Here is a 283450-nt window from a genome sequence, read left to right on the forward strand (position 1 = left end):
CGATAGGAGCGGCGAAGATCGAACGACCCAGATGTGAGGATGAGCGCAGTAGAAGGGAAGGTATCGTATTGAGGAGAAGTTCGCACTCCTGCGAGGAGCATTACTCAGTATTGTACTTTCGCATGCACCGGGCGATGTTACGCCTAGATTCCGAGGTGCTGATCTGACCAAGAAGAGATGCGAAGTAGAAGCTGGCGAGCAGGCAGGGGGACTCGAAAATTGCGAATGAAAAGGTTTGTTTTTCATTATCCCGTGCAGTATAGGCGATAAATATCGTTCGTGGTCGATAGCTGCGCAGCCAAAGAGTATACTGAAGGTGAATCCAGAACAGAGCTGATAGAGAGCATCGTAGAGTGCAATAAAGAAGATGGAGATATAGATGATGCGAGGAGAATGCAGAGGAGGAGGCGAGGATGCGGTGTAACGAACAAATTGCAATTCGGAGCGGAATGAGGAGGTAAGGGCGACGGTGACAGCTTCACTAAAGCATCTAGATGTATAGTTGACACCATGCCCAGGACCATGTCCACAGCATCACCACAAACAGACCGTAACTCGCGCCCGACAACTTCGTGCCAATATTTTTCTTCGAGTGTGCGTGTTTAAGTTTGATTTCTTGTGGAGGCGCTAAATGAGCGATTTTCTTTCGAGCGACTAAGGAGAGTTCAACTGCAATGGCTCACAAGCCCTCGACCAGAAGCGTTTTGCGCTCTGTTGCATTGTTTGCCATCAGCTTAACGAACACTTATCTGGTGGCCTGTTGAATGAAGCTCGGTCGCATGCGAGCGCCGACGCCCCTTCTCTAGAGATCGCCCCACGAACTTACATAAGGTTGGATGCGCGGCCGCGCGTATTCGTCGCTGTCACGTGTCAGGTCGGCTCGATGCAGAATCGCATCGGAGCAGCCCAGTCCAGAGCTGCACACTGTAGGCGCAGATCTTGATCTCAAACCCGGTCGTTCGGAGTGCAGAGGTATCTTCGCCAGAGACTCTTGCGACGGTCGTGGGAACTCGCTGGCTGTGTCAGAATACCACACATAGATTGGATGGGGACTTATTACGTATGGTGAGGGCATGAGATTTTGGTTTTGTTGTTGGTGATGCGCTCCTAGGGAGTCTGTTTTGGGCGCCCGTGGCTTGACATCAATGGCGGTGTTGGAGAGAGACAAGTGCATGTCAGCTGGGAACGAGTGGATAAGTGAGAACAGAGCAAGCATAATAGGGATGGAGAACAGTAGCAGTGGTAGCAGAATCTGGGTTGGTAACGCAAGGTCTTTGATGTCAGTGATCTGTGTCGTCGGAGAAGGAGAAACGAGCCGGAGGACTATGGTATGGGGGGTCGGGACTAGCAACAGCAGTAAAAGCGAGACTATCAAAGATCGGGCATGAATATTGAACGCCGGACGTCTGGTAGACTTTTCAACTTGGGGGCGATCCATCTAGACTCTGACCTATAGGCAATGGGACACAAGTGACTGACTAGTGCAGATTGCCTGGGATCCCAAATTGCCAATAGCTCATGAAGTAGCTGAAAAAGTTTAAAGGTTGAGACAAAACCTTTGACAGCATGCGCACAATGTATGAGGAGCTCGACAAAAGTGCAGGACGAAGACAAGTACAGCTGTTCCTTTAGAAATTCACAGACGTGACAAGGAGGACTGCGAGAACCTTTCACAGGGAGCAAGATGAAGGTTATTCCTGGTCTGACAGCAGCCGCCTGCTCCATTGGAGGGACGAACAGTGTCCGGTGACAGTCTAGAAGGTCATGCTTGCTCAGAGAACTGTGGACGACTAGGGTATACTGCGTAGACAACACTAGTAAAAGATTACCACAAGCTAAAGGTCCTCGCCTGAAGTACCTTTCTCCAACGAAAACAACAGGACACTTCGCAGGTTTAAGGGATCTGGACAATCCCTGAACATCAAGCATACTCTTATACGGCTGTTGCGCCCAGTTCAATGAGTCATAGCTTCAGTGACAGAATTCGAGACATATTACTTAAACGATAAATGTTCATTCTCAATCCCACATACCCCGCCATCAGACACAGCCCACAGTCTAGAACAAGTAGAAAAGCGCCACAGAGCTTACAGCGGCAATAAATTGGATTCGGTGAAATAGCAGCTGACAGACTGACTAAAAGAGAGGAATCTGTCCCGCAGAGGTCCCGTGCTCGGTTCAGGCGGAGTCAAAGACACATTTATATAGATAGAGCAAAGCAAGGACGGATTGTGGTGCAGCAGACACCTTCCCTCGCACGCCATCTTGAGCAATATCAAAATCAGTTGCTACATAACTACCAACCCCTGCAAAAAACCAGAGAATTCTGCAGGCACACGACCTGCTGAATGGACTGGGACCCGGAGAGGGGAGCGGGAGCGCGAGAGCGAGTCTAAAAGACGACAGCCCACAGACTGTCTCAAGCTGGCTGGAGCGGAGAACCTTTAGGCTGGACCTGGTGTACCCAGAGTAATGTCACAGATGTCTCAGGGTCTTGGAGAACTTGGACTGGTTGCCAACGACGTATGAAGATCGAATCTGTACTGCCAAAAAATTATACTAACAAGGGTTCGAAGCAGAAAACAGTGAAGTCATAGTCTTAGTTCAGGGTAGTAACATGAGCTTCAAATTATAGCTAAGATCCCAATAGATGATTATGGCTCAATGTATGGTTGTAGCATAGGTCGAATTGTCCTGCGCATGTCGTAAAGAAGGTTGAAGTTGCTCGCTGAGCGGTGCTGTGTGATGCGTCTGCCTGTTTCCTTCGTACTGCTGCAGGTCGTAAACGAAAACATAACCAGAAAAGATTCTAGATCCTAACGGTAATTTAACAGCTAAAAATAGGTCTCAGCAAAGGCAGAAATGAAAGTAGCTACGAAGATTTTCGCCTACGCAAAAAATTGGGCGAGTCAGGATTAAGTCATAATGACTGAGCGCAAATATTTCGCCAGCCAAAAGAACATGATCAAAAGTTGGTACAAATTTGCTGTGCCGGCACATATTGTTACGTTCCAGGTTCAAAACGTGGTGAGACAGCAGAGAATGGTGTCCCCGGCAAGACAAGGGATCAGAAGGTTGGTGGGACGCTCCGGTGCAAGGACGAGAAGTGTTGTGCTGCCAGGCTCTGCGCTATCAGGGTGCGGGGAAGATGGGGCGCAAACAAGAGAGTGGGTGGCCGCGATTAAGAGACGACGACGATAGTGGCAGGATCGGGCGACGAGGCGCTGTGAAGAGGTGATGGGAGAAAGAACGCCGCACAGCGGGCTTCGCTGATGTGGCCTACGGTCCAGCTGGACAGAGGCTTGTCGGCGATCTCAGCCCTAATCGCATGGCTTCGATGAAAATCGGTTGCAAACTCAGAGGTAACCCGTACGGTACTTTGACTTTTGCATCATGCTCCACGACGGTCTCTCTGAGACTGACGGACTGAAAAGAAACACCAATTGGTGCCTCATTCCATTCTTCCTTCTTGTTTTTTTTTTTCTTTTGGGTATGGTCAGATTTAGATGTTGTCTCCCCCGGCAGAAAGTACGAGCAGTACCGTTGGGATTTAGTGATTTCTGAACTCTTTTTTCCTCGTCACATAGCAGTACCGAGGCACTTCTGTTTTCCGTTTTGTTTTGTTTTATTAAAAACACAAGCTGGGGGAGTAAAATAAGCTATGGAGTTGCAGCAAAAAGAAAACTTAAGGATGTAGAATGTTTGGTATCCTTAAGGAAAAAAAAAAGCCGAAAGAACATGAACACCGAAAGATAAACATGGCTTCTAATAACTGCAACAAATAATGAGACCCACCATTCGCAACCCTAATTTAAAGCTTCTCGGGTGTATCAATACCTGTTTGTTTTTTGGTTGTTTTTTATTTTAGTTACGCATTATCAAAACCATTATTCCGACTGGCTTCTAAACAACATGTTCTTGATTAACTTTTTTCCATAAGAAGAAAAAGAAAGTGTCAGGTGGTAGCGGACACACAGCTGTGTATTTAGATACGCTCGCCATCAGATCTGGAAAAATGTTATCCGAGGGCGGCCGGCCTGACCCGTCTGCGGTACGCTCCATGGAATGGGAGGAACGCGATGCCGGGTGTTTAAGGTTGGGCGGATTTAACTGAGAGATGCGGTTCAAAACCGATTAACACAGAAAACGTCCCCAGTCGCGCCAGCTGCGCGGAAATTGGTAACCTGACTCTATTGAGGAGGTGGTAAGGTAAGCAGGCGGAGGGGCGAGGATATAGGCACGCCCGAGAAAAGTGGAGGATCTCAAACACCGGTCAGCCGAAAAGGGGAGGACGCGGAGCGGGGGGGGGTTAGCTCCATGCAGGCTGTATACGATGTTTTCTTTAACATAGCAATCAATCTGCCAAAGATTCACCATCAAAGTATGCTGCAATCCGCACCACCACCACACACCACCACCACCACCACCACACCACACCGACAACACCACCCACAACGCACCACCACACCGACCACCGACCACCACCACACCTAACCACCCACCAACCGAGGAGAGCACCACACCACGACCTACCAGCGCTATCACTTAACTTTTGTAGCAAAATTCAAATTAATTTGAGATTAAACAGCAAGGCGTGAAGACACAATCAATAACAAGAGAATAAGGCGCGAAAGACTTCTCGACCCCGCAGTTCAATCTTCCTTCAAATCATCCTCACCCACCCGAAGAAGACACGTGCACGAAAAGGCAGCAGGTGCAGGTACATCGAAGAGACTCCTAGTATTTCACCTGTACATACTCGATGTCAGTACAGACAATAGACCGGCGACATGTAAACGAGAGGAACGCGTGAGGAATGGAAGGGGACGACTGAGGCGCGTAGTGGTAGATCACAGCGGAGTCTCTGTCCGAATAAGACTCGCGCAGTCCTCCGCTCTCCCTTGCCATCCACAGGGGACGTCAGCTGCCAGTCAGACAGGAACAGTCCGGGTGAGACGTTGTAATGACGCGCTGAATGCCGGAGTAACGTGAGCAAAGGACGTTTCCACCCCCCAATCTACCCCACGCCCGCTGTTGGCGTTCTCTTGGATTCCTGGTGGCATTCCCTCGTAGAAGGGAGGGTTTGATGTAACAGGCGGCTCCATACGGCTTTCAAACGAGCAGTAGGACGGCACCTACAGGAGTAACACCATCTCCGTGCAAATATGTTGGCATCCCGAAACGATAAACAACGCACGTCTCACTCGAGAACACATAAGTTGAGATGCTTCTTCATGCAGAGAAAGGGTCCGGGGCATAGACACAAAGCAAAACTCACACGTGTGTAGACATCACTTCACCCAGAATCACACACTTTGCTCAAAACTACCAGAGTATTGTCTAAACGAATCCTTGTTACTGCTTCAACATATTGGTGTTACAGAGTATACATTCGGTCAACTCTCCTCTTCCGAGGTAAATGAAACCGAAAATTCAGAGTGGATGAAAAAGATTATATGACATTCCTTGTATACATAAATTTAATACTTTTAACCAATAGCTATTAATCTTTAAAATAATGTAAGACAAAAAAATTTTCTGTTGATGTCTTTGCAGAAGACGTCCCAACGATCTTTTAAAAATATAAGTTGAGGGCGACACAGGGTTGGCTCAACCAAGACATCAAAGCACTTTGGAAACACAGTCAACTGAGCAACGAGATAATTCTTTTCAAGGTTTCTTTAAAAAAAAAGAAGAGTGTGCTAAGTAAATTAGAGGGTAACTGGAGCGGGGTCACAAACTGCATGTCGGTTAATGAAGCACGCACAGGCGCTTTAATAATCAGCGCCAACCGCATCAACACGAAACAGCAGGGGCGACAAGCCTTGTAGGCGAGGCATCATGGCGTTTTTATGGTCACCCCTGTGTCGATGGCGGCTGCAGTGGCCGTCGTGTAAATATCCGTTTGTTTCGGTCACCACCGTTTGAATTCTGCCCTACCTCCCTATTCCCCTCCAAAAAAGAGGATCGACAGGCTTGATGCATCACTGTCAAGTCGCGACTACCAACAAGGACAGATAACCCGCGAGACCTGTGGTAGGTAACTATGGTGGACCGGCATTTTTAGCGTCTCCCTCTTGCTGTCGGTCTCGATATATTCTTACAGATGTTGGCTCCTGGTCACGCACTTTCAAAACGAGGCTTTCAGAAGCGTTGATACATCTGGAGGATATAAATACAATTATATTAATCTTGAAAAGGAGGACAATTAAAAAATTCACCTTTAGTCACAAAACTATTTTCATTTCGTTGAATATGTAAAATGTAATTGTGTTTACTCATTCACTGACTGATTTTTTTGGTTGTTGTTGTTGATAATATCACGCCTCCTCAGCTGTTGTTATTAGTATCGATGTCTTACCTTTTTATTTGTTCACATTACACATTCCTTGTCCCAGCTCTTCATTCCTCACTATTTACCAAGTACTCTGATTCTCTCTCCTTCTTTGTCTCCTTCGCTGCGCCTAAATCTCCCGGTGTCTCGGGCTTTCTCGTTTCTCGTCTTGTCCGGTTTGTCTGAACCATTCTCCCAGTCTTCCTGTTTCTCACTTTTCAGTCGGAATCCGAGTCGCTGTCAATAGCAGCAAGGATAAAAGCTTGTTTTTTCTTGAAGTAGTCAATCCCAGTCTGCTGTAAATAAAGAACTCAAGATGCTCTTCCTATGACTCATGTATGTTTTCTTGCTTCATTGTTTTGTTAAGACTTGGAAAGGATCAAGTTTCTTTCTGACAACACGTCGCATTAGGGAAAACAAAGAAACGGAGATAGTGGAAAGAAAGAGAAATGAGACAGAAATAATCCAAATAGTTTACAAACAAAAAAATAACTTCTGGTGTGATTTGAATGCGTAAAGTGCTTGTTGGCGTCCAATTGATATCGAGCTTAAAGAGAGAGAAAAAAAAATGTCGAGTTAAGAATCCTTTTAACGTGAATAAGCCGAAAATATCCACCATGACTGAAATGGAATAAGATGCCTCGGAAAATTAATAACTGAATGTGATCTGTCTAGCCTTTTTATGAGCTTGTTAAAATGTGAGAGGGTTAAAAGCTGTGTAGCATCGGCACTCAGAAGCAGAAATCGATTCTCGTTGATAGGGTTTTGTACTCACGCACGCACGCACGCACGCGCGCACACACACACACACACACACACACCACACACACACACACACACACACACACACACACACACACACACACAACACACACACACACACACCACACAACACACACACACACACACACACACACACAGTGTGCACGTGTATGTACATGGCAACTGTGATCGCGATTGAATCCCTGTTGTAAACAATACAAACAGACACCTCAAATACACAAACAATCAGACAGAATTGTACAGTTATTTTTCTAACTGGAAAGTCCGAGCGTTGCACGACAATGGAGGAGGATGAGCTCAGCTGCAGTTTGGATGTAAGCAGCCTTTACTTTACTTTACCTCTCTGTATTTTCGCAACCTCTCTCGTTACTTAAAAATTTTAAATTCTATCAGGTTTTTAGGATGAAAACCAGTGATAAAAAGCCTCCCGAATACTTCTAAGACTTATCAGATGGCATGTAACAGCATCACAAAAGTGCAACGTGAGATATATCAATATCAATATTTTGCATATCAAAAAACCTATTTTATGTTTCTCTGCTCACCTTAAATTTGACCTCCATCTGCTCACATTTTTACCCTCCTTCCCTTTTCCAAACATTGCTCTCCTTCATTTATGTTTTCCGCGCTCACCGGGACATCAGTTAGGTGGAAATATAGGTCTTTAGTCTTTACAGAGAGAGAGAGAAGCGGGGCAAGGTCCAGCAACAAATAGATGTCACTGTCAACCGGAAATTACAGGTCTATCACTGGTTTAGAAATATTGCACCAGTTTCAGTACCTAGTAAAAAAACACTAGCGGCAGGATGGATACAAGGGGGGGGGGGGGGGAATGATTGCACGTTTTATGTATTCTTCTACACGATTTATGTTATTCGAAAAAAGGGGCTAGCTGATTTATACATTAAATACATCCCTTCGAAATAGCTTATCAGGGAATACTGATTTCAGATGACAAGGACAACATGGCACAAGCACTCGCGACCTGAAACACCTCCTCTCCCAAGAAAACAAGCACTGACTGGCTCAGAGGTAAAGGAGATAACAAGATGAATGGTAGCTGTAACTTCACAATACAGCTAAGTAACATATGTAAAATTAACATATTACCAGCTCATCCCACTGGAGGAAGCTTTCGCAGAATGGACATATCCAGGCATTATTCTGATGTCTTTGTTGATGATCTCTTTACAAAAATTTGACTGTGAAAATTGAATTATATAAGACAATTGTGGACTTGGGACCAGACGCTTCTTCACGATCCTCTCATCCACCCTCTTCCCCAATCCTTTCAACTCGATTCGTTTTACTTTTTTTTTTTTTGTTGCTTAAAAACATCATTGTTGAACTTCCAGCTTACCAGTTTGCTTCACCGAAATACAGTTTAAATACAGTTGAAAAGAAAATCTCTGCCCTCGCGACTGCTTCCTCCGAAATCGAAGAACTCAAGAAACAAGTCTGGAAAGGAGACGATCCCCAAAAAGTAGGAAGGTGATTTTAAGAGAGCCAAGTAAGTGGAAGGTAAAACGATTGTGAAAAATAAAAATAAGAAAGGGAAGCGCTAAAAAATTAAAAAAAAAAAAATAAAGAAGGAGAAAGGAGAGAGGGAGAAGGAAGATGGCGGGGTGGGTGTAGAGACCTAGGGGGAAACACGTTGCTAGGGAGGGCGTCAGGACAGGTGCAGGGATTCGCGGGAATGGTCGCTAAGTCCGTGAAGCGGCTTCTCTGTTTTAATAAGCTTTCAAGTCGGTCTGTTAAAATAAGAGCAAATATTTACAGAAACACGATCTGATATATCACGCAGATCAGCTTCTGTAGCTTTGGTCGACATTGGATAGTTTATGATGAAAAGTTTTCTAAAATCATCATCATCATTTGCTTTCCCTTCCACTACGGTTCATTAGCTCTTCAATTCCCACCTCTTTATTGTTTTTATTTTCTTCAAATTAGTTCGACTCTCTCAACGAGTTCGTGAGTTGTAAAATGTGTCGTTTATGTTAGTAATTTTTCCTCCTATTATTAAATTCTCCATGTAGATATTTGACTCCGATGCCCTTTGTAACAGTATTGCAAACTTTAGCTAAATGTCATGTTTGGAACTAAATGAAAAAAAAAAAAAAATTGTAGGTGGCTATAGTGAGTGGATACAACAGAACATTCTATAAGGCTGGAGTGTACATTTTCTGTTATTCAAACAACTAAACCGAGTTCAGTTCTAGTCATTGCAAGAATCAGTAGAGAGTGGTCTCCTCCACTTCTCGAAATACAAGCTTTTAACTTTGACCATGAAGGATATTTTTTTAAAAAAGACATCAATATACACGAATACACTTACGTTGTCAAGGTTACAGCCAATGGAAAAGTCGAGACCAAGTTAACAAGGTGCGTCCGTGGTGAAAGATAATGGCCGTGCGCTTGTATTGCGGGTACGGAAGCTGGTTATTCAGAGGTTCTGAGGATTTTAGAAGCAGTATCATATTCTGAACTCATCGGAACTCAAATCATTTGACAAGACCGCACTCTCTCAGACCTTTAACCTTAGCACTCCTCTCCCACACCAACCCTCACCCCTAGAAAAAAAAAATCCCGCATAAATTGTAAATTTGTCCAAGTAGTCAAACGGTCGGCTATTAATCCGGAGCAGAAGCACCTGAGACTATCGACATTGGAATTTAGGACTATTTAGACGATGCAAGCACACCTGCCAGACCAATATACAATTTAACCATGCACATATGAAATCGGAGGACTCTTCCTCCCACCCACAAGAGTTGAAAAAGAAAGAAGAGTAGAGAGGCGATGAAGAAGGTCTGAATTCAAGACGGTTTTCCGTTAGATGGTGAGTGATTTATTTCATCTTTTCTTCCGCTGCGTCAGATGTAGCGGCAGGAGTCGCCGGTGTATATTCGATATCATATATCAACGTGGCCTGTCTAAGTAGTGGTGTCCAGAGTGAGACTCTATCATCTCTATTACTCATACTTAAGTTGAGAGCCTGAGCCTCATTGTCGACTGCGGGCATCGCCCGGCTTATTAACAACCAGCTGCTTATTGCCTGCGTGACCTCGCCTCTCACAGGGCTAATTAATGGTTTTCCTTTTTGTATCACTGCTAGTGCTTACATTTGTACAGGTTTAGCAAATCGTTTATTTAAAAAAAAACTACAATTAAGATCCAACGACAAAGAGTGGTTAATTTTTATCCCTCGATTTTCTCCCTCTCTCTTTCTATTTTCTCTCTCTCTCTCTCCACAATTACTGGTCTAGTGTCTAAAGTACAGTGTAGTTCATTTCGATCTCAAAGTAGGAGATCCAAAGAGGTTTATTTCTATAATATCAGTCTATCCTCTTTCTCAAATCTTTATTAATTTTCTTTTTCTTTCTCTTTCTCTCATAACGCCGTCGATTCTCTTTATTTCTTTTTTCCCCTCATCATGTCTTTAGCAGATATGTAGAAATATCATATTTTCTACCTCTTGGATATTATCTTTTAACTCTTATTTTTTTGTTTGCTTACCTCATTTTTCTGTCTTTTGGACAAAGGCTAGACAAGGGGATGTATTAATATCTTGCAAATATCATCACTGATGTTAGTAATAGTATTTTTCTCTCATTTAACCACACCCTTCTCCTTTACACGCACACTCTCTCTCTTGCAAACGGAGGACGTTGAGGAAAGAATAACATGGAGGAGGAGCGGCCCTTGCAGCTGACTGCAGTAATGTCGAGGACAGGTGGGAGCCTGACGGAGACGGAGGATTACCATGGGAAGCCTGGCTGGAGGGGAAGAAGTCTTCCGGCCGTCAAGCACGGAATGCCGCAGGGAGCCCTGCCACTGTATCCTCCCTCGACAAAAACTTTCAAACAAAATAGCGATAAGCAGGTAGATTATTTGCTAAATTACTCAAGAAGCCGCAGAGTGTGTGTGCGTGTGTGGAAGGGGGAAAGGGGTCGGAGAAGGGAAAAGGGGAAGGAGCTGGAGGCAAAGAAAGACAACTGCGTTGAGTAGCTGGGGGGAGTTGTTGTGGGCAAACGTGAGGGAGGGAAGAAAAAAAGTGGTGGTGGTTGTGTGTGTGGGGGTGGGAAGGAAGAGGGGGTGAGAAATCCAAGCAGTTGTACCCCAGCACGTGCGTTGCCGTGTTGGCAATTCTAGGACTGACTGCAGCAGCTGCGCTCTGATGTCTCGGTGGCGCCCTGCTGGCATGCTTGCTTGGTCGCTGCCTACAGAATGCCAGCTATTGTCCTGCCTACAACATATTAGCTATAGTCTTGCCTACAGAATGCCAGCTATTATCCTGCCTACAACATATTAGCTATAGTCTTGCCTACAGAACGCCAGCTATGGTATTTCTTACTAAAAACTTATTTTCCTGTTGTTAGCTACGATCCTGCCTAAGAACAGCAATCATGGTTTTCCCTACATAATTTTAGCTATAGCCTTGCTCACAGATCTGGAGCCATTAATTAAAACTGCCCATCGCTTTTTTCGCTCTTGCACACAGAACAGCAAGTATAGTCTAGTCAGCATAGCGAGCGGTCCGGTGCCGCAACGGTTAACACGTCATCAATACTGGTTGTCCTGGGTTCAAATCTCTCTGGCACGCTTTTTTTCTCTGTATGTGGCAATTGTTTACAAGGCTGGATGTTTTCTCTGTTATAGCCGGAGTTGCAGGTTTGGCGTTAAACAACAGTCCCTCCACCCGCATTCGCCAATATAGCGCGAGCTATAAAGTACCCTGTAGATGGCATGGCCTCACCTACAAAACACAGACTATGGTTTTGTCTACCGAAGACAAGCTTACCAACGCGATCAAATGGAGTGATGGCGGGGGCTGCTTACGACTTCATACTTTTCGGCAGCCCCGCGCCATTAATCACGGGATGCCTCTGCGATAGTGTCTGCGCCTAGCCCACAGCATCATGGGTAGATTCTTTCATTCTCTCTGAGCCCCACCCCCTCTTTCTCTCCTCTCCCTCCGTCTGCCTGTCTTAGTCCGCCTGCGTGGGAGCGCGCGCGCGCGAGTGCGTTTTATGCATACCCTCAACTTTGCGCGTGAGCCTCGACCTCTATTGATGGAATCTGAGTGATGTGTGTGAGCCGCTGATAAAGACTACAAGACAAATGATTCACCGTGGAGTAAGAACGTGCGAGATTGTGCGAGAGAGATAAATGTAAAATATGGCATGCGTTTTGTGCATGGTAATATGCTGGCAAAAGATGAATATACTGCGGATCAGATGCAATCGCGCATGTCAGGAAAATACATTGTTAAAGGGAAGCAACTCCCTGCCTGTGTGGGTGAGTGCCTGCCTGCGGTGTCTCTCCTTCTATCAGTCGGTTTGCCTGTCTGTCTGAGCACGAATGCCTGTATGAATACAGAAATGCATGGATGAGTGACACACAAGCATCCCTAAGCATATGTGTACGCATTTGCACTACAAACAAACAAACAAACAAACAAACAAACAAACAAACAAACAAACAAACAAACAAGTGAACAAAAATTTCTGCCCGCAAAAAGAAAAACTGTATAAGAATCCGAAAAAAGTTCCATTTCCCTTCATTCCAAAAAAGGAAGACAGGTAAATAAAGAAAACTAATAAAGTTACAGAGAAATGCAGACTCACTCTCTCCATCTCTCTCTCTTACTAACTCACATACATTGTAAAGGGCAAAATCTTTCTGTTTCACACACACACACTCTCTCTTAAACTCCTCGTGTGGAACTGTGGAAGGGGTAAGGAATCTAGAGATAAAGAAAGGGAGAGAGAGAGAGAAAGAAAAAAATAAGGAAAAGACTGCTGTTAAGTGCAGTAAAAGAGGACGGCGTCTTGTCTCCAAATCTTGGCTGTTCCACAGATAAAAGAAACCCGTTTCCCTGGAGACAATGTCAGATGTGAATACGTTCATGTTGCCGGCTTGTTTCTTGTCTGACGTCTTCCACTCTGCAAGCGATCGCTGCTTGAAAAGACAATAGGCTTGTTTATTTATTTTTTTGTGAAAACTGGCATTTCATTTACATTCCGTCGTCGCGACAATTCGTTGTGTCTCTGTGTCCGTCCGTCAATCTCAAACTGCCCTTTCTCCGCAAAAATATAAATTAGCGCACGCTCTCACACAGATACACACCAAGAGTAAGATATAAAGATGCACACAAACTCTCTATCTCACACACAAACAAAGAGTAAAGATTAAAACACACTCAGCTGTGATGTGACCAACGGTGACTTGTGATTTGTAGAATATCTTTTGAGGTAGTTGCAGTCTGCAGAGTAGCAACTCAAATCAGAGCGAAACAACGAGAGATAGAGACGGACAAAGGCACACGATGACAAGCAGGTAGAGGAAGAAGGAGTAGAATAAGACGTGGGAAGCGGGTATGTAGGCAATGGCTGAGTCATCTGATCATCTTCCAGGCGACGACAATTTTTATACACTGGCGTCTTCGACACATGTCATTCGTTCTTTTGTGATGTGCAATGAAACTGTAGCACTTTAAACAGTTTAAATGATGATTGGTTTGGTCCAGCCTGCTACATCATAGGGAGTAGAGCCAAAGCTTTTCGGTGTGAACGTTGCAGGTCTTTTAATAATATATGTATGTGTGTGTGTGTGCGCGCGCGAGTGTTAACGTCTCTCTTAGATTGACATCTATGACTAAGATGGGTTTGGGGTTAGGATGAGGGTTTCATTGAGGATTAGGGTTTTGGTGTCCGAGCAGACAAAACGATCGAGGCCTTAAACTGAAAGGAAGTTATTTCCAAGATTAAACTTTATGGCCAATAAAAGACGTTGATCCGTGCTTGTTCAGTCAGTGATCAGGTAGCCACAGCCTCGTCTGGTGGTCGCGGACGAAGAGATGCAAAAATCTACTTTGTCCAGTTAACCCAATCGTCGCTGCTTGATTACAGATAATAAATTGGGTTTAAATGATAGAGGCTGATATTCTGAATCATAACCAATCAAAATTTGGATTGCATCGCTTATTACTTAGGATCATGTTCTAAAACAGCTTAGGGGTGACTCATGAAGGCCAGCAGGCCTTGCGAGACAGACCCTGGACAGGAAGAGTATCGAACGATGCTGGAGTAATGTCAGAGGTAATAAACTGGTCAGCGTGACCCTGGTTTAGAGCTTGCAGTCTGCGAATTATGTTCACAATCTGTGAAAGATAAAGTTAAGAGTAGTATAAAGAGCCTTGTCTTGGTTGCATCTTATCCTTAAAAAAAAGGTCACGCGTGGACCACTGTGTTGCTTTTATCATTGCAAGATCTTTAAATCGACGATTCCCGCATTTTGACGACCCCTCCTCCTCCTCCTCCTCCTCCAAATCAGGAGTGACAGTCAGCTCTCGATCGTGACGATACTCACAACAACATGGCGGCCGGTCTGACCTTTCAGACCTGTAAGTAATGACTGTAAATAAACTTTGCAGCCCGACATTTTGATCAGATGATTCAGATTGTCAGCATCTATCATTTAAGCCCAATTTATCATTTTGCTCGCTCTTCGGCAAGCAGAGGCAATTGGATGATTAAGCAAATTAACCGGGGTAAGTACCCCTTTAACCTCCTGCCAGTCAGGACCGCTAACCCACTGGTGTTCGGTTTACTCTTTGCCAGAAGGATTTGACATAAAGACTTTTGTCCTTTTTCTTCTCAATTCAGGTGCTGCGTGTCCCAAAAGCAAGATATCAAAATCGGTACATCAGCATATTCTAGTGCTATGAAAAAAAAAGATAAAATTTCTCGACGTACCAGTAGAAATTAATAGAAAGCTTTACATATTATGTTAGCTTATTATGTTCGTGAAAACCGTGGTGTAAGAGAATACGATCTTACCCTACACATTATATTGCAATGTTATGTTATACATAATATTAGAATATTATATTACACTGCACATTGGATTACTGACAAGTGACACTAGTATTTTAATTGGTAAACATCTTAGGTCTTAATCTGTCGATGATAACTAGACTACATAAAGAACTCATTTGTTGTCATGTACTTTCTTCAAGGGAAGAAACTCATAACTTTGTCATCTACAGTAGACAAAGGAATTGTCTCCCATCGCAGAGTGGCTTCCATAAAGTTTGTGTGTGGAATCAGGAGGAACAAGAAAATCGTATCGGTGTCTGTTTCGAAGATGAAATATCTTTTCTGAATTATTTGTTTTCTGACATTATAAAACAACAAGATTTTCTTTTATTTTTCTTGTTGAAAGTCTTCGAGAAAATTCTTATATACAACATTTAGATCATGTTTGTGTGTCTCTGTGGACTGGGTTTGTCTGGTGGTTCAGATCTCGTCTTAAACATGCTGTTTTGTCATCTTTCTTCATGTGGTGTCAGTCTGAGGCCTGCTGCTATGCCATAATATAGCCATTGATGGCTCGGAATAAATTACTGATTTCCTGCTTCCCAGTCCATCTGTCTGTCTGAGCTTCAGTGAGAGCTTATTAATTTTTTTTCTTTTTCCATATACGCAGAAGCTAGGCAATTTCACCCATGCTTCTCGCGAGAGCTCGTGCTGACGCCATCATCTGATGAACACGCCCAGAGGTCGGAGGAAATTACGTGGCTCGCTTGATGAGTTACGTCCCCTTTCTCGCCTCTTCTTTCTCGAAGATGTCTGGCTCTCTACCACTGGAGGTAGCAGCCAGTCTCAAACCCTAACGGTCTGTCTCAAACTTTATCAGTCTCCACTTGCAGTGGTCGGAGACAAGTGACAGGTTCAAATTAAAGTGTCGTCTTGTAGGGACGGCTTTGGAAAGTTTTCATTACATTGAAAGATGACCTGCATAGATCCGACTTCTTTATTGCTCTCGTCTGTCGTGTTTGTCTGTCTTCTTGCTGACCTATGGTTCGTGAAAGTTTTGAGAGATTTTATTGGCTTCTTGTACTTGTTATTATTATTTTTTTAAAGTAAAGTGTCTGTGATGTTAATATGGTTTCGTGCACGCTTAGGGCTGTAGACGAGACAGTTGAGCGAACGTTTGACATTTTCTCTGCCTATCTCGTTGTCCAGACAACGTGTCCTTGGACCTGTTCTAAGTCTAGCCTCTTTGGCCGAGTTCTGTCTGTAAGACATTGGAACCCAAAAAAGATTTACACATCCGTCTTTAGGGAAAGAGAAACTTTCTCTAGTAAAGTCACATTTCCAACACATTCTGTCACTAAATCATTCTGTCCATCTTTCTCCTTTATCGATCTTCCTGACATCCCCTTCATCTCCTCTGCGTCTCTAGAATCTGTCTGATACACAGTTGTTATGAACTGTAGCTTTCTTTCTTTCTGTCTGTCTGTTCACTGTTAATGTGTATTGTAGTATTTTTTCTTGTTTTGTCCATCTGCTCATATCAACATACTATGTATTTAGCTCTCTTTCTTTCTTTCCTTCTTTCTTTCCTTTTTAATTGGGATTAAATGAACAAATTTAGGATGAGCATCAATGTAAACTTAGGTTCATTAACCACCCCTCTCTCCCTCTCTCTGTGTAAGTGAACCAACAAGCACAAAGAACATAAAAAAATCAAATGTCTTCATAAAATAATAAAAAAGGCCATCTTCTAACCATTTTTGTAGGTTGTTTGTGGCATGAGGTTTTAGAGTCCCCACTTTTCTTAAGGCTATCTTTTGTGAGGGCGTCCTCTTCGTCCAGGTCTCTACCATCCGCCTACTTACCCAGTCCATCCGTCTGTCCGACTAGTCATGTAACGTCTCTTCCTCATCAACCGACGATTTGACAAATAAAGGGAAGTAAGCCTAAATGAAAGGAAAATGTGCCATTTTGCCACCTAAACACCGTTACCATCATAATCTTTAACCCGATGCTTACAAATACTAGTTCATGTATTAGTTACCACATCAGGTGGTTGCATCCTCCTCCTCCTCCTCCTCCTCCTCCTCCTCATCATCATCATCGTCGTCGTCGTCGTCCACGTCTGGAGGTTGCTCATTCAAGCGTCACAAAGAGGTTATCGAGGGGAGCTAACCCTAGCTGACACTTGGGTTGACGCCAAGCCGGCCAACCAGTGCAGACAGCAATATGAGTGATTGAAGTCTCGTCTGATAAGACTGGCGGAGGCAGGGATTAAGGCAGGGGTAAGAAGGAGTGAGTATGGCAGAAATAGAGTAAACGAGGGAGAGAGAGAGTTTTTAAAATTCTACATTTACCACTGACAACAAAATATTTGACGAAACTAACGCACGTGCAGTTCCCCATCACCTACCCCACCCCAACAAACACGCATGCGCGAGAGCGCAAGGGTCAGCTAGACCAGGAGGGAAAATCGTCTGAATCCACGCTCAACAGTCGATACACGTTAGCCATGAAAGACAGACATCACTCCGTTTCTAAACCTTTGGCTGCATCAGGTGAGATAAGGTAAACTGCCAGGTGCGCTAATCTTGAATTTCACCTTCGTGAAGCGTTGTTTATCATCAGTCATAAAGCAACACGCATACTCCGGATGGTTAAACAGAGACGACTAATCTAAAATTTTAGTTCTCGTGCATGCGTGCATGCTGGAAGTTTGCAGCCTCTTTTGGCTTCTCTTTTCGACATTGAACAGCTTAAGGTAAGATGGAATGAAATATGAATTAATCTTCTAACCCGCCTTCTCCCTTTCACTCTCTTCGCTATTTTCTACAAAAATGGAGGAACTTTTCTCATTTGAGTATAAACTTTGCCTCTACTAGCTGAGACTCTAAGAGTGAACCTTCAATTAGGCCTTTCATAAATGTTCTGAGTAGTGCAGTAAAATTGTTTGAACTGAAATGAAAATAGAATGTGTTGATTTCGCTTCCTAATGAGTCCTTTCGTTGGAATACGGGGTAAAATATACGAAAAGTATATTTTTAAAATACTAAAAGGTCAATCACTTGATAGAATTTTTACTCCTAAAATATTCACGAATGTCTCCCATAATACTCAAACTCAATAGATTGATTTTTAAAAGTCAAGCTTAAAAAGGAGTGTTTTGTGAAATAATCATCCTCTCCAAATCAGCCAATTTTTGTAATAAGAAAACCTTTTGAAATATTTATATTGCAGGCCTTGACCACAGGTGGGGTCTTTCAACCATAGAAGCGCCTATAATGAAGATCCAAAATAGTTTTCGTTTTGAAATAAACTTAAGGCTATGAAATTTCGTGACTAAAATTATCATGAATCTAAGTACATCAACTCCTGTCAATGTATTACGCATCTCGTTATTGAGCCAAATCATAACTAAGAGATTTTTTCTTCTCAAAAACCATACGCAAAAGTGTATATTTTTTTCACATCACAATCGTTGAAATAAATAATAATCGCTCTCTCTTTGTGAGGTGTATAAAGCTGCGTAAAGAACGTTATCAAAGGGAGAAAACTATTGTACAATATTAGGGAAAATGAGTTTAGTCCCCTTATCTGTCTTCGCTAGGGCTAGGGATCAGCTCTCCTTAATTTTGCTTCTGTCTTTTGGTCATATTGTGATTTGAATAAAAATGTTGGGTCTCACTGTATGTAGTTACATCAGCTATGTTTTTTAAAACTCATTTCTCTCTTGCATTTTATTTCTATTTAATTTTTTTTTTTAATTTGACTGTGAACTGATAAGACTTTTTTGTCTGGATTTCCACTCTGGAAATTCATCATATAAGTTTGAAGCGATCCTGAGTCGCAGTCAATAAATTCAAGTGACAATAACCCTTTCCCTGTTAAATACGATGTCCCTGGTAAATATATCAATGATATCACTAACCCTTGTTTTCTGGAGATAATCGGCGACGTGGCTTCATCGTTAAATCTGCAGTTGCTGCCCTTTACTTCCAGAGCGCAGCGAGTCTTGGAATTAATCATTGACTGTTTCGTGGATACTGTTTAGTGTAATGCTGGCTAAAATATTTCTCTGTACAAATTATTATTCTTATTAAAAGTTTTATTTTATAGGCCGGCTATTTTGCGTATTCTTTCGTAGATAAAAACATTGTCATATGCAATAGTTCTTTCTCTCTCACTTCAAAAATACAAGCAAATAGTGGAACGATAGCCTCTATAAGGGAAACAACTATGAAATGTTAGTCAGAGTGCTTAGTTGCTATGTTCCCTCCCTTGCAACATAAAAAATGGTTGGAACGCGAGCTGACGAATAAGAACAAAGAAAGTTCTGTATCACAAACCTGCTATTTCTTTGTATGAATGAATGAAAACGGAAAACGTTGGCGGATGGTGAGTCTTTTGTGTATGAGTGCGTGCTTGTGAGTGTCTCATTAAGGCCGTTTTTTCTTTGATGTAACGGCGTCACTGACAGTGTCCACTCGAGTAACCTAGCAGCGTCAGCGACTAAAGTCTAGATATAGCCCCCTTCCATGCACACCCAGTGAAACACTTGATAGTTGACATGAGTTTTTTATTGCCGTGAAGGGAACTGCTTCATCAATCGTTCAAGTGCCATGTTATCCACAAAATATCAGGTCTGCGATACATGTGTAAATAAGACAGACAGACAGACAGGTCTGTAGGCAGGTAGGTACACACCTTCGCAGTCACGCGCACATGAAAGCAATTAGTTATACGGGGTCAGTAACACTCAACTCTAATCTAGAGCGATCTACATTCCATTTCTAGACCACGGCGGGACTTCACCTCGAGCCTGTAATCCTCCATTAATACGGCGCAAGCTAATAACCTCTGACCTCTGCCACCCATGGACACACGACAACTAGGAGCCCATAGGGCCAGCTGAGTCCGAGGTTATAGGCTTGACCGGACTGTATGTAGCTTACAGACTGGATAAGAATTCCAACCCTCATCTTCAACCATTCTGCTGACTAAATTCCACTTCTAGGGCAGAAGCCGAGCGGTACCTACATTTCTTCTTTGTAGAAGCTGCACAAACAGTTGTCAGAATCTCTAATTAATGCTCTTACAAAAAAAAAAAAAAAAACAAAAACAAAAACAAAAACAAAAACCAACCGGTCACACAGCAGTTGTGGCTGACAGCTTGGCCACTTAACTGCAGTTAGGTAATCTTTGACAACTAAAACTGTATGTACAACACTACTATGCAAAAAAGAAACTCGCTGAACCACAAACTAGTCACAGATACGACTTGACCCTAACAGGCGAATGAATGATGCTTTGCCAAGGCTTCCAAGGGCACATAAGTCTTCATGAAGATTCCTTCTGAAAACTCCTTAGTCTCAACTTTTCACAGTATCCAAAAATGTGCGCAACACACGCAAGCACTCGTGAAGGTAACTGCTTTTGCGACATAACATTGTCTAGGCAATTTCAACACAACTATCATTAGATTATCACCGCCACCACCACCAACACCACCAGCAACAACAACAATAACGACTAAACGCTCATTTTACTCTTGTGGACTGGTCCGTGAATGTCTTCCTTGCGGAATATTAACATACAATATCATTTCCATGTGTATAGTTCCAAAGTCTTCGTGTTACCAGCACAGCGCATCTACGTTAGAAAAAGCAGCACATTTATTTTTTGGCACAAATGTTTGCAATGCGTCAGTGGATATGATATGGTAAGACATTTTAAAACCCAAAAAAATGCTGAGTTCTGAAAGTGTTAGGAAAGCCGGATTGCTGGAGGCGGCAGCAAGATGCAAAGGACCGTTCTCTCCAGTAAAATGCAGCAAGGAGGAATTGGACATGCCTCAAAGAATCCGTCTTTCGATTGGCAACCAAGCGGTCAGTTTTAGGAGGTAAATAAAAGAACGTTGATTAGCTACAAAAACATTTCAAGAAGTGTGTAAATAAACATTAAAATATTATCTACAACAGTGACACAATGGGTCAATAATAGAGCTAGTAAATAATACAAGTGATTAAATGATCACTAAATATGCACAAATAAAATGTTTTTAACAGTCAATACAAACAGTTTGACTATATTTTTCTTATCCACTTGTGTACAAAACTGAGGGGAGTAAACACCACACCGTATCAGTGCCTTAGTTTTTATAATCCTGCATACAGGTCGAAGGTTCTCATAAGGTTTGGAGACACAAAGGCCACACACACTAAGAAACTTTGCAGCATTGAAAGTGATTGTCCTTAAGTGACAAAGCATCCTTTTGCGTTGTTGTTTGTTGTTGTTTTTTTGCATATGTATCTGTTTCGAGCCCCCTAGTGACTATACACGTACAGTCCACACAGGTTCCCTTAATCAAGACCAGTCACCGATCTCTCTCTCTCATTCTCTATCGCTCTCTCGACTGTGAATTTGTTTGTGCAACGATACGTTCTCAGATTTCCTGAGATGTCATCGCGTGGTGAACGAAAATTTCTACCCCAGTCCCCATCGTACAAGACTCTTTTGATTGGTCCAACCTTATAACATTAGGAGTTTGGAGAGCTTACCAAGTTTAGAACACTGGTTGGTATGAGTTATGTTGAAGCAAACACTAACTCGGTTCTGAACATGGACAAATTTGGCGAGAACAATTTTCAGACCACCCAACAAAAAACAATCCTGACAGCAAGATATTTGTAGCATTATGTCTCGAAGCATTTTTAAAACAGGAGGAACAACTGCCTGCACGGATTCCCTAAAAAAAAAAAAAGCCCTCATCCGGGAAAGAAATCCGATTTCTCCAGTCAAGGCAACATATTGTGACATCACTCGCTTTGAGTGTAGACACAGCTGTTTTGACATGTCGTCTATCTGTGGATATCACACGCCCTGTGACATGCGTGTAGACACGCTATTTTTAGCATCGGCAGCCATGCTGAAATCGCGATGTAAGTCTTGTGACGTCGTTTTTGGCACTTAATGGTGTCAGCAACCAGGTAACGGGTTTTAGCATTCGATAGTAAAACAGACATGACAGCTGGGTAGCTTGCCGCAGTAGAGTTGTGACAGCTACCTAGCACGCGCCCAGAAATACTGTGACAGTTGGCCAGCACACCGCAGGGACAGTCGTGACAGGTAGATGAATCTTCTTAGTACGGAATGTTTCAGGTCAGCTGACGACACATAACGAGAAGCTGAGACAGACACACATAACGACAGTAGACCTAGAGAATCCTCGCTGCCACCTTGGCCAGTCACCGTCTGGGGCCCACCTGCGGCCCGAGGGCAGCGGGCCATGAAGAGAGCGGAGGACCGCGAGGAGACTGGGATGAGGAGAGCGCAACGCGAACCGCTGCCTCCACCAGCAGCACGAGGACGAGGAGGCCGCAGGGGCGAGCACTCTCAGCTCCGGAACTCAGGCCGCTAGAGGGCGTGGGCTGCGTGTTGCTCATGGGAGGTCCCTGCGAGTTGATGTTGACACTTCGGGGGTCGTTCTTGATGGCTGGGAGGAGGTACTTGGGATCGGTGGACTTGGTCACTGCCTCCAGGGTTGCCGTCAACTGCATCTCCTGGTCGGGTTTGCAAGTTTTGAGCGTCCCCCTAAAATGAGTTCATCATCATTATCATCATCAATCATTCATCAATCATTGTCATCAATTAAATCTCTTGTCATTCCCTTGTCTCATCCCACTTCAAGTTTTACTACGCAGCAGACTAGAGTCAGATACCAACGGAAAAAAGAATCGGGTGCAGGTGTTGCAGGAACGGTAACGTACTGTCGTCCAGATGCAGGGTGGCCTTGGCTTGCCGCGTGATGCCGATCTCCATCTCGGTGAGGCGTGAGCACTGGGTGGTAGGCATGCGGTACAGCACGCGGTACGGCCAGCGCAGTCCAGTCAAGTCGCTTGAGATAATCTGCCACAGTAGAGTAAAGTTATGAGATTTGAAAAAAAATTTGGTTGCGTAGAAAGATAAGCAGGTGCTGTGAACCCTGTAGTCTGGAAGCTCACTTTACGCTCTACTTGCTGGAGGCTCCACCCAGCTGCCGGCCACGCACCAGACATGGCGCTGACGTCATGCAGTCTAACCCAATAAACTCCCCTGATCACTATCCCTGATGTAGACTGACAAAAACAAAGATGTGAGATGCCTGCAGCGAGTGCATGGAGCTAATAAAACATCAGGCCTTCGTCAGTGTGTGTGTAGTGTGTGTTGGGTGAGCGCGCACGCGTTTGTTCGAATGTATGTGGCCTGTGATGTTCTGATGATGAGCATGTGTGCACGCTATATACACGTCCTCTTATTACATCATTACAGCGAAAACCTATTAAAACTTTGCTTTCGAGAAGCTATAAATTCGTCTCTCTTTTCTTCTTTCATTCTCGATGCATCTAAATGGCATCCATCTGGACTACGTGAAAGCATGAGCTTCCTGTATGATGCATTTATTTCTTCTTGAAGGGAGGAACACTCACCCAGCAGTTGAATTCGCTCCGGCCGTCCATGCTGCGGGTGAGGAGTAGCTGCTCGGGCTTGATGTCGTCCGTCTGGATGAAGGACAGGCACTGGAACTCTGTACCAACAGCAACGACCAGCACGTTAGCCACGCCCCCTTGTTGGTCATTGCCTGCCTTAATTAATGCGACGACATGAACGGGCCTCTGATGTCGACGCAGTCATCGATGGCGATGGTTAATATCATCGTCGATCGCACGACTAATCCTATACAGGACGTGCTGTGTCAAAGCGCGGGGGGGTTGGGGGAAGGGGAAATGATTGTGAAGGAAGAATAAGCACGACACGGAGGAGCTAATTTAGTTGCTGCACTCAAAGGCGATTGAACGATGCACAACAGTAGCAAAACCTAAGCTGATTTCATAGAAACCAGTCGTAGTGCATTCATCCTTTACACTCTTTCTTTGTGTGTGTCTGTGTGCGCGTTTGTGCGTGTGCACGCCTGTACATAAGGACTTTGTGTCAGTGTGGCATGGATACAAATACTGGTTTGTGGCTCTGTGCTTAGTGTTTTGTTCTGTTAAATTAAAAGAAACAATAAGTAATGATAATTTCCTTAAATCAACAAAGGAGGATTTGAAGAAATAGTCTTGGGTTGCCTACCCTCAAAGAAAACCCACATAAAACATAGTTTTGAGAAAACAACCATTTCATTACAGGTTCACACCCCGTTCATACGCAAAACACATCCAGCACAGCAGCAATACATGTCCCAACCACCAGGCACCAACCTGCAAATAGAAATGAATTATAAACCCATAACGTATTTTCTGCAAAACAAAAAAAGCGAAAAAACCAACAAAAATTATATCCCAAAATATTGATGGGATACCAAGGGAAAAAAGTGACCGACCTTGCGGGAAAATGAGCGTGGCGCACGTGTTGGAGCGGAAGACGATAGTGCCACGGGTAGTGCACGTCTCGGGGTCCCAGTCACCCACCTCCCCCTCACACACCTCCCCGGAGAAGGTGCCGTTGAAGGGGATGATGGCGTTGAGTCCACAGTAGGACGGCCACAGGTCCTTGGCCACTGACGTCATGCATGGGAAAGAAGGCGAAGGTTAAGCCCGCGGTGTTGAGTGAGTAAAGTGCAGCAGTTAATTATGTTTCTCCCCTTTAAGTATGCAGTTTGTAGTTAATGAACACGCTTTGATTTACTCATTATCCGGAAGTTGGACATTTGCATGAGGAATTCAAAGTTTGATAGAAACGACATCAAGTTTAACGCATTGCTGGTTCGTGATGATGTTCCCCAACCTTGAAGGCAGTGTAGTATAAAATGTTCAGAACATTATTGTAAATGGGAAGATGAAATGTTGTTTTGGTGGCTGAAATATATTGTTAGAAACGCTATACCACTCTAAATATGACCCTGATACTTCCACCTAGAAATGTTTGATGTAAGAGCATGGACACTTCCAAGCGAGGTGAGGCATGAGTAAAACATTAATCAGATTTTCTAATATGAAACAGATACAAGCTAGACACATTGTAGTAAGTGTGCTTTGTGAAATGCTACAACGTTATGCATTATTATGTCTCAGTCTTACAGTACATGCGTAATAAGTATACATTCATATAAATGTTATAATTAAGAAGAAGACAATACAAGAGACAGAGAGAGAGATGAGAGAGTGGTACATCGTGGAAGTATGGCTGACTTGATTCCTAAAACTTACATATAAGGTTCTTGAAGTAAAAGCTTCGGTAGGTGTCCATGAGAGGGTAGCTGTCCTCTCGAACGCACATAGTCTATCAGCCTCCAGATCCTCTCGGTAGCTGTGTCCTGGTCAAACAAACACGCACGCACGCATGCACATAGAGAAAGTCAGCTGTGCGCAGATAATGCACGCGTTACACTAGTAGGTAAGATATACAATGTATCGGCAGGACGCCTTGTCTTCCGTGTTCTCTGTGGCAAACTATTTGAGATGAGACTCACACCTTCGTGTTCTAGTAACATGATAACATAATGGTTTGTAATGCGAACGCATTTGCAACAATATGTCTCTGTATATAATATATACAGCTACGTGTAAAGAGAACAAACATATATATATATATTCAGGTTGCTGCTACAAAGAACACACTATCGGTAAGCCTAGATTTAACGTGTGTGTAGTTACAAACTCTTTTCCTATTCACTCCCTGTGGAGCATTACAATTACACAACTCTAGCCTAGTTCTTATTTAGTTGTACATAATTCCACAGGCACTGGAAAAGACTAGCAATGAGCCAGCACTGTGCTTTGCAAATTAACTAATAATAATAATTTGTTGTTGTTGTTGTTGTTGTTGTTGTTGTTGTTGTTGTTGTTGTTGTTGTTGTAAGAAGAGTAAGAGATACTAAAATGGCCAGAGGCTGATGATGTCAGGGGTACAGTTTACAACAGACTTACCGACGCGGTACTGAAGAACATTGTTGTTGCGTCGCTTGAACTGGAAGCATGTGTATCGCGGGGAACTGCAGCAGACACGTGATAAATAACCATACACAAATACTTGTACAAATAAATATACATACATTCTAAACTACTTACCCAATCGGAAACATGCTTTATTGCTTGGAATGGCTGTTATTATTATCAGAAAAAAAAGCATGCATTGTACGCAAGAGTTGTCAACTTTGGAAATCTGAGTGTTTCGCCTGTTGTACCAAGTTCAGGTGTAGACCATTCATTTCATGATTTATACTCTGCTGGATGAAAGAAAAATAATAATAAAAAAACAAGAAAAGGTTTGAAACATCTTTGGAGACGAATGACGAGTCATCTCGGTGGATGAAATAAATACAAATCCTTCTCGCGTTGTGCAAGAAGACAGCACAGAAGCTCTAAACATTTTCAGAGGAATATTACCTAATTTCGATTTATAATTTTTAAAGACTCATTACATTATGTCTTCTGATAATTATTTTTTAATGTCTTTGTGAGAATGCAAGTGAGCGCCAACACTTACCAGCCGTTCCTGAACTTTGACAGCGTAGTGTACAGGTAGTCCGTTTCACTGAGGGTCTTCCAGCACCGGAAGTTCCCCAGAAGAGAGAAGGTCAGGCTGTCTCGGTCGACCTTCACCTCCTCTTTTCTGTCGGCCTCGTAGAGCACCCAGTCGCCGTAGAGACGCAGGTCAAACCAGCATCGTGACCTCGAACTCTCCTCGTACTCCTTGTCACCTGGGAATGGAAGAAAGACTGTCAGATCGATTGTGACATTAATGACGAAGTCCTTGGTGACCTCCTCCCTCTCTTGTAGGCATTGGTGTGTGGGTTTTAAGTACAGTGCCACCTCGCTATCTCGCAACCCTCTGTCACAACTGGTGGGCGAGAGGCGGAGCAGGACTCACAAAGGGTTATGATCCATAACAATGGTTACTCTTGGGGAAATCTGTTCTGCCACAAATTGGGTAGGGGATGGCGAGATACCCAGTTATATATATATAAGGTATCTCCTGCTTTGTGCCTTTACTCGCTGCTTCGTTTCAGTGATTCAAATCTGTGAGGATATGTATGTAGAGTATAGCTGTGTTCAGTAACAACACCCGAAGTACATCTTTAGATGGTCAAGCACTTACAACCGTTGCCATTACAGGACTGACAGTGGGTGGTACTCCGGTTTCCTCCTCCCTTTGTTTGTGTGTGCACGTGCATGTTTGTTACAAAAGAGGGGGGGGGTCATGCTCACAAGTCAAGGAGGATCAAGAGACCGTTGTGTGACGTCTAGTATAACATACGCCTGAGTATATATATATAAAGGCCATTGGGCATGGGTAAGACAGCAAATAGACTACTTAATCTTATTATTCCGTATTATTTTGTAGTTGTTCTGTAAAAAAATCACCGAACGCCTCTGCAGTAATTTTAAAAAACAAAAAGACAGCTTTGAAAAGACTTTTCCCAAAGACTTTTCTTAGAAGCCAGAGGACTTTATGTAGAACATGTCTAATATAAATGTTAAAAAAAAAAAAGTCAAAAAATGGGAGCCGTCAGTTTTTTTAAATTTAGCCATGACATTATTAACGTTCGTTGGCAACTATCATCCCTGTTAATGCATTTTCGAAAGAGAAATACAAAAAAAAAAAAAAAAGAGAAAAAAATACAGTCGGATAAATAAAACGGAAATAACGTAAGAAACAAACGTAAATAGGTCAAGAACTATTGGGGTACGGGAAGAGGAGAGACAACAGAAGAATGACAATGGAAAAAGATGGGACTCTGGAAACCTTGAACTGGACAAGAAATGCACGAAAGCCTTCCTCATCCTCCGCAAACTCTCACTGCATTAAAAATATTTTGACAGGAATCGTAAAACTGTAAAACTTCTTGGTGTCACCAAATTTAGGCTTTTCGTTTTTTCGTAAAAGACGTTTTCCAACAAAAAAAGCCAATGGATTAACAATAAGAGTTGTTACCAAGGAGCTGCATTGTGATAAATGACTACTTGAGAATGACAGATGGATCCCAACGACAGTTTGGCAGTTGGCATGAATGATTGGCTTCAGGTCAACAGAGCAGCTGGGTTGACGAAAGGCCTGTAGTTTACTTATGTCTCGAAAATGTTTGTGAATACGAGTATCATGATTAAAAAAGCCTTTGCCAGTAAAAAATATTCTTCTCGAGGCCACAGTCAATGGTAGCATATGATAATTGCAAATCCAAGGCAATGTAGATTTTTTTTGTGTGCACGGCGGTCGAGGAGATGGTTATTGGCTCAGAGGTTTGGAAATAGCATTGGACACTAAGTTCATCCACGCCCTCTCAGACATTTAAACCCCTTTATACATTCTAGCTGAATGAAGTTCAATAAAATCTTTAAAAGGATTTTAACCTTTTTTATGCAAAGAAGTTAAAGGAAGTGACTCCCTATGACAGTTAAGGGGACAGGGAAGAAGCAAGACGGGTGGCGCTGGTAGGGCAAAGAAGATCTGCAGGTCCCCGGATCGTGCGATGTGGACGTGTCTGAGGGTTCAGTCAGGGATCCATTGTCTTGCCGACCGCATCCTGCTTCACCGCATCAACTACAGAAACAGCTGCTGCTGCCTTCCGAGTGTCACGGACCTGGTCTCCGGGTCTAGGCGCTGCGCCATCGGGACTCCCCTGCGCCATCGTCGATATGGATGACGACGACCTCTGCCTTGAACACGCTCACCACAGCAAGTCAACTTTGTTCGACAAACACCGGCCTGCCGCGCTCTCCTGTCTGCCAGCACGCAGGACATCTCCTCCCCTCCACCCCATCTTGCCCTGGGTGGGTTGGCGAGAGCGGCTACGTAAGGGAAGGGGATGCTGGATGGAGGATGGACAGGAGGGGACCCGTGATTACCTAAATGGAACGTAATTAATCAACTTCTCTGATTGCTGCTTCTGTCGGCGCCCGCGCCGGCCTGGGAGGAGGCGAGAGAGGCAGTCACGTAGGCTGTATCCTCGGACACAATGGACCAGATTCTCCCTTGATCTGACGGCCGCCGGCTGCGCGCCTCGCACGTGCATTTCGTGTTCTCCGGCCAGAGCTCACGTGCTTTCGGAGCTCACGCGCTCGGAGCAGGGGGCAGTAATGAAGTGAGGACGAGAGTAATGGACCAAAGGGGGCAGCGTCTCAGCACCGTTGATCCTGCTGCTCGACTCTGAGCCCCTCCTACCTCCTCCACTGTTCTCTACTTCCGGTTGCCAGATCCTCAGCCGCACCAGTGGTTCGGCCCACGTAGTTACCTCCCCTTCGTGCTCCGCGTGACTGGCAGGATTCCTGGAGATTTGGGAGGACAGCCGCAACTACGGGGAAAGCGCGGAAACACAGAAGTATGCGTTTCCTGCCGTGCTTTCCATCTGGTTCCTGTTTACTTTTGTCTCCGACAGGTTCCAGGACAGGTCCTTGATAACAGCTAGACACCCGGCTTAACCCTTCTTCCCCCCTTTTCTGTCGTCCATTTTGGAAACAATCAACGAAAAACTATACTTCATGAAAGTCGTTTAAAAAAAAAAATTGTTGGCAGCCTCCATCAGTGCAAACTTCGCTTCGCAGTGCCTGTCCATTGAAACGTTTTGCCAAAACCTCTCTCTCCTCCACCCATCCTCTAACACACCAACTCTCCCCCCACGCCTTTTACTGCCCATCTCTTGCAAATGGCAAATGGATGTTAGATTTTTGCGAGACATCAATTTCCTCCAGAACAAGTCTACTATTATTATGGGCACGTGCTTTTGGCGATGTCTAGAGCCTTTTTGCTGTCTGCGGGCTCTCTTTGAAAGTCATTCGTCCAGGTCGATAGTTCAATAAGCCTGCGCATTCTGTCAAAGCTAGGGAGAGCTTATTTTACACACCTGCGCGGAGCCCAGGGGCTCCTGCTCCATGACTGAAGACGCCACCAATACTTAAACCCAGACAGAAAGATGTGCGGTGCAGGTGGGACAACCTAAGCCATGGACGCCGTCCAAACTTCCAGAGGACGTCCAGAACATAAATTTCAGTGAGCGCTGGCGGTGCAGATGCAACCATCTCAAAATCATCCCATCCAGTCAAGTCATGGAAGTGAGACAAATGCATTCAATACATTTTCTGATGAACAAATCTGGGATGGAGGATGAAAAGCAAGTATGGATAAACAAACTGGTTTTAGTCAGTGGGACGTAGTCGTGGTAGAAACTAACACAACAACAACAACAATCATAAATAAAAAAGAAAGGATGGAAATTATTTGTTACCAGATAATGGCAAGTCATAATTATTTTGGATTGCTAAACCCTTTTCCTGCATATTAGTGTTTAAAATGAATACTATCTCTTTATTATTACTTTTACTTTTTCATTTTTTTTAGCTGTCAGTTATCTCTCGCTCATGGTGGTCCCTGACGGTTAGCGCCTGTCTCAAATACAATGAGGGATGGGCACGCACAAACTATCCAAGCTTATGGAGTATTTGATTTGAAAAATACTTTTGAAAAACAAGTATGTTTTTAATGTATTTCAAAGTTATGGTAATGTTTGCTTCTAGATGATGGACAGAAGACATAAAAGTTACTGCTCTAGGCAAAAGAATGAACGCTGACAAAGACGTTCAGCCAAAGTGTCTGTAAATGTTGCTTTAATACGACCAAACGGCCGATTTCAGAAAAAACACCATCCCCCAAGATGATATCTGGTTTATAATCAAATCTGCGTGAAATAGGCAGCGTTTTCTACGTTTATTTATTTATTTTTTAGCTTCTCAATTGCTTATGCATAGTTGAACATCCAGAGAGTGGAGAAGATTCAATGGGCTTAGACAAGAGAAAAAACTATGAAGTTTTTTTTTTCTTTGTTGCTTTCACACTGAGATACGATCTGATAGAACTGATATGACAGCTAGCTGCAAAAGTTGAAGAACATTCGAGAAATGTGATTATGAAGAGATGTGCGCCTGCGTGAGCGTTTCATAATACTAGTATACCATCATCAACGGCTGCTCAACCCACGTCCTTGTCGCTCTAGTTCCACTCATATTTGACTGAATACATGCTTATTGCAGAGATAATCAGAGTGGAAAAGTATGTTTCTGAAATTTTTAAGAGACCCATATCATCGTGTCATCAATATATCTGTGAAAAACTAAAATAAAAAACGAGAAATGTAAACCCGGTTACAAATCTTTAAAAAGTTACAGTCGTGCGATACAAGCATTAAAATATGCAATAAAAAGTAATATTCCCAGGTTACCTGCTCTAATTTTGAGCCAAAGAGAATCCTGGAAGTGTATCGGGCATGACACGTCATCACAGAGAACCAATGATAATACCTTGAAGAGAATACATTCTCTGCGTGTGTCTTGCATGTGTTTCATAAGCGTGACAGAAAAACACTTTGGTCTGGAGGACTACTCATCGTTGATGAGATTCACCAGCATCAACTCTACTCACTCTGTACCCACACAGCACCGCGCGGTTGGCCTGGGTTTCACGGTAATATTGCGAGAAATCACGTGAACAGAGCTTGTGTAGCTTCCCTGATACTGATGAACATCATCTGGACGTCCATCGCCTCAAATTTCTCCTCCCACCCCGCCTGCCTCAACGCAGATATCTCAATATTGTAGACTCAGGGGTGTCAGTGAATACATCGGTCGTACTAAGACAAGGCAAAATATTAGGTAAAGATGCAATAATTTGATAGCAGTGTACTTGAAAGAGCCGGTATCTAGGAATCCATTGAATTCTTGATGACTCCAAAGAGGAAGCCAATTTTAGTAGGGAGAAATACGAAATTCGACATTTGACTAAATTACGCAATCCCTGAAAAATTTAATATGATATATAATTATATTTGACGAAAATCTGAATTATATTTTCCTGAAGTGGGATAATGTTCCAGATTCGATTCTGAAATAATGGACGATGAGAGGGTAATGTCTATGATAAGACCCAAGATGGAAATTCTCTCCCCATAGTAGAATCCCCGGGAATCAGTCATTTGTAAGGTATGGCAAATGACATAATACTTTCATAGAAATCCCAATCCTGACGCCAATATCAAAAATAAAATTTCAAGGTATGTAATTCTGCATAAAAATTATTCCAGTTTATGATGCGGTAGTTTGTTCCCTACATTCTTGACTTGAAAATGTTCAAAATAATTTAACTCACACCCTTTTAAAACTAGCCTTGCAATATGTCAGTATGTATGAAGTTTTCAGTTCAGTGTATTCGGTGCCAGAGTAATATCTTGCTTTCAGTACAACGCACCCACACGATGATGTAGTTAGCACAAGCCCCACACGTCTCCACATTTTTCCTTTTCTTTCTTTCGTTTTCTTTTTGTCTGGCACACAAGCGGATGACTGACGTGTATGAAAACGCAGACGGCCAAAAAAATATATAATCGATCCTTTCACGCCGTCCCTCTTGTCCAACGTCTTCCTGCAGCGCAATGAGGGTAAGTAAGCAACACACACACACACACACAGAAAAGAGAGAATGACCGTCAGATTGACAGGTTCGTCATCACTTCTGCCAGTCTCTCCTGTCCTGAAGCCGTTCAAGACCCTCATTCATCGTTCTGCTCGTACGCCTCACTCTCACGCCTGTCTCTGTTCCATATTTTTCTTTCTTTTTCTTTCTTTCCCGTCGACGCTTCCACAACCAAGTCAACCACAATGTTTAGACTCTCGCGGGTGATGCTCTTACCACAGAGGTTGCAGGAGCGGGGGCAATGCTTGGCCAACGCCTCGTGCTTGCTGCACCCTCCATCCTTCAAAACCTCGCTGCACCGCACCATGTTTTCGTCTTCGCACGAGAACAAATCTGGACATAAGAAAACACATCGAACTGAGTTATAATTTTACACGCCTCTTATTTCTCTCTCTCACACACACACACTGCCCTTTGTACATCAAAGTTAACATTATCCATTATCCTCCTTCTTCTGTACAAAAAAGTCTATTTGCTAACGGCTATTTTTACCAATTGAATGCCATAGTCTGTACAGTCTGGCTAAGGATTTTTCGCGAGAAAGTAGGAAAAGGTCATCGGCACACATGTGTCAGTTGCAGTTTACAAAGGGTTAATAAATCAGCGCCGTCACTGTAGCCTAATCAACAAGGAGCCAAAGGATGCTGTACCTTTTCTGCGCATGCGCAGTTCGTAGTACTCAATACCCAGTGGAGGCTTCCCATCATGCTCCGTGGGGCAGATGACGCTGAAGTAAACCAAGGTAGAAAACTCTCCGTTCTGATACTTCGGAAACCGCTGTTGCAGAGGTTGGAAAAAAAAGAAAGCTTTTTTTACTTTCTGGTCCTTTTTTTCATTTTATGGTAAATTCGTTTTAACATTATCTTCTTTTTTTTAATTAAAAATATTTTACGTTAATCTTGCATAGACATTAACTGTAACTAAGGACGTGGGTGATGGCAGAATGATTCAGTTTCCACTGACATGATTGTTGGCAATCAAATACTGATGGCGTAAAGGATTCATCCACTCCCTCAATTTAATGACATATTTCTCTACCCTTTTCCTGACAGACAGAAAAACCATCGATGTTTATTCGACGACATTCGGCTGTTGTCGAATCTGCTATCAAGATGGCTGTAACACAAGTTCCACCTACAGTAATGCTTTACTAAGGGATCTGGTCTGGGACGGTGCAAAGTTTGCTGCAGCTCCATCACAAAGGGAGGCACAGTCGTCAGCCAGGACAGTGTATAATAAATCTGTCTCGACCAGACTCTGGGTCCTTGCTGGCGAAAGAAACCCCTCTGCCAGACGCACAAAAACCGGTGGGAAATCTCAACTGTACTCAATAATTCCTTCAACCCACTCCTTCATTCTCATACCAGCGTGCAGCGCGGTCTCCAGGTACCGTCATGATTAATCATCAAAGTGACAAACAAAAGGAAACTACTAGTTTGGAAGGTACTTCCGGTAGAAAGTAAAGGACCAAGATTCTGTATCAGAAGTATCGGCACACGTCCTAACTTCTTGGCTCTTGTCTTCGTCCGATAGTAGGAGCTTGATACTTCTGTAACGTAGTTTTAGCTAGTTTTGAACTAAGAATCTATCTTCAGTGTAGACATTTGCTTGTGTTGGATACAATCACATAAAATAACTTTAAAAGGGAGCATTCTTTAATCAACAGGCATGATCTGACATTCAGTATTCATAACTGTGACGTGGTCACTATCTTTAAATACTTAGCATTCGTCCCATCTTGCTCAAGTACTTACGGGTTGAGGCAGGCATTAGTAAAGTATATTACGTGTACTTTACGTTTGAAATACGTTTACTAAAAGTGAGCATGTGTATATTTCAGGTTAACTTGAAATCAGCATAAGACATTCGTTCCAAATACGTGGATTCAAAGTAAAAATATATGTATCTCACGTTGAAAATATATGTACTCAACGTGGAAAGGAAGATAAATACTTTTAGAAATGTCTATTCTAAGAGTACCAAGCACACACATATATATATATAAATATTATTTTTATTAGGTGTTCAAAGGAAGCAGCCGAATCCATCTGTTTAATGAAATGATTTGGTCCATCCAGAAAGACGGATGCTGTTTTGGTCTCGGTAAATATCAACGTGAAGCTCTTGTCAGATAATTATGATGGATTATTTCAGTGAAAAATGCAAACGATTCTCCTCGCGCTCTGTTCCGAAAAAAGAAATGTCAGATATTAGTTTGACGTCACTACTGTGTCAACCAATGAATCAGCAGGCGTCATGGCGACCTCTGGAGGGACTGCTTTCACAGGGTTCGAAAACATTGAGCAAGGTTCAGCCTGTCTGCAAAAGATGTCTTCTGCTTCCGATCGGGAGATGTGCCTTGCAACTACCCGGCATCGTGGGTACAAAAATCGGCGCGTGCGCAGAAGATGTGATTCGATTTCGAATGTGAACTCGCGTTTCTGCAGCATGTTAAAGACACTGATGGTGTTGAACACACACACACACACACACACACACAGAAGCACACAAACACACAGAGTCACTCTCACGTTCTTACTACAAAGCACAAACAATGGCATAGAAGCTGTTCAAACATACATAATTTCTGGGCCCAAAACAAATATTAGTACACACACTACTCAGAGAGCTATATGTCAAGGTTGACTAAATAGCACGGAAGAAAAATAGATCATCATGTGAACACCTGAAATATGGTAAATGTATGAGATATATATATAGATTAAAAAAACTAACGTTAATACAACCAGTTAAAACCGTTCCGGTGCTCACACTAGTTAAAAAAAATGTCTTTTAACTATGAATAAGCATATTTTTGTGAAGTACAATGTTAATGATTGCTAGAATACAGCGTGAGGAAAAAAAAGCAAAAGAAAAAAAAAAGAAAAAAAAAAGGAGACGACTGCTCAATATTTAAAGACTGCTATCACGCAAGAGTACCTCCCGGAACTGGTCCACTACACCACAGTACTTTCCCAGATAACATCTCTCACACAGGTGCACCGGCCGTTCGCGAGGAATCAAATTTTGCTATCACCTTTGAAAAAAACTTTCTTGGTGTGTCACAACATGGGGTGACAGACACGATAGCTTTCTGAAATTTCTGTTCGATATTTTTTTTTGAAGCGGGAAATAACGATACTCGATTATCTTTGTTCGTTGTAGTCGGTGTAGTCTTTTCTGGAATATATGTTGGTAGTTTTCATACATATCTTCGTGCACTGCTTTTGGCATAACATCTAAGTTCAACTTAGCAGAGCGAGCTTCTTAAGGCCAACAAGTTGATTAACCTCTTGTCATCATCATTATCATCTATGACATCGTTAATCACTTAGTCTTAAAAGCCGCAATAATGATCTTACCGCCAGTTCTATAACTCCTTTAACTAACAACCAATTCACAGAAAGTCTCCATCCAAAAAAAATGGCGCTTTCCATTAAACTTAAAAGCGGGATAGACTGATTCAAAGGTCACCTGTACTTACCATCAGTCTGACCCACTAACATATGAGACAAGAGAACACTTACTAAGCAAAATCGGGGACTGTTGGCATCCGCTGCTACTAGGAAGATGTAGTCACCTTCGTCCCAGCCAGCCCAGCAGCTCAGACTCTTGACTGTGGAAAGGAAAAAAAAAAAAGAAACATTAGAGGAAGCAGACGCCGATGGTTCCGTCAAGGTAATGCCATCCCATAATTTTCTGCAATTCATCAACGTGGGCAGACACATGCTCACGTCTGGAGCACGGCACGACGAGGCTGTCACTACCACGAGGGATGTCTGAATGTAAAAAGGTCAGAGAAAAGAGAATACAAAATACAGCTTGCAGTAAAAGTTAATGAAGAAGGAAAAGAAAAACACACCCTAGAAACGGATATGAAAAAAGAGACGAAAATACAAGGAAGGGGAAAAAATATCAGCGAAAATGGACAAACATCAAGAACGTCCTTGTTCTCAATAGTTTTTTTTTTCTTTAAAGTTCACAGCCTAGTCTTGCGCTGGATAATTGCTTGGTCTTTGATCTCTGATAGATAGGTATGCAGTCCGCGTGCCCCACATCTTAGTACATCCTTCAGAAACTTAGAAGGAGAATACGATCCGGTAGTTTTGAAAACTGGAGCCGGCTGCTTAATTCGTTTGTACACTGCTTTTTCTTATGGTCGTGACCATGACCTCCGTTGTTATTTAAAGTGGTGACAGGATAAAGAATGATAATGTTCTTCAATGCAAAATATTCTTCAAAAGTAAAACAAAAAAAAAAAAAAAAAAATCTGTCGTGGCTTTATCGCTTTTTATTCAGCAGTAAAAGAACGAAGTCGAAGATCTGCCGAAGACTTACGGAACGGACTAATGACCAAACTCTTCTCGTGACCGAGCGAGCTGACAGCCCTGAACACGTGACACCGGGCCGTGACGCCGTGCAACGGCTCCAGATGACTAGGATTTCTGGCCGAGGGCCTCTTTCTGAAGGGCCATCAGTCATGTACGAGATGCTGGAGTACCACCAAGATGGCGTGCGCCTGGTCTTGGGTATTAGTGACCTGATGTACAGATACTTCCCGTTGTTTCGTCTCAGGCCAAGGCTTGTTCTCACACACGATATTCATCTTCTATGACGGAGACCTACCCGACTTCCTAGTCCTCTGTTATGTATGTATAAAATCCCCAAAACTCTTTACGCATACTTGCTGTGATAGAGATTTTAAAAAAATCTCTGGCAATGTTAAAGGTCACGACCACGATTAGTGATCGACACACATAAATATTAATGTCTGTTTACAACTTTTAATTAAAACGAGCGTGCACTTCAGCATATTGAGTTACCACAGTAAACGGTAGCAATTCGACCTTAACTATTTAACAAAATAACTCAAGATAAATTCAGAAAGTAATTTAGCTACTTTTCTTTTTTTTTTTTCAATTTATTGACTTTTTTCCCTCCAAAAGGTTTCAAGTCTCGTTAATTAGTTTTGTCACGAGAGGTGTGACTTTGACTTCAACATGATTTGATTGATCTGGAAATTTGTACAAAGTGCTTGCGAACTAGTCCACGTCTTCATCTTTTACATCGCGCTTTTTTTAAATTAAAAAACTATTTATTTAAATGGTATATATTTATATTTGTTTATTTAAAAATAGGTTAAAAGGTTATATTTGGTAACAACAACGTTGCAAATAATCTTCATTCAAACAACTGTTGCTTTCGTTGTTTAGTTTTTGTTTCGTTGACACCTAACACTAAATAATTATATCCTGGAATATATCTCATGCCTGCTTCATGTTCTAGAGTCTAGACTAAAAGAAGATTCTGTTGCAAATTATTTTTTCATTGCGTCAAAAGGAGAGCTCACAGCTTATGTATTATGATTGGCTGAACATCTTCGAATTCTTCTATGGTCTCGTCCTGGCGAGACTGTGACGCGAGCTCTAATTTTAAATCACAACATGATTCTCTCACTCTTTTTTTTCCCTCTCTCTCTCCTTATGGGGGTGATGCGTGCGTGCATGCGTGGGTACCGTAATGTTCATGTGTAAGAATATGCGTTGCGGTGTATTCACGAGGGCGGTTGGTGCTAATACAGTGAGAGACTCGGTGGCTCTCTAACTCCAGGACGCAAGAACGGTTTCTGACCAGGGGGCCCAGCGATCAACGGGGCAGTGCATGCACTGTCCTCAATCCAATCAAGAATTCGCTTTGAAACGTAAAGCAAGCTGTGTTGGCTGCCTAACTCGGTTAAAGGCTCGGAGACTTCCATGCTGCTGGCGAGCAGGACGCACCGGCCGTGCGAGACTGGCGGCGACATGAACATAATCACGGAGCAGGGGTGAGAACTTCATCTGCATGACTGACTATTCTCTCCCTTCATCGACTGCATAATTTACAGGTGTCAGAGCCGTTCCGTGTCCGCTTATTTGCATTCGTCACTTGCGACCTGCAGCATTTGTTTACTTCTTTCTCTTTTCCCTCTGATCCTTCCCTTTATCTGATCCCTCCATCCCTTCCCTCCATCTCTCTGGTACACGGTTATGTCTTTCTTCCCTTTTGGATTTCTTTCTTGGAACTAAGAGGTATAGAGAGCCCTGTTACGGATTATGAGGTATGAGGTAAGATTATGAGGTATGAGGTAAAGTAAGCCCTGATAGGAGCATAAGATAAGGAGGTATGAGGCAAAGGGAGCAATGTTAGAGACATATGTAAGAGGTATGAGGTACAGGGAGCCCCGTTAGGGACGTATGATTAAGGCTATGAGGTATAGTGAACCATGTTTCCACTTACAGTCTCCATCTTTGAGAAAGGGGTTGCAGTTGGAGCCTGAAGGGGCCATGAAATGAAGGCCATCTCCTCGCACACACTCCACCTCCAGATGGGATCGACGCCACTCTGTCTCGCACAAGTCCTGTAGAATAAAGGTTTTGTCACTTTTTGGGTTTGTAATTTTTTTTTCGCATTTTTTTTTCTGGCTGTTTAATAACCAAACATATATTCAGTGCTCCTTGTTAAGTCAAATGAAATAAAAGTTTCTTTCAGGTGAACTGATTTAACATGGTGTACTATACTGTGTAATTAAGTAAATATGAGAGACTGTGTGTGAGTGAAAGACAGAATGCGAAGGGTGAGGGGGAAAAACTTTGCATTTCGGGGTACATATCGTGACAAACACTTCTAACAATGTCAGTTGATCTGTACATTTGATTACTCGGTCATCAAAACCCAATTTTCTCTCTCCGCCTCGGACACGAGGAGCTCAGATGCGCAACCAACCCAAGACCTTCCCTACCACCACCACACACACTCACTCAATCCCGGGACGGAAGAGAGGAAGGAGGGAGGGGAAAGAGATGGATTTTAATGAGTGGCTGCTTCTCTATTCACAACACGCACTTCCGGTGTGAGAGGTCAAGGGCATCGATCACGTCATCTTACTTTTACATCGCTCCACGTGCAGCCTTTCTATCGTCTGTTGCGCATTGGAGCGTTACAACGAAAAAACTGGCTTCTTCTCCAACTGCCTCTGAATTTTTTCGCGGTGGCTGACCATTTATCGACATGTTCTGTTTCAAAGCATGACTGTGCATAAGTGTTTTTTTTCTGTTTAGGTCAGGTTCTTGTTGCAAGCCTGCTACATTTATAACTAAACGCTAAATTCTAAATGGACTGACCTGTCCTTCACCCAGCCTCTGTGAAAATCCGTGGATTAAAAATGAGTGAGTGAGCAAACAAAATTCACACGGCATTCTTGTAAAAATTAACACAAAAAGCGATAATTGTTAATTTCTAAGCTAGCTTACTAACGAAATTATCTTTGATAAAAATTCACTCAAATTTATGTCCGCGGCAATTTTTTTTCTATCTGGCGCAACGTCTTTTTATGATTTTTAGTTTCTATACAATTTTGTTCAGGAACACATCTTTGCTTTTAACTATTTAAAAATCAGAGTTTCAAATTAGTTCTATCGATTTCACTGACCTTTGTCAACAACAGTTTATACTACACTAAAATAAAATAAAAATCTGTCTCCTAGTGCGATTGTCTAAAATGGCAAATGTCAGGCTGATCCTTGCATGAACTATCCTCTATAAGTACATTTTTTCTAGTACATTTATACCTAATTTATAATTAGCACTAAGGAACATAGCCTGACAGAAAATTAATTGTTACTTCAGAAGTGAAGTTTATCAGGCAGACCAGCTATGCTGACTACTTTTCCTTAGTTATCTACAATGTAAACCATTTCGAAGAAGATAAAAGAAAGAAAATCTCGGTGTGTCTCTAGTTGGTTTGTCAACAAAAAAGGACGGGGTGGTAGTGAATAAATCCTTGAAGAATCAAGATATCAGAACACCGTGAGCTGCGTCCATGAATTATTAGATCGTTTGCTTTGATCCTTTGTAAACCAATTCAATTACGCAGACCATATTATGAGAAGTAACCGAGTTGGGCTTTTGTGTAAATTTAGTCTGAATGCCACCAAGAAACCTTAGTTTGTTTTCACCCTGGCTACCCATCCTCTCGCTCGATATCTCAATAACGTTACGTACTCTGAAAGCGTTTGTGTTTGGGATGAATGGAGAAAAATACTTGTCAGCACACTCTCCTCTTCCTACTTCAACGCCTTTCAAAAGCCGCAGTCGAGGCTAGGCGGGCTGCTAAAAGCCGTATCGCCAATCCTCTTCACAAATTCCATGGCGAAAACGCAGAAAGATGACTCGACTTCCGGTCCCTGGATTACGTCCCCTCAAGCGGAGCCGTAGGCGGCGCGGTTAATGGCCACGTGACTGCCCGAGATGGCGCGCTGTGTCCACAGGAAGCCGTTTACGGCAGAAAAGATTTGCCGCAGTTCGCTTCTCCTGCCGTCCCTCTCTCCTCCACCCCATCCCAACCCCACCCTACCAGCAATGGCGTCTTTGGGATGTTTTAAAACGACGGCGAACCGCCCCAGTTCAATCGGCGTCTCGCCAAGGCCCTCAACCCATTAAGCGCGAAGGGGTGACTGGGATGCTGCGGACTGCTCTAGGGTTAGGGCTGGTCGTCAGAATAGAGTTTTGATGCCTCGCTGTATGGAGGCCGGCGCGGCAGTTGGAGAGAGTGGGCAAAGTGCTTAACGCGGCGTGAGAGAACGCCAATGCAACATTCGTATTCAACGATAACAGAATGAAGTGGACTGCAAGATGGATGAAAGGAATGCGAGAGGCGTACGAGGCGCAAACGAATCGATGAAGAAAAAGCACAATGTCAGAAACAACTCACACGACCACGGCGAGTAATAAGGGAAAAACACATTTGTGAACATTTTGCAAGTGCTGTTAGGCGAAGAAATAGTTTTGTTCGGTGATGAGCGGTACCAAGAGAGCGGGAAAACCGGAAGAGGGATCGCACTAGGTTTTAGCAGGGAGTACAAAAATCCAGTAAGAGGAAGAGAGTGGATAAGTGAGCAGACACTGTTTAATGTACTTTTTTTCATCTTTTAGCTGTGTTTATTAATTTGAAGATAAAAACAATCAACTTGTATGCTTTTACAAAATAAATACAAAGAGTAGGACTTGGCCATTAATGGAAGCAATGGCTCAGATCATGTGCTAAGTGATCCAGATGTTGCCCTTTTCATACTTGTACCTTTTTCTGATATATCTCGCACGTCTTCCATTCAACCACCATGCACAGAAAAGCTCAACTTCAGTTTCTAACGAAGCAAGCACCTTCCGGTGTTTTTTTCACAATGAAATCAGCGGAAGAGTTAATTTGCGTTCCCATGCAGCATGGGGAGAATGAGAAACTTGCTGTGGGATCAGGGTATGGTTGTTGATCTCCACAGGTATTTGTCGGCACTGACACCTGAAAAAAGCGATGAAAGACGAGGCGTGCTTCAACTCTCTCTGGAGTCCTTTATGGCTCTCCTATGAGAAGATTCTAAATGTCCTTCGCTTTGTCTTTGTTTTGAGAAGCCAGGAACCGATAGGGACTAGACTATCCCGGGAATATACCTCCTAGTTTCACCCAGCCACAAAAGGGATTTGTCTGTAATCGCAGGGCACAGGATCCAGTAAGCTCTTTGTCAAAGGACACTGGACTGGTGGTTGTAGTTCAAGGTGATAAATCTGTTGTACAGAGCGTTAAGACGCAGTCCTTCCCGGAATTGCTGGACCATCCATCCGCTGAAAGGAGATTTTGCAAGATTTCTCTTACAGAGCTGTTACTGGGGTTTACAACGTGACACTGGATCCTATTCTTGAAGATCGGTGAGACTGTAATGGTAGAAACTGTATTCACACTCAAGACCTACGTGCAGACGACATACATGTACACTAAAATGGTTTTGATGTCTCTATGTACTACTACACTCACTTCGATTAACAGTTTATTTACATTTGTCAAGCGACAGTTGTCAACAACAAACATGTTTTTAATATCGTGCGAATTTTACGTCTGTCATTCCAAGAGACTTTATAAATGCATGCTATTAATGCTTATTTGAAATAATATTTGAAAATCTTTTAAATCGTCGTCGTCGTCGTCGTCATCGTCGTCGTCATCGTTGATTCAGATGAGAAGAATGTCACAAAGGAAGTCCAACTGCACAAGCAAGATCTCAAAAGACGGCAGCAGCCTAATATTCCGTTAAGAACCCAAGCAGCCACTTTCATATTTTTTTTTTAAAGCGGTTCTGGCGTGTTGCCAGGTCTATAGCTCACAAAGAGATGGGGAGGCGAGTAACGGATCCTGGAGGTAAAACTCTGGAAAAGTCTATCTTACGCACGGTCGAAGAGTCAGTACAGAGTCCATGGTTCGTTAGATGACGTGGGCAACACGACTTGAGCAAAATGACGGGGACAAATTATCAGTAGGATAAAGAAGTGGAATCTCCACAGCCAATATTTTTGTATGCACAGCACGGACGGGTGGCGCCAGGCAGTGAAGCAAAAAAAGATGCAATTGGTCTTTCTTTTTCAGGTGGAAAATCTCCATTAGATAAAAGGACGAGAACGCTTCGTCTTCCACTGGTGGGACCCACACCTTGGATGCAGCCGCGGAGTCCTGTCTAATATGTTGACCAAAAGAAAGAATGCGAATCCAAGAATATTTTTAGGTGGATCAAAGCATCGCCTGTACACTGAGTTTATAAGCTAAGTAGTTATGGCTTCAAAGAACAATCAGAGAAAAGGTCAAAGATTGTTGATTCGGTTCACGAGTCAACTTAGGGAGGCAATTCGAATGCAAGATCCAGTTAATCTCACAATATAAGCTGAATAATGTTACATCTTGCATCCCCAAGCGCAGTTAGATATGCGAATGATACAGCTTGTTTGACCTTTGTAAAACAAGGGTTAACAAGAAATTAACGCCTGCGATTGGGTGAGGTTAATGTCTATGATTGACTGTATTTCAGCAACATCAAGCCAAGCCCTGCCCTCCCTTTCCACTTTCTCTTACTGTAAAGAGAATTCTATATTTACCTACAGAGCAAAGGTAAATCGGCAAACCTACACAATTTTCAAGTGATTGAGCTCAAGGCTTCTTGTCATGGAGATCAGGGGCTAGTCGCACAACGTGTTTCTAAAACAGTTTTAAGGAAGCAAAGTTAGAAACGTTTTTCGAAAATTTATTCAATGCCTCTAAGATGCGTTGCACAAGTGGATACGAAAATTTGTGCTGAGTAGAACGAAAGTATTGCTTAATTAAAAAAAAGTAACTGTGTTCTGTACCATGTTTCTATAAAACTGGATATCTAGATTTAAGGACTAAAGTGTTTAAGGTAAGAAGTGTGTTGTGTAGCTGGCCACAGAGCTAGCCCATCCACTGAATACACAATATGCTGTGAGGTAACAGTGTGGATCATCAACAAAAATTCAGTTTCTCTCACGGTTCTTTTTTAGGAAAAGTGCAAAATCGTTCAAATTCATGTAAAGGCCTATCTATCACCGATTCTACATGTACACAAATAATATCAAGCTTTAACTTTCTCTCCATTTTGGAAACCATCCTTTTGGGACAAATGCAAGAAGTTTGGCATTGTTCAGCGCAATACTTTGACAGCAGGACTTTTTGTTTTTGTTTATCTAAAACGGTGCAGTGGATGTCTACTGTTGATTTTTTTCTGCTTGGTTTTACTATTAAAAAACAAAAAAAAAAATGAGTTGAGGTATGTACGACGCAGAGAGAAAAGTTGGTGACGAGTCTCAATGCCAACGAGCCAACATGCACACTATTCTCCAGAAAGAAAAAAAAAAAAAAGCGGAGCTGCTATAACGAGCTTTAGACTGTCTTACTCTAGAGAAATGAATGCCCTGTCACTCAGCTTAGCAACACCGACAGAGGCTGACAAACACTTCTGCGGGGCCTTGCGTCTAACATAATAGAGCGTTATTAGCCTAAACCCACAATTAGTGTTGATTTTTTTCACCCCAGGGAGGAAGTGTGGGTGAATCAACGATCGACTGGAAGGGCTTGCCCTCCTTCCCCAGCGCTGACATTCTCTGGAGGCGTCAGATGCTAGCAGCAGTTACAAATATGGTTATATCTTCCCCCCCAGAGATGCAGGTAACACAGCAAGATCTTCGGCTCCGCCCTTCTGACGCTTCCAGACATTTTGCGCCATTGGACACAAACTCCATCTTCTTCTTGAAGCTGTCGACAGGGGGTTACCCGATGGTGTAACGGTTAAAATAATCGCTTCTCACACACTGCAGTGAGAAGCCCTGGGTTCGAATCTCCTATCAGGATACTCTCTATCCGTGACATTTGTTCGCATGGTCAGCCGTTGGAGTTCTTTAGGTTCTCTCTTCTCATGAAGCGAAATCCCCTTTTGGTGGAAGCACTTTCCCGCCACAACAACCAACCAAGTTGTTGTTCCCTTCCACACACATCAACAAAAGCTTACACTCAGTAAGATGCCTCTACCGCTTTTAGGTTGCAATTTACTCCCTCTACCGTGGTATGGGTCGACAGGTTCCGTTCCTATGACTAATGGTGCTTGGTTTTGTTTCGGCAGCATTCTATGATCCCCCATTTCATCCGCGCTAATCCACGTTTCCCATATGGAAGTATTTGTTTCATCGACACTCTTGGGATTTGTTCCGTTTGTGGGATCGGTCTGTTCTGGAAGCGAGACTAGGACCAGCATTAGAGCATGTTATTTTACACAGAACTAGCGTTAGACATTCCTGAAAACCGGGTTTAGTGCTGGAGACATGCGTGAATACCAGTGGGCAGGACTGCGTTCAGGACGGAATGCCATTCAATGGGTAAGTGGATTATGTTCCTGCTCTGCAAAGATTTGTTGGCTGGATGGGGGGAATGTCTGCTGTCTACGAACAAGTCGGCACGAGCGCTTTTATTTGTTGTTTGAATGCCAGTGTTCGTTCGTTTTTTTGTTGCGCAGGCTTATTCTAGATTTTATGTGGAGTGGACGCAGACACGTGGGAGCGTGTATTGAAAATATTCTGTCTTTTTGTCCGTCCTTTCGATTGCTTGCGAGTGTTCATTTATGAACAATTATTTGTTGATAAGAGATATCAGCAGTGTATGTCTATTTTAAAAACAGGAGACTGAAATCTCAACGTCTTTATTCAAAGGGATTGAATCCATACTATCTGATAAATCATATTTGTATAAAAGCAAAAGTCAAAATTTCTAAAATAAAGCCATATATGGTCTTCAAACAAGATATACCGTTAGACCTTAAAATATTTATATCCCCCAAATCCTGTCTTCTTTGACCTATGGCCTAGAGACATATCCCTTAAGTAAACTGTGATACTAAACTTCTGTACTAGAAATCTTTAATAAAATATTCACCTCCCTCCTCGCCATTACCAACAAAGATCGAAAGGACTCACCTCATTGGTCAAACGCCGGATAGTCCTGAACGTAAAGCCCCCATTGACATGACAGATGTAAGGACGCTGGTGCCATTCCGCTAAAATATAAATACGTTATATTGTTTATTTATTTCACAGTTTAATCTACTTCAAAAACATCAATCCAGCACATTCAATTTACGTGATAAATAGGAAATCAGAAAGAGACTAGCTAGGGAAATGGTTTGAAGACTGATTGCAGATTTCTATTAATGATGTTGTGTTTCCTGGCCATGCGCGCAGACATTTATCATCTGCGTCATGGATGATGGTGTAATTAATAAACAGCTCCATCCGGGTCCCTCCCTTTCGTCCAGTCGCCTCATTCACGGCTCTCTCACAGCAACGTTCGCGCTCAAAGATCAACGCACATGCATTGACATCCGCAGTGTACAGTGATAGGCACACACACACACACGTGTTGTAAGTGTTGTAGTAAGTGTTGAAATGATCTACTATCACCAACACGGCCACATGCAACGCAGCAACAGCAACAGAAACAGCGACAACAACGATGACAACCGAAACAGCAATCGAGCTTCCTATACTGATACAGGGAGCACTTCTATCCCACCCTTTCAACAAATGTGCATTTAATCGGGTTTGTGACAGAAGTATAGGACCCGGTCTCCCACTTCCAACACCCTTCCTTCCAAAAAAATCCCACAGTCTGCGCGTATCGACTAGACGAACCGCATCGCCATGAAGCCGATGACGCCACGGTATTAGATCGGAGGAACTTTTCTGGTTAAAAAAGATTAATACCTGACAATAGATGAGCAGCCTCGCCCGAAACGAAAACCTCTTTGACTTTTGCCTACTTTTCGGCGTCTCAGAGTTTTTCCCCTCTTAGAATTTGTCTCCAACAACAGAGCACACCACCCGACACGCACGCATCACGTGATCGCATTGACTCACAAACTGTCGCAACTCCTCGTGGGGTCTAAATGTGTTCGACACTTAATCTTGCCAGTCCCCCTCTCTAGACCCGTCAGTACCCGTGTACGACATCGATTATCGGGTAATGCACGAACATAATTCCTTGCGCACGTGCATCTGCCAGGCCCTTTCGGGGCCGGTGGTGAAGTGTTAGCACACCCCGACCGTTAAACAGGGATGATTACCGGGGGCACACACACACACACTTCCAATGTGCATGCCGATGATGGGACACATACTGGCGCAACCCTCTATAAAGAGTGTCTGTCCGTCCTCCCCTCCTTCAACGGTCATCACCAGTCTCATCGCGCCTGGCTGCTCATTTGTTTCTTTGCATTGACTGTCTCCCGGTCTGTTAATGTCCTCCTCCCCGACTTCGCTCGCCCCCACCCCGATTTGATTGCTTATCGGTCCGTGTGTCCACCTGCTCCCCTGATTAACCTGCTTGCAATTTTTAGCGTAGCAACATGTATATTAGTATATTTCAGACAATGATAGTAATTTAGGGGAAGTGATGCAGAGGCAGAGAAAAGGACCGACATTGATGAAGGAAGGCAAGTAGTTGGGAAAAGCTGAAAGACAAGTCGAGAGACAGAGATGAAGAAAAAAAAAATCAAAGAAGAAAAACGAATTCGAGACAGAGATATTATGACAGACATTATCCCCATCAACCCAGACAACATGTCCGCATATAAGCCTGACCTTTTCCCAGTGCACCATTAATGACTTTTACAATTTCTGCTGTTGTCAGTGTTCGAGATAATCGATCCTCCACTCTCTGAAGAAATACAAGAAATTCTGTCTGACAGGACGCTAGAAACGGTTGGCTGTAAGCTTTCGGTTTAAGCAAGATATATAGTCAGAGGACTGGCTTGCTCTGGCCGTGTGGATGCTCGATCGTTGACGCTGCGGATCAAACCTGCGAACGACCACTTCTGAATGAGATTACGCTCGTCTCCGACTGCCTGTCGAGGATTATTTGAATAAAGAAAGAGCTGCTTCTCATAATCCTTTCGCAAAGACACGCGCCACCAATATTGCTGATAAAAGACTTACATCATATTTAAAAAGAAAAAAAAATCGTTTTTACTGTAGACGATGGAACTAAACATTGACTCCGAGTTGATTATTATATTTTTCTTTTTCTTATTTAGAAGGCAACTTTTTTTGTTAAGCCACTCTCGCCCACGGTTGCCACGAGGAGGCAATCTGCCTTTGATGATACCGTCAAGATCAGGTGAGAAGACAGTGAATCTTTGAGCTGCAATCGATGCAGGCAGCGAGCTTGCTTCCTGTGCAGCGAAGATGGCATGTGTTCCTGACAAACGGTAAAGACCGGCACCAGACGGGTCTGCAGCCTATCGACCCATGACCCACTCAATAGAATGATCTCCTTCTTTTGACTTAACGACCAACGTATTAAATCGGATTTTACTGTAAACGTTTTATTTATTTATTTTATTGTTTTTTGTTACATTTTATTTTTAGTCGCTTTTCGTCGCTGGGGATAGCCTTCAGTGATGTGAGACACGAGGCAGGGGAGAGTCCTGTGACTATGAAGAAGAAAAGAACTAACAAAATCTTTATTCTTATCAGAGCGACGTGAGCCGCTAATGGCTGCATGATTAGCGAGCGAACACAATCCCTGGGAAGATTTGGTTGCATTCCTAAACATGAGCAGTTCATTATCGCTCTGCTGAGCCAGGCGTTCAAACGAGGTTTCCTCCTTGCCCACGACCTCATCACTTGGGGATGGTGATCGTGGCCCACAGTCTAATCGTCAAGAAGCAGACGTTGACAAACGGACTAAGAAAACAGTACGCCACTCCAATCTCCTATCTTCAATTCTATTTCATAGCCTTAGGTATTTCGAGCTCTATCCAAACTAAATTTGCTCGCCTCCATTTTGCTTATCCTTGTCTACAATCGTCTGCTTCCTGGCGGCAGATGCCGGGTTCGAATGGAGGCCTGGTCGGGGAGAGAAGGGGTTCTCCTCTGTGTAAACCAGCCTTCGCGCCTAGAGAGGCCTTTCAAGGGAAAAGAATTGCTGAGAAGAAGAAGAGGAGAGAGAGAGAGAGCTGTCCACTGCTGACTATACAAGACAACGGAAGATGGACAGCGTGACGAGTATAGCCACGCAAGCAATGAAAAAAGAAAATAGGAAAAGGTTTCGTTGGCGACAGCTGGAATTGCACAGACTAAGATGTCTCGCTGTCTGTTTCTGAAAAGAAAGAGAGCAAAGTAGGACAGCAGCTAGTGAATACGATATAGGCATTTCGTAACAGTCACAATATTGACAAACTTTTGTCCAGGTTCGGCAAAGCTGTTACATGACGGCTACATAAAAACTAACCCAAACTTGGCCAAATGTTTGTTTTGTTCATTTAATAAGGTCCTTAAGAATACATTGTTCACGAGGGAGGATAGCAAGACATGGTATGGTAATGGAACTTCCATGATGCCAGAAGAAAGCACAAAAGGAAGCCATTTTGTAACATGTTGTTCTTCTCTTTGACAACGTTATTTGCTCAGGCCAACGTACAGGACAAATGACTCAGTGTCATTCAAGTCTCGCTTGCTCTCGCCTGTGGAACGGCGCGCCTGATGGCCATGTTACATCTTGCTCTGCTTTCAGCAAGAACAAATTTTGGATGTTTAGTCTTTTGGTTTCTTTGGGTCGCAAATACAGGTTGGCAAGGTTCCGGCTTCACATTCATTTAGTCGGAAGTAAACGTAGGACCACTGCCTAGTTCTATCTAAAAAAAAAATGCTCAGCATCATGTGGCAGTGGGTCATATTGCTGTCTTCTTTTTTTTTTCTCGTGATGTTATAGTCAAGCTGCTGTCTTCTTGATCCAAACTTACAAGCCGATCCGCCGTTTTGTTACTTGGGATTCCATAGTGCCCCGGTATCCATAGCAGGAGTACTCTGCAGTTTTTGTCTTTTTCTTAGAGGTTTTGCATAAAGACAGTTCGTACGAGATCCATCAGAACGGTCCAATAGCCTGCACTGGAAGCACAGGGCAATGTTGTTGGTCGAGGGCTCCACTTTGCAGCTGGGACATATGATGTAACTCTTTGTCTCATGAGGAATTTGTCTGGAATTTACTGGTGTCTGAAGAGTTGGTGCATGAGACAATTCAAAGCTCGGTGTATGCTAGGACACACTTGTACTGCAAAAGATCGAGGTGAGAGTCAGAGAAATAAAGAGTTCCAGAGGTAAGGGGTAAGAAAAGAGCAAACCAGCGATCATGCATCCATCGATGTACTCTTGTGGTCCACGGACATTACTGTCATCTGCTGGCCCAAACACTGAGCAGAACTAGTAGACATTACATCTCTTGTACCGTCTAGCCTTAGTGCTTTTACGATATACGAACCTGGTTCCATTTTGGGATTTGAAAGAGCTGATTTGCTTCCCCTCCCCTCATTGCTCTTAGCTAACTTGTTTTTGTGGTGCTGTTATTGGAATCCACTCTTCGAGGGGGATTCAGAAAAAAAAAACATGGCGCATTTGACTTGACAGGCTTGGGTCCAGTACACACATATTACTTTCCTTTCTAGATGTCCATCAGCAACAAATATAACATTTGTATCGCCTGAGGACTGATCTGATGCATTAGATTCTCCAGCTCGTGTCACAGTGGGTTGGACACACCTCACCAGAGACTACATCTGTATCAGGACTCTGTGACATAAAGTGGTATAGTGCTGGCTATAAAGAGGTAAACAAATGCCAACCCTCAAAATAAACCAACCAAACAAAACAAATAAAAAATAGCAGAAATACGCGGATGGATTGAAAACATTGACCAAAAAGTCTGTATCACGTGACTTGCAGCTTGTTACACTGTCATCATTACATTTAACAGAACTTAAAGAAATTTCAAATCACTAGTTTTTTGGGGTTTTTTTTACTGACTTTTATACTTTTCTGGCTTTACCAATGTGTTTGTTTCTCGCCTACTGGATGCTGTCAAATCAACACTCATGACACTGTGAGAAAAGGAGAAAACTATTTCATTTTTTTTTTTTTTTTTTTTTTTTTGTTGTTGCTGTTTTCCTATTTTGCTTATTGAGAAACAGAGATACGCATCGCACCTTTGAAAATGCACGGCCTCATCATCAGAAGCTTAAAGTCTGTTGACATTCGGATAACTGTCATCCAAAGTCCCAGTCCATCCCATCATTGCTTTTCAGTCAGTTATAATATTTTCTACACGACCGAACTTCGCTGTCCACTTCCGCGAGAGAGCGCATGCGCCTTCTGTGACTTGGACTGCAGTCAAATTGCTTTGAACTACACACTGCGTCTCTCATCCTCATTTGTGTTCTCCTATCAGAAATCAGTTATTAAGTTCTGATTGATGTCCACTCACACGGCTCTCTGACATGGACAGATTGTTCAGATCCCGGAGGTGACTGTGTGCTGCCCTTGCTGACTGTGTGCTCTTCAAGAGAGACAGAGTGCTGTTCAGACTGCACGGTACTTGTTTTATTTCAACTATTGGACTCTAAGCGAAAAAAAGCAATAGACCTTATTCTCGAGCTTTGCATATATTGAAACATAGTGCACACATAAACTTAAAAAACCCATTTCAGGTTTTAAAAAAGGGTGAATGGAAACATTATACATGCGTACACAATCAACTCCAAATTTTACACACCAAACAATGCAGGTGAACCGGCACTAATTTTTTCCGGATCCTGGATATCTGATTAAAAATCACATTCTTCTACTTTTCGGTCCCTTGAACTGAAATTCAGTCTCGGTACCGTGGGAGAGGAAAAATCGAACGGTTTTAACCTTTTACCGCCCTCTAGTCCGACAAATTGGACAATGCGTAAAACCCAGGTGAGTTAGCTGAATGACGTATTATACTCGTCTCCTCGCCAGATTACATTGCCTTCTCTCACTCCTCGATACAAAAAAGAAGCTTCTAGCGTCTTCGTGCAGCGCTCGGCTATCTCGCATCTCTATTTAGCCGCCTGAATTAGGCAGCACGCTCTGGAATGAGAGTCAGTGTGATAGTTCACTTAAAACACTGAAGCCTTTGGGACTGCAACACGTTGCTTCATTAGTTTTGGGACCCGCTCAGACATGTCCTGCTTCCTGCAGCTCTCTCCGCCTCCACCCTCCCTTGCCCCACAAGCCTGCCTACCAGCATCCTCCATCCCCTTCTCCCAAGCTCTCAGGAGTTATCCACCCTGCGACTGAAAGTCGCTTCACTGAGGGGCAGGATTTCTTGGGCACACTAGCAGCGAGTGCGAGGGCGCCACTGGATCGCCCCAAGGATGACCACAGGTCTGAGGACGATACACTTTTCACCTCAGCCCTCCTCCTGAAATCTTCAGCAGGCGAAAATGGAAAGGGGCTCCATAACGCTGAAAAGCTTTTTTCGACAGTGGCCAACAAGGGTGTAGAGACAGAGAGAGGGAGACAGAGAGAGACAGACATGTGGGAGAAGTGTTGGGTAGTGGGAAGAAAAGGGTACGCGGCACGTGAGCGGCCATTGATTTGCAATGTGGAGACGGGCGCGTGTTGCTGTCTGATTGGCTGTTATTGTCGGGCTAGTTCCATTGCTCATCGAAAACTTCCACCACCTTTGTTCCTTTTTATGACCACTCCGGCGAATCTAAAAAAAAAAAAAAAAAAAAAATCCTGCCCGAGCATCTATCTTTCTCAGATATAAGAAGTCCCAAAGGAGCATCCTCTCAAAGAAGAACAAAAAGCAGTGCCTATTGTCGTTTACTTAAAATCACAATTTTCCATTTCACTAATATACATGCCAAGGCACTGATAAAAAAGTTTGGAACTGCCTAATATATAACAATTATAAATAAAAAATGTAATATTACACACATGTAATATATAAATATTTTTTGGTTCAATTTTCTCTTTTGATATTTTCATGACCCTTTCGTCTTTGGCTCTGACATCATAAAAACATTTTTTTTCTCATTTTCTACCTTGAAAATAATAGCTTTGACAACTAACTTGAAATAAAAAGCAAGTAAATCAGAACATAAACCACAAAAAGGGTAAACTAAAACTAATGATAAGCTCTTTTTCAGCTAATTTTCAGTATTGTTTCAGCCATCAAATTTCTAAACAGAAGCAAAAATCCACCTGCAAAATTTGAGGAATTCAAATTTGTTATTTGATGAGAACAACATGTACGGCAATGAAATCCAAATGAAAACTTTTCGGAAGGAACGGTTCACCGGAACTAGATAAGTTGCATTCACTAGCCGGGTATCGCGCAGCACGAAGCCGTCCAGGTGACATTTCACTGAAGGTATTGACCGCTCGTTGGTCATTTATTTATAACTCATCAACCTGGGTCCTTTTGTGATGAGGGTTAAGGCCTCTGTGTCGGTGCCAAATGAGTTAGAAGGTAAATACGCTTCTAGCACAGCAAGACCGAGATCAAACCCGGTTCGATTTTCTACAAAAATCCACGAAAACAGAAGACGGCGATCTTCCAGTTTATCACCGCTCGTTAAGGAATAAACAGACTGCAGCATCAAAAGAAGCAGCTTTGTCCGTTTGAAAACGCAGCTTTAAACGTCATTGATATAATTACTTCTATAAATACAGGAAGGGTCGTATGCTTAAGAAAAAGGCTATTACGAGGGTCTTAGGGGCTGAACGACGATCACGGCTTAAACGCACGCGACACGAGATACACTCCCGACACGAACCTCGCGCGCTAAAATGAATTCATAAAAGTTAATAAAGACGACAACCTTTAAAGCTGTGTGTGCTCCCTACAGCTAGGTCCATCAAATCACAAAGCCGCTAATATAACTAGAAAGGCAGCCCAGCAAATTAATATCTAAAACAAAACCTAAGTCTTAATAACCAAAAAAAAAAAAAAAAAAAAAAAAAAATCACGCTACAGTTATAGTTTTCCGTATTTCAATTAAAGAGAAATGTTGTTTCATGAGACTCCTCCCTTCTGTCATGTTCTCATTCATGGCATGTGAATGCCACCGTACTGTATGCTCATTCACGGCTGTGGAGGTCGTTGAAACCTATACTGCCTCTTGCCTTATCGTGACGGCGGTCAGCGGAAATTAGAAGACATCTTGAGCTGCTGGGGACAGGAAGTTGACACGGGGGATGCCCGAAATCGATTAGCCCGCCCCCTAGCGGGAAGCAACAACTTTGCGCGTGGGCCTGTAGGCTGTGTAATTCTTACTTCTGCAGGGGCTCTCGTGATTGTGGAAGTCAAGAAAGGAAAAAAAAAAAAAAAATAGACGATCGCTGTAAGGTTAAGAAAGCGTAATTTGTACAAATTGGCTTCGGAGTTCAGGCAGACATTTATCGCCCTCAGGCCCCCTGACATACATGGTCACTGACAAATAGCGGGACTCTCTCCTTTCTCGTGTGTATATGGGTGTCACATCCATGGTTCTAATCTTCTGGGTGAAGACAGAGAGGGTGTTGGTAGCCCTGGTACTGATGTTAGTGGTGAGTTGATAATGATTACGACGATTTAAGGAGAGGGAACGAAGTTTAATTAACATTGTAAGGCGGTAAATATATACTTTTCCAGCAAAGACATCCTCGGAAAGTTGTGATTCCTTTGTGTATTTCAAAATACTATCCACACAAAACCTTATAGTATCTTCCACGTATCATAATTCAAACAAAATATTAACATATTGCTTCCACGTAATGGAATAAAAGGCAGCTTATCTGTAGCTACAGACGATAGGTAAGTATATCCTGACTCCAGAATGGTCAATGTTTTATGCATGACTATTCCTAAATGTGCTTTGGTAATTTTAATCTGCCATTTTAGTATTAAATGACAAGTCGTGCACATAAAACAGCGGGTAATTTTGTGATGTCTTCAGCCCCTTCCCCGGGTTTTTTTTTAAAACAAAATATCTCCACCTTCCGTTGCACTGGAACACACACTACGTTAAATGCTGTTTCAATAAAAGAGCAAACTGATAAACAAGTCTCCAGACTATCACCAAATTTGTTTTAAATGCAGTCTCGCATTAATCATTGAGCCAAGTTTTGTATTTCCTGAGTAAGGTAAATGCACACAGAATGCCGATAATGCACTGCACACAGTAATAAGTGACATTCAATAATTTACCCGAGATATTTTAGAAAATTGTTTTCCGGCTCACGTCTGCTAAGAGGTGGAGCGCATGTCATGAATTTCTTGACAATGTAGAGGTAGTCCTGACACAGTCGCAAGAGAGAAAGGTGTTAGAACCATCATTTAATCGGTGCCAGATTGTTTTGAGAGCGGTGCCAATGTCTTCTCCTTTGCTGTCTTACCTTTCCGAAGTCTCTAAGAAGACAGGTACCAACGCCCTATCTGGGGAAAGGAGGATGCGTCACACGGGTTTTGAACCGGCTAGTGCGTGCACCTTTGGGTTTGTATTCAGTTGCCCTAAGCCCCTGTGATCGCCTACTTGAAGGGACTGTACACTGCAAGAGCAGCTTGCTTTGACATACAAACCATCTTTTATACAAATGTTTAACTACAGATGAGCAGTGAACTATAAATAGCCTCAGTTTGTTCAACACAAATATCAGCTCACGTGTCCTTTCTTCTATAAATAAATACGCTGTAAGCTATTATTATGCATTTACTGTATGCTTCCATCTACATACCGTGACACGTAACCCGAACTTCATTAGCTTTTTCCAGCTCTTATTACTCGGGTACAAAGGCAGCCAAATATCAAACAAAGACTCATCGTCCATTTACAGGATAGGTGGAAGAGCCATCAGTTGTCAAACAACGACCCACTTGCCATCAGCAGAATGCCGAGCAATGTCTTCATTGAGTGCGTACAAAAGATGATGCTGCATTTATGGGAAAGTGAAACGGGATCAATTTTGCACATGAACATCAAAACCATGCCACGAGATGAGATGAGATGGCCCCAGATATGTGAAGCGTTTGATCTGCACGTTAAAAGGGTATCGGATCTGATGTTCTGTAGCTAAGTGTTACTAGGAGGAGAAAAAAAAAAAAAAACCAACCCAAGTTCAACTAGATTGCAGGGCCTCCAACGAATTAGGAGATGAAGCGGAGATCAATACAGCAACAGCATCAGCTGAAAACACGACTTCAGATGAGCTACTTGGTCAGGCCCGTAATTAATGCACAGACCTGTCCTCTTTTTTCCACTACAGCTTTTTCTTCTTCCTACCGTAAGCGACTCCGAGAAATAATAGATGGACATGGATGGACAAAGAAATGGCTGAAGGAGAAGACAGATAGGCAAATGTAAAAGAAGACCCACGAAAATACAAAAAAAAAAAAAGTAAAGGAGAAACCGGCAAGTAAAACCTAAATAATTGACGATAAAATGTCACCTAAAACACATTTCGAAAGAATGTACTGGCAACTCGCACACCTAGGTCTTTCACGGACGCACGTCCATTCATCTGCTAAAAGCACACCTTTCGGGTCCTATCCCAGGACGCTTCGACTGTCACCCTCTGCAGCTACTGGGAGCTGAAAGATGGCACCGCCAGCACCGATAAAAGATTTGTATCAGTTCGATCTACACTCTGTACTTTTCAATGGACGGTTTTTAATGCCCCGGGTCTCTAGCAAATCACACTTCACACGGGCCTGCCTCCTATTCATCGTGCCTCCAAGTCAAACACAGGCACAAATGCAGACAAACATTCCGTACCCCATTAGCGCTGGCTGAATCCCCCAACCATGGGTTATAAACCTTTTTTTTCTTCCCGAGAAAGGGTGGAAATGAGAGGCGGTATTTGTTCCTGACCAAAATGCTCAACCAGAGCTTGCGCCAAAGCTGGTAAAAGCCATGATGCTTCTTGTACTCTCGCTCCCACTCTGCCTCGTGTTCTGCCTGCTCTTCGTCATGGAGCTCTTGACAGGCAAACTGACTTGCTGCGATCTGTAGTGGGTTTTTTGCGGAGCTGTATGTGATACTGTTTCTATGAACTGTAATTAATTTTCTAAAGAAAAAAAAAAAAAAGCGAACAGCATGCGTCATGCTTGAGTTGATGTTCGTTCTTGCCGCCTGCTACTGCGGTCGGCAAATACTGATGAAAACGGTTTTTAATCACTAACAGATTTGGAATTATCTTACCTTATACATAATCCTTGCATTGAGGGAAACCTAAGTTTGTAGAAAGTAGTCTGGGGTGTGTGGGAAACAGTGGGATTTTGCGGTTGAGTTCAGGTGGCGCGGGGAAAGGGGAAAGAGGGGGGAAATTCTGTAGAAGATTAAATAGGCGCTGTGGATTGATCGTTAGAGAGCGGTCAAACTAAGCATGTCTGCAGATTCGCCTCTGGAGCATGGCATTCAGCAGTTGTAGAAATAATTAACAGGCGACCCCCGCATGACCGAGTCTGACGTGAGGTACTCACTCGCCACTGTGAAGACGAGGAGAGAAGGACGGCTAGACTGACATGAACATAAATTTGGTCTCAATTGCTTCGGTCAACTATTTATAGTCGAGAAACCACATTTATTTATCGGATGAGCCCCAAAACAAACAAACAAACAAACAAACAAACAAACAAACAAACAAACAAACAAACAAGCAAGCAAACAAACAAACAAACTAACAAACAAAAAACAAAAACAAAAACAAAACAAAACTGAATATATATAAACAGAATCAGCCCTCAGTTTTAAGTCTGCACCAGACCAAACCAAAACCAAATAAAAGCACGCTGGCACACCAAGAAATGGTGTATCGTTATCAGAATCAGCATCGTTGTCACGCTCGGCTGGAACACTAATTCGACGCATGTACTTTTGTAGTGATGAAGCTGCCGAGCCCCTTGCTGTGGGCGATGTAGTTATCAGATGTAGTTCTTCGTTCTCGCAAAACCTCGACAAATAAATTGAGCCGGCAGACTCATAAAAACTATTTTAAAGCTTTTTTTTAAGTTTTACGCAAAAAAATGAAAAAAAAACCCCTCCAATGGTTATAGTTCGTGAATGAACCAATAACAACATTTCAATAATCTGCGTATGTTTATTCTGGTGAAAAAAGCATGTGTTTGAGCAGTGTACATTATTTGCGAATCTTGCCGTGTAGCCATCAAGCAGCTAATACGATGGCTTATATCGGTTTAACGCCATTTCAACGCAACAAGCATTTCTAAAATATTGTTTGAGTTCACAGGAATATGCAATAATCACGTGTTTGCTTTGATCGGTTTTCAATGACTTTTAACAGCTGTACTTTGAGCAAACAGCCAGACAGTGTCGTTGTTACATGCCGCCATCGCTTGCTTTGAAAGTGACGAGGCGAGACGAGGAGAGAAGCTATTCTGAAAACGTTTGTCGTCAATTTCCTCTCGAACTGTTTTTTTTTTCTTCTCTCCTTGGCTTTCTGCACTGAGAGACTCGGAGAAACACAACCCTAGTCTTGTCACGTGCGGCCTGACATTCACCGTTACTGCACACGACACTTCCAGAGCCACGTATGTAGCGAGACGCAAGAAAGAAAAATGTAGGAAAGAGAGAAAGAGAGAAAAGAAAATAATAAACTAGAAAAGAGAAAATGACAAAAATTAAGAAAAAGATTTGGGGACATCTTGACGGCATTTTCCCTTTGCTGTCTTCTTTTAGTCCTAAATAGGTTATTTGCAAGGATTGGCAGAGGTCAATAATGTAACAGCTACACCATCAGTGCCACCGTGCTTCACACAACCTGCCACATCATGGCGGATTCCTTGAAGACGGTTGCATGTTGCCCAGCCTCGGGTCATTTCACATGAGTGAATTTCCGACAATTAGTTTGGTTTAAGGGACATACATACTTTATGAAAAAGAAAGGAGAAAAAAGGAAGAAAGAAACAGAGAGAGTTTTAGTATTGTAGTAACAGATTTGCTACAACAGACATCAGCAAAAGTAGAAAATATAAATATACGTTTAGACGCACACACACACATACAAATACACTTTAAAAAAATGACAGCTACTGCACAGCTTCATGATTCACTTACCAACCCAGGGCCATTCATCAAGGGACATTTTGTCGTCGTCACACAAATCCTCATCGTTGGACTCGCTCAGAGGCCCTGTAATATTCAAGCAGACATTGCTACCATCTACAAGTGGATGCACCTGGAGACAGACAGCCAGACAGACAGAGAAAAAAAGAGGAGAAAAGAGCAACAAGAAGACGCATCCCTACTTTCAGTCACCCTGTTCTTCACCTTGGAAAGTTCGTCAATAAATAACTCCTCCGTCTGTAAACTACACTGTCGTAATGTGAGAGACCGCTCTGTCTGTGTCTTCTGGTCCTCGTGCTCATGCACCGCATTCTTCGAAGCCTTTAAAGGGGAATGCTCACATAATTTGACAAAGTACAAACGTGCTCTTCTTTTTTTTTTAGTCCTCCAAGAGTTACTCTGAGTGCTAAGGGAATGACCAGGTCGATAAGTTACTCATTTGTCTCGAGAAATGTTAGAGGAATCGTGTGTTTGGTGTTTGTTGCGGCCCTATACTCCTCAAGGACTAACCAAGGAATAAACAACAAAACATGCTGACTAAAATCAGTTTAAGTAAGATAAAACTGTTTAAGCCGTACTTTGCTTTTGTCAGATGTCATTGCAATATCTTTAATAATTCTCGTGATCAGTCATCGAAATCCAAACCGCTGAAAAATTTATTATTTTATTTTTTTTCAAATGATCATTTATTTGCTTGTTAATTGTACTTTCAGATAAAGCTTAACATTTCCTTATTTAACTTTCATGCAAAGGCTTAGCTGCAAGCTTGCAAGCTGCTATTCAGAAAGACAGTACGACACACAAAACAAACTCGTCATGATAATACACTGGTTGTGATCAAAACATTTCAGGCAACCTTGATACTTACAAAGCCATTGCTAGCCACAAACTTTTGTCACCATTGTTTTGACGAAAGACGACTCTTGCAGCTCACAAGTGGAATATGATATTTAAAAGAATTGTCAGAAAAAACACAAACAAAACAAACTGGACGCTGCCATATCTCAGTCCTGCAAAAAGACAGTAGTAACCTCACGACTACGGAGTAGAAGAGGTATCACTCACACAGAATACTTTAGCAAGTTCGATGCAACAGAAAAATTAAAAACCAAACTGGGGCAATAATGCACTACTAACACTCACCTTCATACACCTGCACAACGTTGTCACTGCGTCGAACGAATTTCATACAGGTGAAACGGTGGGTTCTGCAACGGTTAAGACATCGGATCAAAGACGTAAGAGATCGCTCTCATGCATGACTTATCCAGAATTAAATATTTATTACGTCTTAAATGATACCCAGACCTGCTTTAATGCCTAGTATATCAGGAAATGTTAACATGCCACTTACATACGGTTATTAAGTATGTGTAGCCTGAAAAAAAAGACCACTGCTTCCGTATAAATGGCTTTGCACCTCTTTGTTGTGTCTGTCTGTCTGTCTGTCTGTCTGTCTGTCTGTCTGTCTGTCTGTCTGTCTGTCTGTCTGTCTGTCTGTCTGTCCTCCCCCTTCCCGTGCGTGGCAGTCATCTAGTTGAGCTGCAGATCAATGGTAGTTGTAGGTGTGCTCCACGCTTGTGCGTGAACTCTGTCCACGGTGTCATTACCTGTAAGGCGACCTGTTAACATCAGATTTGCCACGCAACACCGACACGCAAGGTGACAGCGATCCAAGAGGTAATAAATAAAAACTACTAAGAAAAAAAGCCCGAAATAATTCCCAGATACACCCCGCAGCACAATTTGTTCCAGACAATTAACAAGCATATTATTTCCTCCAGAGTGGTGCCTGCAACACGCGACAAAGATAAAGCTGAGCCTCCTGGTCAGAGGAAGAAGAAGATAAAAAAAGGAAAGAATTTATAGTATTTCATGCTCATACATGCTTTTTTGTTTGTTTTGGTCGACAGGGCGGGATAACTCCCATATGGCTTCCTCTCCTTTGCTGTTCTTTAAGTACATATTAGTTTTAGATTTTTGTCTCTTCCGTTGTTTAGTTTACAGCGACTCAAAATAAGTTGCGCGTAACAGGTGTTCATGAAATGTTTAGAAGTGTTTATTTTCTAAGTTGAATACTAATGTTGTGTTTGTTCTATTTTGCGCCAGTCTAGCTTGGCGTCCTTCAATCGCCAATATTCTGACGCCATAGTTAAAGAAAACAAAAAGCAGTCGGTCTCGTCTCAGTTCCAGTCGAAAGTCTGGTATTTTACAGTTCTATTATTACAATCTCCTTGCTGCTACTTTTTTCTCCCATTACGAGTTTGCTTCATACCCCTTTCGTCTCTCTGTTCAACTAATCTCCGCTTCAAACATCTTTCTGTTTGCTTTGTCCTGGAACTCATCGTGAAACTCATCTGAAGAATTTACTTCTTGCAAAGGGAAGAAAAACCCTCCAATTCAACCGCTCAGAAGGACATTTACGAACAATCATTTAAAAAAGGTATAAAACAAAAAACAAATCACGGTAGTTATCATCACACGATAGGGCAAGGCAAACATAAATCAGTGGCATGCAAATCTTAGTTGATGAGATCAAGCGGGGGAACGGAATGGCAACGGGGAATTAAGGTTAATGGTGTTGCTTAGGGGTTAATTTCGTTCGGGGTTGTATCAGACATTGAAGAAAGTTATTGCTGGCTTTTGCCTAACGGTGACACAATGATGCATGGAGGCCTAACATATAAAAGAGTGGGGAAGAGGCCGAGGGCCATGGCTGCGGGCAGTCCGTACAAAGCCATCAAAGGAGCGCGCTCGTCAAATGCTCCAACTCACGACTGTCTGTAGAGTGTCAAAGCAGGTCTACGGCCCTCCTCACCCACTCACTCACTCACCCCCTCACTCACTCACCCACTCACTCACTCACGCACGCACTCCAACGAACGAACGGCCAGTCGGTTAACATCTAAGATTATCTTACTCCTTACCTGTCAGCATTGTACTGAATAACCCTGAACTTTCCAGAGGTATGCTCCGTGATGCACGTGCGGTTGTACACAAGCTCTCGTTCGGTGCAGTCGCCAAAGGTGGTCGCAGAGTACACCCTGCGTGGACTTCGGTCACATGACTTCAGGTTATGTCGGTCCCGATGGCGCCACATGTGTGAGCCCTGGTTGTAAGCAACTGCTGTATTACAATCTTTCCATTTTTTCCCCTTTCTCAATATAAGACACATGTTCTAAGCTTCTAATTTTAACAGATGTAGACTTATGACGTAGAGTCTATTTTGTTTGATATAACAGATTGTCCTCTCTGTAGGAGAAAACCTAAAACGATTCTATTGTTTCTTTACTAAATGCTTGTTTCAGTCTCTCAAACCAGGTCATGCATTCAGAAACAGTGACATGGCTCTCACCTTGACGTAAACCTCCTGCTTCTCTGACCACTTGGGAGTATGTCTCAGGTACAACCACCACATCCACGTGTTCCATGGTAACAGTTCGCCGTCCTTGTCGGGACTTTGAAGATAATCAGGAAATTCGCAGGTAGCGTCTGCACCTGCAAATATAAATCCTTATTGTCTCACACCTGCTTCAAACAAAAACGGACAAACAGGTAGGAAACATTTTCCGCCTACGATTCAAATTGGTTGCCAGGACACAGGTGCAGCGGCAATCAGCATCATCACGCTATTCCTTGAGCGACAGTTGCGGCACCTGGCCAGAGGAGAGAACAGTCACAGCGCCATAGACAGTTTTGTGCATTGTGGAACATCTATAAAATTTTTGTGGATTACAGAGCCCTCAGAGGAGATAAGAAAGAAAAAGTACATGAACCTACTATCCACCCATCTACCTATCTACCGATCTCTTCGCTTGTTTGTGTTTTCCCCATGAAAAGAACACGATCGTCTGCGGCAGATCAGTTTCCATAACAGTAGTACTTGAAATCATTCATAATCTGCATGAATACGTGCTTTTAGCACAAAGCATATAAAAAGAATTCTGCGACTGATACCCTTTGACCTAAGAGTGTCTCTAGGGAGGTGACATAAAAGGGAGATAATAAAAACAAGACAAGCTGCCAGAGTGACGTTCCCAACACAACGCCAATGTCAATGCTGACCATCATAGCTACGTCTAGGCAAAACATTAACACTTCAACATAGTTTCTGGAGCATGTGATCATGATCAGGGGTCACGTGCACATTGTAATGATAATGAGTGGCCCCGCCCCTTCACCTTGAGTTGTTCTTTGTGTTTCATATATACAGAAGCAAGATCACAGACTTAGTAGGCTATAAAGAAGCCACTTCAAGCTCTGATATCTGAAACTAGCAGCATAAGCAGCAAAAATAATCCTCAACAACAGCAACAACAAAAGCAATTCTCACCACCACCGCCACAAAACCGCAGCTCCGAGCTCCAACTAAGTTTCAAAAATAACAAGAACCAATGTATTTTAAAGCTGTCACACTAGCGTTCGTTCACATGCCGTTCACAGCACACTCGTTTACTTGTTCATCTTCGATTGTCTCTGTCACGCGTCAAAAGATAGAAAAAAGGAGTGAGCGCACAAAACACAATTTTTTTTCTCGGTCTTTTGACCACAGCAAGCATGTACAAACTAACAAAACGTAGAAAACAACACAAGGAGGGACGAACAAGTACTAAGGCAGACGAGTCTTTACAAGATCAGTGCCAAGCAAACAAAAGAAAAAGTCCCAAATTTAAAAAAAAAAAATCACCCGCCTTTAGCTTGTCTCCGTGGAGAACCAAAGCCGAAAGTCCGCGCAGCTGAGGAAATGAAACAAAATGGAAATAGAAAATTATAAAAAAATAAGTGTATTATAGATTTTGTTTTATTGTCTATACCTCAACAACACTTTCTATAGTTATATAGTGCTCATAATGTGTTAATAAGATTATTGTGTTGGATAAAACTTCGTTGCTTCATCCAGTCCTGAAGTCAAACAGTAAACTAGTCAGCCTACTCAGTGAGTTAGAGAGTGAGCGATGATTCAGTTAATCAAGCAATTGATCCAGTCACAGATACGAACCCGCGGACATCTAATTAGTATATTTAAAAAAAAATCTGTTGGCTGCACAATGAGATCACGGACCTTAAATGTCACGATTATGGCTAAAATGAAACAGCGAAGATGTAAAGGAGTAGTAAGTATGAGTAGTACATAACATGTCAAAAATTTTGATAATGCATTGATTACTCACACTGACCAAACCGTAGCAAAACTGAAGAGACCAGATTGTTTTCTTTCTTCCCTCTACTTGCTATTAACTGAGCTTAGTATCTAATTACTACAGCCAATTATTATTACTAGATTTTAAAAAAAAACTCAAACGGTTAGTTAGAAACTAACAGACACGAAATTTAAAACACATTTCTCGTGGCTTTGTCGTGCACTTTGATACCCATGATTGGGTACAGCGACGAATTTCATTTCTAGTACTTCTCAGCCCTGAAGGCCTAATCAGTTGACAAAAGCTTTTTGGGTACTGGTTGCTGATCTTCAGTTTTAGTTAACGGAACACAATGACCGTTATTACCAACCTAAGCGCGCCTCCTGCATACAATAAACTCCAGTTCTTTTCTATAGCTTAATTGACAAATTTGGTTAATAACTGAGCTTTTCGAATTTAAGAAATAACGTTTTCCTTAGTTTATTGATAAACGAAATACAAAGGAAAAGAAAAAAAAAAGCAACCAGAAGAAAGAAAAAAATGTACATAAACTGTTTTTCGTTTAAAGTGTGACACAGACGGGTGCACGCGGACAAATACAGACTAGTGACAGTGGTGATGTCGAGCTTTCTCTCTCCGCAGCACTGAGCCCCCCCGCGATTGAATCGATTCCGCCATGAAGTATTCTCCATTCTCTCTCCAGGAGTGTTTAATCAAAACTTATCTGCCCCTGAAAAGACGAGGATGTCTTGACATCAGCCAAGACGTTAGGGAAGAGAAAGAAGGCTATCGAGCGACTAATTGCACAGGCGCTGTCATGCGCACAGGACCGGAAGACGCGTCAATAGGGGAGAACGGTGCAGAACAAAAGCGTGTCTGGAGCAGATTGCAAACAAAATCCTGCCGTGGATTTTCGGCAAAGTTCGCCGCGTTGTTCTACGGACATCCTTTTGGTTTTCAATAACTAAAGGTGTCAACAGAGGGCAGAGAGTTTCCTGCTCCAAGCCCCACAGTCAAGCCGAACGTCCTGAGTTTGATTTTTTTTTTTTAAATATCGAAGATCTGCTGCTTTTCGAGAAAAAAAAGCTGAGAATGGTAATTTAAAAGACACCATTCAAATTAAATTAAATAAGTAAGCCATTAATAGTCAGATTTACGCAATGCATGCTAGCCCCTCACCCATGAGGTTGGGTACCAAACCCAGTCGTTGCATGGCAACTGGCTGCTTTAAAGATGTTCACACCAAAACTTCGTTGTTACATTAGTAAAAAATTACCAAAGACTCTCGTGGATTCTAACAAATGAAAACAGTTAATTGAGAAAACTATAGAGATGGGAAGTGAAACTCACCTGGAATGGATAGCATACTTTCCAACCATCTAAAATCTCTAGGGAAATTAACAGAAACTGCCGGAAATCAAGAAAGGCGAGAAAAAAAAAAGGAGAAAATGACGACCTTTCTTCAAGAAGCAAGCGTGATATAAACCCAATGTCTACCCTAAATACTTTAATCAGATAAAATTAATTAATTAACAAAAACGAAATGCAAAATCAAAGAAATTTAAATCAAACCGAACTAGCCCCAGGAAGTGAGGACCAATTAAACCTAATATTAAATAAAAACAACCAACTGTATCGTGCTCAACTGCAGTAAAAATAAACAACAAAACAAAAACAAACGTGCTCGCAATATTGAGCCTGGTTTTATGCTCAGTGCTATGAAAGTTGAAGACGTGCTTTTAATTTTCTCCTTCAGTCTGATGGAGGCAGAACCTGTTTACACCTCTGCTCCTCTTTAGTAATAATCCTGTCGGTGGCGAGGGATCAGGAAGTGTAATATTGACGACGCAAGCTGTCTGTAGCCGCTCCTCTCGCCAGAACATGTTTAAGCATCGACCCGCACTTTGAAGATGCGTCCCGTATCGGAAGAAGCGCAGTTTCATGGCGAGCGCCGTATTATGAACGTGTTTTCCTACCCGGTTACAATGGGAAGGGTCGTGTTTTTAGTGCACGATGCCTTATATCTTGTCCTTTCTCTCCAATCTCCATCGGTAAGAGTATATATAAGTTTGGGAGTGCGTGAGTCGTGCGCTCGACAAACAGAGATACATCGATACATGGATAGTCTAACACGGCTTTCTTATTTCTTTTCTCTGGTATGAGAGGGTGATGGGAGGGTTATGTCAATCCACCAGCTAAGACTATATCACAGAAAAGCTTTTGTCTCTTTAAACATGTATGTATAGAAAGAACAGCCGAGGACGAAGATCTGAACTCAAGTCACCCAATTCCTGACTGTATTGCTGACAGGCGGTATGAGTCAGTAAAATAGTTCTTAACTCGTTTCCTCATTTGTGTGATTTTTACAATTAAATTATAAAAAATTACAAGTATGTCTATTTCTTTCATGCGCTTCCATGCCAAAATCAATCTCTTTCGAAAAATCCCTTGAAACTAACGGGATCGATTTGTAAGCGAAAAATCGCAGCAAAAGAGTAAGAATGCGCCAAAGCTACATTCGATCAGATATTTTGCAGTCCATTGTTTAGACCTTGCAGCTTCAATTATTTCCAGGCTTCTACTTATTTAGAATGACAAAGCAAAAGTTCAAAGAATCGCGTCGTGATTATATGGCAAAGAAAAGTCGAAGCAAGATAATCTTGGTCGTAACAGTGGATAAGTTGGCCGGCTCATCGCGATTTGAGTAGAATGCTGAATGTGATTCAGTAGGCTGCTGAAGATATGACTCACACAAGAAAGAGCAATCTAGTCGTATTTGAGAAGAGCGCCTCTCCTCTTTCCAATAACTTTCCTTAATGCAGACAGAACGAGAGAGAGAGAAAGACGAAGAGAGAGAGGAGGACATCATCCAACCAAACAAGGATGACATCTTTTTATATCAACTAGTAAAAGCTTCTGCTCAAATGACACTAGTCTGATTGTGTGTCACTTTGTTTACCACAAAGCTTCAAAAGAGATCTCATCTTCTGATTCCCTTCGAGACGTATAATCTCAAGAGACGGGAAATGGATTTCATTGCAATCGTTTGAGGCATACATTTCTTTTTGTCTTTCTTTCCTTCATTCGTCCACTCTTTTTGACTAACCGTTGACCGGTTCGCTTGAACAGGCACGCAAACGAATCAGATTCGGAAATGAACTGAAGTCAGTAAGCGCACATCTTACGGCTCTGCTATGGGACAGCTCCTGAGCCGTGCATGGTGGCCGCACCTTGGGCTGATACAACTGCGCATGCGTCACGTCACCGTGTTCCCTCACTTCCCCCCGTCTGCTCTGTTCGCATCTCCTCCTGCTTCCGCCGCAGCACACATATGTGACCTGCGTTACAGAAGACCAGTTTTCCCTTCCGGTTCGCCTGCCAGACACTAGTCAGGCGCAGATCAGATCAGTACCGTGACCCTCTCCTGAGCTTTAGGAAACAAGGGAACCCACATCCCCTCTCTGCTTGAGGTGACGCTCTCATTTTCCTTATTCTGTTCTTGACCCGCTTTGAAAAAAAAAAATATCGACTTGCTATTCTAGAGGTGGTTCTCACACAGCGCGAGATTTCCTGAACTAATTCTTCAGAAAATTCTACTTCAATTTTCGCTTTCGTTCCTTTCCTACTCCGTTTTTAGACCATCTTTTTGTCCGATTCTTGTGTATCCTGCTAACTCCAATGACTGTGTTCAAGAGAGCCAGCTGAGGTATGCTATTGAGAACTACTTGTTCTTTATTTTTTGGGGTTATTATTTATTTAGTGTCAGACAGACTGGCTGACTAGAGAGATAATTGCTATAATATTTAAGTTGATATTTCACGGAAGATGTTTCCAGCGTCAAGTGCTCTGCGTACAGAAGAGTCTGTAAATGTTGGCGAAGATGAAGCATAATGTGGTCATCACAAATATAGCAACAAATTAGAAAAGGAGGAAAAGAGGAAGGAGATGGGAAAAGAAATAAAGGAAAAAGGTAAAGGAGAAGTAAAAGATGGAGACGATAAGTTTATTTCACTTGTCATAGGAAGACATTACAAATTTTGCTGAATGGTCAAAGACAGCTAGACAAAAAGTTTGAGTAGACACTCAGTCCAACAACGCAGATGCCAGCCTAGCAGATAGAACAAGACAAGAAAGGCAAGTCTGTGAAGTTTCTCTCTGGAGAGCCTATAACGGGACAACATGATCGTGTAAGAAATGCTTACACTGTCCGTTACGGCACCTGCATGATCATTGGCTGTCGCCTCGTTCATCCTCTGACGTTAACCAGTGTGCCAAAAGCAAAATCATCACGAAGTATTAAAAATATCGCAATCCAAAATAGAAGCAGCGATGCTTTAACCGCCATCTGTGTCTGCGAGTGAGGCAGAGCGCCGGTCTGGCTGGGTAGTGGGTGTGGGTTTAGATAGGAATTAACGTGCAGAGTTTTAATAATATTGATGATTGTTTCTTCAACACGAGTGTCGTTTTGGTCTCCGGTCTGATCAGCGTCCCACAGTTCCTCACTTAAATCTCGCCTCTGGTTGAGGAAATCTTCTTACCGTGGTTTCTTTTGTCTCGGTCGCTGTTGAAGACTCGCCCCTCCGCTCTCATTTTGTCGCTTCCAAGTGTAGTTCTTTTCCTCCCTTCTGCCAACCCACTTCCTCCCCTCCTTTTTTTCGTGCATCTTGGTATCGTCAACACGTTACCAAAACTTCACCCCTCCTTTGTGTCGTCTGCTCCCTATTCTCTTCTCTCGCACGGAGGCGACCAAGGGGAGAGAAGAAGAGGATAGTGGCCCCTGGCTCGGGTATCCCGTCATGCCCCGGACGCTTCGATTATTTATCTTGGAGTAATAAATTTTATTAGGCCTCTAATTCTCCCTGCCGCTCAACATGAAGTTTGGAAAATCGTGTTAGCGGGACACTGTGTACGAGGTAATGGGATTGCAGACCGCTTCCACTGCTAATGATATCAGCCACAAAGGCCAAGACCCAGTACCGGGCCTTGATTGTGCCTCAATCGCTGGGGGACAAAGCAGGGATCGTCAGAAAGGGCTTGGTAACTGGCGAAGAAGGTCTGGACCCTTCTTCTCCATGCTTGCCAGATCTTCGCTTCGGAATGGCAGAGTTACTAAACCCCGGAGCAGCCCTTGGACGCCATGTTCAGTTGCGAGCCCTGTCTACTGGAACCAAGTCTCGCAGACGTACGGGACGTTGTCACGGTGTTACGGGCAATGAGATGGGACATGCGCAGTCAGGCTGACGTCGTCTAAGGGTCTGGGAGAGAAAGACTTGGTCTGCCTTGTCGAACAACAAGGTAGGTGATGAGATATACGTGTCCATCATGCAGCCGGCCACTGGGCACTCGAGCGTGATGTTACCTTCAGCAAATAAATACAAGATACTATTGGTGTGATGTCGAATTGTTTAGTAAACAAACACAGGGAAGCTATAAGTTTATTTTCTTGCAGTTGCATGCATATTAGACAGGTTAATATTTATTGTAGTAAGCTATAAATGAGTCTTGAAGACAGACGTGGAAGCAAGTCAACGTCACTGCTAAAACCTCGGTAGCTACAATATTTAACCGCTTCATCACTTTGTAAAGTGTTTGCAATTTGCAAAATCCTAAAGCTTATTCTGTGTACGTGAGAACAATGCGTCCTATGTGGTTTAAATGCGACCCTACGGTGTCCAGCGGACATATAGATACACTGGTGTGAGTTGTAAATATCTATACAGCTGTTTAAGCATGAAGCTTTACTGTTTGTAACGAGCCTTATGGCTGCAACTACATTTGCTATTTTATATTCGCACTGCTGTTCTCTTAGAATATACTTCAGATAATCAACTTTTAAAAATCTACCAGAAGAAAAGCACAAAGGTGCACTCTAACGCTGTGTGCAAAAATAACGCCAATCTTTTAATATAATTATTTGATACATAAATCTTAAATGAAAATTTTAAGCCCCATTATCGGCCAATCTTTCTTCTTTTCTTTGTTGTCTATTATTTATTTGTTGTTTTTCTTTCTTAAATTTGTTATTTGCTCATTTGTTAACTCTCTCTCTTTTCTCCTTTTTAGACCTGCTTTATATTTTTTGTCTTTCCTCTTCTTATTTTCAGACAAAAGGCAACACGTAAGCCAAACCGACTGACACATGAGACAAATATATGTCTAACAGAGCAAAATAAAAAAATGGAAATGTGACTTATATGAAACAGCTTCTCAAGAAATACAAAAATCTGGGCGAGACAGCCAAGATATCAAACATACAATAGAAAAAAGGTGCAGACACCCCCAAACCCCAATAAGAAATACGTAAATAAACAAATCTCTGCAATGTACTGCTGGCACCAGTAAGTACTCCAGCGCAGTAATAATTAAGACGTGAAGACCGCATTGACCTATGACATCTGTAATGAAAAGAGACAGTGTTCTGCAGCACCATAGAGGAATCGATCCTTCTTCTTACCCCCAGAAGCAAGTAAATCAAATCTACTACCATTGGCTGTATGCTGGTGTTCTCACTATCCTGTTAACCCTTGTAGTTCTGACACTGTGCAATGAGAAGGCAATATTGACTGCAATGCAGTGTGGCAGCGGCTGCAGTCACGATGGTGGAAGCTGTTGATTGTGACGATGGGAGTGGCGGTATTGATGATGACGACAATGAGAGAGTAAGAAAATGAATGAATGAATGAGAAAGTGAGTGAGGAAAAGCCCAAGGAGGTAAAGATACATTGTAATTATTAACGAACCAACTTTAGCAGAATACAATTTTTTTTAGGGTGACACTGTTATCCTCTTTCTAAAAGCTCCCCTTCACCAAGACATTGGTAGATTTTTTTGTGTAAATAGTACAGGCCAGAGTAAACAGTCTTCTCATTAATATTTTATTTTTCTTCTGCTCTTCTGCAAAGACGGTGTCAGCGGACGCCATGGAACAGGAAGTTAACCGATTAACCAACTTTCGTGGATGCTCGATCAAAACAACAGATTGACCTTATAGTAAATAATCCAATTTTATTCCAGATATTGTCTCAGGTTTGAATGAAACTAGGTTGAGTTGACATCAGTTGCCAGGCAGCAAGCCGTATTGTCACGTTTTCTTCAACTGACTAAAACCCAGCTTATTAACAGGATGGAGCGTGGGCTTCTTGAGTTTGTTCTTGTCCACGTGATTTCATTTGTCGGCAAGCGTAAGTCTCTAACAGCAGCGACAGTTTAATAGTTTATGGCGCCCTGTCTGTAGGTCCCACGATGTACCACACTGGCGAAACCGGCAATGGAAGCCAGAGTCATAATAATATAATTATAACATTTAATAATATAATAGTTATAACAATGAACCAATGAAGTAAATAAGCCTTTTATTTATGTATTTATTTACTTGCCATAAACACGCCTACTGCAATCTGACGTCTGGCGTTGATGCTAACCATCCACTCTACTTACAGGCTCACTTGCCGTTTCATAGATATACAATCTTTTTTATGCCAATCAAGGCATGTGCCTTATTGGTCCCAGGGGCGGTTGCACGACTGTTGAATAAGTGCACGGCAAACAGTTTCTTCCTAATCATGATGACGATTTTCATCGGTTTGGGAGGATTAGAGGGTGAGCAGCGGTGGAGGAGAGCAGTAGGGAGAGGGGAGGGGCTGCCCGACTTCGTTTATGAGCGAGCCCCCGGGGCAGGTCCTCGCCCAGCCACTCGCTCGCTGCTGCATCACATCAATCGCAGGACAGGAGCTTACTTCACCTCCCCAAGGGGGTGGAAGAAGAGAATGAGCTGGGCTCACTAACATCATCTCTTTGTCTCCCGGCTAGGACAGCAATTGCTTTATTCAGGTTTGTTCCTACTCGCGAACGAGACGGCTGGACGAATAGTTTGCTGGGGGTAGGGGGAGAATAGGTGGCAGGAGGAGGGTGAACTAACTTGCCTGATTGCCTCCAAGCGCGGTGCTAGATGTTGTTGTGTGTCGATTCTTCATGGCTGTTTGTGTACTGACATCCCAGCCAGGGCTGCTGAGTTGCAGCGGAACCAAAGCGAGGCCACATGGCAGGAAGACGAGGTTAAGCAGCGGTGAGATTGCTGCGGCAGGGTGTGCGGTCCGGGGGCAAGGGGAGACAGCCAGAACAACGGCACCGGTCTTCTAACGACCTTAGGCCACCTGGGATTCGATCCTCCGTTCTCTTTGGTGCGATCTTGAGTACGGTGCACACAGACCCCTTCTTCCCTCCTGGCATAGATTACAATCTTGGAGAAAATCTCATCCACTGGAATCGTAATATCTTCGTGTATTGCTCGGGGCCTTCGGTCTAAATGGCTTAACAGGTAGCTCGTCAATTAAAGAAAAAGAGAGGGAAGAAACGAAGAAAAAGAAATATGAAGCAAGACTTCTGGCATTGAGAAGGAATAGGGTGTGAAAGGAGAATTATTTTCCCCCTCAAACATCCACGCACACTCTTAGCTTGGTATCAGCCCAGACACAAGGACAAGACGTGCGTCTGAGGAACGTAAAGCAATAACAATAGGAACTCGATCATAGCGTATATGGGAAATCCAGTCACGTGACTGTTACGTCATCAAATCAGATTTAAAGAAACGGCTTTCAATCTTAAGTCTCCTCCCTCGCCCCTCTCCTACCTCCCCTTCTACCCGCTCGATCAATTTTTTTTTTAACCGTGCTTTGACGTCAGCTGGACTTTGTTGAGAAAACTTCATTAAAGTCATTCTGGTGATCTCGTGCGGCTCATTAAGCCTTTGCCTTCCTCGCACAAGCTGAAATCCATTCTGTCTCTTCAACATATTGTTTATCTTACGAACCTTCCATCCCTATTTCTCACAAATTTGTTTTCCAGCAGCAGAAACGAGTCCGAACAGAGTGTGAACATGACAAATACTCATCGCTTTTCCAGTCAAACTCAGTAAACATTGTGCTCTCCCCACCACCACCCCTGATCCCTCCTCCCTCAAACAGCGCCCTATTACCACACGAAACAATCTCTCATTCACTGAGCGAAGCCACATGCAGCAGTCATTCGTGAACGATGGATCCAACGACTAACAACTCCTGGCTGATGCTGATGACAAGTCCTGCAGATTGTCCACCACGGGGTCTCGGAAACACCAAACACGCAAAAGTTATGTATGGTAGGACTTTGCAGCAACCACTTGACTTATGTCCAAGACTATGTGAGGACTGGAAGCAGCACCAGGTGTGCGACCAAACAAGAAAGACAGGAACCTAGAAGTCGGAAATGTGAAATCAGAAACAAGAGAGCCTAGATCAGGCCTTAGGTAAATTCCTTCTTGTTTACGATAATAGTTCATCAGTAGACATCGATCGATGAAAATAACTCTTTAACGGCAGTACAACAGCCACACCAGTCATTACGAAATGTATCACATGCAAAGTTTTACTGCTACGAAAAATTGGAAAAGAACGATTAGTGTGGTAACTAAAGAAACTGCTCAACAGATTTAAAAAAAAAAAACCCAAACGCGTATAGAAAGATTTTGCGAGGAAATATCTGATCAGAGTAGTCCTATATCCATCCCTTACTACACACTGATTGTGAAAACAGCTCACACAGGAAACAATCTTTATTTGCATTGTTAAAAACTTTTTGATCACATCTTGGAAGCATTCCTTTTGTGGCTGTTAAACATTTTTGCCTGGAAAACGTGATGTTGTCGGAGTTAAGAACCCGATCACACTCACAAATCAGCCAAATCAACCATTATCAACCAAAAACAATGATCGAATAATTTCATTCTTACATAAATACATGTCTGTAGAATCTACGCTGTATTCTAGTGTTTGACTAGGAAGTTTTTCTTTTAAATCGACTATTTAAGATAAAGTGTATCTCTTGCTATTTCTCAGCGAATTCGGAGAAGAGCTATAAGAAGGGAGAGACGAAAGACGGGGGTAAAAAAAGAGAAGAAAGACGATTACAGGAGGTAGAAGAGTTAGGAAGGGAGGTCAAGGAGGTCAAAAAGTAGAAGAAAGATTTGCTGGATTGAGAAGACAGATCACGGTCACCATAAAAAAACCGAAAAAGATGTCCAACAGCCGATATTGAAAAATACCTCCTTCCTGATTCTCAGAGCCTTATTGCATGGGGAAATATTTTTAACCGCCACCGTATTTCGGCGGCCATTTAATGGAGGGGGAAAAATGGCCGTCCGACGAACGCTTAAGATAAACACGTGGCGATATGACAGATCGCCACCAAAAGCTGTCAAAGCAGGAAGGCTTGGTGCGACAAAACCTCTTGACGCGCCGTATGAATCTTCGATGCAATCGATGATACAGCCACTCTCTTTTCCTCTCGTCCTCTCCTGATTTATGTTGACGTACCCGCTTTGTCCTACTGCCTTCCTTACATCCCTTCTTCTCCATCATCGCGCACTGCTACACAGATGTCTTCACTTACTATGAAATTTTGTTATATTTATATTCTGCATTTCTGATGTAAGCGTCCGTGCACGACAGCGTAATCCCATTAATCAACATTATTATTCACTTTCTAGCTAGGTAAAGGTGAGGCAAGAGGCCCTCGTCGTCGAGGGCGTTAAGGGCAGTGGACGTGTCTAGGCATGTGAAAAGTTGACTCTCATCTGCCATCGCTCTTACATCCTCTGATCAATCAGGTACTGGTATCTGCAGACCAGCTGTTAGTTGGGAGGGGGAAGATTACCAGCCACAGGTCCGAAAAGGCCAACTTCTGCTTCGCAGTCGAGTGAACTAATCACTAGGCTTCAATGCCTCCCCACTTTCTGATTATTGGACAATAAACTCTGTTATGTTGATTCACTCAATTTTATTCACTCCCTTCCTGTCCTGTTTTCTGTTTTTTATTTTATTTTATTTTTTACATCTTTGTTTACAATCTCTCTTGATAGTTTATTTGTATACAAAACGCAATTTTAGGTTTCCATTGAGAGATTTTTATGTATATCCTCAATAGCTATTTCTATTCTCAGTCCTACATGATATAGTTCCTTACATGCATCATAATTATGGTTTTACAATACGTCTTTCTTGATAAACAATTAATTTTGTTATTAGATCACTTTATAATAGTTTTTAGCAGTGTCATTCAGAAAATGTTCTTCATATTTCTACAAATCCCCATCACATACAAACAGCTCTTTAGTATGCAAATATGGACTAACGTTTGAGCTTTCTCGTCAAAGTTATTAACTGAAGCTTCTACAAAGACTTTCTTAAACTTGTTCGAACGTTTGTCCATGTCTGATCTTGAGCAATACATACAAACGAAAAGTATACCATGCCTTACATACACGGGGCCATAATCATTAAAAAAATAAAACAGATTTGCACGTAATCAACTTGGTATATGTCCCATTAACTATTTCAGACAACAGAAAAAAGCAAGAAAACGAAACAACAAAATTCCAAAACAAACACAAACTGAAGGAAGAGCAGAATCCAAAAACAGGCATTGCACAGGAACAGAAAGAATGTCGATCAGTTTCCTTAGACACGGCTCTTTTATCTAAAAGGGTTAGATCTTTGGATTAGAGAAACCTGTTTAAATGATTTAGTTTCATTGATTTCATGCTCTCTCTCTAGAGGCAATCTGCTATGCAATCGAGATGGAAACAGTAACGGTATTATCTAGATGTCTCATTGAAATTCATGGCGCTCTCTGCTTGCCCCTTCTTAGCTTTTTTTTCCCTAGAAAAGATCAAATGCCACGGCTATATTCTGCGTTTTAAGATGCATTAATACAATGTCAAATGTTAGAAGACAAACACTCTGTGACTGATGGGTTTAGATTATAGAAATGCTCCCTGATGAACATCAGAATCGCTAAATGATGAACGCGTTAACAACGATTTCCGTCCACAGAAAGTCACTTTAGCTTTTTTTTTTTTTTTTTTTAAAAAAGTAGAAAGATTTGATCAAGAGGACCCCTTTCGATAACTAGATGTGTTAATGTCCACTTCTAGGATCTGAGCTCTATATATTGGTAGCTGAGACTAACTTTAGAGTCGTTTCTTCATTACCTGCTTAAATTTTCCATGTAAGGTATATAAAAGGGTTCTTCATTTCTCCCACCCTCCTGCAGGCTGAATGTTCATAGTCTATCCAGAGGTACCATGGTTGCCAACTTTTCCAGCTTTCGAATAGTAAAACAGAAAACTGTATAGTAAAATTCATTTAAATGTATCGATTAAGGTCATTACAAGAAAATAATTTCCAAAATCTGAGCGAATAAATCCTCTACCGCTTAAAAGACACAAATATTACCAAATGAGTTTCTCATCTGAACGAAGAAAAACTTTAAAGTCCAAGCCAATTCAATGATAAGAAGAACACTCACAAAGCAGTCTTGATCTGTTATTTGTTATTTACCTCTGAAGAACTTTACAGATCGGGCAACCACAGCATCCAAGAACGGAAGTATTCTGAGTACAAAAGACTGAAAATAATGTTTTGAAGCTATGTTTTGCTCGAGACAAGGACAGCAACAAATACGAGCAACCGCCAATGTTACTACTCGGAAAGAAAGAAAAAATTGCGGGTGGTAGAAACTAGGCAGTGTTAGGGCTAAAGCATGTCTTTGTCCTTCACATCCACATCCAAGCAGAATAAAAGCTGACATTTAAAAAAAAAATACGTTTAAGACGAGGAGATCACCGAAGCACTCGAATTATGTCCCTTAAGTCTGTTAACCTCATTTTTTGTCTTTTCCTCCCGTCCTTCATTGTGTGTCTGTTTTCCTTTCTCTGGAACCGGCACACACAAAGGCCCTCCTGACGAGATTGGCGTATGGATAGTCAAGTTCTGATAGCGATAGTTTAGTACGAGTTTTTGCCATAGTTTAAGGAATGAAACACAACTTAAAAACGGAAAAAGGAGAAAACCCCCGACACCAGGCTTATCACAGCTTCACTTCTTGTTGTATTTTTCCATCTCACATTTGTGTTTTGAGTTTTATCTCATTCTTTTTGTACTTTAGCTTATGGTTTACATTTTACGTTATGCCACATGGAAAAGGTTAGCAGCAAGCAGCTCACATCCTTGTTCTTAAAGGGAGTGCAAAGACCACAAGTGGATCTTGTTCTGTAAATTAAAGTGTATTGATCGGAAAACACAGCCGGAATATCAAATTATAATTATCTAGAGATGACGAAACGTGCAAGTTGTCTGTGCACCGAATCACACAAAGTGAATTTTATGATTGCTCTAAATTGCTCCAAAGCATTACAACAACCTTCCTCTTTCCTAAAAGCCTCGTGCTGTGATTTCAACGTTGTCCATGTTAAGCGGTCAGGACTGGGTTTTCTGGGTTCAGATCTCGTCTCGGGAACTCTGTTTTTTTTTTCTACTTCTGACACATGTTTATAGTGCCTACATCTGTTGGAAATATCGGCCAAGCTACCGACTCGACCTAAAAGTCGCCACAGCTTTCCTTGCGCTACCTCCACGATTTCTAGTCTTGTGCATTGCAGTAAATTCTGCTTTTCTCTTTACAATTCCTAATAATTGCTACACACCTGTAATCTCACAGATGTTCACCTGGGATAAATTAATTTCATGAAAGAAAACATGATATATTGCAAAACATTTACTTGACATTTTCATAGGTGGCAATCTTCAACTGTGTCCTACTGATTTCAGGAAAGCCAAATATGATGTCCTCTTCCTTTTTTCCTCAACACGGTGAGAAAAGGTCAGAACGAATTCAGTACTCACCTGAAGAGTATGTACATGGACATAAGGCTGTCTGTCTCTCACTCTGCTCGTCTGGTAATTTGTCAAAGCGTAATTAAAGCCTGTGGTTTTGACATTTACATTCTTTTTTGTTATAAGAACTATACAGATGTAGCTATTATTATTATTATTTCTTCATCGAGGTTTAACAGTGTAACGCTGCTCATGGTGGTATCAGTTTTGGTTTGGTAGTGGTATAGTTTTTACCGGAAGTAAAACCAGGATCTATTTGTGAGTTTGAAAGAAAAGTTGTTGTTGGTCCATATGAGTGGAGGTAACAGAAAGATAAAAAATAGCACCATACAATAGCGATCACGAAGCTCATTATTAGTCTTTAACTGCTTGCCTCAGACCATGCAGTGCAAAGGGAAGTCTTTGTCAGTCGAGGATCAGACTCCATGCTATGTCTACAGTCTCATACCACTTTTAGTGTCTGCCGCATCATCTCGGTGGCTGTTGTAGACTTCACAACTCAGGAAGTCCCCCACATCCCCCAGCCTCTAAAGGATGCGAGGGCCTCGCAGTGCTGGCAGATATGTCAAAGTTAGAGCACTTCTCCGGGCAAACTGCTGGCTGCCGCAGTCCATGAAAGTGCCATTCCAACTTTTGGTTGTTTCCTGTCTAAAGACGAGCCAATTCCCGGCAAAAGGGTCTACGTTGAGTAGACAGCATCTACCTTTAGAGACGTTTGTCCCCAAGACTGTGAAGTCTGCAGTAGGCAGGGTACCGTACTCATTATGAGGAGAGGATATTGGGCTACTCGGAGGTTTATGATGACTCCGAGTGAGTGATGCCTCCCTATCGAGAGATGGGAAATGGCTGGACTGGGATCCGACTATGTGTGTTGTTTGTACAGCTGGTGGAGTACTTTGTAGAGAAAGAGAGAGGAAGAGGGAGAGAGTGAGCAATGAAAGCTTACTTTCCCAGTTAATTTTGTCGCTCTCGTGAGAATCCGTTTATTGCTTTGCTTCGATAGAATGAAGCTGAAGTCGGTTTTTAGGAAATTGTCTGCATACAGTCATAAGATTAAAGAACCTGAGTGAAGGGCGAACAGAGCGAGGACCGCTGAATTACCGTGCCAGAACAGCTGTGCACTTCCAATTCTATTTGTCTTTCCTTTTATCGTAAACTTCAGAACTAAAAATCCACTGACACTTCTGGTTTTGTTGTTGTTTTTTACTGATTTGTTTTGTCTGGCACATTACATAATATGTTTTATTTCAACATTGCGTTGGTTAAAGATCATCCGACACGGAGGGGTAGCATCAGAAATTTGGAAGGCAACAGTAATGGTAACAGATTTTTGAATGCTTTTCCTCTGATCGGTCATTCAGAACTGATGTTGCATGTTAATTGACTAACAGCCTTAGCAGCGGGCTGTAGATAAGTTGCTTCAGTTACCGAACCGAGGTAAATGAAGCGAAGAGTTAATAATATCATACAGAGGTAAATCTTTCACCGGAGACTGGCAATCATTAGAGGTAAATGGACCTAAAACATGTATCACAGAGGGATTTCCTGACAAAATGACTGCCACTTGCCTGAGTGTGCATTACAAACTCTTTAGTACTTTGATGACCTGTCCCTGTCCTTGCTCAATCTGATACAGTTTCATCTGGAAATTGGATGATGCACTCTCATACCGGCAGTAGCTGTATGACAATAAAGGCAAAAGGCCATAAAACGAATTAAGCATGAATCTAATTATTTGCTGTCCATGAAGGACCTGTTTTATGCATGTTCATGACACGGATCACTGATTCAGCACGCCTTTTCTTCCTGTCATCCAGAAAGTCGCATGTGGATCAACCAGTGTGGAAAGTAAAACATGTACGCCTGTATCTTTGTGTGGCGCACGCCCAGTTACAAGTCTGTTAAATGTCAATCGAATTTTAAAGGAATAAACGAGAAAGTTTTTTTTTTGTGACATCAACTTCTGTTGAAAATTGAATGCAGCTGGAGATCTCAGTGCGCATGCGTCAACGAAACATAAACGTCCATTTTGCACTCTCTGTCTGCTGGACCCAGTGGCTGTGTATCCGGGTGGCTGGAGCTCGGCCAGCAGTACATATCATGTACCCGGGTGGACACGTCGTGAGGGCTCGCAGCCAGTGGAGACTTGGCCGTGAGAAGACAACAAGGACAATCAAAAGCCTGACGTCAGCTGGCTAGACGTGATTGAGGTCTGAACTACGACGAGACGCAACCCACGTAAACTACGTCTTATGGCCACAGCCTCGTACAACTTACCCCGCAGTCATCTTCTGTCTGACCTGACAGTATCGATGTCTGTCTTTTTGATTAGACTTCATTTCCATTATTATAAACATTTCCCCGTCTCTTTGTCTTTCCGTGTGTATTCTTTGTCTCGGCATTTTTGTCTTTATGCCAATGTTTTGGCTTTAGCCGTAATGACACTAGATCATTAATCTTCTCTGACTTCAAGTGCTGGAAGAAGTTGACAAAGAAACAAAGGGATCAGGCAAGCTTTTGTGTGCAGGAATCGTTTTGCAGTTACCAGCGTCTATAATGTAAGCTAACATTATTATGTTCAGTGCTGTACAGATAGAGCTCATAGTTTTTATTGCTTTCTTCATCACCATAACAGTTTTATGATGGCATTATGAAAACGTCTTTTGTAAAACAAGTAAACAAACAAACAAACAAACAAACAAACAAACAAACAAACATGCTGCAAATTTAAAGTCAAACGATACAAGACACGTTTCACTAAACAGACCATGGTATTATAGGTATTATAAAAGGTATACAATAGATAAAGCGATGAAATGGAAGATGCCAATGAAGATTGTAATGGCTAATGTTAATACACTGATCACCTCGTAATATACACTCGAGCTGTTGTTGTTAAAAGGTTAATTTATCTTCTTTACTAAAAATACCACACCGGAACTCGAGAATGGCTATTCTTTCCTTTACCCTTTTACCACCTTTCTTTGAGATTTCACCTCCAACAAAACCACGTACGATCGAAACAAATATACATCACAATCGACACAAATATACTTAAAAATAGACACAAATATACATCACAATCGACACAAATGTGCAGCACAATCGACACAAATATACTTAACAATTGTCACAAATATACTTAATGATCGACACAAATACACTTAATGATCGATACAAATACACTTAATGATCGACACAAACACACTTAATGATCGATACAAATACACTTAATGATCGATACAAATACACTTAATGATCGACACAAACACACTTAATGATCGATACAAATACTCTTAATGATCGACACAAATACTCTTAATGATCGACAAAATTCAAGTCACACTCGATACAAAATGCACTTAGCAGTCAATACAAATACAATTCACAATGTACGACACAAATACATCTCTAAATCAATACAAATGCCTTAACAATCGATGAAAACAAAGTCGCATTGCACTCAGTACTACCGATGCTTCATTGGGGAGGAGCTTACCTGTCAGGTGAATGCTGGGTAAAATCCACACCATCGACAGCACCAGGAGACCCCCGACGGAGACGACTGCGAGAAGAACCATGACGGAAAGGCGGTTGCAACACCACACCGTCTCCGGACGACGACGCAGCAGCAACTTCACGTTAATGTCTGACGGATGCGTGCGACGCAGAGGCCCCCCTGGTGCACAGCATGCGTCTGGCTGCTCCACGGCAAGGACAAGTCGGCTCTATGAAGCTGCTACGGTCTTGTCAAAGAAACAGCCTCGTGGGTTGACAAGGGAACGACAGTCACCAATCCTTAGCTGCTGTTCCTGACCCTAATGAATGCCTCTGTGTGACCTTTGTAGGCTCCGCCACAAACCGTTAGGTCTCAACAGTCAATGGAACATTTCTTCGTCTTAGTCAAGTGTCGTTTCATTTTCGCATTCGATGTAACACAGTAGAAAGATTGTTGAGAAAAAGCTTTTTCAGTAGTTTAAGCAGATCCACAAAAAGGAAGACAATACAATATTGGCAAGCGCTGGGAACAGTACCAAGCTTAAACTCAGTTCAAAGCAAAATAAAAAAAAATAATAAATGACAGTTTTGTACTGCTTGTGCGTCGGCGTCAGTAATTATTCTAACTGATGTAAAATCCAGCCACAGAAATCTTATCTTCTATTTTATCAGTGATCAAGTGTAGAACCCTTCTATGTCCATCAATTGTCCCACACGAGTAAAACAGAAGTCGTGTTAGTTTATTAATGACTAGCAATTTTTGAATGGCACTCAACCGTTCAGATCCTGTAAACAGCAGTTCAGTTCAGATGAACCCATTAACCAGGGACAATAATTAAAAAAAAACTACTCAGAGTGTGATTTATTAACCAGGGTTCGTCAGATGTCCACGCTCTACAGTTTGAGAACGAGGCTGTAGAAGCAGGGCAGCAACACCTTTCTGACAAGCCTGAGGATGCCTCACAAAACAAAGCTACGCGTCACTTTACATTAGTTCCAGTTCACTTCCTCCTTCGTTGCTTTCCTGTTCAGTCCCTGAGGGATAATGTCAGCGAGATTTCTTTTTTTTTTCTTTTATTATTTTACAGAAATCAAGTACTCGAACCTACTCTTCTTGATTGTGCGTCCCAGCAGTGTCTATGATGAAGTTGTATAACACCAATAATTGACTATCTTAACTCCATCACTCTAAAAGCACACTTGCAAACGCTCCTCTTTTGAAGGATGCTCCTTTTTCTGATAGGGACAAAGGAAAGGAAAAAGAAGGAGACGATAATTTCTTTAATGACGATATCAGCAGTGTATCGTTACTACTGCCAAATCTTTGCCATTGCCAGCCTTATTTATTACTTTTTTTTTCGCACTGACTGGCACCTAGTTTCTTCCTAGCCTTACTGCGATGTTCTTACGTCTATTCTTTCTTTTCTAGCCACAGTTGTAGCAAACATTCTTGCCAACCTTTTCAAATTACCGGCTGTGCTGGCTGCTGACTCCCACAGCCGAGATTTACCGATAAATGGCGATGGATGCTGAGTACACTTTAACTACGCTGTTTCTGGTCTTCCTGTCGTAGAAGCCAACTCTACCATCATCTATCACCGACGGAAATAAATTTCGTGATTTAACTGTCGATTTTTTTCTTTCTCCCCGCAGCACTACATCTACCGCTGCCTCACACAGTTTCAGCGCTCACCTGAAGCAGATTTCCATATTGCCAAGGTAAGGAGACATGTGACGTGAAGGTTCCACCCTCAGCCCAACCACGCCCTCCGAGCTGGAAGGGTAATTGTCTTCCGTCTAGAGCCAGGTGAGCGAGGGAACGAACTCGGCGCGTCTCCAGCTTCTGACAGCTTCGTCTGTGTCGTCGCCACTGTCTCACACTTTCATTTCTTCTATCTAAAAGGTCGTCCTCAAAATCTCAGCTTCAGATGCTGGGCGTCTTGCTTATGAAGGAACGAAGATCGAGCTTTCTCCGCAACATTTTGACAGAATCAATGGACAAATATAGGTTTCGTTCTGGTGAGTCCGGTAGGATTCTGACAAACCCGAGCCCAGCTTGAGTTACCTGCCCCACCTCAATGAAAAGCATTGATTATCCGTGCTCAGAATGACAAAGGTTTAGTCACACTGCAGCATTTACCGGGAAAAGTTTTGGAAAGCTTACATATCAAAAAATTGAATCCTTGGTCTGTGTTGTGAAGCAGCTGTATTCTTGTCGACTCATATCCACAAAGACTTTACACTTTTGAAGACAAAAACATTGGGTCTAGGATTAGTGATTAACAAGCTGGGGGATTTCACAGGTGTCGCCACAGTAAGTTCCATTGTCACGCCAGACGGGAGTCCTTTGACGAACGAAGCCTTCTTGAGTCATTTCCTCTTAGGTGTAAAGTGAAGATCTGCGATTGTCAGCAAAGCCAGGCACTGCATTGCAGTGTTCTTGAGAAATCTGCGGAAGAAAAGAATAATGCAGTCATTCTACCCTTTTTCTAGACAAATGTGTATATGACAACAAAATTAATGTTTGGAAAGGTGGTTTTAGATTGGCTTAATGAGAAACAATGAACGGGGATGATCAATTAAAGCTTGGACTTAAATTTTCAGAAATATTTTTGAAAGAAATTTTAAAGGGAAATAAAGAAAGGAAGAAAAAATAGAAACAAGCAAATAAATAAATGATTAGAGATATCAGGTGAAGAAAGGTACATGTTTTGTCAGATTCAGAAGTATCATATATGATTGGGATTAAAATATAACAATTTACAGAAACTATCAATAACATGTCTGGGTCGAAACAACACATATCTGCAAGTGTGAAAATTTTAGAAAAAATATCCAGCATTGAATTAAATGTTCTTGTCTAACATGTGTTGGGATTTTGTGGCATACGTCTCATGCACATGACTTACCAACAAACCTACTCTCGAAATTGCAAGAGAGAGATTTCGTTACTAACGTTAATTACATTCACAATTATGGACAGAAATCCTATTTGCACTACTAATAATTAAAAAATTTCAAAGAAGGCTGAATCACTTTGTTGTTGGCATTGCCTTCTGGTCTATCGAACTCGTGTTCGCTTACACAACGCCTGGCGCAGCCAAAGTTTGGCTCGAACAGTTTATATAACTACTATGTCTACAGATAGCGAAGGATTCATAGACTATTCATGCCAGTACAATAATACACACGATCTCCGTAAACAAGGGGAAAAAAAGAAAAGGTAAATGTCGTCTCCTAACCTTTTCAGACCGTTGGAGTGTGAGGTGTTCTGGGGGCCAGCTTTACGTGAGGGCGGTGCCCCTCTCCTCTCCCTCCCTACCTTACCTTCCCCAACCCTCTATTAAGTCAGGTACACATTCTAACCAGCTGAGTCGACTGGGAGAAAGTTTGCTGCGCTACTCGGGTATCGAACCAGCTCGTCTCTCAGTTCGAACGCCAGCGTTCTAACCGTTCGGCTATCCACTTACCCCGTAAACAAACTACAACATTATCTCTCTCATTCTCTCTCACACATACGCACGCGAATTTTGTATCTAATGATGTTCGAATACTTTAAGTGTCAGAAACAAGAGCGATCAAGAGAGCTCGTATTCTGGAGGCAATCAAACAACGGCTGTCTTCTCAGACCCGAGAGCATCTCATCACAGTCAGAAGAACGGCCTTGCTCCGTCTCATTTTACCCCCACCGCCCTTTTGTTTGTCTTTTTCTCATTCACTCTAAAAAAAAAAAAAAAAATTTCACGCTCACAGAAAAAGCACACAGCAACCTGTCGACTTGAGAAATGTCTTGAGAGACACGCCATGTCGCTACACGCGAAAAACTTCCATCTCCCACTCGGTGAAGAAGGAGACGCTTTAATTTGATTGTTTTCAGGGGGCAGCCACTTTACAGACGCCAGCTGCTGTGTGCTGAGACAGAAGGACCGAGCACGTCCTCTCAGTCACCACCGCGCATGTCCGCGCACACCACTGGCACGTTCACACCGGCACTGTGACCTGTGGCAACTATATTTAGCTTTGGTGTAGCCGTTACATTTTTACCTCCTGGCACCAGCAGGTTGAATATGGGTATGACAAGATAATCCGCTCTCTGTGATCTACAGGTTTTTATAACAACTTCTAAAATATTAATCGGCCATCTTCTGTTAGTCTACTTTAATTATTGAGCGAGACCTTTAAGAACATCCGGGTTTCTTTGGGTTTTTTTTATTTTTTTTTTCGAAGAGCAAAATTTCAGCCGTCGTTTTGTGCACGTGAATGGACACAGGTATGAGCAGGTTTATTCGCGCACACGTGTCTTCCATAACTCGGCCTAGGGAACAGAATTCAGAAACCTCAGCAACTGTCACGTGACAGAATGCAACATATTTCTAAACACTTCCGGTCTGTTTGGATGATTGAATGAATGCTGCATTCCCACCGTCAATTTATTGAACAGAAGGAAGCAAAGCCTTATAGTCTAAGCTACGTGGCGGCATTTTTCTAGCGGAAAAACACGAATTACCGGAAGACGGAAATGTCCCAGGCTCAATGAAGTTGAACAAACTTTAACAAAATGGGCTCGCGATCTGCGAGGAACGATAAGATAAAGCGAAGAGAACACACAAGAAAAAGAAAGAAAGAAAATTATATGTGTTACGTGTGACCCCAGCATGCCAAAGTTCATTTTCCGCTTTCACATTCGCAAAGATTTAAACCAAGAAACCCGTTTCCTCTTAAAGAATGTAAAGTTGTGAGACAGTACAAGAACTGGTAGAAAGAAATGTCTGGCGGTGTTGGAGTTGATCCCAGCGTACTAAGAGTTTAATTACAGAATTCAACTAAACATCGCTGACTTAGAACATGACATCCGTGAACAGAATGATGTGCTACAAGGCTAACCGTCGGCATGAAAGGAAGTTTTTGTAGAAAAGAGTCTCTCCTTCAGGATGACGCCTCTTCCAGGATGGAGTGTGTTTTGCCAGGGGATGGGGAGGAGACAAGATGGACGCGTTAATGGTTGTTCTTAAAAATTCCAGACTTTTATGTAGAGTATTTGCCTCCATTTAGGGTGGCACCGCCTCCACTGGTGACAAACAAGAGTCGTTTTAATGTAGGCATTGAAAGCGAAAGGGGGGTGGTCCAATACAAATGTAAACGCTTGCCTCCATTAACTGTTTTGGGCCGGATATTAATAGAAAGTCTGGCTTCTGCTACAGAATTCAGAGAGTCGACCCTCAGCAGACTGTCGTTTTCTTTCGCCATGCCGACCCACCGCGGAAGTGCACGAACATTTTATTTAAGAATTTGAATGAACATTTTATATCGAATTAAGATGCATTGATTTAGACAAAAACATTTGCATGTACAGACAGACATACACACATACAAACACGCGAGGAAATACTTTTATGTCAATGTTTACAAGTGACTTCCAGGCTGTTTCTGGACGCTTACCTGAAAATCGTCAGCTACTGCTGAGAAAAAGAAAGGTGGTAATCTCATTCATCTCACCTACTCGTTATACAGACTTACCAATGTTTTCCACTCCTCCGGTTCACAGCCTTTTGACTTTTTCATTGATTTTATTCCTCTCGCAACTAATGTAACATTCATTCAGTGTTTCACCAGCTTTCATTGCAAGTGAATGCGTGAGTAATTAGGCAGCAAAAGCTGCCACACGCCATGCCTGTCCAGGGTGCGGTGGTCTCATTTCGTCTGCACCTTGTTCTTCTTCTCCTCAGTATACTCCTCTCCAGATTATGATGCAGGAATGCACTGTTTGACCTAACTACTTTTCGTGCTGGTACTTTTTTGTTCTCCTCTCCCCTATCTCCTTTGTCTTCGCTTTTCCCATCTTTGTTTCAGATCTCAACACAAGTAACCGTTGCATTGTACTGCATTCGGACATGACTTGCTAGGCAGGTGTTGAGAAACTCAGCCATTTTCACAAGAGTCACGTGGTATAAACTTCCCGATAGGACGTGAAGCAGAACTTTCGCTTCTTCAATGACGACGGAAGTCACCTCAGTCTTCCCTTCTACGATGACAACCCCTTTGTCATCTTCCTCCGCACATGCTCTAAGTTGTCCCTCGTCGGTCCATGATGTAAGCAATGCTGAAAGTCGTTGGTTCTCAAGTCAGCTGAGCTGGACACGTCGGTACATTTCTGATAGCCAGATTTTCTTTAGGGAGGAATTTTTCTGCTTTGTCTCTCGTAACCTCTACCGTGTAGTGATTGTCATTCTATTAGAGTTGAGACAATATTTTGTTTCTGCTCACCCAGCTGTCAGGTTTGCTCACTGCACTGCTGCTTCACATTCGCAGTTCTTAAGCAATTAAGGTGTTGGACCAGCCACAAGTGCCCTCTGTCCATTCGTATTTTCCATGCTCACTCTCCTTGTGTGTTTTTTTTTCATCTCTGCCACGCGCCTTCGTCTGTAAGCTGTCGTGTACGGCAAAGCTCGGCGTTGCTTCAGCTCCATTTTTTTCTCTCCATCTTCAATACTTTTCTTGCATATTTATCCCAGATGGTGGTTCAATATCATAGCCAGGAAAGGATTTTGTTTACAGCTCATTCCTCTTGCCTCCGTACATTGAGCGTTCGACATATGACCTTTTTAACACGCAACCATCTCGATACTTTTTTATTTTAATTTCGATTGTATGATTCCTTTTTTCAGGCAACCATCTCACCCGAATTCGTCAGAAATCTGTTGATGTACCATCGACCCCACAATCCAAGCGTTTACCGTCTCTTTGACATTCAGCACAAAAATACTCAAAAGACGAGTCATCGAGGAGAGGGAGAAAAAAAAGTGAGGAAGACAAACAAGCATTCAAATTAGTTTTGTACTTTGGTCTAACAAAGGTCAGAAAATTGTCACTAACAAGGTAAAGGTCGAAAACTCATTAAATATTCTTTTTCATTCTACTTTGTTAACACCTAATTTCCTACTCTGTCCAACACACGACTGGAAAAAAATATTGTGCTTCTGGGGACTTTGACCATCCATGGAATCGTAAGCAACAGGCTTTTGTGTCACGACAAACTCAGCATCGCAAAGAACATGCGAAAACACTCAAAGCTGGACCAGCGAGTCTTCCAAGACCTGATTAAAATTGAGTTTCAAATGTGCTCGGCTGCAGCAATCATCCCTCTCGTTTAAAAACAAAAACTTCGGGCTGGGTTCATCTTATTAAATATATAAACAGCTGTAAAAGCTTCCTCACTTTTTATCAACCCTTGACAACCATGGTACCGCTGAATTGTTCATGCTGTCGCCAGAGTATACCGCACCTTCAAAGCGTGCCTCTAAAGAACGTGCATTATTTAACAGCACGCGAAAGACGCCATTACAACCAACCGGCACGACGTCTGCGCTTCTCTTTCTTTCCATCAAACAAGAGCAAATGGGGACTGACGCACCGGAAGCGACTTTTGACCTCCTTCTGTAATGAACTCCGTTCTACTCTAGTGGAGGCCAAGCGGCCATTCTCATTGTCTGCTCAACACGCCAATGTAGCTCTTGGTGGACGCTCGACTCATTGACCACACAGCTACAGCTTTGGTGTGACTGCAGCGCCAGTCATCAACACACCGACTGTCGAAAATCATTCGACACATGTCACTTAATTACTCACACATTCTCTTAATAACAGTTGGTGAGACCGAATGAATTTTACATTAAGTAATGTTTTCAAGGAAAACAGGAACTGCAAAGAAAGTGAGTGTTGTAATGAGTCAAGTGAACACCTAGCAGTTACGGGAAAGGAGCGATTTTTGAGACACACCCTTTTTCAGACTTTCCATCTATCTATTGTTTGATTACCGATAACATCTGAATATCACTTCCCGGAAAGGAAGAGAACTACATATGTCGGGGTCTATGATTGTAAATGGCATCTTTAGTCGATGCTGATGTCGTTTTTGTCTCCGTAGTGTTGAATCCTCCGTGGTCGCCGTCATCCTGTAAGATATGACAAACAATTCTTTGGCAGACTAGCTATTATTATTGTCAAACCCACCGAATGATAGAGCGCTATACAGGAGCAAACAGCCGCAAGCTATTTATTTATTTTTTTTTTATTTTTTTTTCATTTTGCATCGGCATGATACCTGGCAATTAAGTGTTGGGAAATTTTATCTTGTACAGAGCGCAGCCCAGACATTTGACAAAAAACGTTTTGCACAATAGTAGACCTTCAAGGGAAGTAAATTTAAGAAGCCTCTCATTCTTTTTTCTAGCAATAGCCCTAAAAACCATGCACCATGCACAGAAAAGAATAAAAAAGCCTGACAACAGAATTGCTTATGCTTCTAAGACTTTAGCCAATGGGAATGCTGGAATAAACTGCTTTTCTAGGCGAATCCGTGGGCATTCGTGACGTCACGGGTCTGACCCTTTTCTGTGCGCAGTCATGTCTGTAGGCCTGGATCACGAGAAGGAAGAGGGGTTAATCACTCACATCTGTGCAGTAGTCTTTGTAGGTCTGTATCCTGCATCTCGAGAAAGGGAAAGGGTTAATCGCTCATCTTTTTGGAAATGTTGTTACATGCACAGCACAACCCAGTCATTTAAAAAACAGTTTTGTATTTTAGAAGCCAGTCTTCTAAACCGGGCAGATAACTTCACATACTTCCACTTGTCTCTGTGTCCAGTCAAGAAGAAGCTTCTAGGCTTTTCTGAGGCAACGTATTTTGATCGCCCAACATTGTAATGCAGTCATACATGTTATATAAGTACTCACGTTCTTTCTTTAATTACAATACAGGAAGTTATACTTCACATAAAACACAACGATCTTCTTTCCCCTTATTGTAAAACCTACCATCATCCTCTTTCCCTGCTACGACTTTCAACTCCGTTGGACTTGCTAGCTGCACTAGGAGAAAAATCCTCAAAGGTTCAAAACAGAAGCGGAAATAGAATACTGACAGTTGAATATTGATCGTTGATTGGCTGCAGTCCGTAATAATCGACTCCCTTTGCCAACCGACCACGGTATCAATGATCTTTCGCCGGTGCTCTGCCCTTTGGTCCTTTCTCTTCCATCCTCCATCTTCAACGTCTGTGTCTTAGTATTAAACTGCGGAAACATCGTTGTTTCTGTCTGGACCAGCGCGTCTGCGCTTTGAATTATAATGCATTGCTGAAGATGATTAAGTGGATTACAGACAAGTATTTTCTTGGTGTTTGAAAAACTGTTTGGATACAATGCGTGACGAGAGAGAGAAGGAGGGAAACTGTAATAACTGCATAAAAAAATAAACGAAAGCTTTAAACTAGTTTGAACAAGATGCAATAAGTTAGTCACTTAGTTCAAAAGACGGATTCTCAACTGACAGTTAACAAGCCTTCCAAAAAAGATCCATGCTGCTCACAGGGGACAGCACCACTTCCTGTGTCTCACACCGCCACCAGGGTTCGTTAGTACTGGAGGACCCTCGAGGCCTATTTTTATAACTGACGAAATGTCTTCTCGTTGCTTGACCAGAGTCGAGAACTCGGCAGTCAGACAGCAACTCGTTTGAACCCGAGACAAGAAAATTAAATTCCCGGCATCGAACCGGAGCGTTCTGCTGTCCAATTTTTCCTTATCTTTGTCTGCCTCATGTTGAGTCCCAGTGGGAAGCTGCAAATTTGGGACGCCCTTGAACTTTTTCACGCTGGCTTCCTGCGAGGGTGGAGCTATGACGGGAAAGTCTTAAAACTTCATTGAGATGGTGAGTGTGTGTGTGAAAGTGTAGCTAAAATGATACCGAGTGATGATCGAATTTGCTTCTAAATAAATGCGTCTGGAGGACAGATCGCCCTCGTGGATGTCGGTATTATGTTGTATAGAGAAAATTGATGACACTTTTTCACAGCTTTATTTGTCGACGACGACGATGATGATGATGACATTAAAATAAATTGTGTACTGGTTATTTAGGAAATTACATTTTACCTTGACTAACTTTCAGCAGCATCTAGGAGAAATAGTAACGTATATACGTAGGATTGTGTCCCTCCAACTCATCCCCTCCTTCGTTTCCATTCCTTTCCTTGTCATTCGACATCTGCATAGCTTTCTACAAGGCGATCGACAACAAGGGGTGGTGCTGTAGAAGTGAGATGGGGAAAGGCTCGGCTGGCTGCCATCGGGTCTTTGACGTGTTCGTAGGTGACCTTAGAGCCTTTCCGTGGCGCAGACGGATGTTACGTGTCAATAGAATGCAAATGAAAGCTCGCGAAATGGTTTCTGAACATGTGACGTGATCGCGAAGTGGCCGTGTGACCAATATCTCGGGCGCTAACAGAGGGCGAAATATTGTCAGGTGCCCACGTCAGCAACTCGTTTATGGGGGAGTCTTCTCCTTCAGGCGCCTTTAACGAAGGGCGATTATTCTCTTTGGTTCTTCGTGCAGGAAGAAAGAGCTGAAAACGTTTGAGGTGTAAAGGCAAATTCTTTATAACATTTCTCGCTTTCTGTCATGAGAGCACGAGGGTGAAAAACAGAAAAGTCGAAAATTCATCTCCTTGTTCCTTTGCACGCCTTCCCTTTTCTTTACTATCCCCCACATCTCTCGAAATATTTAGTTACAGTGTACGAGGCTGTATTATGATATTCTATACTACAATCAGTATACTGCATTATGATATCATTGAGAATAATAATTAATACTATGATAATTATACTATAGTCATTATATTTCACGTTATTGTACCAACTGTGCTCACCACCTTACTGCCGAGGCCACATAGGATGTTCTCTGTGTACATATACATATCTTTGAGCGCGCGCGGTGTGTGTGTGTGTAAAACCATGGTTACGACGAGAAGTAAACACTGGCAGAAGATGGAAGAAACCCTACAGCTGACAACTGAAGCTAGTTCCACTTACAGGCAGTCAGATTCAGAGAGAAACTTGATTTTCCACTCAGTTCGCCTCCGTCCCTCACACCTCAACCCGCCGGCTGTCGATGTTTTGACTGCTGGGTCAGGTGACACAGTCGCTGTGCCTGTCATATCGTCTCCTGATCGCTATCAGCGTCAGGCCCTGTCACCGCAGCTCTATATTGCTGTGCTGTCCAGATCGCCTCCCAGTCCCACTTGTGTTCACTTCTGGTCGATAGGGGAGGAAGGGGAAATTGGTGTTTTACGCCGAGCCAGCAACTAAGGTTATACAAAGGCCACGCAGCCGGCCTTGTAAACAGATTCCACGTGCACAGACAGTACAGTATGTCCGAGACAAGATCTTATTATGAACAGCCAATCATCACAGTGTTGGTGACAAGCGCTTGGCCGCGTGGAAGCCAGCAGCCGAATAGTTAAGGAACTGATGTCTGAACCCAGAGGTGTGCCGGTTCGATATCCGTGTAGAGCAGTGAAATGTTCCTAGAAGACCTAGCGGTCGGGAATGTGTACATGACTGCAAAGAGGCATGAGGTAAGGTAAATCATTGAAAGGGAAGGAGATGCGCACCACGATCACAAAACGCTGACTACGAGATTAGTGTAGTCATTAACAATACCCTTCGAAAAATAAAAACCTAAGTGACCTTACAAAGGCTACGGAATGCCCCTAACGTTTGCTCCACAGGACTACACTGTGGAAGGACAGATCGGTCAATTGTTTCCAATGTTTCTCGTCTGTTCATAGCCCGAAATGAACGTTCATATCAATCTCTCGACAGTATTTCTTTCTGTATGTACGTAAATGAGAACAACAAAACATATTTCAAAAATTAATTTGGGGATTCGACTTTTTGTTGTCAGCACGTCAGGTCATCATCGGTCCTATTTAGCTGATGTACAGAAAATGGACCTCTTTGCCATCGTGTGTATGGTATCTGGGTAGCTCAATCCGTATCGTAGTGCTTAGACGGGGGTGTTGAAGAGGGAAAGAAAGCGGGTGGGCGCATCAACGGACAAGACCTCACATCTCTCACCACGACCATCTGCTTGCATCATTGATGGTTGCGACTGCTGCTGCTGAGCGCCTCCGCCTCGTGGCACTTGCCGCGCTACACGCAGCGAACCCTTTAGATCACGGCAGTGAGCGACAATGAAGATGAATATTGCATGACGATCGCGTTAACGAACTTCAGAGTGCACGGCGACTTCAGCCGAGACCGTTCCTAACACACCCACCTGTCTTATAGTTAAGATCGCACCCGCTTAGCCAATAATCGTCTTGCCAGGTGATTCATCTTATCTCGTGGAGTTTTGTCTGCAGAAAGCATGAATGGATTCGACTCTGCGCTAAGCCCCAGCAGGTGCATCCTGTCAGATAACAACACATGTGAATGGACCTTTCTTCATCCCATCTCCTATTCATCCTGTATGTTCCATTTCCTAGAGATTTTCATTCCGGTTGATTGAGTTGCTTGATATTTTTCTACTCAGTCACCACCAGAAGACGAAGGCACCGAAGTGTAGAGCTGGGGTCTAGGGATGACTAAGATCGGTATTCGTTTCACTTTTGTTTCCCCTCTACCGCACCTCGCTACCCTACTCCTCCCGCTTCTAGCACCAATCCCCGAGTCATCCTATTCAACAGAGCACTGCCCCCCAAAAAAACATGTTCTTCGTCTGTTTGGAGCTTCTTCCGATTTGTAAAAGATGGCGTTTCAAAATGCAATTCATCATCATAAATCGTTTCTGTCTGTGTTGGCACCGTCATGCTATGCAAACGCGGTTAATAATCAAAGCTGTATTGAGCCGAAGAAATGTCAGCATCATTAGGCCAACAAAATGTTGCTTTCATTCGGGAAGGGGTGACAGGGTTCTCAACAGGCATTTGCATTTGTCCTGTCATTTTCTCAAGTGGCGCGTGCATTCTAAGCTACGTCTGTTTCGAGCAACGTTTAACTCTTGATTGGCATAGATCATCTTCAACGCATCTCCTCCCGCCCGGAGGGAAAAAAAGATAACAATTCCACCGCATGAACGGTAGGCGTCTCGAAGTGTTCGCATGATTTATTTTATTCTCTGCACAGAACGATAAAGCATTCAGAAATGTCTCAAAGCAGTCCACGCACGCACGCATACGCGCACGTGCACACAATAACTCTTCCCAACACACATACATACACCTCCATCACCATCCCACACACAGACAAATACATCGTTTAGTCTGTTGGAGATACAAGCTCAAAGCGTTTTTACCATCATTTTTCTAGTAGCCGGTAACTCACGTGTAATAAAGTATTAATACAACTCAAAACTTCTTTGAATTATTCTACTGTGAAAGGATACTTTTTGCCTTTAGAATATCCTACATCATTGGCATCAACAAGACCATCAACAAAATACTGAAGTAAACAATAGATTGAAATGTAGCAGCTTGTCCATGGATGTATATACACGATTTAAGAAAAAAGAAAAAATCTGCATTACTTCTGAATGACAAGAACAAGTCACGAACATGTACAGAGAGAGAGACATGAGAACTATCTATCAAACGTATAGATGGCAGAAAAAAACATGAATAATAGAGGTTGGACAGAACCTAGTCACATCTAAAAATGCAGATAGTTTTGTTTTGTGTCAGGATCACGTTTATCCCCGCCAGCACTAGCTGATTTACTACTAAGGAACGATGTTTTTACATTCTACTCCTGTGTGGGCTTCTTCAAAAGTCGAAACGCAATAAACTAATCGAGGTAAGGTAGGTACCGCGGGGGAAAAAACAACGGTCGACTCCATCAGTCGACGTGAGATACCGTGCTGTCAAAGGTAAAATGTGAGTCGAATGGAGGCGTGACTTCACCATGGCACCAGCAGAAGACAGTTCTAGAAACCGTGTGCAACTGGCATTGCGTAACTTTCGACTTTGCTGACACGTGCGGCATCAGCAGATGGCATACCGGACGTCAGATCGCAGCCATAGTGTCGACAGATCGAGATTTGTCGAGATGGTCACAAAACGAAAGCCATGTTTCCAGCAGTAGCTTACAGCTAGGTTGTGTGAAAGTGTGTGGGAGAAGGGGGAGGGAGGAGGACATCACCAGAACAAAGATGAGGTTTGGGTATTGGAGGATGTTTGAAAGGTGTGTGTGTGTGTGCGCGCGCGTGCTAGTGTAGCTGAGAAGATATGCAGAACATTGGAGGAAAGTTCCAGACGTCAGCAGGTGCTGCGGCAGCGCATTTAGACAGTCTGTCTCAAGCGTGTCTTCGTCAGTCTGCTCAAGTTCTTCTTTTTTGTCCCTAATCACCCCCAGTGGAGCATAGGGCCGCAACAAAAACTGCAAATGCAACACAAGCACAACGAGAGCCTGGACGGGAAGATCCCTCAAGTAGCAGTAAAAATGGATAATAAAAATTGGATAGTGTGGAGGATGAAGAATATAATTGAATCTTGTGTGAAGCAGAGAAAGTATATCTGACTATCTAGATAAAGTAAGTAATCCACAAATAGTACACTGCTTCAAAGTCGTATAGGAAATGAACCTCACTGGTCGTGTCTATGGCACGAAATAATAATAATTATGATGTTTTATAGTGTGATACCATAGCCAAATCCAATGCAACTGAGATGTACAAACAATACAAAGACACAAAAATACAAGTATAACAGAAAGACACAAATTGTGCTCCTTTCTGTGAAGTTAGTGGAATTATAAGTTCGTTTGGCTGGGTGACCTCTTACTCCAAGAGGTTACTGAGTCATAGTTTACATCTACAGATTTTTCTTAGTCAATTAACAATCAGAGCTGTTGTTCAAATCGTCGGGAGATTACTGGTGTCAACATCTCCAAAACACTGAAAAAAGTGACATTAAAATCTTAATGTATTTGACTGTCTGGCGCTGAAGAAATATCTCTCGCAGTAACTACATACCAAGAACCTGTTATGGCATCAGCTACAAAAGACTGGCTGTCGATGAAGAACTGAGAGCTGCAGATGAAAACCATACGGCCACAGGCAAGTAAACAGTCCAGCACAATGCCGAGCACGCCATAAAAATGCACAGGTCAATACAATGGCACTACAAACACAACAAATCAAAGCCGAGAGAAACAAAAACGCGGAGAGCTGGCCTTCTCAAGGCGGTAAGGCAAAGGGACATCACTCTGAATCGTGTGAGGAAGTCAGAATCCAGTTCTCTCCTTCCGCCGCCTTTACTTTATTGATAAATCAGATACAATCAGATACCCTTCTCTGCTTGACAGTTACATGTTTGGTGTGAAGATGGGTAGTGAGTTTTCTCGAGTAAACCTCAAACTACTTTCTGCTCCTCAGTTGTGTGTACTAACCATATGCCGCAGTCATGACCCGGAGATATGTCACTACCACTTGGTTTGCTTTAACTCCGCTCAGTTCCTCAAGCAATCCCTGAAGTCATTACCTCCTCTCAATACATAGAGCCCTAGAGAGTCCTCCGTAGCTCGGCGTCTATGGATCATACACAACCTCTAGACTATCAGCCGTTCTCATTTTTTTTCTGGGGCCATGTTTCCATTTACAGAACCCCACAATAAATGCTGTTTCAACTGTTAATCCAAAACGGACAACCCAGCTGGAATGGTGATATACTAGAAAGAAAATCGACTTCTTCCATTCACAAACATTCATGGTAAAGTTTAAGCACTTACTTCTTCACCCTTGATTGCCCACGTGACGGGGATCAATGTGCTAGGTAACTAGGCACGAACAGTTCGTGAAACGATCTGTACAGTAACACCTGCTTGCGGGGTCTGCAACAGCTATTTTGATCTATGTAGAGGGACGGATACCTCGATTCTCTTTCAGCTACCCTTCTACTTGGTGTCGAAGGGCATGTGATTATTTCCACGACACCATGACGGACCTACCAGTTAAGACTGACAGCCCCCATTTTAGTAAAAGCCCATCGATTCCTAACCATTCTGAAGAATAGACAGATCATTTTTCTCCTACACCCATCTCTGGCAACATCCACCAGTCCCTTTTATTTGATTATAGAAACAACTAATAATAAATATTTTCGATAAGGTCTGAACACTGTATTTATTCAGAGCCTTATCTAAATGTAATATAAAACCGTGTTGGGAACGAATGGCCAAAGACGACCCGCGATTACAGGGAAGGGCAGTCAGGTTTCTGCTTCACATCCTTGATCGCCCCGCTGATTTTATGATTTGTGCCGCATGACATTTTCGCGTGGTTGAATTTTGTTTCATTGTCTCAGGATCCCTTCCGCCTTCTCCCCCTCATCACCAGCGTCTGCGATAATTGCTTTTACTACAAATGAACCATTTCTTACCTTCGACCCCTTGATTCTCAGGCAGCTCATCCCATTTAAGGTTTAAAAAAAGAGCCAGAAGAGTAATCGAATTTAGAGTTATCTGGTCAGGCTTGGCGTTGCTGTCAGAATGGCCTCGGATCTGATGGTTTTGGGGTTCATGTGCAAGTGAGGGAGTGAGTGAAGTTTCTCCCATCAAGGATTTTAATCAACATTTGAAAAAAAAACTAAACCAGTTGTAAATTTCAGTGCAAGTCTGTATTGTTCAGTGAATACACGTGAAATGCGTGTAACTCTCTAAAAGAGGCTTTTAGCTGCACTTTCTTTCTATTGTGACAGCCTTCCACACACTGACCTCAAATGTTAAAACTATATATATGAAGAAAAACACAAGATAACGCAGCTTAACTATTTACAGTTCACTCGATTATTTGTCGTTACAAATTCACATTTACATAATCAAAAAAAAAAAAAATAAAAATAAATAAGCTGTAAAGAGTTAACCATAACCGTCGACACTCAATGACTCTAGATACCTGTTACAGGGCACCAAGGATATCTCTACCCCATCGTGTCTTTAATATATACAGAAGTAAACAAGAACGCGTCTAGGTGCCCCCATCCCCAAAATTTCTCGCCGAGAAAACAATCAGAATGAAATTATCTGATGTGAAGGCACAGGGATGAGGGAACAGCGCACTGAAGCATACAGGAGACTGGCCGAGCGGCGAAGACAATGTCTTCAGGCTCACTGAAGGGCCTTCTACGTCGTGTATATATGTATATGTATTAAAGAAGCTCTATGTCTGGCATATTCTTTACAGGTGGCACGTTTTTACATTGTCAAAGACCTCAGTCACCAACAGTTGGGGTGGAAGTGAGAGTTAAAAAGAAGAACACTTCCACTAGATCGGATAATCAGATGAGAGCTAGGCATTCCAGCAAATAAATCTTTCATTTCATGCACATCAGCCCCTGTGATCCACAACACACCTTAAAATGATAAGCATTTGTGATTAGCGAAACCTTTTTTTTTCCTCTGTATGTTCACAGTGGAAAAAAAGTCGAACATATTATTACTGCATCTTTGCTGTCATACTGCACAAACATACAATAATAATATGCTACGCTGCCTGGTTTCCTGGTTTTGTGTTCATGTTATTCAAGACGGTTAATACCTCTTATCCGAAAATTGTCTCGGATCAAATCTCTGAAGAATGGAAGGTGAACTACGCAGGCAGCTCGCACAGAAATAAGTAGACTAAAGCTTTCTTCCTGTTAGCGCTATGAAAGGACAGGGTGATTGATCGCCTGACCCCACCTGGCAGTGATTTCCCTCTTTTTGAAGGATTGGGTGATAAAAAGGAGAAAACTAGAGAGACGAGGATAGTTCCGAAGCCATGTAAACAGATGCCATACATAAGTAGAAAGTTGAAGCCAGTCGCGAGTCTGTTCTCATCACTATCTTGGTGGGAAGGGTTCCGCCGCTGCACTATTGTAACCTTTCATCCATGTCCACGTAAGACAAACAGGTATTCAACTGTGCTGACAGTTCTCAGCCCATTGTAGTTTCAAGGGTTCTCTGAAGATTCTAACAATGCACTTGGCGGTGCATATCAAAGTGACATCAAACAAAATCTATATCCTACGCGCTCTTTCTTCCTCATCTCTTCTGACAATCTATATTCAAAAAGACCGTTGGATATATACACCCTTGAGTGTTACCCGAGCAGTAACAATCCACCTCTCTTTGATCTCCAGAGGGTCCAGTTCCGGGTATCAGCCGCCTTCTCATTATTTAATCAATGAGTATCGAGCAGCTAATGTTCCTGTCAGACAACTTTGTTATTATCATGCAGGTTGGAGATGATGGGGTGTCGCACCGCGCGGCGTGGGAGACTGGCACACACACAGGTGCGCAGGTAACTTAATCCTTTCATTCTCAGGCCATCGTGTCCACGTGTTCGCCCGGGTGTGCTACATATCACACAAGATATTCACACTCGGAATCGCGAACACTATTTTCTGTGATAAATACCAGCAAATTAGTTTCAGAAACAGGTGAAACTCAAACAAGACATAAACGGAATCTTTTCATCAACTTTCCCACAAGGCGTTGGCTATTAAGAATCTTAAAATGAGTTCCAACCTCTGACAGATCGCCGAATAAAAGTAGATTTTTTTTTATCAACGCTGTTGTATAATTTACGACATAAAACAGGAAGGCTTCATTCTTTCATGACAAAAGAAGTGAAAAAATAGGAAACAAAAAAATTCTGGAAAAATAAAATAGAAACAAGCACTTAAAGAAATGAAACAAAGGGGTGAAGCAAACAAGAAAGAAAAATATTACCCACGTATACCTCCTGTAGACGCCGCAAACACCGGTTGCGAAGATTAAGGAGATCACTCCCTGAATCAACTAACCAACCGGTCCCACCAGACAACCATAAAGAGCTGAGTTTCGTGAGCGTTGGTAGCTGCTGAATGTTTTGGCTGGAAAGTGCTTCTGTCTAAAGATGGTTTCGCACTTTGGGAGGCGAGGGAAGGGTGAGACAACTGGAGTACCCGGACCTCCCCTCCCCGACGGTCAGCCCTGCGTCACGTGCAGAGAGTGTCCAGAAACGAGATCTGGACCCAAGGCCTCTCTGGAGTCGTGGCAAGAGAGGGTTTTAACAACTACCGGGTACCCCCGCGTTGCTAGCTCCTTCCCACATGTACAGTTGACAATAAAACTACAAATAATGAACAGAGAAGAAAACAGAATGCTTAATTAACCAGACCCTCCACATTATCTCCCAACGACGGCCATTGTCAACATGGGATTGTAGCTTAAGAGCCAGGTAAGCTTACTTGCAGTATGCTTTTAAGCTGATAGATAAATAACTGAAGATGTCTCGCGTGCACAGAATGCATGCAGGCACATACCAGAGGATGCTGTGCACAGACATTATTCCAAAGTCTTATCTAGAATGAGTAGTTTTTCGTCCACGTTATTTCGAATTTTATTTAAAGTAACATTCTAAATAGCCATTGCGACCGTTATTCTTAAATCCAAAATGATTTTAAGTATGCTCCAGTATGACAGAGAAGGCAGTTTCTAATGGAAATAAGACAAGAAACCTCCACAGGACTCTGGTAAATTAAGAATAGCACTCAATGACAAAAACATCCAAATCGAACTCCCTTTTTGTAAATTCAAAAACTTTCGATTGAATTAGTGTGCCCAACGCATACGACCGTTACTCAAATGTTGCTTAATCCCAGCTTTATAGAGTAACATGTAAGGCAACAACAAAAATGTTTTACATTTTTCTATTTTAAAAAATCCCTACTAAATCTCAGTGCAGATCAGCACCACCATCAACACCTCTACTACGACCACCACCACTACGTATTGATCACGATTAGCAACAGCAACTTGCTGCATTATCACAGGTGAAAACTCTTTCCTGCAGACAATAGGACTGTTGAGACTAAACCCTGCCACGCCCTCTCTAAATTAAACATCAGGAAACCTGGAGTGAAATTTCGATCTTTTCTGGCTATCGACACTAAGTATGTTGAAAGTCGCTCAAAAAAAAAAAAAAAAAAAAAAAATGCAATGCCACCTGCTTCAAACATTCGTTAACATTCGTTATGCAAGGATCAGTTGCATAGCACTTTAATAATTTTAAATACTCTTTGGACTCAAATCCATTTAGATAATCAGTTTATAGAAACACAGTGTACGACACAATTTCAGAACTTTTAAAACTAAAAATATTTCAAATAAGATATAACTAACCATACGTTTCGGTCAGCACAATTTTGTATAGGCTGTTTTATATACCAGCTAAATGTCATAGGAGCGATTTTTGAAAACATTTCTGAATTTACTTCTTTTGTACACTTTTAAGTTTCAAAAACATACTGTACAAATTAGGTCCTTTCTTTGAAATCAAACAAAGGTCCCAGCAGAGGACGGGATCATAGACCGGAGGAAGAACAGTGTGGGGGGGGGGGGTGGGGGACCCGTAACGTTTTGGAGAGCCAGATATGCTTATGACCCCTATCTTAACAAATTCTTTAATTTTTTTAAATCGGAAAATCTTTTGAATATATTTTAGTGTCTGTCTTTCGCAGTTTTTAAACTATCATTTCTTATCAATACAAATCTTATTTCGTATCTTAACACTAGTGGAACAGCTGAAAGTTCAACAGAGTACAGATATGTCATATCAAGGCTAACGGGCTTTCTCGAGCATCACCGTTATAAAACAAGTGTGAGATTAAACGGCGCAAAATATTCCTCAAGCACAAATGGTTCAAGAAACGCGCGTAACGATAGCTTCGACAACATGCTTTCAACCCAAGGATGGGAAGAGAGTTTGTCTCTTCTTTCCATACCTTAGTGGCCATACATTCCAGAAGGGAAGAGAGATGGAAAAGAGAAAAGGGCGATTATGCAACCCGGCTTAGTCTTTGACTGTCCAGATGACTTGTAGTAGTGAATACCTCTACACGTACTAGCAGTTTGGAGGGTGTGCGCGCGCACGTGCATGTGCATTTTCACCATTAGGCCGGTAAGTTAGACAAATATGGAGTTGGTGTGCACCATCTAACCTCTACAAAAACGTTCAGACGGAGCGGAGCCAGACCAGGACATTCCAAATCCCTGATCACTTGAAACTTTTTTAAAATTTTACACGCCTGATTACTACGTGTTTGCGTGTCTAGGTGGATAGACAAATGAACACAGACAGATCGGTGTGTTCAAAGAAGAGGCGCTCACTATAAGATTGCAGGACAACAGGGAAATAACGCCAGTTTAAGTATAGAGTATCACAAGTAGGGATATAACTACATGTATTAAGAAAGGAAAGAACATATAATCGAAATGGTAAGATCAATATAATAGTCGATGCCTAAGATCGCCCAACGTGGGTTTAACAGGTCTACGGATCAAAGGGAGGTGAGTTCTCGGGGTGGATTCAATAACGTTGAAGGAAACACAGATCTCGTGTGACGTGGTGTACATATTGTGTTAGGACTCGGCAATCCCGACACAGGGGACGAAGGGGTGGGAGGGAGGAGAAGGCAGGAGCAGACAAGAAAAAATATAGAGGAATCACACATCGAGGAGGAAGCGAGCGGGAGAGATGATGGCTTTAGTTTAGTGTTCCAGCGTTTATGTTTGACTGTTAATAATCTGTAGAAGTAATTATTGTAAAGAAAGAATAGCTTGTTGTGTTCTGATTATTGTCATTCGATGCTTATCCATTCTTATCTTCTTCTCCATTCCGTAACCTTTTTAGCTATCTGTTCATTCATTGAATGTGCTATGTAACTGAGGCACCTCGTAGCATATCGGTTAAGGAGCGCCGGTTATATCTGATAGACATAGTATTTCATTATTTTTTTCTCTCTCTCTGTAGTCGGGGCGCGTCTTCCTGGTACGACAGGTCGAGTGGTCTCCAGATATTTAGCGGGTGAATATTGGGGAATCAATCCCGGTGCCAAGAGTCGTTCCGATATGGAAGTGTTATGTTTATGTTAAAAAAACAAACTGATAAAAAGAAAGAAAGAAGAGGTTGTGGTTGAGATAACGAGGTCGAATCATAGCTGAGAAATTTTGCACAAAACAGTGTGACGTGCAATAATTTATAAATATTTAATCTGCTGATTTTTGCCACATTTTCGGGGCTCCAACATTAACCTGAAATCTTCCATATGTGACATTCGCTACTCATGCCTTGTCCTTAAAAATGCTCTGCCATTTCGTTTCGGTGGTCACTTCCAGCATATCTTTCTTGTTGCTACAAAAATATCCTGGCCCCGCGGTTCACCAGTTATCTGCATTCCATTCACTTTCAAGCCGGATGGGCGTGGCCGTCATCCACTGCGGCAAGGGGCACAACTGGTAAATGTCAATTAAGGAAAGTGGTCTTACTTGGAAAAAGTAACGTCTTCCGCTTAGCCAATGATCTAGCATTATAATTTATTTATTTTTATTTTTTTAAGTTTTGTTGAATTTGTTTTAAAAAAATGTCAGTTTTTAATGGTAAAGTAGGCATCAATCTACGTCTTTCTGCAATTCCAGTAATCTTTCAAACGATTAAAAAAAGTGTGTTTATCTCTCTTCTCTCCCTAGTCCTCTCTCTCACTCACTCTCACATGTGCGCGCGATTTGTTCGGATTGTGAGGGTTCTCTTTTTACTCTCTTGCTTTCACTGGCAAGTTTCTGCGCTTTTCATCTGAATTCAGTAAATCAGCCGGGAGAACCTTGTTTCTCATTTGTCTTCAGCATAACATTAGCTGTGAAGGACACGCGGGAGTTAGCCCACATTTGAAAAGTTTCCCTTTCTTCTTTTGAAGACACGCAGAACATGCAGTTGACAAGGCAAGCAAAGCAAAGACTAGGAAGAGGAGTGACGCATTAAAGCAATATTCGAATTTTTCATTTTTGTTAAGAAAACAATAATGGTAGAGCTGCAGACAGGAAAGGGAGAAGACAAAGCCTTTTGAAAAAGGAAGCGACAATGGGAGAAGAGAGAAAATCACGTCTCTCTCTCTCTCACACACACACACCAAGAGAAAAAAAGATCAGGCGGTCAATTTGAGAAACAGACATAAAACTAGAGACAGGCAGTCAAATAGAGGGACATATAGGTACTCAGACAGACTCACAAACACTCGGGATATAGAGAAAAGTAAAGCAAACATAGAAGAAAAGGCGAAATAAAACAGAGTGAGGAAAAACAGTCGGATAAATAAATGACAGTAATGACATAAAAACTAGCCCTTCGTTCTTCAACTTCAGGTGACTAAACTTCGCGAGTGTTGTCCACAAGTCTAGTAGAATTCAGACCCCTGGGACTAATGAATTAATAAACGAAGGAAGACTGCAGCACTTAAACAAACACTCAAGAATGACCCATTGAAACGAATCTCAAGTGAACTTACCACACCTTCGACTCAAATTACTTCAGAAAGACACGTGGCATACAGGTGATGCGCTGACATTTAACCATCGGCGTGCCGCCCACTGACACCTCTTATGTACTTTATCATCATATTCTCAAAAGTATAACAACTGCCATAAAGAAAGGCATACAAAATGCATAGAAAACGAACACAACTGTAAGGGATACTTCAAAATATCTGAATCTAACATACCTGACTTAAGTTAAACAAGCCAAAACAAGCCAAGCCCCACTGAAAAGACGTTTACGGCAGGAATCACGGTGACTCGAGGATGACAGGTAAACCCCATACTTACGCTTTCAGCTACCCCGAGTATCCAACGGGCCTCAGACTGCCAGAACGAAATTCAGGGACCTTGTATGAAAGAGCACAAGCGGGATGGACCAGCGTCTTTCCCTGACGACGGACGGAGCCGGTGTCCAGCCGCCAGACTGGCAAGGTTGATGCTACTGCGCAATGGGATCGCGCGGGCGCGCGGACGTCTCCGGGCGATCGAATGATGGCACGCGGCCCTTCCCGTCTACTCCCTCCGCTGTACCACTATTATCGCCGGGTGAGACAGGCAAATGCCACGCCCCTGAAGTGTCGTGATTGGCTAATCGATGAACTGTATGCACTTGAATGACAGGAAGTGTCTAGTTTACCCGCAGACTTTGCTTTTTATCTCCCCCCTCCTCCCCTTGTGCTTTGTTTCTTTCCTTTTTTTTTTTTTTTTTTTTTTTTTTGACTTTTGCCCGATGTCATTTTACAATCGTCTGCCGTTTTGAAAAGTCACAATGACGACTCAAATCTGCGGAGTGCTTACAGACTGAGGCAGCGACAGTTGCACTTTATATTGCGAGAACTTCAAAGTCGAAGAAATCAGAACTGCGATGCAATCGATATCGTTTTATACTAATCACGATAAAAGATTTTCAGAATAACAACGATGAAAAAATAACATTTTACATTCAATGTTGTTACTCAAAAGCGAAAAAGGAATCTTCGTGAGAAAGGGAAGGTGGGCGAAAAATGACAGGACAAGCCACTGCCAATCAAGACTGGACAGCAACCGCCAACCACTGTCACAGAAGCTGTTCCAAGGAGCGGTCATCAGCGAGATGCGCAAGCTGCATCTCCACAAATGGAAAGACCGCGGCAGAAAGGGAGAGAATCCATTCGACGTTAATGTTCGCTGATCTAATGCCGTTCGATTGACTACCACACGACGACCCGAAGGTGCCTGCTGGGAGAGAGGTAGGAGGCGGGTGGTGTTATGGCGAAAACATCACTCCGTGCCAGCGAGTGAACGGATTTTGATTTAGCCCTGCAACTGACTGCCTGACCAATATGCGGTCAACATCCCACGAGCGGAAGCCTGTACCTCTTTGCTATTCTGAGCACCCCTGGATGCTCCCCGCAGCGCCCATACCCACCCTTTACAGGTGGCATATTTGAAAACTCACGCTAATAATAACCTCTCCGTTGGCATGCACAGACATGCGCACCAGCCAGCCTGTGGAAAACAGTGCGGTGCCTCATCTCTCTGGTTCCTCGCTGTTTGCAGGTTTGGTCGTTTTGTTCCCTCACTCCTCCGTTCCTACTCTCCTGGACAGAGGCAAAAGCGTACACCAGGAAGGCCACGACACTAAACAGTCTTGTCTGTCAGTCTGTCTATGATTATGTAACTAGATTTCATTAGGAATAGTGTAGAATTATGTTGACAGAAATACATATTTCTGTGTATATGTTATGTAATCAATATCATTATGTATGCTTCTTCATAAAATTTACTTAGCATGTCTTTTAGCTATGCATAATAAAATACTCTTTGCGTGACAGGCAGCTTAACCAGATAAATCAACTTTTCTTTTTAAAAAAAAACAGTAACGGAGAAAACTAGTTTTTTCTTCAAGTCATATTTACGTTATGTTATTATTGAAGTCTTACACCCAGTAAATAACCTCTTCATATAAAAATGAGCCATGACCGTTGCCTGGAATGCTTAAGCAATGATTTAATTAAAATACAAAATAAATGACGAAATAAGATCGTTAATGAATAGTGCTGGACTAGCTAATGAACAATGAAAGAAAAGACCAGGTGATGAAATATAAAATTGTTTGTAGAGTCAAAACATGGAGCCTCGATAAAGAATATCTGAAAATGACTCTAACCAACATATGGAAAAAAATAATTGAAATAGTTTTTGCGCTTTAAATTATACTACAAAAGATACTTTTCCATTGAATCAAAAAGAAAAGTGATACTTTAACGCCCAATATAACCGATAATAACTCTAAAGTAGGCAATGTATCTGGTTTGGTCTACTCTTTGTTCAGATTTTTGCGCGGACGTTACCTACAGTAGTACAATTCTAGCAAAATAATCAAGACCGTTCATTAAAAACAAATCTAATCACATTTCTTAGGTCCACATTGTGTTAGAAACATTATCAGACTGGCCTTGCTGTTCACGTGTGTCCTCTTGTCCCCTTATTTCCTCCTTCATTCATCTCTTGGCTGGTACCGCTCTTTGGGAGGACCAGATTGAAAGACACCGCAGATGACAAGGCCAACACTCTCGCCTGTATTTGGCAATAGTCAGCAGGTCCTACACGGGACGACCAGTCTACTCCTTGACGTTCGTAAGTCAGTTCTTCCTCGGACCACCGCGGCGTCGACCACCCTCCAAGGTATCTTGAAGGATAGTCTTTGACAAAGTGCCACACGGGGTAACATGGTCAGACAAGACCAGCTAACGACTGTTGCAGGTAGGGCTTCCTGGTGTTCTACGAGTGCGACGACTGAATTTCGTACGAAGTCATTGGTTTTATTTTCGCTGTATAAGATCCGGAGCAGCCTCCTCAGGCAATTTTTCTCGAATGTCTGGATTATCCTCTCTGTATCGAAAAGCAAAATCCACATTTCACATCCGCAAAGCAGAATAACAACTCGTACAGATTGTTCTTCGTAGTAAACCTGATCTCATGGCTGCGTCAAACTCTGTCCACCCAAACCACTGCCGCTGCTTCCGTCACGATCCTAAGGCGAATATCTGTCGTGGAGCTGCCGTACTTAAAACTGTTGACCTCTTCGAGCCTCACTCCATTCAAGTAGATATCACCTTTTCCGTTGACAATAACGACTTTACGCTTGTTAGTGCTGACACTTATTAGTCTCACGCGACTGTTTGAGTAAACGCAGTGTCTTCTGATGACAAGTGGAAAGAGTTATCACTTTCCAAAAGGCAAAGTGCCGAAGCGTCAGATCTCCGAAGTCGAATTATTTGACAAAGAGTCTGGATTAAGCTTAGCATGTTGACCAAAGTAAGACATAAAAAACATTTGCATCTTGGATGCTGTTTGCAGAGTGAGTGCAAATGTCAGGGTAGAGACTGGAAAACACAACAAGCGGCAGACAGCACTGCTGGATGACTAAACAGTACCCGTAAACTGTCATGGTATGACTAATCAGATACAACGTCTTTCTTAAAACAGTCTTCTGACATATCTCTTTCCAACAGAATAGAAATCTCTAGAATATGAGCAATTAACAGACGTTAAAAAAAATCAGATCGTACTCGCTTGTATGGGAACTGCGACAGAATTTTTACGATCCTGACTGCCTGGAATGCGATCCTGACAATTAGCATTTTACATTTTACCGCTTAATTGCGTAATAATTACAGAAACAGCTTGACACCAGTAATCTGAAGAACTTCATGCTTGATGACATATATGTAGCAACAATACTCTTAACGATGCGTCGTGTTTTATTGTGTTTTATAGAATAGGGATAACAAGCCAAACGCATCGAGAAACTTTGCGAGTTCATGCCTTATTTTAATCGTATTCGATTATTATCCATAATTTCACTATAAGCTAGCATATTTGCTTATCACATTATCTGGAATCAAGTATCCGAGAAGGCGTTTGACCATATAAGGTGTTCACAAGTGACGTACTATTTTGTACAAGTTATGCAAATCTGTTTCTTTGTACATCTTTCCTCCAAATGCCAACAATAACGCTATAAAGAAATTATGACAGGCTCACGAAAAGTGGGAAGGGGAAGGGTAAAAGAACCAGAACTCCAGGAAAACAAGTCCATCAAAATTGAAAATAGCCGAAATAAATAAGAAGTGATTGATATCAGAAAATCAAAATACGCTTTGTATCTCAACCAGTGCGCTGGGCTTTAGAAACCTAAATGTTCTTATTTCCTACCGAAGATGCTTCCCCATATCAAAGTAATGAAAAAAAAAAAAGAAAGAAAGAAAGAAAAATACTAGAGAAAGAAAATCGCCCACCAGGTACTCATTTCTAGTCTCTTTCTTTGCCACGAATTCTTGAACGATCATAATGATTACAATATTTTTTCATGACTTTATTTCCATTGGTAATTGCCAACAATTAGTTGGGATGGGAGGAACATTTGCTTTCTGTGTGTTTTCACAGAAATATGACTGCGAAGATGGGCATCGTCGGAATGCTAGCCAGCCCTAGAGTCGGGAAGCACCGCTGCAATGATTTGCTATTTGTGCGCATAGGACTGTCGGATTGTACTTAAAGGGAAATGGACACATACTTTTCCGACTTTTAGACTGGATTATCGTTGAATTTTTTTCTTTTCTTTTTTTCTTGTGTGTTCAAATGATTGCATGTCATGGCGTTAAACAGGGGCGTTATTGATGAAATGCGCAATTTACTGACATCTATATCACTGGATACGAATGATAGCTACAGAGAACTCTATGTTTATTTTTTGCTTGATTTTACAAGGTCACGGATGATTTAATGGCAACTTTGTCATTAAATACCCACATGAACTGAGTGTGTGTGGGGGGATGTTCCTTCTCAGAATTATTCAATACTTTCAATAATTAAAGAGCAAGGAGGAGAAAAATGTACAAGATTGATCTGGAAAAAGAAAGAAAGAAAGAAACGGGCGTACACAAAGAGAAAGAGAGAAGAACAGTTCACATGAAAATAAGAAATGTAGTAGAATAACACTTACGGAAGTTATCAGATAGTGTCCAACAAGGTATAGCAGATAGCTTCGCCGCAGACACCACTTCACAATACAGCCTCAGCCTGAAGGTAGCTTGAAGGGGCACGGAGAAGACAAGATGACTGAGAGCGGATCTCGGCCCATCAATAATTATTATCGTTTTAAAGGTGCTCTTGGCTTTCTAGTAGGCCGGCTGTGCCATATTGATCTTATAATGATCACACTCGGCGATAGGGGAGGCAATCTGTCACCAGCATCTTGGTCCTCTTGACAGAGTTGTGCTGATTTGCTTTTAAGAACGGCATAAGGACAGGTCTCATCAGTTCTTGGAGGCATGAGGTAGGTGTGTGAGGGAGGACGGGGAAGGGAAAAATAGGGAAGTGTAGGCATCAATTATTGAGATTCTGTAGCTTGACTTTTCTGGGAAAAGTCAAAAAAGAAAAGATTGCGAGGTGGTGAAAGGGTGTATCTCTTATACACCTCCCTAAACCTCCTCCACTGCACACTCACTCAAATTCACACATAACCACGAGAGAAAGTCTGAACTAGAAAGACAAAGACAGGAAAAAATAAAACTCAAGAAAGAACAAGAGCACAAAGCAGAGTAATAGGAGGGAAGCATTCAGTTTGTGGCTCATCATCTGAATGAGTCCGGAGAATGGCTGACCGTAGTGTCCTGTAGTCAGATGAATGAGCGTTCGCCCTCATTAGCCGTGTAAAGGCCAGTGAATATTTCACGAGGCCAAGTGAAGGGGGAGGTCGGGAGGCTGCATTGGAGGGAAAGTGTGAACGTCTGGATGAGGGCTGAGCCCATTGCAGCACAGCATGAGCACAGTCCGCAAAGAAGGCCCCTGCGACCAATTTTCTAAGCACCCCGAAAATAGTGCAGGCTGTAAGGGTGACCGGGTCGACAGATTCTACAGAAGATGAAGGAGAACAAACTTAAATCATGTCGGAATAAAGATCCACTTGTAAAGCATCAGCAGCACTGCATTTTTGGCTGAACACGTTTTTCATTGACTATTCAAAGATTTTCAGTTATGCTCAAGGAAACAAAACCACAGATAAACCATCCCCCACCCTGCTGCTAAGACCACCCACCAAAGGAGATGAAAGTATGATTTAAGATGTGCAGGCCACATATTACATACTTGTAATAACAAGCAACAGAATAAATCTCTGAAGGATTATCCAGAAAATGCCAAAGAGGTTTCATGAAAGCAGCATAGCATCCCGTGCTTTCCATTTTCTCTTCTAAATCTCTTCATTCCTCGTGCTCTTCTCCTCCCTCGCCTTTCTCTTGGCATTGTTATGGATGGTAAAGATTTATTTGGTGACTCTCAAGGCTGATATGTGCTCATCGTTTGCCTTTTCTTTGTCAGCGTCCACACTTTTCTGAAGGGGAAAGGAAAAGGAGATATACAAATTATAGTAGTTTTATTTTATCTTAAATCTATGGTTAACACACGGTCGATCCGAATACTCTTGCTGTCACATTAGTAGTCTGCTCTTAGATTGTCTTAGATCGTCACAGTTGCGTTAACCTGTTCTGGGATCGCGGCATAGAAGAAGTACTTGTTTTGGGGAATTTTGTGCTCTTCCATTTTCACCATGTCTGATTATTGCAACTGCAGAAGACGAATTCCTTGTTAAGCGGATGGTTCCTATTTGAAAAGGGGATTCTTAAAGACACTGCTGATGGCAACGGTCAAGTAGTTTGAGCTTCCTTCAGTGAAAAGGTCTCTGCACAGCGCGAGAATCAGGGCCGGGAAGATGACTGCTACACACACCTGGATTTCTCACCGGCCAGAGGCGGAGCAAGTGGCTTTGTCATACTCGCTTTGACAGGTGTCCAAAGGAACAGCAGCTACCTTCGGAAAGGCGATTGTCGAAGCTTCTTGCCAGCTTCGATCTCTGTGGATCGGGAGATAGTTGATGAGGTAAGCGGTCCACAAGCCATCGGTCGGTCTGGGAACGGCGACTTTTCGTGGAACAGAGATGTGTCAGCTAGGTAGGATCTTCGATATGCCCTTCGTCGGTTTTTTTTTTTTTTTTTTTTTTTGGAGGGGGTGGGGGGTGGGGTGGGGTCCGGTCTGATTACAGGATATAAGCATTACTAAACCTACTATATATCATACGTCCGTTTCTTATCTCTATAAGACAGTTACAGTGCAAGAATTAATACACTGGGGCTTAATCTAGCTAGAAGGAATGAACCAGACGTCTCTGCGTTACGCAAAAAGAAATTCGAGGCTTCAAATCCAGACATATTCCGACGATATTACATTCCGAAATAAATTGCTCATTATAAGCTACGGAATCCATCGTTCAATAATCATTAGGACAGTCAAAACAGTCTCAAGTGTCAGCTATAATTTTGAATTCTCAAAGTAGCCAAATGTGAAGACCAGAGAGAAAATAAGAAATGTATTAATAAAGATAAATGTGTTTCTTGAACCGTAAAATTGTTCATTTGTTACAAATCGAGCGGCGTCGTGAACTCTCGCGCAATTCCGAATCTTGTAAGAAAACCTCTATAAAAATATCGGCGCTTAGTCTCAAAGCAGTCTGAAACGTTAAAAAGTGACTTAAAACAACTTACAGACGACTTAATCTATTATAATTTTCCTTTATGCTTGGGTAAATCAAACTCACCGCGATGAAAGCAGGCTGGTTGGTTTATTTCTCGACCTTTTTCACAAAAGATCTTTGTTTTTCTGGAAAAGTGCTTTCCCCTTGCAGACGGGGGTTGGGGGGAATACACGAAGAAAACTCTCTACCGCTAATCTTGTAACTAGGGTCATATTTGAAAGTATACATGTGCGCCAACAAACAAGTTTTTAACAAATAACTTTATGGTCATCGCCAAATAGGTGACAATTACTGACTTCGGCGACAACAAGTTTCCGGACAGCCATATTACTAGGCAAAGAGGGATCACTCTTCAAATCGTCTCTCTTGTGACCCCGGAAATAAAAACAACCAATAAGAAGCTCTCTTTTAACTTAAGCTAGGCCTTCTTCCACGTCAGTCTCGCCACTCAGTTCCACAGGACGTTATAAAATAACTTTCTACCAGCACACCTGTCTCATTATGGTCATTTTCGCACCTTTTATGTACAGGTAAGACAATACTCCATAATTCATTGAGTTCATTGAAAATTCAGTCATCTCAGCCATAATACCACGAAGTGTTGTTATTTCTACGATGTAGTAGATTGTTTACATTTTTTTTCTAGTATGAGGTATAGGTTGACTTTAGACCGATCGGAACAATGTCTGCAAAGATAATGATAGTTTGGATATCTTGTCAACTTTTTATTGTAGTTACTAGCATCAGGTTAGTGAAATGTTATTGCAATTTTAATTAAAGTACCTGCAGTTACTAGTAATATAAGTCATTCTCTAGGATGAAGTTTTCTTTAGTTGGTGCATACAGTCTTCTTTCTTCAGGAGATGACACTACCAGTCTGAACTGCATGGTGACAATTTTAGGCTTTAAAAAAATGTTGGTCTGTCTAAATATTTTGATCCTATAGTACTAGTATTTTTTATGAAACTTATTATGATCAGGGGCAAGTTGTCGACTGACAAATCTTTGTGAAATCAGCCTGATTTGAAGCCAGACATATGGGCCAGGTGCTGCAAAGGCTATATTCCCTTGAACAGCAAGAGTGTCATGGGCTAGCACAGCTTAAAGGAAAAGGCAGCAAAACATCTTCTTGTCAGCAGGATTGTTTTCCTGACCTATGTGAGCTGCCTCCTGAACTGGGTTTAACAGTACTGTCATATCTCAACCCTACAGATTTGTGTCTAGCTGCTTGTGTGTGGGAGCACCTGGCCAACGATCAACATCTTTGGTATGGGTATGTATCTCTGATCAAAATGGAATCAAATTAATTGGTTTCATTACTATATAAAGATAACTATTGTGGGTGTGTGTTAATACATCAAAGGGTACCTCTCTGCATTGCTTATGCGTGTGTGCATTAACTTGAATGATTAACTAACTTGGGATGGTTTACAAAATAATTATTGTCTGACTGGAAAAGAATGTAGCTATACATTTTATTATGATTATCATGGCATCTGAGAATCTATGTTTAACTTGAGTTGTTTCATGTCAGTTCTGATTACATCAAAAGTTTTGCATGCTAATCAGATTACTGATCCAGCATTAAATTAACAGCTTAGGAACTCAAGATCATTTGTGTGCATGTTTTTTGCTTTGATTATTTTCAGTATTCCAATAACTTATAAATTGTGTAGTCATGTGTCTGTTATTAAAAAAATAATTTATTCTGATCTTACGATTCTCTTTTTTTCCTATTTAGTTCAGTAAATTTTTGTTTTGGGTGTACAATGGTCAGTTTCCCATAATATGCTATGTTAATACACCTGCAGGCCTTACAATATTTAATAATTATCTCTTATTACAATGTGCTGCATGAATTAAAGTATAATTCTTTGCTTCTTTTTTTCAGTCTGTGTCGAAACTCATGGGGCAGTGTGTCAATCTACTCACACATGTCCTCTGTACCAGACATGACCTACAAAAGGCTGTTTCTTATTCTTGATGAAGCTTCTCTTACATTCAACACAAATCCATTTGTTGTAAGTTGATTTCACACTCCAAGTCTATAACTATTATTATGATGTTTTCACATTTTTGGATTGGAAAAATTTTTTATAGTCAAGAAATATAAAGAACAGATGTAAAAATCTGAGAACAAAATACTACTCCATTGGTCAGTCAAAGATGTAAGGACTTTTCAAATAATAATAACAACGTGATGTAAATATCACATGATCTCACTTATGAAAGCATACTTTCAGCACTTGAGACAAGAAGAAGACATATACATTATACGAAGGACAGAAAGAGAAACAAATATGCAGACAATTAACAAAAGAAAAACAAAAAATGCAAAGAGGAATCGGGGAACAAACAGTAAGGATGGAGAGAGTCATAAATCTGCAGAGGAAGATGAGCATGTGTAGTAGTAAATAGACTAATTTAAAGACACATTTAAAGGATTCAGTAGTGGATAGGTGGCAGATATCGTAGGGAAGAGAATTCCTCTTTTTTTGCAGCACAGTAAATAAAAATCCAGTGACTTTGTATGGTTCTGGTGTCATGGATAGTGTGTGTATGGTCATCAGACAAAAGAGCAGAGTTGTCTGGCTGGGATGTCAGGGAGAAAAGAAGTTAAGAGAAATAGAGCAGGAGAATGCAAAGAAATTAAGATATCACAGACAGCTTGTGCTGAATGCGATAATGGATGGGTAGCCAGTGAAGAAAACAAAGGAGAGGAGGGACATGGTCCGGGGTGTGGTGCAGAATTATATACTTTCTAGGGTTTATAAGTAAGGTATGCAGGGCAGTCTGCAGGAGTTAACATTAATAAAGCTAAGATAGAACAATGGTTAGGTTCTTCTCAAGCAGAAGAGAGTATCCATCTTATTGTTAATTATGTTTTGTGCCACCAATCTTTGATGTCACTAATACAGGCTACAGTGGTGTTTATAGCAGAGTGGGACTTGTTCGTACACCAGTACAACTGCATGTCATCACCACAAAATTGGTAAAAAACATGATGAGACTTGGGGACACAAATAAACGAGTAGTCCGAATGCTGGCATTTGAACTGAGAGCGCACTGGTTCAATACCCAGTTATTGCAGCAAACTTCCCTCAGTTGACCCAGGTGGCAGGAATGGGTAGTTGACTCCATAGAAGGTTGGAGAAGGTAAGACAGCATGGGAGAGATGGGCACCGCCCTCACATACAACTGGCCTGGAAAAAAATGATGTCTCTTAACACCTCACCCCACAATGACCTGAAAAGGTTAGGGGAGGAACTTTACTTTACCTTTTATAATGAGACTGCAACCATGATACAAAGTTATAAATATATTAGTAGTATTTACTATTGTTTGTTATTAGTAACATTTATCAAAACACAGTTTTGAGCATCAAATGTGTCTAGGTCCTTGATTAAAATTGAGTACATTTAATAAGTGTCAGAAGCATACACAAAAAGAAATTTTGAGCCAAGTGGCTAGAAATAAGGAATGGTGTAGTAGATGGGAGCATTTAGATACACCCCCCTCAAAAACAAGCAAACAAACAAACAAAAAACAAAAAAAAATACAGAAAAAGAGGCCACTTAAAAAATTTGCCTGTTTTCCAGTGGCTGCTTAGACAAACCTTAATACATAGATTTTTAAATGTTTGGTGTTTTTGATTGCTTTTGAAATGCACATTTATTCTGGACAGTATTTCTGTTTTGTTAGATCTTGTCTTTGATAAAAACATTTTATTAAATTCAGGCAATTGATGGACTGATAGAGAGGCATGTTCTTGATGAAAATGCCATGGAGATAGCCAGATTTTTACATACAAGCAAGCGGTTGTGGCCATGCAAGAAAAGAGAGTATTTAGAAGTAAGGTAAGGCTTCCTCCTTCATGAATATAGCATTGTGCATGAGCATTATCTTCACACTGGTGTTTCCTATTTCTGTTGGTGCTTTAAAGGTAGTACTTTTCTCCTGTTAAGCCAGAGTTTTCATTTGTTTTGTGTGTTATCATTAATATTTTTTGTCTTTTTTTTTTTTTATAAGAAACTCAAGCTTCTAAAATAAGATTTTCAAAACTTGTTTTTTGGAAGTTGTCAGTTTAGCATCATATGATGTATTTATATTGGATGTGTAAGTTTAGCAACATTGATTAAAGAGAAAATGTCTGTTTTTTCCATAAACACCGTATCTTTTGAGCTTTGTTCTAGCTCCTGAAAAGTCTTGTTTGTATAGCTATTTTATATTTTTGATTTGTCTGCTGGGAGTATTATTTTGTTGTTGTTGTTGTTGTTGTTAATATGACATGTTTGGTACAAGTACAAGATTTTGTGGTGTCTTTTTTTCTGGCAAGTCATGTATCGACATTTGTGTTGTGTCTTTCTCAACAGATTGTAATTATGTCACCCTTTAAATATGTCTTAATTGCAGGCAAGATGTTTTCCAGCAGTTAGTGCGTCTACAGAACTTTGAGAATCAGTTCCTGCCAAATGCTCTGAGACAGTTTTTTCATGAGATCTCGGCACCTAGGACACGAGGAGAGTATTTGTCAGCCATGATTGAGGGATTTTCAGAACGTTTTTGCTCCTGTAATCCTTCATTAGGACTTAATAAAGGTAAGTATTTACACACTCCTACAATAAACAATTGGAGAAGTGTTCTTGTTCAACAATGATAGCTGTTTGGTGGTGCAAGCAGTGAAAAATTTGGTTTAAAAAAAAAAAATTTGTTTTATACAGCTTTCAGTGAATAAATAAGTCAGTTTGATAAAGATCAGGGGTGGGCAATTAATTTTCCCAAAGGGCCGCATGAGAAATTGGGATGGTTTTAGAGGGCCGGACTAATATAGTTAACTCAGTTTTACCCAATACTGTATATATAGTATATATAATGGCGGGCGGGCCGGTCAGAGACAGGAGGCGGGCCGGCCTTTGCCCAGGTCTGATAAAGATGGTACAAGTATCTAGAATTCTAGAATTAAGTAGGTTTTATTATGTGTTATGTATTTTTGCATTGACAGTTGTTAATTATGAAAATGCAAGTTAGAGCAGTAGTAAGAGTTCAGGCAGATAGCATTTAATGGATGGAAGGTAGAGTTAAACAAAAAAGTGTTTAATATTTCAGAGATAAAGCACACTAAGTTTGACTGTTTTTGAGCAGCGACCTGTGCCTACTCTATAATAATACTTTTGGACTTGAAGTTTACTTTTATCAGTTAAAACCTGTGTTAGGTCTAACAATAATACAGTGAAATATTTGGTGTGTGTTTTCATTTGATCACTCGACCTTAAAATCTAAGTTAACTGTGCATGAAGGCATAAATAGTATTTATATTGATTGCTTTAAACAGGCATTTGTTTACTGAAGTAGTGTTGTACTAGCATTTATTTTAAGTTATTCTTTTTTTTTAAAAGATACTTTCAAGTTCACTAGACCGTTGTCATCTTATTCCAGTTTAAGGGGTTCTTGCCATTAAATGTTTGATTGCCTCTGTACATTCATGTGGAAAGATCCACATATGAATGTATGCACATGAAATGGTAGGAATTGGGAAGTCTTATAAATCTATACAAATGACGAATGTGTTAAATTAATGAATTCAGTTTTGAATTTATATATTTTCAGAATTATAGGCTATATTTCTTGTTGTGTTGTACAGACACCGTGTGTGTGCTATGCTACTCCCTCATCATGCTGTCTGTGGATCTAACCAGTCCACACGTTAAGAACAAGATGTCCAAACGCGAGTTTATAAAAAACACCTGCCGAGCTGCTCAAGGTGTCAGTGGAGACTTTGCCGGTCACCTGTATGACAACATCTATCTAATTGGCCATGTTGCCTCCAGTCCTCATTCTTGACCCTTATATTTACTTTAAAAAAAAGAGTATTAGAGTTGTTGTTTCTGAGGTGAAACTTGTTTCAGAAAGGTAAAGAGCAATCCTGTATATCCCTCTAGATTATTCAGTAATTTTCCTTATTCAGGAATATTCTTTCTTGCTCTAACTGTTCTTTCCCTGTCTATTCTATCCTAACCTTTTACGCAATATTATCAGATTATCGTAGTTTCATACCAAGTTTTACCTGAAACTGGTGCTCTCATTCCCAGGCCAACCTATCTGAATGTAATTTCCCACATTCAACAAGATCATGAGAATAACAAAATTACAAGATAAAATTTTATGAACTTTGTCCCTTTGTCTCCCAGCCATATTTTTTTCTATACCTCTCATCTTCCTACATGAGAATGTATTTATTTTATTTTTGTCATACTCTTCTTGAACCTTAGGGTGTGTTAACTAGATGTTGTGAGGATGACAACAAACTGATTGAAAGATACTATAGATTTTAAAACAGAGTGAAGCTAAAGGTTTGGACACACAGCAAATATATTTTTAGAAAACAGTGGTTTGCCAAACCCACTTGCCAACTGTTTCACAAACTGGTTTTTGGGACTGCTAGTCACACTTTGAATGTTCAAGTACACCAGGCTGGGGCTTCTTGCTTGTTGTTGACCCACATTGCCTCTATCTTCTTGATGTTGATTGTCAGGTCAGTCAACAAATACCACCACCAAACCTCTAGTATTGGCACCTAGTACTGTATATAGCTTTAACAATACACTAATGAGAATAAGATTTTTCTCCTGATTTTTCACTTGTTTTACAACTTTATAATGTTAGGAAAGCAGATATTTCTTTGGATACAGAATACATTTTATACCATTACACCATAATTTGGATAAACAGTACATCCATATAAATAATATCCATCATGAAGTTTTGAAGCAACTCGAGTCAGTTTCAACAAATCTCCAAAGCAAGTGGCCAACTACTGCCTCTCAAGTGGACCTGAAGCTCGTTTCTGATAAAATGTCTTTTGTAAGGAAAAACTATTGCGTGATACATAACCCAAGATCAATTTATAAACAGTGCACTTAAGTGAATGGTTAGCTGTTCTTTCAAGTTGTTGAGCACCTGTGAAAGCCAAAGACTGAAAACTGACACAAAGTTAGAGATGGGTTCTAAAATGGCAAACAGGCTGCAAGGAAGAGCCAAACAGGTTTGCCAAACCATTTGGATAAAGTTTGCTGTGTAGGTCACATAGTGTTTCATGTGTGTCCAAGCCTTTAGACTGCAAATTAGAACTTAGCTCAAATGTATTTCAGTACATTAATATTGATTCGTACTACATAGATACATTTGGAATAGGAGAATGGGTGATGTGAGAAATAGTGAAATTTCAATTTTAAACAGTATCCCCAATCCTGTTAAAGAACATTGTTAAAGGCAACAAATAATGTGTGTATGTGTATGGGTTATGCATGTGTGTGTGTGACAATCTTGAAATGGTTTGATTTTTCAGACATTCACAAACAAGATCAAAATCACATTGAAAGAATGGTCTGATTAAGAGAATTGTCCATGCTTCAAAGTTCACTCAAAGAGTTTATTTTCTGTATTCCGTGGGCTTTTTTTTTATAATTTGGCTTTTTTTTTGTTGTTGTTTTTTAAGGTTGTTGGTCCTGCATTATATATGTACATATAACTTGTTGAAGAAACGTGTGTGAGTGAATCAGGCAGCACTAAATATTATTCATTCATTCAGAGGTGTGGATGGGTGCATATAGGCATGTGTGTGCACTTGCCAATGTCAATTTGTTCAGAGGTACTGCAGCTATTTTTAGCAGGATATTTGTTGAATCTTTAACTTTCTTTAGTCATTTCTGCTCATAAAAAAACAGCTGTCCCATTTGCCACTCACTAACTTTTTACTCATAAGGGTCACAGTGCATGTTTTTTTTATGTATGTTCTTGAAAAGCACTATATTTGTGAGTTCTGTAGCTGACACATTTGCTTTTTCCATACAAAACAAATTGACTTGTACGGTCTTGTAATACACACAGTGGCTTTTATTGAGGTGACCTTGTACAAAGGTACTAAGTACTTTATGAAGTTAATGCTAGTTCTTTTGAAAGTGCATTGTAACAGCTAAATGTTATCCTATCAAATGTTGTCTTATAAGAATTAAAATAGGATTTAATAGGTTTTATTTTAGGGCTATTCTCAGTGAGTTTTGTTTTTCCTTTGACTAACAAAGTTTGCTGTTTGACTCACTGACAAGTATACAGCAAATGTTACTTCATCAAAGCAAATCTTTAAACTGAACATCTAAGATTTTTTTTTGTTTGGGTAATCACATAACAGAGAAGAAAAAAAAAAGAAAGGCTTAACAGTGCCACATAATAGCTATGACCAAAGAACAGCAAGATCTTTATTGTTTTCTGCATATATTTCAGTTAATATTTTTGTGACTATGTACATCAGATGAGGAAAATAGTCAATAACATGATCTATGAGAATATGTTTTTCATGTTCCAAGCTCTTTTTCAGCTTATTATGCTAAGCTACTCTGGAAATGTGCTTTCTTAGCTTTGGTCAAAGATGACTATTTTTAGGTTATTCTGGAGGAAAGCTACTGGATTAAATGTGATTCCTGTGTGGTGCTTATAAACGATGAAACTAGAGTATTAATTTTTATATCGCATTTATTTCTTTAATATGGTTAGTGATGGCTGTAATGATATTTTTTTAACTTCAATACATGTAGCTGTTCAATATGCCTTCCAATGCATTGACATAATGAGCTTACACAAAATGAAAGAGTTTGCCCATAAATCTGCTAAATGCCAGAAAATACTGAAAATGAAGACACAAGATCCTTTCTTTGTTTTTAGAAAAAAAAATTTCAATTTCTTTTAGATAAGGAAATTACAGGCTTGTGTGATAACTGTGGTGGTCTGTCTATGTTATGTCATGTGCAGCCTATTTACCCTTAAAAAAAAAATCTCTGCAAGAACTCTGTGGGCTATAACAATCTACATTGTGCCTGTCTAGTTAGAGGAGTCTGTGAGGGATTTTATTACTTGACCAACATGAGATTGGTGATTGAAATTGTGAGATTTGTGTTTGTCTACAAAGACAGGTAAGGTTGTGAAATAACATCATAAAGAGTGTGTAAACAGAGAAGCCAAAAAGCTATAAACTACGAGAAATAAAGTTCCAGTTAAAAAAGTCAAAGTTTTATTTCCTTGGACACAGCAGTTTTGTTTACTCAAAATGAAATTATCGAAGGCATTAGTCTACCACACTGTTTTAGTGGGCATAATTTCAAAGGTGAGGTTAGTAAGTATTAGTAATCGAGATATGTAACCATCAAGGGACATTTTTTGGTTTTGTTATTTTTTTCTATTTCAGCATAGATTTATCTAGAAATAACGCAAACGTGCAGTCAAAAGCAAGTTTTTGCTTTGGTTTTGTTTTAGAACATACCATCCAATTTCTACATAAGATACTAATTATTGAATAATTAACATTAATGTGTTTTGTATGGTTATGCAATAATTACAAATGACTGGGAAATATTATTTATTTTGACAACAGAATTTTGTAAAGATCTTTTGTCATAGATGCCAGTCATTTGTTGTCCCTTGATTTTATAATTTTTTTTAAATTAGGGAAGGGGTAAGATTTAAGCAGAAAAAGAAAAAAGCGCTGATTGACAAATTATAAAAGGTGTGCATTGTAGAGATCATAATGATAAGTGAATACACTTCCATATAATTGTGATTTCCTGTAGACTTACACTACTGATTGCTCTGGATCAAACATTTCTCAGGACAAAGAGCTAGGAACCTGAGAAAGAATTGACGGAGAAGCTAGGGTTTTATTGATTTTCTGTGAGATTAATTTTCTTGTGGCAGTCACACATTGATGGAGCACATCAGTCAGGGTTTGTGATTTTGAAAATGGCAAGTGCTCTTATATGTAACATGTTAAATTTGCATTGAGATTTTCATCTGTGATCAAAATAATTTACTAACTTTGTAATAAAATGTTTTAAGCAGATCTGCTGACCAAAATAGTGTGTGTGTATATGTGCATGTGTTGCATATTTCTTGAGAGTGGGTGTGCTTTCATGAGGCTATAATTCCTGCATGTAAGCATTTGGTAATTGCTCTATTGTGCTTCTCTTAGTGTTGCTTTCATTCAATGATGTTGGTGCTTTATTTTGAGCTGCAAGGGTGGAGGAGAAATTCTGAAAGAGAGATCCAGAAAGAACATAAACAAAACAATGAAACTTTAGAAATTTAACTGCATTGTAAAAGAAAAAAAATTGTGGTTTTCGATTTTGGCCCATACTTTCTCCTTCTCTGCCTAGCAGGGAAGCGGAAAAAGCAAATGGGTTATATTGCCCAGTGTTTATCACCGTGCTGACTTTGTGATCTTTGCAAAAGATGTGCTTTCTCACAAACAAGAAAAGTGATTTTGGGGGGGGGGGGTAAAAGGTCAACTAATTTTCTATTCAGAACAAAATGCCTTTCGTGGATGACACACGACGACATGAGTCTTAGGTCTAAATTTAACCGATGCATGAAAAACTATTAAATATTTCTATTGCCTGGTTCACGAAAAGCAGCTCCACTCCCCTATGTTTAACCACGTACACTAAATGGCATCTGGCATGCCATCCGAGAAACCCATTTATACCAAATCTATTTTACAAAAGCTTAATTATAGTGGATATTATAGCAGATGATAACAGAACTGGCTGACATTCAGAGCTAGCAGTTATTTCATTTATGTCCATGTTTTGTGGGATCGACATTCCCCCCACACCTACCCATTGCCTTAAATTTGGTTATGGTCTGGTGGCACAATAGTTAAACACCCGTCACCTATACAGCAAGGATTTCACTTGAATTCAGGTCTGGTCTGGCCCGCAGACAGTTTGATTTCTCTCTAGCATTTGTTTACATACGCAAATAAACATTTAAGAACTCAACTGCACATAAGTAAAGGTATTCATGTACAGATGCACAAATAAGTTGTCCAGATGGCCAATATTTTTATATTTAAAAGCAATCTATTTGTGTAAAGAATGCATCATTACCATATACACACTTTCATCACTGAAGCATCAACTTTCGATCTCCATAGTTTTTCTGAAATCCTTTTACTTTCATTTCGATGAAATAGTGATAACTCTGCGCATCTTGCAGCAACTGGCAAATGGGTAAAACTAAGCAGATAATAATCCAAGTAATTTTCTTCGTCATCTCGGTGTTAGTGTTGCCTTAGTTAATGTAACTCTTGGTCTAATATATGCATGCCTTTTCTTCTAGGTATCGTTGCAAGAACAAATTGTAAGCTGTTGAATTAACTCCCAATAAAGCACATCTGGTTCTATTAGTGACAACAAATTGTAAGTGGTTCCCATATCTATGGTGTGAAGACCACCCTTTTCTCTTTTCTTTACCTATCAATTTACCTCCCCCTCCTCTGCCCCACACACACACCTGAAAAATTAGGCACCCTAATGGTGGAGGCAGCAGCAAATTAAGCCAAACGACATCTAGTGCCGAATGATACAGTGATGTGGATGGTTTGAAAGGTCCCTGGTGGCTATAAAGTGTCTAGCCATAAGTTCATCGCGTCCATCAGCAATGAGATCCGGAATGAAGCTATGGCTGTATCCTGTGGCATTAACTCATATGCATAAAGCACCAGAAGGATTTCCTCGCTTGCTTGTAGCAGCCGGTGTCTCCAGCGCCATCCCGCTGTTAATGACTGGTAAATTATTGTCAGTCAGCGATGTCGCAATGTTCACTGTTCTTGCTCTTTTTTTTTTACTCACCTTTATCTCTCACGCGGTTTGAGGATGTTTAGAAAATGCACTTTTAATTTGTGAATTTAAAGAGCATTAAAAGTTATGTACGCGGTTAAGCGGAACCAGACATGGAGGAAGGGACCAACCTTTGCTTATTTGATTTATAAAATGTCCATTATTCATAACTTGTTTTGATATTTATTTCCCCTATAAACAAATGAATCTGCTGGATTTCCGGTTCAAGGTTGTTAAGGATTTTGTCATCGTGGCTTGTTGTTGTTTGGCTGGTGATGTTTGACCTTCCCAACTTCTTTCGTACGTCGCTTATTTGGCGATCACGTGACAAGACTGGGAAACGTGAGAACAAACCGAGAGTTCGGCGAATCTTATTACCTATTTTAAGGGTCATGAATTCAGCGAGACATCGCTCTAACCTTGCTGCAGTACACTGATGACCTTTCTTAGATGCTGTTTCCTGTGATTCTCCACAGGGAATTTATCGCTGCGAGAAAATGTTTTTTACTTCGCTTCTAGGCAGTGGAGTCATTTTATGGCAGAGAGGTATAAATTTTACCGACCTTTAACTCGCCGTCACGGATATGCAGATGGTGCACTAAGAATGCAAACGCCATATATTTTATTCCTCGTATTCTTGAAGCAAACTTACATTTGCTGATTGCCACTTTCCCATCCTCATTTATAATGGCTGCTGACGCACGGCTGATGTTTTAAAAAAGAAGGTACATCATCGGATCTGTCCAGATACAGAATTATACCCTATTGCAGTACATACTGCAGGCCACCAATAAACGTCTGCACTTTACACAGACACGCACACATCCATATTAACATTAATGGCTGAGTCGCGAAAGAATTTGACGGCAGAAAAGAGGTTGTGCTGTATCTAGGGAACGGCAAAAGTTGCAGGTCTGGTTGGCCAGATTTTTCAAAAGTGAGTGGTTGACCATCTGGACGTGTGCAAATGCAAGTAGATCAACATTCAGCTACACCTACACAATATATGACAAGTTGGAAGACAACTAAGATCTGTGCGAACGTACACTAGAAATACTACCTATTAAAATCCGATGGCAATAATGAGTCGTGATCGTACTGGTTCCAGAGTTGGATGAAGTCGTACTTGTATCTTCTCTGTGTGTGCAAAAGAGAGAGAATGAATGCTTGAAAAATTAAACAACGGTTATATGCAGGAAAGATGACCTTTGATTTCATTTCACCGTAACTCTACACTTAAAAGCCTTCCTGGTTCCAAAAGAACAATGTATAGGCTTCATCGGTTTTAGCACTGTAAAAAAAATAATGTGACAGATTACTTTGTCCTCTGTCTTCACAAGTACGTAAGTTATGCAAGAGACATGGAAATATTAAAGTTCCTTGTTAAAATCTTTATTGAAATATATGTAAGCAAGTGAAAGGCGGACATTGTCATCACCTGGCAAAAAGCATTCAAATAAAGGCAACAAATAACCTGTTCTGTATCACACAGGGCCGGATTGGTCACGATGTCGTGTTTTTGCCTCCTCCCACGTCAAACCTCCTCCTCCTTCTGGTAGGTGTTTTAAAGTTTATGTCTGCGGTTACACGCCCTGCCTCTTCCTGGAGCCTGCTATATAAACAGGTGTACGTAAGCAGCACACAACCAACAGCCTTTTACAGCAATCTCTACCTTGCGGTGCATCCATACACTCAGTAGTCCATCGAGATCATGGTGAGACAGTTTTGAATATCTTCCTGATATATAGTGCTACAAATGTTTTGAAAAATAATGATTTAAATGTTTATTTGTTGCTTTTTTTTTACTTTCTTTGAAGAAACTCTTCACATGACCGTCCTCATCAGTGTTTCATTTTCAGATCATTTACATTCTATATTTTTGAACAGTTAGATAAAGGTCGTCCCATAACCATGTTAAGCTGTTGGGCGTGGTGAGAGACGCGAAGTGTTAGAGACCACTTTTTTCTCATAGTTTTTATTTACCCCTTTCTGCCTTACCTTCCTCAACTCCTTTATGAAGTCGGGTGGACATTAGCGACAGCTGTCGCCTAGGGTTATCGAATCTGCGCGCCTCAAGGTCAGAGGACAGGCCACTCGGCTATCCACTTCAACTGCTTTGCTGATGGTTTATCTTCTGAAAAAAAAACACTGTCTATATATTAGTTTAGATTTATTTTTCACCAAATGGATTCATTTAATCTAACACTTATATATATATTTCGTGTGTGCGCTCGTGGTGATAGCGATCTAATGTCTTGCCATGACACTGACAGAAGGTAGTGTGTCCTTGTATCTTAGACCACACGACAGTGCTGCTGGACCTTAGTGGCGCTGGCCGCCATCCTGCTGGTGACAGTGAATGGCGAGGGCTGCTACAAGTACTACGACCATGCTTCGAAATACAATCTGGACTACGAGGCCAAGAATTATCCCTGGTGAGAAATAAAGTTCTACTACTCTTTGCGTTGCTCATTCACCATCCCTGCAATAGTCACCTGTTTACCGCCGAACCATTTTCAACCCGCTCTAAAAGTCTTAAAGAAAGCAAAACAAAAATAAAATAAAATGTTATAAATAAATGAAACATGAATAAATCCCTAAAAAGTTCTCCCCTCTAATCTATGTGAGCGTCTATATATATAAATAACCGCTGTTATATATCCTTATCCTTTCAAACATAAAACCAGTTTTATTAATACCGTGACAATCTGTTAATATAACATTGTTTTATCCGTTTGTTCCACCTATCTGTAGTCTGTTTTGCTGTTTGCTTGTTTTATTACTATTTTATCATCAAGTTGAGACACCATGATACGGGAGGACTGAGCTCATGTATTTATTTCGGTTCGAGAACCACGGAGGATACTTGCCAAGAGGAAAAGCTTGAAACAGTATCAACATTTAGTAAAGGCTAGAAATAGAGAAAAACAGTGAAAGACGACATGACACCAAGCCAAACTGGTGCAAACCGTATTTTGAACTCTAACGTTAATATTTACAGGAATGAGTTTTGGGGGTTTTGCTTGTTAGTTTTGTAAAGCTTAGTGCTAGATACCATTTCCCAAAACATGGATGAAAACCCCTCTTTCGTTCTTAAAATAAATCTTAAATCATCTTAAAATCGTGCACACACACGTGCGAGTACATAAACGCTTTATATATATATATAATTTTATCCACCAAAAAGAAAGCACAGAGAAAGATAAAACTCGTGAAGTTACGTTGTACACAGATACTTGTAATTAACATATGATCCAGTAACGTATCTATGTACGACCCTGATGCCGTGTTGTTGGCTCCTTTCTGTGGGAGGTGATGTTTGTAAGCTTTACCACGAAGACAGAAGTGGGATATTCACTCAGAGCTTAGAAAATGTCATCTTGCACTCAGAAACAAGTCATTAAAGATACACCCTACTAGACTTTTATAAATTACACAGCTTCAGTTCTGGATACTTTTTACGGATGCAAAATCTACACCTGTGTATTTAAAATGTGCTAAATCCTATTTATTTATCACAGACCATTATGAGTCGGTTTAGAAATGTGTAGGAATGTACTAATTTTGTTGAAAACATTGAGCAATAAACTTTTAAAAAGATAATCAATGAGTGAAGCAGTTTAACCGTGCAGCTAATGGGCGCGGCTTGTGTTTACTGAGGGAGGAATGTTGCCTCTATGTTTAGCACACAGTCGATGGGAGCAGTGTCTTCGTAGGTATTATATCTCATTTTCTGTTATCTGAAGAATGCTTAACAGTCAACTTTTAAAATTCAACTGACCTGCTTGGCTATTTAGGTACAGATTAGACGACCCTTAAGTTTAACATTTTACTCATACAGTCTACTTGGCTGTTGAAAACCTTTTATGTAAAAAAAAGTTAATATATGAATTGTAGAACGTAGTCGCACCCTCTAATAAGTCAATGAACCCTATTAATTTGGTCAGTAATCTGGTCTAGATGCAAAGGTAGAACAATTAATCAGCTAGCAGGATTTTTTTGGGGGGATAACTAGTCCGCCTTGTTCATAAAATATTTGAAACACGAAGTGATTCATCGTTGAAAAATAACAACAACAAAAACACAAATATGAATGTAACGAGACAGGGCACGGTCAGAGGGCTCGGACATTCCAGAAGACTCTCGTCGCTAAGAGATGCCCTCATGATTGCACAAAGGCGGCAACGCATGAAGCGACGAACCTTTGCATGAAGCAGTCTCACAGCAACCGGTTCAGCGAGTCAGTCTTGTTGACATTGTTTTTCTAATGCATCCATCTCTCAATTAAAGACAGTTTTATTGCCACAAAACAACGGACCGCCTAGAGATGCATCGGCAAAGCGAGGTCTGTAGATCGGACGATAGTTTATGATGGGTTCTGCCATCAATGTTGCGGAACAGCATCAGTATTTACCTACTGGTCAACTTTGGGGAATTTCTTATATGGAGTCTTATATTTCTTATAAGGTGGGGAGAGGCTGCTGTATGGATGCCATAATGAGTCTTTGGTATATTTTCTCAGCAGAGGTTTCACTTAACACCTCTCATTTGGGTGTCTTGTGTTCCTTTATTGTTCGCCATTGGAACACTTCTTTTCTTGTTCATCGCAATTCTGCCATTTCTTAGATCAGTCCTAAATTCTTATTATTGTGTAGATGTCTAGTCAAATTAACATAGCACAACATGGAACAGTTGCAAGTCATGACTGTTTGCCAGCCACAAGTCACACAAATTTAAGTGGTAACGTTAAGGAGTTGCTTCCTGCTATATATATGTGTGTGTGAAAAGCATGCATAAAGAGTTACTTATTTTTTCACTAACACCTCTTTCTTTATGATGATGTGTTTCAGGGATGAAGTGAATGACGCAATGAGCCAGAATCCACAACTAAGCAAGGTTCTTGCCTTGAGTTCTCCGTGAGTAGAGCAACCCTCACCTGTGTCCTCATACAAGCACTTTAGTTTCTCTAAGCGACTCTATTTTTCTGTTTTCGTCATATGCTTCTCTTTTGTGATTGGCATTTTTGTCTGCTTCTCTCCCTCATTCTGTATCACTTGTGAGAGGTAACACACAACACGATATTTAGCCTGGGTGGCATCACCCATTCTGCCGTGTTCCCTGCCAGACACTGATGATGTAACGTGTCACAGAGTGACACTGATGATGTAATGTGTCACAGAGTGACATTGATGATGTAATGTGTCACAGAGTGCCGACGTCAGGGCCTCCGGGCAGTGCCTACTACAAGCCTGTGTCAGTGGTGTGTCCTGGATACCGGTACATGCTCAAGGCCTTCCATTACGACGGCAAGCAGTGCTACGTCATCAAACCGGAAGTGCAGCAGGTTCGCTACACCAAGTGCAGGTAACCACATAATATCTTCGTCTTTTTCATTCATTAATTTTTCTTAACTAGTAGCTCATCTGCTGACTGCCTAATACGCGGAGATGCCCATTTCAAAAAGTTGCAGTGAATCTGCTTAAAGTATGCTCTGAGCATTTCTTTTACCTTCTGACCTCCATCCATTCAGACCCTCATTCTGTGTGCACAGTAATATCTGAAGTATTGGTGCAAAAACTACTTATATTAATCCAACGTACAATATATTTTGTTTATGAAATGCGCTAGGATACTGTTATAATTTTTTTATTGAAGACATATTTTGCTTATTTTTATGTGAATGAATTTAATTAGTGTTCTGACATTGGTGTAACGTTTGTCGGTATGTACAGCGACCAGTCCAACAGGGATTGCCACTACTGCAGTTACAGTCAAGGCGGCATCAGTAAATGCGACGAAGAGTACGAATGGCGCACAGTGTGGGCTTACTGCAAGCCCATCTACCCGATCAACGTGTACCCACCCCTCTACCCACCTGTGCCTCCAGTGAAGCCTCCAGTCTACCCCATTCCCCCATACAACCAGAAAGTGATCCTCCGTCAGGACGACGTGTATGTCAAGACCAGCTACCCGGAGCCTTACCCGCGCAAGATCGGGTATTACGGCCGCAAAAAGCGCAGTGTAGTTCCACAGCACGCAGGCAGCATCGAGCACGTGACCCTGTTCCTCCCATTCCAATGCAGCTGCAAGGAGTTACAAGTGTTGAGCCTAGTCTTCTTGTCCCTGTCCAGTCTAGTTTTCTACCTTAATTAACGAGGTCAAAAGAGAAACACAACACGGTCTAAGATCAGATGCATTAAAGTCGCTAGACGTATACTGGACGGTAAACACTAAAAAAGTAAGTAAACTGCTCCTACAAATCAAGCAGCTTTTGTTGCACACGTTAACCGTCCATTAGCTTCTATTTGTGAACCAGGCCCCAGCTGAACAATCGTTAATCTAAAATTAATAGAAGTCAGTAGGAGTACTGTTTGAGACGTGTTTGTCCATTACATTCATTAAAAAGACACACCTAGGCTTGTAAACAAACACCTTTAATCTCATTTTCTCCTGAGGTTCTGTAACTAAACGTTTACAGAAAAAACATGTAATTTCATTAAACGACATGTTATTGCGGATAGATGTGAGCACCATTCGAAGAATTTTGTCTCAGACATTGTTGGATAGCATAAGTAAACAACTACTCATTAATTCATTTCTTTTGTGCATGTGTAAAATTCTGATCCATCTACTTGTTTTGTACTTTTTCTAATAAAACTAATGAATTGCAATGCTGACGGAATTGTATTTTTTTTCTTTAATTTCTCTTTTGAATCCTCAACAGACCACTCCTAAAATAGTTTTAGTTTAGTTCACTCCATGTTACTCAATGAGCATAGGGCCGCGACAACAACTCGCCAGTGGACCAGTTTTGGGCAGCACCCCTCAGTTGAGCCCACGTGGTTCCGACGTCCTTCGTCTCTCTCTCTACCGTTCTTTTTCAAGTCTGCTTTGGTCTCCCAACTCTCCTCTTTCCCCGAGGGTTCCAATCTGTATGGTTCTGGAACCTGGAGAGTGACAAACACCGTCAACAACAAGCTCCAGACCTTTAACAACCGATTCCAACGCCATATTCTTGAATAAGATGGCCTGAAAAGATCTCCAACAGCAGCCTGTGGAAAAGAACCAACTAGCTACTAACCAAAATATCACAAAGAGCAAATGAGGCTGGATAAGACACACCCTGCTCAAACCAGCTGACACCATTGCCAGGCAGGAATTTAAACCATTCGTAGCCATAATCCCCGATCCCCGATAAAGAAAAATATAGATATCCCAAAACAAAACAAAAAAAAAAAAAAACACTCTCAAAACAAACAGCAGAAATTTATGATAAAGAAAAAAATTCATACATCTACAAAATACAAAAATATGAACAATGGCAGTGATTCATTTATTAAAAACGGGAAAGCAGCAGGAAGATAACCTTAGGTAAAATTCCATCAATCAGAACAGGAATTATCTGCCCACCCTTTACGTTCATATAGAGAGAAGCAAACACCAGAAAGCTGAAATAAATAAAGGAATAAACATGAAAATACTCAAGGAGGGTGACTGATACCCTCGGTGACTGTTACAACCGAAGAGGCATAAAACTCTTGCTCACTGCCAGTAAAATAATGACCAAAGTCAACCTGCAACGAAATTCTAAAACTTTCAAGACCAGATGTTAAAAAAAGAACAGGGTGGCTTTGTATCAACTTTGAGAAGTTTTTCTGGCATCATTTATAGAAACATTTTTGGTGCTTATTGAATGTACATGGTCTTCCTTAACACAAGGTAGAAATCGTTGAAAGTTTCTGCATCAACTTTATTTTAGTGTTGGACACAGGGAGAATAGCAGCGTTATTAGAAGTGACGGACAGGCTGGAAATGATCATCAAAACAGATTTAATAAATCAACGAACGGTTTGAGAGAAGAAACAAACTATGAACATCAGCACAGTAACGCAAACACACACAAACTCAAATTATATCAGAGTAGCGTTTTGACATCGTTAGATAGTTAATACAAAATCATCATCTTTCCATTTCACCATCCTGAGAAGAATTCCGAGAATATACTAGCCCCAAAAGATTAGTGAAGAACTTACACGCTCAACCACAGACACATGGTGAAGGTGAAGATGGATCTGTCTCGGACACTTTCTTGACACTTGATGAGTAGTTGGGAAGACCAAAGACAACCTGGCGCCGAACAGTTGAGCATGGGGAAAGGCACTGAGTAAGACGTGTGGTAATTTAAAGGAAAATGCCCAAAACCAGACAAGAATGAGAGACCTTTTTCTGAACCCTTACACGCCACGGCATAATAGGAACGAACAAATGAATGAATGAATGTTCCCTGGGCAAATTAGATGCACCGACTTTGCCAGCCATGCACGCCACACAATCACCAATGTATACAGAAACAAAATTTCAATTTTTCTTGAAGCGAATGACACAAATAAATCGTTAAATGCAAAAGTAGTCCCTGGCGTGCACATTGAAAACAAAAAACTAAACACACTGACCACTTTCTCCATATATATTTAAATAAACAAGGACCACTCTTATCACATAATTATTGACCGTCATTAAATACTGTAGAACAGTAGAGAGTCAGGCAAAGGACATCGGAACCACAGGGGTCCAACTGAAGGGGGCTGTCCAAAACAGGGTCCGCTGGCGAGGTGTTGTTGCGACCCTAAGTTCCTCAAAGGAGCAGCAAGGAATAAACTAACTACTATTAAACACAATAACAAAACTTCTTGAGAGTGAAACTGTCTATGCAGCTGGACTGACTGCCATAAGCGTTAATTCGGCTCACGTCACCAGCTAGACTAAATCCTTTTCTGCTCTCCCCTTTCATGCGCTTGAGAGTACCTTCGAACATTGCCTCCCCTGGCTCTGTCACCACAGTCAGCTGGTAGACCAGCATGCCTTCGGTTCTGTTCCCGTACCGCACAGTTCTGTTGATGACATCATGCACGCTTTCTTCAAACCTCAGCACGTTATCGTTGACAACCAGTTGTTCCGCGTTCACAACGGTCTTGAGTCTGAGCTTGGCGCATACCGACAGGTAACTTTTTAAAAACTCGTTGATTTTGGCAACCAGCGCCAGGGCAGTGTTCCACACAAAAGGAGCGGACTCTGGCAGCTTTTTTCTCTTCATGCACATACACCAGTGAGGAAGGATTTGCGCCTGAGCACAGCTACGTGTTTCCGGTATGACACGGAAGAGGCTGATGCCTTGATCCGAAACAGAGGCTGTTCTGACCACCCCGTCAAAGGTAAGAATTTCCTTTAACGTTTCGTACACGTCAAAAGGGGTGGTGAGTCGGTTGGAATTTATTCGGAGGTTCCGATGCAATTCCGGATATTTATCTTTGAACCAGGGCGGGAAAACTAGGAACAAGAAAGGCAATCGTTCCTCGGCCTTACCCACAAACGTGCTACGTATGTCACCAAACCTGTTGCCATGGTCGCTGTAATACACGAGCACAGTATTATTGAGGTGACCTTCGGCCTTTAACCTCTGAAGGAAGGTCAGGTGAGGGTCGTCGGCCGCGCCAGCATCATTGACGCTATCATGCGTCAAGCGCGTGATGAAAGAGAAGGCGAAGTAAGGCTGATGACGAAAGAGGCGAGAAAAGTCCGTCACATAGTTGAGAAGCATCTCCGTCTCAAGCATGTCGACGATGCAGTGGTGCTTGTGGCTCCATACACCCAGGTGCTTCTCCATGGCCAGTGCCATGGCGCGGTTGTAGTAATCAGCAGGTGGCCGGTGGAAACCTGCTTTCTCGTACACAAAGATGGCGATTTTTGGAGCGTCTTCTGCGTACAGCGTCCGGTAGCCTGCCTCGGAAAAGTTCTTCCAGATGAACGGGTAGTCGTCAAATGGCTTCGCCACCATCGTCTCGTTCCAAGGCAGCTCTTTCACAAACTTGCCCGTCGTCATGGGAACGATGTTGACAAAGGTATTGTCCGCCACCTTGTTGTAGCCCAGCATCTCGACGGCGTCCAGCTCGTGCAGCAGGAAGTCGCGAGTCCTAGGCATCTGGCGCATGAAATTCAGCCGCGACACCGAGTCCACGCCCACCATGAGGACGTTCAGCACCTCACGTGGGCGGTGACGCTGCAGGTGTTTGCGGTGCTTCAGACGACAACGGCGCTCCACTTCTTCCTTCGGCAGGACGAAGGCGTGGAAGTTGGTGGCGATGACTCCGTCAGACAGGCTGTAGCAGTAAATGCGCATGAACTCGTCCTTGACCTCGATGTCGCTGCTAAAAGGAGGGCCCAGGTCCCCGTAGGCGAAAGCAAAGTCGGACTGTAGGCCTTGCCGCGAGATGGGCTGGTAGCGACAGTACCGAAAGTCACCCCTGAGGTCGTTCTCGATCCTGGTGTGGTTGATCCGCAGCACGCCCATATCCACGTAGGTAACGGATCGCCGACCCACGCAGTGCAGCGCTCCGCCACGCCTGACGCTCTCGGCGATGGAAGGATCGAAAGGATCGAGGTCGGGGATCTTGCACGCGGAAGTATCCACCAGAAAACCTCGCGAGGGTGGGCCTCTCGGTGCTGGGACCAGTCGCTGCTGGTGCGAGAAAAAGTACAGAAGATGCAGCACGCACAGGCAGGCCACCAGCGTGACGCACGTCAGGAAGCCGCAGTGCAGCAGACGACGGAAGGGCACCATGGTGATGAAGTCGCCGGCATCGGCTGCAAAGAAAAATTTACGAACAGTTGGTTGGCATGTTGACAGCGCAGAAGTAGTATCGAAGACAGGATGTCTACTCATCATGGGATGAACCAGAGAACCAATCGAGATTTTTCTCATCCGTTGTACAACTCCTACCGTTATTATTGTTCATGTACTTCATTAGCTCTCAGTTCATGAAATTACTGGTGTGGTATACAAATATATTTACTATTAATAAATATTATTACTATTAATAATCTAATATTTATTGATTATGTTTAACAACCATCGTTAGTGTAATCGTCATTGTCATACTGTTTAAAGATGGTGGTGTCTCATTCTCTCTGTATCTCTTAGCTGTATATGTGTTTTTATTCTGCGTACATGTGGTGTGTGCTCTTTGTATGTGTTTTGGTGTGTCTTGTGTTTTGTTTACGTGTGTGAGTGCTTGTGTTTGTGCTCTGCTTGAGTTGATGCTTTGTGCTCGAGTTTATTCTGGTGCGTGCGTGGACAGTGACATGCGCGTGTACGAGCTATATCAAAAACAATTTAAGACAGAACTGATTTACTAGTACGCTCTACCCTTCCCATAAGATCACCGAGTTTTCTTCTTTGTTTAAAGCAAATAATGACGAACATAAACCAGCCCGTGACAACGCAAAATCATTGGAAAAAGACCTCTCCACTTCATTCGGCTAACAAAACACAGCACCACCTCAATCTAATTATCAGTCAGTCTCAGAGAAAGCCTACGCCTCTGGGAAGTCTGTTTGTACCATCTTTGTCTTGCTGTTCTACGAATCAATACAAGGTCTGGTGTTGTTTTGGCGAATCTTGTTTCAACTTCTTGTGCCATAAAGTGCAGTTCCAGTCGATTTCCTTGATGAGACAAAGAAAGTACCAAGCAGTAGTAGTAAGGGGCGGGGGTGTAATTTGTTGATCGTTTATATCCCCGGCATGTGGGGCAGACTGTAGTTAAGGTGCTCGAAGTAAAGAATGTTTTGAAGCACAAAAGACTATGTAATCTGATTAAGGATTGCACATAAAAAAGTTTACTAACAACAGAGAGTACAGCCAACAACTTTGAAGTATCGAGCCTTGTCAATAGCAATGACAAAGTATTTAGTCCTCTTTAAAAAAAAAACAAAAACAAACCACAGGCTTCTACATCCCATTTGATAGAAATCACTTCGATCTACTGACACAAATAATATCTTACATGTCTTCTTTTAAATCTTTATTGTCCTTGCCGCATTTCTGATATAGAATGCACATACCAGTAAAGCTACATCTCGTTTTCGTAATCTTTAGACCGAAATATTGCGAGTTAAGCCGTTCAGCGTGTCACAAGGAACAGTCAGTAGTATCGATGTAATTATCATACACTCAAGCAGACGTCATGCAGACCAAGATAAACTAAAGCGTATTATATGGCTATCAATAAGAAAGGGCGAAAAACGAAACTCTCGACAGAGACGTTGGATGCAGCTTAAGGGCCAGTCTTCGACACATAACCAGAAATGAAGGAAGCATCCGAGAGGTGGATGTGTAGAAGAGAGACCGTTAGTCCGGCGGTGATTGGTGAGGGCAACGTAAGCGCAGAGGTGAGACGAGACGATTGCAGTAGCGTCACCACGTAGAACCACGTCATAGCTGTAACGACGTGGGACGCATCCGTGGCGTGACTGGTCAAGCGGTCAAGAATAAAGAGGCGACATTTGCTGGCGCTGTTCCTGAGTCTGAGTGCATGGGAGAAAGTGTAGTTTCCCCGTAATCACACCCCCACCATTTTCGGTCACATGTGGGAGAAGAGGATGGTGGATTTAAAACTGAAGTGCAACAAAGTCACTTTCTGGAATACCCACCATTTTGTTCACGCCTGTCACGTGCTGCGAGTCACGAGGCTCATTGCTTCGCGGGATAGATCGACTGCGTACTCATGCCCTCGCCGGAACGCCAGGGTCGACACGCCAGCCTTTCGCCCAAAATCTGCCGTCTGCGAGCAAAAGACGTTGCCGACGTCGATGAGGGAATCGTTTCAACGTAAGGCGCTGGGCACCTCAACAGACGAAACGACAGAACTCTAGAACTTCACTTTTCCGCTGGCAGCCAGGCCTGGCGACGTCATCCTCTGGCGTATATGCTTGTCACGAGCGCGTGCAGATCGATGCCTGTTTTGACGCAACTCACGTCTGCTCGTGGGGCGGGGTGTGACGATGACGACGGTGGTGGTGGTGGGTGAGTGGGGGAGTGGGATGGGGATTTGAAGGGGGGGTGGAGGGTGAGGTGCTGCTCGTAACCTTACGGAGCTTCACGGAGTGCGCGCTACGTCGCAGAACTCTTCGCAAGGACGGCTTCCTGTGTGTGCGGACCCACACGAACGACAGCTGCAGGCAGCAGGGCGGCAGTTGAGCTCGCACCTTTGGCTAAGGATAACTACTACATTTTATCATCTGCTGCTACCACCCGGTGGGTTCAAAGGTCATCGCTCAGACAGCACCCCCTCCTCCAAACTCCGCTACCAGTGCACGAGGCTTTCCCCCGCACGAAGAAATCAAGACTAGACGCCAGAAAAGAAAGTGCAGGGAGACGATCCCCCGTGGAGACAGGTGCGTATAACCTGCGCTTTGCCAATTCTTTCAGTCGTTTTCCGTGTTACAGACACAAGTCTGTGATGTGGCAGCTTTACATGAATGTTCCATTCACGATCACTTTGCTGCTGCTAGCGCGGTACCTTATATCGACGGGAAAAAAAATACATTACAGGTACGAGAAGTCAGTAGGCAGGCAGGTAGATACAGGTACGTTAGCATCGGCCGCACGATAGGTAAGATATGGGTGAGTTTTGTAGAAACTAAAGTTAAGCTTCAGTCAGCTTTTCCATCAGATATACTTAGCAAATTATGCTTGTGGATGTTGAACGAAGAAATGGCTACATTTTTTCAGTTATCTTAGCACCAACGGTATTGCATTTGACTGGGAGTATTAAAAGAGGAACTGTCCTTCAACATCTGAATCAATTAAGCGTTTGCGTCAACATACATGGAAATCGTTTTACACACACACACACTGCTTGCTGTTTTCTCTCTCGTCGAACGCCTTGATCACTGTTTACATTTGACCCATTGATGTTCCGTTACTGCGTCCAGCTGTCAATCACAATAAACAAAAGGTGTGTAGGAATGCAACTAACGTACTAGCTAATGCACCAGTCCGCTGAAGTTGCGCCTAATTCAACATGAAAAAAGTGTGATGGTTGCTTGTTTGTAACTGGCCACAGCATACAAGAATGAAGGCGTTTTTTCCCCTTCTTGAAGACTAGACCAGAGAGTACAGATTATCTATACTCTGACTAGATCACGGGAAATAACCGCACGTTACAGATTCCTTCCCTTCCACCTGCTTAGGGTGGTCCGGTGGCGCAACGGTTAGTGCCTGTCACCAATATAGTGAGGGTTGGCTGTCCTGGGTTCAGCTCTCGTCTTGGGCACGCTGTTCTTTCTCTCCATGTGGCACTTGGCCATGCCGTGATATAGTCTTAGTTGCTGGTTCGGCGGAAAACACCAAAACACCAATTTTTCCCTCGCCCGACTATAGCTTGATCTCCATCTAAATTTCTCCTAAGCTTAATTGTGCAGTAATTTATCCAACTTCTCTAATTAAACCTTGTATTTAACATACTGCTCTCTCTCTCTCTCACACACACACACCCGAGCGTCAGTTTTTTCTTTTTTTTTAATTTTTAACTTTCCCACAGACGGGAATACCCTATCCAGACTTCTTCCTTTGGCAGGTCGCTATCTGTTCTCGGTCTCCTAATTAAGACTCTCCATCGCCTGGCTATCGCAATAAGCGAAATGCGCTCAGAATATGACGGTGCATGAAGAACGATGAGATCGTGGGCAAAATAGAATTACCACTCAAAAAAAAACAAACAAAAACAAAAAAAACAAAAAAAAAAAAAAAAAAAAAAAAACACAACAAAAAACACCACACACACACACAACAGTGCTTTTCGAGAAAGTTTCCCACTTGGAAACGATGGGATAACCGCGCAAGGACCGCTCCAACAGGGCTACTTGAGATTTAAAAAAATTATTGATATTTTATTAAACACCAAAAGTTTCTTTTGAGGTTGTTTTTAAAGCTTGAATCGTATTCTTTGGCAAAAAAGGCTAGAATTAAATAAACAATCTAAGCATGATTTGGTTTATTTTTTTAATATCTTGTAATGTGTTGATTTTTCCAAGGAAACTGGTTTTTTTTTTTCTACAGTAATGAACACGGACATACAAACGTATTCGTGTACTTTCCTATCAAAGACAATACTAATTAAAATTAATTAAGGCACTACAAATTTACATACTTCTGTACATAGAGCCGAGAAAACATCAAGAACAGAGACTGCTGTATCTTCCTACAAACTAGAAATAAATGAAAAGGCCAAGCTATAGCATACCTGTGCGGCATGTGATCTTTACACGTGAAAGATCGCGCAGCAGTAGCTGGTGTCTGTTTGCTGGCACTGCTCATCCGCCGACAGCATCAACGTCTCACCTTCCATCACATCGTCAGAAGCTCGTGTGTCAGCACTCAGAATGCGTACACCTCTTAACCTTCTCGCCAACTTTACACACCAGTCATGGCCAGACGCTATCAGGTTACTTAGCTGCCGGAGACTGACCTACATCCTGGAAGTCTTTTGGAGTGGAGTCGAGGATGCTGCAGGCGCGGGGAAGTTCTATCTCAAATAAGTTCAACTGTCGGTCTACCCGTGTTGAGGTGCAATTACAGTGGAATCCGTAGCTTTGCTTGCATGTCGTGAATACTTTTTAAAATAGCTTATCGATGAGATAACCAGATATGCCGATTGCCTTCACTATATATATTGATTCTGGACCCGAATAATCGAAGTCTACACCTTTCATATTTGCAGATAAGAGCCATATAACTTCTATAACCAACAGTTAAATGCATTACAAGCACGACCGAACCATTTTGTGAACGATATAAAAACTTATTAGAACGAATAAAAAGAATCTACCATGCACTTTCTAATATCGCACTAGAAAAAAGAAATATCATCACTTTTCATCCGAACAACCTAAAATGAAATGTAATAAAACATTCGTTTTAATAATACAATAATTAATAACTCAAACTTCAAATTAAACTTAAGTTGTCATAAAGCGACAGATTTTACTTTAAAAAGAGCGAAATTTAATTTCTCGCCTGACTTTCAACCGCGCTTGCACATGTACCCGAGGAAAAACTTATTTCTAGGGGACTTAATCGATGCAATAGAAATAAGATGAGCCCTTGGCTCTTCGTGAAATTCCGGAAAACTTCGTCAATTTTCGACAACGGCCAAGATGGCTACCGCTATGGACGTTTAAAACAAGCTGCGTTGGTAAAAGCGTTATTTTTATTTCATTAAGAAAAAATTTTATGTCTAGATCTCTCAGACGCTATATAAAGCATTATTTTCTTATGCATATTGATTCCAGTGTTGTCCCTGCTTTATCAAATGGTGAACTATGTTTATACAAAATTCATTTTGTTTGGTCTGGGAAGGAGAAAGTGGTGAGTCCTGAGTCTCGTGTTCCAAAGGTATGATAGCTGATATAGCATTAATTGTTTGTCTGTGTGCACAATAATGCTGAAAGATTTCACCAATCTTATGATGATGTAAAAATATCAACGTAAGCTAGTTTGACTCAGCAGCACAATGCTGACTCTTTACTCATTGCAGAAAATTCGCCGTGTTTATTATTTTGTGCACTTGCACAGCACATCCTTCGCATGGAGAACAAAGAACCATATCTTTGAAGAGCGATGAATTTATATTATTGGAAATTCCTGGAAGTGAAATGTAGGTTTTCATATTCCCTAAGTTTCGTGGAATTTGTGCCTGGTAAAATGTTTATTACCATCTTGGGAGGACTTGGTATTTTAAGACTTGCTGTTGAATTTATGTTATCGTGCACTCAGATAACCTAAGACATCATCTACCTATTTGCTTATTTATATACCTATTCATTTAGAGGATTCAAGATTTGATAATGATTTGCCCTGTGGGAAGACCTTCTCAACTAATAGTGGTAACTTTAGTTCACTTTTTCAGTTTCTGTAGGTAGTTGGTGCCAATTTAGTATTTGTGTTCTAAGATGCTTGTTGAAGATTCAGCTAAATTCACATATCAACTATTTTGAAGCATTTTGAATAAATGACATTCAACACAAATTATAAGAATATGACCTAATAGATTTACTCTGTAGTGTATAGAGTTAAGAGCTAGAATGCCATATTTGATAACATTCTTCACTGACTACCAGTAAAACTAAAACAGAAACCATGGTTAATTAATATTAAAAGCAAATGTAAGAATACTCCTGTGGCTTGTAATATTAATAAAATTACTAGTTTTAGCAAAGACATTGTAATATCAAATGGGAACACTTAAAAGTGTGACTAAAATTACAATAGTGGAATATATTATAATCATGCATCAAGAATGCCATAAAGTAACAATATGCAACATCAAGTTATGCCATTCAACTCTCCACGTGTAATTCTTCATAGAATAAGATGCACTGACTTCAGAAAGTGATTTCAGTCGCATTTTGGTCAGCATTGTCTGATGAACATAGTTCAGGAAAAAAATTACAGTCCACCAGAAATCGGTTCCTTTATTGACTAGTAGGAAGGAAAAGTGCTGCTATCTAAAATGTTACTGACCTAATAAATTTTCATGTTTGTCACTTAGTTTAAAGTAATCTTGATTATTTAAAAAAAAAAAAGACACTTATTGTAATTGTTCAAAGAAAGAACAGAATGCTTGGTCTTAACAGTTTTATGGGATCAAAGATTATTTTAGCTTGTTTCCTTTTTCAGAAAAAAAATGAAGGGAAGCAATCATGGCAAAACGCAGAAGTGAACCGATTAATGCCATACCTGCACAGAAGTTGGATCAGGCAGGCTCCAGTGTCAATCAAAACCATCTCACACTTGCCATCAGGAGTCGACAGGTATGTGGACAGCATATGTGTGAAGTATTTAGCTGATAAAGTCATAGGATTTTTTATTTTCCAAAAATCATTAGAAAGTCGACGAAATACCATTAACAGATTGTGACATTTTCAGGAATGTTTTAGGATTCTTTTTTTTGCTTGTGCTAGGATATTTTGAAGATGAATTTATAAAAAAATTATGGCAAACTGTGAAAAAATATACATTGTTCTTATGGTGTGCTAATTATATTTAATTACACTTACAAAGAATGCTATAAATCACATTTATAAACAAGGGCAAACATGCAAACCAGAATTTTTGTTTCTTTTGCTTGAAGTTCTCGGCAGTTGCCTCCTTTTGGCAGAATCTTTTTATGTTGTTTTTGTGCAGCACGCAAAATGTTGCATATGATTACATTAAACTGTAGCCTATAATATTTTATGTGCATACTCTGCCAGAGGTAAACTCTTTGCCATTAGATGAGGCCGTAACCAAATCTTCAAAATCTTTATTGATTTTCCATTTATTTTTATGTGAAAGGCTGGCTCTTTTGTGGTAAAAACAAAAAGGTAATATTAAGGTGGAAGCAAAAGTTCATGCCTCAAAATGGAAAAAATATAAACAGGGAGTAACTTGTTAGGGTTCCTGCTTTTTTAAACTACTGATTTGGTCTCACAAAAAATCTGTAATATTAAAAAAGTTTCCAGTGATCTATATGAAATTTATGTTACATGTATGGTGGAGAAATATAGGAAATATGTTTTTAAAATGTTTCACTCAATTTCTTTATATGTATAAATATGTGTGTGTGGAACAACCTTTGAATATTTGGGCATTTTCATGCCTTACGAAAAGAATGATAGCTTTGTATAGGCTACATTTTTTCCCCAGACTTTTACTTCCATCCAATTAATTTCAGCAAATTTCATTTTTGTCAAGACTAGCAGATAAAATGACAATAAATCTGTGACAGAATATCTTCACTTCAGATGTCTTGTCTAAATTGCAGAATTATTCAGAATTTTGCATTAAGAAATATATTTGTTTACTTTCAGATATATGTGACAATGTATTTTAAGTTTGAAAATAGGGTATATTTTGCAGAAAAAATACTCAGGCTCCTACACTAATAATACTTCAAAACACCCTCGAAGTTCATCTGCAACCAAAGCAAATACAACTGTCTGTACACGTGCACAGACACGACAGTTGCTGCAAAGGTTTGTTGCTAGTCACCTCTTAATGTAACTTTCTGTTTTGTTTTATTTTAATGTTTGTAATCATCTTATGTTTTAGCTCTCCATTTTTGATAGTAATGAGCTAAGGTTAGCTTACTTTTGGGGGAAAAGTATGCCTGAAAAGAATGTTGATGGAATATATTATCCTTGTGATATTGACATTGATAATTGATTTGATAGAAAATAGCCTCTGTTTGATCAGACAGCTTAATTAAAGTCTTGATTTTTTATTATGCATTAACAATATTTCAGTAGCATTTTCTTCCTAAATTTTAGGTTTATTGTGACCACTAAACATCCTTAAATTTTACCTATGTTAGGTTCATTTTAAAATAGACTACTTCTTTACATTATAGAGATACTCAGCCATGTGAATTTTCTATATTATTACACAAAAAAAGTCTGACAAATATGAAAGCAAAACTTTTAAATTGTTAACAGTGATGTGATTTTTTTTTCTTTTCAATTTTGTGTTGCTTAATTTCGTCCAGTCTTAGTGTATAAAAATGCACTAGGTATTTCTTCATTTTTCTTTATAATATATTGCATGCTGCTGCTTTTTAACTTTCACCGATATGTGAATATGACACAGACCTGACCCAATCATTCTAATGTAAGGAAAATAAATTTTTAAAGAAACCCACCTGACACCCTCCACTAGACACTCCTTATTAGGTCACCCTGTCTCTCCCCTTCACTCCCATCCCCCTATCCGCTAACTGACCACTGCCCAGGTCACAGCCACTGAGTTTGTTTAGTCCTTGTTACTCCTTGAGGAGCTTAGGGCCGCAACAACACCTTGCCAGTGAACACAGTTTTGGGCAGCACCCTTCACTTGGGCCCATGTGGTTTCAACGTCCTTTGCTGTGCTTTCTACTGTTCTTTTCATAGTCTGCTTTGGTCTTCCAACTCTCCTTTTCCTTTGAGGATTCCAGCCACTAAGTAGTGCATAGAAAAATGTATGACCCTTAAGAAGTATGGCATAAACAGCATAAAATGGCGTTAAAGGGAACGATGCACAATACATGGTAACATTTAGCCTGAATCGGCTATTTGTATCATGTACAGTCCTGTATGATCAGTGTTCGTCTTCATCCATCCAGTGCTCAAGGCTGTCACGCACATGGTGAAGATGGCCACTTGACAATAGCTGCAATCACAAAACAAAAGCCAATTCAAGAAAACAGCCCCTCCTAAAAAATGCTGAAGCCATCATAAATGTCATGCAAAGTTGTTGCAGTTCTGTCATAATATCCCCACTCCCTATTTTAGTCCTCTCAGAGTCTTTTTCACAATTTCACTTTTCAACCTATCATATGTTGTCTGCTACTGACGGAAAATACCTCTTGCATTTTCCCCTTTTCACAATGAAAAATACTGAGAGAAGCAAGATAGAACACAATTTCCATGCACAATCTATCTTTACATTTAACCTAACAGAAATCCATGTGCTAATCCTTTGCATCTGCATGCTGACCAGAACAGCCATCAGTCAAAGCAACAGTGACAAGCATTTCTTCCTCACAATGGTTTAATGTGTACCCAAGTCCTGACACTAAACGGTCATGAATGTTTTTCTTTTTTTTTCTGGCACTTGTCCCAGTCAGCCTTTTACACAGACTTCACATCGAATGGCACCCTCTACCCAGCAGTCATATAGGCAAAAAATTGCCCGACGAATCCCTGTCAGCCATCCTGGGGTCGGGTAATAGATCTCTCTGGCACAACACAGCTCTTCCTAATGTGTTTTCGTCTAAGTCCTCCCAATATATGCAGTCAGTAGCGTTCCACCCAAGTGAACATAAGGCACCATGAGACTTGGTATGAATTGTCATAGGGCAACTTTCGTGCTGCTGCACTCACATGACATTCACTCTATACATTGTGCTATACCCCACATCCGACAAAGTGCTATTTTCAACATTTTGGTATATAAACATGAAATTATAAGTGCTTGAAGACATGGTTCAAAAATAAACTCTCAGTTTTCCTCTAAGGACCTCTCTCAGTTATGACCAGATTTTGGTGAATTTTGGCAAGTCTTAATGTATTCTAACTTGCAGACAGAAAAAAAAAAAACCCGTATTGTTCGTAGCATATAATTCATAAGAGAACTCTTCAACCTTTTCAGCAGAAGCAAAATTCAGGTACATATTACACCAATGTTTCTCATGTACGCAGGGGGTTTTCAGACGCCTCCCCAGATAAAATTATTGGTGTAATCATTTATTAGTCACAGAAGGAAGTACACATCATTGTACATGTGTTTTTATTATTGTGAATTTGAACCTTTGTGTCAGAAAGCTATTTTAATTATGTGTCACATGCTATTGAAGTAAGATGGTGTCAGCAACTATAGTGATATTTGACATCAAAATATCAGCTTTCACATTCTATACACTGGAAAGAACTGAATGATGAACATGAATTTTTACTTTGTTTTTATTTAAATTAGAAAGGCAATATTAGGATACAGTTTTTTTTGTGTGTGCGTATTAATGTACAGAGCAGTAAGAGAGACAAGACAGAAGGGCTACCATCTACCCTCAACCTCAACTCCAAGCACTAGCACTAGGGCTGCCACTGTGGCATCCCACGCCAAAGTGCTGACTTGGTCAGGCCGAGGAGCTAGGAGATCACGTAGGGATCTAAAGATACAGGACAGAGTTGGAGGAGAGACTCCTGACACCTCTAGCTGTGTTGAGGATGTGGGTCACATGGAAGAGGAAGCAGCTGTCCAGGACAGAGCTAAAGATGAGGATGTCCTTAACAGAAACGAGAACTGTGATCAGTCTATAAACCATGAAGAGGTTGCTGATGAGGACATAGACAATGCAGAGAATGTTGTTGATAATAGTCGTGATGAGGATCAGGCAGCAGATGTTAATGAAGTGTCAGATGTGAGCAGTAGTCACGAAGATGAGGATAGTGAAAGTAGCGAGGAAGACAATGCAGCAGAGGATAGCCTGGACTCCAGCAGCTGCCGATGCACCTCTACATGGAGTTGTGGTGGTCATTCCTGCCAGCGACCTGGTGGTGCATGCAGTTCTTCAACATCTAAACTACAGGTATAGTGATGCAACATTTAACAGATGATGTGTTGCTCTAGGAATTTGTTATCTGGTTATTGATCTGTCTGCAGAAGTTCATTATTAGTATTTAAATTTTTTAACTCTAACAAAAATAGGTACTCCAACGTGATTTTTTTTTTCTGTTAGAAATTTAAAGCATAAGAGGATACTCACTGTTTTATATATATATAAATCCATGGAGAAATCTGGAAAATACAGAAGAAGTTTAGTAAGATTTTTCTTGATTGTGGATTTTTTGTTTGTTTTGTTCATTGCCTAATCCTCACTTACTGTCTGCCATTTCCAATGCATAGTTTGCACATCTGTGCTGCAGCCATGTCACCCAAGAGTGTTGCCAAGATGTCTACAATTCTGACAATCCTTCTGGCACTAAAATTCAAAAGTAGACCTTTTATAAACCATACACAACTTATTTTAAGTACATTGAAACAAGTTTTTAAAAAAAAACTGCGGTAGTGGGGGACCATTTTGCACATGGTGCCTAAATGATATTGATAGCCCGCGTGCATGTTTATTGACATTCTTTACTATGAAAAATCAAATAATTATGCAGTCATGGAGAAGGGTGCATCGGAGATGCTTACCCATACAATTGTTTTCCATATTTTATAGGGAAAAATTATCAAAATACAAAAGAAAATATATGAAAATAAATCAGATTTTTACAATTTTCATTCAGAATCTTTAAATTCTTGTATTTTTGTATGATAAATTGCAAACACAAAATATGCATTTTGGCACTTTGGAACACAGATTCCTTGAAAGGGTAAGCCTTTCTGAACATAGATCTTGAAATCCCAAGAAGACAACAAAATCCAACAAACAAAGCAGAAAAAGTTGTGAGCTTTAAAAGATTTGATTTAAAGAATTTTTGAATCTATACAAATTGCACAGATTTTGTAAATAGGTGACCTTTTAAACCTACTTAATTCCATAGGTTATATTTTTAATTAATATATTTAGTATACATTTAATATAGGCTGCTAAATTTTATTCAGAGCAGTTGAGTTATGTCTTCTTGCAAAATTTTGCTGCCAATTTGGCAAAAATCATAAAACGTGTAATCAAAATAGAAAATCCTGGAAATTTTTTTTTTAACTTCCATGTGTTAGTCATGCATGGCATAATGTTTTGGTCAGTGGTGGAGGACTGCTTATACAACTGTGGCCCCATAAGTTTAGGATGAAATCATATGAGTGGTATACAGTTAGAGATGATCTGTATAGCCGACCTCATCCTCATCAAGATATACATTATCACAACTTACAAACTATTGAATAAAATGCTTAAAGCTCATATCACTAAGGAATGGTAAGCATGACTTGCTTTGTTGAAGAAATGGCTGCTTCTCCCTGCCAGCACAGCACATGCAAATAAAGTGATGTTCCAAACGTCTTTCCCCCTTCCCACATCTGAAGAAGACTTTTCAGTCATGCACAGTGAATATCACAGTTAGCTTGTCTTTAGAGGTGACATTAGAAATAAAGCACAGTGCACAGGCAGCTTTTCATTTTTCAAAAAGTTTCATTTTTTTCTGCCTTATGTTAATATTTTGCTAAAACAGGCAAAACATAGGAAACGTGTTCAGTCATGTGTAAAATACTTACATAAAATGAACTGCAAGTAAGTTACACAAAAGAAACTGCTCTAATCATGAATGAGCTTCTGCCAGAAGCTGTTGTTAGTAAGAGAAAACTTTTTATTGTGATTTGTTGCTATTGTGTTACGTGCAGGGCAAGCGCAATCTCTCAGGAGAAGATGAGACTGGAGTGGGTGATGTATCACCATGCAAGAAGTCATGCAAGCCTCTGGGGAAAACAAAGTCAGTTACAATAATTAAAGGACTAACCAATGTTATACATCAAACTTTCTACTGTAGCATTTAGTTTTTAGTTTAGTCCTTGTTACTCCTCAAGGAGCATAGGGCTGCAACTGTAAAGTTTGGCCATCTTTTAATCTTTGTATTATTTGCGATTTAAACATTGTCTTTAAATGTAACATAAGAATGTAAGTAGCACTTCAACACTTTTGACCTTTTTAATTGCTTGTTTATAAAAAAAATTCACCAGATGTGATAGCTGTGGTCAGCGTTTGCCAGCAGCTGCTGGCTTAAAACTAGGTGCTGCCCCCAAACCACCTCGTCAGCGTATTCCTTCCCGTGAGCACCCACCACCTCGTTTGCAGCAGTGGTTGGATATGTTTAAGGTGTGTGTGTGTCTTTATCTGCGAATGAGTAATCTACTAATTCCATGCAGGAAATAGGCAGGGGATGTAAAGATTATCCATATTATCTCAAAACCATTTTTTAAAACTTGTTCTAAGTATGACCTTGACATCAAAATAACTAGTCACATGAAATTAACTTATTTTTATTAAATCATTTAGAAAATGGTAAAGAAGTTTGTTATAAGAAGTTTCATCATCAAAGTAAAGGTTCTTTTTGAAATTTTAATTGTTTAGATGTCATGGCATGGGTGGCTTAACAACTCACTCAGCCAGACAAATGCTCGTTCTTTCAACACAACAAAACGTTGCCTGAGGCTGCCTAAATTTTATTCATTTCATTGTTAAGTGGTTCAGGATTTTATAGACAAGATAAATACTTGTTAATAACATAACTCACCTCAACACCTCATTCTAAAGGCGACAAACATCTACCGCTAGACACAATGTTTACAGTTACTCACAGTTCATCATCCCTCTTAGGGTTGTCACTCTCCATATATCCAGTCAACTAGAATCCACTAAAACAAATACACACGCGGAGGTACTCTGCAGTGATGTCACGGAGCTAACGGTGCTCAGTGCCCAAGTGCTGCTGGGTACTGGACCACAGGTGATCAACGAATGGTCCTGGGAGGCAATTCTTCCTATCCAGAATGGCTCCAGCTCTTTCAGCCCATACAATTAAAACCTATAACTCGGGGTTACACTATACTTCTATTCTAAACGCTATTTTCCAATTCACACATCTTTCTGTCATGTGTTCATGTTTCCAACTTTGAAACATACAGGAGTTCTAATACAATTCCATAAGTAATAACAGAAAATATCTTGTCTAGGCAAAAACAGGTCAGTACAGCTCAGCATCCAGCGTCAATCGACACAACCCTACTATACTAAACACAAATCTCAACTAGGGAGATTTACAACTCGTGACTCAGGCACTTCTTCCTTCTGTATCGCGGGCCTGAGTAAATTTCCTCCCTCATTCCCACCAAAACCTACTGGTGAACCATGTTCACCATACACTTTGTGTCACATTTAACACTTTCCTGTCTAATGTTCTCATTCATTCTCAAATACATTCAACATACACTTGCAATCTGTAAATCGTAAAAGGGTTAAAATATTCCGACAAACATGGGGCCGCGGACTGGTCCATGACACTAGATGTCCGGGTTTGAATAGCCATTTTATAGCCTACAGCCACTTTGAGTTGTACATTTTAAGTGTACTTTTTCTAATTGTACTTAACAGGATTTTTGAAATATTTCAGTCTTGGAGCAATGCTGAGCGCATGATGGCACTTGATGATCTAATATCTTTATGTGAAGCATCACAAGTTCGGCATATGATGCATATCATTGAGCCACAGTTCCAGCGGGATTTCATCTCTCTTTTGCCCAAAGAGGTTTGTAATCACTCCTCCTTCCCCATTATGTAATCTTTCCTTCTTCTCACTCTGATTTTAAAAATATTTGTTAGGTTTAATTTGCAAAACTTGTTGTGAAGTATTACATAAATACGCTTGTAGATTAAAAATGCCTTCATATACAGAAAAATATCTTCATTGCAATGTTGGAAAGGCATTTCACTCTTATTATGTGTTGTCACTCTCTTCACCTGTTTTTTTTTTTAATACAAAAAATTTTATTAATTTATTGCTCTTTGGTGCTCCCTGTCTAATCTAAACTGTTTTTCTATAAACTATTAAATTCTAATCATTACGATTATAAGCTCATGAATTCCTGAAGAGGACATGCCAAATCAACCTTTATCATTTCTAGGTAATCATTTATCTCAGGCCTTTGTGCAAGGCTGACTTCCTGAGAGAATAAGTTTTCTAAAATGATAAATTTGTGTTCCAAGGATACTTTATCATCTCACATTATCTATTTGCTATCCAGTACCCATCACAAAGCGCCTTCATGTAGCTTGCACAATTCCAGTTGTTTTTTTTTTTTTTTTTGCAGTTGGCTCTGTATGTGCTTTCTTTCTTGGATGCTCGTGATTTGCTAAGAGCAGCCCAGACATGTCAGTATTGGCATGTTCTTTGTGAAGACAACTTGTTATGGCGTGAGAAGTGCAGAGAAGAAGGAATAAGTGAGTCGCTTGTGTATGGCTCGCGACTTCGGCGTCGGCCTGGCAATCCCAGTCCTTGCAAAGCCCTGTACATGAGACAGTCCCAGATAGAACAAAACTGGCGTACAGGAACATCAAAACCAACTAAAGTAAGGCCGCCTTCTTTTTAAAAATTACACTGCCTTTAAGAATTCAGACTGATATTCATGAAATATGTTTTGTTCTTAATATGGCATGTATAAGTCTTGTTTGTGAAAATATATAAGTAGTGACTGTGAATGATAAATAATATTCCAGAAAATCTCATTATTAAATTAATTTAAAGAATTTCTGTCAGGAACAATTAAGAGAGAAAAAAAAAAGATTTTGATTGTTGCATCCTCTTTTTTCCTTATGTATGAGCAGATGTCTGTTGTAGAAGTGATGTGTCTGTTATATGCCATTATGGATTCATGGTTTATGTTGATTCAGTCTGTATATCATTTAAGCGCTCTGAGCAAGTCATTGTAAAAGCACTCTATAAATCATCATTATGAGCTTGTGGTACAAATTATTAAAGGGAAAAAACTTGTGCACACCAAGCCTATAGATTATCTCCCTTTTCTTATAAGCCGACGCCATTTTTTGATAGTGTTCATTTAAAAGAAAACCATATTTGTAATAAAACAATGAAGATGTATTTGCTTAGAGAAAAATGTCTTACATTTTCGTGTTTTATCAGTTATAAAATTTCCTTTAAAACTGTCTCTCCCTTTATTTGTGTGTATTTATGTATTTTTGATAAATGAGTTCCCCCTTTGCTCCCTTGTCATGCACTTCCATATTTTTCCCCTTACAGATACTGAAGGGTCATGATGATCATGTTATCACCTGTTTAGAATTCTGTGGCCATCGCATTGTTAGTGGATCTGATGACAATACTCTCAAGGTGTGGTCAGTTTTAACAGGCAAGGTATGTCTAGGATCTGTATGTAAAAACCACATTTTAACATTAAAACATTTAAGTATGTTTTTCCAGGACTTTCTTTGGCTCAGTTACCATCATGGCTTTCTATAAACGTTTGCATCTTATTTTTAAACTTGAATTGTGTGGATTTAAAAAAACATTTTTAGAGTTTAAATCATATTGGTGAGCATCCATTCCAAAAATAGTAGTAACTAACAACAATATCCTTTTTTAAAAAAACAAACAGCCCTGTAAAACTTTTTTACTGATGTTGACGTGCAGTTTCAGTTTAGCAGAGAAACACTGTGTGAATCTAACCATAAGGCAATATTTTGTTACAGTGTCTTCGAACATTAGTTGGTCATACAGGTGGTGTGTGGTCATCACAAATGTCTGGCAGCATCATCATCAGTGGATCTACAGACCGAACCCTGAAGGTGTGGAATGCCGAAACAGGAGCGTGTCGGCACACTCTCTATGGGCATACATCAACAGTCAGATGCATGGCACTATGTGGAATTGTGTAAGTTTTTTAGTTGGCAAAACCTGCTCCTCATTTTTTACATTTGAAAACTACTATTAATGCTTGCTTGTGCTTCCCAAGAAGAAGTGGCTAGACTTTAGTTTTTGAGAAAGGTAATTGCTTCTCTTGTTTCCTTATTTAGATCTATTAAAAAAAGTACTTTGTCGTGCAGACCTTAGCAATTGGTCTATTTGTTGCTTTCTCAGTCATCCCCTGACTGGCACCTGCCATTTAGGGGAGCACATGGATAGGCCCGCCAGTCTCCCCTATTTTGCGCAATAGGGAGCAGATCTTGTATAGGATCACCAGTTAAGGCTTTGGCTTCCGTAAACCAGTTCTTCCTCTGGCCATCGTGGTGTTGACTACCCTCCAAGGTGCCTTTGACAAGGTGTCATGCTGGGTCATGTGACCAAATAAGCTTCTTCTTATATCACCTGACTGTTAATTCCTGATGTACTATGAGTGTGGGTTGTTTCATGCGAAGTCGTTTTTTTTTAGATCCAGAGTAACCTCCTCAGGCACTTGTTCTTGAATGCCTGGATTCTCTTTTCGGTTTCGGCAAGCCGAGTCAACGTCACTTCCATTGAGCAGGATTGGTTCTTCCAGGGATTTATACAGATTGTACTTTGTAGTGAACCTTATCTTGTGGCTATGCTGGATCCTATCTTAGTCATTGCCACTGTTGCCATTATGATCCTGATGCAGATATCTGGTGTGGAACTGCTGTACTTGTAGAGGGTGGCTCCCAATTACTTGAAGCTGCTTGCCTCTTCTATCTGTATCCTGTTCACATAGATCTCTGCCTTGCCGCTGCCAACGATCATATCTTTGCTTATTTCAGTGCTGGTCTCCATTTTATAGGCGTTTGAACTGTCAGTATATTGGTGAGGTCTTGCAGTTCTTTGTTAGTTGTAACAGGTCAATGTCTGCTAAGCCTAGGTTGCAGATCAGCCTGCCACCAATGGAAATGAAAGTGTGATGATTGTGGAGGGTTTCAAGTATGATGCTCTCCAAGAAGATATTAAAATAGCACCAGTGTTAGGGAACATTATTTTAACATCTTATGCCATAGTCCCTCTTGCCAGACTCAGTCAACTGCCTTTTTTAAAGTCAGTGAAGTTGTGGTAGAGGTCCCACTGATGCCAAAGATGCTTTTCTATAAGAATGTGACAGTTGAAGATCTGTTTAACTGTGCTTCTATGTGGGGGGGGGGGGTGTCTAAAGCCAGCGTTTTCTTCCACTAGCAGTTCCTCTGTGGTGGTTCTGATGCAGTTTTGTATGACCTAATCATGACTTTGCTTGGGTGGCTGATAAGGCTCACTCTGCAGGTAATATATATTGAATCTACATACATTAGATTATTCAGATTAAATCAACATGGTCGAAAAAGAAATCATTGTATTTAAGGTAATGTTTCATAAATCTTTTCACAGGGTTGTTAGTGGTTCAAGAGATGCCACTCTGCGTGTGTGGGACGTGGAGACTGGCCAGTGCCTTCATGTCTTGATGGGACATGTTGCAGCAGTGCGATGTGTGCAGTTTGATGGCCGTCGTGTCGTGTCTGGGGCATATGATTATACTGTGCGTGTTTGGGACCCAGAGACTGAGACCTGTCTGCATGCCTTACAAGGTCACTCAAATCGTGTTTACTCCTTACAGGTGAACATCTCCACTTTGTGTTTTTTTTCTCTGTTGGTGTGATTGTGTGTTTGGGCCAGAAAATGACTTATGGTGGTTCGTTGACATATTTTTTTGCGATACTCTACTGGCAAGAAAGTTTGCACGAGGATGTGATACGCAAAGAGTATTCTTCTTGGTAGTTATGCAGCATATTTATTTGCAGTTTGATGGAATCCACGTGGTGAGTGGCTCTCTAGACACTTCAATACGTGTGTGGGATGTGGAAACAGGTGCATGCCTACACACACTTATTGGTCATCAGTCTCTTACTTCAGGCCTGGAATTGAAAGACAATATTTTGGTATCTGGAAATGCTGACTCTACTGTTAAAGTGTGGGACATCACCACTGGGCAATGCCTTCAGACTCTGCAAGGTAAGTCTTAATCTTTGTCCACAAATTTTTTGTTGTTTAGAATACATTTATTGGATGAAACAAAAGAGTGCATTTTCTCATTTTCATACTTTTTACCAGGATGTGTTCATTATCATAAGGACAGTGTTTAAAGTGTAAGATATTTTAATTGTTAAAAACTTGGCTATGGTGTAACAGGTTTAAATGTTCTGTGCAATTTAAAACTTCAGTAATTGGTCAATGTGTTGCTTGTTTAGGGCCTCACAAGCACCAGAGTGCTGTAACCTGCCTGCAGTTTAGTAAGAAGTTTGTAATCACATCGTCTGATGATGGCACAGTGAAAATATGGGACCTGCGCTCGGGTGAGTTCCTGCGCAATCTAGTGTCATTGGATAGTGGGGGCAGTGGCGGCGTAGTATGGCGGCTGCGTTGCAGTAACACCAAGCTCGTCTGTGCTGTTGGCAGTCGCAATGGTACCGAGGAAACTAAGCTGATGGTCCTAGACTTCGATGTAGATGATAAACGTCAGGTGTAGGTGAGCTTTCACTTGCTGGAGTCTTTTGATGACTGTAAGAGATGATCTGCAGGTGGAAGAAGCTTTTGTGGTCCAGCTGTACATAAGCTCTTGCTATATGTTCAGCTACCCAAACAGATGCTTGATAACCAGGCAGAGAAAGGATACCTTGAGTAGTCATATACAGTGTCAAATGCATTCTAAAAGTGCTGTGCTTGAGTGCCCAGGAGTATATGAACAAGAAGTATTCAAAATAGGAGAAGAATTGCATCTCAGGCTATTATCTTTTTTTTTTGTTTGGTTTTTTTTTTGGGTTTTGTTTGGTTTTTTTTTGAAACATGATAGAATGAACTAATTGTGAAAGAAAATGTGGCATTTCTTTTTTCTTAAACTGAAGCAAGTGCAGCACACAGATCTTAATAAGCATGAGGCATGGTACTTGATTATCTTCATGAGTGGTTCACCAGAATGTAGGTATAAACCATTTTTTTAAATCTTGAAAGCAAATGGTGGACCCGTTGTACCTGTCTTGAGGAATAATAAGCAAGTTGCTTGACACCTTCTCACTAAAGGGTGGTAAACCTTGTGTGGGGTCTAGATTATTACAAGATATCAAGAGACTGGAAGTATGTGCTGTATGCATACCAATACGTGAAGGGTACTTTCCCCTGCAGACCTTGAGTGTGGAATAACAAACCAAAATAAAAATAATAATAAACAGCACAAAGGCAGCAACAAGTAACATGAAGACAAATTGTGTGTTTAAGAAACTATGTCTTCATGAAAAACTGCAAGATGGGGTGTTAACAATCGTATCGAGCAGTTCATGTGCTGAAAGGTATTCAGACATTTATATGAAGTTTTTGTTTTCCTTCACAAATACTTGAAACACATTTTTTAAAGGAAGTGAGTCGTTTCAGCATGTTGTTCATAGTGTAAAAAACCATGCACACTCATGTTTTCCATATGGGCAGAGACGTGCAGACATGATGCTTACCCTTACTTTCAATCCTCCATGTGTGCTTTGCTTCCACACACAACTCTGTCACATTTTGGGGTATTCCATAAAGTGTGGAGGTCGTCACCTTTGTGAAGCAAATGTGAAAAAAATGGCATATGTACAGATGTATAACAATGATTTTTGTGGGAGCACAGTTGAAAGTATTGCCACTAACCCTGCTGAATGAGGCAGGTCAGTGCTTCAAGTGCTTGGTGGTTGTATTTTCAGAGTTGGTCAAATCAGGTTACTTTAATGCTCAGAAATATTGCAAAAAAGATTTTTTCAAAAACATTCTCTAGCATTTGGTGTTAGGTGGTGAAAGCGGAGGTGGTATAAACAAGGCAAATACCATTAATCACATTGTTTATTATTATTATTATTATTATTATTATTATTATATGTTTATGAGCAGATTAGAAATGATTTGTGCCCTTTTTTCTAAAAAGATGTTAGCTGCATTAATTTTTTTTTGTTGTTGCTGTTGTTCATGGGTGAAATATCATAAAACTCTGGCTCATATTTTTCATGAATCATGAAAATGTTATTTCCTTGACACCCCTTCCCCCCCCCAAAAAAAAAAAAAAATCAGTCTGTGCTTGGCTGCATTGTCCAGACAAGGAAAACTTTAAGAAGCATGATTATAAAATTAAGGAAAATTTAGAGTTATTTACCATTTAAGGTAGGTGTCATCAGTGGCATCATCTCTTCTCATATATTTGATGTAGAGTGTTTTTTGTGTAACGTCAACTGCCATTCCTTATATCTTCTATTTTTGTAACTGTTTTCATTTTATAGCTTTCAGTATTTTGAATTTCATAAAAGTATCAAGGGTCATGTGACTGATTCAGAGTTTGAAACAGTGTTCCACCAAGAGATCTGACCCATGCTGCAGAATCATTTTCTTTCCTTTTCGCAGTTTAATTCTGGTTCTTCCTGCATAAATCTTCTTAGTTTTTTTACGAGGTCACAGCCATAAAACAGTTTGTATTACTTTGCTAGTTTCAGTTATTTAAACAGCCTACACTAATAAAAGTTCCGAGTCTTTAAGTAATTGTTAAAATGGCTAGCATGTTGAGCGGTGGATATTTTGGTTCTGCAGTTTAGGCTTTGTAAAGATTCAGTAATTATGTTTGACCAGCATTACCTGTTTAAAGATTGTGTCAATCACTTGGAGCACTATATCAGGTTATTGGAAAGGGGAATTTCAAGCTTGATGACTTGTGAATCAATCCATCTTGCAGTCTGGTTTTTTTTTTTTCTTTCTAAATTTCTGTTCGCCAACACCGGAGGTATTAGTACTACCTAGCAGCTAGCAAAAAAAATGTGAATTGTCTTTTGTGACTAGTTCTGTAGCTTTCTGTAAACATGCATGTGAAATAAGGGGGATGAAAAGGGTGTGACTGTGCTACTATATATGTTTAATAGTGCAGTTACACAATATGATGATTTCTTGACAAGTTTCTTAAATCAGAAAATAAGATTGCGGTGCTGAGTGGAATGCAAAGGTGTTTTGGTGAAGAAATTGAAAGCTTGTGAGAAAACCTTAAAAGAGTAGTTTGCAGTAAGTGATGAGAAAGTGTAGAAATTCAGGTCTGGCAGCGAAAGTCTTGATCCTCTTGGTATTTCCAGAGTACAAAAATTACTTAAGATTCCAAAATTCCCTAAAATGACCTTTTAAATTTATTGTGTAAAGATGTTGCTGCTGTCTTAAAGAACTTTGGGCTTCTAATGACCAGAAAACTATTATCTATTAGAACCGTTCTTTGGTATCTGCATGCCTCTTATTTTAGTGTGTTTTCTATTTTATATTTATGTTTAAATAGCATGAAGTTTAGTTAAAGCACAAATATTAAAAAGTTCCAGCATTGAATCAATGTCACTTTGACAAAAAAAAAAACCAAAAAAAGCTACAGCTAGGCGAGTGCAACTTAAATGGACATCAAGAACTATGCTAAAACCAGTGAAGAAGTCCAGCATCATTTTTCTTTAGATGGTTTTGGGTTTTCCTCCGCCTTAATGGTGACAGTCTTTCTGAACTGTGCTCAGCCTGGGCAATTTTTGTAAAGATTCAGAAAACAAATCTAGGGTAGGAGGAAGATGTGGAATTTAAGAAATTGATAGTACTCTCCGTCAATATGGCTGCCAAAGGAGACTTTCACCTGAAAGAGCTTAAGTTGTCTGCTAGTGAGGCCAGTTAGGGTCTTGGTAGTGTGTGAGGATGCCCTCAGGTAAGTGTGAGTGTGTGTGTGGGGGGTGGCGATGAGCGGGGCTGGTGTATGTGTCAACATCCTGCTGCAGCCACAAATTTTAATATCTTGATGTGGATGTGAAATATGGCATTAAGGATTGGTGATTAAATCACTTACAAGCAAAGATTACTCTTATGGATATTTTTTGCGAGCATGTGTGTATAAATTGAAAAAAAATGTGCTATTTATGCATGCTGGCATTACCAACCATGCAGTCACATATTTCACCTGTTAGCATACATTAGTGGTCGACTGTGACATAAAATGTCAGATGGTATTAAGTTTCTCATGCCATCTGTTTTAAATCTTTGGCAGGAAGCTGACATTTTATAATTTACCTCTTTAAAGTGATGTATTTGCTTGGTTGTCATAGATCATACTGATTCGAAATGTTTTCAGCTTTACACTTGTCTTTTAGTGTACAGGATTTAAATAGCAGTTTCTTTCTTCATCATGAACTGGTCAAATAATGAATGAATATGAGAAAAGAACTGTAAATCCCAATATTCACTCCTTTGCTCTGATCATTCTGAAGACTTCTGTTTTGATTGTCTTAGATCCAGCTCCTGCCATATTTTAGTTTCAAAACGTACAGAAAGTGAAAAAGTTACATCCAAACTTAAGCCCTTCTCTGCTATATTATTCTCATCTATGATAATGAGGAATTATAGGAGAACAAATGAACAAAATTTGATATTACACGTTACAGTTGTCTGCTGAAGATGAAATGACCTAACAAAATACGAAACAAAAATGTATGCCCATGCACAGATTACGCTTGTAACTTACTGAGGCACAAATAAAGACATTTCAGCAAACATCCATTTACTCAAGGAATGAACTAGTTCTGAGATGAGCGTTCCTAAGCTTCATTAAATGAAGGAATTGTATAATAATCATACATAGTACTTAATTTTCTTTAGAGTTGCAGAATTGAAGACCTACTTGGTGGAGGGGGATGTTCTTAATTATCAAAGAAAGTAGCCATACACTAAGGAAAAATCTGCAAGAAGATTTTGCTAATTTTAAAACAAACTACTTTAGTAACATAGGATACTGTGCTGTTATAAATAAAACTATTGTTCAGGAATACTGCATAATGTTTGTCAATTTTCTGTTGTATATATGTGTATATTTCTGTTTGATGGCATAGAAGTCAGGACAGAATACATTGTAATGTGGAGAGCCCAAGCAATTATGAGTCTGTTTCTCCTGAATCCACGCTTAATTATTCTAGACCTTGATGTTTGCTGATCACAACTCTACACCTTTTTTTTAAATCTCATTCAGAAAGTCTGACAGAAATGCTGGATGCTACAATAATAAAGCAGTACATGTATCGTATAAAAAGAAGCCATGCCTTGTACATGGAAAAATGAAATGCTAAAAAATAAATATTAAATTATAAAATAACAGTAGTGAATTAAAAGAAATTAAGATGGTGTCTGCATCATAAGACAATGATTTCTGCGGTCCCATTAATTTGTTAATATGGACAATACATCTTTATAATACTACCTGGCACTAAAAACCTTTTCTTATACTTATGTTTTATTCCACAGTAGCATATAGTTTAAAAAAAAATAATTCCAGAAAATGATGAAGTAGCATTGATGATACACAACAGTTGAAGCTGATTCTTTTCCTTATAAGACTAATTAAAGTGGATAGAAAGTTGTGTTTATTGATGCTTGATGAGGTGTAACAATGACTTCAGCATCCTTTGTGACCACGTGTTTGATCCTGAACCATAGAATAATCACACATTGTTTCCTAGCAAGGTGTATGGCAGTGTAAAATCCATGTTCATCTAACAATGACACTGAAAAATCAAATAACAGAAAAGTATTCAAAGAAAAGTTCTGTTCTTTTATCACTGAGCTTAGTTTAGTTCAGAGCTTATATAATTACAGAGAGAGCATACAAAGGATATTTTAAGAAATGAGAATATTGTGTCAATAAGCATATATGATACGAAAACAACTTAGAGACTTCAGAAAGAACTTACATCCACCGTCTGTATGTAAATGGAGATGCAGTATATAGAGTTGCATGTTTTAATTTTTTAATGGTTGTGAACTGTTTCTAAATGTTGACACATATATCACGCAGCTTTTTGAGACAAAAAGCACTGTGGCATACCACGAACTTGTATTACCTACGCACATCCATGGGCCTACAAGTGTAATGGTTTTCGGAATGAAGACACACATTTAAACTGATAATGCTAAAATTTGCAGTGTTGCACACACTACGATTTAAACCGTTTGTTTTAATTATTAAGCTCTTGTCAATATTAACTCAGCTGAGATTTTGTACTTTTTCATTTCATCAATCTGAACTTCAGAACCGGGTTTATTATTATTTTGCTACTCGTCAGCCCGGAAAATGCTAGCGCAAGGGACATAACTGCGTTTTTATAGTCTCTTAAGGGAGATAACCACAAACATTTTTGTTTTTCCTCTCTAGATGGCTTATTTAAATTGAAATGTAAAAAAGGTTCACATATAGGCCAAATATCTATTTTATAGTTAGATAATCAACCTAAACATGCCACTGGATGCGTAATGCTTTCAAATCTTTAATTTGCCTTAGTGAAGCTAATTTCTGACACTTGTTTTCATAAGTATTTTGATGAAGGTAAGAGAAAAAATTCAGAATTGATACGCTCAATACACCATAACAAAATCTATTCTACTTTTTAGGGGAAAAAATTATGCTGAAACAGTCAGATATAATTACTGTCTGAAACACCATAGTCTAACAGTTGGAAAGTTAAGTCGAATGAGCAAGATGGCAAGATTGTATACGACTTGTACATAAATCAAACACTAAAGATTCCAAAGTGGTTCGCTGAACATCGCAAACACAACAAGCAGTAATCATAAGTGAGCAATGTTTCCAGAGAAAGACGTTAAAACGCCTTCAGCCATTTGCTTTTGTTTTGGAGGGGGAATATGGTAGAGGGTTGAGATATTCGGGTTTTTCAGCAAATGAAATGCATCGTGTGTTGCATTAAATTCACAATATTTCGCTGAGTGTGCTGGTGCAGATTAAAAAACGCACAAACCTTTGGTGGTAAAGTTGACGATCGTGACGTAACATCTCCTTTTATTGCTAGTTTTGCTGATAAAGCAGACCAACGTTTTCTTGCATTCTTGTCTTGCTGATGAAGCAAGGTTGGTTGATTGTGTTTTACGTCGTGTCAGCAAATAAGTCTATATAGGCGACAAAGTAATCTTACATTAAAACGTTTAGGGGCAAATCCCCCAAGTAATATAAACCACAAAATCTTGATCAATAAAAGCCAATACAAGAAGCAAGAATACTGTAAAAGAGTGAGTAAAGTGTGAAAAAAAAAAAAAGAGTGCTGAAGCCCGAAAGGCCAACTAATCAAGCCCAAAAACTATCAGGACATAAAAAGCTTAGATCTTATGACAGAGCGAGCCCCATCCCTGTTAAAAATGTAAAAATGGCTTCCGTTGGGACGGACAGACAAGAAAAACAAAGAAAAACTATAAAAAAAAATAAAAATAAAAATAAAAAAAAATAAAAAAAAAAACTGCTGAGAAATACTCTGGAGTTCAGAATAAGTAATTAAAACATGTATTACACTAACAATTCCTTGACACTACAGGAACTGAATGTAGGCCGAAAAGATAGATTTACAGTCCGATGACACCGCAGAGTGTAATTTACCAGGAGACAGACATGCAGTCTTGGCGACCTGGTCCGCTCGAACATTGCCTGAGATACCACCATGGCCAAGTGCCCAGATTAAAATGTCCTTGTTGCGTTCAATGAGAGCCGCATGAATTTTGTGAAGTTGACCACGAGAGGGTGGTCAAAACGACTTGGAAATACGAGTTTGGAGAGCAGCAACAGAATCTGAAATAATTAAAAATGTTCTGCTCCGAAGAGTGATGAACGTGCTGCAAGGATGGCGTTAAGGTCATCAGAGAAGACAGAGCAGTATTCTGAAAGTCGGACTGAAGAAGCATGTTGCGGTTGGCTGGACGAGGAATTCTCCAGAGCTCAGACGTTTAATAGCGGAAACGTTTGGAGAAATGTTCTGTAGAAATAGCAGAAGGGGAGAGGGACAAGACTGTCTGCGCCATCTACTACAAGAAAACGGGGCCAGGCCCCTGAACACTCTTTTTCACGCTCTCTATCGGCTCATTCTCACTATCAGAAGATTCATCCTCTCGTATGCGTTTTCCAGGTTTGACTTTTTTTTTTGGTGCCATAATGAAATGAATATGTATCGTTCATTATGCTCTCCAATCACCATGAAGGCAACAAAGGGATACAACAGAACAGTAACATTTGGGGTATTTCCATCAGGGTCGTACCAGGGTTAGAGAAGGAATATACTCTGGCCTTCAGAGATGACATTTAGATTCACCCCGGTTGCAGTCTTCTCGAAAAGCTAGTGCAAATAAGTTGGTGTGAGCTACACCAACCTCCCGTCTAGGATGTCAGGACCAAAGAGGTGTGTTGGTGTTGGTATGATGTGCCGTAATCCACATAGGCCCTCAAAGTTCAGGAAATTTCATTAACCTCTACTTCGCCCTCCACGGCAAACGCAAGGGGCCAGTGGATAAGCTCCAATTAACATCACCCAAATGTTCTTTTGTGTAAATGAAAATGCAAACACATTGAAGACAGAAATATATTCATAGTGGGTGTGTATGTGCGCGTGGCTTTGTGTGTGTGTGCACGTGCGTGAATCATTCTATTCTCTTCTCCGCGAACTTTCCCTTTTTTCGTTATGTCTATAGAGCGTAAAAACGCGTTTTAGAGCCATATTTGCATAACGTTTTATTTCCGAAACGCAGAGACTGCACGCAGCAAGCACGCGGGCATTCAACCATTTACTTTACCTTTTTCCAAACTTCAAAAGACAGGTTGCACCTTCCTTGCATCATTTAGGATCGTATAGTAAAGCTATTATTAGCGGTTTATGGCCGTGATGGAAAATGAAACCAGAGCCAGTTTGTAGCCAGATGAAACGCCTGATTAGCATTTACACACATAATTCTGCGATTTACGGTCCTGTTGGGCACTATATAAGGGACACCACTTTCAACTTTGGACATCTGATCACCGTAGTTGAAGGCAGCAGCTCACCGGAACAACAACAGGAACAATGGTGAGTACACGTCAGGACTGTGTTTTTTTTTTTTCTCCTCATCGGCCAGCCTGTCTTCCCGCTTATGCGATAAACATATGACACTTTAGGTGTTACTTTTTAAGCCAAACACTAGAAATTTATGCATGTAATGAGACAAAGGCACTTAGTTATCTAACGAAATAGACTGCGACTTTCTTTAAGCGATGACTTGATAGTTTCTGTTTTAATAAGGATTTGCTTTGACTTACTGAACCCGTTAGAAAGAAGCGAGGGACAGAAAGTGTACTTCTCGAAGCAAGCGCTGAACAGAAACAAGAGAAAACCCTAAACAAAAAATGGACAAACCACCTCTTCCTTCCAAAAAGAAACCTTATCTACAGTTCCGGCAAAAGGACTGTTGAACATTTAAAGTTATTCAGTTGTTTGAAAAGCCTCTTGTAACTCTACTCCTTACCTACTGAAACCTTATAACATAACAAACGGGATTTTGATATTGCAACATGGTTGAATTTCAGCGTTTGACAGTAAAACAGGGCTTCTGCTAAGGCTAAATTCTTTGAGGTCCCAGGGACCCCTTCAGATTTTTAAGGTTCTTCGCCCAAATTTGAAGGGGACCCCATTGACGAAAATTGAAGGGGTCCTCCGAACTTTTAATGCGTACTGTACGCAATTTTTTGCGTAAGAGAAGCCCTGGTAAAATGTTAGAAAAGATTCGTTTGTAAATTTCATTGCAAGATTTAGGTATTGTAAAAAAAAACTACATCAAAGTCAGTGCAATTAGACACCGTCAAACACGTGTATGGCCGCCATTCTTCCACACATTTTGTACATCTTTCCGTGGACTCAATAACCAACGATCACGAGGGAGAAGTATCAAGCAATTAGAAAATAAAGAAATTCCTTAATGTACGAGAAGATATACGAGAAGATACGGTAGTCCAAAACCGAGAAAAATTCATCCCCAAGCAATTCTTACCTTCCGAGGCTCATCTTGTCTTACTTGATGTGTTGCAGGCTCTTCTGCTGGTATTCGCAGCCCTCGTGTCCAGCGCCATGGCTGGCGATCTGCTGTACGGAGGTTTGGCAGACTCCATCTTCGGCAGTGGCATTGGCCTCGGCGCCGGTTCAGTCATCGGTAGGGGCTACGGTGTGCCCGTTGCTGCCGTTGCTCCCGTTGCTGCAGTTGCTCCAGTTGCTCCCGTCGTCGGCAAGGGCATTGCCTATGGCCCTGTCTACGGAAGGGGCGTCGCCCTCGGTGTGGCCGCTGCCCCTGTCTACGGAAAGGCTGTCGCTGCTCCCGTCTTCGGTGGATATGGCTACGGTCTGCCCGTTGCTTCCTATGCACCCGTTGCACCGGTTGCTGCAGTCGGTAAAGGCGTCGGTTTCGGACCTTTCTACGGAAGGGGCTTCGGCGTTGCTCCTGTCGTGGGCAAGGGCGTTGGAGTTGTGGGTGCTCCCCTCTTTGGTGATGCTGTTGCCGTCGGTGCCGTCGGTGCCGGCTACGTCGCACCAGGCTACGGATATGGAAAGTACTAACTGCCAACAACCAGCACCCGCGAGACTGCATGTCATCTTGTTGCTGTTTAAAATGATGAATAAATAAAGTTGATCTAATTCAGCCAGAAATATCTAGTTGGTTTGATTGTTTGAATGTGCGCTGTAGATTGTGCAAGAAGGACACCTTAATAAATGTTTAAAACTATTGCATCTCTCCCTCTCTTTCTCGCTGTCCACTTCCACTTAGTGTTTGAACTAGTTAAAACACCGAGACAGCAGGATACCCACGAGATGCAACTCACCTATTCCATCAGTTTATAAAGCCGACAGCACTGAGTGATTATCTCACGCTCGCACACACAAACACACACACGCTTCTAAACCGAAAGTATGTAGCAACTAGTGTGTTAAAATCTATTATAGAAAACAAAGGGCCACTATTTAAACAACGGCAGCAAAGGAAATTAAAACCTTAAATCTGATGGTAGAGTTTTTACCTTCTTTAAAATGAAAAATGGCTGCCGGTGAAGTGGACTTAAGCAACTAGAACTATAGTACCTAAGTGAAAAAAAAATTCTGACAAACCCTCTGAATGCCAGTACATGTAATTAAAATAAGTGCCCCGGATACCAAGGAAAAGTGTTTTAGTTAGCCTTATAAAGCGTGGGATTGCGTGGCTTAGGTATATCTAATCAAAAGTCTGAAGACGGAGTTCGAGGTATGATAAGGACTTGTCTTGGGCACAGAGAGCGAAATCATCTACCGTCAATAAGTCTTTCAAGTTTATACAGACTAAAAGATTGAATTTATTTTAACTTTAAAGAGTGTAGGTAATAATATCTGCCCTGAGGGACGCCCATTTCCTGCTCCCGAGGATCGGAGAAAACAAGCCCTACATAAACTTGAAAGAGGTGATGTGAGAGAAAGTTTTAATGAATAGTGGCCGAATAACCCCGAATAACCCCGAATGCCATGGCCGTGAAACGCACAAAGAATGATTTTCTTTGGTGTCGTAGGTATTCTCGAAACCTAAAACACTCCTTATACTCTTTTGCAAACAAATGCATAGTGTATGAAAGTTTCAAAAAGGACAGGTGGACCAGGGATATCAAGCCACATTGCAGGTAGGAGAGGAGACACTGAAACTCCAAGCTGCCAGGTGAGACAGGAATTCGCCATGAATTCTTTAGTTTAGCAAAGACAAGTAGTAAGAGTCATAGAGTGACAAGATTTTGGATCAGTACGGTCTTCGACATGTTCTGGATGGTCATCGCAACAGAAAGAGACAGAATCCCCCTTACAAAATTAAACATGTCTAAAAAGAGTAATAGGGACTTGTTTAAGATGAATTAACAGCTGGTAAGGCATTTTATGTAGGCAAGATACAGAGACTTGGAGGGTCTGATGCAGTTCAGACTGTTAAGAGCTATCCGAAGTCACAGGTAGGAAGATTCCCGAGTATACTTCAGGTGCTGAATGTCAGGAGAATAGCGGATCGAGGAAGAAAAGTGAGCAATGGCAGATGCCAGTGAATTAGTCACATCTAGTGGCTCATCGAAAACAGAGTTTCACACCTCTAAGTGGCCTTTTGAGCCATCCTGAAACCATCCCCTTATCCTCCTCGGATGCTACCATACCACACAAGTGTTGTAAATAGGCTGGTTGGTTGGAGGGGATTTACCCCTTGCCAGCAACTAGGGCTATATCAGGGAAAGAAAAGGTAATGTTACATCAAAAGGGTTAGAAATAATTCTCCTGGTAAAATAAGAACACCTTTAACAATAAAAGACAAAATAAAAAAACAAAAAAATATAGAGGAGTAGGTAACATGTTAAAAAGGGTTGTTGTGGCTATATCGGCAAGAGAAGGTAATATTACATTAAAGGGTAAGAAATAAAATCCTCAGGTGCTATAGCAACCTCAACAATAAAAGCCAGCATATGGAAGGGTAGGTACTATGCGAAAAAGGTTTGTTGTGGCCTAAAAAAAAGCCACCAATAACTCAGAACTTTAAGCCAGAATCTAAAAGAACACAAAACTATAAAATTTGAGTACCCCGAAAAGAGTATTAGAGAAGGAAGCTAGTTGACAAGACATCAAGGTCTTATGAGGAGATTTGAAAGTGAAAGATTTTTTTGTGATGTATAACTGTCATAGGCAGGACAGTCAAACAACACGTGCACTTCATCTTTAACCTCATGCTTTCATCGGGGGCAAATCAGATTTCTGGGATATACATGATTTTTGGAGCGATATTGGTGATATTGATGGGTGATTTTCCAAATTAATACATGGTATATTAATCTATGCTTTTCTGAAACAGCGCATTCTTAATATCTTTACATATCCATCAGGTTGTACATAGCCCCAAATAAATGATATTAAGTATTTTCTGGTGATGTGTTTGGTTGTGTCTTTCTTTTCTCTCCGGAGTGTAGTATGTTGAAATTTTGTCCTGCATGGAGGCTTTAAGTTCTTCTGAGTGGTATGAGTTGTTGACTGTGAAACCTTAACTCAAAGATACCATGGCAGGATGCTAATTTTTCTTTCTGAATGTCTGAGTGAAGACGAATACTTCGGAAAACTTTAAAAGTCGGCAGTCAACAACCTCCACCCTCCACACTGAGCGAATCCTTGGTTTCAAAAAATTCCGTTGATATAAAGACGTGAGGAGACGTGAGGATCAAAGAGGTGTGTTGGTATGATTGACCGCCACCCATCAGGGAATTCAACTTTCAAGTTGATACTCTTCTCCTTCACGTTTACACGTGAATGTACACTCATTGCACTCCTCTTATACGTTCTATTGGTTATCGTTTGCGAGTGAGTGCATGATATACACACCTCACGCACATGTTTGATGCAAAGCGTTTTTTTGGTAGCCACAAGGAACAGTGTACTTCATGGCATTAACTGTCGACTGCTAGTTGCTAGGATGACAGACCCGTTACTCTCTGTCTCTCCAAAAACGATGAGAGATGTCCTCATATTCAAGGCAGTAAAGAAAACTTCAACCCACTGCATTCATGCTCAATTCCCAGGTCACGACCTAGAAGACACGCTCAACAAACCCTAGTTTTTTTACCCTTTTATGGAAGAAGTGGAGCGGAACGATCCGAAGATGAGAGTCTGCAACAACTGTAAACGTCCGCCTCCCGTGACTTGCTGCAAGTGCGAGCTCACATGCTGCCAAACCTCAAAAGAAAGGTTGCACCTGCCTTGCATCACCTAGGTGCCTCTTAAAACCGTTATTTGAGATATGTGGCCACGATGAAAACATGCAACAACAGCCAGTTTGTAGTTGGATAAAACACCTGATTAGCATTTACACCCATAATTTGCGATTGATTGCCTAGCTGCCAGCTATATAAAGGACAACACTCTCGACTTCAAACATCTTCTGATCATCTCACTCTCAAGACAGCAGCTCACCGCATCAGCAACAGGAACAATGGTGAGTACCTGTCATGGCTGCTTCTTTGGGATTTTTTTTTCTTGAAGCGATGACTTGGTTGTTTCTTTTTTAATACAAATTTGCCATGACTTACCAAACCCATGCTATAATCAAACCTCTAATAGCAACAAGGCTAAACCACAACAAATAAAAGGGACAAACAGTGCTACCCTTAAACCCATCGTCCCCTTACCGCCTTAGACTAGAGCTCGGGTAGACCATTGTCTAGCTGTTCTCAAAACTTCTTTAATTACACTACCCACAAAAAAAGTCAAGAGACAGAGGGAAAGCAACTCATTATGGATAAGAGCAGAAGTTTAAAGCTATTGTTGGAATAATTTTTGTACTAAAACATGCAAAACCACTCTACCTAGAATTAACATGCAGGTTCCGAAACTTCACTGAGAGAAAAACAGCAGCCGATGTTATCAAAAATATATGAAAAACCCACTGAGCAAATGCAGGTAGAATTTCTTTTTTCGGACCAGCGATATATACCAGGGCTTCTGCTTACGCAAAATATTGCCTACAGTACGCATTAAAAGTTCGGAGGACCCCTTCAATTTTCGTCAATGGGGTCCCCTTCAAATTTGGGCAAAGAACAGGGACCCCTTAAAAATCTGAAGAAGGGGTCCCTGGGACCCCAAAGAATTTAGCCTTAGCAGAAGCCCTGATATACATTCTAAAAGAAGACTTTTGCATGATTTCAACACACTCTAATCTGCTTTCACTTATGTAAATCTACAAAAGACATCAGGGACACATAAGAAGGAGAAACTTCAATGCTTCCCTTTAACAATTAGTTTAAAATAACAAATAATTGACAAGTTCAAGATGATACAATTTCTCTAGATCGTCTAAAGCTTCAGAATCGCTCATCTTGGCTTCATCACCTTTATCATGTGTCTTATCTGCTTGGGAACAAGGAATTCGTTATTTTTATTTTTAAGGATCATTTTGTCTTACCTGATGTGTTGCAGGCTCTTTTGTTGGTGTTCGCATCCCTGGTGGCCAGCGCCATGGCTGGTGATCTGCTGTACGGCGGCTTGGCAGACCCTGTCCTTGGCAATGGCATTGGCATTGGCCTCGCTGGTCCTGTCATCGGCGCTGGACCTTTTCTTGGTAGAAGCATCGCTGCTCCCGTTGGTGCCGCTGCTCCCGTCTTCGGCAAGAGCATTGGCATCGGTCCTGTCTACGGAAGGGGTATCGCCCTCGGCGCTGCTCCTGTCTTGAGCAAGGGCGTTGGACTTCTGGGTGCTCCCATCATTGGTGATGGTCTTGCCGCCGATGCCGGCCTCATTGCACCAGGCTCCGTCCTTGGCGCTGCTGGCCTTCTCGGAAAGTATTAACTGCCAACAACCATGACCCGCGAGACTGAACGAGAACAGCATGCCATCTTGTTGCTGTTCAAAATAATAAATGAATAAAGTTGATCTAATTCAGCCGAAAATACTTGGTTAATTTGATGGTTGAATGTTCGTTGTAGATTGTGTGAGCAGGACATCTTGTTAAAAACATTTACCTTTCTCCCTCTCTTTTTTGCTTTCCACTATTGACGTGGCGTTTGAATTATGTGAACAGTGAGACACCAGGATACCCAGTAGGTTGGGCAAAGATTTTTTTTTTTCGTGGCCGATCTTGAAATTCTGAACTCTACCACAGGCAGGTAAGATACCCCAAAAACTCTCGTTGTGACTGACAAAAGTACTAGTAAAAATGAGTACATAATGATGTTCACTTACCGGTAGGGGAAGTTGTTTAAATTTGCTCACAGTAAAAATTTAAACCGTCATTTCCTTTGAAGGCAGTGGGCGCCGATGATATCTCACATTTCAATCAGAAACTTAAGACGCGTTATTTATTATTTTTAACTTGTTTTGTTAAAATGTTAATGACTAATGATTCCTCACAATAAGTCGTATTTAATAAATTATCTTTCAAACAAATTAACCAAAGTTAAAGGAACAAAATTATCGAAACCAGTCCACTTCATATGAATGACGGGCCACTGCAAAGACGTTCACGGGTCGCATGCGGCCCCCGTGCTGTACTTTTGCCATCCTGGACTGGATGCTACTAGTCACCTAATCTATTAGTTCGTCAAGTTGAAAGCACGGACTTCTTGATTACTTCAGGCACGGAACAAACTCGCAAGCTTTTCTAAACAGACACAAAAGTGCGGAGCAGACATGAGCACGCGTGGATTTTTTTCTTTTTGGTTTACACAGTTTCAAAAAATATGGTTTTTTCATGGCGAGAGAGGGAAATACTGAAAAGATTGCATTTATAAAATGTGGAAAAAAACCCACCTCCAAAATATAGTAATACAAACACTAAAAATGGGTCTAAAAAAAAGGGATAAATAAACAACATAAAAAGGAAACTCAAGCCGCCAGGTGAGACGGGAATTCATCATGCGTTCATATGTCTAGCAAGACAAGTAGTAAGAGCTATAGGGTGACAAGAATTTGGATCAGACTGATCTTTTCCAAGTTTTGAATGGGCATCTCAACTCCCACGAGAAAGGAACAGAAAAGGACTCCTCTCTTCCTAACAAATTAAAGAAAGATGTAAGAGACTAGTAAAAGATGAGTAAACAGCTTATTATATGCAGAGACTTCAAACTCGGAAGTACCGGATGCAGCTCAGTGAGAAAGGTAAATCAGACTGTTAAGATCAGAAGGTCACAGGTAGACGATTGCCGAGTATACTTCAGGAGCTGTATGTCAGGACAATGGCGGAATGAGAAAGTAAGGTGAGCAATGGCAGATGCCAGCGAATTAGCCTCATCTTGTGGTGTGAAGGGATGAGGAGGCTGGTTAGTTGGATGTGAATCACACCGTGCTAGCAACTAAAGCTATATCATGACAAGAGAAGGTAATGCTACATTAAAAGGGTAATAAAGAAAATCCCCAGGTAAAATAAGAACACCCTTTACAATAAAAGCCAGAAGAAGAAACAAGAAAAATATAGAAGAATAGGTAAAATGTTAAAAAGGGTTGTTGTGGCCTAAAAAATCTCCAATAAGCCAGAACATTAAACCAGAATCTAGAACACAAAAACCATAAAATCTGAATGTAAAGCCATATCCGCTTTAAAATTGAGAAAAATGGCCGCCGATGGGATGGACCTAAACAAGTAAAAAACAAAGAGCTGTTACATAAAGTTGCTGGCGGATACTCTGGAGACAAAAACAATTAATTATAACTTGTACGACAGTAAACATTCCCTGGCACCAAGGACGAGTTGGTGGGGATTCGCCTTGAAGAAGGTGGGACCGGGTGGCATAGGTGGGTCCCATCCTCAGTCTGCTGAGTTCTACCTCCTCCCGTCGCACAGAACATACAGTAACAGGTGGGAGGAAGACAGGGAAGGGTGGCCTGTAACTTGTTGTGGCCCACAGGGTATAAGTGGGGTTGCCACAGGGGAAATGAGAAGGAGGAGACAAACCACGCAAGTTTTATACTTCCTGCTAAAAATACAAAGAGCTTAATTGCATCGACTGCGTTTAAAATTAAGCACATTTTTGTAGTGGGGTGTGAAAAGTAGGTACTGAACCGCCTTCCAAGCAGGCAATGCCTTCCGACACTCTACGAACACAATGGTTGGTGGTTTTGTTCCTATCCTAGGCATTGTTAGCGAAGTTGCTTCGGATAAAAGAAATATCGAGATTCCGATAAAATGGTATTTATGCACGTGTTTATTGGGTAAAAGTATTGTGCAAAAATTCTATTGTTGTTGGGTTTACTATCAACTACGCGCGGTCTGTAATTAAGAGTGTTTAGTAGTCATACCATTGTTGCGAGTCTAGTAGATAGAAAGACCACCCAGCCATCACTACTACTACTAATACTACTAATACGAATACTAATACTAATAATAATAAATGTAAAATTTGTAAAGCGCATACTCACACCCGAAGGAGCATGCTCTTCTCGCTTATGAACAAGAACGATTACATGGACAGAACACAACGAACATTAAAACAAACAAATAACATATGAACTATAAAAGAACCAACAGCCGTTAATAAACGAAGAATAAAAATCAAATACAGAAAACACAGAGGAACCAAATAACAAGAACAAGAGCTGAGAGTAACATGATATTTCAAAATGAAGGGTGTGACAAAGGACTAACATTATCAAATTAAACTACGGAGCGTTTGAGGGAGCGTAACAGCATTACATAGATGTTACATAGCGGTTAGGGTACTTACACAAGTTATTAGACAAGGTATTACACACATACACACACCAATTTTGTTGAACAGTAAAGTTTTTGTTTTTTGTTTGTTTTTCTGTTGTTTTTTTTTTTTTTTTTTTTTTTTTTTTTTTTTGCAATTCCTGGGAACAGTGTACATGATGGCATTAACTGTCGACTGCTAGTTGCTGAGATGGCAGACCCGTTACTCTCTGTCTCCCCCAAACATTGAGAGATGAACTGTCCTCAGTCTCAAGGCAGTAAAGAAGACGACGACCCACTGCACTCATGCCCAAGTCACAGGTCACGACCTAGAAGGCACGCCCAATAAACCCTAGTTTCTACCCTTTTGTGGAAGAAGTGGAGCGGAACGAGCCGAGGATGAGAGTCTGCAACAACTGTAAACGTGCAGCTGCGAGGTCACACTGCCAAACCTGAAAGAAAGGTTGCACCTGCCTTGCATCACCTAGGAGCCTATTAAAACCGTTAATTGAGATATATGGCGACGATGAAAACATGCAACAACAGCCAGTTTGTAGTTGGATAAAACATCTGATTAGCATTTACACCCATAATTTGCGATTGATTGCGTAGCTGCCAGCTATATAAAGGACAACACTCTCGACTTCAAACATCTTCTGATCATCTCACTCTCAGGGCAGCAGCTCACCGCATCAGCAACAGGAACAATGGTGAGTACCTGTCGTGGCTGCTTCTTTTGACAGCACGTGATCAAGTTCGCCATTGTTTCTTGAAGACAACACCTAGAGGATTATTTTCCTTGATGACTTGGTTGTTTCTATTTTAATATAAATTTGCCATGACTTACCAAACCCATGCTATAATCAAGCCTCTAATAGCAACACGTCTAAACAACAGCGAAAAACCCAAACAAACAAAAGGAACAAACAATGTAATAGACCATTGTCAAGCTGTTTTCAAAACTTCTTTAATTACACTACCCACAAAAATAAGTCAAGAGGCAGATGGAAATCAACTCACTGAAACCAGCCACGTACTTGTAACAAATGTGATTTTCATGTTGTAACATTGTCGAATTTCATCATTTGACAGTAAAGTGCAAAGAAACTTCTTGTGTAAACCAGTTTGATTGCAAGATATTGGTAGTAAAAGACCCCACCCAAAATTAAAATGTCACGGAGCTGTCAGTCCACTAAGACCTGTGCTGCAGTGCATCTTTCTGTAGGCTCTCGAACCAACGATTAAAGAGCAAGAATATCGAATATTCGGCTAAGTAAGGATGAATAAGAGCAGAAGTTTAAGGCTATTGTTGGAATAATTTTTGTACTGAAACATGCAAAACCACTATACCTAGAATTAACATGCAGGTTACGAAACTTTACTGAGAGAAACACAGCAGCCGATGTTATCAAAAATATACTGAAAAACCCACTAAGCAAATACAGGTAGAATTTCGATGTAAAAGCTTTTTTCGGACCAACGATATATACATTCTAAAAGTTCAGACTTTTCCACGATTCTAACACACTTTAATCTGCTTTCACTTATGAAAATCTACAAAAGACATCAGGGACACATAAGAGGAGGAATTCTTCCCTTTACCAATAAGTTTAAAATAAAAATAATTCACAAGTTCAAGATAATACAATTTCTTAAGATCGTCTAAAGCTTCAGAATCACTCATCTTGGCATCATCATTTTATCATATATCTTATTTGCACGGGAACAAGAAAGTTTTTATTTTTACATTTAAGGATCATGTTGTCTTACCTGATGTGTTGCAGGCTCTTTCTGTTGGTGTTCGCATCCCTCGTGGCCAGCGCCATGGCTGGTGATCTGCTGTACGGCGGCTTGGCAGACCCTCTCCTTGGCAATGGCATTGGCATTGGCCTCGCTGGTCCTGTCCTCGGCGCTGGACCTGTCATCGGTAGCGGCATCGTTGGTCCAGTCGTCGGCAAGGGCATTGGCATTGGTGTTGGTCCTTACTACGGAAGGCGCGCCGCCCTCGGCGTGGCCGCTGGTCCTATCTACGGAAAGGGCATCGGTGTCCCAGTCATCGGCAGTGGCATTGGCTATGGTCTGCCCGCTGCTTCCATTGCTTCAATTGCTCCTGCTGCCGTGTCTCCCATCATCGGCAAGAGCATTGGCATCGGCCCTGTCTACGGAAGGGGTATCGCCCTCGGCGCTGCTCCTGTCTTGAGCAAGGGCGTTGGACTTCTGGGTGCTCCCATCATTGGTGATGGTCTTGCAGCCGATGCCGGCCTCATTGCACCTGCCTATGGTCTTGGCGCTGCTGGCCTTCTCGGAAAGTACTAACTGCCAACAACCAGCACCAGTGAGACTGGACGAGAACAGCATGCCATCTAGTTGCTGTTCAAAATAACAAATGAATAAAGTTGATCTAATTCAGCCGAAAATATCTGGTTAATTTGATGGATGAATGTTCGCTGTAGATTGTGTGAGATAGACACCTTGTTAAAAACATTTACCTTTCTCCCTCTCTTTTTTGCTTTTCACTTTCACGTGGCGTTTGAATTATGTGAACAGCGAGACACCAGGATACCCAGTAGAAGTGGGTCTGGAAAAGATTTTTTTTTTCGTGGCCGATCTTGAAATTCTGAACTCTACCACAGGCATGTAAGATACGCAAAAAAACTCTCGTTGCGACTGACAAAAGTACTAGTAAAAATGAGTACATAATGATGTTCACTTACCGGCAGGGGAAGCTGTTTAAATTCGCTCACAGTAAAAATTTAAACTGTCTTTCCTTTGAAGGCAGTGGCGCCGATGACATCTCACAGTTCCATCAGAAACTAAAGACGCTTTATTTGTTATTTTTAACTTGTTCTGTTAGAATGTTACGGACTGATGATTCCTCATATTCAGTCGTATTTAAAAATGTATCTTTCAACCAAATTAACCAAAGTTAAATGAAAAAAAAAAAATTATTGAATCCAGTTCACTTCACATGAGTGACGGGCAGGGCCAAAGACGGGCTTTACTTTGCCCATCCTGGACTGGATGCTACTAGTCACCTAATCTATTAGTTCGTCCAGTTGAAAGCACGGACTTCTTGATTACTTCTCGCACGGAACAAACTCGCTCGCACTTTTCTAAACCGACACAAAAGTTTGGAGCAGACATGAGCACGCGTGGATTGTTTTCTTTCTGTTTTACACAGTTTCAAAAAATATGGCTGTAACACGGCGAGCGAGGGAAACAGAGAAAAGATTGCATTTATAAAATGTGGAAACCCCCACCCCAAAATATAGTAATACAAACACTAAAAATGGAGTCTAAAAAAGGGGATAAATAAACAACATAAAAAGGAATAAGCTGCCAGGTGAGACAGGAACTCACCATGCGTCAATAAGTCTAGTAGACAAGTAGCAAGAACTATTGGGTGACAAGAATTTGGATCAGACGGATCTTTCCAAGTTTTGAATGGGCATCTCAACTCCCACAAGGAAGGAAAAGTAAAGGACTTCCTTTCTTCCTAAGAAATTAAAGAAAGATGTAAGAGACTAGTGAAAGATGAGTTAACAGCTAGTAAGGTACAGAGACTTTCAACTTCGAAAGTACTTGATGCAGTTCAGTGAGAGAGAAAGGTAAATCAGACTGTTAAGATCAGAAGGTCACAGGTAGACGATTGCCGAGTATACTTCAGGAGCTGAATGTCAGGACAATAGGCGGATTGAAGAAGTAAGGTTGAGCAATGGCAGATGCCAGCGAATTAGCCTCATCTTGTGGTGTGGAGGGATGAGGAGGCTGGTTAGTTGGATGTGAATCTCACCGTGCTAGCAACTAAAGCTAAATCACGACAAGAGAAGGCAATGCTACATTAAAAAGGTAATAAAGAAAATCTCCAGGTGAAATAAGTACACCCTTTACAATAAAAATCACAAACAGCAACAAGAAAAATATAGAAGAGTAGGTAATATGTTAAAAAGGGTTGTTGTGGCCTAAAAAATCACCAATAAGCCAGAACATTAAACCAAAATCTAGAACACAAAAACCATAAAATCTGAATGTAAAGCCCTATCCGCTTTAAAATTGAGAAAAATGGCTGCTGATGGGATGGACTTAAACAAGAAAAAACAAAGAGCCTGTTGCATAAAGTTGCTGGCGGATACTCTGGAGGCAAAAACAATTAATTATAACATGTACGACAGTAAACATTCCCTGGTACCAAGGACAACTGGTGTGGATTCGCCTTGAAGAAGGTGGGACGGGTGGCATAGGTGGGTCCCATCCTCAGTCTGCTGAGTTCTACCTCCTCCCGTCGCACAGAACATACAGTAACAGGTCTGTAAAAATATAAAGAGCTGAATTGCATCGACTGCGTTTAAAATTAAGCAAATTTTTGTAGTGGGGAGTGAAAAGTAGGTACTGAACCGTCTTCCGAGCAGGCAAAGCCACCCGACACTACGAACACATTGTTGGTGGTTTGTATTCCTATCCTAGGCATTGTTAGCGAAGCAGTTTCAGATAAAAGAAATATTGAGATTCCAATAAAATGGTACTTTAGAGTGGCTAGAGTTGGACAAATAAATTACCTATACAGGTAGTCCTCGACTTACGACGTTGATCCGTTCTTACGCGGCGTCGTAAACCGAATTTCGACGTAAGTCGGATCATACGTTCATACAGTACTGTACCATAATAACAGTACAGTACTGCAAACACTTAGCCTATCCAAACACCTATCCTAACACAGTACCCTACATAATTATCAATAAACATAAGTCACTCTATGACTTCCCCTGCACGTGGAATGAGGCGCACGTACAGTTCGACTTACGACGCTAAACCTCGTAAGTCGGAATGTGCGTCGTATAAAGCGTCGTAACCACGAAACGACGTAACTCGAGACCGAGGACTACCTGTACAAATAAATTTACCTAGGTGTCCAATTGCCCAGGTCCAATGTCTAGCCTGTGAACAAAAAAGTAAAACATTGTAACACAGTGGGGGCTCTTGAAGTAGCTATTCTCTGATTTTCCGATTATCCATCCATTGTAAGATCTCAGCTCGACTGGTGTAGACATTCGTTCCTCACAGTCTTGTTATTAGTGCTATTGGTTATCGTTTGTGAGTGAGTGGATTATATACACGTATTATGCACATGTTTATTAAAAGTAAAAGTATTGTGCAAAAATTCTATTGTTGTAGGGTTTACTATCAACTACTTGCGGACTGTAATGAAGAGTATTTAGTAGTTATACCATTGTTGCGAGTCTAGTAGATAGAAAGACCACCCAGCCATCACTACTACTACTAATAATAATAAATGCAAAATTTGTAAAGCGCATACTCACACCCGAAGGAGCAACCTCTTAGTGCTTAAGAACAAGAAAGAAACATGGACAGCATACAAGGACAGGAAAACAAACAAATAACATATGAACTATAAAAGAACCAACAGCCGTAATAAACGAAGAATAAAATCAAATACAGAAAACACAGAGGAACCAAATAACAAGAACAAGAGCTGAGAGTAACATGATATTTCAAAATGAAGGGTGTGACTAACATTATCAAATTAACTACGGAGCGTTTGAGAGAGCGTAATGGCATTACATAGATGTTACATAGCGGTTCGGACACTTACACAAGTTATTAGACAAGGTATTACACACATACACACACACCAATTTTGTTAAACAGTAAAGTTTTTGTTTTTCGTTTGTTTTTCGATTGTTTTTTTTAAAATTATTTATTTTTTTGTTTTTGTGCAATCACTGGGAACAGTGTACATGATGGCATTAACTGTCGACTGCTAGTTGCTGAGATGACAGACCCGTTACTCTCTGTCTCTCCCAAACATTGAGAGATGAACTGTCCTCAGTCTCAACGCAGTAAAGAAGACGACGACCCACTGCACTCATGCCCAAGTCACAGGTCACGACCTAGAAGGCACGCCCAATAAACCCTAGTTTCTACCCTTTTGTGGAAGAAGTGGAGCGGAACGAGCCGAGGATGAGAGTCTGCAACAACTGTAAACGTCCAACTTCCATGACTTGCTGCAACTACGAGCTCACATGGCCAAACCTGAAAAGAAAGGTTGCACCTGCCTTGCATCACCTCGGTGCCTATTAAAACCCTTATTTGAGATATGTGGCGACGATGAAAACATGCAACATCAGCCAGTTTGTAGTTGGATAAAACACCTGATTAGCATTTACACCCATAATTTGCGATTGATTGCCTAGCTGCCAGCTATATAAAGGACAACACTCTCCACTTCAAACATCTTCTGATCATCTTACTCTCGAGACAGCAGTTCACCGCATCAGCAACAGGAACAATGGTGAGTAACTGTCATGGCTGCTTTTCACGATTCTAGCATACTTTAATCTGCTTTCACTAAAGTAAAACTACGAAAGACTTTAGGGACAAGAAGGAACCTAAATGCTTCCCTTTAGCAATTAATTTACAATAACAAATAATTGACAAGTTCAAGATGATAAAATTTCTCCAGATCGTCTAAAGCTTCAGAATCGCTCATCTTGGCGTCATCGTCTTTATCATATGTCTTATCTGCATGGGAACAAAGATATTTTTTTGTTTTGTTTTTTATTATTTTAGAAATTCAGAATTACTACACTTTCCCTATACACCACTGAGACGAAGGTTTATAAATGGCATTAAAAACTATATTTAAAAAAATTTAAAGCTTTAAAGCAAAAGAATTGTTTGTTTATTTAGTTTCTCCTCAAATTGGGACACGGAACAAAATTAGTTGTTCATGCAAGTCGCGTTCTCTTGAAAATAAAATAGCAGACGACATGCAGGTATCGATGATCTGTAGAAAGGAAATGCACGAGGACCTTGTTAGTCTGACACAATTGACCCGTAATGTTAGTAACTGTTTTGACTAAAGAATTGGTCCTACATGTTACTGTCACAAAAAATAAAATTGGATAAACTTGTAAAAAAATTAAAGACAGTAAATAAGACTAATCTTCACTGATCACCTGGATCCTCCACCCAAAGCCGATCCACATATCCTTGCACGTAGTAATTTCTTCTGTCTGTCGGACAGCGATCGGTGTTCAGATGTAAGTCTTACGTTCAGAGGATCATCTTGTCTTACCTGGATGTGTTGCAGGCTCTTTTGTTGGTGTTCGCATCCCTCGTGGCCAGCGCCATGGCTGGTGATCTGCTGTACGGAGGCTTGGCAGACCCTGTCCTTGGCAATGGCATTGGCATTGGCCTCGCTGGTCCTGTCATCGGCGCTGGACCTGTCATCGGCGCTGGGCCTGTCATCGGTAGCGGCATCGTTGGTCCAGTCGTCGGCAAGGGCATTGGCATTGGCGTCAACCCTGTCTACCGTAGGAGAGTCGCCCTCGGCATTCCCGTTGGTCCTTACTACGGAAAGAGCATCGGTGTCCCAGTCATCGGCAATGGCATTGGCTACGGTCTGCCCGCTGCTTCCATTGCTTCCATTGCTCCAATTGCTCCTGTTGCTGCCGTGTCTCCATCATCGGCAAGAGCATTGGCATCGGCCCTGTCTACGGAAGGGGTATCGCCCTCGGCGCTGCTCCTGTCTTGAGCAAGGGCGTTGGACTTCTGGGTGCTCCCATCATTGGTGATGGTCTTGCTGCTGGTGCCGGCCTCATTGCACCAGCCTACGGTCTTGGCGCTGGCCTTCTCGGAAAGTACTAACTGCCAACAACCAGCATCCTCGAGATTGGACGAGAACAGCATGTCATTTAGTTGCTGATCAAAATGATAAATGAATAAAGTTGATCTAATTCAGCCGAAAATATTTTTGTTAATTTGATGGTTGAATGTTCGCTGTAGATTGTGTGAGCAGGACCCCTGGTTCTGAATTCTTTGCTTTCTTCTTACTTTTTCTCTCTGTCTCTCTCCATTGGTACCTGGTGGTTGGACTTGTAAAATGGCACATGTACAGATATTACACGCTCTCACTATTATATCAGTTTATCAAGTCGATGGCACAGACTAAGTAGTAACAGCACAGACTCACACATCTAAGCCGACACGAGAAAGAAGTGAGCAAGTATGATCAAATCGGGTGGACATATCAAAAATAAGTGTGCTGCTAAAGCAAAGAAGGCAAGAAGTACTAAATTACTACTGGTGACTCAGAGGACAGTAGGCTGGTGTTATACCCGTTGTAAAAGTGTTACCATGCTGTGGTAAAACTACAGACTGACCAAACTAAGCAGGCGAATTTTTAAGTAGATCATTGTGTATATCCCGCAAATGAACTGACAATATCAAAATAGCCTTTCGAGGATAAAAGGTTGGAAAGCTGGGATCGTGATGTTAGGTCACGAGTTTGACCTCGCACATGCTGATGATTGAAGGCATGTGTCTTTAGAACTGCCGGAAGTTACTCGCCCCAAGAAAAGTAAGGTCTCTAACACTTTACTCTCCAGCGAACTAAGAAAAAAAAAGGTTAGGGGATGACTTTTACCCTATATTAGTTTCCAGACACTGCTATTTTTTTTCGTAAACAAAACATCAGTTTAGCAATTTACCCGAAGGCTTTTTCCCCTACTCAAAACATGGGTCCTTAGATAGATGAACTGATTGATGTATAGATGGACGGACCGATGGATTGGCAAGTCGGTGGAAGCAGGCAGTGGACAGTTGGGTTCATTTCGAGGCTGCACGTGTTTGCGGCCTCATTTGATCTCACCTAATGTGTTCCTGGCTATTCTGCTAGTACTCGTTACCCTCATAGCCAGCGCCACGGTCATGTACCCCGAGGTGGTTAGCTCTGCCTATATACCCTGGTATGTACCTAGATACTGGATAGCCTACTGACATGGCAGCCATCCCATATGTTGATCCCATCAAAGGCAAGAGTAACTAGTGTTCGCTTATTCACTTACAGTTTTTTAAAAATTTTCTTCATCTCTTTCATTCATAAACGCGCACACACACACGACCGTGGGTAAGTACAGTGTAAAACAAACACAAATGGACGAGAATTAAAGCTTTACTCGTAAGTACTCATTGACACTTACAGAGACCAAGATCACCCAGAGCAAGTAACGAAGACACGTCATCATGAATCAAACAATAGATAGGACGCACCCGTCTGTATGGACGGGTAAGTAACGACACGTAGACTTTGGTGGGGCTGTTCATCAAGAGCAGGAGGAGAGAAGTTTAGGCATAGAAAAGAGCGGAGAAAAGCTCTCACAATCGGTTCTAGAATGAATGGGAATGGACATGATAAGAAAAATCACCAAAGCTGTACAAATGAACAGAAAAACAAATCCTTAAAATTCTGGTAAAATAAGTACAACCTCACGACCTTCTGGCTGGTCTTTGTAAAATTTTCCTTTTCTTTTGTTAGCTAATTACCTCATTAGCATGACATACAGTATACAAGAAAAACATTACACATGTTTTGCTTCTTCATTCTCTGATCATCAAAGGTGTAAAATAATTTGCCAAGCTTGCGTAGGCATAAATTTCGCCAGCGGCAGAAAGCAATAACTCCATCAGCAATTATGGTCTGATGCTGAGCAGACGACACCCTAGATAAGGCGTGGTTAGTTTTGACATCCGTTTTACTTTCAGATCCGCGTACACCCTGCAGGAATTAATGAAAGAAAAAAAGGAACATGCAGAAATATGGAATAAAAAAGAAAGAAAATAACACAAAAGAAACCGGAGGCACTGAGTCACTCAAGAAGGGATAATAACTATTTAACTGTTCTCTCTCTCTCTCCTGAGAGAGGGAGTAGGGATGTTTATATCTTTTCTTTATATGCTTTGCTAGGATTTCAACCACTGCACTTCATTACCTCCCTCTTTTTTTTTTTTAAAAGTTCCATTCCTTTCTTCAAAAAAACCTTCACGCGAGCTTTTTGTTTCTATTCTGCATCTTAACGACATAATTCCGTGAGAAATTGTATCTACATCTAATTTTATTTTGAGCTTTTGGAGTGACGCTCTGTCAGTCTTTGGCATTTCTAATTTAGTAGTTTGTGCCGTTAGAAACGGTTTGTTGACGTCAGTCTGACGTCATCATTACTTGGCAGTGGCGACGAAATGTTGGAAATGTTGATTAATCTTTGTGTTGTTGTAACCGTGTTTTCGCTGTGGGTTGTTGTTGTGACTGCACGCCGGGCTGTACGCTCTGGTGGACCGAAGGGACAGGATTGCGGACAGGAGGACGAAGGTGAGAATATTTGAATTTTTAGTCAGTTGAGAAAAAGCTGTCAATACAATATTTGTGTGCGCGCGCTCGTGCGTGGGTGAGAGAGAGAGAGAGAGCTCGTGCACACTGCAGGATGATGGGAGGAAGATCAAAGCAAAGGTGATATTTGTTGTGCCATAGGTGAAAGATGAATCCCTCCAAGCATCCAGCCATCAGGGCATCTGATTCCGTTCTTTGATTTAATCTTTACTTCAAGTAAACCAAGACAGATTGGTAAAAGCCGAAGAACTATGCTTCTGGTGTTGCACGTGCATGCTGTCACAGATTGGCGAAGTGCCAATAACAGAAACTATGTGTGTCTGTGCGTCTGTGTGTCCATGTACGTACGCCAGCACACCAGGGAGGTGCCTACAGGGCATCGACCGTTTCCTTGAGTTGGAATGTCAAGCACGTGACTCTTGCTCTGATTGTTCTACATTAGCTGGCACTGGGTGGTCGGGTGGGGTCGGGTGGCGGAGGGAGGCAGTGACGTAAGCTGCCGGAAAACTGATGTGTTTGTACGCGGATGATCCATGGTTTCTATACAGGATTCGAGAAACACACCCGGTGTATCGGAGCCTGATAACCACTAGCCTCATCTCTGCCTTTGCAGCCTCTGGAACATTGTTTTAAAGCGAAAATCATTGTTCTGGGGCAACATGGAAAAATCAAGGAAATTGTAAATCATTTACTGTGTATAAAGCAGTGTCCTAACCCCTCAGACAATGCTTTGCCCCTGAGGTTATGAAGCAGTGGCAAAAATGCCTTGGAGCAAAGTAACAAAAGAAATATCCACAGGGTATGGACAGTGTTTAGTAGGTACGGAGACACTTCTCTTTCCTTTGATTACCACATTTTGACCCGGGGAAACAGTTTTTCCTCACTTTCTGATATACTAAATTATACATCCCTGGATATATCCCACCCACCTGATATACTGTCTGAAATATTCATTTCTAGATGCATCTCTACTATTTTCAAGACCTTGAGTGTTGAGAAAAGAGAGCCTACATTTCTGCCAGTCGTAGGGAGGAGACACTTAGCACATCCCAAAGTTGACTAATTGTGGCACGACAAAAACGTTTGTAGGCTAAACTTTAAAAAAAATTAACAAATGTCACTGTGGTGGGGAGGGGTCGGCAGAAATGAAAGAGGAAATTCAAAGTACGCAACTCCAATCAATAGTTAAACAGGGGCGTTTCTCTCTTTTTTCTTCTCTCGTCGCGATTACCACCCGGCATTTGTCGATTCCACCCTGAACCTTGCTGGTGTACAGCACGTAAACGCTTCTGGGGGTCTATGTGAGCTTCTCTTGCCTGGCTAGCCTGATTAATAGGAAATCAGTTGAATAATGAAGTGGAGGATGGAGCATAGACTTCCAACAAGCCGATGCCACAAACCAACCACCATCCACCTATCATCATCATTACCACCTATCATCATCATTATCTTGCTATCTTGAGTATGGTGATCTGATTAAGCAGCAAAGGAAAAAAAATTAATGAAAAAAATCAAACAACGGACGTTAAGATAATCATTTGTATCTGCAAACGGGTAAAATTTTATGTCAGAAAGCCAGATGTTTAGCAATGTATGGATATGTAGTACTAAAAGTAAGATTAGCAGTGTACTTGGATGAGTAGAATGAAAATTAAAATATCAATGCATCTGCAGGCTGTAACAATGCTAGTAAGTAAAGTTGTTAAGTTTTGAAAAAAATCCATGTAGCTGGAAATATAACAGACTGATATAATATTTGTGAGTGACAACTGTAAGGCAGGAAAAGTAGAACGAACTTGGATGGCAAAGGTACAAAGGACTGGTGCTAATGAGAGTGACGAGGGTTGTAACAACGTGCATCATGGAAACAGCACACAAGGTGCAACAAGTAGCCACCAACTTCTGTCAATCATCCACGATAATCCACATAATATCCAGCATCCTCCATCTCTTACAATCCACTCCCCCATCCACTGCCCTCCTCATCACCATCCACCTCATCACCATTATCCAAAAATGAGGACGGCTATGGCGATCGCGTGATACAGCTGGGGCTGGACTCCCCGGAGAGAGGAAAGGGTGGTTCAATGGGTGGTTCAATGCACAGAGAGACAGTGACAAAAGCCAACGAAAGTCCGAACAAGAAAAGAAGATTAATGAGCGAAAAAGCTCTCCACCTTCCCTCCCGTACCCCGGCTTTGTTGTCTTGAATTTAATCACAAAACCCAATGTGACCCGTGGGTGGGATTTTTTAACCAGATTGAAATTAGTCAGGCTTAATCTTCTATTTGATACAAGTCGTGTTAAAGCTTGCAGCTTTGTGACCACCCATACAACACTGCGCTTGATATATTTCCGTACATCCTTTTGTATTTTCTTTCTTTTAATTTAGTTATTTTTCCTTTTCTTTGTTGTCTTTTTTTTAATTGAGCTTTGCCTTTGTTCTTTGTCTCATTTTGTATTCTTTCTGGAAAAAAACTTTACATCAGAAACTCTACAAGGATCCAGAGTACACGACACATCGAGATAAGAAAAACACATTTTTCATTATGCCAGAAACATAATGTTTATTGTTTATAATTCATGATTTCAGATGCATTAGATCGAACTGTGCCATATGGTTCACATCCTATCGCGAGCTGACATCTGAGTACAAGAGGTGTGATGCACATGTAACCTTAAAGCCAAAATAAAGCAACAGATTTAAATTTCAACCCCCTTGACCCCCTCGTTCTGTACTTTCTAGACATATGGTGGAAGTTTTTTTTTTTTTTTTTTTTTAGTTAGCACACACGAAACAAAGTATTCCTTGGATTAAATTAAAACTTGCTGTAACATGCAAATGAAACCTTCCTCTCTAACTTTTTTAATATTTTATTTTTGGCGGATATAGAAATAATTGTGAAACATCTCTCAATCTTTTCGTCCAACGTTTGGAACTTAGCATTTATCCTTCAACAGTTGCTGACATCGTCCTAACATCATATCACGTGGAACTACTTTCTGATTATGAAAATGGTGGAGGTCGTAATCTCTTCGGCAATTTTAGAAGCCAAGGATTTTCTTGTCTATGACAAACTAAAAGATTGATGTGCCACCAGAAATGCTCTTCGTGATCATCAGGGGCCCGTACTTATAAAACAAGTGGTTTTCCCTGGGAAAAGTCGAGAACACAAGGAACAGTGACTTGCTTTTGTAGTTTTAATGCCTACCTAGACCTCGCACAGTACGTCATGTTTCTTTACCCCTGGGAATCTTTCTCATCGCATTAAAAGTATGGATTCAGGGATAAACAACATCTGAGGGTTCTGGACATCTCTTTATAACTTTGAAAGCAAGACGCATGTCCTTCAGTTAGCCCATGCTGCTCCATAACTATGTGGGGAGTGGATCTGTCCATGCTAACCTGTAATTTGTAAATTGTCTTCTCCACACGGGCGTCTACTCCCACGTATTTCTACACCTCCCGACATCAGCCCACAGTGTGATTAATGTGGGATTGTTTGTAGCCAGAATGAAATTTGGTCAGGTCTTCTATTTGTCTACAGAAGGCGCCGCGTCTGACCATCCTTGTTGTACTTCGTTTGATAAGGTCATATATTTAAAAAATTTATTTTTTGTATTTTCTGTTGTATTTTGTTTTGATCTTTGCGCTATTTCGATACTGTTTGAGAGATGCAAGTCTATGCTACTATATGTATCTACAACTGCGTATTTCACTACATTTCCCGAGACCTTTTCTTTCAGAAAATTGCTTTTGCTGATAACAAAGCTTTCTTTAGTCATTTAGTCATTTAGTTGCTGTAAGCATGTTGCACAGAAGTCGTGTGCCAACGAAGATTTCTATTAGCAGCAGAGTTCACTGTGTACAGAAAATGAGTTCTCGTGTTCACGGGTTATCTTTTGGCAATTTCACTCGTAGTCCCCATCTTTGGTAAAATTAGGTTTTAGTTGAAGTTTGCTCTTTATTTGGTTTGTATCTTTGGTTCTGCGTCACACTTGTAACCCGTGTCTTTGGCAAAGTGTGGCTTCTGTTGAAAACATGTATGTTAACTCTTTTTTTTTCATGAAATAGAAAGACACCGTTGTGTATGGCAAAAGTTACGGATCTCATTTTCTAACTCAAGATGCAAACAGAATTTCACACGACCTTATCAATAAATATTTCAAAGAAGAGTACATATTTAACCAAAAACAAAACAAAGCTGCAAAAATTTTAAAGAAACAGCAATAATTTAAAGTCACCATAAAATAACTTGTAAACGAAATCACAAACATGCAAAAAGCACAATGTACTAACGAGTTCAATAAATAGAAAAAAAAACACATAAGAGAAGCATCCAGAAGTATGTACCAAACAAGAAGTTCTTTCCCATCTTTCTCTTGATACACACAAAACGTTTGATAAAATTTGTCACGTTAAAAATAAATACTGAAATTTCCACATACAAATGTTGCAGCATGATGAACCAACTCCATGGTCTCGTTAGTTCTCTGTTTAAAGTTAGAACGAAAGTTGAGAGGAGGGGCAGGAAGAATCTTTTTGAGACGAGACATGGAAATCAAAAGTCAACCACTAAGAAAGACTTGATGTTTTGGAAATGTTATGATTATTAACAAGCAAAGGAGTTGGAGGAACAAGGGGTGGAGGTACGGGTAGACAGGACCCAGGATGTGACGTCACAGATTCGCAGAAAGAATCTCTGAGGTCGCTACACAACGCGATCCTTTTTTTTCAACAACACAAACCAGGTTTGGTTTGCCTCAGCAGGTGTAAGCCCGACTGCGCGATCAACCCGACAAAAGAAAGATGCTCAGTCGAGCTCACAAAACATAGTAAATAATTTTAAAAACTGGAATGTGAAGTTGATCACAAAACATAAAACCAACACAATTTCCAGGAATGTCTACAAAACAGGGAAGAAAAACTGGGACAGCAGAAAAATGATAAAAATTTCATACAAAGGGACAACATTCGTCACATTGTAAAACATTAATACCGAGTTGTATTTATACACAAAAATAAACGGAGCAAGAGTATCGCCTTTGCTCAAATTACTTCTCACTGTAACCTGATGGCAACCGCTGAAAAAAAAACCTGTTGTGATATCCCAAAACATTGTCAGCATTTTTTAAGTGATAAGAAAATTACATTCAAACATTTTTACCACAAATCACAGCACTTAAGAACATTTTGTAAAAGGCATTTCATGTGTTCTGAGTGAGAACGCTGTCTGAAGGCTGATGGCTGGTCAACACGAGCGGCACGTCACCCAGAAGCCTCTTGGGTTGGACAAAAACCAACGGTCCAACTAAACCAGACCCTACGAGTACTCGTCCCAACTGCTTCACAAAGTGTTCTAACAAGTGCATTGAATAGCACCGAAAAATTAGAGCATGCAATGATGAAAACAAAATTAGAAATACCTCTATCAGAGAAAATCTCCTGGTCTATTTTGCCATCCCCCAGTGGCATTAATCCTTTCACATTTTATTCAAATATACGGGTACAGTTTTCCCCCATACAGAGTGAGCATGGTTATTCTGGTTGTAAAAGACTGATTGTCGTTGAATGAGAGCAGCCAGTTTGATTTTTTAAATACAAAAGCTTAGCTTAAAAGATTACATTTTACAGTATGTAAAGTAACAACCCCTACATGCGAGACTAAACTGTTACAGAAACACCAAAACGTGACAGGGTATATTCCCTGCATAGCACTGTAAAGAGTTCAGTGCAAATTTAATAAAATCCAGCTTCATCTTGAACAGCATGACACGTGTGATAGCATCAGAATGAAATTCTCCTTTTTGACAATGCTGTTGGATCATTCAAACAATATTTTTACTGTCCTCTGATATCACGTGGAAAATAAATAATGCTCAAATTAGTGTGCGTGCCTGCACACATATGAATGTATCATTTATATCTGAATTCATGTATACAACTCCTTATTTAGTATATGTGTGTGTGTGTTTTTGTGCGCATTTACACAATAAATAGGCACGTTTGTTAGTGTGTATGTGTGTGTGTGTGAGCATGCAAGAATGCATTCGTCTTGGATATTTAGTTTGTTCATTCAAACCATTCATACACACCAAAAACCTTTAAAGTAAAAAGCAGCGAAATATGGATAGGGGAAATCGTCATTGCTGGAAGACTCACTGGAACCTGCATAAAAATTGAGAAACTATAATAAACCAATGAACGTGACAGTTACAGCACGCACAATTTCCCATAATACAGCGCGGCATCACCACAGCACCTGCTGGACCAGACACACAGTTGGGAGCTGGGGACAGTGAAGGCAAACGAGACTTTCGACATGAAGTAAAATACGAAATACGATGCAATGTTTAAAGCATATCGAACGACACCATCTTGTATTGTCCTCCTGTCTGTTCAAAGCACATCTGGACATTGCGCCATTGAAAACTCAGACACCACCGTCTCTGTGGGTTGTCCACGTCATCAACTCCACTCGTCCTAGAGGTTGGTGATGGACTGGAAACAAGGCACAACTGTTACACAGTTCGCGCAGGTCTGTCTGTAGTGACGCTTGACAGGGATTCACAGAAGGAAGCTAGCGAACCAACTGCAAGAGGGCACGAGAAAGAAGGAAGAATAAAAGGGTGGGAGAGAAGGGGAAATGTATGTGTATTTGTCAAGTCAGTCAATGAACTGTGTAATGCCAAAGTTCTCAGTGACAGGTGTAGCCTTTAAAACGTATATCAGAGCGTGACCTGCATACCTAAAGACGTATCCATGACTGAACAAAGCCATTAACGGTTCATGCCAGGTATGTCAGCCACTTCTGGAACCTTTCACCACATCGTGACATTTGAGTAACCTATACTCTGCTTCAACATTATTCAGGAATCTAGGTCACCTGTCAGTTGAAGACAAAATTAACACCTGTGTAGCTTAAGTCGGAGATCGGATACCAACAATGTCTTTAAAAATAAAAACAGAATAAACAACCTTTTTTTAAAGTTTTTTTTTAGTTGAGAAGTCAAGTGTCCAATCACACTACTTGTGGAAAAATTTTTTGATGCAGAAAACAGCTTCTACTCTTCGCTTTCTGTTGAGCTTGAAGAAAGAGCGATGTGAACTTGTTCACTGTCGTCTCCATCATAACACCATGGCCAAGCGTGAGTCAGTAACGTCTTCTTCGGAATAATAAAAACGTTCATGAAATTCTGGCATTGCAGCAAGGAGCAGACATAGGTTTCCCGTCGTGTCCCTAGCCATTTCCCTATTTTATGCTTGAATGCAACTCATTATTTTAAAGGTTTTATTCTTTGTGGCAGCAATCTTTCAGCAGTTACCGACTTGGATGACCTGGGTTGCTTCCCTTAGACCCACAATCCCAAGTGCACTTTGCTCATTGTAAGATGGCCAAGACTTCTGGCCAGATCTTCGATCCAGTGACACAGTTCTATTAGTCTTCCAGATGAACTGTTAAAAACCAGCATTACTGCTTTCAAAAGACAGAATCCACACCTTACTGTACTAGGAAGACCGTAGTTAGGGTCAGACCAAGCCACTGTTGATGGCTCCTAATTTGCTACTGCGATCATGGCGAAAAGGTCACGTGACTGAAGACATCATTTAGCCGTCCGATGATGGTTTTCTTACAATTAAATCTTCCTATCCCTTAGCATGAGGAAAACACCGGGATACTTCGTCAAAACAGAAATAATCACAGCAAAAAATTAAGATTTGCCTGTGAAAATGTTGAAAGGATCTGTTGTCCTCCGAAGTGAATAGAAGAAAACCATCCGGTCAGACATCCAGCCAACACCAAGCAAACAAACTTCTGAAACATTGCATCAGGACAAAACAAAGCCAGCATGCACACTGATGGACAAGCTCTTGCATAAACCTTACTTTCGGGTAGAGATCGACTGTTCTTGATGTGTTCTCAACTTTGAGGGAGGATTGTTGTCCTCATTTGTTAAGACAATGAATGAGCTCATGTGAGCCTAGTAATGTGTGTGTTCGTGCGTACGTCTGTGTGCACGCGTGTGCGTGTAGGTGTTTGTGATAAGCGTGTGTGGTAAGTGCATGTTTTTTTTTTTAAATTGTGAATGGGAAGATAAACTCCATCGTTCGTTAAACCAACGTAAGACCTTTTTGCTGTGTGTACCAATGTACCAGTCATCGCTTGTCTGAACGAGCGACGGTTGTCAATGAGCATATCAGAAAACATATCGGTGGTGCTAAGGTGGTGAGGTGGTCCAGGTGAAGAGCAAAAGCTCATCGGCAATGAGCGTCCACACAGACGCCAGAACTCGCGCCGACGTATTCACGAAACAGTCGATGTGCTGGTGTCAACACATGTAACGTGGTCACGTAGTCACACGAAGGGTGATGTGCTCGTGTAGTCACACGACAGGTCACGTGCTGAAGTAGACACAAGACGTAGAGACAGGTACAGATGACTTGGCAAATCCTGTCTCTCTGTTCTGGAGCCTTGTGCCTTAGACGAGCGGGTCGCAGAACCACGAGCTTGAGCCGAGATCTCGGTGTCAGGAAAGAACTGCCAGCCACCCGATGACGAAGTTCATTCTGTCCAATGACAAGACCATTTCGCTGCCATCCTCAAGTAGCCAAGCAACGGCCCTGTATCGTTAACAAAACAACAAACACCAAATAGGTCAAGACAGTTATCACCGTTTGTAATCATCATCTCACTCCACTTTTTCTCGCCCGCTTGTTACTGAAACAGTTTTCTGCTGATTCTGCTACGAAGCTCAAGCTAATTAAACTTAATAAAAATAATGTATTATGGGGAAACAAAAATACGAAGCTAATTTAATTTCTGAAGATTACTGGACTTAATGACAAGATTGTGAACGAGATACACACATGAGGCAGACACGGTGAAGGATGCGTCACTAATACAGTCTCATAGTTTTCAACTTTTTTGATTTATAGACAATAGCATTTCAATTTGCACTTAAGTGATACAGTCCATTACTAATGAATTCAACCAAGGAACAAAACACAAAATCAAGCGCTGATTGTGAAAATACACTTACGGATTTGAATATGATTCAAAATATAATCATTAAATTTGTAAACGAAAAAATGTAACAAAGATTCTTATAGAAAATCGTATTATATGTTAAGTACACTAATATTTTGATTGCTGTATATCTTGTCTCGGTAGTCTAATGGATGCTGGTCGTTCTAAAGACACACAGTGACTACAAAAGGAAGGACAGTCCTTGCCTTGCAGTTCATGTGCCCGCGCCGTCAACATAAGGCACCTCCGCCTCTCGCACTGCAAGCACGTGCACGTGTGACGTCAGCTTTACAGGTGCCACAAACAGGAATTAGTTAATTAAGAACCCCTTTGGCTCATATACTAAAATATAGAAAAACTATTCACAGATTCAACCTACACACACATACACTCACAAGTACAGGATAATGTGAAGGGCGCAGAACAATGGGAAGACTGTATTTTACGAAAATATTATATATAGAGAGAGAATTAGAGAAAAAGAAAAGAAAATACAGACAGGAGGAAAAGAATAAAGGAATTAACTTTAAAAATGAAAAAAATTACGAATATTTTACTGTGACAGAAAAAAAGATAGAGAAAGAATGGGAAAAAAGAGAGAGAAGATCTACAAATATTTTCACGTGTTACACTTTTTTCATATCCTCATGTTAAAAAAAGGACAGAATTCGAGCAGCTCTTGAACAAATCACAGATCTCCTGGGTAAACATGGGAAAAATCCCCAAAGACATTAAACCTATTAACTGTAAAAACCTTCACACGAGAAAGTGAGAAAGAGTGCAACAGCTCCTCCTCCTTCCCATCTCTCTCTCTCTCACACAATCTCTTATGAACTAAGCAAGACAACGCATTCAAACACAAAGAATTTCAGGAGGGAGGAATACATAAACATGACTCTCATGACTTATTAAGACGATAGGTAGAAAATAGCAGCCGGTGGAGCAAGGGCGTTACATTAAAGAATGGAAGCTTATTTAATTTTTGATCACTCTGGAGTGCAAGAAGTGCTTGGGTCTTACGTTCCCATGGGAACGCGTTTCCAACCTAATCACAGGCTTCTGCTACTACCGCATTTTTCTGTCAGACCGAGAGTTCCTCAAGTACACAGTAAAATTTACGATATTTATTTTTTGTGGGTTTCTCTCCATGTGTTCGTGTGTGTGAAGACAAGAATATTGTAGAAGAATGTGAGAGAGAGAGAGTGTGAGAGCGAGCGAGAGAGAGAATGTGTGTATCAACTTGTCAGGGCCTGTGGCTTGTGAGACCAAATGTTTATAATTATTTTATTTTAATCCCCAATTTCTCTGGCTTTTGTCTTCCATCTTCTGCCCTTCCTTGCTTTTGCTCTGCTTAATTCCTGTCTCGTCGTTTCACGAGAAGTAACATTTTCGACTCGCGCAAATATTTCGGCTTATATAAAAATAAAATTCACAATGTCTGGTGTTTTTCTTCCTTTTTCGACAATGTAGTCAATGATCTGCTGCTGTTCTGTGAGGTGTATCTTTCGAAGCTGGCATTCTCTATCATAGAACATTATCATTGACATATTCATTTATTCATCCCATGGATGTCAATGATGTTTGATGCTTGTTATTCACATCAAATTGATGAAACTATAAGGTTTTACTTTTTCTTTATCAATGAGATTTATAATATGACTGATATAGGCAGATGAAGACAATACACTGCATTATATAGGAAAAGTCGCTATGCACATGAATAATTGCTGTAATAACGGATAATTTAGTGCATGACCATGAAAAAAGAACAACTGTTGTGAAACTTTAACCCAGCACAAATATATCACATCCATTAGCAGTAATTAAATCGACGTGATTCCAAAATACCTACCGTGCGCATGCGCCCTCGACACAAGAGGACCGTTATTTGACGTCATCGCAGGTCCCGAGTTGCCACGTGCTCGTTGACTGCAAGGCGACAATAACGAGTCAATGTTACAGATGAGAAGCATCCTCTCAGGTTTGAAAACAAACACACCGAATTAGAAAAGTATGGAAGAACTAAGATTTGCATAGCCCACCCCAATAAACACCCTGATCACAGATGTCAGGATAATGAATGTTAATCAGATGGAAAACCAACATCAGAAAGCCAAAACTCACTAGGAAGTAGAATTATATTCAAATAGGCAACAATACACAAAAAGCTCGTAATAGCATTTACAAAGATGTCTGAAGTTTTCATTAAGCACTACAAATGACTGTAAAAAAATGTCAGCAAATATCTACCTTCTTGTCTCTATCCTTCCACTAACCTTGATAAATTGTAGTGCGGGCCATGGAACACTTCTTGTCTCTCTGAAACAGAAAATAAAAGAATGCTTAGTGATGCTCTTAGTGTGATTTATTGTTTCCAGAAAGCGAGCTTCACACATTTTGTTCTGTAGGATGAATAGATCGGAACTGCGACCGTCGTGGTTGACCCCCGGCAGCACCTGGCTAATTTGTACATCAGACAGATGAAGATACTTTAATCCGGCAAATAAATACCGGGCTTCTGGTCTGTAATCCTTCTGACATTTCGCTTTCAATCATCCACAAGGCTTCTGTGGCCTGCACAATTAGTAGATAATGAGGCTCTCTCAGGCCCATAAACACGGATTATCGAACTTTTAAGGCTAGTATATGGGGTCAGCTCGATCCCATACATAGATAAGGTTAGGGATCATTGGCGATATTTATCTTTCTACTCACAACATCAGTGTCGGGGAAACTTGCTCCAAAATGCTTGCAACTGAAAGGACATGACAGGTTTTGATCGTACAGAAAGTGGACAGAACCATTGGAAATAATTATTAAGTATGAGAGTTTTTGAGATAATTATTTGCAGTGAGAGATAACGTTTTTTTTTTATGGTAAGCAGATTGTGAGATACTTTTTGACGACATTCGACAACGACGAGGTTAAACATCTCAGAGAAAAGCCTCTTGAAAAAGGCCTAACCAGACTCAAACTATCAAATATATAATATTAGAAAAGGGTCATTATAGGTCAAATAAAAGTGTGTCATGGTAACATATCTGACAATATTTTTGCCGTTAATGAGCCTTTCTTAAGTCGTTTATACAAAGATCTCTAGCTTCAACTCCTCAATTTTCTTACATTTTTCACAGCTTTCAATATCAGGAAGGTTCGGAGGGTTTTTGCCTTCCTTTGTTGCAAGCAAAGGTCAACGACCTCCTTTTGGACGACTCCAGGAAATATCATTGACTGATGAAAACAGTCGGCAGCTCCTCAACATCTTGCTTACATCCTACTTACCCCTTGCTGCCCTCGTTTCTTTGTGTTAACGATACTTTTTGTCAGCAGCCAGGTAGCACACATTATTATCTGCCAGGTCACACAGGTGATGCAAATGTTATGATTTTGAGATTTTTAAATTACCCTAGTCCTAGACCTTCTGTTTCTTCATAAAAAAACTTGCTTCGGTCGGTTGACATGGTACCCAGAGAATATTTTCTCTAAAGTGTCCAGGAAAAGTGCAGTGGGTGCAGACACTCCTTCGCCTTTAATATTTATGCTTCCAATATTTCTGACACTGCCGCATATAAACTGTAAATATAGTTAAATTTGCCATCATTTGAGACATCTTTTCTTCACGGTTTATTTCCGTCTCGTCGTCCTCATCGAAGTTTATTTTGGTGGCGGTTATAACTTCGTACTGTGTGCGTCTCTTCATTGATCACTACCGCTGTTGCTATGGCTTCAGTATGGATCACTTTTGTGTTCCACGTGTAATTTGCCGATTAGGAAGATTAATCATCAAAGCTTTGGTATACTTTTTTTTCTATTGTTCCTTTTCTCCTTTGTCTTTCGGAATTCACATTGGTCTTGATTATCTAGTCTCAGTGGTTGCGGTGCCTTTATCTGTCGCTAATATTCAGCCCGCAGAGGGAAATGTGGTTATTGAAAATGGAAACAAAAACTTTATAAGCAGGACAATAAGCTGCCAGAAGGATTTCCTATAAGAAAATACCGGATTCCGTTGCATGGAATGGGAGTTAACTGGGACTGAGGTTTGAGTATTTATATCACGACTGCGGTAGACCCATGACAGAAGGTCGATCTGTTCTTAAAGGTTGCCACCAAATCTTTCTTAGGATCAAGTAATACAGGGCTGGCATAGTTGAGTAAGTTTAAAGCATATCCACAGACACACATAAATATAAAATAAATATAACAAAACATTTAAAAGACATTCTTAATACTAACTTAGTTTTCGTTCTGGATTCGTCGGACCTATTCATTACTGTTTTATTGTTTATTGTAATTAATATGTACTTTCCTGTACTTTGTTTTAGAGCAAACACGACACCAGGCTTGTTGTTTTTATCTTGCCATCAGAAGCACTTTCTGTACTGATATCTTCAACATTTTCAATCATTTCCCTTTCTTACAACAAACGAACTTATTGTGGGCATGCATATGGTAGCGAAGATGGAGGACACGATCAGATCAGATGTATGATGAGAAACTCGACTGTGGAATGTAACACAAGCTACTTGTCTTTGAAGGTCTAATGTCCAAAGTGATGTCAGATGGCCGGTACTCACGAAGTTGATGTTGGTGCGAATGGTGCGCTGGTGCAGCTGCTGTTGGGGCGAATGTTGCCGCCCATGAGCATGACGGGATTGTTGCGGGTGTCCTGACGTAGCACCTGCAGGGCGGCCAGCTGCGTCACAGAGTTATTGGTCTTACATTTCAATTTTAATTTATTATTATAGATTTTTTTACACTCATTAAACGTGTTCTTTTTAAGATTGTCTTTTATAATACACTCGTGTCTCGGAGTGCCATGGACGCAGACAAACAATAGACAGGATGGAGGTAACGAAGGGAGAGGTAGGGAGAGAGAAAGAGAAAAAACAATCTTTTTCTTCAGTCTGCAGAAGCAGCCTTTCTTGTTACATGACTTCAAAGCACAACAGTTTCGCGGTGAAATTCACAAAAAATGTGTCTGGGTGCATATTAAGTGTGGCATGGCGCGACAGACATTTCTTTCCTGACACATACTAATAGTCTACGAAGCGCGTGCGTGAAATTATTCAACATCTCTCGCTAGGAAAGTCGAAATGGCGAAGGTACGGGAACTGATTCATTGCCTCAAGGTATTAGGCGTCCTTCTATCTTTTTTATTTTTTATTTTTCTTTTCTCCTCACTTTTTTTTTTAATTTACATTTTTATGGTTACCCATACGAAAAACAAGTTCCTAAACTCCTCCTCGTTTCACCCCCTTCTGCTTCCAGGATGAAGTTTTATGTTGCTACGTTAATCCAATCACTCAGGGAATGCATAGAAGAAAGAGCGGATGGTAAGGGAATGGACTCAGCAAAGGCAAAGTGACACTAACGTGTATGTATACCACAGACAAGCAGACACAATCCAGACAACCTAAAGAAAAAGATGTGGGACAGTCGAGAACTTCAAGGGGAATCGAAAAGGCCACACAAAAGGTCCTCAGATGGTCAACTTGGACCTCAGATGCCCAATAACAGTAAAAGATTCAATCTGCTGGTTAAGTTTATTAGTGAGTTCTTGGAGAGATACCATACCTGTGCTTGGGAAATGTAGACTGGACGGTTGTAAATAAGCCACGTGACTGTCTCGTGACACCCAGGATAAGTAAGCGAACCTTGATACGTGACGTAATGGTCGGTCACGGGCAGCAAGCGTCCAAGTCTCAGCTTGGGGAGGGGGGTCCAGTCACCTGCACAAGGAGCAGATGTCAAAGACTGGCGTAGAGAGCAGGTAAACAAAACAACGTCAATCCGAATGCATGCTTTAAAAGCGTGCAAGCACACAGAGGAAGCGAAACAAATGTCCCCCTCCCTGACAATGCAAACTAATACCTTTTGAACGCCAGTTCAGCTCTGTTCACTCCTCTCCTTCATTGCTCACCTTTAAAGATAGTCGCCCCGAGGGCACGCTGCAACACGTCAAACTCGCGATTGCCGGCATGGAGAGCTGAAGGTGAACACACAGACACACACACACACGTAGTTATGCAGGTCTCATCTAATATAAAATTCAACTAAATTTTTATAAAATTAAAAGTAATGTTGCCCGTGTACCTATATATGAAAGATATTATAAAAAATAGTAAGGGCTTTAAAAAAATTAATAATGGGGTTCTCGTATGAAAATATTTAGTGTATTCATTTAGCTTCTGTGCGATAACATCTTTTATTAGCAACACAAACAGTTTAACAGTAGATACAATACGGTATGATATTTTTAATAATTTAGGTTTTTGACCCTATTTCATAGTGTACAACATGATAATATATAATGGATAATGCACGCATTTAGGCTCTCTACCAGAGCACCCAAGATAGAGACTAACTCAAGAAGGTCCAAAACAAAAAATTTTAATGTTGAAGGAATCGGTTTTGAAAAACCTCTTTAGAGAAACGGTGATGCTGTATTATCATTGTCACCGGATGGATTGTGTCGTAATCTCTCTGGCAAAAGAAAAATGGGTTCGGACTGTCCTGTTTTGATATGTAGTGAGAAGTAAAATACAATTGAAGAAAATGATTTTGATGTGGGGGAGAGTGTGTGTAGGTGCAAACTAATTATAGAAATTCTGATTCTGTTTAAGGTTGATATGAAAGTTATTTTCATTGTCCTTTTATGCTTCGCAGTTTTTGGCAATCATTTAAAAATTTCTAAAAAGGACATACAACTCTCTTACCCGAGCAAAGACAGCAATGGCTAGCAACCCATGGGGTGCGTGTTCGGCTGTCTTGAAGTCTGGGTACAGCTCAGAATTGAAAGCCAAAATCTGCATCTGAAGTAAGAGCAGATGATGCAAATAAGTACAAAGATAGGTAGAGTAACCCGTTAGTTTGTACCTCTTTTCGTTAGTTTACTTTGGAGAGACACATATTCTGAAAAGTACAAGAACTTACAACTTAATTTACTTGATCCTTTGATTGCTGTATAGAACTTGGGATATTTGTCAAAATATTTAAGTTTTCCACTGATATGAACAGGTATAACATATTCAGGCACTGTCTACCCCAGACACACACGTACCTCTCTTAATCTCTTTCACACACACACACGTCCAGCCACCGACCAAGAAAATCACACACACACCTGTACCTTTGCGAGAATGATGGAGGAAGGAAAAAAAAAACCAACGTGTGAAACGGAATCAGGGAGAAAGGAGGGCACCTTTACCTTTGTCATTAAACCAAAGTATGAATCTGGAGCAGGGCTGATAATTTGATCATTTTTGTTTTGTTTATTTCCCCTTTCCCATGTCCCCACGTGACCCTCATTCACGTCACAGGTCAATCTTTACCTCCACGAGAAAACCCTGGCCTCCCACTGTGTGCTCTGAACCGGACTCATTCTCGTTTCTGCCGAAGTGAAATCGGACCCGGTCCACCCGGAATGTGTAGGACAGAGGTCCTGACGTCACCGTCATCTGACGCGTCGAGTGGCTGGAGTGGTTGACGTAAAAGGTGACGTCATGACCGTTGTTTTGTAGAGTCCCGGATAGCTACCGTTCAAAACACAAAGAATCTTGATTTAACTGGATGAAGTCAGTTAGACAGACAGACAGATAGACAGACAGACAGACAGACTAAGAGACAGAGAAACAGGCAGGTAATGAAGATCATGGCTGCAAAAAGTGAAAGAAAAAAGGGAGGTAACTGCGAACGAGATTTGAGTGTCATGTCTGAAACTGTCCCTAGTGACTACAAGGTTTTTCAAGGAGTAAAAAAGACCCCTAAAAAAAATTTGAACTAAAAACGGAGAAAAAAAAGGGTCTTTTCTATAATAGGGGCGGGACTGTAATAGGTTTATAAACGATCATGGGAGGGAAAAAAGGGAGCTCAGCTCGGTCATGTGAAGGAAACTATTGTAGTTACAATGGAAAGCGAAATGGGTTTAGTCGTCATTTCCCTGCGAGCTTTCCCGTTTCTCTTTTTTTTATTTAATTTTATTTTATGGCTTCAGATTAAAAAATTTGCCACAGCGCTGGGCGGTACACAAATAAAATATTCTTAACATGATGAAGATGTGAAAAAAAACATTGTTAACTCTCGCGTTTATGAGCTCCTGTACATAAAATCATGCTCAAATATGCACACATCTGCACATGATTCGTTTATCTGTCTCTCTGTTGACTTGGATGATTCCTGGTTTGATTGCGAAACTACGAACACTTCAACTTACACTTTAATCTTAAAGACTCCTTTGGTAAATTGTTTAATCTTAAAAAAAAAAAAAAAAACCCCGATGATTTGTGTCCCCCGGGTAATATTTGTGAAACAGTTCTCCCCTAAGGATTACACAACACCTTTTGTTGGGGTTATTCTATTGCATGTCTGGCAAAGACAGTCAAAGACTTAAAAGGAAATTTTGATGTCCATACAGAGGCACAGATAGCGTGAGAATCGGAGACTTTTCTCTGTCTCATCGCTTTTTTCTCTCTGAGGGGCAAAAAAAAAAAGTGGACAGGTACAGACTCCAAAGCCAAGAAAGAAAAACTAAAAGGCAAAGTGATTAGACGTGCTTAATCAAGACAAACGCGTACCAGTGGCGGAGTAATTGGGTTAGTGTTTTCTAGCCGAGGTAGTGTGAGAGATCCCATACTCCTCCTTGTCACAAAGAGCAGTTTTCCTTCCCTCCCTTTTGTGTCTCGCTCTCTCCCATCTTTGCTAGAGAGTGAGAGAGAGAATAGAAAGAGAAAGGAAAGAGAAAGAAAGAGAAAGAGAAAGAGAAAGACTTCTGCGTGTGTGAACATGCATAAAAATGCTCGACAGTTCTCATCTACAGCATCACCGTCGCCATGACTGTTCTCATCATTTCCTCTTGTCCACTCCCCAGGTGTATCTACCTGAGCTCTTGTGTGCAACTTGTCTCACTTACCTAATTCATTCCGACGCTGCTAATTAACAGTCCTTCCCGTTTTGTACGAATTTTATGTTTCTCATTCTCTCCTTTTTTCCACAATAGTTTATAGTATGTCGCCTCTCTGTTAATACTATTTATTTAGTGCGTGTGTTTGTCTGAAAGGGTTCTAATGTCCATCACCAATAAACAACCTGACACTCATGTTTTTTGAAACTTCAGAAATGACTTGCTTTGCCTGACAGTTTCTTGAAGTTTCTTGCTTTCAACAACACATTTTATTATTATTTCTATTATTTTTTGCACTTAGCATCTTTGGATCTCATTTACATTTTCTCCTGTCATATGCCTGATATTGTTTCTACTATTGTTCCTTTAACAGCAATATCTGCATTACAGTTGTCTTACCTTTCCTCCTTTTTCAATGTCACCATTTATTTTATTTTTCTTTCGTTCCAAGCGGTGTTACAGAACACTTCAAGTCCTTTAAAATCTAATTATTTTTAGCCGCAAAAGGAGAAGAAAACACAATCGTTTTCTGGATACGAACATCTCTTTTCATTTTGGGAGACAGGATCCTTTAATCTGATTAGTTCCCGTGTTTAAAGTACCCCAGTGCAATATCTTATCATTTTTACGCCGACGGAAAGCAATACGATTAGGCAGCGACTGGCTCCGAGGTAAGGATCTGGCGAGGTGATGGTGGCCCGCGATATTGGCTGCGAGGTGCGGAGGAGGCTGAGGCAGGAGATGCAGCAGAAAAACCACACACACACTCGCGCGCGTGCTGTTCGCACGCGCGCGAGTGTGTGTGTGGTTTTTCTCGGTCTCGTTTGTTCCCGAGATTCTGTGAGAAACTCCGAGATTGAAGGGCTAGGCCTTCGCGACGCTGACTCGGCATGAACGTCAGTCTGACGGCGTCTATAGCAACGTGAACCTGTCGGCGCCTGAAGAACGTCAGTCTGGCGGAGTTTTCATGAATATACTCATACCACGAACTTGTATCACTGGAACCGCTGGCAGACGATTTTTTTCCAGTTAACTACTTAAACGAGGCAGGTTCTAAACACAAGCTTCCGGTTTAGTCATTTAGAGGCTCGCCGAGACTAACAGTGGAGAACTTCGCAAGTCTAAGCGTTGGTCTCGGCAGACATGTCCAACTATACACTCCGTACTCATACTCATTGCCATGGTCATGAAATAAAGTTTCAGAGAGGGTAAAGCGGCGAATGGTCAGGGAACTGCAATTATTCTGCTGACTACGGCGATGTTTTGGGTCAGAACTGCAGGAAAGTCTGAGCGTCTTTAAATACACTAGGAAATGTAAAGGTTCCTTCAACAGCTGTACCTGACACGACAGCATTTTGAGGCTTAACTGAACAGATTCCCTCCCCTTTGCCCGTCCTCAGTGAACTTGGACCTTGACTCCAGACCCATACAACATAACAAAATGTCCGACTTGACGTTTCTAGGAATAAAGCATCGCACTTGTTATCGGTCAAAAGCTGCGATAACGTATTTTAGTGAAAGCTGAGTTAGACTTCAGACAAGTTGATAATAGGTGAACAGTAAAGGGACGTTACTCAAATAGCATGCGCACTCTTTGTGCAGAATGAAGCTGTTTTAGACATTTCTTAGCTCTCATCAAAAAGGTTTTTTGCCGCTCACTGGAAAATCTAGAAATCCATTTAAGAACAGTATTTTTTCCTACACGAAATGTCAACATTATATTTAATAAGCTGTTTCCTGCTGTGCACATGACACACTGCGTCCTCGCCCTGAGAAACTGGAAGAGATAACTGAGGGAAATGAAAAAAGAAAATCAGCCAAATAGACAGACAGGCAGTGAGAAGAGAGAAGTAGAAGGGAGCGATGAAGCCTCGTCAGTTCCATGGCATCACACATCTAGCCACAACTAGCTAATGGAAGGAGCGGCGGAAAAGAAAGTCTCATTCCTGATTTGAGCCGCAATGGTCAACTTTAGTGCAGTACTTTGTATATTAGTGTGTCTGTCTGTCTGAATCTTTTAATTCTCCTCCACATCCCATGTCTACCATTACATCTAGTACAAGGAATCCTAGTAGACTACTTGTCTTACCTAGACACCCAACCATTTTGAAGCATCTTCCTTTCTCAGTTAGTGCTTTTTTTTTTCTTTCTTTCGTTTTTTTTTTTTTTTACTTCATCGATCTTTTCACTCGGTTGCGAAAGACACAAGATTCTACCTAGTGCGCCGCAGAAAAGGGAGGCAAGACAAGGTACTAGCTAATGAAGAAGTTTCCAGACTTTTTCTTTATGTGTACTGTTTTATTTCTTTCTCTTGCAATGACAGTGGTAAAACCTGTTTGGAGATTTTTTTAAAACTTGAGTGCTGCCTTTTTATTTAGTCTCCTCCTTTGAAGTTATTATAAGTTTCACAAAAGCTCTTTTATGTGTGGAGGACATGTTTGGCCCACTGGAGTCCAACTTTGAGTTGAGGAACTGAATCGTCGGCAAGATCACTGGCATTGAAAGTTAATGGCCGGTAAGTCTTCTGAGATTTCAAAATAATTTATCAGGAGTTGATTCAATTTTGTCTATTAATAAGTTATTTGAAAATGGATTGTCTATTGACTATAAAGCAGACGACATACCGGTCGCCATGAGCCCAACTGAAAGGAAAAACAAAAGCTGATTCCAGAACGGAAAAACAACCCCGCCACTGCTGGCATCGAACTTGCCTGACAAAGTCCCATTAAAGTTGATAATAAAAGTCAAAAGGTTTAATTTGTTTGATGTCTGGCTGTGTGTTTTTTCAGTGTCACACCGCCACAAACCTTCAAGTTGAATATGGTTCGATACCCTCAAATATTAAAGTGCCTCGCAGAGAAATAAAAATGGCGACCACTCTTCATTCGCCAGTAGAATATTTATCTCCATTTCGCGACATGTTAAAAAAAAAGATAACCAAGCAAAAATAAACTGAAACATAAAAACTTCAAAACGTAATTATTTTTCTATTGTTTGCGGTGACAACGGAATCACATCATGTCCAACTGGGCGGGGTGACAAAAACTGTTTGAAGAAATTTTCTGAAAAGGTTTTCCTTCTTTCGTCGATGAGCTAGTTTCGCATTAGCTGTCAATTCACGCTTCTTCTCGGCGTTTTCGCTGCTTTTTATGTAGGCAAGGGGTGAGATTTTATGCTGAGAGTGAAACGTCGATTAAAAAAATAAATAATGGAAAAAAAACCAACTAAAGTTGAATTCAGCTCAGGCAAAGGGAGTGGGAAAGAGAGTGAAGACAGAGCAGAGAATGACAGCTAGAGAAAGAAAGACTCCAAGAGGGGTTGGAGAAAAAGGGAAGAGGGTGTAAGTAAAGGGGGGAATATAAAAAAAATGATGAAATATGCAGTATTGAATCGCTTCCAACCAAACTAACATAAATGCATGATATGCAACTTCATACATGTTCTTTAAATAATCTATCGATATCATAGATATAGGGGTGTATAACCAGATGTAGAGGTGGATGTATGACAGTCTACGAGAGGTACTTAATTTATGAGATATACCGAAGTCATTACATATTTCTCTTTATTGTGTGTTGAGAAGGGGCATAGCATATCCACACGCGCGCGCGCGCACGAACGCATGGAAAGATGTACTTATGCATACACAGCACATCATCCATATTGATCGCATAAATTTACGCACACGTTAGAAAGAGAGACAGAGAGGGAGACAGAGAGAGTGCGAGAACATGAGAGCGAGAGGACAGTGACAGAGAGGAGAGAGACAGAGATGGGAGACAGAGACGGAGATAGGAGACAGAGACGGGGGAAGTCTGGGAGCTCAAGGACTTGCTTAATTACGGATATGGGGAGGGTAGGTGGAGGGAGGTCTTTGCGAATTAATGCCGTTGTGATGCTGTCCACGTCCTGCCCAGTTTTTTAAGTCGTTCTCGAGGGCAGCGCGAGGTCTCACGCGCAGAATACCGAGCCCCTCGCGCCGTTTAGCAGTGATGAGCACTCTTGATGATAGCATCCCCTTTCTCCTCCTTGCACCTCTCGCACCTTTCGTCTCTCGTCTTTCTAATGCACTTTGCCACCGTTATTCATCATCATGCACACACGGATCACCACCACGGCCAACATCACCTTCATCATCAACATCAGCAACAACAGTCATTGCTACAGGCTACGGGCTTTCCATAATCTCATTACATTTGAATTAATGCTACAATGTCAGGATATACTAACGTGCTATATACCTGCTTAGATATGTAGATATTTATTTATTCTCTCCGTCCATCAGTCAGCTATCCATCCAAGCATCCATCTATCCATCCATCTAGTCACCTGACCATCAAGCTATCAGGTCTGACACGCGCAAACGTGTTTGAGGCATATACCATCCACAATCCACCTCCACTGATGCACCTTCTGTCTCTCACTGACTCATCTCTTCACACAAGGAAGGACAAACATCACATTCATCCGTTATGTCCTCTCGCCTGACTGAAAGTTTCACGAGCGAGGGAACAAGTCAAAAGGAGTTTCCATTAAAGAATGAACAACGAATATTATATGCGCACTCATACTACTCACAGACAAAGCTAGACAGATTTCAAGCAAAGTGCAGAGAGCAAAATAAATAAATAACAATAAATAAATAATAGTTCGTCACACAAACTGATGCATCTTCTGGCTGATTTATCTGAAGGCAAAATCATCAGAAAATAATTGAATACCAATAACATCGATTTCAGAATAACCCTGAAATTTCCAGATAAAGCCGTTTGTTTGTCAAAGCGTGTACTTTCTTTTTCTGCTCGTCTTTTTTTTACCGTGATTATTTTGTTCTTTTCGTCATGTTTTATTTTGCGATCGTTCTGCTCGTTGGAGCAAGCAATATGATTGTGATTCAGTGAGCCGTGAAGTCGCACACATGCATGCTGGGAATTAAAATGTTGAGCAGGCTGAGGGAGAATAATTCCGGATTGCATGAACATGTAATGAAAAACTTGCTCACTGCTGTTGTGAGCAAACAAGGAATAAGATACAATGTTATAGAATGATAGAGACAGCGAAAGAGTAGGGTGGGGAAGGTATGGTAGGGAGAGAAAGAAGGATGCGACAAGGCGTAAGATAAAACAAGAAGAAAGTGACGAAGAACAGTTAGGCACTGATAATGAGGAGCAGTCTCTCTCTCTCACACACACACATATACACACAGAAAGAGAAACAGAGCAAGATAACAGAAGAAAGAACGAACAAATGAACAAATGAAGAAACAACAAACGGACGAACAATTTAAGGAAACGAACGAATGAACTTTACTGATCAGGCCATCGCCTTCTTTTTTCTAGGGATGGGTAGTTTGGACAAGCATAGAACAAGACGGCGAACAAATAAAAGAAAGGAAAAAGGACAGGAAAAAGAAAGAGAGAATATAAAACATAGATTCGCTGAACTTCTGACGCGCAGTTAAAGACGGGTTTGCACGAAGCGCTCCGAAGACTCTTTTTATGTTTTCTGTAGGAAGAGCCATTGATTCCAATTGGTGTTAGGCAAATGAAACACAAGTGCACGCATCCGTCCTTCCACTCATGTCTGCAGACGACAGCGAGCTCTTCCGTGCCGCCTGCAGCTTTGAAGCTGTTTTGAGAAAGAAGTTTCTTCATGAGCGGCATGCGGTATGAAGTCAATATTGTTAGCAGCCTGTTAACAGCCTCGCTGTTTTTATTCGTTCGTTGGGCATCTGTGCATCAGCGGACGAATCATATATATGCACACCTTGCACTATCTGCTTTACTTTTTAATTGGAATTTATGTACCTACCCACCTTTTCATCTTTTACTCAATGTTTCGGTTAATGTGTCTCACACCCTGCCAGACTTTTCTTTCTGCCTTTCTTTCCTTCTTTCTTTTTGAAATTAATAACAGTCAGGACATGAATAGTCTATTCCTACTTCAGAAGCTGGTTCTACTGATGAGAAAACTCATGGTGAAGATTCCACCAATGACCGCGAGATCTTGCGATCACATGAGAAAGTTTCCCCAATTTTCCTACCATCAACCTTTGCTTCAACAGTTTTATTTCCCCCGAAATTCGCCTCGAACGGATTGAGGTGACCAACAGTCTCCATGGTGACGTCAACAGCTGCTGTGGCATTGATCAGCTTGTGTATCGATAATATTCTCAGGCTACTATGATCAGAACATTTCTTGATCAGGTCTAGAAAACCGAAGGCATCAAAAAAAAAAAAAAGAAAGAAAGTAAAAGTCAAAAGGACAGATTACTCTCAAAAGGAAATGCGCAAGGAAGACATGGCGGCAAAGGATATGGCCTGAAGTAAATTCTTAACCGCACCATGCTGAGGACTGAGGATAAGTCTTTGCGGTTCATCAGTTGGATGTCTAGTGGCCCGTGTTACAAAGACGCAGTAAGGGAATGGGTGGGGCATTATAGTTTAAACAGAAAAAAACAGCACAAAAAATAGTGTAGACCCAAGAAATAAGGACATCTTAATCATTATTGTATGATTGGATTTCTATGGCGAAAAACTCAAACTAAAGCAGCGGTTCTCAACCTGGGGGGTCGCGACGTGCCTACAAGGGGGTCGCGAAGGTGGTCATTTTTTAAAAAAAGTTTCTTATACCGGTATTAGTGAAATTAGTTTACATTGTGTAACCGAGTGGTGCGGGGGCTCAAACTCCAAATCTCTTCTCCCTATTCAAGTACACTGTCTCGGCATGCAGTGACTTCTCACTTCCAAAACTCAAAACACAATCCCCCTCTCAACAATTAAGTCTCCAATCTCCCTCCTCTCACCTTTTGCCCTCTCTCTCTCCCCCAATCTCTCATCGCTGACTACCCTCTCCCTCTCCAGTCACACCTCTGTTTTTAAACATCTAAAAGGCAGGCATTCAGGAAACGTCCATCATTCACACCCTTTCATTCGCACGTGCTCAGTCCTAGTACTCTATAGTCCTGACAGAAGGCCATGACCAGACAATGCGCTGCGACTGGATAAAGACAGCAGTTTTTAATCAAAATTTTGGATGCAAGTACACGTGTTTGTCCTGAAGAAGATAGCCATGGATAAATTTGTGCTGCGAAAAGGAACTGATTGCGGTGGTTTTTTGAAAAGAAAAAGTGAAGAAACGAGCGATGTGCAAGTTTTGGGTGCTGGAGCCGATGAAAAACCAGAAAGGCCTGCTACGAAAGTAAGAAAGTATGACAATGAATACTTGAAAACGGGTTTTACAAACATTATTGTTGATGGTAAAGAACGGCCACAGTGTGTTGCTTGCCTCGCAATATTAGCTCCAGAGAGTATGAAGCCAAACAAACTACGGCGCCATTTGGAAACTCAGCATGCGGAATTAGCTTGCAAACCTCTCGAATTTTTTGAACGAAAATTGCAAGAATACAAAAGAGACAAAAAAACATTTGTCTCACATACATCAATTCCTAAGAAAGCTTTGATGGCTTCGTATCAAGTTTCCTATCGCATTGCTCAAAACAAAAAAGCACATACGATCGGAGAGTCATTAATACTGCCTGCAGCAATGGACATTGTACGGACCATGATAGGAGAAGATGCTGCTACGCAACTGCAAGCCATTCCTTTGTCAAATGACACAGTTCGCCGAAGAATAACTGAGATATCTGAAAGACGTGTCTGATCAGTTGATCAGTCGTATAAAAAGCAAAAATTTTGCTTTGCAGTTAGATGAAGCTACTGACACTGCAGGTGACTCACATTTGATTGCTTACATTCGTTACGTGTGGGAAAAATACTCTTCTGGAAGACTTTTTTATTTGCAAGAAAATTGAACGCAGAGCAACAGCCAAGATTTTTTTGGGATTGTCGATGACTTCCTTAAGGACCAAGGCATTTCCTGGAGTTCCTGCGTCGGCTTGTGCACAGATGGCGCCCCTGCAATGGCTGGAAAGAAACAAGGGTTGCAATCTCTTATTAAAAAGGTTGCTCCAGATGTAGTTTGGACTCACTGCATGATCCACCGTGAAGTTCTAGCTTCCAAAGATTTGAGTGTTGAGTTGAACACAGTGCTAACAGATGTCATAAAAATGGTGAACTTTGTAAAGAACAGTTCTGCCAGATCTCGAATGTTTTCTCTTATATGTCAAGATATGGGAGCCGACTATGACACCTTGCTCTATTACTGCGAATCAAGGTGGTTGTCGCGTGGAAAAGCTCTCGCAAGAGTCTTTGAATTGCGGGAAGAATTGTGGGTGTTTCTGAAGGAGAACTCTTTCAACAAGGCTGACCTGCTTAAGAACGACCGATGGCTGCTGCTAATGGCATATTTATCGGACATATTTGAGAAGCTGAACGTTTTGAATACTTCTATGCAAGGGAAGGACACCACCATATTACAAACAACTGACAAGATGAATGCTTTCGTCCGAAAAATTTCGTTGTGGACGCAAAAGATACGCCAAGAAAATATTTTTGATATGTTTCCGTGCTTGTGTAAGTGCAAGGCTGACAACTTGAATCTTGATCAGGTGAAGAATGTAATTATTGCCCATCTAAACGGACTGCAAGAAAGGTTTCAGCATTACTTCGCTGAAACTGATGTGACTAAATACGATTGGATTCGTAATCCATTTCTGGCTGATCCTAGCACAAGCGGGTTGTCCACGCAAGAAGAAGAGCAGCTCATCGACCTTTCGAGTGACCAATCCCTGAAAATGGTCTTCCAAACAACACCAGTGCCAACATTCTGGATTAGCGTCAACGGTGAATATCCTCTCCTTTCTGAGAAAGCAATGAAAGTTCTGCTGCCATTTTCAACTTCATATATGTGTGAGCAAGGATTTTCAGCATTAGCAGCACTGAAGTCGAAATACAGAAATCGTGTGGACGCAGAGGCTGAGCTGCGAATAGCAGTGGGTACGAACATCGCACACAGGTTCGCTTCTCTATGCAACAGCAAGCAGGCTCAACCTTCTCATTAAGCAAAGTGAGTGTCCAATAAAATAATATTTATTAGCTTTAGTAAAATTTCATTAACAGTTATACTTCTTGCAGATACGAACTTTGCTCTTCCGTTGTTGAATTGCATTGATTTCCTCGACGCGGCGTTCGAGGTTAGCTAAAGCTGCCCCCCCCCCCCCGCTCTTCCACCGACCTAGCCGGCTAAGGGGGGTCGCGGACGTACCGGTGTTCGTCAGGGGGGTCGCCACATGTAAAAGGTTGAGAACCGCTGAACTAAAGGATTATCTTTCGTTTTAGCACTGAGTATATTTTCTAAACTAATCACCAGTCAAAGCGAAACAAACAAATAAAAGCGGCAGATAGTTGGCCCTAGGTTTCCTAAAGTGATGCCTAATACAAAGAATTTAACGCGCGGATTTATCTAAGGATGTCTTCAAAAAGCATGAGGACATAAGTATAACCATCCAGAGATAGGAGGTGGAGTGGATTGGTATTTTATGCCGAGCCAGCAGCTAAGACTATATATAAGACAGCAAGCCCTGTAAACAGATGCCACATGCAGAGAAAAGACAGCGCTCCCGAGACGAGAGTTGAACCCAGGACACCCAACCCTCACTGAACTGGTGACATGCGCTCACTGCACCACCCAATCAGAGATGCTGGTAGAAAGATTACACATGAGGAACCAATGATGTACTTGATCGTTCTGAAATCGATTTACTAATTGATTGATTTCTTTTTTTCAACAACCTATTCCTGACCTGAACTTTTATTGCCGTTTATCACCCGGGAAACCTTTGCTGAAGGAGAAATGACTGTTTGACAAATGGGTTTGTCTGGCGCTGTCGCGTGACACACTCAGACAAAAGGATGCGGGTGGGCACTGCAATAGGTTTCCCTCCCTTTCCACCTCATACTATGCCAGAAATACAGTATTCTTCAAAATATCTCTTTCATTTTTCAAAAAGAGTAGTACATGTAAACTTTTAGCATTTGTACTCTTAAAATAATAATAAAACATAATAATGATTAGAGTTTGCCTGAGATGTCTCAGAAAATGTGAGTGGTTTGTGGGTGGGGGGCTCTAAGCCCTCACCCTGCCAGACTGGAAAATATCGAGTAAAGCTGACTGAAACGACTGGTGTCTGGCTCATGTGAGAGCTTAAAACAAATAAAATGTGGAAGATGGAGAGATGACAAGGTTGCAAAAATGAAAGGTTACTAAAACACGAAGTCTGAGAAATATGGTAAAAATGCAAGCAAAACACTAGTTCACATTTGCTCAGGTTTTTATACCAGAACCACGGCATTTCGATAGAGTTTTGTATATCAAAAAGCATTGCAGTACTTGAAAATAGTGATGATTCCCGGTCTGACTCTGGTTCAGGCCAACGAAAGGTATGTGCAGGAAAATACTTATTTGTGTTGACCACCGATCTCGTTTTCTTTTCTTTAATTGCACCAAACCGAAACGATGTCTGTTCACACGGGTAAATGATGTTGCAGTAAAATTTAGTGCAATCCTTTCTTCTTCCTTTATTGACAATATAACAAGAAAGGGAAACCCAATAAAAAGCCTCAGCGATGTCTGTCCTCCATAAACAAGAGTGAGTCTGTCACGAACACGGATGCGTCTCTCAACATTCACACAACTAACATACAATACACCTGTTGATTCTGGACCTTGCAACAACCTTTGTTTACTAGTACTTTAAATATTTCTATTTTTAAAAATATGTACATCATTCAGTCACATTTATGTTCCTTTAGAATGACATAAATGATTAGATTATAATGTACAAAGCAGCCATGTTGTCACCTTTTCTCGCACTTGCCCGAAGCGCCACTGGTATTACCATTTGTCAGACCTTCTTCAACTCAGTCAACAAGGAGGCTCAGCCAGTCCAGGGCTTTACAAAAGGCTTCCTGCAACCCGTTGGCAGTTTCAAGGATCCTTGCATTTTTCGTGACATGACTTGCGACATGGTGTTGTGTCAAAAAAAAAAAAAAAAAAAAAGAGAGATATTTTTATTGCACAAAACCTCTCCTAGGGTATCTTGGATCATCTGCCCTCACAACTCCGTTGACATTGTGGCCAAGGTAATTCTCGGTTTGCTTCAGGCACAAGACTGGATAATAAAACACCGGTTTGGAAAGTTCACGCACTCAGCTTCTGAAAAACTCGGAGTAATTTTCTTGGTTGCCTTTCGCTCTTTAAACTTTCGCAACTGTCATCAGAGGATTAGGTAGCAGAAGATTTTTCTGTACACGGTGGTCAGTCTGACCTGCCACGAATTTAAATGAATCCTCCATTCCACAACCCCGACATTTCGAGCGTATAATAACAATAATAATAAAAATTAACTAATCAAACAAAGAAAACTAGGGCCTGTTAACCTGTCCAGAGAGTGCATTGTCGAACCAACCTAATGGAGCTGATTGTCGCGAGCTGAGACATAGAAAAGGTATATGATGGAAGGTGACTTATGTTCGGTTACAACTTTGTAGTCTAAGGTTAGCTTGACTCTGACAAAGAATAATGTAGGATTTAAAAGGTCCTCGCTGCACTTTTGCCAATCGTGACAATGATTTCCTCTCAGCTTGAGCAAGACTGTATATTTGCGCCTCCATAAATCTGTAGCGAGGATTTGCCTCCTATTCCTGCTCTGTCAGAACTGAATAACTGATGGGTAAAATACATACCTCGAGCACCGAAACACTCTTTTATGCACATCCACGAATTGATACACGTACGCGAGCACACACACACCAGCAACACTTGAATGCACGAACACGATCACAAATGCTTTCTGTATGTCCACTAATTAAGCGTTTGAATTAAAAGTACAGGTAACTAAGGTGTAAATAAAACCTTACTTAGTGTTGACAGATAAAAATTTAATAAAAGACAATATTCCTGGAAAATAGAAAGTCAAAACAGATTTCCAATTCATCAAACTAAACATAAATATATACTGAATTAATAAGCATTATTTTTCACTCTATAGCAAAAGGTGGAAAAACAACCTGGTCTGTGATTTCCCTCACAACTCCACGTGATTAATTCTCTCGGGCGATGAAATTCTTTTAAAGAGCGAATTAGTAAAATAAAAAACAAACAAAAACAAATGGATTTCTAGGCTTTCATTTTTAACCTCACGATTGTTAAAAGGTTGAAACACACATTAACAACAAAACTTTAAAAGAAAATAAAGTCAGACTAGAAAATGAATGAGTTTAACAAGCGTTCTTCAGCCACGGGCTTATGATCATATTTCTTTGGTCGTTACCCATTAGGGTGTGTGAGTTGGCTAGCAGGGGGATGAAACTCTTTGCCTAACGGCTAGTTTTATTTGCGAGTGAGTGTGAGACAGAAGCAGGGTCTGAAAGAGAGACAAAGAAGGAGAAATAAGGACGCAGAAGACAGAGGTTAAGGAGGTGAAACGAGAGTTCTGCAGGATACAAGAATAAAAGATGATTAAAGAGGACACTGGCCTTAGAAACTATTCAAACTTTGTCATGTCACTGACAGACAACCGCGTGGTATGAACGATAACCGCCATTACTTTCCCCTTGTAACCAACAGGGACCACGTGACGCCGCCATTTTATACCATTCGGTTTTCAGTCAGTGTCACGACACCGTTCCTCTGGTCCAAGACTTTTCCCATATGTCTTACCTCATCTCCCTGGATGTACAATGGTGTCAAGCTGGGGTCAAAGAGCAGAGAGCTAGGATCGATGTCTATGGGACTCTGGTTTCGTCCCTTGGAGCAAAGTATCCATCCTGGATTCATAAGTCCCCAGAACTGAGGTCCTGCAAGATGAGAAAATCAAATGACATTCCATCAGCGACCCACAAGGACCGGACTGGGCCAATAACGGTCCTAGAAAACAGAAGAATATAGATTAAAGGTTAACATTTGTTAGTTCCTAAAGGCTTTTCAGGGAAACTAGCGTGAGAGGAATCAATAGCTTTCTTGTGAAACGATTTTCAACCAGAGCTTTTTGCAATGTCGGATGACGGATTTTCGCCGCTTGATGGCAATATCTTTATCTAAACGATTATGCTTTGTCTTAACACACAATTGCGACAAAGTCTCTCTGACATTTAGAAAGTCATGGCAGGAAGGTGAGCATGATGTTAATAGACAGCATCATCGTGTTAGAGAGGTTTGGTGCACTCCAGTTTGTGACCGTGTGGTCTTCTGTGTTTATCTTCTGGGTGTGGATCGCTGGGTGGTCTAGCAGTCATATAGAGGGATGGGGGATGGATTAACAAGTTACTTGTATGGCGATCCAACAGTCGAGGAATTAGGTGCCCAAGTTTTGTGGCAAGTGCGTTGGAGTGTGTGTACATGCGTGGCTAATATGCGACTGCGTGAGTTGCGTGTATGCGCGTGACAAAGAGAAATAACTGGAACTCAGGAAGAGGCAGGGAGCATTCACTGAGTGCAATTAGGAAATCAAGTTATTAGCAAATGAAAATAAAGCAGCCGAAAGCTTAGATAGAGTGACCGTAAGAAGCATGCTAAGGATCATTAGACTTGGAAGCGAATAGAAACCAATCAAGCGAATGAATGAGCAAGCGAACAAACGAATAAAGATCAAGACGACGAATTTCCTAGGGAAGATACATAACAACACAGTCGCTGACAAACCCGTTTGTAATTCACATTCATGCATGGGTCGTGCTACTTCACGTGAGAATCACGTTGAAGTCATGGTCACTAAAACCTTTTGCTATTCTCGGGTATTTTGGGGGGAGAGGGTTGCGGCAATGGGAGGAGGCCTTTGGTCTTTGGTCTTTGGTCTTTGGTTTCGATTCTCATGTCACAATAGCTGCACGTCTTCTCACGCAGGAGAAATTATAGAAAAGTCAAAATTTGAACCCTGGATCAGCTCCTTCTCCTCCTTCAACAACCCTTCCTCCTCCTTTTCAGCCTAGTTGATATGAATACTACCTTTTTGTCTACATTTATTTAGCTCTGATCTCTTTTTTCAGAAGTTATAGCATTTCAAAGCATTCTTGTATAAATTGCTAACAGTTCTACCGAAGGAAATTCCGTTTCTATAGACGTTTAATACTTATACATATTGGTTGCCTTGGTTTTTATCAAACTTGTTATCCTTTTCACAACGATTTAGAAAGTCCTGACTTGATTTTTTAGGATAAGAAAAGGTTTCGTAAAGCTTCTTGTTTCTTAATTAAAAGACCCATGATCATCAGACATGTTTATAAATATGCACGTAGAAAAGCGGACTAAAATGTGCAGTCATTGAAATTAGCCTTCGTGTTCTCTTTCGTCAACAATTTAAAGTAACAGTAGCAGGTTAGGAAAACAACAAGTCCACCTGAACTCACCTGAAATTCCGTTGTAATCCCACCAGTCAGCCCAGCGGTTGCAGTAACCTACAAAAAAAGCAACATCTGTCAGAACAGAAATTCAAGACAAAATGTTGTAATCGCACCTCACAAAGACCAACAACGAATACTTCATCAAAGTTGTGAGCCGTTTGTTAATGTTGATTTAACGATTTGTTGTACAAAAATTTGAGTTTCAAGAAGTTTTTAGTTTAGCTTAAAACTGATTTTTTAATTCCACTTGAATTTCAGATTACGTGACACTTTTTCGAAAAAAATGGTGTTTGTGGTGTTGTTGTTGTTGTTGCTGAAGTTTCGGTGTCAAATTATCGAGCTTTTTGAGATTGACAATCAAACGGGAAAACATGATATGGAAGAAACGTTGATCAAGCTCATTTACTGGTGGAATAGAAGGCGATAACTCTCAAGGAATTCAAAGTGCTCAAAACTTTCTGTACTTTTATACTGCCCGGACAGAGAGGTAAATAAGGTCTCACAGGTGGCACAAACACAAGACTTGTAATTAAATAAATAAACAGGTTGTTACTGACACTTGTCCACCAGTAAAACAACAATTAAGTCCCTCACTTTATGAGGCGGCAAGACACAAGGTCCAGAGACACAATGCAATGGTCAGATGATGTCCTTTGACCTCTCTACTTTCAGGCAATGCTGAAAATTCTTCTTCCCAGCACCTGTTGCAAGACTAGACTTGAATGATCCTCAATGATCGATCTTGACTTGCTTTAAGTCTGCTTCATCCTTTCAAAACAGGCAGAAGGACGAATATCACAAAGTTTGTCTTTCCCGTCACATGACTGCTTCAAAGACGTGGCATGCGCCCCATGTGAACACCGCACGAGCCGTTCATTCCATGGAAATCAATGAGCAGAAGAAACCCGTGAGGTGGCCTGCCTCCAGGCCAAGGTGTGCCGACAAGAGGGAGGTGGAGGGAGAGGAAGAAGTTTTTCGCTTCCCCTGAAGTAGTTCGATCCGACACTCGAGCCTCGTTCTAGGGCTCCTCGAGTCAGGCGACTCTGGATGAAAGCTTCGTGTACCGGATATCACTTGTACTAAGAATCAAGAGCCGGATATCTCCAGCACTAAAAATTAAGAGCCGAATGTAACTTACAGAAAGCGAGCTGGTGTCACATTAAGATTGAAATATCCCTTTACTAAGAATGAAGAGCTGAAGATTGCACTAAAAATCAAGAGGATGGTTGGTTGCTTGGTTTGCAGGAAAGTGCTTACAGATGTGATTTTGAACTATGATGGATGAGGTAAAGGAACCGGAGAAAATTTCAACGACCAACCGTGCAAACAGGTGTCACATACGAATAGTGTACCGATACGAGATCGAACCAAAGGCCTTTCACGTAGATCAGAGGCTGTGAACAAAAAATTTTCTCAAGTCGTTTTTTAAAAGCTCAAATTATAAACGGAAGAGAAGTGATTCCGCTCCAAAGAGACCAGAGATGTAAAGATCATCTAAAGGCTTCAGAAACAAAAGCTGGAAAGACATGTTAAATGGGTTGAATTATTACAGCATTGCTTCGCGAGCAGGAAGGAAAGAGAAAAAATTGAAAAAGAAAGAAAGAAAGAAAAAAACCCGGAAGAAATGGATAGATATCAAATGAGGGGATCAGTAAGGGTGCCTGTAGGTTTAGATTGTGTGCGTAACCGCGCAGAAAGGAAGATAGGGAGAGAGAGAAGAAATGGCTCCAGTCATTCATCGGCTTAAACGGCCATCAGCGGCGTCGAAACTATGGAAACCATTCGAAATCGCGCTCAGAGGAAATCATGAAAGCTGAGAGTTTTGTCTCGCTGCTGCCATGGTTACCAGCATTGTGGCTAATTCACCTGTATCTCAATGGCTTAGAGGGGTCTTAAAAAAGACTGACAAAATTAATTTTAAAAAAAATTAAAAAAAAAATCCCCCACAACCCCCATGTCTGAACAATTTCATAATCAAGGATTGACGTGCGCATTCAGCAAGTCGAACCGCTTCAATTTCCTCTGTTTATCGATCTTCAACTTTGAATTCAGCATCCTAATACATTGGTGCGAGTTTTTTGTTTTGTTTTTTCGGAACTTGTCGAAGATGTTGACGGAAAGGGGTCTTCAAAAGCTTCAAACATTCTTCAGTGTTCGGTAGTTTTAAGAATGAAGTCGCTGATTTTGGCAGGTAAAAGTGTTGGAAGTAATCAATGATAGTTTCGCAGATGGGGTATGTAGAGAGGGGGGATAGCTTTCTACGGAGAAAAAGTGGTTGTTGATGTGGTGGGGGAGGAGAGGGAGTGAGAGAGAGAGAAAGCCCTCCAAAGCATTCAATGCTCCGCCATTCCAAAAGTTTTCAAAGCCCGTTTCCTCCCCCACCCCTGTCAACACACCCTCACCAACACACTTGCTCACCCGACATACGTCACTATTTCCCTCCCTCTCCCCTTGCAGCGATCTCTCTGTCGTTTTCATTCACGTGGTGTAATTAACGCTTGCGGGCACTGAGTATCGATCTCGCAGACCAGGTGCCTTTCGCTCTCTCTTACCGCAAGACAATTCCAAGCTCTGCTTGCTTTACAATCATGCTTGCTTGCCCCACCCCACCTTCTCCATCCCCCACCCGTTACTCCCTGCTCGGCTAGGTGCAAGGGGAGGGGCGGGTGAAATGCAGATTTAATGCTAGTTCCCAAAGCTGCAGCCGCTGGTCCCGATGATGGAGATACAAGTTCTCATCATAGCTGATCACATTACAGCCTGTGGTCATTGCCACGCGGTAGACAAGTCTCGAACAACGAGCAATTGGCTTGAATTCGAACACAACGACTGCGAGAATTTTGCAGTTTGTGACAGCACATTAGCTTATATTGATAGATAAAATTATATATACATCTTTGCCTCTGACCATCATCGTCATCATCATTATTATAATACACAGGTTCGTAATATCTCTGTAAATATACAGGCACGACAGCACACACAAATAGTTTTACCGCTGATCGAGTCTCGATAAGTTCTCGTTAAAAAAAATGTGAACATCTATGATAAGAGAGAGAAAAGGGAGGTCGACAGAGCTGCAGTTCATGATGAACTCCACAGGTACACACTAGAACTGTCTGACTCCGAGGTTCATTGTTTACCTTGTATACAGAGAGGAGGATGATTACACAGGTAGCAGGCAGCCATTTTCACTACCCTGCCGTTAACAGGTATCATTACCTTGCGGGACAATTGTGGGATGATGTAGTTGTTCTCTACTTCTCTGGTGGAGAGTTCTTCTTGCTCTCCGAAGCGACTCGCACGCGCATGCGCTAAGACCCGAATCAATGGAAGTCTGTTGGACTGTTAAAATAGTGCGAGGTGATGTCGTGGCGCCAGACAGAATGCAAACACGATGCCAGAGAGTGACAGCCAACTAGCTGACGTCACCACCACCTTCACCGACATCAAAAAAATAATAAAATAATATAAAAAGAGAGAGTGGCTACCACAGCACTTTGGCGTGCACGTGTCAGGAAACTCGCGGCATGTCGCCATCGGCAATATTGCGGTATTTCAGTTCAGTTTTCATTTCCTCCTCTGGGGGGTCTGCGATGCAACGCGTGACTGCTTTCCTCGCGCTGTGCTGACATGAGATGTGCCCACCCCGTCTATACCTGCCCACCCTACTCACCCAGACCGGATTCTGTCCTGTAATTCGCTTCCCCATTCCTTCGCCATCCTCAGTCCACCACCACCACTAGCAACTACAACAACAACCACGTCTCCTCTTCCGTCTGTAGCCGCAGCCCTGCAGCATCCAAGCCTGCCTGTCCGCTGAGCGAGGCTCATCCCGTGCGTACGGCAGTCCTATCAACGCTCCCCATCACCTGCACCGTCCCGACTAAGCCATCCTGGCTCTGTGGTTGTCCTGGCAGTGACTGGGAAGCAGGACACCGGTACTCCTGACATTGATCGCTAGTCCTGTCACGTGAAGGGACTGGGATGGGGCGAGGGGGGTGGCGCTGAAGTGAGAAGTGAAGAAGAGAGAATAGAAAGTTGGAGGACAATAGACAATACAGGAGGAATAAAAGATGACATAAATTCTAACATGAAAATCCATAAAATGTATAGGGACAAGCTTGTCGTGGGTACAAACAAAGAAAAACGAGAACCGTGTGTATGAATCAGGCACATCTGCGAACAACAAACTTCATCACAGACTTGACCTCTTTCTACGTGTGATTGCTGTCGTCTATATTTTGAGAAGGGAGTGGGGAGGTGTCCACTCCAATTCTGTGAAAAGCTATTTACTACGGAGTATAGCCTAGTCATCGAAAACAAAAAGGTGTAAGTACTGTAGAAGTCATTTAAAAAAAGGCAATTCCTCAAATTGTTAGGCATCCCTAGCAGAAGACGACGATGTCTAAATTTGCTTACTTCACTTACATCTTTCGGCACCAGCTACCGATTTTCCGTTCAGCTACGTGGTGCGACTATCTGCTGAGCACCGACGTGATAAGACGCTTAAGACTGAGCAAGTACGTGATCTGGTTACGTCCAACAGCCAAACCTGACACCGACCTTGCTGTCCTCCGAATCGCTCGTGGAGCACGTTCTACATTTTTGTGCCATTTGAAAGGTGTGACCGAGGGTCACCTACACTGTGACATCCTGTTGTGGCTATTTCTCACCTCATATCCCACCTTTGATTCTTCGTCCGCTTGCAATTCTAATACAAATGATCTCAAAATCAGGTTGGGAAAAAATGTTTTAGAGAACTGAAATATGTCCTACTAAAGACACATCATAGTCCAAATTTAAATAAATTATGTGTAACTATTAATGCATTGATAATTTTGCAGTGTGTGCATATTTCCCAATAAGGACATATCAGGATATATTTCAACCCTCTGTAACACATTCAGGCGTGTAAGAGGATAGGCTATTCTGGTAACAGAAGAGTGTTCCAAAATTAAATACTTTGGTTTAGAGTCTAGAAAATAAATCCCCAGCCATTGGAATCACGTGTTCGTAAAAGATTTAAATTGACGCAGAGCTTTTATGTCAACCACTTCTCTAAGTTCCTTGCTCTTCGTGGCACCTACATCTCTCAGACATTTAGCTGAAGGCGATCTGATAATCAACAAAACATGCTTTAACCAAATTTTAAAATCTCTATGTGTGTGTGTGTGCCCGTATGTGCCTGTGTATGCTTATGTATGTGTGCCTGAGTGTGTGTGTCTGGTTTTTTTTTTCGTCACGGTTGGACGCCTGGGTACACTAAGAGGGATCAGACCAGTCGATCGGAAGAGAAAACCTAAGATCAAGCTCCGGGTATCAAAAGGCTTAAAGTATCGAGCTGCCCGTTACCTCAGTCGCATGCAATTATCACTCAGATTGAAAGGTAGCGGGACAATTAACATGTCAGTTTGTTAGCGCCTTTGTTGGCGTAAACGGCTAAGCCAAGCTTTCTTTTTCTCTCTTCATACCTTTCTTTCTCCTTCCCCCTTTCCTTCCATCCTCTCTATTCAATTTCTCTACGCTCTTCCTTCTCCCTTCCCCTCAATCTCCTCCATTGTGTGTTTACTAGCGTGCACGTGCAGCTCGGTCCGTTCGCCGATGAGTGCACCTGTAGGTCTAACTATTTCTGCCCTTCCACAGGAGAAGGCAAATGTCATTTTAAGGCCACGTCTTTGAGTTTCCTTGTAACATTTTCTTTACCAGCTTGCCGCTGAATTCAGTATTATTAACTAATGTACTTTTCGACAAATCTCATTTCAATCTTTTTTACTTTCTTTCATTCTTACTTCGATTTTTTTTTCTGTTCGAGCATCAGCTCCGAGTTCGTGCACTGAATGCCTGGCACTTCTGCAGGAGGCTGTGTATGAGGCTCTGCTAGTGATTACCGGCCCTGATTGCTGCTGTTTGTCTCGTCCGTCGCAAGAGGGCGCTGCCGTTTGTTGGCGGCTGCTCGACATGCATGGCGCTCCGTGTGCAGTATACGTATGGCGCCGCCTACCGGTGGTTCCGCTACTTATGTCAGCCAAAGCCTTTTAACGTCACTCACAGCCACTTTGTCCTCCGGGGATTTTCTGGTAGAAAGACCGCGCGGGCCCGTGTACCCGCCACTTCAATCGATCCATTGATCCTTCTTCTCTCGCTCTCTCAAACACTCTCTCTCTCCATCTTTTGATCTCCGTGGCATGTTCTGATCGCACATCATCAGCAAGATCGTCAAAGACAAAAATTACATTGGCTGGTTTAGAAATGCAGAAAGTAGTAATAAACAGAAGGTAGGATTGTTTTCAATGAATTAAGCTCTATACATCCCTGATCTCTTCTCTCTATCAAGCACACACACACATATGGTGCCGATGGATAAAATAAAGTCATTCCTTCTCATTCTTTCTTTCTCTCTATCCACTCGCAAGCACATAAAGATTAGCTAAAAAAGTTTAAACGAGTACACCAGTCCAGAAGTCTTCAAACAACATGGGAAGGCGTTCGTCACATTCTGTTTCGTTCTAAAAATTTCTAAAAAAAAACCAAAAAAAAACAAAACCATTGCAGTCTTTCAAGATGAAACAGAAACGAATGTTAAGAAGTTTATCAATATTTTGATTTTAGAATAATTGACATCAAGGTTGGATCTCTCTCGATGGAAGTCGCCTGATTAGTATCTTAAAAATCAAGATATTTCACTCCAGTCAAAACTAAGACTGAACTACCCGAAGTTTAGTGGCTCTTTACGGTATATATATGTTATATAAATCACGTGGTTTTTAAAGTTCGTTTTCTCATCTCTTGCGAGTGTGGTTATTACTTCAAATGTCGAAACAGAGTCCGTTCTGTAAGTCAGTGTGATGTCCTCAGAGACTCGAACCAAGGGAATGATAATTTGTTCCTGAGATTCCATCACATCCATTACCGCCGCAAGAGACCAAAGAGGAATGAAGAGAGAGAAGTTGGGGGAAGATAGAATGGGAGAAAACCTATAAAGTGAGAGAGTGAAAGAGACAGACTCGTTATTAAACAGTATAGAAACTTGCTTCAAAGGAATGGAGAGTCCGAAAAAGAGAAGGTTGTATCAGAATATCCGGTACGTAGTCAATGCAAAAACAGTGGGAAAAAAAAACCAGAACAAAAACAACCTGAAGAAGAAAGAAGAGCAGGAAAGAGAGATAGAGAGAGCGGGGAGAATAAGAAGTTCGACAAACAAGAGAACAAAAAAAAATCCAGAGAGGGGATAGACAGACAGACAGACGTCAGAGGCACGTTAAAGGAAAAAATAAGTTCAAAAAGGTAATTGAGGAAACACGAGTGACAGAATACACAGAACAACTGATAATACCGATTCTTTGTTATGTTTGTATTCTTTACTTCAAAACGGAAATTTAATTTAAAATCTGACTTTTGCTTTCTTTTGTTCTCAAGTGTAACCGAACAGATGCGAATGCACTGTTTCAACCAGCTGCAAAAGAGAGAGGAGGAGGAGAAGGAGGTTGAGGATGAGAAGGATGAGGGAGAGGAGGAGGAGAAGGAGAATGAGGGAGGTAATGAAGATGTGACATGAAGACGAAATAAAGAAATCTATTTCATTTGACAAGCGAGAAACATTTTTATCCCACAAAAGGCGAAGATGTTTTTCCAATACAAAGGTAATTGCAGCGTGTAGTATTCCTGCAGTCTGTCGAAGCCCTGCCGAGCACTCACCTTCCGCGGCCGCAAAGTAGGTCAGGAATCAATCTCCATGATATTACTTACGTGCCTCTGATGAACTTGACTTTCGATTAATACATAAATTTTACCACAAAAAAAAAACCTCCTACCATCGAAGACGATGCCATGCTATTGGCAGTAAGAAATAGGTCAGGGCGTTAGGTAGACCTATGCTTCCAGCGCGTGTTAGCCTCTTGGAGAAGATGAAGAGAAACAAGGAAGACAAAAAAGAAGAAGAAAAAAAGAATCTTCTTCATTTAATATATCATCAGTTTGCAAAGCGACAGTATATGGCTTTATGACTGTCATTTAGTAGCAATTGTACTCGTTAACGACTTTCACCGTGTCCTTGCTCAGTGCAGCTTCCCTGTGGGAGATGAAAGACGAGAGTTAACGACGAGGTCGAGAGTACAAACATGTTTTTCTGTGCCAGACAGCAAGACAAACACGTCCTTCAGTTTCTTAAACTTCTCACAAATGTCGTGCACAGTTCAGACAGGGCAGATAGGGCATTTCAAAGCAGTGGGTAATTTGTTTCTTCATGTCGCCGAAAGAAAAAGTTTTTTCTTTTTCTGGGGCGAGGGGGAGCTGAATGGAAAACGATGGGAGGAAGGTGTTAGAGGTAAAGACAGTCGAGGGGATGAGTAGCCCCAATATACACATACGTATGTACATACAAATGATGTTGTATTATACTTTGTTTGAGGATACCGCCAGAATACTAGAGAGGGAGTGGTTAACACTCTAGCTTCCGATGTCGAAGGTTTGTGGGGTTGCCGGTTGAATTCCCGTATGATGCCACGTTCTGAAGTGTCGGTGATCCCTTATCGGGGGGTAGGAGTCAATAGATAAGGAAGATGATATGTGCAGCGTCCTCATACAAAAATTCTGGCCAGGAGAAGAATGTGGTCTCTAATACTGGACTCTTCAAAGATCAAAAGGTTGTGCAAATACTTTTTAATTGTTATTGTTTATGACCCTAAAAAACTCTGGTTATGTCGTGAGGAATCTTTACAGACGGGTACCGTGAAAAAAAAAAAATAGAAATAATGCCAGCCATGTCCTCGTGACTTTCTGTTGGAAAAAGATAAACGTGACATTTAGTGTAAAGTTGGAAAGGTTAATCTGCACTTTAAATGTAACCTTAGCAACGATGCGGGTGATTTGCTTGTTGAAACGAAAAAGGACAGAAAAGCAAAAATAAAATAAAATAAAATAAAATAAAAAGCAACAACATTTTGTATGCTTTCAAAAATACTTCCAAACTAGATGACAGACACTAGAGTACATGGCACCAAATACGTTAAACCCGACCCTCCCTTGCCCCCATTTCAGGTCAATGGGTATAAGATGAAAAGGTCATGAGTTCACCTCAGGGATCGTAGATGCTCACCATCTCCCACACATCCCAATAAATACATAAGTAAACACAATATAATGTTATAAGTAACTAATCCCTGTGATGCAGACTTTTCCGAAAGAGAACACACGTGCCCCGTTCTCATCCTTCAGAACACGTTTACTCCCGAACATTTTACATCCAAAATATTCTTTCACCTCTTTCCCTGAACTGTAAAAATGAAAAGCTAGTGTTTCTTTCAACTTCTCTCCCTTTTCTTTGGACAAGACTAATTATTGCCGCTTGAAAGCGCGGGCTTGTGTTCAATTTTGATTGCGTTTGACGCCGAGGTCGATAAGCCAAGACGAGAGGCCCGCCCGTCACTCACAAATAAGACAGGAAACAAAATAAAGGGTGTGAACTCGTCAGGCTGCTCGTCATCAATGGGAACAAAGGTGGTCAATTAAAAATGAACGAGCTGCTACTTGGCAGCTGAGATCCGGAAACGTAGGATGGAGGACCTCCGGGAATCTCTCCCGCATAATTTCATTCTCAACTACCTCCCGCTTCTGGTTGTGGCAAAAAAAAAAAAAAAAAAAAAAAAAAAATTACTCACAAAGTGATGGGAGACCACAAGCTAACATGTCATCTGGACACAAAAATCTAGTATGGTGCAAAACTTTGAGCTACTGGAATAAGCTTATTAAAGGCAGTTATTGGCAAAAAATTCCATTTTCATCTCAAGGTACTCAAAATAATATCTAACTCGTTGTGATTATCTACGGATATGTAATGTAAACATATTCATGTACAGTCCAAGTATCTGTGGGTTTTATTACCACTTTCTAAGCAGGAAGATTATTGTAAAAGAACGAAAGAATGGCATTCATCCAGATGAGTGGAAAAAGTGTATTGAGTTTTGTGTATTCCTTAGAAAAATGTTTTGTCTCTAGTGGCCTTTAGCGGTAGAAAATATTGTTCCCTTTAAAAAATCACTTAAGTAGGTAAAGGTCATCCGTTAACTTTTTCTGGTCGTTGGGGAGTGAGGTGTTAAAGAGTTCACTTTTCTCTGGGGCAGCTTTACATGAGGGTGGTGCCTTCTCACCCTCGCTGCCTTACTTTCCCCAACCTTTTGTAGAGTCAGGTTCCCATTCCCACCAGCTGGGTCGACTTGGGAATTTTTTGCGCTAGTCGGGTATCGAACCAGCGCGCATTCAGTTCAGAAGCCAGCGCTCTAACCACTCGGCTATCCGCTTCCCTAAAAGATCGCTCACTATCAGAAAAGCAGAACTGATCTTAATGAAGTATAAATATGGAAATAACTATGGAAATGTGAGAGTGTCGTGACTGGATGAGATGGGGACAGAGGGGACAGGGGGCGAGGAACTGGAAAGTCAAAGGGAAGGGAAAACTGAAGGAGTAAAATGGCAAAACGATCTGTATTTATGTGTTTACTCTAGGTTTTTGCGTAGATAATACAACCGACGGGTACAGTTAGTAATCGCTTGAATGCTAGTAAGGATTTGTAGGACGTTTTCTTTCTCTGGTCGCCAGTTTCGCTCCACCATTAACGGCTTTATAAGCTACAGAAACTTTGGAATAATACTACGTAGCTTTTTTTTTTTCATATACTAACCCTCAGTTTCTAATCTACTTTTCTTCTTCTAAGCTGTTGAAAGACAGAAATGATTAGACAGTAAAACTGACAGTTAAAAAAAAAGCAGTCGCGACCATTAAACGCTTTTTCTACTTTTATCTTTACATTAATTTAATAACATTAAAATTTATTAACTTCCATCCTATAAAGACTACAAACAAAATACTGAATATACATCTCACTTAATACATTTCAGTAAGAGCTTGTGTGTCCTTGAGCAGAAATGACAATAAAATAGGAAAACAACACCAACAACGAAAGATCGAATCAGAAAAATAATATTATTAATGTTAAGACAGCTGCCTCAACCTCGAGGCCAAGTGACTTCCGGTCGCCTGGTCAGCTGACAGACATGTTAGTTATTAGGGGAGATCACTGAAGCAGTGCTAACAAGGAGTAGATAATTAGGTGGTGGCCTCAGTTCAAGACAGAAAAACGATATTCTGCATGTCACTTCCGGTGAGGCATGCAGCACCCCTGAAACGGAACTAGCGATGCTTGCAGGGGAGCTTACTCCTAATTCTTCCTGTTACCTACACCTGGAAGGCATCTTCGGAAGCAACAGCAGCAACAACCTCCCAAAACACAAACAACAACAAACAAAAAAAAAAAAAAAAAAAAAAAATGAGGAAGTGAGCGTCTGCCAACGAAGACATCGATATGTAGAGAGGATGTTCTCGGGCCACCCGGGGTCGCAAAAGCTGAGCGTGGTAAGCTAACTCCCGGAGAAAGAGGACGGAAACGAGGAACTGCAACAAATCTGGGCGCAGCAGTGGGATGCGTGGTCAGCAGCGACGCCCGCCATTAGCTCGGCATTTCGCGCCTGGCCGAGCGTGACACAGCACTCCCCGAGGCCGAGCCCGGCGGTGCTTGAATGGAGCTTTCATTGCGCGCAGGCTGTCGCATTGGCGGCCATTTATCAAAACTTGCAGCCTGCCTCCAGGGACCGTACAACCAAATATCGACTCTCACACCCCCCAACTTCCACCAACCAATTCTTTCCCCTTCCTTTAACCCTCTTCCCCCCACCTACCCAGCCCTAGTTTACCGTCCACCGATTGGCTCCCGCTCACCTTCCATGACATCCTTCACTGATTGGAAGCATCCCTTCGCCTCCTGCATGTTTGTTTGCCTGTTTCTCTGTCGTCTATTTTTCCTTGTGTCATTTTTATGTCTTTCTTTTACTTTACCGTGCTTTCCTCATTCCTTCTCTACGTGATTTGTCTCTGATTCTCTTGTCTTTCTTTCCTTTAGTTTTTGCGACTACGTGAGTTTTTGTATGCCGCTGTGTTTGTGTCGTGCGCGTCTTGAGTGCGTGTATTTTTATGTCCACGTATCTGTCATATTTCTTCCCATCACTTCTTTTAGTTTCCTCCCGAGCCCTATGATTTATTCCCCTTCCGATCTGTTTATCTTTACATGTGTGCCATGATCACCCAAATTGTGAATCAGTAAGACGCCTGACTCTCCGAGGTCTCCCTGAGGAAGGGGACGTCCACCATCTCAGAAACACTGGTGTGGTTGCAGTCTATGTTGCCAGCATGCCAGTGCAGGCAGCTCCTCTCTCCCGCGCACTCAGGGCTTCATTCAAATAACAAGATTTATTTGCCTTCCCTTTCTCCAAACTCCTCTTTCTTCTGGAAGTTCTTTGTAGCCAGGGGAGCCGTTTCCGGTTCCGCGAGCGCATGCGTCGAGGTGCGGGAGTGGCCATGGTGTGCAAGGGGGCGGTGGTTTTAGTCTGTTAAATGACGGAGTGGGCTAAGAGGTAAGAGCCATCTCTTCTTCTTCGTGAACGCCATTCTTCCAAGGATAGTTGACACGGGGGAATTCTTTTGTGTTTATAAATGTGTTTGCAGACGAAATCCTTTCGGTTTGGGTTTCGTCCAAACCTGGCTTTTTTTTTCTTTCTGACTCTCTATGTCTCCCGAAATCCTCTCAATGGATGTTGTGTTTGTGTGTGTGGTTGTGCTCGTGCCTACCTTCTTCTCCCTCGCCATCTTTCCACTCGGCAAAAGTCTCTCTTTTTTTTAAAGGTTTATCCATTAGAAATCCTTTTAAGTGCTTATACCTCTTCGCCGTCGGCTCAGGGTGTGACTGTTGGACAATGTTCCTGAGAGACCCTCTACAATTAAAGGATCGCTAAGCACAAAATGACTGCGGGAGCAGAAACACCAGACCGTTGGATTTTCCAAGACGAACCACTCCGCAGACACTGGCTGGAACCATTTAGCAGTCTCGCCACACCTAGGATCGAGCATGGCTAGTTCCAGACCTAGGGAACCTGCTGTTCTCTCTCTCTCCTATTCCTGGCACGAGACCTTGAACCTGTTTACGTAAACAAATTATTAAATCGAGAGATTTTTTTAAATTATTGACGTCAGAAGAAGAGAAGAAGGAAGATCTGGTTCCATTAACATCGTCTCCGACAAACAGTCCAAGAAAAAAAAAATGCATGTTTATTGTTATCAGGCAATTTAAATGTTCTGTAGTCCTCCCAGTCTAGTAATTTATTTTTTTTTTTGCTGCGAGGACACAATGCGGTATCCGCTGTGACACAATGCAGTATCCACCGGGACACAGCATCTCCCTGACTAGCGCGTGTATTGACAGCTTTCATCTGCCCTGCCGCGCATGCGCAGTCAGGCGGCTCTGCGAGACGGGCAGCGTAAACCACGAGAGTCGCTAGTGGGAAAAGGAATTAATTAAGCAATACAAGAGAAGGAACTCTGCACATAGCTCTCCCACTCACGGCTACATGCCTCGTCTTTGCACCAATCCTTCAGACCACGACCTCTGGAAGTCGAAAAGGCCAAACTCTGGAAGAGGGACCCTAGAAAATGTTGGAAATATTTCGGATGCTGACCGTCAAACTTGTGATTATATTCTTTGACCGTTATACATTTAAAAGGCTGAGAAATATAGTGAAAAATGTTGACCTTTACTCACACATTACTTTATCATTCTAATAGAAGAAAATCAAATTATAAGAGTGCAGGATTGTCATTGAATAAAAAGACTAAGACCATGTGGACATCGTCATAATTCGGGGGTAGGTCGGAGGTTTTCAGAAAAGAAAGCAAAGACATGATAACGACTGATGCACTGAGTTCAAAGACAAGCTCTGGAATCTCCTACGTGGAATTTTGTGAACAAACTGGACTCTCTTTGAAAGTATGATTTTTATAACTTATTCTTCGCTAGATAGAGGATGGTAGGACATTCTAATCGCAGCCACTCGTGGCATATTAGTAAACAGGATACAAATGTTCAAGAGAGTGGAAGACTAGGAAGATATTTTCTATCGATGACTAATTGAAGGGATCCTCAAGCAGAAGACTCAAGAAGACATTTAACCTGTAACCGTGATGGAACATTCGAATGTCATCCATTCGAACGTATTGACAGTTCGGAGATAAAAACGACCTCAGCCTCTAACCACCCGACACAAACACAACTCACGGTGTTCCTTCTGAATGTTTTCTCCACGGGTGTCGAGGGCATTGGCACAGAACGAAGCTGCGCATAAAATTCAAAACCTTCAGTCTGGATGCTATCTGAGACATGCCAGTAAATCTCTTCCTTTCACGCAAAGAATAACAACTTAATTTTCGTGACCAAAGATCTCGGAGAGATTGAAAAAGAAATCCGACAGGCCAGAGAAAGGGCAAAAGACATCAGAAAAATATCAGAGTACTAGAAGTAGAACCTGCTGAGTACTGGAAATACTTTAAAATATTTATTCAGGAAGGGCAATAGCTAGGAAACCGGAGTACTTATTGTCACAAAATATCATGTTACGCACTTTCAGTTTATTTGCTTGGTAATAACAGCTTTACTTGTTATTTTCAACAAGAGAAGTACTCCATATAGACAACTTACAGAAACTTGAAAGCATCCATAAAGCAGCGATTAGACCTTACGACCTTAGAGTACGAATGCTGGCTAAGAAAACAAACAGCCATGGTGAGAAAATCTTCTGCGCATAAAAAAGTGGGGAGGAGTTTAAAAATATTATTTTTACACGTTTCCAAATGACAGAAACTTGAGAAGATAGTAGGCCATGAGAATAAAATATTCGAATCGAGAGCTCAGATACTTCGAAGAAAACGACTTTAAGACCAGGACGCGAATAAGCAAATTGTAAGTGTCCCAACATTTGCCTGACGCAATTCCTATAATTTTTTTAGCATTAAAGTCATAACATCAAAAAGAAAGAAACGATTTTCATTCACCAAACAATTGAATTAAAAAAGGATTAGAAGTGGTGGTGCTGCAACGCAAGTTATGGTGTTGTCTGTGCGAGACTGTGCAGTTGACAACCAATGAAACCACAGCACAGCATCCGACTCAAACAAATTTTATAAAGGACAAAACTAGATGCAAATCCTTACTATCCCCAAAAGATTTTTTATTCGCGTCATTCAAAATGATTTTACAGATTGTCTGATGGTTGGGAAGAAAACAAAGGTGGGTCAGGGGAGGGATAGACTTTCTAAACTGTGAGTTAGCTAAAGTTCAACTGCCGATGCTATTTCTGAAAACCAAGACAGAGTCGATGGCATTGCACTCAGATGACAGCAACCTGCCAGAAGTTTAGATCGCTTTATGACACGTGGAGGTAGACTGAGCAGGGAAAACAGTGCCGTGCAGACCGTGGAAAGAGAGGCCACGACATCCATTTACTAGGATGCTACAGCCATGGCAACAGTAACAGAGCGCATCAAACACCAAGATGGCGGCTTCACTAGCACCACGCCTCCTCTCACTGCGTGTGTTTGTGTGTGTACATGTGCGTGCACCGGAGTGAACCAGCATGCATTCCCTCCTCCCCCGTCCGTGCTTGAAGTTGCTGAGTGGAGCAGACGATCTGAATTTGAGATAATCAAGTAGGTATTTTTTTTAAGGTGATGATGGGTGGTAATCGGTAAGATGGGCGGATGTGGAGCATGTTTCGGAAACACATTCCTCAGCTGAAACATGTGAATCACATCCTCAACCATCGCTTTGGTTATCGACTCAAAACATGCCCTAAACACCTTTATCTTTGTCACAGTGCTACCCGGATGTTGACCTATTCGCTCATGGAGCACATGCACACACTATGCTCACCACACGCGCGTGCAAGCACACATATATATATATTAATGTGTTTACGATGTTTTTCTGATGCGACTACGTCTGAAATAGTCTTTATTGCCAATGTCACTTCCTATCATGATAGAGCACGGGTACATTGCACTTACATCTTTACTGTGAATAATCAGGGTATTCCCCATGTTGTTCTTGGGACATAAGAACGGTTGCTTTCAAGTCAAGCCATATTTCCTGACAAATTTTGGCCTCACGTTTGTGACCCTAATGAGAAGTCGACACAACTGTTTGTTTTTGTTTTGTTTTTTTTTTGTTTTTTGTTTTCGATGGGAGAGATGGGTAAACAGCTGTCTACTGCAAATACTTTATTACTTATTTTATTTTTTCCATTCATTTCACTTGATTTTCGCCACAAACAAATGAAGGCGAGTAAGTTCAGCTGGACAGTGAATGGTGGTTCCAAGGCGCTTACTTCGCCGGAAGTGACATCATTGAATCAATGAGTTAGATCAATCTGGCTTGGCTCGCTAAGTTGGAATCGATGGAACCGTCTGGGAACTCCGGAAAGATATGACTTTACTAGAGCTAAATCACCCTGGTAGGTGCTTAAAGTGTAAAAAAAAAAATTCAGATGTTAACATATTGGTTTAAGAGAAAAGGTTTAGGAGGAAGTGAAGGACAAATAAACAGTTTTTAAACAAGATGTACAACTGTTAAGGATCCATCTTCTTAATTAATTCTTTTGAAACTTTTTCTCTCTTGCTTGTTAATTAGTGCATGTGAAAAGACTATCTCTGGTGGTCACTTAATTCGTGCGTATCAAAAGTCTTTCTTGCGTGTTCATTAGTGTATCTCTAAAATATGTAATGAACTTCTTAAGTAATGCATCTTAAAAGTCTCTCACACCCACCTCCTGGTGAATCTCAAAAGTTAATTAACACATCTTCCTCATTCCGTCGCTCTTTCTCTCATACACACGAACATGCCCAGAAAACCCATAATCTTCTCTCTCTCTCTCACACACACACACACACTATGTAACTGAATGAATACAAGAAGAACAAAAAGGACAAAGTTATTTTTTGCCCTTTTTATGGCCATCGCCTTGGATCCAGGATCCAGGATGCACATCAGGTGAGGAGAATGATAAACTGATGTTTCTGCAAAGCATTCCGCTAAACTCTTACTATTTTGCAATCCCTTTAGCTGCTCTGCGCTAACCACTCAGCTAACACTTAGCAAAGTGTTATAAATCTTTAAATCACACAAAGGACTGAGAATTTTGCAAGCAGTGGCAAAAAAGGAAGAACTAGGAGGCGTTGTGTGACGTCTTTCACTCCAAGAAGGAGGAAGAAAGAAGCAGAGACAGTAAACAGCAGCGAAGGTGCCTCTCAGAAGTCCTCCACCATCGTTCCGCCTACTTGTCACAGCTTTGACAGGTTGTGCGCGAGCTTGGCACTCGATTTGACCTCCGGCATGTGGTATGGAGTGCAATAAAAGTCATCATTTTGTCATCACGCCCGCGGCCAGATGATGATGTTTGTAGTGCTTGAGAATCAAAACAAAAAATAAAATAAAACATGGCTGGCGTCATGCGCATGCGCAGTGAATCAAGTCCAACACGTGCGCAGCAGCGTAGACAGTCACGCTCTGCCGCAGCGACGATTAGAACGACTCGTGACCGAAGGAAAGGACAAACTAACGGGACGGAGATGAAAAGTGACGGGAGGGAGATGCGAAGTGCACCCTGCGATCCCTGGCCCCCGCCACCAGCGATTGTGAGCACCTTTAGGTCTGATGCCGCACCTCGATGCACTTCCCTCCCTGAAACCGATCCTTCCTCTTCCCATTTTGTCTCTTTATTGTCACGCGGAATTAGCAGCGATTCCGAAGAGCAATGGCGTCGGTCTCTGAAAGGCGGAATGCACGAAGAATGAATAAAGTGGTCGATCTATCGCCCTATAAGCTCCCTTTGAACCTTCCCACCGATGTTACCTCCCACACAAGGTTGGCATGCCCACGCACGGCACTTACTTAGCCCTATGGTCAAACTGGAAGCATCGACAGTTCGTAAGTAAAGTCTTGTGGCAAGGCCTTGGACCTGCTCTCAAAATTCTGGTCCAAGGCCTAAACCGATGTCAGAGAGATGAGGACCGGCAAGATGGCATTGGAAACATATGATTATAGACAAAGATGTCACCCCGGCTTTTTATCATGACTCCCCATTAGGTCGAAGCGAAAAATAAAAAGGACAAAAAAAAAATGATAATAATAAAAAAATTAAGAGTCACGTTTACGCAACATTGGGTATGGCACCATGGCACCGGCGGTGGGAGAGGATGAGAAACGACTGTCTGCCGGCCCGCTGATAGGGCAGGCGATTTGTCTCGGGCCCTATTACCTGGACCAGTGCGCCAAAGGTCGGTCGAGGTTGCTGCAGGGCCCTGGGTCGGGGTGGAGGGCGGAGAGGGTTACCGGTAGACGGGTGGGCCATCAACGCACACATCCAAGTAATTCGCTTGATGAACCAGGTTGGTGTGAAAGGGAATGGCTAATGACGAAGCCGTGATAGTCACCAGATAGGCGATGTTTATGCAGAGCGAAAACAAGAGTGAGGGGGGAGGGTTGGCCGCTTGGGACGGGGAAAAACCCAGGATGCTAACCCGGGTTGTTGTGGTACGGAAATAAACAGTGGAGACTGCGTCAGTCCGCGAGAGGATAAATGAATGAACGAGGGACAACGCACACATTTGTACGCTGGAAAACAGAGTAAAAAAAAGACACACAAACAACAAGGGGAAGGATGAGAGAGATAGGATGGGAGTACGAGAGAAAGGATGAAAAATACTCATCATGCTGTCCTCCGCTTTACAACTCACCATCGAGCGACCCATTTCCCTCGGCATGTTTTTTCTTCACTCACAATGAAAAAAAAAAATATCCAAAATCCAAACGATAAAATCAGCTTCTGTTAAAAGCAAATAACATTAGTAACAGCACTCTAAAAATGTTACGCAAATATTTTCGAGACCGGAACACTGCGCGGTATCCATAAGAACAAACACAAAAAGGAACGCTGGCAAAATGAGACAAGACATTAAACAAGTAAGTCTTTTTTTTTAAAAGAAATTCCCCCAGAAGATACTGTCTGCAGCTGCATGCAATCTCCCGAAAATAGTTCCACCCTGACACCTTTCTCTCCAGCGTGTTTCCGGACTAATCTAGCGCATTAATTATGTACTTTGTTGTCAACACGAGACTGCTTATCATGTAAATATCCTGAAGCAACGGGTGGGAAGGAAGTGGACAGGTCTCGCTGTACAGGAATCCGTGGTAAGAACATCTGCTACCTAATTTTATTTCTTATCTTGGTGGCAATATGTTCTATGATCACTTAGAAACCATGTTTTTCCGTCTACTCCAAGTCTGAGACTAGCTGGTGCTGTCATGTCATGTACTGGGAACAATTCTAAGATATTTTTCAGGTTGAAATAAACTTTTAAATTCTCGGAACGAGGCATAATTATTACTATTTTCTAAGGATGAATGCCAGATTTGTATGAAACATGACATAGGCCGGTTCTTGAATTCCACTATTTAAAAAAAAAAAATTCCAAAGCCATTTTCGTTAGAAAGTTTTCACATCAGCCACCCACTGGTGTTGGCGGTTGTCCCTGTGCACACCCAACATCTCCGATGGATGTGTTTACTTTGTTCCCAGACAAGCTGACTAGCTTCAGCCAGCATTTGCTGGATTTTCATACCTATTATCATATACGAGGGATATCTACCCGTCTCGCCATAGATCATCTTGTTTGAAGTGTGCCGGAGGAAGTGGAGGAGGCGTTTCATTGCGAAAACGTGAACTTCTTCCATTTCCATTACTTCAATCCAGGAGTTAAATTTACCTTTCTGTACTTCGAAAACCAGTCATGTTTTGCCATTCTCATATGTTTCACAAAATCAGCGAGAAGACTTTATTAAAAAAAAAACACCTCTGGATGTTAAAGGGATTGGTTTCTGCAGTCGAAATAACAAAAGTAAATACCTATCTCTTATATATGGAAGAGAGATTGGAGTGCTTTCATTAAATACATATAGATGATCTTCCCAGTCTACCCAGTCGTCATATCTAGATGTGCAGGCCCTGAATTATCTAACATACACAGACACAAATGAAGTTCGGCGAAAGAACGACTTGGAATGCAAGAATGGAGGTACAAATCTACTTTCTCCCTACCATCGCCGGCAACTACATTTTTTTTTCTCAGAATCAGCATTTTCGCCAATCTCTTTCTCTAGCGACTTTTATTTTTTCTCAACCCTTTATGCAACCAGTTACCCATTCCACACTGCTGCTTATACATGGCAGAAGTTTGATAGCGCTAGACGGGTATCGAATCAGCAGGCCTGTGGCATGGAAGCCAGCGTTTAACCGCTCTACTATCTGCTTCTCCATGACAACGCGACTCAATCCTCGCCAACTAGTTATCATACATGCAGAGAAAGACAACTGTCCTACAGTAACATGCCGACAGCACCGACATAGGAAGAAAACTAAATAAAAGCAAAGAAGAAGAAAAGGAAAAGCTAGAATGAAAGTGGTCAGAAAATGTCAGCGAAGGATCGTAATGTCGTTGTGATCTCCTCCACAAACCTGTCTCCAAGAGGCCTTGTGTACCAACAAGATGGTTAGTGCCCACCAGTCATATAAGTTGCTCGAAATCACAAGAGATCGCTGCTACACTCTCGCCTTCCTTCGCCATGTTGTATGGGTGACGACCGTAGTTACAAGATAACACGCCCAGTGACGGTGTTCATTTATTTATTTATTTTTTGTTGCCATCTTCCATCCCCCTCTCCTCACACACACATGCAAAACACATAGAGGGAAGGAAATTCAAGATTACATTTTGTCAATTTGCATAACTAACGAGAATTAAGAAAACGGTTTTCCTTTGTTTTATGTTTTTTCCCTCAGTGATGGCGGTGCTACAGTCTTGCTAAAGAGTAAGATCCTCGTCTCCTACTACCTCCTCCCAATTCACACACACACATAGCAGACGACTGAAGACAATGACAGAGGATGAGACCACATGCATATTACATACTCTGGCTTATTAGTACACGACAATTATTCAGGCAAATATAACAACCAGCCAGACAGACGAACAAGCTAACATTATTACCAGGAGGAGAAAGGTGTGAGAGGAAAAGAGAGAGAAGGAGAGGCAACAAAAACACAGAAAGATTAGAACTAGACATCAGATATCACATGGCGACAGAAAAGTTTTAAAAATAACACGGATTCCTTAGAGACATTTGTAACTAAAGCAAAATATCTTAATATGATTTTTCTCTTTCATGTCATCCACGCAAAGAAAGATAAAAGAATAATTGGAAAGGGGACGACTGGGCAGAAAGTAGGATCGACTTGAGAAGAGGAGGGTAGAGGGAGAAGTGGAGGATCTGACCAGGGTGGTGGTGGGGAGGGGCGAGGAACTCACCAGGGTGGACGCAGATTGTGAAGCAAATGCCAAGTACCGCCCAGACCTCCGCCAGGCCAGGCATGACGTAAGCCATGCACATCCGGGGATCCAAAGCTCCTCGGGTAGGTGACGATGGAAAGAGGGAGCGACACGCCGCACGGGAGCGCTAGAGATTGTCCGTCAGACGGCCGACGGCAGGGCGCGTGCCGGGTGCAGGTGAACCGACAAAGGTCGCCACTGGAGGCCGCCGCAAGCTAATGAGGTCACGCACACCGTTGCCTGCGATCTTGTCAATGAATGTTGTGGATGTAGTCGTTTCCTGCTGAGAGGCAACACCCTGCCTCCAGCGATCTTCCACCCTTTCTACTAATAATCCAATTTTCTGACGTAGATATGGGTGGTTACGGCGGTCAGGGGTCAGGGGTCAGGAAGAACAATCGTCGGGTGAGGATTTCAAGCTGTCCAGTCGTGGATCTAGTTTGCAGGGTAGAGACAGAGATAGAAAGGCAAAGGCTTGTTCACTGGTTCTCGTCCTCGCCTTGGAGTTAACGTGCCAAGTGATTTGAAATTTTAATGTTTATAGTCCCCGCGTGGCTGGAGGTGGAGAACAACTGACCCGCTTTGAACTCGCTGAAGCCAATTCACTGTCTGCTGCGAAGCTTAGCTGTGTCAGAAAGGGGTGGCTTCGATCTCCATTTTCCCAAATTGACCATTGATGACAGGAGAGAAACAGATTCTCGCTCGCACGGAACCTGCTTTTGTACGAAGGCGTGAGTGGCGTTCATTCAAAAGTAAGGTCCAGTTTGAGTCTTTGTTATCATACGAGTGGAGTTCCTCGAAACTGTTTTCGTTGCTAACAACTTTCAAAACGTTTTTTGTGACGTCATCAAAGCGGTGATGCGAAAGAGGACTATGCAGGTTACACGCAACGGCTTCGGGTCGGATGCAGTTTCCGTTTGCACATTATGATTCGACGTTTTCATTGGTCCTGCCTCATTCACCAAAAAGACGAACACAGTCCACCCGAGTTTGGAAAAGCCGATGTTTTGGACAGCTGGGCCGTGCTTTGGACAGCTCGACTGAGTTTTGGACAGCTGGACCGTGCTTTGGACAGCTGGACTGTACTCTAGAAAGCTCGATGGTGGCGCCACATTTTTGACAACCCAGCTGTGTTGTCGTTAAAACTCGCCGTGCAAAGAAAATAAAGTAAGAGATCGATACTTGTCCGTGTGCGTCTGCCCAGTCTGGAAGACGAGAGTTATCTTTTCTTCAAAAGTGATGCCTGACAGTTCTGGAACCGTCGCCTAGAGAGTCAGATACCCCTTCCGGCGGACCCCTAAACATGTTTGGTCAGAGGCGACTCCTGAACTGGTTGTTCACAACTCCAGCCCCAAGGTTCCTGCATATTAAGTCGAAAACAGACAGTTGTTGGCGGCTGACACGTGCAACATAAGACGAGATTTCCAGCTTTCCTGCTTCTACATCCCACGACAGGGTGAGATCCCACTGCTACAAACCGGCGTCTGGTCGCGATATATGCCTGGCAAAGGAGACCCTTCCTTCCTGTGCAGAACCTTGTTGGACGCAAATGGAAGGGAAAATAGTGGGAGAAAGAGTTATGTCTCTTTTGGAGGAAGTGACGAACGGTTTCACTATCCCTGTCCAACACACACCGTCCTTGTATTTGAGGCCAAGGGAGATAAGTTTAGTGCTTTCATTAAAAAACTGGAGTAACCCTGAGAATTGAGGCAGTCTCAAGCGGTTTTTGTGTCTCTGCTTGCGGGTCTATTCAGCCTCGTAATTTTGTGGAGATCCTCCCAATACTGTCTTCTTGGATAGTTCCAGTCTAGGACCGCTTGCAGCGCCAGACAGGTTCTCTGAAGAAAAAATAAAAAAAGTTCAATTTCGTTTTGGCCAGAATGCTCCCACCTTGTATTAACAGTCAGGAAATTTAATTCTGTATATTTTTTAGGAATCATTGCTTTTCATTGTCTTCAAACTGTTAAGAAGTGCACCTCATCGACAAAATACTGTTCTGGAAGCTGAAAAAATATAAGGTAAAAAAAAGTTTGAATTAAAAACCTGGCTTAATAGAAATGTTTTACTTTTAATATACACCTCAACAAAACTGAGTGGCGAATAAGAAAAAGTAGGGGGATAGTGTTTGGAAATAGCGTAGTATTCGCAAATAACTCTTTTATGATTTCCAAGAAACATGGATTGAACAAAAGCAACAAGAATTTTATTTTCTGAGAACAGAAACTCAAAAGATGTCGACTGACTCAGATCGCGGAGTCTGACAGAATGCGAACTCCATGACGATCTGAGTCCAAGAGCAAGGGTTAATCATCTATTCCTACACTTGCTGAAAAGGGGTTAAAGGTACATGAACCTGCCTCGTATCGTAGGTTACACAATCGATTGTAGCAGGAGTCTGCGAGGCAACACCAGGCGAGACCGTGTGGAGGAAAGGAAACAGGTTTCGCATTTCGACATTTGACACCGCTTGCCAAGGTGAGCAAGCAGTTTCCTCCGACAGGGGGGCTGTGTGTGGCTGGTGTCTGCAAAATAACATCAGATAAGCTCTAAAGGATGAACTCTGCTGAGACTGCAATAAAACCTTCTCCATCGCTGAAAATCTCGAAAATGCCCACCAGTCCTTTATGATGATCAATGTTGTCAAGAGACAGATGAGGAGTTCAGAAATTCCTAAAGGTTTCTGAGAACACTAGTTCCATTTTGTATTGAACTGTTTTTTTTTAAATTATCATCCTTTAGACGAGTCATTCGGGTGCAATACACCATTAAACTAAATAACCCACCTTACATTATTCTTGTTGTAGAGAGTTAGATTATATCAGACTTTTCCAGAGTTGTGTTGTTAAAACTTGATGTAGGAAGATGTTTTTCTTAGTTTTGCCTATAATACTTTTTAATTCTCAAGTTTTGAGCATCAAAGGATGACAGATTCGTTTGCTTTCCACCTTCTAGCACATCCGTTTTGAATCCTGCCTTTTGCTCAATAAGATTCTTTCACCGTTTTGTTTGTTGTCTCTCTTTGCTTGCCTGTCTATATAATAAACATATCTTTAAAACTGTTTCTCTCTCTATCTCTCTCTCTTCCCTCCACGTCCCTTGTGTTCTCATTAACTACATTAAAATTTTTTACATTATCACTGCTATGTACTATCGCACTTTTTTCTCAAGATAATATTTGTGAATTTTGTTGGAGACCGAACTTTCACTGGACTGAAGAAAAAAAATTAATTCGATCTGTATATCCATATTAAAGGGAGATTTGTGGTATTGACGGACCAGATGGAAGCAATTAGCGAGGAATAACTACTAGACTAGCTCCTCACCTTCCTCCCTCAGGTTGAACCTTCTTACCCGCCAAGAGGTAGAAGTTTGGTCTCTAAACACCAAGCTTAGCATTATTTTCATGATGCCAGAATTATTCTTTTTAAAACAAAAGAATACTAAAATATTAGGTTTGTTGACATAAAAAATCACTCGCCACATTGTATGCCTGCTGTTGTTCCATAGAAAACAAATAAATCATCTCATGATGGCTACTGTCACGACGATCGAAACAAAGCAATCACCTGGCATTATTTTTCATGTCGGCACAATTCACAAAGTCGACATCAGCGCCCACTGTGGCGGAATTCCGCGCCTGGAAGGAGTGAGCAACCGCGGTCTGCTCATGCCAGACTTTATTTTATTTATTTTTTTTTTTACCTGCAGAGGAGGCAGAGAGTGCGACTGGCTGGTCACGCTTGGCCTGGTCTGATTTACGAGCAAACTAAGTGGGTCGGGTTGTATTTGCACAGACAGCTTCATGCGATAGGCGCTCTATCAGGAGTCCGTCCAACCTCTGGAACTGCGACACTCGCTAGGGAGGATTTTTATAAAAATTTCTACAGAGAGATTAACCAGCGCAAGCCACGTGATCCATCAACGCTGCAGTTCGCGCTTATGTTTGGGTACATGACTGGCTGGCTGGTCGGGTGGTTGATTTGGTTGATAGGTTGTGAACTGACACCTGGTGGCGCCACTTGCTCGAAAGCAGGTACAATGACGCAGCTTTCAGTATGATGAGGTCAGAGCAGTGAACTGTGCTCAGGTGTTACTGAAATATGCGTATTCTTACGGACGGGTGTACAGACATACAGTCAGGCGTGCACGTTCTCTCTCTCTTTCTTTCACACATATACACGTGGTATTACAAAATGTAAGGAATAATAGGTGAGCAGAAAACAAGAAGATCTAACACACACAAAAGATTAGATCGACGAAGATACAAAACTACAGAAGGAGGTGGGAAAGTTCGCGATGACTGGATAACTAGAAGCAGTATAACATCCACGCTTACTCGCCCGTGAAAGCTGACCAGGTCACGTGCTCCGTGAAGTGGACTCCATGGTCGTCACGGCTCGTCAGACATGCCCTGCGTCCGATCTCTCGCCCACCAGACAGCAGGGTTGCAGATGACTGGCAGTAGTTCCTCGAAGCGAGGTTGGTGGTGATGGGATGTGGTCACCACAACAGTTCGCTGCCACCACCTTTATTTTATTTATTTTATTTTATCACTTGGTGCTTCTCAGTATTGGCCAGTTCTCTTCCCTAGCATGACATCCACGAGACCAGGTTCCTCCAAGTTCCTCTTGTTTTCCGTGTTTTGGTCAAAATTTGTTGTGTCCATGTATTACATAAACTGAACACTTCTTTTCTTCCCAGCTACCTTCAGCTTCAGGACAATGAAAAACAACTGAGCCGACGAAAACTTTTTCTCGAAGACTTTTACAGAAATTATCCATTATTTTTCTCAAACTGGTCGTCTTGTTTCTCATCTTTCACTCCTCGACATTATCGTATCTGTTCGTCACAAAACAAAAAGTTCCAGCACGAACTCTTGCCTGGAGGTCTACGACAGATGACTGGAGTGAGGGAAGAAGACCAAAGCACTGGTGACAAGTGTTCATGCGAGAGAAGCAAGCACGCGGAGTGGTGAGAGAGCGAGAGAGGCACCGAAACACAGGTGAGGGCGTGCAGGCAGTCAGGGGCCGCCTGGCGAAGTGTGTTTCTTGCTCCTCATTATATACTGCAGCCGCCATCGATCTGTTGGAGGGTGAAGCTGGTGGAGGCGAGGAAACAGGCGCAGAACCAGACTGGCGTGGTTACCTCTGTGTGTGTGTGTGAGAGAGGATGGAGTGTGAGAGAGAGGAGGGAGTGTGTGTGTGATCGTGTGTTGATTCCACCTATACGTGTCCTGTTAAATGTGTGTGGGTTTAAGATGCTTACTGTTTTGTGTAGGTGTACCTGCGTGTGCTCGCCAGTCTGTATGCCTGTGTGTGTGTGTAGAGAGAGAGACCGTACGAGTTGACTGTAACGCTGGTCGCTCCCTCATCCTCTTTCGTGACGAGCCATCGTGTGATCTTCACGCCTGGTCAGAACCGTCTGACAAAGAGAATTGCCGCGGCCATGGACAACAGGCCCCGGGTCCTGCGAACTCCAGAACCTTCGACTTACAGTATTTTCCACATACAAAAGGAGGGGAAAGAGAGAAGGGGTGGGTGTGAGGGATGATAGCCAGAGAAACCAAAGTGGGTGGAGCACTCACACGTGCCCTGGTCTAGTTAGAAATACAAAAAAAAAAAAAAAAAAAAAAAAAAGAGAACGGGTATTTGTTTTACCGACTACAGTTCCACAGAGGGCGCGCTGGTGATGTGGCGATAAACGCAAAAGTCTGTCGGCGGCATACTTGATAGAAGCGCAGTCAAGCGTGTAGCGGGTGTGATGTGGCCAGAAGTAGGACTGGCAGGGACCAGCCAGAAATTCCTGTGTTGAGGTCACATCGCCAGAAATCTTGACTTCTGTTTGAGGCTCAAAATATTGGTTGTGATAATCCACGCCATCCAACCGTTATTCTTCCACTCACCCCACCACATCACATTTTCTAGACCCCCTACCTTCCTTCTGGAGGTTCCAGTAATGATTAAACTTTAACAAGATTTCTGATAAACCATAAAGGTGTAATTAGGTAAATACCAAGATGAAGAATTTTGAAACATTAGGCTATTTTAGGTCTCTTTGAATCCATTTACATGTGTAAGAGTTCAAGTGCTAATTCGTTTTTCCCCAATATGGTTTAGTAGAAAACACAAGTTAATAAAAATTCAAGCAAGAGATTAAGTGGACACACATATGATAGGTTGTTAGTGAATGCATGTGTATATGCGAAGGGGCAAAGTGTCATTGTGTCAGAGTGCATTAATATGCTTGAAGAGAGAGAGAGACTGAAAACCCCAAAACAGATCTGGATGATAATAAACCAGACAGACAGATTAGTGAACCCAGAGAAATTAATAATAAAATCGTGGAGAGACAAACACACAGAGGAGGAAGTGCAGACAGGGAAGGGAGGTGCGAGATGCGCGGGCGGATATCATGATGACATGGAAACACGATGACAGTAAAAGACATAACTCCGGCAGACAGGAGGGTGACACACACGATCATAAACACTCAGGAGAAGCACTCAGCGAGCAGGTCTGCAGGCGAGGATACCTGTCACATAAAGTAGGTTTATTGACATCCCCCATAATGCAATTGTTAATCCGACTGTGACGGATGCTCCTGTGAGTTTTCCCATTAGTGGTCGAACTTTACAGCCGGCTGCACTTTTGCTTCTTTACTCACTAGCATTTTGTTTTCTGTGTACCGAGCTCCTTTACTTTAAGTAACTCTCAACAGTTCACACACACACATACACACGAAATATGTGACTAAGGTGAGCGGTCAGTGGGTGCGACAAGATCATTGGGAAAAAATCCACTGATGTCGTTGCAGACTGAGAGTTGGAAGGTATGTGGGTGGCGCGTGTCACCTGAAAGACTTCTTTAACGAATTTTCCTTGCAAATTATCGTCTGCGCGACTCACAAAGGCCTGATTTCTCGAGAGAGCTGTTGAATTTGTATGTCGTGATTTAGACACTGGTCTGGTGACTACATTACTAACATGTAAAGCAAATTTCTTGTCGCGCGCACTTTGACTAACTCATAATCACACGCTTCGTCAAGCGGCACTCAGAATTCTACAAAACGTTTGATACTAAAAAAAAAAAATCTCAAGTAGAAGAGAATAGCTGCAGAAATGTTCTACAAACAGCCCCATGCTAAAATACTATGAAAGAATTGTAAAAGAAATAACATCCAAAAGTTCACAAATGAAGACTGCACTGCAAGCGAAAGAAAAATACTAGACACGTACTTTCTCTCTCTCTCTCTCCCTGTCTCTCAAAAATCATGTTTACCAGACGTATCAAATTCTACGAATTTTTTTCCTACCATGTAATCATTTTCCAAACATGGTCAGGTTTTTGAAACTCTGGGTCTGAGTTTTATTTTTCACTTTGAGTAATACCATAGGGTCAGGTAGGTACAGTCACATGAAAGAAAATGAGGGAATGTGATACTGTTGGCTGGACACGAGTCTTTAATCTATAAAAGCCGGCCAGGGAGTGAGAAAGCTAAGTAGAACAAGAGAAGAAGGAAGGAGGAAAGCAACAGAGGGTGGGGGGGTAGGGAAAAGAGGATTTCATGTCCTTGAAGACACCATCCACACTGTTTCCCGGCCAAGGACAACCCTGGAGACATTTAGCAAGGCAGACAAACCACATTTCTTGACTCTCGCAGCGCCCTTTGACCTGCAGGTTGACTGGAGGACTGCTCATGACACCCGGGGGCATCTAGCTTCTGGCGACTTGTGTAGAAGTGGGAGGGGGAGGCGACTTCCAGTGCCGGGGACACATCCAGAAAACTGCTGGAACTGGCACACAGGTCATCGGGTCGAGACAGGTGAAGTATGGGGGGAAGGGAGGAGTCTCAGACTGGTGCCCGCTAGCTCTGTGTGCTTGTCGAGTCCTAAGGAGGACAAGTCTTCCTTGTCGTGGAAGATGGCGAAGGACAAGGCGACGTCTGCTGTCAGCAAGGGAGCTAATATATTGATGTTGTGCTGCTTTTGGCGCTGTGGACAGAATGGTGACAACAGCAGTTATCTGTCAATAGTAGGCGAATAATATACTCAATTCTATATTGCTCACCATACACCCAATTCTGCCTACTAATCTCTTTACCACCTTCACGTCTCAAACATCGATGACTAAACCGTTCCTTTGAGGTCCGATACGATGTTAAATTGCGTTCTTCAAACTTTTGCGGCATCCAATGGGTCCATTCATACACACAACCATTCTAAACTTCCCACGTGACCTAGCTACAACCAATCATCATCATATAATCATGACAAAGCGGCCTAGCCTTTCACCGTCCCTTGTTGTTTCCTGAGATTACCTCGCTGACCCTAACAAAACAACCGTGCCTAGGTTTGTGCCTTCCCTTAATTGCTCCCAACCTTCCACAATGCAGGTCTGTCATCTGCCAGACAGTCGATGTTGAAAGATGTGTGGCACCACAGACCTCTCCCATCCTCCGGGGGAACTCGCAGCCGGTGTTGACATGCCCTTTCACTAGAAATTGTCCAACATTCTCCCCACTGAAGACTTCCAGTGAACCTCCATGCAGCTTCCCGGCTTGTGACACGAACTTATTTACCTGTTGACAATTACTCCTCGACACAGAATGACCATAAAATATATCTTTTTTTCGCCTTTTTGCCTCTTCCGAAAAAGACATTTCCCGCGGACAAGAGCAGTAAATCAGTCTTGCTTTTCTTTCTTTTGATGCAACGAAAGGCGAGGCGAGGACCGACACCACACGAAACCACCCACACCAGATGAAAACAATTTACAACTCCTACGTCTTCACTGCCACAAATACCGCAGTCAAGGCATGGGATGACTCAGCAGTTACTCATTGCATTCTGCGCATGCGCAAGAGTGTTCATTCTTTCCTGCCCGTGAAGTACGCAGGCGTCGCTCCAGCAAGCGGTTGTCCACGTCCCTGCCTGGCAAACGCCAATCATGGCAACGTCTGCGCCTCACGCACTTCCGGTTTGTAGCCAAGAGTACAACTGCAAGAGAAAATCAGACAAGTCTTATTCAAAGTTTTCAATATCACAAAGTTTGTGGGTAGGAAGCTCTCGAAGGCAAAAAGACAGAATTGCAGACAAGGAGAGAAAAGTACAGCAACCCACACACACACAAGGAAAAGGAAGAGAGCAGAAGGCGGAAGAACAAACACAAGACATGGCTGACGGTATTAAAGTCGTGTTTACTATAGGAGACGTCCAGAGAATGCAAGACAAAGAAATCCGATCTTCCTTCTCTTGTTACAATCGCTAATTAAACATTCAGAGCATAGAGTTATTAACTTCCACCAATTAAGGAATGCACGAAAGAAGAAGAAAATCAAGAACAAGAAAGAGCATGCAATCTAAATTTGTCATCCTGTCTGTCGGTCGGTCTGTCTCAATATTTATGTATATCGTAGATGTTTTCATACCTGTGTGCGTGTGTGAGTACGCATTTGTGTATTTGTATGTGTGTGTGTGCACAAGTTCCTGTGATTCTGTTAATAAAGTTAGATTGCAGGAGGTGTAAAGCAAAAGTTTACCTACCTGTGAGTGCACACACTCATTACCTACCATTTTGACGGTCATCCTTCGTATATTGAACCTCTTACGATTGTTTTCTTCAATCACTATTTTGCTCATCCAGGAAAGCCTCGACTGACGAAAGCTGAAGATGACATTAAACTCCTAATCAATTAATCAACCTCCGAGATACCAAGTCCTAGCCTGCGGCTTGCACAAAGTCGCTCAAGCGCAGTAACTATGTTAAAGTTTTAATGCTGTGGGTTTTATTTTTCGAAACAGTTTCTTAAGCACTGAGAGAGAGAGAAAGTAAATGAGAGAAAAAACTTTGAATGACTTATACTGTCATTATAGACATGCTGCGACTTGCTTTTATCCAGGAATTACATAAATTACACAAAATAATTAGAGGAAAAATATTTCTGTTTGGTTAATTCCAAATCGGAGTCAAGAGTCTCATTCATCTGATTTTATGACATTTATTTTTGAATATATTATTTTTGTTGAATGCGTGTTCCAGACCACAGTACAAGTGGACAGATACAATCCATTTGCAAAATGATTGTTCTGCCCACCCTCACATCCACCCGTTTACAGATAGTGATTCTGCATGACTGGATTCCAACAACATTCGAGACTTGTAACTAATGCTTGTTGGTGTTCTCGATAAAATGTATTTTCTAACCAAACCACGAAACAAGGAGCAGACAAGGATACAATTTACTGTGTCTCAGCTTTTGCCGGTCTGTTGTGTTCATTGTAGAGGACCGGTCGCCGCCATCTGATAACATGTTAGGGTAGTGGGAAGAACACGGCACGATGAAAGCAATGAAACAGTCGGGTGGTCTTCACGGCTCATGAGCAGATCTCCATCTCGTTTTGCCCTGCTGGCCTGCTCACCCAGCTCTCTATCTCACTCACACACAAACACAAACATGGAGGACCTTTCTCAATCTCTCACGTGGTCTCTCTCACAGTGTATTGTTGTCATTCTTTTTGCGCTTTTTTTTTTTGCTGTCCTCAATTCATCGGTTTGATGCTCATCTCAGTTAATTTTTAAAACTACATTTGAAATTTTGTTTCTCTTTTTTTGGTTTGTTTCTTTTTTTTTTTTTTAGTTTGTTTTCATTTGTTTTAAATTTGTTTTGTTTCGGTTTTAAAATTTTTTTGGCTAATTAGGCACACAAGGCTTTGATTACAACAACTTTGGTGTTCTTATACTACAAAAAAAACTCATTTCAGTTTCTCTAAATATGTTTCTACCTTTTACACATGTTCTTGCGATTAGAGACGAGCATAAATACAGAATTACCTATGGTTGGGGTTTCGGTTAAGGTTGGGCTTTGGCTTAGGGTCTGAGGATTGTGACAGTCCTAAAGAAATCACCTGAGATATACCCAGGAGTCGATGGTGGGACTAGTGGCAGACTGTGTGCATTCGCGGCTGCTGCTGCATTCCATGAGCACGTGCGGTGTCCAAGTGCTGCACAGCACGTGGGACGTTCAAGCGCTGCACGCCACACTTTGCCGCAGGCCAAAATCTGCTGCCGCACGTCTACAGGAACTTTGCTGCAAGGGCCGACCCGTCACGCTGCTGCCCGGCCCCCAGTCATTAATTTTTAACTTTATCTTCCTGGTCGTTACTGTGGTCGTTCTTGAGAAGACGACTGTGGACACAAATGAGTGATTTGCTTGTACTTAATAAAGTTCTTAACATAAAGCTGGATAATCAAAAAGGATCATCATCTTCGTCGTCATCATCATCATCCGTCTCCTGCAGCTCTACAATTGCTATTTGGCGATTTAAAACACTAACAAAAAAGAAATTTGAGAAATAAAATAATATTAAATATAAAAATTAGTAAACATGCGAAAATATTAAATTATTTTATACACATTAACACATTTAAAACAGTATTTTTCTTTAAAGATAACAATCTATCGTTACACTCACTATATAAAGTCTGCTTTCAAGCGGAACACAGTCTTTTCCCACTGGCTGTCCTCCTCGAAGTCCAGTAAGATCCAGTGCACCAACATACGAAGAACACACAGAAGAAGAGAAAAAAAAACGTAAAGAGAAAAAAAATCTTAAAATCAAACATCACTTTTCATTTATAATACAACATTAAATATTTCGTAATTAATAATTTGCAGTAAAAGGCTAATACACTCAGAAGGATTTAAAAACAGAATCTGACTCACCTTTACAAGTTTTCTAATGACTACAGTAATTCTATTTTAATAAGAATGGTCGGCACTTAACATCACAATTTCGAGGAAAACTGTCAGGTTCCCTGACCCGGTCAAAAGGGAGAATATTCCAGAATCATATAGTTTATACTAATGGAGCTTCTCAATAAACTCGTTACATAAAAACCGTTCAGCAAGAGACACTCGCACCATCTCACACTCACGCATCCCTATGCAAATGAGTCGCCATCTGCCCACCTCCGTCTCCTGTTACCTTTCCATCTTATTGATTGAAACAAACTAACAGGTTTGTAATATTTATATACATATAAAGCGAATCAGCCACTGCCTTGGACATGAATGTGTATTTTAAAATATAATATTTTAGCCAGTTTAATTCGCCACAAAGCTTTACCACTTTGACTGTGTGAAATTAGGAAGTCGCCATCACTCTTAACACCTTTTTTGAGATAAGGTCAGAGCTCAGACTCACAGTAGTCATTGCGCATGCGCTCACACACGCAATCACTGCAATTTGTTGCCATCGTTCTCATTACTGGGACATTAGCATTATTATTCACTAGAGTATTGCTCTCTAGTGCTGTCACATTGTTCTTGGAATCCTGTGGGATTCGGGATACCCTACCTTGTTCAGGCCACTTCCCAGACCAACTAGCAACAGCCTTTAGCGTCTGTCCTCTCTGTCCTGTCTGTCCTGTTTGTCCTGTCTGTCCTGTCTGTCCTGTTTGTCCTGTCTGTCATTCACTTTTAGCATTCACTTCTCTGATCTCTGTGTAGTCTCCTGTCATTTCGCTTTTGAGTCTGTCAACTATTTACTGCGAGATTTAATTCAATTCCTTTAATTATTATATTTTCTCCAAGCTGTCGTGCTTTGCCACAACTGATCCAACGTTTGAGTGGGTACCTGACCTCTTAAAGGGGTGGTGAGCGATTGGAGATGAGAATTACAATAAAAGTATACCCCGAAAAGCGACCAAAAGATTACGGGACTACCTTCAACTTTTTTTCACCTTTGAATATCCCATTATGAAAATCTTCATTTGTTTTGAAATGTGGTGAGATAATTACATCTGATAACCATTAGGTTATTACCGGCTCCAGGATGGCTACTCATCGTCGTTTATTTTAATATTGCTTACGTGGACATTTTGTATATGACGAAAACCCGAATGAAATGGTAGTAACAGTATAGCCAGGTAGACATGTAGGAAAGAAAGAAGGAGGACATGGGAGAAACGGAAGAGAACAGTAGAGGGAGGGAAGGCGAGATTTGAATGGAGGATAAGGGAGCAGTAACAGCATTACTATCGCCTGTGTTTCATAGCGAGGCCCTTTATGTCGCCGCCATGGTGTTTCAGAGAGCAAACATGAGCCTCGATGGCGCTGCAGTTCATTTGCGGGTCACGAGGGCGCAGTGCAAGAGGTCGCCAGGAATTTTAGGATTTTTTTTTCCAAAGAAATCATAACCATCCTTTGAAAAACACTGAGTAAAACAAAATGGGGGTTTAGATTGGTAGGGTGGGGGAGTTGACACAGTCACAGATCAATGGAAGGTCAGAGGAGTCAGACACTGCAGCAGATGGACGGCTTGAACTCTGGCAGCGCCGCACGCAGGTCACGTGTTCGCCTGACACCAGACCGCAGCTGTCCTGGACTCCCGCAGCTGCCCTGGTCTCCCGCAGCTGCAGGCAGCAGGCAAAAGACGGTCAAGTCACGAAATTGCCTGTGCAATGACCAACAAATAATGAGACCCACCGCATGTAAATGATGATTATGATGATGATTGTCGTGGGATGTGATGACTCGAGAGATTCAAGTGGGATTCAATAGCTGAGGACCAGGTGATTTTTGCTAACTTTTATTCCCCTCACTTCCGGAAGTTTTACACTGAAGTCAAAACTGTTTAAAAGAATTTTTTATAAATAGGTAAAATAAGTTATTATTGGAAATGTTTTATCTTCATTCTAATAGTTATATAGCAACAACTAGTCTCACACCTCCTCGTAAGTAAACGAACTCTCACTACGAGACACCTACTTCCGTAGCAGGTCAAAGGTTGGGGAGAGGATCAAGAATGGTCAGAGCTGACATGGGGGTCAAAGAGTTCCGGACATCAACAGTTAATGTTGGGGTGGACCGTTCAAGAAGACACAAGACACAAGGATGAAGTCACCTGTCTTTCCTCTATTTCTTTCTCGGGCATCCATGTTAACATGCTCTCTCAAAGTTCACGCTTGCCTACATTTCCAGTCTCCTTTTTTCAAAATGTCTTTTTTTCAATAACCGCATTTGATAAAAAATTTTGGAAATAGGTGATTACTCTTTCAACGAGATTGATTCTAATACAATCGTTCAAACAATATTCTTTTTCAACCTTTTTAACTCGATTATTGACGTAAATGTTATTTATTCCTTCCGTCTTCATATTCAATCGCCACGTCCTCTAAGTAACAACGATCACAGTCTTTCATTGCTTTCTCTATTGCCACCATCATCGATCAAGGACTACGCCTGCTCGCCTATCAAACGCCTCGGCTGGCCGGATCAGGCGAATAAACAAAATGTTTTTACCGGAAACTTTGCTTTACTGATTGTTTAAGGGCGGCACAATATTTATGCTCAAATATTCCATTCCTTCGCCTTCATCGGAAGGACATGAAAAAGTAGCGAATCAGCAGCGCCACCTCGTATTGCAATACCATGGTCTACAGGTGGGACATTTCTCAGAATGGTTTCGTTCTTGCGTCCATCGCTATGTTCATCGTTTCTATCCTCTTTTTTTGAAAGATAAAACAGTTTCTATTTTCAGTGAACTCAATATGGTTTGACCAAAAAGAAATGAGAGAGCTGGAGAAAGAAATGTGAATGGAACAGTTAGAGCGAATTACTCAGTGTTTGTGTAAATTTTCGTAGAATTTTGGATATGTGTGTGTGCAGATATTTAAAATATATATATATATACATTGTATGTTATATGGATGACCAACTTTGACGATCTCAGTCCTCCTAAGATAGTAAAAGACTTAAGCATCTTATATCTTGAAAATCAAAAGCGACATTCTGGGGTCATGCACATGATTTGAGAGAAAATAAAAACAACTCGAAACACTGCAATATTTTGTGCTCTAATATTTTAAACCTTCCAAAGACAATGGAAAATCAAAGTCAAAAAAAAAACAAAACAAACAAAAACAAACAAATCTGGAGAGTGACACATACTAACAGTGGTCGTAATGAGAAAAGTGAGAACCATCCATCAGAAAGTGTAGGTTAAGCTTAAAAAAAAAAAGCCGTTTAAAGCCATTTAATACATCTCCCCCGAGTAGGAGAGAAAATAGAGCATAAAAATGTAATCCTGCCCGAAAAAGTGTTTTCTGGTGGTTTAACATTGCACTCTAGAGTGATTTAACACCTACTGAATGAAACCTATCTCCTCCCTCTCCAGAAGTCCGAGGAGTCAGATCATCCGCGCTAAGTGCCACTTGGTGCAGGGCTTCAGCATCTGAAGGCATCTTGGGATAATGTGATTTAAAACAAACCCTGGCAAACATCATGAGCTGATCGTGAATCTTTCGTTCTTCTTCTTTTTGCTATCAATCATCCGGTCTGTTTGTCTTTAGCCCATCTCTTTCTTTCCTCGTTCATCTGCCTTAGTTTCTGTATTCCTATCTGTTGTCTTTTATCTTCTCTAATGTGCAGTGTCTTCTTATTCGTCCTTCGTTATGTTATAGCTTTTCCCTCCTCTTTTTCTCCGTCAGTGTCTTAACATCATACATACATATCTTGGGGCTTGTGTCCTTCTCTGTCTTTTTCTCTCGTCTCCAAAGTATATTTCTTCTCTCTGTCCTCTATGACTTCTCGCTATGTGGCGCTAATAAGGTGGACGTCTGGGTGCTTGGAAGACAGATGACCGAGAGAGGTCTTGGCACATATGTGGGGCATCAGTCCCCTGTCCAGTCGAGGAAAGTGTTCTCCTCCCTGGGGAGGATACGGATGCTGGCTTCGACTGCCAGAGGCCGTAAAACAATATCGAAAATCGATAAGCAGCTCAAAGCTCAAGTGAAATATTGGGACAACATTGGCAGTGTAGATTGGCAGCAGTGTCATCAGTTAACACGTCGCGCTGACATTTTCTCGCTTATCCACCCAGCCACCCACCCTTTCTCAACTTTCGGATATAGAGTTTCTTTTCCATGAACAGTTTCCTCACGATCTGCTCGTCGCACGCTTCTCTTGCTCGGCAACTGGGTGCGTTACCCGGGCAACCAATCCACGCCTCCGTCTCGCGTCATCTTAAGTTTATAACGGCCTCAAAGAAGCTTACACTCCTACCCACAGTACCCATCATGACGTCACTTCCGAGATGTCTGTCTGTCCGCACAGCGCTGTTCAAGTTGTCAGCTGTGGAGGGATGCAAGTAGTCTTTATGGCGGCGTAAAAAAAAAAAACGAAGTCAGATCGTGGGTGGACCACGCACACGTTTTGCTATTTTAATTAGTATTTGCGCAGGCGCAGTCGTAGAACACGAGGGTTGGGGGAGGGCGTTCTGACGCCGCACGTTCACTGTTCACAGTCTCATCGCTGCCATGGTGTGACGTCATGCTCACTGCATGAACTTTCTAGACGTGGAGGCTCCATAAACGAGCCTACGTGTTTCCCCCCTGAACACCTAGCTGACTAGGGTTGGAGTCAGACATGTAATTAAAGATAACGAGAGATAGCGGCTTGCACACATCAGTGTAGGTGGCGGCTGTGTTTGCCTGGGGGCGCCATCTTACCGCGCACCGAAGCAGCGTTTCTTCATTTCTGGAACCGCCCTGCGCAGTCTACACCCCGGCTCTCCCCAAGGGTGTCTGGAGTTTAGGGAGGATAGTCATATTAAGGCGCTCCTTATTAAACTTATGTACTTTAACACTGATGACTTAGGGCGAGTCAAGAACATTCATGTGTGTGAGTGAGTGAGAGAGAGCAAGCGCTTGTGGTTTCCATGGTATCGAGTACATCGCTGACATTCAAGTTTTCCTTGATTGTGTCCAGAGCCAATTTCATTAAATATTTGTGTAAAATGTTGCTTTCCATTGTTCAGTGCTGATATCATTATGGGAAACTGTTTTGTATTTCAGCTTCTGATGGCATGCAAAAAAAACTTTTTTGTCATTTGTAGAGTTTTTAGGGTTTCAAATTTTTTTGTCTGGTAAAAAGCAACTTTTTTTATTCATGAGCTACTTACATTCCTTTCTTTCTTTAACAAATATTTCTCGTTTTACTCGGTCGATTGGCTTTCTGAAATTGTTTTATAGGTTTTTTTTTCTCATAGCTTTTTCTGCTTATATTCTCTATTATACTAGTCGTCTGCTTTGATTTTTTCTTTAATTCCCGAGCAGAGTTTTATAACGTCTTAGATAAAGTTTCTATTGACTTATCTATTTTACTTTTAAGTTCATCAATGGCTCGTACTATGCTATTTTGGACATTATCTAACATCCGTTCAATTGTATAATTTGTAGCATGGTATCTCAAACTATGCAATTTCCCATAGATATACTCGTGTACTTTAACACTGACGACGTAGGTGCGCCAGGAACATTGATGTTTGTGTGTTTGTCTGCGAGTACGTGCTTGGGATTTGTGCATTCTTGTGTGAATTTAATTATAAATATCTTTATGTCTGTTCGCGTGCATGTGTTAAAGCAACAGAAAAAAAATTCTAATTTTCTCTAATATTCTTTATCGCAATCAATGTAAGACAAAACCTTTTCCGGGGAAAAAATAATTAAGCTTATTGCAGACCAAAACCTGAAGTTACTGACCTATTTACTAGAAAATAAATTACCACCATCATATCTAAAACATCTGAATTACTTGCAAACAAAATGATGACTGTAAATGTTTGAATACACACGGCTTTCTCTCTGTCTTTCTTTTACGCAGCTTTCAGCAGCCGATCAGAAAACCTTTCGTCAACAGCTCAATACAGCGACGCCGCATTAGAGCTAATGGACCACTCATCACTTGGGGACTGGTGTCAATCAATTCACGAATTATGATATTTGTCCATCAGCTGTGCAGAATGCATTCGCACACTGGCAGGAGGGCGCTCGCGGTCGACCAGGGTTCACTGGAGTCAGGATGAGGACCGAGGATAGAGGGAAGGATCAGAGCGAGTAGTCGCGCATGCGCCATACACACATTAGTTACACAACACAGCGTGCCTTTTATTATTATACCCACAAACCTAACACATAGACAGATAAAATCTAGTGGGTCTTTATTTATATTCATCTCTGCATTGGTTTTGGGCTGTTCATAGGTCACAAGAATACCACAAACGTGTTCACACTATTTAATCTGTTCGGTTTGATTATATCCCCGATTATTTCTCCGGCTTAGAAAAAATAAATAACTTGTTAATTATTGATTATTAATCAGTATCTATACATATAAATCTATATATAATTCACTTGATTGATGAAATTTCTTTGTCACAAATTCACTTGTGTTTTCTCTCTCTCCCCCTCACACTCACAATTTAACAAAGGCAGGCAGACGCACATCACACAGAGAGATCACCCTGTGATACCAAAAGATAGACTGCATCCCTGGAAGATTTTCAGAGAGATAGAGAATGAATAATACTAAAGAACAACTAAAAATAAAAAAAAGGAGAGAAAAGAACAAACACCTGATAGCATCTATGCTCACGAAGGCCTCTCTCTCTCTGCCCGCTTCCTGCATTCACAAGGGACGCTACCCTTCTGTCGCTATTCAAACGATATCCGGAGGAAATAAAAAACGGGTTCCTCAAAAATTCATTATGTGTCCTCACGCAGATTGACTCGTCAGGCCTGCTGGCGTGCTCATGGCGACAAGTCCTGGACAGAAGATTCACTGGCAACGGCAACAGACCAGAGAGAGAGAGAACAAATAAAATACTCTGTGTGTGTGTGTAGAACATGAAACAAATTTTAGAACAAATGTATGCACAAATATGTTTGTATGTAATATATAAACATCAAAAGAAGTACTTAATGGTTGTTCTTCACGTGTGAGACTAAATATTTATTCCTTTTATCCATTCGTCCATCAATGAATTGTTGTGTGTGTGTGTGTGTGTGTGTGTTATTGGCGTGCGTGCGTGCGGTGTGATGTAATGTGTGTGTGTGTGTGAGAGAGAGAGAGACTTTCAAAACATGAGAATTTAGTTTGGTGTGTTGTTATTTGCATGGCTACATGTTTCATTGGCCTCTTTGCTTACGCCCTGTTTCATCCCTTCAAGCATTCTGTCTGCGTGTTTAAACCCTGTCCTTATTTCAATACAATTTTCCAAAGGCTATTGTCAACAGTTCAGTCATCTGATGAGCCGTTACGATCAAGAGCTGTGTATCGAGCCTTGACGACGGCCCAGACACAACAGCCAGCAAACTGCCGCAAGCCTTGTGAAAACGGACAGCGATGAATATGCACGATAATGATAACATCATCATCACGACCATGGTCAACCTACTAGCATCCCCCTCATCTCTGGCAACGGCCATTTGCTGCTGGGAATAGTCTCGTTTGTTTTTGGTGGTTATGGTCAATATTCACACTGGGGAGGCGCCACTGCTCCTATGACCACGTGGGGCGGGACTGGAATTACCGACTCTTTGCGTAATTGGTGTAACGGTGTAGGGCCCGAGCTTTTTGTTTGCTGGAGTATTATTTCTCGCCTTTGGGTGCAGACACATCCAAGAGATGCCAAGAGAGTTTTTACAGGCAGGGTGGGATCACCGAGTCTCTGTGGACCGAGACCTGCGCACGAAGCGTGTAAAAATCGCAAAGTGCATATGGAAACCAGAGATTACGGAGAGATTTCTGCCCTCGTTGTCATACAAACGTACATAGATGAAAAAACACTTTACACGAAAATTATTCCATATAGATTGTATTCCATGCATTTATCTTGTATATATTTCACATCCTATCTAGAACATGCTATAATATTGTAGTGTCTTGTACATTGTAGTGTCTTGTACATATAGTACACATTTTGCACACTCACGCACGCACGCACACAGTACACATCGGTGCTATTTCCCTCCAAAAAGGAATACGGCTTCTTTTTGTACACAAAGAATATTTATTGTCTATATTTTTCTTCCTTCATTAACATTATTGCTGGAGAGGCCGGTTTTTGTTGGTTTGTGCAAACAATTTCCCAGCAGTGATGTAGTTCGACACGAATGAGGTTCAAAACCTGTTCTGGCCTGTGTCTTGCAGTCCATCCTTCATCTGTCCCGTTATCTATTTGAGGAAATTAAAAGTCAGCAGGGTTGTCTTCCCTCTTAGCCTGCCATATCCTATACCCGCTGAACCACTTATGTTCACTCAGCCTCTAAACAATGAAGTATTTTACCTTTATTTTAACATTGCCTCTAGGGGTGTTAACATCATAAAAACACTTTCATTTCCGTGAGAAAATTTGCTGTCTGAATTAACACAATAAGAATTTTCGTTGTTAGAAAATAAAAAAACAACTCCAAGTTGCACGCAGATCATTTTGCTTTACTTTCAAGTTCTTTCGCATGTTTGTCCTCAGTAATAATGATGCCATCATCGACTAGTCTTGAATAAATGAGTTTTCAGACAGCTTGACGTACATAAACGAGACCAATCCTCAGAACTAAGAATTTGTACACCGTGGAGGATGGTCAGTAACCGTTTATTGGACGATCTTATTCCGTGAACGCTGGTTCCACTCTCTCCCGACGGCGAACAAACAAGGTAGGGCATGAGACAACATGGAGGCAGACAATTCCACCATTGAGCTCTCAGTTAGTCTCTCTCTCTCTTACTGTGTGAAAACCTTAGAGAGACAAGAGATAGTCAAACAGGTGGTTGGATCCTTCGGCAGGGCTACAGTTCATTGTTCCAACGAGCCAGAATCTTCGTTCAGTTCTGAGTCTGAATTTGCCTGTCTTCCTCGCTCTGTGAAAATACAAGCTACCCTTCTGTTTGTATTATGCAAGTTGTTGGCTTTCCATTGAATTCTACTTGAAGACCACATTAAACATACACCTTCATCACAAGTTAGTTTCGGGCCCGGAGGTCTAAAGACGAGGGTTCTTACGTCCCTGCTGACACAGTGTTAATTAGAGTGACTTCTGATCTCTACTTTGCCAGAGGAGGCTTCATACAAAAGCAAAACTCAAAGGTCCATCTCTTTCCGTTGTCCCTTTATCAGTCCACATTCAGTGAATGGATGCGAGCTCCCGTGGGAACCGAACTGTCCGCGACGGTCTGCTGGACATAACTCAAGGACAGTCCTAGTTATTTCCGATCACGAGATTAAAAAACCTTGCCCCAGAGGCTGCTTCGCATGATGGAGAGGTCTGTAGAAAAAAAGCATTAGAAGACGCCTGGCCAAAGTGGGAGAATACAAGAAGAATGCACATAGAGGCGAACCAGCTGAGAGAGGATGTGCCAACCTCCCTCCTCTCCGCCGGAAGATCCAGACAGTCACCTCTTACAATTATTTGAAAAAGAACATTGCACTTTGCAGGGTATGAACCCAGGGAGATTCCGGTTTCTACATATCCATGCAGTTCTTTGGCGTCTGATTCTGAAAAGAGACTGTTTGAAGAACGATCCCACGAAGCCGAACTGTTGATAGACTTCTGGTAGAGAAAATGGGTGATTAAAAATCCCGCCTGGATGCTTCGAAATCAGATAAGCTTGCGGTCTAGTAAATCCTCAATCGGATAAGTTCTTATTCTTGTACGCCTTCAATCACTGAAGCTCCCAGTCTTGTCAGTTCCCAATCAGATCAATTCTTAGTCTTGTGAGTCCTCACTCAGAAAATTTTCCATTTAGATAAGACCTAAAAGAGACATGTTCTTCAAGGGAAGTCATTTCCGCCGAAGATATGTCGGGCTGTCATGGGAGGGAACAATAAGTGGCTCCTCCTTGCAGATAAACGCAAGAATCAGTTGTAGTTGCAGGAAATGCTATCAGAAGTTGAACAAACTCACTTAAGTGAAAAAGAAAAGCAATAATAAGCCAATGAAGGGAATAGCTTCTAGTCATTCATCATTCTCCAATCCCACATAGTGGTCATGCCAGACATTTTTTTGCTGTGAGATTGAGTTAATGGCTGATATCTATTTTGGTACATGAATATTGTTCCATTTGAAGAAAATTTTTGAAAGAATTTTGATTCTGTGTATGAAAGAGAGACAATCGTTAATGGACAGAAAAGTACAAAAGAAAAGCCAGGCATTCATTTACCCAGACAGATATAGGATTTTAGCCCCGAGGATGTCGCAAAAGAGTTGAGATTCACGAAGAGGTTTCACAATTTTTCACCTGAGTAGATATTGAAATACACTTATACAACCCATCCGTACAAATCGCGCAGCCATTTACAGATTACAAGATTTTAAAAAGAAAGGGATAATGACCCCAAATTATCATAAACACTTAAAGGGATGCACAATTAATTGTCCAGCTATTTCTAGTCCATCAATTGCCGAGAAAGTCGTACTTTCGAAACTCTTTTAGAAACAATTTCTAGAACTGTTTACTACTGCTATTCTTTACAGAATTTTTAACATTTCTGAGATAACATCTCTTGCCCAAGAAATGAGAGTGCTAGAAGCTGGAAATACTCCCTGACCTCCATTGAGAATATTTTTAAAAAGGAATTATTAACGACTAGTAGTAAACAGTTATGACTAGTACCTGAATAGTGACTTGTTGTTGTCAAGCAAATGAGACACCTGTGGTGTAGACAAGTCATCAAACAGTCGTATACCACCAGTAGATCGGCTCGAGAGATTGCCACCAGTGTTGAAGCAAGGTGCTTTAGTTGCTTCGTCTACCATCTATACCTTTGCACAGCTGTATCAGTCTGCTTAATGAAATTTTAGACAAATTAAATTGGAGCCTCCGTAAGTCTCCCGTTGAACTCATTTGGAATATCGGTGAGTTTTTTTTTTTGTTGTTTTTTTTTTTTATCTCTCTTTCTCTCCTACCTTTTCCATTTCCGATAAAAGGCGTATTTTTCTGTCAGGGCCCCAGACATCACTGCTCTACCTCAACACCAATAATCCCCCGGCCTGTGCCTACCACTCCCCCTCCCCACTTTCATCCCGCTTCACTTACTGCCTTCACAAAACACGTTGGACCATTCCGAGTACCACTTGCCAGCTCTCATTAAAAATGTAGTTCCGAATATCTTTTTTGACCTGCACGCCAGTCAATGATATTTAGTCCAAAAGGCAGAGAAGGTTGTCCGCCTTTTCAAGATTTCTCTCTTGTTTTTTTACTCTCAAATGGTAATTACTTTCTTTGACCTAAAAAAATGACCTTTCTGTGTTGGTGGTGTCAACTTTCTTAGCACTCTAGGATGAGTACATTAGAGTATAAGAGTATACTGGCGGCCATCATATCCTAGTATTGTGGGTCTGAGATATGTATTTATATTTCAAAGGTAAATAAATCAAGGGGAAGCGCCTTGTCTTCATAGTATTCAATCAGCGTCCATGTTGAACCCTAGGACCCTTGTTATAAAGCGGACGGAAAGGTTCCTAGTGACATAAAGTAGCATCCTAGGGGTCTTGACAGTGTTTCGTAACTATGGAGACAAGGAGTTTCTCCTTGGTTTCCATATTTTGCCCACAGGGAACAGCTCACTCTCACTCCTTGAACATGGCCCTTAGTCCACACAATTCCCTCCCTCTAACAAGCGATATACATGTAGACTGCAGATCGAGATACGTGGGGAAAAAAATACTTTAAGAGTGTGGAGGCTGGAAAACAGAACAGAATAAAAATACATAAAAACTGTCTCTTTAGTAGCTTCCTACAGAGGATATACCAGCTATATACCTACATCAAGAGAAAAAATGAAATAAGACCAGAGGGACATCTGTGGGCTTGTCTAACTGACCCAGGATCCTGTAGCATCCCTGAAGCTTCCAGCCGTCCTCTGTCTGTCCCCGGCTGTAGGACAGCGTGAAAACAGTAGCGACTGCGCATGCCCAGCATCCGTGGACCTCCCTCCCTAAAAATAAAAGTCGGCGAGTCCTGCGGGAGACGGGTGCTTGTGGAACGCAGGACGCCCCCGAGCTCCTTTTTTTTCCCCTCCCGTCCTCTAATCGGCAGATTAAGATTGACGACAATGGGTTTTCTTGTAACGGCTGTCGGGGTGCTTCCAATTGGATGGCTCCTCCTTTTGCCTCGTAGATAGTGATCTCTCAACTGCCGATCCATCTTCGACTTGGCTATCCCTCACTTTTTTCCTCCCCTACCCCACCAACCTCCCATAAAGAAGCCAGAAACGACACACACACACACCGAGTGGGTAGAAAAGTCTCCGTCATCTAGTGAGGAACGGATGATGAGGGGGATGTGTTGTGGTGGGGGGGGGGGAGGAGATGGGAGTAGAGCAGTGACACTCAGTTCAACAAGCGGACAGAACGATGTCAGTGCGCTGATGAGTTGAAAGGATGATTTCCGCTCGAGAGCTGCCCGCGCATCCCAAGGGCTGATCTCTCCGCGTGCCGCCATGTCACCGCTGCCGACAGCCGCGCAGCTTCCATCCCCCCCATCCTCAGCACCGGAAGTGGCTCCGCAGGGAGGCGCCCTCATTCAATTACACGGCCCGCGTGGCTCGCGAGGCAATTTGGCACGTGCCACCGCAGCCTCCACTGCGCACCCAGCCTCGTGCATGATGGGGCCGGGTGGGCGAACTGCGGTAATCTGAGCATGCAACCATTGTCATCCTACTCGTCACATCACGTGACCTCTTCCCCTTTTCTGCCTCCCTGTCTTGTTCGCACTCTTTGATTGCTGGTTGTCATTATGATTTTTGTTCCCGGGCCAATAATTATAACGGGTATGTTTCAATATGGAGTCTTTATATGCGGGTAAGACACACACGCACACAAAGCAAAATGACGAATGAAAATATTTGGCATGGAAGTCAGCCTGATGCCCTAACGGCTGATGTTTGCTTTTAAAGCCATTGAAGCGCCAACCTGTTTACTTTCTTACGAGTGTGTTGCGAAGGCAGCATTTAGAGGAACTATTTAGCTCTCCCTACCTCCTTCTCTCCTCCCCTCCCCTGTCTCTCCTCCCCTCCCCCTATCTCTCCTTTTGTGGTTTGTTTCATTTTGCTTCATTTCTTGTTTTGAAGACAACCTTGCAACTTTTATCGCAATCATGCAGCTTCTGTTCTAGCCTGTACACGTTGAAATATATTTTTGAGGTAATTTACCCTTGATATTTCCATTTCCAGTCAATGCCTATATTCTTTATCGTACATTGAGCAACATGAATCGACTACATTTTTGTCTTAATGCGTATAGCAAATTAATATGGATAAACTAGAATATTTTTTTTATTCAGCCTCGGGCATCTTTCAATTAAAGCCGACCCTTCTGTTAACAGGACCGGAAATCGAGTGTCAGCAAGCTTTGTATCTAAAAGTATAATTCCGTTGGTTGGTTGGTTTCGTGCCGTAGGCTATATCAACGAAAACACAATAACACAATATCAAAGCCAAAGGGCAATGCAAATGATGTTCCTGATTTGTTTGTCATCCGTTGAACTAAGTCATGCGTATAAAGCAGGTCTACAACAGGTCAGACGGAAACAGATTAATACAATATCAACATGGTTCTGTTCTTTGCATAGATAGGTGGCGGAGGGATAAGGGTGCAGGAGATGGAAGATAGGATGAATCCAGGAACTCATGCTATATCGTGACAAACTGAAAGCTCTGTAAACAAATGAATAGCATGGCTGAGAGGAGAGTTGAAGCCAGGACATTCCTTGCTGTGTTGCTGGGGGAAGGGAGCCATTACAGAAACAAAAGAACCAAAACAGTCGACATTTTTATACAGCCATATATTTCTGTGCAAATGAGTTAGAATTTCCAATCACGTGTTAACGAAAAGTAATAAAAACCTTTGTTGAAGGTATTTCATTTCGCATAAATGCTGCTTTTAATTTTCAGGCAGAAGGGTTAAAACAGTAAAATGTTTCCTCTGTAGAGGGCATTCACATTCTCGACTGAGAAAATGTCGCTCGGCGATGGAGGTTCTTTGAATCTTTAAAAAAAAAAAAGCAGTCACCAACTAAACTATTCGCAGATTATTATCTCTGTTGAGGTGGGATCCCAACGAAAGGTGTAGCCAGTCCCGACAGCTGTAGACCACGATGTGGACTGCTTCCACAGTCTGTCGTGACGAAGCTCTGGCTTCGCGTCCAACTATTTCCGACAGCAGCTGTCCGCACCAGCTGCCTTCCACACCCGTCCTCTCTGCTTCCTCTTGTCGGCTCCTTGCACGCATTCAAGTGTGTGTGTTAGTGTGTACTATGATGCTTCCTCTAAATATGAAATCTCTTTCTTGTATACTCCTCCTCCATCTCTCTTTCTTTTTCACGTATATTCCTGCAATCATTCTTATATTCATCCAATTGTCTTATATTTATCCATTTGTCCTCCCTAAATTTATCAACTTGTCTTCATACATACATGCACACACACACAACCATAAAGCACATAGTAACCGCTATGCAGACATTGATCTCATACGAGCTCCAGCAACCAACGACGTCCACTCATTTGTTGCGGCAGCTTAAAAAAATCTCTTCTGCTTATCTTACCAGGATGGATGGGAGGGAAAAAAAGTACTATCGTGTATTCGTCGAATGTCAGAAACAGAAAAGTTTAATATTTCCATGGCATGCGAGGTCTTTTGTTCCCCAACTCCCCAATTCCCCATCTCCACCCTTACTCTCCTATTTCCCCTGTCTGGCCACGTTCCTCCACTGACCGACTGGCATCCGATTTTCGTTGGCACGCGCACAGCTAGTCAAGCTCAGTCGCCTCCCTTCCTTGCACGCTCCTGAAGGAGGCTATCGCCGGTCTCCTGCTGACGTATCTGGGTCACGTGACCCAGCAAGTCCCGGCTACCGCTGCTGCGAGCACCTTTGAGTACAAGGGAATAGGGAGAGGATGTCAGCCCTAATTTCATTGGTCTGTTAAAACATGTGACATTGGGCGTCTTCCATGTGTCTGCTACCATGGACACTATATCAAATCGAAAGCAATATTTTGAGGGGAAGGTGGGTCAATTTTTTGCGTCTTCATGTACGAGTGTGTTGGTGTTTTTGTCTCTCTGTGGAAGGAAAGGTTATTAAATATAAAGCATTTGCCAATGCTGAGTTCAAGATAATTATAATTGCACACAAAAAATCAAACGTCCTCCATTGAAAAATAATCACGAAAATTAAAGTGCACCTGCCATAGAACCGGAAACAACGAGCAATCTTGTGTTTTCGTGCTGATTGCTGTCATTTTAATATCTGTCTTCTGTGAATGAAAGCATTTTGTGAAATTGAAAACACATACCGTTCTCTTCCTGTCGTTAGCCGCCATCCTCTCAATGACAAGGTGTAGTTAAGGTGCTTGCTGTGTAGATGTGGGAGAAGTGAGTTTAATGAGATGCTAATGAGACACTCCTCAACTACAGACTTTGAGAAAAGTTGCAGAAACGAAAATAGGTCGATAAACGATCGAAGAGATCGATAGGATAGAAGTCGCCCTTACTCTCATGGCATGGCCTACTGTCAGTGGATTTGTGTCAAATATATTTAGACATTTTTATGGTCCTTTTGCATTATTTATAACATTTTACATGTCTTGAAAATTTTTATTAAGAATTGGACGGTGCCCACCGGTCAGAGAGCTGGTCGGAACTTCGTGAAACCAGTAGGTCCCTAAGAAAAAACATTTTCTATATAGTGAATGCAATACGAAATATCGAACACTGTTCCATACAGAAATTCATTTATGTGTAAAATTGTAGGCTCTAATATGTATCTATGGTTTATATTTTCTGCTTGATGTCTTACATTACAACACATTGCAGTCAGCGTGTCAGCCAGCGCGAGTTTTCACTGCAATAAACCAAAACTAAAAGGATCAGGAAGCAGAAGCAGCATTTATCATATTAATCCGACAAGATGAGTGAGGCACTGCTGTGCCATTAATGAAGTGAATGTCAAGTAAAAGGCTAGCTGGAGCCAGAGAATCTTCTGAATGTATTGTAGGATGGAAAACAGATCGCTAAAACTAACTGTGACAAATTGTGTGTTTCTAGGAATTGTTTGAATGTGTGTTTGTTAGTTAAATAGATAATTTGTAGTATATTCATGTAAGAACACACACACAGGCACACGCACACACTGTAATGAATACGCTTCAACATCATAAAGATTTTATAATGATATTATTTTGGCTTTCAAAATTAATTGCTAAAGCTGTGTTGTTTGTTGCATTATGTAGACTATCAACTGCTGAAGTTATTTTGTATGTGTAATGAGAAATATATGAAACACTTTGTGATCTAACATTGGTCAGTCAGCAAGACTTTAAACGGTTATCATTTTAAACTTTATTTCAAACACTCCTGTTTCATTTTTCAACTATTCTACTCAGATTAATGCTAATTCATTATAAATCATCGTCACTAGCATGCATAGCTCAAAGTCCTTTTGACAATGCCAATAGATTGATGTTGACTTCAGGCCATAATGTTTAAAACTTCCGAATTCCTCAGTGTGAATATGGTCTTGTCAAACATTTACTTCTTTATAAATGCTTTCATTTTTTTTTTTTTTTTTTTTTTTTTTTTTTTTTAACGATACAAGCACGCAGTTTAATAACAAATATAAACACGAATACACATACACCCACCCACACCCACAGAAACACGGATCAAAAAAAAAAAAAATACACCTACGAGTACTCGTCAAATAAATATGAAAAAAACAACAGGGGACTGCCTCCCCGCAAAGAGGTTACAATTAAAATACACACACACACAGCAGAGAAAACAAAGAGCACTGCGACACAGCGCAGGCAAGTGTCCGCTCAGTGTTCGTAGAACCAGCGGAAACCACCCCCTCTTCCTCTGGACCAGCTGTCCGGCTGACCCCACGGCTCTCGTCCCGGTAGACCTTGGTCACGGAGACTCCGCTTGTCGACCTCCACCCTAGGCGCTCCCTCCCGATGGCTGGGCCGCACACCGGCACAGCAGGGTCGCGCTCACGCGCCGACGAGGCGATGAAGGCGCAGGGTCGACACAGTCGCGGATAGTCCCACCAAAGCGGACGATGATATAGATGATGTGCACAAAACGTCCAGCGAGATCACAATTATGTTGAACATGTAGCATACGTGGAAAACGGAGAAGACGTAATACATGTAGAAGTAAACAAACGCAAGCCCAAAACGGCTTGTGCTATGACCCGACGGTCAGCTGCCCTCCACAACCGGAATGGCAGAAACTCTCCCGTGGAATCCGACACCTTCCATCCGAAGCTCGGTTGGGTAAAACGGCGCAGCCTACACTGCCCACATTGGCCCGGCCTCCCGCCGTCCTTCCTGACACAAACGCTCTACTCTCCTCCGAGCCCAGGTCAGAACTGCCTCGAGGGACGCTGCTCTCTGGGGGTCACTTCCTGTCGCCCAGGGGCTGTGACCAATCGTCAGCGCCCACGACACCCAGCCCATGCCAAGGCGCGTGAACGCTTTTCACGCCAAAACCTTGGACAGGGAAGGGAGGGGCCCGACCAGTGCACCCCCAAAGCTCCCACCGGCAGCACACAGCACTCAAGCTGACGTCACGTGTCGTAGCAAGAGCGTGACGTAAGACACGGCTACGGTCAGAGGGAGAAGGCCTTGACCTTTCCCCTGCACACCGTACAAAAAATAGCCGCCAACCGTCGTCTGCTGTGAGCTGCCTTACTGAACAGGAGCGTCCCCAGGCGCTGACAGAAAGGCCGAAATCGTGACACGCGACAAAACATTTACTTCTTTATAAATGCTTTCATTATCTATTACTCTTTCTTGTCAGTATTTTTCCCCAAACCCGTTGCCTTCTCGCTCATACAACAAACACACCCGCGGACACACATGATGCCAGCACAAGGTTTAGTAATGGATTTATTTATGTTTAAAAAAATACGTGAAGGTGGTCAAAGAATCTACATACATATACATACATTGGTTGTCTTTACTTCCCTGTTCTTACTTTCTCACGTTTGCAAATGTACTTTTTCCTATTAGTATCTAGCAACAGCAGCTTTGTAACACGAAGAATAAAATAAACGGTGAGATGGGATTTCATATGGGACTATGATTATTATCATTTTTTTTCTGCTCGAGACAGCTCCTTCTCAATACAAATCGTGTGCTTCCTGTAAGAACAAACTCAGAACTTCACATGATCTACGGTTTCTTACGAGCTATAATCACAAAGGAGTTCTAAAAAGTAATAACAAGACATGTCTGAAATCAGTTCCAGCTACTTTTCCCAGATTCTTTATCTTATTTACTTATTATTATTTTTTGTGCAATATATCCTGTTCCCCAGCTCCTCGTTGAAGCCCGCTATTCTCTAATTTGACTTCGGCAGGTCGTACAGTGCTTCTGCGTATTGATAATTAAATGTCGACATTCTCTCTCTCTCTGTTCTCTCTCGTGCTCATACCGACTTGTCACGTGACCATCAGTGTTTCTCCTGCCTGTATGAAAACAGTCGGGGGAAACGGAGCAGCGTCTGTGTTGTGTGTGGCCGGTCCTCCCAATAAAACCCGATGCCGTGTAGGATTTTCTCATCCCTGCTGATCAAGCGAAGCTGATGGCCGGCTTTACGGCAACACTTGCCATCCCCACCTGTAGAAATGACTAGTCAGCTAGTACGGACCCCCGTAAAACGGGGAGGTTAAGCTCTCCACGCCCTGGGTTATGAGGGTAGGGAGGAAGTGGGATGATGACGGCGGGGGTTTATGGGAAGATGCGCGCATTCAAGTGAAGGACCGCGTTGGCCTGTTATACCTCGGTGTATGTGTGTGGGTATTTTATTGTCAAGAGACTTCATCTCCAGGAGTTTGCTGTTGACTCTTCTGTTCGCGAGAGGCAAGCTTAAAAATCGCATTTTCACCTGGTGTTGAAATTGGCCAACACCGCATTTCCAGACACGTTACAAAAACCGACTCGTTGTTATGGCAACAGACATGTCTTGTTAACATGTACTTGAAGCTCTGGGATTGACTGGTATCATCGGTGACGCCAGAAGTTAGAGTTTAAGTCAGTACACATAAACAAAATATTTTTAAAAGGTGTTGTTTATTTTCTGTTATTGAAAACTGACGACACTGCCTTGTTTTGTTCGTCTACCATAAACTTTGGGTTTTCATTTCATATCTAGCTCAGTCTGGTCTTTAAAAAACAATCCCTTTGTCAAGCAGCGAATTTTCAACGCACGTGCGTGGAGAACGTGGGGGCATGAAGACGTAACAGACATAAAGGCAACCAATCAACAACGGACCATCCATTCGTCCGACCATACAAGGAACTCATTAATGTCTCCATCAGGTGTATAACTCCAGCATTTACAGCAGCTCACGGCCTGAAGGTATTACAAGGGCCAGAAAGCAAAAAAAAGAAAAGAAAAAAAAAGAAAAAAGCAAGAATGTGAGAAGAACTAAGATAACAAGTCTATGGAAAGATAACAAAAGGAAATAAAATAGTCTTTATGAACTGCAAGATTTCACGACTTGTGTGCTTTGCTCGTGTTTGTATAGATGCCAATATGAGGATATGAGTATTCATGTGTTTGTGAATGTGAATACGCAACGGTGAGAGAAAGGTGTGTAGAAACATGTGTTACAGAGTATTTCTCACCCTATCACTTTAATTTGTTTGTGTATTGCAAAATGGAATGGGTGCAACTATATAACGCAAAAGTTGATGGGTGCAACAATATGTGTATATCGTCCTCGCTTAGGCTCGAAATTTAACTTCCCATCTAAACCTTCCATCCATTTCACCATTAAGTTCTCCCAGTTAAAGGGGATAACGGATACCAGCTGTTCTTCTTCTTCTTGTCCTTGATCTACTGAGTAGGTGTAGTTGACTGACAAATAAGAAAATGGAAATGTTGCTGACCTTGTGGACGAGCACACGGTCTCTCTATCAGATCGATAGTGTTCAGCTGCAACCTGGCGGAGCATCCAGCAAAACGCCGGAACGTTTGAAACCAGACGGATCCACCGGCGCAGAACACAGCGGAATCCTCTTCCAAAGATGAATTCTTGATATTTGCACTGAAGCTCAGACTCGCTTGGCGGTTTATCAAAGGCCTGGAGGCGTTTCATGCCATTTGGCCAAGGTCTTGTTTGTTTGATGGAGAAATGGAGAACTTAAACTGCTTGCGGTTTGATAGCACTGGCTATAGCACTGGTCATTATAGATCATGATATAAGCATTGTAAATAGTTTACATCTTCTTCTTCTACTTCTTGATGTCGCTGGTGGAATTATTAAAGGTGTCTCTTAGTCCACCAATGACGAAATGACTGATGATTAATTGATAATTACTTTATTTCTTTCATCTCTTTTAGGTGCATTTAAAACGCATTATTTATTGTTGTTTACACGAATGAAGCTAACGCGTGTGTGTCTTGATTTTTGAAATAAAGGTACAAAAGATTAGAATTGTGTACTTTATATACAAAAAAATGAGAATGTGTGAAAGTGTGCATTGTGCACATCAATGAGGGGTAGTGAGAAAGACCCGACAATTATTTTAATTATTTAATGTGCAATTAGCGTAAACTCTATTATGACTGTTTTAATTATTTTCAGTTTATTATGAATACTTTCCTTATATTACCAAGCTCAATAACTCAAGTAGTTAATATTAGATGCTTAGATTTAAAATAAAAGTCATCTCACCTTGAGCTATCACATTTTTTTTTAACGTGCCAAAGAGACACAACTCTAAACTTTTCAGTGGAGACGAGAAAACAAAAAGAAGTTCTCCCCTTTGTGAAGAACCTTTTGACGCGAGGAAAAACAAGTTTTCAAATTAGTGAAAGACTAGTCCCAGCCTCAGACTCTCTGTCCTTAGTACGGTCTCTGTCGCACAAAAATGGAGAAGACTTAATTGTAAATATTCTGTTCCCGGTGCAATCATTGATATCTTCTTTTAAGATTCAACATTTGTCCTCCCCTCCACCTCTTTGTTAATTGTCCCTCGTTATACCCTGTGTTATTTATCACTCTTCACTCCAGCAGTAGGAGTTTGAACTGCCACAAGCTGAGAAGTGTATGTTGAGGTTACAACAACTGGCATTTATTTACACTATCTCATCCTCCTCCTCCTCCTCCTCCTCCCCCCCTTTTCCTCCTCCTGTTTCTTCTCCTCCTCCTCTGTGGCGTGTCTTTCCTTCCTTATTTTACAAATCTCTCTTCACTCCGCACTTTCTCTGACCCTTTGTGAATCTGTGTGTGCGCGTGCGTGCACGCACGCCTCCTTCACTTCCTGTTTCTTTCACGAAGTCATTAGCACATCGATTTTACCTTCAGAGACGTCGACACTACGCAGTAAAATTAATTCGTCTTTTATTTTTTTATTTTGCTCCACGGGAAATGAACCGGACATTGGCCGCTACACCTAAACACCTGTGTCTCCCATTAAGCAACTACAATGTCCGTCATTTAGTGGTTTCTCGTTAACTCTCGTCCTCCTGGAGATCCACGCCACAGCTTATCGACGGCAACAAGAACACTGCACGCGTAGGTGATGCACAATTTATTTGAAGCTGTAAATTAAATGTTTCACACGAAACCTTCGAGCAACTGGTGAAATATATTTCATATTCTTCTTTTCTTTTGCAACAGTTCAAATGCTGTTTTACATGTCTTCAAATGCCCAACAGAACTGTTCTGTCTGAAGTGTTGAGACAGTAGGTCCAGCGGGTTCTGTTACTAAAACAATGTCATAATAATTGTAGATATAATAGTAGTTGTAGATATAACAGTAGTTGTAGCTATCATGATAATTGTAGATATCGTGGTAGTTGTAGAATAAAAATATTGTTCTTCATGGAACGTGTTACTGTTCCTGTTATGTTGTGATTAATTTAATATTAGCTTTCAGATAACATCTCTCTCCTCCTCACTTCTTATCTATCATCTCAGTGTATCTCATATTTGTTCTTTATGCATCCAGCCATCCGTCCAACCATCAATCCGTCTCTCTTTCCCTCTCTGCATATCCCCCGTCTTCTTCATTGCCCTCTTTTCCACACGCTCTTCCTCACTAAACATCCAACTGTAAAAACGAACTCCTGAGCTTGTTTCTGAGCACTTGTTTATTTTCTTTGTTGTCTGCGTTTTACTGATTTTCACACGCATCTCAAAAGTGAATTGATTCAATAGAAACGCCAAGGACCACTGCTCACAGACGTACAGCGTTATTACAGCACGCACATTTAAATTTAACGGAAAAATATATGTTCACCATCTCCCTCGAAACCGAATGAACCCGTACCCAGTGTTACCCGCTTCTGGAATGTTGTAATCCTCAGGGAATATTTGACACAAGTGTAACATACTCAAAGGTAGGACGTTTCGGTGGATGAATATCTGGTGTTTACACTGGGTCAGCAGTCATACGCCAGACACTTGCACGACACTGGCACCGGGATGGTTGTCTTCACGATGCGCCTCCCAGGCTCCAGTACGTCACAGTACACCCACATCTCGCGAGGCACGTCTTCCGGTATGCAAGGGCGGTAACCACCGTACGCGTTATGCCCCTTACACTGTGAATGGCTGAAAGGGTAGAAAACACACACACACACACAAGACGTTGATGAAGCTTTCACATTGGTAAATTGCAAATCATCTACACATTCGTAGCTGCAAATAAATTTAACCTTGGCTCGGCAAGAGGAAACTACAATCTAGATTACAGATTCCAGGATGTGAAACTCTGGAAAGAGCTTTCAAAGCTTCATTTTATGCACATTAATCAATCACACGCGCTTATTTTCTTAAGTTTGGGATGTCTGATTCTTACATTAAAGGTACCCGTCTATTCTTAGACATATACGGCATATTTTACCTATGCAAAGCGAAAACGAACATTCATGAAACCCAGACCGGTCCTAAAGATGAAAGGGCACTCCGTGCAATGATCAAAGTGATTCGCTTTGATCTCTATACTGTACTAGAAACGATACCGTGGAAAGGTTCAATGAAGGTTTCTTTTGACAATTGGACAAAGCCTTCTAAATCTGTTTAGTTTAAAAGTTTCACATGAAAGGGTTAAAAAAAAACCATGAGCGGTAAACAACAACACAAAACTAAAGCTTTGCAAAGTGTTACTACCCCCACAAGAAAACGAAGCGGATGCATTGGTGAAGGGGTTAGATCAGCCACCCAGCAATGACCGCCATCAGGCATCAAAGCTGCGAAGAAGGAGGGTGTAGCCAATGCAGACCACCAACGGGGTCTACGCTAACGGCTTCTCCAACGTTGGACTGCAGGTCTCTGGAGACACAGAAACCACCCAGAGCTTCGCCATTCAACATCACTAAATTTACTGGACCCCTCTGGGGAAAAAAAATTTCCAAGTCCAGCCACTAATTTCTGACGTCGAGGGAAGTAACTGTGGGCTGAAGGTCGACGTACAGAGAGTATCGCAGCTACACAGAATATTCACGAACGCACTCACACACGCGGGCCAGCACACACACAGAAATCAGTAGTCAGTATATTCGCACTAGTTTTAGGAAAGCTCAGAGAAATATAATATGATAGCAAAAACCAAAGCATACCCTAATGTTACAGCAGTACCTCCGAAATAGAGCTACTTGGCCACCTAACATCTCGGAACTGCATTTATCCCTAGGATTTGTAAAAACAAACAAGCTTTCTGTAAAAACACTTCGATCTTCCTGCAGTATTATGTGCAACCTGAATCTATCGTTTCTATTTTAGCAACGAGTCCGGAGGAAAAAGTCTTGAAGTATTTTCCTGATGATTTATCATTTTTGTTCCTGTCAACAAAGACGATCCGTTGCAGTTGAAAAATCGGAAAGGAGGTGGGATTAAGTGCACAACTATGTCTTACATCGAAACCCAAGATTGTTGCACTCAGTACTAAATGTCAGAACGATTGTTCAATGGATTCTCTTTTTCACTCCAAAAAATGATGTTTCTTAGCGGTTATATTTAAGTCTCCTTAGTCATGGCACTTGATTGCAATATCGTCACTATTTAACACTAAGGAACAATTTGTAACAAGAGTTGAAACGTGTACAAGACGAAGGGATAATATTTTAATTTTTGTTGTCGCCGCAGACCAAGTACGTATTTGACACTTTACTGGCAAGGGAATTTTGTGGAAACAAACCTTAGCAAATGAAGTTTAAAGCGAGGGCAATAATTGTGGATGTCTGTGCGATGTGACGTTGCCCGAACACATAAAAGCCCTGCTAAAATGACAATATATAAAAATATTTGGCCAATCGGCAAAGTTTTCACATAATCGTTAGGTAAAAAACTTGGTCAAGCATTGTTTGTCCGACATTTGTTCAGTTCCGAAGGCCATAGGGAAGACGGATGAGGGAACTAGCTTGTTCTGTGTCTACATGGACCCCAAAATGATCACAGAACTGCAAGTTTTATGGACCAACAATAACGCCACTGCTTCTTATCAATTCGTGAAGAAGCTAGTTCGCACGGTTTCATTGTTCCCCATACAGATAAAGCTCCTTTGTACATTAAAAGCAGCACAGAAGAGGCAGACTACTATCCGCATAATAATGGTATAGTAAATGATAATTGCCAAAATGATGGTGGTCCAATCCAGAGTTCAGTAATGTAACAGTAACAATCAACATTCATACCACACGAAAACACACGCGGGTATGGACAAAATGTACAGACATTAAAGACATTATTGACACCAAAACGATATCAGCCGCGAGTATCCAAGATGAAATTGAACAGATAGCTACATAAATTAATCTGACAGTACTCCCTTACATACTTAAAAACACAAAATGTCTGTGCTTCAAAGAGGAAATATCTTTTTCCATGTGAGCCAGGGCTGGTGGCGGGAGCCCCCAAATCTGTCGCAAAGATTATGTGTCCCAGAAAAGTCCTTGTCGTCGTGTTATAGATGTTTATACTCATTCTCTGCATCTCCATCACTCATCATCCATCATTCATCTCATATCATCATCATCATCAATCCACTAATCATCATCATCAATGCATCATATCACCATTTCACATAGCCAACCCACCTCTCAAGTGTGTACGTCGACGTTCTGATAGTACGTCTTCAGTGTCTCATGATAAACTCGCCCATGCTCATTTTTCTACACATTTTTTTTATCCCCTGCTCGGGTCACTACGAGTTTATCAGCATTCCTTATCTCACTTAAATTTTGTTTAACTGTGTAAATTTTACCCTCTCTAATTCATCTTGCGCAGACCTGCTCCCCACACCAAACCACGTTTCAATAGTCGTCACCATGGGTGAGAGAGACACACTAAAAATATAAAGCAAATTTAAACCATTGTTCATTCTTCATGCAAAACTTCATCTTTATTCTTAGTTTATTCTACAAGAAGACAAATCTAATTATTGCGAAAAAACTCTCTCCCTCACTTAATGAGAAGAAAGCCAAAACGTAAAGCAAAATAACTGAGCGACCAACCAAGTTTCACAAACCCCACCATCAGCAACAATGAGAGCAAAAAGTATTGTTCACTCAAACTCACAAATACACAGAATATAGATATTATACATACTGGTGTATAGACTAAGAAGGACTATGTTACTGAGGTGATTTAGTATACAGTCATTTATATCATCTCAGAGAGCGTTACTACATAATGTAGCGATTATATCAGTGGTGGTTACAGGCCGCGCTCACGTATTCTTCCCTCGAGTTATGTTATGGAAAAACAAAATACTAACAATTCTATTATTCTTCTATACAAAACCTAAATTATTACTCAAATCTGACGGTAAAATATACAGTCCACAACAAAGACTATTCTAAAAAAGATCTTCGTATAAAAATTTATCGATACGAGAGAAAAAACCCACACAATCAAATGCCTTACACTATTCTGAATTATAATTCTTGCTTGTCTTATCTTGGTGTAACAAAAAGAAATGACCCAAGATATATTCTGCTACCAAAGTGCGACAACCTGAAACATTCAGAATATACTGCAAGTAAAGTTGTGAAAAACCAAAATAGCTAACTGAGACCAAACTAATAAATGAAAAAAATTAGGGTTAGAATGATAGATGAAAAATAATTTCAGATTTGACAGAGTCTTCTCAGGCTCGAAAACGACGATGGGTGGGTGTTCCATCACCAAAACCCCTTCCCTGTCGTAAACCGGCTATGTTCATCATTATCGATCCAGTGCCAGGTCTACTTAATTTAGCGTGAGGCCCTCCAGGTAGCTGATACCCCCTTGCCGCGGAGGATGCCTGTTAACGGAAAGCGCCAACCACATGTCGAGAACAACACACACACACAAAGTGAAGCAGAATCCACTGCCGCCCAGAAATCTGAGAGCGACACTGCGAAAATAGAATTTGTTTGATAAATCACACACTTAATGGCCTAGGTCCAAACTTCAAGCAATCTTTCTTCCATATGCTCACCCTTTACAATGCTATGTCTCCATACTGGAAATATAAAGATAAGAAGAGTGAAAGCGAACTTTCGTAGGAGTCAAAAGTCTTTTATTCTATTCAAAAAAGAGACTGTTCTCCACTTCTTCAAAGAGAAATGAAACAAGAAATTAAGTTTGGGAAATGTCAAATGTACTGCTCTCTCTCACACAACTAGGCTAGGCAAACCAAAGTAGACACACATTTTAAAATTGCTCTACCCACGTGACCTTATCGTCTGGGCGACGGAAGGAATCCAGCGGAGGATCAGAGAAACAAGATTAAGAGGTGACAAAAAAAAAAAAAAAAAAAAGACTATCCTCTGAAAAATCGAAGTCTAGCTTGCTTAGTCGTTACACATGTTCTTTAATAGCCTCAGCGCTTTTCAGTATTTTCAAAAAGAAAAGCTCCGTTCGTCTACAAATCGGGCTGCTACCTCCCTCTGTTGATGTTCAGCGGTCGAAGGGGCCATTTTCTGTCAAACCTGTGGATCCCATGGTACTTGCCTGCCAGAACTTACACAAATCCAAATTCAGTCCCTCCCGTGTACTTCTTAAGGTGTTTACCGGGGGTTCGACCAAGGCCACTTGTTATCATTAATCTGAACCCTCGACTTTACTTTTCCTCAAAAATGAACTCCCAGACTTTAATGAACCGATAACACCATGTACACAGCAGACTATCCTAATATCAAAATGGCAGAAAACGAATGATTTTCAAACTCTAATATTGTGTTAGGAGAAATGTACAACGGACGCAACTCCTTGGCTGGAATTGCATCTTCTGTGCATTCTTGTCTTTGACATTACAAGCTGGAAGTGAAAACCAACATTTATGCCCAAACCTGAAATATTGAGAGAAGGTAATAAATGAGCAACTGGTGCGAGACATCCCAAGAATGTTCAACAGAAAAAAAGCCTGCGACGAATATGAAATACTAGGACGTCAATTACAACCCTGTCAGACACAGAAAGCAAGCAGAGAGGATGTTATACATGATAACAGTAGTGGTTCAAATGTTCGGCAGAGAAGGATAAGGAGGTTCGGGCCTATCGTGTGATGCGTTGTCATTATATATTTAGAAGTTCAAGGAATTACACGTAAGATTATTTAAAGTGCTGAGAAAAAAAAATGAGACTCCAAAGTGTTTGGTCCTTTTGGTTGCGCAGAGGATTTAATATAAGAATAGCAAGCAGCTCAACTAACCAAAACACATTCGATAGCTTACTTCGAGGATAATAGGTTTAAAAAACCATTTACGTTATTATTGCTATCGTGGCCTTGCCTCATACATGGCCACCCATATCTTACGCTTTTGATAACTAATTTCGTATGTACGAGGCACACCTAGGTGATAATACCAGCAGCGAAGGTCACGACTTAATGTGCAAGAAAATAGCCTCATAATTATTTTTAATGAATATTTTCTAGAATTTAATGCACCCACAGTACAATGATAGTCAAAGGATGATAGTTTTGCGGACGACAATTGTCAATTTTGAAACGAGCCGAGAGTATATTCTGGATTTGAGTTTTCCCATCAAGGCCCATTATAATCATTAGTCAAGAGCGTTGAAAAATGAAGAAAAATCAAGAAAGGAGAAACAGCCTGTTAAAATTAAAAATATATATATAAATCTAAGTAAAGAACAACAGTAAAACCGTAGAAGCCATAAGAGTCCATTCTAAAACACGGACGACAGATGCATTTCTCTAGGACACAAACTCTAACAACTTTATGTAGCTGAAATTCCGAAGACGAGCACAAGAAAAAAATAATTATGTAAATTTAAAATGCTTTCTTGGGTGTTTAAACTGCAATTTTATCAGTAGAGTAAACATCTACCATTATGAAGAAAAATTTGCCATCTATTTCACTGGAACTTTTTGCTATTGTCTAATACAGGAAAATTAAAATTGTGATAGTAAGTACATTAATAGAACATAAATTAATACGATTGAAGCGGGGGTGGGAAAACATTCCTTGCTCAGACGTTATATCCTATCTTTGTAGACTGTTGTGAGCATCCTACGACAATTACTTAAAAGAGTATACTGCACAATAGTATCCTTTTGCAACACACCCAGTCAACAGGAAATCAGTAGCTGCTGAAATAGTAGTGAAATTTTAAAAAAAAATAAAAAAAAATATAGCATTTTGAAAACGTGCCTATTTCTTTGGTGTCGGTAGCTTGCCTTTAAGTGACTCTAAGAGATGTAGAAAATCCACCTAGCTACAACAGTCACAAACAAAGACCCACCAGGACCAAGAAGCACTAACCTCCTAACAGGTAATGCTTGTGCGTTAATCTAAACACCAGATACACCGGCGTGTGCCCCATCCCCCAGTCCCCCTCATATAGAAAAGAGAAGAAAAAAGAGAGCAACGGAGACGAGCCTCCTCCCTACATTGTCCATCATTCCTTACTTTCAGAGGCTGGGAAGGACAAGAGCCTGACGATTAAAAGATTGTGAGGCGAGAGCATATACTACAATCATTTTTACTTCGTGGCGCAATTTACACATCCCCGGTGGAAGTAGTCTGTTTATACGACAGCATGCTCCGAGTCAATGTCCGACTCACAATATCTATGTGTTCGAAGCGCAGAAGTAAACATCACAGGTAATTGTCACAATGGGGAGAACAAAGCGAACACAAAATCGCGGATTCAAAATCTCCTCTGCAACAATTCATTGGTAATTGTGGTCTTATACTACCTTGAGGGTCAGGCTAATGTAAACAGCGCTAGCAACTTACGGACCAGTGTTAAATGGAGGGTGCAACCTAATGTGATAGTCCATGCAACCCTCCTGGTACATGTTTCCTGCGCACTGTCCTATGGCCAAAGAAACCCACGTGAAGATCGAGGAAGGTTCTAGGTTTCGCTGTGCATTCAGTGGCTGAAATAACTGCCAAAGATCTTCCTTTTATTCTGTAACATCTAATTTTCAGCAATCGGGACACTTTCCACTATCCAGATGCGCTGAGTTAAACCCCTCCCAAAGAACCCAGACCACAACCCACTTCAAGTATCATACTTAAAAAGTCTGTGCTAGCAGCAAGTCAGTCAGCCGAAAATGTAAATTAAGATCACAGAAACATTGATTTTGAGCGTGTACCAGCATCTAATATTCCCCATCATGTGTTTGTGTATTTTTCTCTAAATCTTTTTAGTAAAGCACTTGAGCCCGCTTTTGAATGGTGGGGAAACGCGCCAATGCCAAATCAACTTTGTTATAGTATTCAGCATGATGTTGAATGTTACAGGATTCAACACAGGAACCAGAATAACCTGCACTGGAGGACTAGCTGGTTGAAAGCGAGTCTTATCTCTCCCTGCCACCAGTCTGCTGCGAACTACATCTGGCATGGTACAAAGTTAAAAGACTCCCAAAGACGGCAGGAAAACAAATTATGTTAGACTAACAGTAAGTTAGTGCATAAAACCACTCCTGAACTCTCAAATACAACTCCCATGAAGCCCGCATTTAGTTGAGCCGATCGACCATCCCACTTTTTATCCCTGTTTTTCTTTTATGTTTGTATTTGCTGCTTTCTGCACTGATGTTTCTCTTTCTATCCTTCCAATGCTTCTATGTCTCTAGTGTCACTCTAGAGCACTCGGAACAGATCATTGCTATATAAATCAACCACGGTAAGATGGAAACAACAGGTACATGTAGAGATCAAAAACTGAATACACCTAAAACTTTATTAAGGGAAAGTATAAGACAGATTCCATACTAAAATACTTATCTCACATATGACGGTTCGCATTGGTGAAAAGGAGTAAAACACAAAACCGGAAATTACCAAACTTCAGCATAATTGACAGTAGTGTGCTTGACTTATAAAAGAATAAATATGAAAACTTGCTGATTAAAGTTTTGTGTAAGATATTCTTAAACCTGGACTCTTATTCCTATAATATGGCATGGAGAACTGCGATGGGGACGTGACAAGGCTAAGGTCAAAGCGGAAGAAGTAACTGAACTGCTTCCAAAGTCAACAGTATAAAGAAAATTGCCAGCTTCACTCCTACCAAAAATAACAGTGTATCCTTCCACAGTGATAACTGCGTCAATCATAATTAACAAGTATGGCTTTAGGAATTTCGATGTATCCATTACCTTTGTTAGCGTTAGCCGTTTATTTGTGATTCTACTCTGAACAATATTATACAGTGATATGTAGTGTGTTGGTTTAACATACGTCTTAGCCAACCCTAAAATTTCAGGAACGCGAAACTTCAGGAGATCATAGTTAATGAGGAGTATCGATGCTTTTTCGGAAGATGTGATAATTTAAAAAGACAAGCATGCCTGGTTCTCCAAAGTTTATAAAGACATGCACAAGAGTCTCGCTAGATGTCAGGGTTGTCCCCGGTCGAGCCGCATAATAGTTATAAATAATAGCAAGATGAGTGCCCTTCGGATCACAGAAAACTCTCTTCAGGCTCCACGAAGTCGTTGACAATGCTTGGTAATGCGTCGGACACAAGAAGCTATTCCCGTGTGGTTACACCATCTAGGCCGCTGGAAGAGACTCTCGCCTCAACAACTATGGCCTCAGACGGCTCGGAAGACTGGAAGGTTTTAAGGTTTGTGCGACACAAACTCGTCCAGACCTACCAACATCTCGCCTCCAAAGGAAAAGAATAACAACTACTCGACCATCCAAGAACACAGCGCGTGGAGGAGCGCTCGATGGCCCATGGTAGCGCGATGAAAGACAGAGCAGGCTGGGGTTCACGCAGTGTGGCCACGTGCACAGTGGCCGATGACGGAAACCAATAGCTCGAACGTCCAGGGCACCGGAGCATGGTATCAGCGCTCCAACAATATCACCTAAGGCCTTCTATCGCATCAGACGAATGAAAACTAACCGAGTACCTTAAAGAAGGCATTAAAAGGAGGAGAATGGGAAAATTCAGTGAGCAAAAAAAGGTTAGCCAGAGGCAACGTCCGAGTGGCGACAGAAGATCGCCGGATTTGTACGGAAAGGCCTGATCAGACAGCGATCTCAAACCCTGAGTATTTGAAATAGGAAATCATCCAACGGTCGAGATGAGAGGCACATCTGAATCGTTCCGGTTGTTACCTCAGTCCTCGCATTCTTCGTCTGCCTCCGCAGCTGCACCCTCGAGCAAGGAAGTACCGAGTACCGATTTCGTGCTTTGTACACTCCGACCCAAAATAAAGGATGAAAGTAACGAGTGCAGCAAGAGGAGCATTGCTGACGGCCGAGAGGAGATGACATTATCCTAAGGTCTAAATGTCTGGGTTGACTGTCCTCTGCCACTTCGCTGCAAGCCACGTCGCGCAAAGGACACTCTCGCACCGGAGAGCATCCTGCTACGCGATCGGACGATGTCTGAGCATGCTAGTCCCACCTTCTTCCTGTAAAGAGAAAACACGCCACGGAGTCCGTTTTTCTTGATGAATGGCTGGTGAATTGATCAGTCCGTGCAGGACGTTGGGGCTGAAACAAGGCGCGATGCCCGCCTGGACTGTGAGAAAGACGCAGGTAGAAAGATGTTAGACTAATCCGTCTGAAGGGTATTCCGAGAAAAAGCATACCGACTAAAGCAAGTAATGATGTTGTTGACGTGGGGGCGCCCATAACACCCCGGTAAGAACGATAGTGTTAGTGCCATCGAAAACCACAGTGGACTCACGGTTCGAGTAGAAACACAGCGGAATGCAAATGCGATGTGACGATCCAAAAGAATCGCCATGACCTGAATCCATAGAAACAAATTGTACCAAATCAATCTAACTTCAGCTAAACCACTTGTAGTACGACATTATCTTTTTAAACAGCTATCACCTACACATTTTAAATTTCTTACCATAACCAGATTGCCTCAGCTCCCTATAAAAGTGACCCGTCATACCTTCTAATGTGTGGAAGATAGGATGTCTGCTGACCGGGAGGCGTAACTATGTACCATAGGGTCCACCCACCACGCGTCAGCTGAGTTTGATGTCATGATTCAGGACAAACAATCATGTTTGCTATGATGGAGCAAGGCGCTGCCTAGAGCGAAATCCCTGGAGCCTTTACACGTCATGTCAACAGTGTAAAAGGGAACACCAAGAAGCAGAGGACAGGTAAAGCCCGCCTGTTCGGCCAAACACGACCCCAAACGTGATAGAGACAGCTTTTCATGCGACCACGTTTCGTAAACACCTACTAAATCCTGCCGGGACATTCTTGAGCAAAAATAGTATAAGCAGAGGCTGTGAAAGAAGATGCTTAACTCTCATAACTGTAGTGCATCTTCATCGGTATAATATTTAATTAGCATAAATATTACTATTTGAAATCTTAATCAGATACCCGAACATAACACATGGCCATTTTTACGAAAAGACCGCATCCGTGTGAATTAACATCAATCTTCTTGTGTTCCCCCCGTTCCAGGAAAACTAACCAGAAGATCACAGAACCCAAGCATGCAAAGTATACTTGTTAGGCACAGCGAGTTAGCTTGTCTATGCGTCACCTTTAGCATTGCCTTTAGTAGCAAAAGATTATTATATTCTGAATTCCTTCTGTAAAGGCAAACTATGAGAAAGCGTTAAGGAAACTATCACCAGCTGGAAAGTCTGTAGACGCTGAACATCGCTTTTCTGAACACTTTATCTTGGTACTCGCTCAAAATGAAAGTAGATGAATCAATGGTTGCTACTAACCCTGATTGTAGTGAGGGTAAGTCTAGCCGGTGGGAAAGGCTGATGTACTTAGACGTATTTCGTCTTCTAACCCATTTGGCTTTTCGCTAGAGAGTGTTACAAAATACTAAATGTGATAAAAAATTTTATAACTACTTATAATGAACTTTGTCAAACTGCAGCGTCTTATTTCATTGTGTTTTGCCCTGAACGAAAACGACTCCCGGCGGAACAAACAGTACTTTCGTACCAACTCAAAATGAACGGATTGAATCAATAAAAGAATTTAATGATGTGCATAGGTATTAATTTACCAATCAATACAGGCTTAATGACTTATTCAATAGAAACGTTTTTTATTTTTATATTTAAATCAAAGTATTAAAAAGTTCAAAGTACATATATGAATGGCCGAGCTTAGAATGAAAACCACCGTCTCTTCAGGTTTCGTGTTTCTTATAATTCCTTTACCCGATTGTCTGTCGTTGCATCTCATTCTTTGTCGATTGCTACGTCTTCTTTTTTATCTCCTGAAGATCGACATGAAATCAATGCCAGGGTTGTAAGGCGACTACTGCACCCATTAGCTTACATGAAGAGAGCAATGATCCATCACCAGGAAAAGGGATCAAAGTTATAGTACCACTTACAGCGGCATATGTTTCCCACAAAAATCCAATAATCATGACTCCACAGGCCAGAATTCGCTCTGCTGCCACTGCCCTTGGAGAATGTTAGGAGGGATGACAAAATAAAATAGCTAAGCTGTTTTAGTTACTTGCCATAAACCAGGTCAGAAGACACGGATATGTTATTATGATGACATGTCCGAAGAGTAGTTGCAGAAAGAGTAAAAGTATATTTTCTATAAAAAATGCTGGAAATATTAAGTATTATGTTTATTAGATGACTCTGCAGTAAAGATGGTTATTTAAAACCTAAGATTTGTTCCATGACAGTTTAAAGCTGACGTATAGATTAGATACTCCTTTAACACTTATGGTCCAACAAACAACCGTAAAAGTCAACATGCCTACCTTTACTTTTTTTTTGTGATAATGAGGTTGGATATACATGGAATACACGCATAGAATCAGATTAGATCAATTATAATCAGAAGAACCGAGTATATGGGAGTAGAATTACTAAATACAGAAACTCGGACTATACGACAAGCAACAAATGAAAATCAAGATTGACAAAATGTACTACCTTCACTGACTATGGAAGTGAAACTTCGAGAAGAAATGAAGAAACTTTTTTCAAAGCGTTTGTCATACACACGTGACCCCATACGTGACAAGTCAGACGAGGTGTTTGGATGCCTTGTCGTGTTTGGTATCAATATCGCTAAGATTCAAGCAGTCTGGTTTACTCTTCTCATATTGAGCGCTGAGAGTGCGAAAATTTCTTCTTGCTCTTCTTAGGAAGTCATTATGATTGGCAGATAATTTGTGTAAACATGTGGACATTTACACAAAAAATGTCGATTGTTGTCTTATTTGATTCTATACTATAAATATTATATTTTTTTGCGGGAGCTTTCCTGACGAGAAAGGAAGGACAAAACAAGGTGAATCGTACTTACTCGAGATTGTCTCCTCGCGTTGTGATGAGCGTGACATTCGAGGCATTAAATCTTTATTCACAATAGCAACAATAAACAACACCAAGATTATGCCTTGTAAGTAATACACATACTTTTAAAGTAAGAGGACACATAATGAAAGTCTACTAACGAAACGAGTGAGGAGGAAAGAAATAAAAAAAGGAAAAGAAACGAGAAAAAAACATTTTGCGCTTAAAGTCGATGAATTTACAAAGTGCTACGGTGAGAGCGACCAAGAAAATAAGATAATTCGTTTAGATATCAAAAAAAACTTTTCCAATCAAATTATTTTGTTACAATTGAAACTATATGCTCTATTTGTTCACGAAACCAATCTTGCTAATAGAGAAAGCAAAATTTCGAATATCTGAAAGCAGTAGCTTAAACAATTAGCTGTATCTCTTGTTTCTATTTCGTCGTGACACATAACTTGAACAGTCAGTCAATCATACCGAACTATAACAAACAATTATGAGTGCATCTTCTATCCGATTTGCCTCAATAATCGTATCTGTTTGAGCGAGAGTAATTATCACAAATCTCTTGTATTTTTATTTAGTAAACATTGTTAAGCATGTATTGTGAACAAAAGAGCGTACTACACTACCACTGCAATACGCACCAACAACCACCTGGTCGCTCCCTCGTTGCCCTGATGATGTAGTTCTGAGTCATCTGAACCAAAGAGAAGTCGATCTGGTACAGCAGAGGTGAAGCAGACAAGAGGCATACGAAATTGTCAGCTTTTCTTAGAAGCTTCCCCGGTCTCAAAGATGGTGGAGTCCCATTTCTGCCCCTACGTTAGCTAAACGGCATCTCCGTGCAAGCCGCACTCACGGCTTACGTGACATCATACAGAGAACCTTTGTCACTTATATAAACCACCATCGCCGACTGCCACAGGAGATATATTAATTCAATTTGAAGGACTGACGAGTTTGCTATACTTTTAAACTTACATGAGGACCTAATAGAGCTATCGAAGGAAAAGAAAGAAAAAAAAACAAGGTAGAACATCTGCTTACAATTTGTTTATTTTTGAGACCGGGGAAGACACAATTAACACCTATTGCTTCTTAAAATTAATTTCAAATATGACAGTCAAAGTCTTCTACGTGTCTTAACGTTTTCCAGCTCACATCATATCTCACTCCACTCCCTAATCGGCTCAAGATTTCTCTTCACTAGTTCTTCAGTCATTTAGAATTCCTTGGCTGAACTTCTCTAATTATTGTCATGGAAACCACTTTCTAGTCTATCAGTTTCTGAGAGGACTTCTACTCCCAGTTGGCCAGAAATATACTCGTCGCGCTGGTCCTTTAAAATTACCTTATTTTTGTTTCCCATGTGGTGCTAAGTATGTTTACTCCGATGGATTCAGAGTGTTTTCATATGGGCACGCCTCTGAAGTGGCTCCGAAAGTAGAAGAAATTGTTGACCCCGTAGGACAACTATCCTTATCTTTTAAAGCCATTTTTCAGTTAAATATTTTTCTTAATATCAACATTATATTACCTTGGGAGTTTTCCAAGATGATGATAGTTAGTACAATAACTTTGTTTTAAAAAAAAATCCCAACAACGAATAGCCTTAGGTTCCTAACACCTAACAATCAACGCACATAATCTTTCAGTTGATACCATTACTACCATAGTAAATACCGATAAAACTCATCCTTTTTGAGATGTAAAATTAATTGATAAACACACAACTAAACAGTGCCCAACATGCCAGCATAAAGTAAAAAACGTAGTAAAATGGTCAGACTTGTCGATTTACTACTTGACTCAGTTCAAGGAAGTTTTGCAGAACGTAGCCGAAGAGTCTTGAAAATTGATATAAGGGGTGGGGGCCAATTAGAATTCCTCGTAATAATAATAATGTATGTACGATTCGTTTTGTCCTCCTAAAACTATTTAATATAAACCTA

The 283450-nt window shown here is 41.4% G+C and overlaps 10 protein-coding genes across 14 annotated transcripts; 7 read left to right on the forward strand and 3 right to left on the reverse strand.

The window, feature by feature from the left end:
* Positions 1–19499: 19499 nt before the first annotated feature.
* Positions 19500–105121, reverse strand: LOC112559332. Of its 2 annotated transcripts, XM_025230475.1 has the most exons (19): positions 104461–105121; positions 81008–83455; positions 63350–63394; positions 62014–62156; positions 61586–61767; positions 59802–59866; positions 58650–58724; positions 45709–45788; positions 38650–38770; positions 35901–35989; positions 33024–33150; positions 32590–32706; positions 26401–26614; positions 25842–25906; positions 25122–25228; positions 24296–24472; positions 23403–23500; positions 22704–22842; positions 19500–22527 (listed from the first exon to the last, which is right to left on the reverse strand). In XM_025230475.1, exons 2-18 carry the CDS (start codon positions 81087–81089, stop codon positions 22824–22826), a joined length of 1806 nt encoding a protein of 601 aa, XP_025086260.1. In that variant the 5' UTR covers positions 81090–83455; positions 104461–105121; the 3' UTR covers positions 19500–22527; positions 22704–22823. The 2 variants fall into 2 exon arrangements, with proteins under 2 accessions (XP_025086260.1, XP_025086261.1); XM_025230476.1 differs by lacking the exon at positions 63350–63394 and having other exon boundaries at positions 104461–105119.
* Positions 105122–111892: 6771 nt separating this feature from the next.
* Positions 111893–121651, forward strand: LOC112559333 (F-box only protein 8-like). 2 transcript variants are annotated; one of them, XM_025230477.1, is made up of 6 exons: positions 111893–112278; positions 112729–113021; positions 113640–113769; positions 115487–115605; positions 116162–116346; positions 117390–121651. In XM_025230477.1, exons 2-6 carry the CDS (start codon positions 112786–112788, stop codon positions 117587–117589), a joined length of 870 nt encoding a protein of 289 aa, XP_025086262.1. In that variant the 5' UTR covers positions 111893–112278; positions 112729–112785; the 3' UTR covers positions 117590–121651. The 2 variants fall into 2 exon arrangements, with proteins under 2 accessions (XP_025086262.1, XP_025086263.1); XM_025230478.1 differs by lacking the exon at positions 111893–112278 and adding an exon at positions 112345–112495.
* A 3356-nt stretch (positions 121652–125007) lies between these two features.
* LOC112559388 lies at positions 125008–130085 on the forward strand. The gene is made up of 5 exons (XM_025230596.1): positions 125008–125128; positions 125713–125849; positions 128265–128330; positions 128623–128778; positions 129147–130085. Exons 1-5 carry the CDS (start codon positions 125126–125128, stop codon positions 129565–129567), a joined length of 783 nt encoding a protein of 260 aa, XP_025086381.1. The 5' UTR covers positions 125008–125125; the 3' UTR covers positions 129568–130085.
* Positions 129833–139292, reverse strand: LOC112559387. 2 transcript variants are annotated; one of them, XM_025230594.1, is made up of 2 exons: positions 138495–139292; positions 129833–134055 (listed from the first exon to the last, which is right to left on the reverse strand). In XM_025230594.1, exon 2 carries the CDS (start codon positions 134030–134032, stop codon positions 132083–132085), a length of 1950 nt encoding a protein of 649 aa, XP_025086379.1. In that variant the 5' UTR covers positions 134033–134055; positions 138495–139292; the 3' UTR covers positions 129833–132082. The 2 variants fall into 2 exon arrangements, with proteins under 2 accessions (XP_025086379.1, XP_025086380.1); XM_025230595.1 differs by lacking the exon at positions 138495–139292 and adding an exon at positions 135901–136624.
* A 97-nt stretch (positions 139293–139389) lies between these two features.
* Positions 139390–157072, forward strand: LOC112559386 (F-box/WD repeat-containing protein 7-like). Its single transcript, XM_025230592.1, has 13 exons — positions 139390–139445; positions 140930–141063; positions 142151–142266; positions 144791–145352; positions 147110–147198; positions 147446–147581; positions 148876–149010; positions 149573–149830; positions 150520–150633; positions 150969–151150; positions 152584–152809; positions 152994–153204; positions 153441–157072. Exons 2-13 carry the CDS (start codon positions 140953–140955, stop codon positions 153716–153718), a joined length of 2418 nt encoding a protein of 805 aa, XP_025086377.1. The 5' UTR covers positions 139390–139445; positions 140930–140952; the 3' UTR covers positions 153719–157072.
* Positions 157073–162011: 4939 nt separating this feature from the next.
* LOC112560675 (fibroin heavy chain-like) lies at positions 162012–163706 on the forward strand. Its single transcript, XM_025232687.1, has 2 exons — positions 162012–162098; positions 163095–163706. The coding sequence occupies exons 1-2, from the start codon at positions 162096–162098 to the stop codon at positions 163614–163616; spliced, it is 525 nt and encodes a 174-aa protein (XP_025088472.1). The 5' UTR covers positions 162012–162095; the 3' UTR covers positions 163617–163706.
* A 3153-nt stretch (positions 163707–166859) lies between these two features.
* LOC112560783 lies at positions 166860–168475 on the forward strand. Its single transcript, XM_025232844.1, has 2 exons — positions 166860–167031; positions 168012–168475. The coding sequence occupies exons 1-2, from the start codon at positions 167029–167031 to the stop codon at positions 168378–168380; spliced, it is 372 nt and encodes a 123-aa protein (XP_025088629.1). The 5' UTR covers positions 166860–167028; the 3' UTR covers positions 168381–168475.
* A 3366-nt stretch (positions 168476–171841) lies between these two features.
* Positions 171842–173625, forward strand: LOC112560781 (elastin-like). Its single transcript, XM_025232842.1, has 2 exons — positions 171842–171926; positions 173001–173625. Exon 2 carries the CDS (start codon positions 173041–173043, stop codon positions 173530–173532), a length of 492 nt encoding a protein of 163 aa, XP_025088627.1. The 5' UTR covers positions 171842–171926; positions 173001–173040; the 3' UTR covers positions 173533–173625.
* Positions 173626–177356: 3731 nt separating this feature from the next.
* LOC112560782 lies at positions 177357–178985 on the forward strand. The gene is made up of 2 exons (XM_025232843.1): positions 177357–177526; positions 178328–178985. Exons 1-2 carry the CDS (start codon positions 177524–177526, stop codon positions 178769–178771), a joined length of 447 nt encoding a protein of 148 aa, XP_025088628.1. The 5' UTR covers positions 177357–177523; the 3' UTR covers positions 178772–178985.
* Positions 178986–190636: 11651 nt separating this feature from the next.
* LOC112560383 (putative carbonic anhydrase-like protein 1) lies at positions 190637–236774 on the reverse strand. 2 transcript variants are annotated; one of them, XM_025232215.1, is made up of 11 exons: positions 234929–236774; positions 213637–213684; positions 211952–212088; positions 197763–197963; positions 197148–197243; positions 196352–196417; positions 196006–196160; positions 195006–195124; positions 192708–192750; positions 192284–192360; positions 190637–190689 (listed from the first exon to the last, which is right to left on the reverse strand). In XM_025232215.1, exons 1-7 carry the CDS (start codon positions 235008–235010, stop codon positions 196134–196136), a joined length of 657 nt encoding a protein of 218 aa, XP_025088000.1. In that variant the 5' UTR covers positions 235011–236774; the 3' UTR covers positions 190637–190689; positions 192284–192360; positions 192708–192750; positions 195006–195124; positions 196006–196133. The 2 variants fall into 2 exon arrangements, with proteins under 2 accessions (XP_025088000.1, XP_025087999.1); XM_025232214.1 differs by having other exon boundaries at positions 190637–190717.
* Between the last annotated feature and the right edge of the window lie 46676 nt (positions 236775–283450).

This window comes from Pomacea canaliculata, linkage group LG3 (genome assembly GCF_003073045.1).
Source record: "Pomacea canaliculata isolate SZHN2017 linkage group LG3, ASM307304v1, whole genome shotgun sequence".
In the NCBI taxonomy this organism is placed as follows: domain Eukaryota; kingdom Metazoa; phylum Mollusca; class Gastropoda; order Architaenioglossa; family Ampullariidae; genus Pomacea; species Pomacea canaliculata.

What these genes read in the sequence shown, in the direction of transcription:
- LOC112559332 (XM_025230475.1), bottom strand. Translation starts at nt 81,089, where the DNA reads ATGGTTCTTCTCGCAGTCGTCTCCGTCGGGGGTCTCCTGGTGCTGTCG. An exon ending in ACAGTCCCCGATTTTGCTTA is followed by an intron (nt 33,151 to 35,900) that starts GTAAGTGTTCTC and finishes CCTCTGCAACAG; the next exon opens with CGGTTTCCGAAGTATCAGAA. An exon ending in CACGCTCATTTTCCCGCAAG is followed by an intron (nt 23,501 to 24,295) that starts GTCGGTCACTTT and finishes CTGTTGGTACAG; the next exon opens with AGTTCCAGTGCCTGTCCTTC.
- LOC112559333 (XM_025230477.1), top strand. Translation starts at nt 112,786, where the DNA reads ATGGGCCAGGTGCTGCAAAGGCTATATTCCCTTGAACAGCAAGAGTGT. An exon ending in TCAACACAAATCCATTTGTT is followed by an intron (nt 113,770 to 115,486) that starts GTAAGTTGATTT and finishes TATTAAATTCAG; the next exon opens with GCAATTGATGGACTGATAGA. An exon ending in TTCATTAGGACTTAATAAAG is followed by an intron (nt 116,347 to 117,389) that starts GTAAGTATTTAC and finishes TGTGTTGTACAG; the next exon opens with ACACCGTGTGTGTGCTATGC.
- LOC112559388 (XM_025230596.1), top strand. An exon ending in GTTCTTGCCTTGAGTTCTCC is followed by an intron (nt 128,331 to 128,622) that starts GTGAGTAGAGCA and finishes AATGTGTCACAG; the next exon opens with AGTGCCGACGTCAGGGCCTC. An exon ending in GTTCGCTACACCAAGTGCAG is followed by an intron (nt 128,779 to 129,146) that starts GTAACCACATAA and finishes CGGTATGTACAG; the next exon opens with CGACCAGTCCAACAGGGATT.
- LOC112559387 (XM_025230594.1), bottom strand. Translation starts at nt 134,032, where the DNA reads ATGGTGCCCTTCCGTCGTCTGCTGCACTGCGGCTTCCTGACGTGCGTC.
- LOC112559386 (XM_025230592.1), top strand. Translation starts at nt 140,953, where the DNA reads ATGGCAAAACGCAGAAGTGAACCGATTAATGCCATACCTGCACAGAAG. An exon ending in AAGCCTCTGGGGAAAACAAA is followed by an intron (nt 147,199 to 147,445) that starts GTCAGTTACAAT and finishes AAAATTCACCAG; the next exon opens with ATGTGATAGCTGTGGTCAGC. An exon ending in GAACATCAAAACCAACTAAA is followed by an intron (nt 149,831 to 150,519) that starts GTAAGGCCGCCT and finishes TTCCCCTTACAG; the next exon opens with ATACTGAAGGGTCATGATGA.
- LOC112560781 (XM_025232842.1), top strand. Translation starts at nt 173,041, where the DNA reads ATGGCTGGTGATCTGCTGTACGGCGGCTTGGCAGACCCTCTCCTTGGC.
- LOC112560383 (XM_025232215.1), bottom strand. Translation starts at nt 235,010, where the DNA reads ATGTGCATGGCTTACGTCATGCCTGGCCTGGCGGAGGTCTGGGCGGTA. An exon ending in TGTACATCCAGGGAGATGAG is followed by an intron (nt 197,964 to 211,951) that starts GTAAGACATATG and finishes TTTGAACGGTAG; the next exon opens with CTATCCGGGACTCTACAAAA. An exon ending in CCATTGCTGTCTTTGCTCGG is followed by an intron (nt 196,418 to 197,147) that starts GTAAGAGAGTTG and finishes GTTCACCTTCAG; the next exon opens with CTCTCCATGCCGGCAATCGC.